At 46.4% G+C, this 288,358-nt stretch overlaps 2 protein-coding genes, 1 long non-coding RNA gene and 1 pseudogene across 5 annotated transcripts; 2 read left to right on the top strand and 2 right to left on the bottom strand.

Annotated features, from left to right (window-relative positions):
- Window positions 1-67,299: 67,299 nt before the first annotated feature.
- LOC142589030 (uncharacterized) lies at window positions 67,300-214,800 on the bottom strand. 3 transcript variants are annotated; one of them, XM_075700826.1, is made up of 6 exons: window positions 214,722-214,775; window positions 211,859-211,874; window positions 184,421-184,503; window positions 183,793-184,014; window positions 67,685-67,710; window positions 67,300-67,481 (listed from the first exon to the last, which is right to left on the bottom strand). In XM_075700826.1, the coding sequence occupies exons 3-6, from the start codon at window positions 184,473-184,475 to the stop codon at window positions 67,476-67,478; spliced, it is 309 nt and encodes a 102-aa protein (XP_075556941.1). In that variant the 5' UTR covers window positions 184,476-184,503; window positions 211,859-211,874; window positions 214,722-214,775; the 3' UTR covers window positions 67,300-67,475. The 3 variants fall into 3 exon arrangements, 2 of the variants coding, with proteins under 2 accessions (XP_075556941.1, XP_075556940.1); XM_075700825.1 differs by lacking the exon at window positions 211,859-211,874 and having other exon boundaries at window positions 214,722-214,800; XR_012829784.1 differs by lacking the exons at window positions 183,793-184,014; window positions 184,421-184,503; window positions 211,859-211,874 and adding an exon at window positions 91,260-91,455 and having other exon boundaries at window positions 214,722-214,758.
- LOC142588122 (uncharacterized) lies at window positions 126,777-129,416 on the top strand. Its single transcript, XM_075699603.1, has 3 exons — window positions 126,777-127,385; window positions 127,952-128,152; window positions 129,216-129,416. The coding sequence occupies exons 1-3, from the start codon at window positions 126,777-126,779 to the stop codon at window positions 129,414-129,416; spliced, it is 1,011 nt and encodes a 336-aa protein (XP_075555718.1).
- Window positions 152,010-153,913, top strand: LOC142587427 (uncharacterized). Its single transcript, XR_012829528.1, has 2 exons — window positions 152,010-152,931; window positions 153,673-153,913. It is a non-coding gene; the product is annotated as an uncharacterized LOC142587427 (long non-coding RNA).
- LOC142588120 (uncharacterized) lies at window positions 167,320-175,130 on the bottom strand (annotated as a pseudogene).
- Window positions 214,801-288,358: the final 73,558 nt, after the last annotated feature.

The following is a 288,358-nucleotide window of genomic DNA, read 5'->3' as shown; positions in this document are numbered from 1 at the left end:
TCCAGCAGAATGACAACTACAAATTGCTGTTTGATAAGATTAGAAAGGGCAACGGAACTTTCACAGTCGACCCTTCAAGCAATGAAGTGGTCGCCACCCCTAGACACGAGGCTCCCGCGAATGGCAATTGACGTTTCAGTGCAGATAACAAAAACTGTCCATTATTATGGCAAGTTTTAGAAGTCTTTTAAGAAAGCAGGCTCACCTTTGTGCGTTTGTCGAGTCCTGCTCAGCTGATATAATACTGGGAACAGGGACATGGCTGTCGTGCAATGTGTTCGACAATGAATTATCTCTTTCTAAAAACTTATTTTGTTTCCAAAAGACAGGGTAGAAACATGAGATGGCGGTGTTGCAGTTGCAGTAAAGAAAAAATTCCAAGCACGCCTACTTGACATGGGTTCCTATATTGAAATTTTGCGGGTCATGCTTCAGGTTTCATGTGTCCTGCAGACTCAAGACACTTTCAATAAATGCCTGAACGAATCGCTAACCTTTCTATGCAACAAGTTCCCTGCTCACCGATTATTCCTGCTCCTGACATTATTTACCCTAGAATTAACTCGTGGACGGTTACAGCTTAAGGTGGCCCAAAGAAAGCTGAATGTAAGGATTTTCTTGATGTCATTTCTTCCTGCAAATTAAGCCAAATAGTTTCCTTACCAACACAGGTGTGCTATCTTGGATCTTTTTACACTGGAAGCATAGCGCGGGAAGGACGATCGACAAAGAAGAGACAAGACAAGCGCTGACCAGTGAACCTGTCAACTTGTCTGTTCATCTGTTAGATTTCTTTAGTGACCACAACGTCCTTCATTGTGAATACGATATAACGCGCCAAACAAGTGTACAGGAAAAGAAATCAATTTATGATAATGCGCGAGCAAATGAAATGATCACCAGCGAGCTGTCGTCTTTTTGTGTAGAATTCTTGAGCGGCATGCATCATCATGACAGCAATGATAACTGGAATATTGTTTGTAAGAAGCTGACTGGAGACATAGAAAAGTACATACGAAAATACAAATAACTCTGTCTACTGGAAGTGTGTTGTTCAAGTCTCACGTAAGGCGCTGTATTATTAAAGGAAAGTGCGCGTATTCAAAAGCTAAAATTTCGATATCTGATGATGCCTAGACGTGCTGTCGGAAAAAATCCAAGTAATGCTAAACCAAAATTGAAGCAGCTAAAGAAAAATTTTTCGACCATGATATTCCCAACATGTTAGCAAACAACAAAAAATGCTGGAAAATAATAAACCCAAAACTGTCTTCATGAGGCTTCATTTTCATAAAGAAAGGCAATGAATTCCTTCCATCATCGCAGGTAGCTACTGCAATAAATTCTTTCTTCTGTTTTGTTTTTGCAAGTGAATTTCTCCTTTCCCGCTAACATTGAATTCGGTTCTGTTATCTCCATCATGAATGGCATCATAATCACCCAAATCACCCATAGTCACCGACTGCGCATTGAAGCTACTATTCATCGTCTTCCTAACAGCTCGGTTCCCGGTCCAGCCGAAATCTGTCCAAAACTATTAAAAATAACTAAACCAGTGATACCTCGCATTTTCGCCCCTCTTTTTCAACAATCTATTCATTCAGGATGCGTTCCTGGCGACTGGAAAATAGCTAATATAATTACAATTTTTAAGGCCGGTGACCCATCATTGGTCTATACAGACCAATTTCACTGACCAGTATTCCATGTAAACTATTAGAACGCATTATATTATCAGCAATTATGAAATACCTAGCCGAGCACAATCTTCTCTTCGTTAACCAACATGGGTTCCAACAGGGTCGCTCATGTGGGGCGCACTTATTCGTGCTACTCTCTGAACTGCACCAAGCTATTAACGACTAATCACAAATAGAGGCCATATTTTATGATCATCCGAAGGCTTTTGTTAAGGTAGCTCATAACCGTTTATTTTTGAAACTTCGCTATTTTAAGATCAACAGTAGAATTACGAATTGTATTAATAAATTTTTAACTAGTCGATACCAATTCGTAAATACTAATTAATTCTCTTCTCCGCGATCACTGGTAAAATGCGCAATGCTGCAGGGATCTGTATTGAGACCAATTTTATTCCTGCTATACGTCAACGACACCATCAATAATATTAAATCTCCAATAGGACTATTTGCAAATAATTCCATAATTTACAGACGAATAATTGACTCTTCCGACACTGACATATTGCAATCTGACATCGCGATAATTACCGACTGGTGTAAACAGAGGTAAATGAAAAGAAATCTTTCATAAAATAAGGCTGTAGCTTTCACTAGATCTAGTAACCCAGGGCCTACCCATTACTTGATGAGCGGCATTAGTATTCACATGCGCAAACAATGAAATACTTGGGAATTCATTTATCTTGGAACGCTTCATGGAATCATCACATCGAAGCGATTAAGAGCAGTGCGTGCAAAACTCTTGGCTACGTTAGGCGTAACCTTTACTCGGCAAACAAGTCCACTAAATTATTAGCACATACGACGCTGGTTCGTTCGAATATTGGAGTGCGCGTCTATTATTTAGAATCCGCATCATTCGTACCTCATAAACAAGCTCGAGTCAGTCCAAAACAAAGCAACCCGCTTCATCACGAAAAATTACTCACGAACGTCTAGCATCAATACCATTCAAATATTTCTAAATCTTCCCTCGCTAGAAAATCGGAGCCTGATAGGACTTTGTTCCCATTTTCACAAGCTATATCACTGCGGGTCGTGTTTCAGCGCATGCCACATCAGGCCCGCCCATCGTATGGTCCCGTGCCCTCACCATCCCTTTAAAGTGCAGTCCGTTCTGGCACGCACAAGCTGCTTCAGTAACTCGCCTCTCTTTCTCGCAATATATCACTGGTATATGTTAGCAATTGAAATCGTATCACCTCTAAGTCGTGATGATTTCCTAGCAAAACTGAAACTCTGGATTAACGTACTAACATAGTATTCTCTTTCTCATTCCTTATAGGCATCACTGTGGTATTGCGCGGTTTTTTCTTACTTCAGTTTTTTTTCACCTTATTTTGATGTTCCTTGCACAAATGGTTTTGTTCTTGTTTAGCACAGAGTTCCTTGTACTTCATAAAATTTTCTCTGGTTGTGCTTTTCATTGTTTCATACAGTATCTTCTGGTATGTTTACCATTTTAGCAAGCATTTTCCTTGCAGGACGTGACCAAGTTAAGTTCATTGTTTGTAACACCAATTTTAATTCTATAGGTATCTTCAACATTCAGGACGTGTCTTTGTATTGCTCTCACTGGTATTTTGCTCTGTTTTTGTTTTCCTGTTTTTCCGCTTGTGTTCTTTCTATCTTAGCATGCATTCTCTGTTTAAATGCGTATACTGTATCTATCACTAATATATTGTAACACCCCTACGTAATTCCCGTATGGGCCTTTAGGGTACTTGAATAAGAAAATACGGATGAGGCAGCCACCACTTCGTAGAAGCCATCAAGTGTTCTTAAAGCTGTCCTCGTATGGTCAGAGGCAGCCATGTGCACTTGCTATTATTTAGAACGTAAGTAAAATAATGAAAATAATGCAGCTTGTCAACTGTCCAGGGTACCGTTGATACATGGCAAAGCATACACGTCTTTGCGCCGAGCGTTATTGAGTCGGCCATAGGCAACGCAGTATGTCATGACGACATCTTTCCATTTCGCGAGTACGAGAGGTCCCGACCATAGATGGGAAGATGGCTGTGCAACTACGTGCTGAAGCACTTGATAAGCTTGCTTCGTGGCAACACGACATTCTGTTGGTAAAACACGATAGGGGCGTTCGGTGCGGAGGTGCTTGAAAGTCCATGCCACTATGCTAGATGAGTCTTGTTGCGCAGCTCAAAGAAGCTTGTTGCTAGTCAAAAGACGAGTGGCACTTCCCCTGAAAGGCAGGAAGTTTCTGTCCTTTGATCGGGTCAATGTCATCCATTGAATATTGGCGGAAAGCGGTAGGTTATAAGAAGTGTGCTGCCGGGGGAGTAGGGGCGACGGCTGTGAGCTGGGCATTAGGAAAGTCCTGTAGCAGTACCGATATTGTCGATACATTCCACCAGCTTCATATGACCAAAACATTCCCCACAAAGCAACAAAATGCACAAATAAAACCAGGACATCAGAATTTGTAGCACACGGAGGGGCACAATGACAGCACTCACATGTGGCATCGCTGGTGTCCTGTGGAGGGATATCAGCAGTGCCGTTATCAAGCGTTGAAAGCACCAGCTCAACACGGGAAGAGTCAATAATTGTATGGTGACGTGATAAGAAATTCCAAACAAGGATCACCTCATGGGTCCATTGCGAAAGCACGCAGAACTCAATGGCATATCGCTCACCAATAAAGGATACTAAGTGCAAACCGCTAGCAGCTGTATTGGCTGGCTACTATGACTACGCAAAGACAATCGCAAGTTTCCTAAGCAAACGACAGAGTTTGTGGTGCAAAACTGATACGTGGCTCCAATACCTACAAATACGATTGTATCGATACTTTCAAAGATGTCAGTCAGAATAATAAGGTCCGAAAGGCAGAGCGGCCGACTACATGAACAGTTAGCTTATGAGGCTGTTCCTGCTTCGAGAAATGAGACAACCAGTTTTCCGGATCTATGGGGCGCGGTCGGAGCCGCATATGTAAGTGACGTAGTGGTGTAGGTGAAAGGCGGCTGACAATGTTCGCGTTCTCATGCAAATGAGATTCCTGAGGCTGCACAAGCATGAGACGTGTCATGGGAAGGCACATGCTAAGCCAATGGGCTTACTATCCCGTGTGCGCCAAGGATTCGTGTATGGAGTTGCTGAACGCGCGTAGGAAAGGGAAAGTGCTCGCACATAGGTGATCAGTATAAGTCAAGGTCTGCGGTCGAGGTGTTCCGGCTAACACTCTTGCGTACGACAACGGCCCAGTGATATAAGGTGGTAGGGTCCCCACACTTCAAGAAATGACAAGGGCGCTGATACTGCTACTGCCGAACAGGCTGAAGGGTGGGTTCAATAGCCTGCCGCTTAATGGCGCTGCGGATAGCAGGAGCCAGATACTCTGAGTGTTGAACATGGAGGGGAGAATAGACAGCTGATGAGCCATCTTTTCACGCACAAACTCATTTATTTGACAGCTACGGTAACGTTTAGCGTAGCGCACGAACACCTCGGACGGAGTTTTACATATACGTGGGAGCAACATGGCGTGACGTAGCACGCAAAGTAACTACTCCTGGCGAGAAGGAAACAGCGCCCTAGCGTCTGCCGGCCTCTGACAATGCTAGTTTGAATATGAGTGCCACTAATAGCGGTTGAGGTGACGTGCATTGATGGTGTTGAGATGAGGCCGACGAGGAACCATCCACTTTAGTCAGCAGTCAGTTAAACATCAGATAATGTAAGCTTCACGTTTGCAGTCCGTTGGGCTCGAACCAGCTCAAATAAAACCAGCTCAGCTAGCAAGAAAGCTTTCGTGCTTATAGCATGCCATAGCCGCGCTCGAATGCAGAAGTACGCAGCTTCCCACTCGAAGGTTGGCTCTCTTTCACCGCGGTGGCCCTACCTCAGAAATGGTCGTTCGGGTCATGAGCTAATTGTCACCACGTTCTGCCTGCAAACTTGATCTCATCCGTTCACCTAAATTTCTGCCGCCCCCTGCTACCCTTCCATTCTCTTGGAATCCAGTCCGTAACCCTTAATGATTACTGGTTATCTTCCCTCCCCATTACGTGCCCTGCCCATGCCCATTTATTTTTCTTCATTTCGACTAAGGTGTAAATAACTCGCGTTTGTTCCCTTACCCCAATCTGCTCTCTTCTTACCCCTGAACGTTACACGCATCAATCTTCTTTCCAAAGCTCATTGCGCTGTCCTCAAATTAAGTAGAACCCTTTTCGTAAGCCTCCATGTTTCTGCCCCGTAGGTTAGTACTGGCAAGACACAGCTGTTATACACTTTTCTCTTGAGTGATAATGGCAACCTGCTGTTCATGATCTGGGAATGCCTGCCAAACGCACCCCAGCCCATTTTTCTTCTGATTATTTCAGCCTCATGATCGGGATCTGCGGTCACTACCTGTCCTAAGTAGATGTATTCCTTTACCACTTCCACTGCATCGTTACCTATCGTAAACTGCTGTTCTCTTCCTAGACTGTTGAACATTCCCTTAGTTTTCTGAAGATAAATTTTTCGAACCCACCATTCTGCTTTGCCTCTCCAGGTCAGTAAGCAATTCGAGAATGAGTGAGAATGAGAATGAGAGTGACTTCAAGAAGTTAACATACCATTAAGACGCGTCTTGCTCCTATCGATAGCTTTCTTACAGTTATTAGCAGGTGAAAAATCGTCACAGCAAGAAGATGCGCAAGTGCGTGTGCCCCTATCGACTTGTCCAAGAGAGAAACTACGTGTGCCGTGAATGTATGCGGAAGGTACTCACTTAGAATTCAGTTGTCGCCGGAACCCGCCGGTTACTTCTAATGGGCACGAAGGTACCACGACCTTGCGCTCAGTTGTTTTTCTTGGATATTCATCTCGAAAGTGCGCCCTATAGAGATTCGCGAGGGTCTCGGGTCGAGACCCTCGTTTAGTGGAGCATCCGCTGCTGTTGTGGGAGGTAGACGAGTGCTGCCGGCGGGTACCTACAGCTATAATAGGTACAAGCGCACTGGCGGCCTGGTTTTCGGCCACAACAGGAGTTCTAGACGCTTGGAAGGACCCCGACCTATTGGTGGATTGGCCGCATGGGGCCTCCAGAAAAGGGAGCCCTTAAAGATTGGCTATTTCAGTTAGCCAAAATTTGGGTCAAGAACGACTAAGGAGCCAACTTCAAATCTTATCAACCGAACGCTCCCGAAAAGTCGCCAGCTTTGCGGAAAGTAGCCACCAACGGGACCCAGAAGTAGCCCCAATGGCGAGTGGGCCCCAGAGCCCAGTTCTATAATAAGAGCAAAGTGTTTTAATAAGCATGTGGAACCTTACAAAGTGGCACGAGCCACTCACCTTATCTTCTCGCACTAGAAGCAGATCACATGACCTGCAACACTATAGGCACAGTGGCCGTACGTGCGGCGTCGATACTGAAAGTCCACGGTGGCGTGGCTTTGCCGCTGGCCTGAACGCAGCTCAAGTGTCTTAAACTTGGCATCAGAATAAAAAGATGTACCTCCTTTGCTGAAATGAAATTCAAAGATTTGCGATGGATGCCTCTGGAAAACTTGTGCATTATTAGTAAGTGGTAACAGCACTTGCGCTTTGTTGTTCAACTGCCCCATCGCAGATAGAATCTTTGTACCACACTCCGAAAAGTCCATCGTGAAGGAGTGCGTACGCGCGACCGAACCAGGACGCAGAAAGAAACAAATACACAGAGACAGCGCTTACAGCGATAAAGGGCTGTCTCTGTGTATCTGTTTCTTTTTACCTCGCGCGTGCAGATATCATTATCGATTGAAACCAACTAGCCCGCCAAGGTGTTTTAACCATTACGAATGTTATGTCCACCGCAGTGCATTGTTTTATTCCGCTGCTTGACGGGCAAAGCCCCAATATGTTTGAAGCCCTGGTTCAGGCTTCTGCCCAGAACTCATTTAATTACGCATGTATAATAGGCTTAGCGTGCATCTCACATCTCTTCACACATTTAGGAGCAATAAGAGCAACGCTGCAATGAAAGTATTGGGTGCACTTTACTGCGATGCACGCCGCATGTGTAGCATCGTCGCCTTTCCTTCACGCACTTCACAACAGCACCGTAAGTTGTCTGGCATGCACTTCACGAAGGTACATAAATTTAACTCAAATTCTTTTGCTGGTTTAATTTTGAAACTAATTGGACAAATTGCGTCGTAAGGTAATTTAGTTACACGTATGTCGAGTCACTTTCTGGTAGCCATAGAATTCCGCGTATGTATTGGTTAGACTGCGGAGAGCAGGTTGAGCGTGTTCAGTAACTAAGAAGAAAACTTGGCAGACTCAAATAATGCGCTAACTTGGGCCGGTTGGTACATGTCTGAAAAAAGAAACACTGAATCAGACGAAGCGCTCGTCCCATTCTTGGCGCTGTTATTCTTTTTTTGTTGTCGCTTTTGGCAGACTCAGTTATAGCTGATAGTTGCGTAATGTGAAGTAGAGGAAGCGTGTCAGCGCGGTGGCTTTCTGGTGGGAAGAATTTTAAGGAGTTCCTTTCCCTCTGTCGAGGCATGCACCTGCGGTGCACTGGCGACATTACGGAAGTGCGTATTATATTTGTAATATGTAGCATCAGATAAAACAGTAAAGTACCGGGGCGTAATGGTTAACGTATCGGGCTTCTGTGCTAGAGATGATTTGTTCAAATCAGGCGTCAGAAAGTCTTAATGTTTTATTTAAGCCGACACATTGAGAACATTACGGGGACCAGTGGCCCCTGTGACTGCACTACCTGCAAGATCGGTTCAAGAAAACGCTGTCATACATTGCGAGATGCTCCACAAAAATTGTCTTGACTCAGGCAACAATGATTCGCAATAAAAAGATTGGGTTCCAATTACGTTTACGTAGCCGCAACGCAAAGCCAGTCATCCTATCGAAGGGCCGATTCTGCTCACTCAAGTGAAGGAGGACAAGATTTGCGCGAACAGTGATCCATAAAAAATGACGGAATGAAAGCCTAAATGGCTACGAAAACGGCATTAAGATGCACAGCTGTTAAAATCATATTCCACTGAAAATGCGTACCCTAATGTGCACCTTTCTTATTTGTTATCACGGTACTGCGTGGCCATCGTTTCCGCGATAGGTATATTTATGAGACAAATTCAGAACGGAAGCCATACATAGAAAAACGAATTAGAGCAGAAATGTTACGCCAGCAGATAATTTCGCTACCGACGTTCCACGACCGGTACGCAGTGGGATGTCGCAAAGAATTACTCACATAGAATATTATGTATGATCTAGGAAATGGGTTTAGTACGGGTACTTACCTGTGCATCAAAGCTGTGGTTTCTAACGTCAATTTTTTTTCAATGTCATGGCGGATGTGTGCTGTTCAAACTGGCACTTTTGCCCGAAAGGAGAACCACACACTGCACTTGCAAAGGTGGTGCTTGAACTTCTTGGACGACGTTCTCCGGCTAACGCGGATGCGACATAGGCGGGTGCGCCAACACTTTGGGTTTGAATTGAAATAAATCTTTGAACTGAATTGAATTGAATTCTGGGGTGTTACGTACCAAACCCACGACCTCATTATTGGGCACGCCGCAGCGGGGAACTCTGAAAATTTGCACCACCACGCTTCTTTAACGACCACACAAGTGTAGGTACGCGGGTGTTTTCGTATTTCAACCCCATCGAAACGCGGCCGCCGTGACTGGGATTCGGTAATTGTTCAATAAGATCGAATAGAAATACAATAGAATATAAAGTATTTATAGAGACATCCAAACACTACGAGTTATGCGTTACAACGCTGTTATATTTTTATTCTTTCTCTTTGCCGAATCTCCACCGAATCCCATTTCCAAGGACCCTGCGCGTATACTTCAGAGCATCCCAACGTCACCCTCGTCCCATCGTTCGTCAATCACACTGCGTGTGCGCAATGTGCCCACACGGGGCTGCAGGTTGATTCCATCCGGACTTCTGACATCTTGATGCCGTTGTTCGATACCCCTTGCAGTGCAATGGGTCTCGTGTCTCACAACCTTGTAAGACACAGCGTCGCAAGGAAAAACACTTCCACGCACATTCGGGCATCTTCCCCGCTCGTGGATTGCCTTCGGACGGCTGTGGTCGAGCGGCGACGGGTTGCATTCAAAGCCATGGCACTGCTATCGCAAACTGAGCATGGGAAGACCCGACTCACAGCCAACCCACTTACGCAGTCTCCGTAAACAGCAGCTCCCCAACCCCTCGACAGCTATAACACTCCGCCGTTGTCTTGGTGTCGAACCGCGCGTCTGTTTTGACCGCACCGCATGGCCCTTACATGTCGTCGCTCGCACAAACAACGCTGAACTCTCCTAGCATTGATATAAGTACTTTTTCAAGGACCACCACGACTGGGACATTGTCCTTCCTTACGTAACATTCGTGTATTATTCTTCCCGGCAGGATACCGCCGCACTTTCTCCATTTCATCTACTGTACGGTCGCGAACCGACCTTGCCCCTTGACACGGCATTTCCTCCTGCTGCGATCTCAAAAAGCGAGCATGCGCGCGACGCCATCGCCCTCGCCGACCATGCACGCCAGCTTGCCCGTGCTCGACTGACGGCCTCGCAAGCCATTCAGCAGCGTCAGTACAATGCCCGCCACCGTGGCGCACAGTTTTCGCATGGTACGCTCGTGCTCCTGTGGTCACCCTCTCGCCACGTCGGTCTTTCACAAAACCTCCTTTCGCGATACACAGGGCCCTGCCACGTGCTGCGCCAGGTGACGCCTGTGACGTACAAAATTGCTCCTGTGTGCTCAACTTCATCCTCTACTCTGGCATCTAGTGATGTCGTGCACGGCAGTAGGCTCAAGGCCTACTACACTGCTTCCGAGTCCGGCCTTTAGTAGCTCCGGTACGGCGTTTTTGCCGCCGGGGGTAGTGCTACGGAACAGTGTTTACAATGACGAAGAGGCGAGTAGTGAGAAGACGACGACGACGACTAGAGGCTAGCGCGGGCTGTTGCCTCTTGGCCAAGTGCGGCGTATTCTCTTGTAAATATACTTCTATACAGCTTTTCGTCTGCGTCTTATTGTTATTAGGCACTTTTAATATTTGATTAGTCTGAAAAGCTATACAAAAAGCACTCACTGCGGATGTTATCTCGAAATTCTCAGCAATAATTTAGTCAAGAACTTAATACCCGGTATGACTCACATCAAAAATTAATTCATGTAGCAATATAACCTATGCACACTACATGAATAAGCATATAGCATCTACTTATGTAACGGCACAGCGTGTCCGAATTACCATGCACCAAGATCTATATATATGGAAAATACACGTAGCTAGGTCAAACCAAGGTAATTTTGTTAGCCGTCGCTTGGAGATACTCAGATTATGCTTTTAATTTTGCCGAATTACATAGTTGTTCTCAATTAGTTATTCAACTTCTCAAATGACCACATGAAAAGCTCCTGATACAGCTTTCTGTTGCTCAATACATGCTATATAAAATTGTTTTTTCCGGGCATGAAAAAAGCCCACGAATACACGCGAGATGGCCAAGCGACTGGCCACTCCACGTACTTTCCATGTATTCACGGGCTTCTTTCATGCTCGGAGAAGCACTTTCACGTAGCACATATTGAGAAATATAAAGCTTACCTTGAGCTTTTCATGTTGCTTTGCACTTTTATTACTGACACTTTTCGTGTAGTTTTAATGTTTGAAATGTTTACCTATTACTTACTAGCAATTATGTAATTAGTCGGAATGCGGAAATTATTTTGAGTATCTCCAAGCGACGGCAAACTACATTACCTCGATTCTGTCTGGCTACGTAGAACTTGCATATTTTAAAATCATTGTGCATGGTAGTCGGGACAACCGGTATTCGGAGGCCCTCGGTGACATCGACGGCGACGAAGACGACGGAAATTCGCTTGGAGTGACCACGTGATTGCTGTAGCAATAAATAATTAAAAAACAATGGCACCACAAATGAAGAACCTAGCAGAGAATCTGCATCAATGAGCTAGAACTGGCGAGAACGTTTCAGTGCGGTGAAGTTAATGATCCTTTGAGCACATAGCACACGCTTGACGTCGGCATTCCAAAAGTTTAGTTACTCTAGACACGAAAAGCCAAGATTTCCTTTTCGCATAAATGGTAATTTATACAAAACACCCTAAAAAGGGATTTTTTGGACAACTGATGATAATAGGATATGCTTAGTACTATTACACGGCACGGAAACCAGTCTTCAGTGGCAATGTGTCGTAGGTTTATGGATGCCTGCAATCAATTAAAAAGAGAGAGAGAGAGAAAATAATGCAGAGAAAGGCAGGGAGGTTAACCAGAGGTAGTTCCGGTTGGCTACCCTGCGCAGGGGGAAGGGTTAAGAGGGATAAAAAGAGAAAGAGATTGGAAGGGGGAGATAGAAAGAAAGGGAGACAAGCACGAACAAAGCGCGTACACTACAGAACGGTAGGGGGCGGCATTCTTAGAGTCTGTCGTGAAGCCCCGTAGACCGCAAGAACGTTAATAGCGCGAATAAGGCCTTCAACGCGGATGTTCTTTCGGAGCATTGGCCTAAAGCTTTTAGTTCTGAAAGTGGACGATTGTCCAGCTTGTCCAGTACCCTGCACATCACTTGTCTCTCAGCACTGTATCGCGGGCAGACACAGATAATGTGTGCGAGCGTCTCGTCGATGTTACATGTGTCGCACATGGGGCTGTCGGCCATTCCTATGAGGAAAGCATAGGCTTTTGTAAATGCAACGCCTAGCCACAGACGGTAAAGCATGGTCTGTTCACGTCGTGGTAATCCAGGCGGGAGGTGCATCCGTATGTCCGGAGACAACGAACGCAACCGACACATGGTGAAAACATTTGAGTCCCACAGGTGCAAAGTACACTCACGGGACATCAATCGCAGCCCTTTTTTTTTTTTTATCAATTAAAAAAAGGTCCAAGGTGACAATTGGCCTATACACTATGCTTAGTAATAGGGCTCTTAATCCACTCAGATACGTAATAACGCCCGTTTACATTGTCGTCCTTTCCATCGCGAATTCCTCAAAATAATGATTTAATGAGAGGAACGAATAGAATTTCACCTATTTCTGCGCGACCATCTTTTCGAACAATATTCAGTCTGCTGCACTTTGGTAAATAACGCACGACAGGCAAGGCAGCTCGTCACTTTGCTAAAGGGTCGGTTACTGTAAAAATACCATTTTCCATTTCATTAGCCACAGATATGCTCTTACGATGTACCAGGAGCAGGCGACAAAATTTTAAAGCGATTTCCTTTAGCGAACCTCGCCGTGTTTCCATGACCACGTGGCGGTTCTTTAGCCTAGTAGGCCAAACAATTGCAGCGGAGGACGCGCGCCACATTACCGCTGGGTACCTTGAAGCAACACCAGAATGCGCTCGTCCGCGTGCATTGAAAGAGATAGAAAGCATTGAACGAGGTTGATATGAGCAGACGTGTTACAGGCGTAGAGAGTGGTACAAGGTAGATAGAGAAATGTTGAGGAAGAAAAGAAAGGTTAAATTTCATAGAAAAATGCTGGAGTGAAAAGCAGGTATATCATACCTGAGTAACTCAAAAGGCTAGGTCACTATTTGTCACCCCCACATTTCGAGGGGTGTGCCAGAAATCACCACCACCACCACCACCACCACCACCACCACCACCATCATCATCATCATCATCATCATTATCATTACGGCCGCAGCGGTGGCAACCGTGTGGTGGAAAGAAAAAAGAACCGGAAAGCTCGCCTGAGCGCATGGAGAGCCGCGGCGGAGGCATTGCATTAATCTCTCTACCATGTGTGAGTAAAGGCTGCCATGTCACTGTGCGCGGATTTTCAATGAACACAAACTCGTGTTCGGACTGTTTATAGTCTAAGCTTTAAAAATGATGCGCGTATTGGCTTGTTTTCGGAAATGACATTTGTTGCAGAAATCGTCAGCTTAATTATTGTTTGTCATTGAGGATATGGAACGAGGTGAATTATGCCTGTGTGCGGAGGACAAATATTCTCCAAACTCTGAGTCAGATATACACCGCTCGGCGTGAGTACCAGTTCCGCAATGTAAGTTGTGACTTCGATTATGTCCGGAGGACCAGGCCACTAATTAAAGTTCGTTGTTTTTCTCGCAGGTACATGACGGCTTGTAAAGAACAGAAGACACCGTTCTAACGCGCCAGAAGCCCTCCAATTGGGGTGACATTCATCCCCCTTCATAAGTGCATCTGGGAAAGATTGCCTTGTATTGTACTACATATGATGTAACAAGTCTCAGTTAATGGTCTCGCATAGGTTCTTTCATATTTTTGCATTCTAGGTGTGAACAAAACCACCTTTAGCTGAAATATGTGACCACAGCTCAATGCGCATGTAAAAGGTCCGTTCGACAGCCATTTGAATCGCATGCGGTTGTGCGCAAAACAGATGCGTTGTGTTCATCAGTCAGTTGCGTCAGCGAAAGCTTGGTGAGGAATATTGCAGGCGCTGTTGTGATGAGATAACATCGGTGAATCTATCAAGCTGGTGTAATTTGTTTTGTAGTACATTACGTAGTACTCACAGCAATAATTGTAGCTCGAAATCTGTGACCCAACTTAAGGGGTACGCAGGCTTGTTGTGGGCAACAATCAGACATCATTTTCAATATCAAGCGATTCAATCACGGTCAATATCTCAGTTAAGTACCGAACTTTTCTTACGCAATATTCCAAATATCAGAAAGAAAAGTTTGTTTGTTATAAGGTAAACACATTTGTTAGGTACTGCCGTTCAAAAGTAAATTTCTTATTGAAGGAAGCTGTTCACATTTCACAAATGACTTTGAAGGCTCGCGTGTTGTTCTATTTACTGTTGAGTCTTGGCAACATTTCTTTTGCTGCACAAAATGTCTCAGCGAAAGGAAAATATGGTCAGCTCTTTGCCACTCTACAGTCGCATGTTTGGAGGAACGAAGAGATAGCGCTGGCTACGCGGCAAGGCTACTGGAATTCCCACAATCTTATATTGCTCCACGAGTTGCCCTACACCGTAACTATGTGGGCGCTTCCCACAAGAACTTATGCTGACTACATTCAAGCAAAAATTATGGCAGGTATCAAGACAAACGTGCTTGCACTATATCTTGATCTGAACACGTCGCCATATCTAAGCTTGTGTCCCATGCGCCCCGCTGATTTTTCTTTGATTGACTGCTTCCTGATTGAAGCGAATGAATCGGAACGAGCAGCATTGAGTCACGATTTTCGGGTGAAGTACACGAGAACGCTGTCTTGCGAGATCAATAGAGTCTGCAAGGAAAAAGGAAGCGGAATACCATGTGTACTTCGTTCACGGCCGAGCGATTTCTCAGCATCGATTAGAGAATGCCGCCCTTATTACGTGAAAAATAATTTCAGAGATTTCCTTCAAAGTGAACTTAGCAACCAAGTGATATATGTCGGCTGCGTTCAACAGCCAAAGGTGAACGTTGATTGCATGTCAGGGAGCACTGGATTTATCTTAAAGGCCCTTCATTTTTACAATGTTACCTTTAAATTATTCTTCACCAATGACAGCCAGACGGCTATGACAGAGGTAGCGCTGGGTAATCTTGACATCGTGGGAAACGAGCTTGCTATTAGCGATAGAATTGCTCCATTCTATGCCATCGATCAAATTACTTTTGAAGACAGTGATATGTCCTATGTCAAAAGGCCGAACTTTGTGTTGACGTCTTTCGCAAATATCCTAGTCGAGTCAAAGGTTGGTTTAGGTCTTCTTTTAGTTGGCCTATTGTGCACCTCACTTGTGTTAAGCGCTGCTGACTGTGGGGAAAGAAATCGCTTGCAGTTCGGCACCGTTATGGGCTACATTCTGTTCCTTCTGGCCTCTTTTTACGCAACTTCTTCACCGATTCCTCGTAGAAGAAATTTTCCGTTGACACGCGCCGTGGTGTACAGCGTATGGTTCGTAGCCATTCTTCCGCTTTCAAACTATTTGCGCAGCGAACTTGTTTCTCGGCTCAGTGTACGCTCTCATGGAGATGTTATGGACACACTCGAAAAAGTAGAGGAAGCGCTTAGCCGCAAGGCCATCACTCCGTGCCTTCGCATTGGCACTATGACGCATCTCACCGTTACACGGAACCTGAGCTACACGAAATTCCACACTAAGCTGGGCATAGCCTTCTATGCGGCGAAAGAGAGGGAGTCCTTGGAGACCATAGAACCCGCACAATGCCTGTCATGTGCGCAACAAAAGGACCATGTCTGTATTACAGGGGGGCTTTCAATTTGTTTACAAAAAATGACTCGTGGATTTGTTGTATCAAGAGATACGGTAAACCTGGTGCTGGGTGGAATGGTCGTTCGCAAGAATTTTGCGCTTAGGGTAGCCTTCCGTAATTTGATACGCAGAGTTCGTGAAGCAGGATTTTTCAGCCAAACTAAGTCATGTTTTGGAAAGCCTGAGATAGATAACAACCTTGATACTGAGCAGCAGTCAGAGCAGCTAACTGAGCTCAGTCAGTTCCTAGTGCTTTTTGTCCTATTACTAGCTGCGTCTAGCGCAGTTTTCATGCTTGAGCTGATAATTGGGAACTTGTAATACTCGCTCATGAAAACTATTTGCTTCATTTAAAGGTCTTCTTCAGCCACCAAGAAAGCTGTAATATTGTTTAAAGGAGTACTGAGAGTCTGGTTTTTTCTGCTTTGATAAGTAACTGATGACCCAGTAATCACGGCACGAAAGCTCATTTACTTAAGAGCATGACAGATAATTATTTAGAGAGTTGTTTTATTGACGCGTCCAAGTTTCGATATTATAGAGCAACGAGGTGGGTCAGAGAAGGAATGTAAACGCAGCAGGGCCGCTGCGTTTACAAACCGCAGCCATAGGATGCTCTGACGGGCACATCAGTGCGTACGCTGACGCGCGAGCTTCGTGTTGCTGGGTGGTCTGCTACGCCTGCAAGTGCTTTGCAATGTCCTCGCCACCATCGTCGTCCTCCAGCGGCGACGATTTCGTGCAGGCGGTAGTCACCACCGTGGCCAATCTATTTCAATTCTACCCACTAGAAAGCAGCTACTCATATATTGCGAACGGGGACAGCCAGGACGAATCTCAAGTCCTACATATCGATCACGTTCAATGGTCAGTAAGCGCGGTGAAGCTGATAGTGCGGCAAATCTGCGGACACGACAAAAACTGCCGCTTCACTCTGCAGTTGCAGCGACATGGAGAGCGTCCCACTACAAGCAACAAGCGAAAAGAAGAGCACATGCAAGCAGCATGGCAGCCAACGAAAATTTGTGGCAGCGTTAAAAGCAACAAGCGAAAAGAAGTGCACATGCAAGTGGCATGGCAGCCAACGAAAATTTGTGACGTAGCGTCTTCTCGGTTGGCAACAATCCATCCTTAATGTCGATGTCGCGAAGTGCGGCGTTTCGGTGTTGTCTGCGTGCGCGTACTTTATAGTTGATTTTAAATATGTTCTCAGCTACCTTCGCCGGTAATGTTTTGCAGACGGCGTGTGTGTGTGCACACATAAATCTATATGACGCGTTATCTCCACTTCAAAATTTTGTGCAAGTACTCCTTAAGGACCTCAATCAGCTCCTCTCTCGGTACCAGTAAACGAATTGACATCTCTATGTGTTTTCTCTTTTTTTTTCGTAGTGATTGGCGTCTACAGTTCATTCGTACGATGAAACAGCGGTAAGGACATAGTCGGCTTGAAGACGAAAAGGGTAATATTGTGGAAATAGCTGGGATAAAATTTGCACAATTCTATTGCGTAGTTGACTTGTTCTTATGCTCCATTTTTTAACCACTGCGACTGCAGTTAGAAAATCGAAATTGTGCTGGATATGTCCCATCCATCGGTTCATTTTGTTAAATTATTCTCACCCCGCAGCCATCATTATCAGACTATTGTTTAATCCTGAGCTTCACCGTTACCGTAAGACGAAATAACACCAAACTTTACCCGCCCTTCTGACTGCAGAACCAAGTCATGCCCATGCGAAAAAAAACTGTACGCTCTCAATACTCAGCTGTTACGGAACTTCCACTTTCTGGAATGTTTTACGATTCGTTGGTGCGCTTTTGAGTCGCTGAAAGTATGTTTCTCCGTGTATTAGGGTGAATGTAGCAGTCATCACTGTAATTGACTAAGACGGCATTGTGCCACTTTTGGTAAATTATGTATTCGCCACTTCTCAGATGCCACGCCGATTGCTGTATCCGACATCTTCAAAAAAGAATTATTACAGGGTCACCTAGTTACGCTGCATCTATACTTAATGAGCAGCTAATTTTCCATCTTCTCTTTCGCAGCAGCCTGTGCGGCTACGAAGACGTTATAATTCCCTTGGCCAAGCTTTGCACAGGTTGGTCACCCAACATTTTTGAGCAAGAATTCGTCCATCTGTTGTCGCCGCCACTGCTTCCATTGGCCGAGTTTTCGCTAGTTGTTTCCTGAATATTATGGCGTGTGCTACTCTGGCGAAACGGCACTGCTGGTTTTCATACTGAAATTGTTCATATGCGAGAAAACTTGAGCACATTTATCGAATTCTAGCTGTCTAAGAAACTTCAAAGGGAGCCTCTCCCAAGCAAGAACAGGTCGCTAAATGGAAATCATTGACTGTCAAAGAGCCTTCCTGCTTTTACACTACTTTCATCACAGAAGTAAGAAGCACCGCCGGCCAAGGAGCAAATTGCCTTCCTATTGTGCAGGCCCTTATTGATAAACGTGATTTTCCTATCACTGCGGCTGACACTGATATGGGCAATATTTCACTTTGGTTGAGAACGAAAGTCGCTCATTTTGCACGTAAGACAAAAAGAGCGAGGTTGCCTAAGTCAGTCATTCGTTGTTCTTGGAGCCATAACAAGCGGATCTTTAGCCGGAATCATCTGACGCCATTGAAAAAAAAATGGCTATTTTCGCAGCCTCAAGGAATACAAAACTCGAAAACCGAAAGCTCCTTTGACCAGACAACTATATAATTCTTACGGAAGATCAGATAGAAATAAAAAAATCAGACAGAGGAGGCATTTCTCGCATCTACATCGTCAAGCATCTAAGTACATTTCAGCAATAACTGAAGTTACTTTTCAATTACCGCAGCTACTGTTTCGTAGTTTTGGCAGTGCGCTTTTGTTACTGGCCTAGTAAAATTGCTATTAGCGGAGAAATCACCTGCATTTTCTCGCCGTAATTGCAACATTTGCAGTGCGCTCACGTGCCCTGACGTTAAAGAATGTTCCTTGATCAAAAGTGAAAAATTGCTGAGTGGGCTAAATGCAGAACGAGAACTGCTGTGACACAAGCTAGGGTATGGCGAATGCGTGACAATGAAAGCCTAGTGCCGCGCAAGACGGGCTTTGCGGCGACGAAGGCTACGAGATAGCACTAGAACAGCGCGTGTCGTCTGGACACCGATGACGTCACTGATAACATATATGGAAGCGAAGCGCTGCATGAGCAGAGGTCTATCTGCAGCAACTGCTGTGAACCGCACCCATGCATGACGCATGCGCTGCCTCTCACCATCTCCTGAGTAGCCAGGTAGTCGTGCCCCACTCCACGCCGTTTGCAACGTGCCGCACGCGACTGATTGTCCGCGCCAGTCAATATATCGTGAAATGAAAACACGTATGAAGCTGCACTCAACTTTTGCATTAGGTAGTATAGTAATTGTTGGTGAATTTTTTTGTCATTGTCAATAAACATTCCTGAAATATTCCTGACCCGTTCCCAAGCTATATCCAATTACAGGCACTGATTCAGGAGGATGAGCACTGCAGGGCGACACATGCTTAAATGAATTTAGGCATGCCATTACTATCTTATCACCGTGGCATGTACCCATTTTGGAGAATTGGGCACCAATGGGAACACAACAAGTGGCATGCGTTTCCGATGGCCCATGGGAAGGGCCCATATTATCGGACTGCCATACGCACAGGCACAGGCGAAATTTTCTACCACCCCTACCGCTGAATACGCCCTCATTTTCACACTGCGCATACTCACGAGAACTTCCTACGAGTTTAGACTGCAGATACTTGAAGGAACAGTTTTAGGCTGCACGAACTTCTGGAGCGGCTCTCATCTCTAACCAGCGCATTCTTCGGGATTGCCCCACAAAAGAGGCTACCTAGAAAGAGACATACCCGACACGAAAGAAGGTAGCGTCTTCATACGAACACAAAAGAGCGTGCCCAGACGGCCAAGTGACGGAAGCAATGAAAGAAGTGGTGGCGCAAGGTGGCCATGCATTAGGCACGTGACCTTTGGTTGCCGGACGTGTCTCTAACAGCGCTCTCTAGGTAGGAGTGACAGATTACAAGAGGTGGCAACAGTGCGCAGTGACCAAAAGACAGTGCATCTTCACCGCATCCTGCTGCTGTAATGTAACGGCTCATAGTCTCTGGCCTGGTTCCCGCAGCAAACTTTTGTTTCGACCTGAGCTATGGAGGCATCCCACAGTTCCGACTCCTTGGCACTCATGTGGCCCGGTCATGTGCCACGTAAGCCATTCTTCAGTTAGGCTCTGTCCAACGCTACTCCCCTCCTCCTTTCTTCTCAACAACAGCCAGCTGGCAATCGGGCTCATCCTGAGCAGAGGCAGCTCTTCTACGCTAACAGGGCAGCCCCGACATATACCAAAGGTCAGGACTAAACATAGGCACAGAACTATGTGTACTGCATGTTTAGCTTAGTATTATAACAGTGCTTCAAATGCGTGTGCCGTGTTCGGTTTTCATTGTTGTTTGGCATCACTGAGTGCTTAGTTGTTGAATTAAAATGTGTGTATCATAGACAACTGTTTCTGAATGTCTCTTGCGGGCCGGAAGGCATGGCACACATGAAATAGCGCGCAGAATACAGTGGAAGTGATCCCGTAGCATACAGTCGTTGATGTTCGCGATGCCTCTCAGCTTTGCTGAACGCACCTGAACAACTTGAATGTCGTGCAACTCCTGGCCAAAGCATAAGAAATCGCTCGTTCATTTTAATAATTTATTCGCCCTTATAGGCTTCAAGGTATCGAAGAGTCGGGTGAACAAGCCATTTTGCATTGCATAGGCTCAATAAAGAAGGTGTGGTAGTCAAACGCTGTCAGGTAATGTTGCACTTTCTCTCTGTACAAGACTCAGTGTTCTGCATTAGCGCCCGCAGTATTGCGTGCACTACGTTAGCATGAGCACAGCAAAATTAGGTGACATAGTGTGGTGCATAGAAAATATAAGCGGATAGCCACACGATCACATAGGTATCCTGTTGACCAGGAAAGCCCGCTTGACACGAATAAATGTTTTGTAAACACCGCGTAAAAGACACTTGCAATTTACCTCGTTATCCAACGTAAATTGGTAGGTCTTTTTCAATTGAATCCTTTTAAGATGTGACAAGAAGCAAGCAGGGGTGGCTATCGTGATACGGGGAATGAGTTGTCTCACTCAGGGCAAATGTATATTACGTACAGGTGTCGACCGGCGAAAATGTTGAACTTCAGTGTTAGGTTAGCTGTGGTAATGCCATGCGCTTCTTCCAAATACGTGTGCGTGTAGACAAAATAGCTTCGCATAAACGCACAGTCTTGAACAAAGTCAATACAGAAGCGATTTCAAAAGATGACGTACCCCACGGAGCAGAGTGCGAATGAGAAATGTTCATTTCAAAAGATTAGCTGAAACACATAGGAACATTTAGATGTCTATGACGATGATGATGGTTGGAGTTTATTGGAGCAAGGGCGAGAAGTGGCCAAAGAGCACGAAGGCTCTGATTGCACACTGCCATTGGTGAATGACAAATGATCATCGAGACGTGGATGAAAGAGGCCTGTATGGAGGCCCAAAAATTATCGCTGGAAAGTGCGTAAATATATTCCTAATAAAACTACATAATGATACATCATATATGCTATGGAAAAACGATGTGCTACGCAGAGGTGACGTACTAAAAAATGCCGTTACAAGTAGCACTACTGCCTCACCAAGGCCCTTATGCACAAGAGCCCGGACGCATGTGAAATACAGGTCGCAATTACAGCAGCATCAGCCTCTACTGAGAGGATGTGTTACGAATATTGTGGGCCTATAACGCGCAATAAATCGGCATCTTGTAAAAAACTTCAAACTCATTTATCATCAAAAATTGCTTCGGTCCCAAGAAACATTAGGGGATGAAGGGGAATGTGACATTGGTATGCTGGAGGAAAGTGCTTTCTTCGTTCAGCTTCTGCTTCCCAACACTCCACCAAGACGTGCACAACGGTCAGCTTTCACCACACCTACCACAGAGTGGAGGCGCATTACCAGTCAACAGGTAAGAATGAGTGCTGTATGCGTGTCCCAATCTCATTCGACAGAACACATAATCAGTTTGTCTCGTTTTTGCTACCGAAGGCCAATTTTGTACGTTCGGCCTATTAAATGAAGTTTATTAGAGCTTTCATAGTGCCACATTGATTGCCATAAGTTTCTCAGCCTTCTGCACAAGAAAGGCTTCGTCTACTGGAGGCATAAATGTGGTAGTGCTACAGGCTCTCGTTGTTACGGATACAGCAAGTTTGTCGGCAAGCACATCGCCCACTACGTCTCTGTGGCCTCGCACGGAACATACAACGACATGTTGGATATAGATGTACACATAGTGCGCAGACATGAGTAGATGTGATTGACTGCAGGATTCTTGTGATTCCGTAAATACTCTAAAGCACTTACAACGCTTAGAGAGTCTCTAAACACGACAGCTCTTTGTAGTTTTCATGCCTTTAAGGGGTTTACCGACGAGAGCAATGCGTAAACCTCTGCCATAGAGATGCCCGTTTCTGCGTGCAGAATATGGCATTCCGAGAAGGATGTAAAAAAACTTGTGGCTGAGATACTTGGTTCATGACTCAAAAACAAAGTTTATGGCCTTAAGCAGACGAGGACAAAGTGAGACACAACCTAAATTTATCCCAGTTAAGTAATTTGCACCCTTTATAGTGAGAACTGCGAATCATAACAGCCTTAAAGGGCGTTGTTATTCAAGAAACAAACCATCATCATGTCTTTTTACGAAGCATGAGGTAGTTCTCGATGTCTCAGCACCCTTACACCCACAAAAATGGGGCACTGACAAAGAAAATTGGGCGAGGGTGTAAGGGTGTTTTTCTATATTGTTGTTACATTCAGACAACATACAGTTGTACGAAAAGACAGCGTGTCTCTCCGCACTACAAACCAGTGGCGGAACCAGAAGGGGGCCCTTTCATACACCCACCCCCTTCCCCAGAGACGTGCCGGGAATTCAAAAGTGACATAACTCGTGCAGAGATGCCCCCTCTGTTTCGTTGTCTGTTTTGCTCAGCCATATTAAGTATGTTAACCTAAAAACCTGTTGCTGGAGCACTACTATCGTTATGTCCAAGGAAGCTTAGTGGTACACAGTTCTCCAATGTCGTCGCGCGCAAATTCCGCGGAATCAGTAAAGGCGCTAATACTATTCTAGTATCGAATATTTAACCGAAAGAAAAGTGTTCAAAACGTTTTCAATGAGGTACAACTTGTGGAGCTCTTGCTTTTGGGGCACCAGAGATTAAGCGGAATGAATAGGCCAAGTGACAGCATGCAGTTGGGCGCGCCGTGATTGCTCCAAGAGAGTGCGGTCGTCTAGCTTTCTTTCAAACACAACAGAACAGGTAGACAAGAGTACGACGAACACGTCGGAACGTAATCGCCAAGGCGGACAAAATATACGCCAACTCGGGAAGCCCTCACCGCACCCGCCACTCTTTCGTCAAGGTAATAGCCCAACCCTTTTTGCTTTTCTCCCATTTTCAACAAGGTAACTTCGTTGGTAAACTTGAGTCTTCTCAGCCACCACAATTCTTTGCTCAAACGGCATCTACAGAAAGAGTCCGTCTCACGAGAACTTTGTGGATGTCGCTACAATGCTCTCTGGAGCTCTTTCGTTGTTGTCACAATGGCCCTCGGAACACCGTGGCCATCGATACAATGCCTTGTGGACGACTGTAATTACACGTTAGCCACCCACAAAGGTATTGCGGAAGCTGCAGCCCTTAGTTTTGTACTCACATGCAACAGCCCTGACGGGAGATAGCATAGTAGTAAGAGAAAACAAGAGAACGCGTAAAGTCAACCCCCAGACGAAACGAATGAATAATAGCCGCTCTTCGCTAGCGTGGCAGCTTGCGTGCATAGAATGGCCGCTGGGGAAGGGAAGGGCGCTGTAAGAAAGCATTTGTATGGGGTCTCTTCAAAAAAATTACCGACGATTACGTTACTTCCTAATGCGAAATTTGAGCGCAGCAAATAAGCTGTTTCACCTTTTGGATAGATTGAGGCAAAGAAATCGAGCAACACATGTATGCGCTATCACAGAATTTTTTTTTTATTTTTCACACGTATTCCTTTAACAAAGACTCCACTAACAGTTCTTGACAGTCATGAAGGAAGCTTTGTGGTCGGAGAAATAGACTGATATATGTTCGACTTGGTACACCAATGCTTGATTCTCAAAGACGAGATCTATACAAGTGCCTCGCGAGGTTGTCACAGCCGTGGGGGAAGCAGAGGCTAAGCGCCGCCGCCGAGAAGACCCTGCCGTTCGCGCCGCCGAAGCGGAGGCTCATTGCCGCCGTCGACAGCAACCAGCAGTAAGCGAGGCTGAAGCAGAAGCTCATCGCCGCCGCCGAGAAGACCCTGCAGTTCGCGCCGCCGAAGCGGAGGCTCATCGCCGCCGTCGAGAGCAACCAGCAGTAAGCGGAAGCGGAGGGGGGCGGCGTGTACACCCAGCGGCAAACGATGGGGGCAGAAGCGAGCGCAGCAAGCGGACAACACGATAAAGGGAGGAGGGAAGAGATAGCAGCGACTGACTGATGCCTTTGACTGATACTCTTTCTGCATGGCGGCGACGGTGTTCTATGCAGTCACGTTATCTTGACTCTCTAGCGGCGTCAGCGGCATCCAGCGGTATCAGTCGGTCGCTGCTAGCGCTGGGGGGATGAAAGGGGGGCGGAGCTGGTTACGAGGCCGACGCCGACGACGACGCCGACGACGACGACGACGCGAAACCCAGGAACGGACGCCAAAGAGCTGCGCTCTAAAAATAGGCGCTGCTATGGGATGGCAACAGTTGCAGCCAAACAGTAATATTTTTAAGATGTGACAAGGCACGTTCCTGCTATTCCTCAAAAATAAAGACGGAGAAAATTTGCACATGTGGACAACTGACGCGGGGCTTGCAGACAAAAAGCCGCATTGAAGCACCGCAGTGTCAAGACGACAACGCGCAAGCAGCCGTCTAGCAAAAACACGGTTAAGCTACGATTCGATGCGCCCTTGTGAGGGAATGAGAGTGTTAACTTTCTCGCAAGCTATGAACAATGGTGCACAACAATGTCAAACATGTTTCCGCTGTGCATTAACGTTTTACATCACATTACGACTGCTGTAAACCGTGAACATCAACGCCAAATATCGTCAATGAACGCCAAGAGACAAGGAAGCTTCGCTTACTTCGATTCCCACAGTGCGTGTGATCTGCCTAAGTTTTTTTTTTGCTGGTTGGAATAGGTTTCCTGTTTCTAAGGAGGACATTTCAGAAGAAACCTACATGTGTTGGGAGGACCGAAAGTTGGAGGTACGCAGTCTGTGGACGAGAGTTCTTGTTTGGAGGTCAGAATGGTCGGCATTTTTAGAGTTGCTCATAGCCAAGCCGGAAGGGACCACAAATGCCTTTCGCGCAACTCCCTATTTCAGTCATCACAATTCCCACACTTTGCCAAGAAGGAATTATTACATTGCCATTACCACAACTGTATCCTAGCAGAGCAGAGGGGTTCGGCGACGGTATAGGCGAAGCGGCTGAAGGGGGCAATACGAAATTGCTCTGGTAACTGTAATTTTGAGTCAAGAGTAGTTTCGTTGGAACGTACTTGTCTGCCGCAGGCACAGATTATTTTGATTGTGAATATACCTTCCTCATTGCCCATCATACTGGTATTCTAGCTAACTGTAATGAAGGCCTGACATAACATTATAACAATGACAACTCGCGGTGCTCTCCACCGTGGAGGTCGTTGGTATACTTATTCTTTCGTTTTAGCGATCATCGACCCCGCTTTCTGACGCATTCGACAAAAAAAAAGAAGGAAAACGAGAACTTGATCCACTCCTGATGCACACTCATGAGAACACACAAAGAGAGAAGGAAATCCTTCTCGTACTTGGAGAATTAAAGTTGTCGTGTAATTCTGTACGTGCAAAATTTCTTGGTTTCATCTATACTTGCCTATATTTAGAAAGATAATATGTAAGTACTTCTGTATCTGTCGTTCGTCCAAGCTATTTAAAATTTGCGTAAGCAATCGAGTTTAGAAATATGCGCATGGTGAAGTTTTGGAAAATGACAATTAAAATTTTTTCTCTCTCTCTCTTGGTTGACAAACGAAAATACAGATTTACAAGCATCTCAGCAACTTATACAATCAGAAAAGCCGCTCTTTTTATACAAGTACACGTCCAAGCAAAATAAAAAAACGAAATTTCCTATGAGTTACATTTAGTTACATGCAGTTACGAGCCATTCCGTGTCATTAGATCTAATTTTTAGTTTCAGATTTCAGTTTATTTCTTTAATAAGTAGATATGCATGCTGACACAAGTATACAGAAGGAGGTCTCAGAGCACGTGGCTGAAAGGGGACCTCCTGACAGAAAATATATGTATTAGAGTAAATGCACTGCTTAAAACAGCAATACAGTAGTGACTAAGTAGAAGATTATACAACGTAAATGCAGTACAAACTTCAAAATAATATAAAGTCAATAGCTAGTCATGGATTTAAAACAGTAGGTTAAGGCATTCGCAACAGGACAAGCCAAAATTATTTATAAAGGCTACAAAGGAAAAATAAACTAAAAAAAAGGAAAAACGGGAACTTAAATGAGCCGGAGTGAAGTGATTAGCTTAGATATGTTGATTATTTTGGCTATCTAGCAGAAAAGTGAGTAATGTTTTCTTTAAGAAACCTAAAGACGAAGAGCGCTTTACATCTAGTGGGAGGCTGTTCCAAGTAGATAAGGCGCCGAAATATCCAAATTGTTTTCCATAATTAGCCTGTAGAAATTGTTAGCTGCAAATATTGTGTGGTTCAAATTAAGCAGAGTAGCTTCAGAAAATATATTTACTGGCGGAGGATTACGTGTTGCCTTAAATATCATTACTGCTAATTTATATTTAGCTAGATTTTTTACTGAAAGCATTCTTTGGTTGAGAGGCATATCAGAAGCATTGTAGTTGAATGAGCTGAACGAAAATATCCGGATGGCTTGATTCTGCAAATGCTCTAGCGGTGCTATATGAGTTGGATATGTGTTGCCCCATGCTGTAACGCAATAATTGAAATGGCTGTGAATAAAGAATAACGTAAGTTTAGCAATGTTGCTTTGATAAAATAATATCTAGATTTAAGTAAAACTCTAATACCGGGAGAAATTTTGTGCTTCAAATTCAAGTTTGAGTCAAGAATTATTCCAAGAAATGAGCATTCATTAACTGCACCGATGTGAAGAGAGTTTAGATTGACAGTGGGAATGAATTATGGTGCCTTATGTTTCGAATGAAAAAGCATAGAAGACATTTCGCTAGGATTCATTCTTAGCGAGTTAAGCTTGCACCACTTTAAATATATTTCAGGTCAGTGTTTAGCTTAGTAGTCAGAGAAGTTAGTGAACGATTGGTTGAAAGTAATGTAGTGTCGTCAGCGTAAAGGAAGGCCTCAGTTTCTGTTAAACAAACGGGTAAATCATATATATATAAAGCAGGAATAATAGTGGGCAAAGTACAGACCCCTGCGGGACTATTTATTTGTTATTCTGAAATTAGAAAGTGAGCTACAAACTAAAATACACAGCTAGTTGTCTATCTGTATAAGTGCTAATGCTGGGCCATTGACGCCTACTTCCAGTACTTTAGCAAGTACGATGACGTGGTTTATGGATTCAAATGCTTTGGATAGATCGATAAAAACGGATCCTGCGTAGAAACCGGCATCTATAGCGACTTTTATTTTATCCGTGAAAGAAAGTATAGCAGAGTTAGTCAATGATCCTACCTTCAAGCGCAAATTGATTTGGCTAAAGAATGTTAGATTTTGAGAAGTATTTGGTTCAGCGCTTTTGAATACACTTTTCAATAACCTTGCTACAGAAAGGAAGGATAGCAATAGGGCGATAATTAGAAATGTAGGAGAGGTTAGGTTTTTTTACGTAAGCTACTTAGTAGACCAGTGGTTAACCAAGGGTTCTGTAACGCTGGGACATGTCTTCTGCATTTTACAAAGCTTGTAGAATCAGCGATACATTTCTTTATGTTCTCCGAGAAGTCATTGAATGCAGATTGAGCGTTTGACTCTGAAAACACAGAACACTAATTTAGCTCACCAGCGCGAGCGATGAAGTTTTCTTTATAAATCACAGCTTTATACAATTCATGACAAGCTTTATGTACTTGATAGGGAAGTTTAAAAAAGACAGGAAAGTGGTCAGTGATGTTAATTTCCAGTACACCGTAAACTGGAGGGCACTTATGGTTGCTAAATATGTGATGTATTATGGTGGCCGAAGCCCTAAAGTACATATAGTTGGAAGAAAAACCAATGATTCCAAGCCATACACAGGAAGGCAAGTTAGGGTAGGTAGTAGTATCAGTGCTGCAGTCATCCAAAAGATTGATGTTAATGTCAACAAGAAGCACAATATTATTCGTTTCTGAATACAAGTTGCCAAATATAGTGTTCAGATCATTGCAAAAAGCAGCCATTGAAGTTGAAGGTGAACGGTGAAAGCAACCGACATTTGTCTGGCTCGAATCTTCCAGTTCAATCCACGCATCTTCACAATCTGGCACTGAAAATAACATGTCATGTCTTTGCTTGTAACGCGCAAGTGCAGATATAAAAACAGCGCCACCTCCGTAGCTGTGATGAGGGCGGTAACAATATTCCGAAGAATAAGATGGAATCCCAAATAAGATATTATCTGTACCTGAAAGCCAAGTTTCAGAAATGCAGATGAGAGAAAATGTGTGGTCTAAGGACGCTGATTCTAATGAGGTAATCATTGCGCGAACAAAGCTCCAGAGAAACTGCCCGTAAACACAGAAGATGACTTATACGTAGAGTAATATAAATACTTTTAAAAATAATATACACACGAATTTTGAAAGAATATTGGTTTATGTGCTTTGAAAGCGAAACCAAAATTGCAATAACTTTCACCGACAGATGTCGCTGCTTTCGCTGCTGCCTCTCGTGGCGGGTCATCGGGTGCCTGCGTGTGTTCTCCGCAGGGTTGCCATATTTGGCGATTTCTTGCCAAATTCGCTACTGTTAGAGACTCCTGGCGATGCAAAGCCGCGCTTCGCCACTTCGCTACTTTCTGGCTATTTTGGCATTGGTAATTGGTACAGTTACTGGCCGAATCACACTCCCCCCGACGGCCCCTCGAAGCAACAGCCCCAAACACCAGATATTCAAGGCCAGGCTTTTGTGTCTTCCAAGCTCCAGAAGCAAATGAAGGAGCTCAAAGCACATAATAGCCACCCCGTGGTGAGTGGGCGTCTTCGACTTGTCATGTCTGGCCACATAAGTCCCATAGACATATTTGACTTCGTACAAAGGAGTGAAGAACGTGTGTTACCTCAGAATTCGCATGGGAACGTTTGAACTGAAGTTATAGTGGCATAGAGTTAATACAACCATCTGTGCATGAACAGCGTGGACCGAATTTATTCTAGAGAAATTGGCCGATACCACTACGCTATTAGAAAGCAGGAAAGTGTACGGCAGAAATTATTAAAGTACATCAACTGGTCATTGTGGTAAATTATGATACAATATTAACGCGATGGCGTTAAGGGCTTCATGTCGCAGAAAAAAGAACCAACTTTAGAGGAGAGAAAGATACACAGCGTGCTCGCGCTGCTGTCTATGCGGCAGGCCTCATTGTCTTGGCTGTCGCGTAGCTGGTGCGTTCTATTTGCTAGAAAACCAAAGGACCTCTACTGACACCCATACAAACAACAAAACAACAACTGAGTGAACAGAACGTGCGACATTATTGCTAGAAGACAAGCAGTCCTCACATTCCTGAGCAAGAGCAGAAATAAAATTTGCATCTCGAGATACGCTGGAATCATCGACGCGAGCTGGTAAAAGGGCTCACCATCGTCGTCGCCCATGGTGGCATGGTAACAATGAACAACCAGCAGCACAAACAGATTGGACAGTGTGTCCCACATGCTTGCACCGATAGTCACCGTTAAAGATGGGGAACTTGCATAGCGAAGCAATCGGGTGACGCAGGTATCTGCTGCCGCAGACATCACGGCGACATGGACTACCCGGCATTTGAGCGTTAACTCCTTTCGAACCTGCGCGTTTCCTTTCTTTCGGGGGGTTACTAATGCGTGGCTGGCACTTGGGGCCCCACTTTGGCTCAATATGGTCAAATCGGTTTCGTGGGCAACACATTTAGCAGCCACTTTTGCTGGCCTTTCCACCCATCAGTCTATCAACTCCATACACGTGGGACCATGTGCGAACGTATGTATATGTCTCCGTTCATGCCCAATCGAAGCAGAGAAAGGCCACAGGAACAGTTTTCCCAAGGCTGCAGTAGGAAACGACGAATGTGGAGCAAGAATCATGGTACGTGTAAATTGGGAGTCTATGTCACTGTTCAGACTGCAGGCACAAACGATTACTTCGAGAGCCTGCTTGCCACTGCAGCTGACCAGGCTGGCACATCAGGAAAACGTATTTCGGTGACCGTAACCGAGTGAGATAGCAGTAAAATGAGACGGCAATCAATTACTGCATAAAGTTCAGACATTACATTATTGATTGGCTAATATCCGTATGGCAACAGTGAGTATTCCCGTACACGGGTCGCTTGCAGCACATTCAGCTGCCCACCTTGGGCCATAGTGCTTGCTTTCGTTGCACGTGGTGGTCTGGTAAAGCGCGACAAGCACAGCAAACAGATTGGACATAGCATCCCACCAGTTTCAACCGACAGTTGCCATTGAAGATTAGTAACTTGCATTGCGAAGCAATCGGGGGACGCAGGCATCTGCTGCCGCAGCCAACACAGCGACATGAACCACACGGCATTTTTGCATTAACTCCTTTCCAACCTGCAAGTTTCTTTTCTTTTGGGGGCAACTAATGTGTGGCTCGCACTTGGTGCCCCACATTATATAGTAACACCACCTACCGATCGTCGAGACACTTCAGTCTCCTATTCACCTCACAACATCTTTTTGTCCACAGCGGCACAAACTCGTACGTGACATTAACCCCCGGCGGCAGAAGCATCATCTCAGGGCTTCCTAGGGTGCCAAATCGGTGTGCGAGTTATAGGGTTTTAGTGGCGAAACAGGTGCACGATATCAGTTCTTGGTGGGGTAGAAGACGTTGAAGTCATAGTGATGTCTCATATGTGAGGCTGGTGACTTGGTGAAGAACTCGGTATGGCCTGACGTATTGCGGCAGCAGTTTTTCGCAAAGGCCGAGGCGACGGGAGGGCAACCGAAGCAGGAGAAGTGACCTAGGGCTTAAATCAACGTCCCGACGATGACTGTCGTAACGGTGCTATTGGCTAGTATGAGACGCCAGAAGACGGTCAAGGGCAATGCGACGTGCTGTGGCGGTGCGAACAATGGCGTGGTGAGCATTGAACGTGATAGTGGTGGCATCGGAAGGGAGCAACGAGTCAAGAGGCAGGTGTGGGTCACGGCCATATAGTAGATAGAACGGAAAATAATCAGGTTTATCGTGACGCGACGAATTGTACGCAAACGTCACGAAGGTTAAGGTGCAGTCCACATCCCGGGGATCATCGGACACGTACATGGAGAGCATGTCCGTGAGTGTACGGTTGAGACGCTCGATAAGTCCGTTTGTCTGTGGATGGTAAGCCGTCGTGAAATTGTGGGACGTGGAGCAACAGCGAAGAAAGTCGTCGACAACCTTAGAAAGAAACCAGCGGCCGCTATCAGTGAGTAGCTGATGTGGGGCACCATGATGTAGGATCACTTCATGAAGGAGAAAATCGGCCACATCAGTTGCACAACTCGCAGGGAGGGCCCGCGTTATGGCATAACGTGCGGTATAGTCCGTCCCAACGGCTTCGCACTTCTTCTCCAAGGGTGAAGTTGGAAATGGGCAGAGGAGGTCCAGGCCGACGCTGTAAAATAGCTCACTGGGGATATCTATAGGCTGAAGGCGCCTAACGGGAGACAATGGTGGCTTTTGCGGCGTTGGCAAAGTTCGCAGGCTGCGACGTAACTTCGAACGGAATGATATAGCCCAGGACAGAAAAATTGCTGGCGCACATGGTCGTGCGTGAAGGAGACACCCAAATGATCAGCGGTGTGCATATTCTGTAACTGCGAGAGAACTGTCGAGCGCAGGTGCTGGGGAACGGCGAGAGGCAGGTCAGCACCATGTGGATTCATATTGCGTTGGTATAAGGGCCCGTCATAGAGAACAAACATATGGAGGGAAACGTCCTATTGCTCCGAGGTAAGGCATTCGATGATGGACCGCGAATATGGGTCACGATGCTACTCGTCGGCGATGCGTGAGAAGTCGGAGATCTACAAAACGCAGGTATCTATATCGGTTTCAGTGCCATCGGGTGGGTTGACAGGGTAGCAAGAGAGGCAGTCGGCATCCTTATGCAGCCGCGCAGATTTGTAGGAGATGGAAAAGGTGTACTCTTGTAGGCGTAAAGCCCAGCGGACAAGACAACCGGCCGGGTCTCTGGGTGACGATAGCCAACATAAGGCATGATGATCTGTGATGACGATGAAATGCCGACTGACAAGGGCGGAACTTAACCATGGACCAAACAAGGGCCAATACACGTTCTGTTATAGAGTAGTTGCGCTCTGGTGCTGAAAGAAGAGGGATAGCATATGCGATCACGCGATTGGTGTCCCGCTGTCATTGGGACAAATTAGCTCCAATGCCATGCTCGCTGGCATCAGCGCGAACTTCTGTGTAGACATAAGATCAAAATGACCCAACACGGATGGATTGATAAGGCGACTGATAAGCGTTGAAAATGCTGCAGCCTCGTCAGGTCCCTAACAAAAAGTGGTGCCCTTTTTGAGGAGGTGTGTGAGAGGACGAGCGATTTCGGCCATGTTCTCGATAAACAGCTCACAATAGAAACACTGCCCTAGGAAACTTCGGACATCGGTAGAAGAACGCGGACGTGGAAACTCACCAACAGCACGAACTTCATCAGGATGAGGCTGGACGCTAGCTGCGTCAACCAAGTGACCAAGTGCACGTATTTGGCGGTGGCCAAAATGGCATTTTGGAGAATTTTGTTGTAGGCCAGCTTGTCGAAAAACAGCAAGCATAGCTGAGAGTCCGTGAAGGTGGCTCTCAAACGTCGGTGAAAAAACAATGACGTCATCAAGGTAGCAGAGGCATGTGGTTCATTTGAATCCGCGCAGAAGAGAGTCATTCATGCGCTCGAAGGTGTCAGGGGCATTGCGCAGTCCGAAAGGCGTCACTTTAAAGTGGTAGAGACCATCTGGGGTGACGAAGGCGGTCTCTTCGCGATCCCGTTCATCCACTGCGCTTTGCCAGTAGCCAGAGTACAAATCAGTCGACGAAATATAACTGGCACCGTGTAAGCAGTCCAGCGCGTCATCAACACGCGGAAGCGGACACACGTCCTTTTTGTTACTCTTATTGAGGGGACGGTAATCGATACAATATCTCCAAGTATTGTCCTTCTCTTTAACCACAATAACACGAGACGCCCACGGACTGCAGGAAGACTCGATAATATCTTTACAGAGCTTTTTGTCCATCTCCGTTTGGTTCACCAGGCGGTCAGCCGCCGGCATATGGTAAGGCGCCGGTGTATAGGAGGATCGTCACCAGTGGGTATTAGATGGCTGACGACATGGGTTTGACCTAGCGGGTGCTTGCCAAAATCAAAGCTGTCTTCACAGGACATGAGAATGCGGCGAAGGGCGTCGGCGTAAGCAGGTCGTAAATCAATAGCTATCATTGGTTCAAACTTGTGGTTGCGTGAAGTAGGAGGGGCAGAAGCTGCAGCAGTGTCGAATCCAGGTTCGGGCGTAAGAGCAGCTACTCCGCAGCCTACCAAAGTGGGACAGCATAGCAAGAGGTACACCCTCAGAAAGCACATGCACACACGAACCAAAGTTCAGAAGACGAGGCCACGTTCGATTGTTGGCAAGAGTTACAATTGAGCTTGCTAGTGCTATTTGACGTGCAAGGAGGACATCACCAAGTAAGGAAGCCGCGTAAGGACCATCTCCGAGTGGTGGAGAAGGCGATATGAGGACGCAAGTCACAGCATCAGGTTGTAGTGGAACCAATTCCGTAGATCGAAGCCGGAACTTGTGGTCGTGGTCCGGTCGGCAAAGTAATGGGATAGTTCAAGGCGAAGGGTGCGGCTTGCACAGTCAATAAGTGCTGAATTGGCAGTAAGAAACTCAATTCCACGAATCACATCGTGTGGACACTCGGCGAGTGCAGTGAACAGGACTAACACTGGATGACCGGCAATGGTAACACGGGCGGCGCACATTCCGATCACGGTTGTTGTACTGCCATTAGCTACTCGCATGGCATGCGACTGGGCAGGTGTCATGACTTTACGGAGACGGCTACGAAGATCTGATTGCATAACCGACACCTGAGCGTCATTATCGATGAGACCTTGAACGGGTACATCAACAAAAATTTCAACAACGTTTGGTCGAGCTGTAGGGACCAGCAGAGGTTTCGCAGTGCGAGTCGTCAATGCAGCCGCACCTCCGGAGGCTGCACTGCTTAGTTTCACGAGAAGCGGCCCGCCGGGGACGAGGAACGTCGAGGTGTAAATGAACGGGACTGACGGCGTTGCGACGAGGGCGAGCAGCTGTTGATGTGTCCCCGAGGTGGAAGGCCGGCATGATAAGGTTCAGAGAGGGGCAACGGAGGCCGAGGGTCTCGGTCGAAGCGGCGATCAGCTTATGGCCGAGGCGAGGAGTACCAGTGGCTACTACGGCAGTAGCGGGAGATTTGACTAACCCGGGAGCACGCAAAGCAAATTGGCCTGTCATCATGTGTTCGCCGCTCAGAGGGGTTCCGATATCGATTCGGGAACGACTGTCGAGGTGCAGCAGAGGCAATGACAGGAGCAGTAGCGGTGGGACGTGGGCGGACGGCAGACTGGATGGCCATGTCACCAATTGGCGGACAGCAGCTTGAATGAGCGAAATGGCCATGTTGTCATGCTTATGGGCGCAGTGAAACCTTGGAGCCATAGCCTCAAGTTGGCGACGGATGACCTGCATCAAGTTTGGCGTCGTAGGTGAATGTGACGCGGCAGGGTCGTCATGTGACGCCGGAGGGTCTTTGCAACAGGCAGTGGCAGCCGTATTCGGAAGTAGGTCGAAGCATTGTACGATGCGTTTGCTCTTCGCTTGTTCAAAATTCCGGTATTCCTTAATGATAGACTCAGCCGTTGAGCAGTTTCTGCAAAGCAGGAGGTTGGACGCATCGTCCGCGGTGCCCTTCAAGATGCGTTCAACCTTATCGCCTCCAGCATGTCTGCGTCCGCTTTACGGCAGAGAGCCAGAATGCCTTGAATATACGCAACGTACGATTCGGTCGATGTCTGGTCACGAGGCGCTAGCTCTTGCTTGGCCTCCATTTGACGTCCCACAGCTCTTCTAAAAAAGATCGCGTAGCTTTTTCTCGCAGGAGTCCCAGCTTCTAATATCGGCTTCATGCGTCTCGAACCATACCTTCGCGGTTCCTCCCAAGTAAAGAATCACGTTGGCCAGCAAAGGTGTGGCGTCCCACTGTACTTACCGACACGTTCATACGACGCGAGCCGGTCTTCGACGTCAACGTTGCCAGTGCCGATGAAGATTCCCTCGTGACGTAGCTGGGCCAACACTACTTCCGCTGGTGTCTGAGCGGTAGAAGTAGCCGCAGTAGCCATAACAGGGCTAGGGATGTGACGCCCGCTGCGAAGATCCCGCGCCCACTTGTGGCGAGAATACCCCGCACGTCCACGAAAACGCTACGGGGGAGAAAATATCATCATCATCATCATCATCATCATCATCACCATCATCATCATCAGCCTGGTTACGCCCACTGCAGGGCAAAGGCCTCTCCCATACTTCTCCAACAACCCCGGTCATGTACTAATTGTGGCCATGTCATGCCTGCAAACTTCTTAATCTCATCCGCCCACCTAACTTTCTGCCGCCCCCTGCTACGCTTCCCTTTCCTTGGGATCCAGTCCGTAACCCTTAATGACCATCGGTTATCTTCCCTCCTCATTACATGTCCTGCCCATGTTCATTTCTTTTTCTTGATTTCAACTAAGATGTCATTAACTCGCGTTTGTTCCCTCACCAAATCTGCTCTTTTCTTATCCCTTAACGATACACCTATCATTCTTCTTTCCATAGCTCGTTGCGTCGTCCTCAATTTAAGTAGAACCCTTTTCGTAAGCCTCCAGGTTTCTGCCCCGTACGTGTGTACTGGTAAGACAACGCTGTTATATACTTTTCTCTTCAGGGATAATGGCAACCTGCTGTTCATCATCTGAGAATGCCTGCCAAACACACCCCAGCCCATTCTTATTCTTCTGATTATTTCCGTCGCATGATCCGGATCCGCCGTCACTACCTGCCCTAAGTAGATGTATTCCCTTACGACTTCCAGTGCCTCGCTGCCTATTGTAAATTGCTGTTCTCTTCCGAGACTGTTAAGCATTACTTTAGTTTTCTGCAGATTAATTTTTAGACCCACTCTTCTGCTTTGCCTGTCCAGGTCAGTGAGCATGCATTGCAATTGGTCCCCTGAGTTACTAAGCAAAGCAATATCATCAGCGAATTGCAAGTTACTAAGGTATTCTCCATTAACTTTTATCCCCAATTCTTCCCAATCCAGGTCCCTGAATACCTCCTGTAAACGCGCTGTGAATAGCATTGGAGATATCGTATCTCCCTGCCTGACGCCTTTCTTTATTGGGATTTTGTTGCTTGCTTTATGGAGGACTACGGTGGCTGTGGAGCCGCTATAGATATCTTTCAGTATTTTTACATACGGCTCGTCTACACCCTGATTCCGCAATGCCTCCATGACTGCTGAGGTTTCGACAGAATCAAACGCTTTCTCGTAATCAATGATAGCTATATATAAGGGTTGGTTATATTCCGCACATTTCTCTATCACCTGATTGATAGTGTTAATATGGTCTATTGTTGCGTAGCCTTTACGGAATCCTGCCTGGTCCTTTGCTTGACAGAAGTCTAAGGTGTTCCCGATTCTATTCGCGATTACCTTAGTAAATATTTTGTAAGCAACGGACAGTAAGCTGATTGGTCTATAATTTTTCAAGTCTTTGGCGTCCCCTTTCTTATCGATTAGGATTATGTTAGAGTTCTTCCAAGATTCCGGTACGCTCGAGATCATGAGGCATTGCGTATACAGGGTGGCCAGTTTTTCTAGAACAATCTGTCCACCATTCTTCAACGAATCTGTTGTTACCTGATCCTCCCCAGCTGCCTTCCCCCTTTGCATATCTCCCAAGGCTTTCTTGACTTCTTCCAGCGTTACCTTTGGGATTTCGAATTCCTCTAGACAATTTTCTCTTTCATTATCGTCGTGGGTGCCACTGGTACTGTAGAAATCTATATAGAAATCCTCAGCCACTTGAACTATCTCATCCAATTTTCATCCATATTCCATCCATCCATTTTGTCCACTTCCAATCAGAAGTGGACAAAATGCTCCGTAAAGGCGCCATCGAACCATCAGCCAAGCCTTAGGCTTCGCCTGTCATCCTTGTGCAAAAAAAGGTGGTACTTGGCGTTTTTGCATCGATTATCGCCATTTAAAAAGGGTCATTCCAAAAGATGTCTATCCACTACCACGCGTCGATAACGCCTTGCACTGTTTGCAGGGAGCTAAACACTTCTCGTCCATTGATCTTCGAAGTGGCTACTGGCAGATTTAAGTTGATGAAGTGAGCCGCGAGCAAGCGGCCTTCATCACACCTTATGGTTATTATCAGTTCGACGTCAAGACTTTAGGCCTATGCAATGCTCCTGCGACATTTGAACGTAGGGTGGACTCTCTTCTGTGAGGCTACAAATGGCCCACCTGTCTTTGTTATCTTGACGACGTGATTGGATTTCCTCCCACGTTCGGCAGCCGCTGTACTTAACTCCCTGCAATTTATGCGCTCTTCAGAAAAGGTGGACTCCAACTGAACTCCTCAAAGTGTCAACTAGGGCACCGTCAGATTACTGTTTTGGGACACCTCACTGACGCATACGGTGCACAAACAGGTTCGGAAAAGTTCGCGCCGGTCGCATTTTGCCTGTCCCACGTTCTGCTTCTGACGTGGGCTTCTTCGTCGTCCTGTGTTCTTACTTTCGATGCTTTGTCAAAAACATCGCTGACGTTGCTCGGCCTTTACAGATCTTCTAAAGAAGAACAAGCTGTTCTCATGGGGCGCTGAGCAAGGTCCCGCGTTCACCGCTCTCACCAGGTTTCTGACCACCCCTCCCACATTTGCCCACTTTGATCTATGTGCACCGACCGAAGCCCGCGCTGACGCAAGCGGCCACGGCATTGGCGCTGTTCTCGCCCAACAGCAGAATGGTACCCAGTGCGTGCTAGCTTACGCCAGCCGCCAGCTGCCAGCTGCTGAGAGAAATTATTCCATCACCGAGCAGGAATGCTTGGCTTTAGTTGGGGTTGTCGCCAAGTTCCGGCCATATTTGTATGGCCGCACGTTTTGGGTCGTTATAGACCACCACGCTTTCTGCTGGCTGCCTTCCCTCCGAGACCCCACAGGACTGCTTGGTCGCTGGGCTTAGCAGCTCCAGGAATTTTCATTTCTTGTCAACTATAAGTCTGGACGTCTGCACAAGGAGGCTGACTGCCTCTCGTGCAACCCCGAGGATCCTCCCGATTCTGTTGCGCATGATCCGTCAACCTGCGTGCTGGCTTTGACTGACTTGACCGACATGCGCGCTGAACAACAACGCGACGCATCCTTTCATCCCATCATCGCCGGACTGCAATCTGGCAGCACCGACGGCAGGTGGTGCATGTTCATGCTGCACGACGGCATCCTCTACCACTGCAACATCAACCCTGACAGTCCTCACTTGCTCGTTGTCCTGCCTCGTTATCTGCGATCCGTCGTTGTCGAACAACTTCACCATGCACCGACGACGGGACACCTTGGAGTTTTGCGTACATACGACCGCGCACGACGCCAGTTCTTCTGGTTGGGTCTCTAGCACTCTGCGCGTTGTTTTGTCGCAACTTGCAAAGTGTGTCGTCGCCGGAAGAAACATCCCTTGCCACCTGTCGGACGACTACATCCAATTGAAGTTCCCTCTGAGCATTTCTATCGCGTAGGCCTTGACCTGCTTGGCCCTTTTCCGACGACAAAAAGAAGGAATAAGTGCGCTTTTCCAACCCAACGAGCCAAGAAAGGCAGCCCTGTCAGAATAAATTATTCTAAATTGAGAATAAATCAAAGTTATTGTCGAAATATTCTTTTCCGTACTCATTCGAAGGACCCTGAGGTGCCTGTGTACTTATGGTTTAACCGAGGATAGCTAGTTGGTCAGCGCACTTGGTCAGGCAATTGCCTGGCCAACTAAGGTATTACCACTTAGCCACAAATCAACTGTGGTTTTAAATTACACCATATTGTGCATAATTTCGTGTAGAGCAAGTTATTCGAAACATGGAAAGGCTTCTAAAGGCATCCCCTTAAAATTTTGTAAATATATTTTAAATTTGTGCAATATTGTAATGAAATACAGCACCACACAGTTAAATAAGTGGCCGACATTGGAGGAGGGGGAGCAGGAAGAGGGAAAAAACTTTATTCTGGTCCTGTACAAGGTGTTGCCACCTGCCTGGCTTGTCCCATGCTGGGACCGGGAGGTCAAGCCTCTTAGCCTAATCACGGGCGTACTGGACAGCCAGGACTTGAGGGATATGATCTGGAGATCTGATCATTCCTAAAAGCCGATTCCGAGAAATACCAGGGCCAAGCGACCCACACTCCCAGAGCAGATGTTCAAACGTGAATATGTCTTTTTGCCATGCTTTGCATATATTATTCATGTCTGGGCTGTCATACCGTTCCTTTATTTATGCAGATGACTAATAAGACTGTGTTTGTAATTGCCTAAGTGCAACTGCTTGTGCTCTGTTTAGCCTATAGTGAGGGAGTGGAAACTGACTCCTATCCCTGCAGTAATGTTTTGTAATTTCATTGTCTGTGATGAGCGTCTCTCTCTCTAGGTTCTCCAAACCAGAAGAATCAAAACCATGTGTAAAAGCGGCCCGGTCTGTAAGGTCGCAGGCGACGCTGTGGGCCGACATTGACGAAACAAGATAATCCTTTGCCTGGAGTCAATTTTTGTTCAAAGGGACTTGGCCTCATTAGGGCAGCAACTGACTGTCCACATAGCTCATCACTCCCAAAGGTCGAGGAGGATAAGCAGGAGCGTAAGAGGGAATTAGCAATATCGATAGGCGAAGCGCCAATATTTGAAGGCAAGGATTAGCTTGTGATACTAAAAGGGCTGTGTTAAGGGTTCTGCCAAGCGGGGCGACCAAAAAACCTACAAAACTGCAAATGAATCTCTATATACAACTTGGCGTCAGTCTACGGTGGCGGCACTTTAGGAAAGCGTACTAATTAGGTAAGGCTGGCCCTGTCAACTCTCATACGTATCTCATAATCATTTCACGTAATGTCGTGACAATGACCAAATATAATCTGGAGCTCCTACTGTTACACTTGCCTTTGTATTTACTATGATACAGTGCTACCTGAAAGCATATCTGTTTTGATGGACAGCGTTTAAACTTGCAAAGCCCTTGCTCACCTTCACATACTCAGGGCTTTAGGCACTACGTCATTTTTACGAGCTTTCTGTGAACAGGCAACGGTTCTAAGATCTGTGGTGTACAAAATTTACTGATGTTCTGGTGGTGTTTACTTTTGCAACATGTCCCAATATTACACAGCATTTAATATTGTCACTTAGTAGGTGAAGAAGTCAGCAAAATTGTGATTAACGATACCAGCGTATTATTGGGCGAACTTTTGATCTCAAAAGCAGGCTACACTCAAAGAACAGTGATAGCGCCGAGCACACTCGGCGATCATCGGAAATCTGACCTGCGGGTCAAGCGCGTCAGCTTTTAAACATGAGCCATCGAACATTCCAGAGTAACCGCTTATACCCGCGTGTTTTCAAGAAAGTTCTTCGCTATTCGCTTCGCGCTACATACTATCAGGTTGCACAGAGTTCTACGACAACAGAGAGCAGGTAGAACGATCAATAACGTTTCAGTAACTTCCGATACATGCAGGCGCGTCCTGCGCTAAGCGATAAGTATTGCTAAATGATGAAATGCCATCATTCGATAAACAAGTACAGTGTCAATACCTCCCTCCTAAAGAAGAGCATCGTCCCGATGCTGGAAACATAAAAGGAGAGGGAAAAGTAATAGCACACTTACTAAGACAAAGTAACAAAACAATAAAGAAACAAAGTCCAACGGAAGCAAAAAGTTCTGCTAGGCAAAGTACCAAAGTCCGTTAGCACTGATACAAGGGCTTAAGGCGCACAACATGGACTACTTCAGGTCGTCAGGGTCCCCGCTGTGATGGCCGCATACCGTCTCGCGCGACCTCATAGTCGAGCCTGCTAATGTGTGGGATATTCTTGTAGGGTATGAAATAGTGGCGTTTAAGCTTCTCGCTAAGTCCTCGTCGCCGTGTACGGGTCCAAACCGAAACACGGGTACAGGGCTGGTACTTGACGTGACGTCGTCGAAGATTGTTGTGTCGGTGGTCGGTCCTCTGCTGGTCCTTGATCCGCAGGAGCTGCCGGGCTTCCTCGGTGCGCTGGCGATAAGTGGCGACGTCAAGATTCGCTTCGTCGCCCACCTTCGGCAACATGGCGTCGTCAGTAGTCGTCCGGTTCCCGCCATAAACCAGCTTGAACAGCGTCACTTGGGTTGTTTCTTGGACCACCGAGTTATAAGCAAAGTTTACGTACGGCAGGACCGCGTCTCACGTCTTCTGCTGGACGTCGACGTACATTGCTAGCACGTCGGCGAGGGTCTTGTTGAGCCGCTCCATGAGACCATTCGTCTGCGGATGGTAGAGAATTGTCCTCCTGTGATTTGTCTGGCTATATTGCAGAATGGCTTGGGTGAGCTCTGCTGTAAAGGCCGTTTCTCTGTTGGTGATGCGGAATACTGGGGCACAATTTCACAGAATGATGTTCTCGACGAAAAATTTCACCACTTCGGCGGCGCTGACTTTCGGTTGAGCTTTAGCTTAAGCGAAGCGGATGCGATAGTCTGTCGCCACGGCGATTCACTTATCTCTGGAGGTTGACGTCTGAAACGGTGCCAACAAATCCATCCCGATATGTTGAAATGGACGGCAAGGATGTTTGACTGGCTGCAGTAATCGTGTTTGCCTTGTCGGTGGTATCTTGCGTCGGTGACAGTCTCAACATGTCTTGACGTAGAGGGCAACGTCGCCGGTCAGACGCGGTCAGTAATACGGTTCCTGCATCCCCGATAGCGTCCGGGAGAATCCGAGGTGGCGAGCGGAAGGATTTTCATGTAGTGCGTGCATTACCTCTGGGCGCAGCGCTGACGGAATAACAAGAAGGTTGCTGACTCAGACTGGTGAGAAATTCTTCTTCACGAGCAGGCTGTTTTGTAGCGTGAACGAAGACAATCCTCGCTTAAACGCCCTAGGGACAACGTCGGTGTTCCCTTTCAAATACTCGACGACGCCTTTTAGCTTCGTGGTTACTCGTTGCTATTTATTGAAGACTTCCACGCCTATTATTCCAAGGAAGGCGTCATCGTCCTCGTCGTCTTGCGGTGGGGGATCGTGATAGGCAGTCGGCGTCAGAGTGTTTTCGTCAGGATTTGTAGATTACCTTGACGTCATATTCTTGCAGCCTGAGGCTCCAACGCACCAGCCGTCCTGAAGGGTCCTTAAATTAACTAGCCAGCACAAGACGTGATGGTCGCTCGCGACATTGAGCGGCCAGCCATATAGGTAAGGGCGCAATCTTGCAGTAGCCCAAACGATGGCGAGGCATTCCTTTTCGGTTGTAGAATAATTGCCTTCCGCTTTTGACAACGACCGGCTAGCATGAGATAACACCCGTTCAATCAGTCTTTCTCCTAGAATAAGGGGGGCACCGAATTGTAGGCTACTGGCGTCAGTGTGGATTTCGGTATCGGCGTCCTCGTCGAAGTGCGCAAATACCGGCGGCGACTGCGTGCGTCGTTTGAGTTCTTGAAATGCGTCGGCATGCGGCGTTTCCCACTTGAACTCGACATCACATTTGGTCAACGCGATGCGTGAAAAGTCCTTGACAAAGCGCCTATAGTAGGCACACATGCCAAGGAATAAATACACTGCCTTCTTGTCGATGGGCTGCGGGAACTTTGCGATGGCAGCTGTCTTCTGTCGGTCACGGCGGACTCCAGATTTGTTGATAACGTGGCCTAGGAACAGAAGCTCATCGTAAGTGAAGCGGCAGTTTTCCGGCTTCAGTGTGAGCTCTGATGACTTGATGGGCTCTAATATCGTCGCAAGCCGCCTAAGGTGATCATCGAAATTTTCGGCGAAGACAACGACGTCATCCAACTAAACAAGAGACGTCTGCTACTTCAATATGGATAACACAGTGTCCATGACGCGCTGAAACGTTGCAGGCGCCCAGCACAGTCGAAATGGCATGACCTTGAACTGATAGAGGCCGTCTGACGTTATGAAGGCGGTCTTCTTGCAATCTCTCTCATCACCTTGTATATGCCAGTAGCCAGACTTTAGGTCCATCGACGAGAACTCTTTAGTGTTGCAAAGCCGATCTAATGCGTTGTCTATCCATGGAATGTGGTATACATCCTTTTTGGGGATCTTGTTCAGTAGACAACAATCGACACAGAAAAGTAGGGTTCCCTCCTTTTTCTTCAGTAAGACTACAGGAGATGGACGATGCAGGAGATGGACGACTGGGTGATGTCGCTGTGCAGCCTTTCGTCGACTTGCTGCCTGATAGCGTCCTGTTCTCGCGTCGAAACTCGGTAAGGGATCCGGAGGAGTGGTCGAGTGGACTCCTAGGTTATTGTGCGGTGCACTGCAACTGGTGTTTTTCGAAGCCTCGATGACGTCGACAAACAGTCTTTGTATCGCCGGAGAAGGCTTCTGAGCTGTGGCTGCTTACTTATGGGGAGACTTGGATTTCTCTCGAAGTCTTGTTCGCGAACTATGGTCGTCGGGGTCGGGGTCGTGGCGGAGTTGAAGAAGCCTTGTCAAGCCTCGGTATGGAAGACAACGCCGTCCCAAGGGATTTCAGGCACGCATTGTCCTCGTATTCGCTGCAAAATGACCTCCCCGTGAAAAGCACTCCTCGCCAGTCTGCGCCAGCTATCTTATGGCTGTGCCTTCAGCACAGCGGCCAGAGGCTTTACATGCCCTTCACGATGACACAATGGTAGCGCATTTGCACCTTTCCAGTAGGCTGACGAGGATTCAGAAGAAGTATTGCTGACCGCGCCTGGATGCCGACGTCACCCATTAGGTCAAGGAGTGCCGAGGCAACGGGCTACGCGCGACAGGACAAGGCGAGATTGCTATAGTCGATATAGCTTCTTTGCAGATCATTTCAGCGGATCTGGATCGATGTGTTGGGGCCATTTTCGACAACATCTTTAAACATAGCATTCTTCGTGGCCACCGAATATCTTATCTCTACATTGAAATGAGAGCCTTGCCCAAAGTTAGTGTGGCGGAAGTAGGGAAATTCTTCTTTGGGAACTTTCTGCTGCCACATCATGTTCCAGAAGACTCATACTGAGAGAAGCATAGCTGTTACAGCTGAGCTTACTTGAGCCATTCTCCAGTAAAGCCAGGCAAGTAACAAGAGGATGACAGCCTATGCCTACCATCTGCGGACAAATGGTCTTGTTTAACGAAAGGCCTGAACAAGACGCTTGCCAAACTGGTAGCGATGTATGTCGACATCGCACACAAGACGTGAGATGCCGTCCTTCCGTACGTAACTTTTGTTTACAACCTGGCAATTTAAGAAACAACACAGGTCACCACCTTTCAAGTTGGTTAACGGAAAAAACCCGACGACGACTTCCAACACCATGCTGCGGCACGCCACCGATGAAGAAAATCTCGACCTCGCCTCCTATCTACAGCGCAAATAGAAAGCCCGACAGCTCGCTTGCCTGGGGATGAAGAAGCAGCAACAGATGGACAGCTGGCACTACAATCTTCGACGGCGCTATGTAAAACGCGAACCCGGCAACCGTTTTTGGGTTTGGACCCTGATACGCCGACGAGGACATTGTGAGAAAATTTTGCGGCGCTATTTCAGACCCTACAAGATCATTCGACGTCTTGGCGAACTGCACTTTGACGTCTTGACAGACGGCATGACGCAGTCACAACGGCGCCGTTCGCCATCTAAAGTAGTCAAGGATGTGCACCTTGAGCCCTTCCACCAGTGCTAAGGAAGTCTGAATCTTTGTTTCTTTTTTGTTTGTTCTTGTTTTTGTAGAACCGGGACGATGCTTTTGGTAAGGGCGCATTGGCACCTGTACTTATTATTTTCTCCTGAACTGCGTTCGAGCAGCTCAAGGTTTAGATTTTCGCTCTGCGCAAGACGCGCCGGCAACGGCCTCAGTTCCGCAACATCATCGCATTGTTGGCATGCCAACGTCGTCATGCCGCCTTCATCGATCGATCATCATCATTCCTTCTTCGACATTCCACTGCAATAGTGCTGCCGTCATTCAATCACAATTAGGTGACCGTTGTCATGCTATTGTCGTCATTGCGCCGTCCTGAGAGAGCAGCCAATATGCAGTCATTGTCACACCATCGTAGTCGTGGAATTGTCGTCGTTCCGGCTTCGTAACTCGGTTGCCATCACAAGATTGTCGTTTTACACTAGTTATAATCGCATTGTTTTCATGTCATACTCAGGCTGTCTTGTCGTACACCATAGTTATTATTTAGGGATCATGATGTCACTGTCGCCACGCCGTCGTAGTCATACCAACTTTGTCGTTTCATTGACGTTATTCGTTCATCATTCTATCATCGTCATTGCGTCTGTGTCACACAGTCGTTGTCTTGCCGCCACGCTCATGGGCGATCATGGCAGGCGTTCTGAAGCGACTACCATAGCTAAGTATTACAGTACCGAAGTACGTCGCATATAGTCGAAGCAACAGAAGTGTCGGAATAACCACTAAAGATGCTATATAAACTTGGAAAATATCGTATGCCGCAGGTAGCTCGGATATTAATCGAATCACGTCGACAGTTATCGTGATACAATCATCATCACCATCATCATTATCATCATCATCAGCCTGGTTGCGCCCCCTGAAGGGCAAAGGCGTCTCCCATACTTCTCCAACTACCCCGGTCATGTACTAATTGTGGCCATGTCGGCCTTGCAAACTTCTTAATCTCATTCGCCCTCCTAACTTCCTGCCGCCCCCTGCTACGCTTCTTTTCCCTTGGGATCCAGCCCGTAACCCTTAATGACCATCAGTTATCTTCCCTCCTCATTACATGTCCTGTCCATGCCCATTTCTTCGCTCAAACGCTTTCAGGTCGGATACACATTACTGATGTGCACCGAATGGTTGAGCACAGCAGACAAAGACGTAACTGGTAGCGACATCTTTGTACACGTTGTAGCTTGTTTTCCTGCGCAAGGTTTCTCGCAAAGAAAAAAGAGCTTCTGAGTGTCGACAAATATTGACGCCTTCGCGGCTTAGCTACGCGGGACGTACCCCGCCATGCGAACTGGCGAAGTGGCGTTTACGCGCGCAGTAGTTGAACTAACCGTGACGAGATGGAATCACCAACGTAGCTGGTGACGCCTACGCGTCGGTAGTCTGTCAACGTTATTTTGCGCATGCACGTCGCGGAAACTTGTACGACAAATTCTCTATTATCCTACGATGCAGACGCTGTGCGACTGCTCGTACAAGTGACCCTGTTTGGCGCTGGTGTTTACCTGGCTTTAACGTTCAAGATGTCCCGTAACACCTGGCCAGTGGCACCATCGAAGTCTTCCCCAACTGCGGATTCATCAGCTCCAACAACCACACATGCGAATTCGTCGCAAGACCTGAATTGTACGTGGAAAGCTTCGAAAACGCAATCGTAATTGATATTTTGCTGAAACGCCTCAATGAGTGCAAGAAAATTAAAGGAGAACAAAAGAGGAAATGCGGACAGGGTGAAGCAATATTTGACGTTTGCACTGTTGCACAACTGAAGCGGCCCGAATATTTATTCTAGAGGACGCCACATCAGCGCTTGTAAGTAGCAAATTACATGTAATTTGTTATTTACAATCAAATAAATCTCGATAGCCTCGTTGATGGTGCCCTACTGTTTACCTTGGTAATGCTCACTGTAATTAAGTTACATTCAGTAAACCAATGGCCTATAACAAATCAGTTTAGTGCGAAAGAACATGTAACATTGGACATAGATGTCTTTTAGTATTCTAATATGGCGAGAAGTACACTAGAACGGCCGTGGTCGGACCACGCCGCAGCCTCATGGACGCGCATACCTAATCAGGCGAAATGTGGGCGCTGCTATAGCTCGACAGCGATGGCTGCAACAGATGTAGATTCCAGGAAATCACCTCTGTACCATTATTTCACCTTTTCATTAACTGTACGGAAAATGACTTCTACGAGTTCTGGCGACAATGACCCGGTATGCTTCACAGAGGTCACACCCACCGGAATCACGAGATTGAGCAAACACTGCATTGTGCGCAAGGTTTTGTTGCTTACAACACTTCCCTTCGCTCTAATGCTCATCGAGCGAGTTGGCAGGGCCGCGGCTGTTGTCTTCATAAAAAATGAGGTAAAATGTCCGATCAAAATTTTGAAAATTAATAAACAATCATTATCCACAACGTGGGAAGCACTCCGGAGGACGTACTGAGAAAGCCACGTCAGCTCCTTTTATTATTGTAGAAGTCTAATGTTAGTAAAGTTTGGAGTGTAGTAACATAAAATTTTAGGGCAATAATTGGTCATGGTAATAAAATACAACTTATTGGAATAATTGTAATTGGTTGTATTTTTGCGCGACGTGTAAAATTTTATTTCATAATGAGACCCACTGCTGCTAAACAGTACAAGAACAGTCTGTCAAGATTCGTGCCTAGTGACGAACAACTTGCAGCGCACATTAACGAAAGATTGCACCACGTTGAATCATCAACATTGAATCCAGTACTGTATGTGTGTTAAAAAATTTTCCACAAATACAGTGCTGGATTCAATGTATAAAGCCAGCGCTGTAGGTGTGTTTGTAGTTCATGCTGCAGGTTATTCAGATGACTGAAGCAGGTGTGTCCTTAGGTTCATCAATATGTCGTCGTCACTCTTACAGCGCAGCTTCAAGGTTTGTGGGTATAGTTCAGTTAGTAATAAGGGTCATTTCGTGGGTGTAGTGTCCGATTGACTTCTAGACTACATTCTCAAACTTGTTCCGCACAAGTTCCACTAAGACGATCATTTTTGCAAATACGTTCCACTCATCGAGCGCGTCCCGTCGGTTTCCCCCGCTACCCCACATATCGAGGACAGGGATCAATTATTCACTAACAACGAGCTCACTAAGCACTTTTATCTAGGCAGCCGAGACTTCGCACTCCCGGATAAGAAATTAACGCGCGGCGAGTAGGCCACGTTACGCTTGCTCTAAACGAACGAACTCATGCCCCAATCCTTGGCGCATGAAGCACATCGACCCAGACTACGACGGACAACACTTGTGTGAAAATTGCAGTGAACATGTAGACTTGAACCATATGCTGTGTGGTTGTGCATCGAGTGACGCGTACGCCAAGAACAAGGGACGTTGGGACAAAGTTCTAAAAACTACACGACCAACTTTTGGGCTGTCCAGGAGGCCCGCGCGACGGCGGAGAGCTTCGGGCTCCTTGTGCCGACGTGGCAGCCGCCCTCTACACCTGGCGCATAGCCGAGTGTCCTTCGGGACCCCTACTTTATGAAATAAAATATTACCACCATCACAAGTGGAAAGTATTTGCAAGAACGATATCATGTGCCTCTTTATTTGTAAGAGTAATCTTCAGTTATATTAGGAGTGATATAGAGTACCAGTTATAAGAAGTTCCACTGAGGAAACAGCCGATGGTCAAGACAGTCTAGCATTGATTGCGCTTAGTAAGTGTAACATTTTCGCACATATGTTGGTTATATTTATTGGAACCAATGCGCTACGAGATTTAGAGTGAAGCAGGAGCTGCAGATACTTCAGAAAAGACAGTCTGTCCACTTCGTTGATTTTCTGCTCATCCAGCATTTATTTATTTATTTATTTATTTATTTATTTATTTATTTATTTATTTATTCACAGTATCTTACAGGCTCCTTATCGGAGCATGGTGTAAGGGGGCATTAACCTGGTAATTATGACATCTGGTGACAAACAAAGAAAAAAATTATATCATGTGCATGTCGGCAAAAAGCAAAGAGAGCAAAAATACAAGGCACCATGAGACGCGAAAAATAAGTAATAATATGCGCTAAAGTGCGTACGAAATAAACGCTTATTATAATAACAATGCTAATGCTCAAGCCAGAACTCAGATAGATCAAAACAAATTATACAAGGCTTAGGATTAGGTTAAATTCCACAAAGAAAAAGAAAAAACGCGAGAACACATGAGAAACATTTGAGCATTCGACATTGATTGAATAGTTAGAACGCTATCTAGGCAGGACATGTTCATGCAGACGGTCATGGAATGCTTCGCAATCTGTGATGCAGACGATAGCGTCAGGAACATCCTTCCAAAGTGAAATGACACGCTGCAACGCTGGTGAGTAAGACGCTTTTATTTTACGGAAGATAGGGTTGATGATGACGTGATTATGGAGCCGTCAAGACATGCGCGATTTGGTTGGTTAGGGTGGGACAGGTGGCCTTGTGTGGTTATTGAATGTGTCAAGCAAACGCAAAAAAAGGAATAATGAACGGCGAACGTGAAGAAGGTGCAGTGAGTTTTCAAGTTTCATTTTCGTAACGCTAGACGTGCAGTCATAATTTCCCCGGTTTTGTAAGCGCCCTCAGGTAGTGATTAAGTTAGCGTGGTGGGGGGGGGGGGGGGGGGGGGGCGACAAGATTGATGACGCGAATTGTCAAATGAGGGTGAATTAACGTTAGGAGCGCTAACTTTTGAATATCAGATGACGGAATACGCAGATTGATACAAGTCTACCAAAGCTTTTGGGACGGTTCAGCAGAGAGAGCAGTAATGGGGGGGGAGAGGAGTTCCGGGAATCACTTTCAGTCACGTGCATTCCTAGGCACCTGTATGACTGGACACGAGATATAGGGATATATATATATATATATATATATATATATATATATATATATATATATATATATATATATATATATATATATATATATATATATATATATATATATATTACACCTGAAAGAACAAGCTGAAATGGATTGTTGGCCACTTAAAGAAATGAGTTTACTTTTGTCCGAATTTGAAACAATTTACTGTCTTCTACACCACATACATATTAGGTTAATGTCATTTTGCAGGATAACGTGATATTAGGAACAAGTCATTTTTGTGTGTGAGCAAATGTCAGTCAGCTGATCAGTAATGAAAATAAGAATAGTAAAGGGCTTAGGACGCTGCACTGGGGAACTCCAGAAGTTATGTCAGCCAGGGAGGAAGCACAGCTATCAATAAATGTAAATTGCTGAGGATTAATTAACAAAAACTTTCTAATCTAAGATGAACTGCCAGAGTCTAGTCTGAGGGAACTTAATTTTGAAAACAACCAGCGATGGGCAAACATGGGCAAAAGCTTTGGAAAAATCAAGAAAGATGCTGTCAATTAATAGGTCATTGTCTATGTCAACATGCAAGTCAATTTTAAATTTAAAGGATTCCGTGTAGCATGTTAAATTGTATTCAAAGTTATGTTGAATTATCAAACAGAAATAATTAAACTCCAGGTGGCTGCAGATGTGCGATTCAATAATACGCTTTAGCAACTTACACGATACGATTGTTAAAGAAACAATGTGTTAGTTGTATGGTACCTTTATATTCGAGTTTTTAATACTGGAATTACCTTAGCCACCTTTCGCTAGTTAGCTTATTGGCCGGTCGACAAAGATTGGCTAAATATGTAGCAAAGCTTCATTAGATAAGGGCAGGGTGTATTTTAATATTTGTACTTTGTGGTCAAATATCTTGTACCTGTATTCTGGGCTAACATAAGGACACAAACTTGGAGTTGAACAAGGAGGCATCAGAAGAATTTAATGGCCACCCAACGTGCAACGCAATGATATGTGTTGGGCGTAATGCTACGAGACAGAAAAACAAAGCTCTCGAGTCGAACAGTGCTAGCCAATTTTCTAGTTGGCGTTCAGAGGAAAAATAGAGTTAAGCAGGACGTGTAATGGGTTGGGAAGATGGCCGATTGTCGATTAGAATTACAGATTTGGTGCCAAGAAAAGTTAAGCGCTATCGAGGATGCGAAAAAATTAGTGGTTTAGAAATAAAATGAAGGCCAAACCTGTAATCAGCTAGCACAAGATAAACAGTATTTGAGATCGGTCAGGGAATCTTCCTTCCTCGCACTGGACATAAAGATAGGCGGATGGTGACAATAAATCGACGTTGATTCGAGATCCTTCCCACAGGAATACTTGGCGGAAACGGTGTTCTTTTCCGCCACTCTTTCGGTTCCAAAGAAAGTATTAGCTGTACCATCTCTTGTCGCCGCTTAGTTTAATGGTCCTCATTTTACGGACCAATGGGTGCTACACAAGCAGCCCTGCATGACAGTTGCAATAGATGCCTATCCAAGAAATCACACAGGAAATAACATGCAAATCCAACCACAGTTTGTTGACCAAGACGGGGCTCTCATTCGCTCAATCCAAGGTGCATATTTCTCGCAGGCACAACCTGTCCAACCAAGCGATATGATCCATCGGAGCTCCACTTCAAACTCTGGGACGAAAAACTCGCGCAAGTTGTTATTTTTTTATCCTGTGCTGTAGCTCAGAGGAGCATCAGATGATGCGACTGGTTGCAAACAGGTTGTGGCTTCCACAAGATTTCGAAGTTTCATTAAGATATTCGTCTAGGCATCATGCTGAGATAGCATTTAGTCAAAAAAGAATACTGAGCAGTTAATACTTGGCATTTTGCCTTGATAAATTACTTGGTTGCGAGGGCAGCAGAAAGGAAATTTGGTGCGCTCATGTTTTCATTACAAAGTCCATATTCATTTGAAATCTTAAATAAACAAAGATTAGCACTTCTTTTTTGCCTTGCATATTGCGTAGCAACTTGTCTTCTACTGAATAACCGCAAACAAACCGGTAAATATAGTAAATATGTATACAGCAGCATAAAACTGAGGTAGTGTGATTCACGAATTTTTGTTATAGAGATATTTGATGCATTGTACAATTTCGCAAACACACCTTATTGCGCCAGCGTGGCCCGTGGAGGACACCACACCGGTATAGAGTGAACACTAGGCCAGTCTACTAAACATACTACGTCCAATAAACCAATGATACCGCGGCAGGTGCACCGAATACACGAGACTGGGATCACCGTAAACACCAGGACTGTACATCAAGTTCGCCATAAGTGTGCAGGCCTTCAAGAGGGTTACTAATTGGCTGCGTTAGGATAGCAATGAACCACAGAAAATATTTATTGACCAGGGTACATCGAGCATGTCCTTGCATGACTAGGAATGAAAAAGTCTGCATTGCAGCCTTTAATGTCCACCTCATGCCAGCGTTCAATTGCATGTCAAGAAAGCTCATCAGGGACTTCAGTGTCAGCCTGATGCCAACGATGAATTGCATGTCATTAGAAAACTCATCAGAAACTGATGCTTCGCGTACTCTAAAGAAATGCGGTGGCCAATTTGAATTATCCTCACATTAGGAATACATCAGAAAGCGCATTAGACCAGCGTTAGCCACTCTGACGGCTCTGATGCATACAGCCATCAGCCTTTCTGTCGAAAAGGATTAATGTTTTTCATAAGGGTAAGCGCCCCCGGAGAGTGGATGAACTGTGTCGTGGTGCCTTTGTGCGTTTCAGAGTGATAGAACGTCATGCACTTTGCTTACCGTCGCTCGTAGTGTGAGCCTTGAGCCTACCGATCCCGAAAATATATTCATGTATGTTCAAATTTCAAAATTATGTGAGGCTGGGTTTGACACCTCAAAATTATTATCTCAGCAAAGTATATTTAACACGTGGGAGCGCAGCTTCGCTTATGGATAGGAAACCAGTTTCTAATACATAAGACTTCTGGGGTATTTTTCATTCAGAAAATGAATTCGGTAGTCCCAGCTATCTCACTAGGAAGTTTTTTTATGCTTTACTTTTATATGTTGTCAAATATCGTTGCTTTGAAGTATGTCTTGAATAAAAAGGCTTACGAGAGCCTTCATGGAAAGAGAGTGATGTCTTGAAGGACTGAATAATTTTGAATAATCCTGTACCCGGGGAGCTGCAGTTGTTACATAGGACACCCCTTTGTGAGGGAACGCACGGGCTTATAATAAAATCTACTCCATCTTGTTCCTATTCTTCAAAAAGCATGACTCAATCCCAGACATTTATGTATGTTGTTACCGTGTCCAGAGAGGGTTAAACGTCTTTTTTAATGAAGACCAAAGCACAAAGATGGTGGAAATCGTAGGAGCAAAACTGTCCTTCTATTTCTCTTCTCTCATTTCCCGCGTTTTCCATGAGCATTGACCCTTACTAAAATTCCTCCTCTCACAGACGAATTTAAAGTTAAGTATTGAAATTATGGGGTTTTACGTGCCAAAACCACGATCTGATTATGAGGCACGCAGTAGGGGGGGACTCTGAAAATTTTGACCTCCTGGGGTTCTTGAACGTGCAACTACATCTAAGTACACGGGTGTTTGCGGATTTCGCCCCCATCGAAATCCCACTGCCGTGGCCACCATTAGGTCCCGGAACGTCGTGTTGAGCAGCCCAACACCATAGCCACTAAGAAACCGTGGCGGGTCCCAGACGAAGCCACCTGGGCGAGCCCCTCCCGGTTTCTTCATGTGAGCGGTTTTAGCCGTGCAAAATGCGTCACCTTAGTCTTGCGTGACAGCGGCCATTAGGAGTGAGACGTGCAATTTTGTAGATCACCTCACCCAAACCGTCGAGGATAACGAACGGCCCGGCATAGTCGGCACGTAGCTTTTCACTGAAGCGACGTCTGTATACTGAAATTGACAGCAACACCAGGTCGCTGGGAACATAGGTAACATGCTGGTGTTACTGTCTTAGCGTGTTTTAGAGTGGCCTAGCGCGGCCAATGTACGTAAGCGAGAAAGTCGCCGACGATTTTCTGCACGACACAGTCTCCACGATAGACAAATCATCATAGATGACAAAAGCAAAGATAGTTTCCAACATATGACTAGGTGGGCGCTCGTAAAGGAGGAAAGGCTGAAACTGGTCGTTTCGTGTTTTGCAGAGTTGAAAGTGTACCTCACGAACAGTAATACTTCAACACATTTCTTGTAGTCAGAAGCGACTTACATTGAGCAAGGCTGAGCAATGTTCGGAGAGGCCATTAGTTTGTGAATCATAAGCTATTGAGCGTAGGAACTCGAAGCACACGAACGCAATATTTCTTTTAAAATATCGGCAATAAGTTGGCGACCATGGTTACTGATTATCACGCGAGACAACCCCTGCCGGAGCATGAAAGAATGTAGGAGAAAATCACAAACCTGAGCTGAGGCGGCGGAGGATATGGCTCCTGTTTCTCAATACCACGTCAGGTAGTCAGCACACAGTTAGCCAGCGGTTGTCTCCTGAATAACGCGGAATCGGTCCGATCTGGTCGATGCTGGCCATTTAAAAGGTAAAATAGGGAGTTTACTGGCGGCAGGTGAACGCCTGGAGCTGAGGTTGGTCGTTTTGGGTTCTGACACTGTGTACAACTGGCCACGTAGGTGTCAGTTGTTTTGCGCATTTGAGGACAGTAGAATCACTCTTTGGCGCTACCAAATGTTCGAGTGGTCTCTCAGTGACAAGAGATCGGGTCATCGTGCATAACTTGCAGAACAGATGGGTGAAGATACTGCGGAACCAGCCGTAGGAAGCGAGCTTCCGTGGTTGATAAGTTCCTCTTGTAAAGAAGACCCTCTCAGACGCAAGAGCGACCTGCGGTTATAGGTTCTGGTGGGGCAGAGAAAACGGCTTTTAAGCTTGGGTCCTTGCTTTTCTCTGCGGCGAATGTCAAGGTATAGAGGAGTAAGGGGACAGGGCAGCGATAATGTGGTGAAAGTTGTCGGCTTCCGAATCAGTCGTACATAGTGGCATCCTAGAAAGGCAGTGCGCGTCAGGGTCGTGATAGCCACTCTTTTACGAAATAGCGAACACATAATCCAGTAGATGAACGGACGATCGCGCGAGGCGACCAGATGGGTCCTGAAGATTGACCAGCCAGCACAGAGAATGGTGATCTGTGACGATGGTGGAAGGGCGACCGTCAACGTACGAGCAAAGCCGCAGCATGGTAAATACTACCGCCAGGATTTCTTGTTCTGTCACAGTGCAGTTCAATTTAGATTTGCATAAAGAACGGCTTGCGTACGCTACATTTTTGTTGTTGCTAGAGTGCTAAGCGAGAACGGCACCAAGGCCGAACCCAGTTGAACATGTGTGAATCTCTGTTGGAAGCGAAAGTTTAAAGGGCCCGAGGATTGGATCTGAAGTTAACAAGAATTTCGGCTGAAGAAACAACGACTTCACACTCAGACACACTCAGAGGTACGCTCAAATGGAGTGTTCTTATGCAGAATATTTGTCAGAGGGTGAGTGACATCCGTGAAATTGGGTATGAAGCGCCGGGAATAGGAGCAGAGTGCTACGGAGCTACGAAGCTGCTTGATATTTAGGTTGCTCGAACGATTCAAAGGCTGCCGTCTTCTGTGGGTCGGCCATGCCATCGTTAGCGATGAGATGTCCTAATAACACTGTTTCGCACTCGGCAAGAGCCTTTTCGATGCAGTCGAGTACAATAGCGAGACTAGTGGTGTGATCCTGAAGTGTGCGTTAAAGAATTACATCAACAAGATAGCACATACAAATCTGTCATTTCAAACCGCACAGAATAGTATCCATGAGTCTTTCAAATATCGCCGGCGCTTTTCACAATCCGAACAGCATGTCGTTGCATTCATACGATGAAGGCCGCAATATAGACTTCGGCGTTGATGGTCATGCAATGACATGTTCGCCGTACCCAGGTCAATAACTATTTTCTGTAGTTCATTGCTTTCCTAACGCAGTGCATTAGTAACCCCTTTGAAGGCCTGCACACTTATGGTGAGCTTGATGTATCGTCCTGGTGCTTACGGTGAGCCCGATCTCGGGTGTTTAGTGCACCTGCCGTGGTATCATTGGTGTGTTGGACGTAGTCTATCTTGTGAGCTCGCCTAGCGTTCGCTGTATCCCAGTGTTTTGTCATCTAAGGGCCATGCTGGTGCATTTTGGCGTGTTTTCGAAATTCTACAATGCATCAAATATCTATTTAATGAGAATGCGTGGATCACATTACCTCAATTTTATGCTGCTGTATACACATTCACTATGACAACCGGTTTCGTTGCGTTTATTCAGTATATGACAAGTTGCTATGCGATATGGACATCAAAAGAGACGTGCAAATATTTTTTATTCAAGATTTTAAATGAAAATTGAGTTTGCAACTGAAAATATGAGCATAACATAAGCGCACCAAGTTGCCTTGCACACACTCTGCTGCCCACATAGCCAAGTAATTTGTCACGGCAAAATGCTAAGTATGAACTGCTCAATATTCTATTTTTGACTAAATGCTATCTGAACTTGTTGCCTAGACGAATCTTGTAATGAAACTTGGAAATCTTGTGGAAGCCACAACCAGTTTGCAACTAGATGTATCATCTGATGCTCCCAAGAGAAACAGCCCAGCCTGAAAAAGAAAGGAGTAACTCTTGACTTCACTTGAAATTCTTTTTCTTCATCTTCCGAGCAATCACCCGTAGCCGAAGAACAGTCTGTGTCTCTAAAACACTTGTCTTGCTTAAAACATTTGTCTTGTACTATGAAGCTGTCATTACATAAACGATAACTGCAAAATCTGAAGAACATATTAGCATCTTTCATGAAAAACCAGAGGAGCAGCACTACACTGAAAGGAAGTGACAAAAACGGTAGGATTGTTCCGACTAAAAACAGCATTTCGAGTATATCACATTCACTAACAAGGAACGTTTAAAGCTGGTGCATGTTCATATTTAAGTTCTAAGTTCAAGACAAGGCAGGAGGTAGACCACACCACACAAACGCTGTCAATTCAACATTTATTTTGATGGAAGTATTATATTGATGACCTTTGTATCCCGGGTGCCACGTTTGTGGCAGCTTTGTTGAAAATTTTCTGATGTCGAAAATACAACCGCATAACTCCTATTTCCGAGCTGCCACAATGGTGGGAGCTTCCAATCACAATTTTTAGATGTCTCTATGAGTAACAAAGAAAGGCGTTTCTTAAATTACAAACATGGACCCCACATGGGACCCACTACGGCGGTGACTGTGCGGCTTTTTCATGCTTATCTGTGTTTAGTCTTTGAAATGCAGAGGTTAAAATACGGACACGATTGTCCGTATTCGCTACGATGTGTGCGGAGCACGCCTAGGTATGTTTATTATTATGCTACTTGTTGTCGCTCCTTTGCATATAGTTTCGGCTTGCATACACGTTTGTGGCACTCAAGACCATGAGCCCGGATTTTGCGGATGAACAATGATAAGTGTAACGTTGTTTCTAGTGCGCTGCAGCTATGCCTTTTCCATTCGTTTGCAGTAAAATAAATATCGCGCTTGTTGTTAGGTGTCGTTTTAGTTGATATTGACATCTGTAGTGTTTTTATTGTGCAGGCAGCGCCTTAGCGAGGAGCAAATTCAAGCAATTGTCTGTGAGTTTTAATATTCAAGTCAAAGGGACGACGAAAACTTGGGAGGATCTGGTTACTACGAAGAGTAGACTCTGTCGGAGAGATAGTCGCACAGTGACAGCGAAATCTCTAGAGCTCGTGAGCAGGAAATACAGGTCCCATTATCAACTCGGAAGAACACGTTCAAAAGAAAAGTATCGCACTCAGTAAAAAAGGACATCAAAATCAACTGCGGCGAAGAACAGAGTATTTTAATGCCAGCAGATGGGGGGGGGGGGGGGTTGGAGAAATTGATCAGCATGTTTTAAATGTTTCTCATGGTTCTTTATAATGAAATCATTGATTTTCTCACTTTTGGCACACTACACTTATAACTTTTTTTTACAAAACTGCACATGCATGTAGCACAAGGAGAAAGCAAGATATGAAAACAAATGCTTCAACACAGGAAACAGTTTAAACAAATACGACCAAAATAATAAATGAGAACTATGCTGTGTACTAAGCTAAAATAAAACTTAGCTTGCAGCTAAGCTTTAAATATGAGCAGCGCCTAACGACCCCACAACGCTGTTTGACAGATTTAGGTTCCTCGAATTGATCAAATGCTCCCGTGTTCTGTGGGACGGGTGTAATGCCATTTTATCCATGAGACGTTCTAATAACACTTTTTCGCGCTCGCCAAGACGGGTGTTTTAAAAATTTAATTCAAGGCGAGTTTTTCCGATACAGTCGAGCACAATAGTGAGACGAGTGTTGTGATCTTCGACTGCGCGTCAAAAAATTACATCAACAAGGTAGCACATATATATCTGCCATTTCAATTCGCGCACAATAGTATCCATGAATCTTTCAAATGTTCCAGCGCATTTCACAATCCGAACGTTAAATTCGGAATTCGTTGAATTCGTTGACGTTGAATTCGTATAACCGTAGAACATCCTTGTCAGCTGGTTGCATCGCAATCTTTGCCGATAACCTGCTCTCACATCCACGGAAGAAAAGCAGGAAGCAGAATGCAGACAGTCGATGGCGTCATCAATACGGGGCAGCGGATATATGTCTTTTCTAAGTAACCGAATTCAGTCGGTGGTAATCAATGCCGAATCTACACGTACAATCTTTCTTCTTCACAAGAAAGACGGGAGCGGCACAGGGACTTGCCGATTTTTGAATTACTCCACTCCCTTTCCTAGCATCTCCTACACTTGCTCGTTGATGAGGCTGCGATGTGACGGTGCCACTCTGTAAGGTTTCTGCCGTATGGGATGCGCCGAACCAGTCTTGATCCAACGACATATTCTAAGACGCTGGAATTAGAGGCATCTTGCTGCTTTTCGAAAAGTCGGACACTTTTGAGTGCTTGGAAAGAACGCCCAGGAGTGTGTGACGTTCGCTTTGACTAAGTGACCTGCGGATAATTTGAAGTTGTGAATCTTCTGAACCTTGAAAATCTAGATGTTCATTCTCGCCTGTAGCAGCAACAAGCGCGACCAGCTCCATAGAGGATTCGGATTTGAATAGAGTGAGTTTCATGCCTCGAGGCAACTCTGCAGGCTCCATTGAATTGTTAATGATTCACACACTTGCGCTTCCTTGGACTACAGACCCCGCGCAATGGGGAACTAAAATATTTTGTTCACACTAGTCAATTGAATCGGTTCCAGCATGGCATCGAGTACGGCAAGGTAGCTACTAGAAGATGTTGCTGTAACGCACACAGCAGAAAATGCTGAGAGACCGTGTCCTCGGTGATGGAAAAGATGCATTCAACACTTGATGAATTCTCCAAGAGCGCAGCTGGGAAACTTCCAAGGAGGGAAAGGTGCTCCCACTTCTACAGTCAATAGTTGCCCCACACTCCTGCAAAGGTCGATTCCCAACATAACGTCATGTGGGGATGGTGAAATAACCACCAATTCTGGGGGAAATACTTTGCTACACAAAGTCATGTCCGCCGTACATACACCAACAGGACACAAGGCATCACCGCTCACATCGTGGAACGTCGCACCACGGCTTAAAGAAAATATCACTTTCAGTCGAACAAGCCTCCGAAAATTGACACCCATCACAGATATTTCGCGCCTGCATCCACAAGTACCATCGTATGTGCGTCATGAACAAGTCCATGGACTTTGTTCCTGAGCATAAACACAGACGGGGGTATATCTGTCGATTGTGCTTGTTATCTTGCGGCCTCACCCCCATTGGCCGCACCGACTAGTTTTCCGGCTGCGCTGACTGCGTGCGTCACGGTGGCGATGGGGATCGTCGATCACGGGGAGCTCGTGGCGTCGTTAAGCTTCATTCAGAGGCTGGCGAGGGCCAGTGTAAACCGGGAGGTGTGCTTGGAGGCAATGGCGTAGAGAACGGGTGTTCGAAAGGGTGGGAAGACCTTTTCAAAGGCTCTCGCTGGTATGAAAGGTGGTAGTAGCAAAAGCGCGAGATGTGACCCGGGACGCCACAGCTTTAGCACCCTGGAATTCGAGACACCTGCGGCAGCTCGGAGAAACCAGGCCTCGCATAAGGAATTGAAAGGTAGTATGGCTCTCAATGGGGATGGTAGTCAGCCGACGCTCGTTGAGAGAAACGCGATGAGCAAAAATGGCGTTCATAATTGGAGGGTGGTCGAGGTGATTACCTAGTTCACAGTGTTCCTTGGCACTCTTCGACGACATCTGTTGCATTAACTGACGGCTGCCATGGGGCCGGAGCGCCGGGAGTTTCCGTGCGTTCTGTTTCTGTTGCATGCCCGTCCTGAAAGCCACTGGAGCAATGAGAATTTTGCAGACATCGAAAAAATTCTTCTTTTACCATCTGCCGTATTGTCGACCAGAGGTCAGTAGGCGGCATTGTATCTACACTGATCACTGTTGGTATGTTCGACAGACGGCCAAAATTCGGAGCTTTCCGCCGCATCTTCAGCGTTTCAAATGAGCGACAGCGCTGCATTACTTCGGACACGGAGTTCAGGCTCTCTTTGTCAATTCGGAAATCTTACACGTCTTCGGATATCCGCTTAAGAAGGTGCACAACCTTGTCCTCGTCAGGCATCCTCGGATTCACTGCCTTGCACAACTTCGAAATTTCTACTATATCTGTGGTACATGTCTCCCCTGGCACTGTGCGCTCTCAACCAATGTCTGCTTCGCTTGCTTTTTATACGCCTTAGAATCGCCGAAGTACTTCTGCACTTCCTCCACAAGACAATCCCAAGTTGTGAACATTTTCTCGGGGTTTTCATACCACATGACAGCGGTGTTAGCGAAAACACAATATGACTGAACTCTGCTGCGGAATCCCAGCCGTTGCTTCTGCTCACCCTTTTGTAGTCCTTGAGCCACTCATCGACGTCTTCTCCTGAGGTCCCGCCGAAGTTCGGCGGCACTCGGTAGTATGGCAAGGAACCCGCAGGAGTTGTCCCTACCACGTCGATAGTCTGGACTTGGGACATCATTTCGATCGTCAAGTGCGGACGTCCGGCAAGGTGGCGGCTGCAGCGAAGTTCAGCGAGCAGAGCTTCCGTCGTTAGGTTCGTCTTCGCCTTACCCCGCACCTCCCCGAATCTTTTACAGTATCTAGAGAGGGTTAAGCAACTGCTTTAATTGATCACCAAAGCAGAAATATTCGTCCGAATCGTAGGAGCAACGTCGTCCTCGTCTTTCTCAACTCTCGTTTCCAGCCTGTTTTATTTGCAGTGACCCTTTGTAAAAATATTGTAAGCTGTCCTCAAAACGAACTGGCGGTGTCTAAAGAGATGGTGGAAGCGCGCGAATTCATGTCCTCGCCTACCTTTTCTCCTGCAGTGTATCCTCCTACTACAGGTGGCATTTCCCCACTTAATCGAGAAGAGCATCGGCTACATGCTACCGAAGGAGTGCTAGACTAAATATATATAATGCTCAAAAGGTGTTCGTACATAAAACATAGTTTCAACGGTAGGCAAGTAAAATGGTCAGTAGACACGAAGCGTGACGTGTACCGCCTCAATAAGCAGAGATGTGACCTCTTTAGGGGACATAGCAGCATAAAATTATGATGAATCAATAAAAAGTGCCACGAACGTGAAGTATATGGTTGATGCCTACGAAGTGAACTGTAAGAGTGGGCTACTGGCGCCGGGTTTGTGCCACAGTGGATGGAATCACTTCACATTTGACTTAACTAATGCGAGGTAGCGCTCTGTGGGAACCCAAATACCGGCTTAGCAAATTTTCACGAAGGCCACGGATGTGAACTTGGGTCCACACTCCCGTTTGGTCGCAGGGATTGTGGGACAGCTGTATGGGGAGGATAATACAATGTCGTGCACCTGCGTGCTGCTGCTAACCGATGTGAAGCCTCTGCGCACTCACTAAATTCGTTGGTGTAGGCAATTAAGTAGTTGGCGTCTTGACATGGAAACATAGCGTACAGCATCATCTGCCCTTCGCAGCCATAAAGGAGGTGAAATGGTGGGAATCCTGTTGCTCTTTGTGTGGCTGTGGGATGCGCTAAGGACACGTAGAACAAGATATGATCAAATGTTTTGCGATATAGAAGTACTGACTGTTGGGCATGTTGGTAATGCATACTCAAAAAAGGACGGCAGGAACGTCCGTGTTTTCTATTTTGCTGTTGTTCGTTCGCGCCATTCTTCTTTGCAAAATGTCTTGTGCTCCAATTTTGTGTATGCAATGATTGTGCAGCGCTCTGCAACAGCGCAGACAGGCTATTGGTACCAGCAAAAACAAGGCGGCGTTACGGCTTGAGTTAACAGTTACAGAATGAGGATCTTTTATGGGAGTTGGTGTGGTGTAGGGATGGTGTTCTGCATGATCGAGAGCACGAGCTGAAGTCACCACCACGAACTGAGATGGGCATTGCGGAGAAACCACAGAAACGTCAGGAATGCACGTCGATGTCACAGGTGGCGCGGCTAGAGATTGCTCAAGAACATTCATGATTTTGTCAGCGGGAACGACCAAGACCGGCAGGCCGAGGTCTGACACCGTGGCCAGGAGCATCTGAATCGACGCTGGTAGAAGCTGGAGGAGAATCTCCCAGCGGGGCTTTTTGGTCAAAACTTGCAGCTCGATTGCTTAGCAGGGCTTGAGTGTCACAGAGAAATCTTGTAGGACGGCTGTCACCGAGTTCCTCGTTGGAAGTAAGCTGTTACGAACACACACGTTCAGACACCATAATCTGGATGGCATTTTACGCGTTTGTGGTTTGGGGAAAACATAGCACACTTCCAGCGCGGCATTGTCGAGGAGGGAGGACTAGACCTGAGCAAAATGAGCATGCGTCGAGTTGATAGGGCGTAGGAGGAACAGTACTTCAGCTTGCACAAACGAGACCTTGGGATGGTGCTCCACGAAAGCAGGAAGGTTAAATATGGTAGCTGGAATGGCCGGGGGAGTTATTGCGGTGAAGGCGGATTCTTCGTTTAAAGCGTTCTGTTCGTCCATTCTAGGTCACTACTGTAGATACGAAGCCCATACAACATGAACCCCTGTCACGGGAAAAACCAATTAGCTTTATTGTTGCTGCTGCTGCTAATGATGATGACCTCCTATTGTAGCTCATACCCGCACTGGGGGATTGACCAAGAATTGTGTGCTGAAACGCTTACTTAATCTATTGTGGTATTACATACTGGATTATAACAAGAAAAAAGTGTACAGAAACAAACAAATAACGAAAGAACATTCAAAAAGTTATTCGTTTAGTTGATTTGACGCAACCGCAAAACGGCATCAACACGTCCTTGTGGCTGAAACCTCTAACTGACGCACCAAAACATAGTATTATTTCTGATGATCAGATTAACTCCAGTTTAGCAAGCGGAATTTCTCGAAGTCTTTTTCTTAACAATTTGTGTTAGCGACATAACAAATAGTGAATAGTGGATCTCAGGTCAACTAAGGGATGCTCACGCACATGAGCCTGCAATCTAATTTAAAGGTAATACACAGTGACCTGGTACCCATAAATGTTTTAGAAAAGTCCACTGTCGACAAACTAACGGTAGAAGCGCCTTTAGACTTGGCGAACTGGACGAAGCTGTAAGCGAAGTGCAGACGGAAAAGCAATCTGTTATAATAACCGCACTTATTGCGTTCGAAAGGTGTTTCCCAAGCCCTAAAATCATTGTTCAAAGCTCAGCATCAAAAACGGGAGTATAATCTGGCAGTCTCAAAGAGAATAACTAGCCAAGCGAAAGCGGGGAAATGCCTACGTCCGCCGTTTCGTTGTTTACTGAATATTGTTGTTTCCTTAATATCATAGTGTTGTTTGCTGAATTGCTGAATAATATTGTAGACAGGACTGTTCCTTGGGGAACAGCGCGAGTCAGTCTGAATTTAGACAAGGAACAGCCGCCTTTGAAGGAATAAAATTCACTTCACCGTAAAAGTTCTGCCCACCACGCGACAATATATTTAAGAAATTATCACTCTGCAAAATATCCAGTAATATTGAATGCTGACTGCTGCCATATGTTTTAGCTATATCTAATGTTACTAAAGCAGAATATTGTCTCTCTTTCCGCACAAGTTGGATGCGGCTCTCTAAATCAGCATGGGGAAACCATATTGAGCAATCAACTCTGAAGCCTGTTTCAGTTGGACTCAATATTAAATTACCGTCATCAATATAGTAATTCTGCAATGTTCTCCAATGATACTAATTCTGATTGTTAGTAAGATAAGTAACATAGTAATTCTGCAATGTTAGTAATTCTGCATGCTGCCTGTTGGCATCGGTGGTGTGGCGTGGAATCTGTATTCCACCAAGCGCTATGCTATGCTTTCTTTGCAGATATAACACTAAATTTAGCTTTTCTTGTATGTTGTTTTGCTTACAGGACAAAGTTTCATATGTTTGGTGTCTTCACGCGCTTCAGAGAGAGAGGGCAAGGTAACTGAAGATCAGATTCAAATTTACTATGATTTACAATTACCCGCATCTGGGAGCACGCTGGCATTTACGGGCAAGCAATTTCCGACATTATTGAAAAGTGGTCACTGTTGGTGGCACAGCCCAAGGCTGTCCAGGATGAGCTAGTGAGAGATGAACTTACGAAACTTAAATCCAAGGCTAAGCGGGACTTATTACAACTAAATGTAGAAATTCTCGAGTTCAGACAAGACATATCATTGTCTATTGCCAAATTGAACAAGCGTTTCCAAGGCTAAGCGGGACTTATTACAACTAAATGTAGAAATTCACGAGTTCAGACAAGACATATCATTGTCTATCGCCAAATTGAACAAGCGTTTCTCACATTGGTCAGATTGAAAGCCCCGGCCGTTTGATTGGAGCTGATAGCTCCCACAAGAAATTTGTCCCTACACCATGAAGTCACAGCAGAATCCCAACATCGAGTGTTCTGCACACCAACAGGAAAGTATAAATTTACAAACGAGAAAGGTAAGAACTGCACACTGGTGCAGTTATATCTAAGTTATATTTTCAATTTAAGACTAATTCTATTGGCGATAAAGAACACTCAGTTTCAACCTTTTGATAGATGTACAGTTCGAAAGATCCGTAGATATGTAATTGAAAAGATTGATGTCATAAAATCCATGTTTCTTCCAAAGCAATATTATCCGGAAAAGTTTGAAGGATCAATACAGTAAATATTTTACTGAAGATTGAATTGATCGGTAATTCAATTGAAGTATTTTGTGGAATCCTACTGAGTCAAGGAATTGACTGAGTGACTGCCTAACTTAAATTGCTTTCCTTTAGGAAATCTTCCTTTGTAAGGCTGTGTTTCAGACACTTTTTGGTCTTTGAATTAGTGTTGCAGCTCTTTCTGAGAAAGGGACCTACATCGTTTTAATGATCGAGGAGCCGTGTCCATTTTATTTGGCCCCTGTGTGTTATTATTCATGCATTCACACAGACTGTTGTTGACATCGACGAATGGGCCTGTAATTTGGGCATCTTGAGACGTGAAAATGGGAGTTACTTCTTTTTTTGAAGGACGTGGACAGAGAGTTGTTTGTGCAATTATATCAATATTTTTTGTTGTACCTAATATATGTGCCATGTGGTTAGTTGGCATTTGTGTCAATGACTCGCAAAGGCTTCCAGCTAGGCAATTCATGAATGTTTCTATTGCCCTTTCGACAGCATCCGCAATAAATGAAAAGACGCGTTCGTGGCTGCCGCCTGACGGATTGTAACACCGGCGTATCCCTGTGTACAAGCCTGAATTTCGGCTGGCTTCTCTAGGGGACAACGCCTTTGCTCTACGATTTATAGGATGTCCATTTCCCGTGCATTTGCTGAGCACAGGAAATGATCAGCAGAGTGCGCGTCATTGCAGAGGCAGAACCTTCCTTTGCTGTTGCACTCGCTGGAACTGTTTCTCACCCCAAATTTGGCATCTGGGAGCAGACCTACATCCTTTCAAGGTGTATCCATAACGCGAGCACTGTACACATTGACGGGACCGAAGGTATAGAGGTTCCACTTCGTAGATTATGGGCCATGCCTTAATTTCTGATGATCGAAGTGTCGCAACAAATGGCGATATCACCGACTCAGTGATTCTGTTTTTGCCAACCACACTTCACACCGGTAAACTGAAATTGCACCTACTGGTGAAAGCGCCTTCAGCCGGCGTCATGTTCTCATCGACGGAACGGACAAGTCCTTTCACACTTTATATGTGGGGAGAATGAATGCACTCACCGGATTGGCAGCAAACAGCGAGCACTGTAGAAGGTCCTGTATTCAGGGCTGGTCTGCGGAAAAATCAGAGAATACCTCACATGCTAAACTGGCACACCTCAGGGATGTTCTGGAAGTAGGACGTCGCCGATCGCAATTCAGCCTAAATCGCTTTTGAATTCTTCATCCGTATGACGCAATCATTGGTTGGAACAAGAGCCACAGGAAATGATGTGACGCCGTTGTGTAGAAACAGATCCACAGCTAACTAGTGCGGAGGAATAGTAGCGGTCCAGAGGAAAGCCGTGGCGCTCGTGAAGGACAGGTCATCTGCTTTGTCTGTCAGCACCAGCTAAATCATAATGGTCATAGCAAAACAGTTGACAATCGATAAAGAAAACTGCTCCTCGAGAGGTTTCGTCTTCCTCTGTCAAGCGGAGCTATCACAGCCTCATGTTGAAGTAAACATTTCTTTAGCTTTGTTACCCTATCAGTAAATAGCCTGTTGGGATTACGGCATACCCCTAAAGATACAGAAATGAAGGTCTCGTTAAATCAGCAGCGAGAGAAACATAAATTCATCGTTGCCACCACATCTCCTGGTGTTGCTCCAATTACATATTACTAAGTCACATAATCGTGGTTGAAGTTGTTTCTGGTTTATGGCGATCGCAAAGGCAACAAATTGGTTTCGGTGTAGCACAACTTTATTTTCATTTAACCTATAAACAAACTACTTCTTTGTTGATGGACCAATTTTGCTACCTCCAATAGTGTAATGTTTTGTTTGTCTGTGCAATGTTCGCACCTGTGTCTCGGTTCTTCAGTTCCTTTGCTTTGAACGGAAGGCATAATTTTGCCATTGCTTATGACTTCAACCCTGCATACGACAAAAAGCAAGAAGGAAACATGAAACAATACCAAGCTGAGACCAAGGACAAGTAACATGCAAACCATCTATGAATACCGTTAGACAATATGCATCACCGTACGGAAGAGTATCTGTAAATTACTCTTCGTGGGGCTGAGAATTGACTGCACACTTTAGCCATACTTATTAAAAATTTCAGGAAAAAGCCTTACCTTGAAAGTTATCCCGAGTAAACCCCCTGAAAAATGTGAAATATATTAGTGTTATAAGAAGAAAGATTACATGTTTTTTGATGATCGCAGATTTAAAATGTCAAGTATATATTTTTCTGACTATGGCGGTCTTTTATGAGGTATGAGAACCAGCCCTTGAGGAAATGCAGGGCAAAATAAAAGTGATAAGGTAGAGACAATGTCGCAACATGCATGGACGGGGACGTCCTTTCTGATTTGGATTTTGATGTGATGAGAGGCTTGGAGACGATGAAGGGAATGAATGCTGTCGTAACAACACATCTTTATCAAACATAATATAGCGTGAAGTATAAATTCTGGCTGAATTTCTGATACACATATTAGTATTGAGAAACGAAAAAGGAACACAAAGGGAACGCCGACAGGAAGGCAAGTACTTGGCGGCAGCCGAATCCTAACACGCAATACTTTATGAAGTAGTAAATGCTATACCATACGCTTGTCAAAGTCATTGGTTCTAATCAAATTAGCATTCTTAGTCTAATTTACCCTCTTCCTGGAAGCTATATATATATATATATATATATATATATATATATATATATATATATATATATATATATATATATATATATATATATATATATATATATATATATATATATATATATATATATATATATATATGTATAGCAGAAAAAAACGTTTCTCGATCGGGGCAAACATATGTAGTGAAGTAGACGCGTGTATGAAACGATTTATTTGACGTTTCGGCCGGCTTCCGGCCTTCATCAGAATTTTTTCTGATGAAGGCCGGACGCCGGCCGAAACGTCAATGAATTGCTTCAGACGTGCGTCTACTTCACAGTATCTATCTATCTATCTATCTATCTATCTATCTATCTATCTATCTATCTATCTATCTATCTATCTATCTATCTATCTATCTATCTATCTATCTATCTATCTATCTATCTATCTATCTATCTATCTATCTATCTATCTATCCATCCATCTATCTATCTATCTATCTATCTATCTATCTATCTATCTATCTATCTATCTATCTATCTTGGTTTTAGCCACCAACTTCGGTCACTGTGTAGTCCGCGGTCAATCTGCTAGAGCATCGGTCTGCTTTCCTGAGGTAACGGGGTTTGAAACCAAGCGTCGTACCACTGCTAACTGCTCATTTCTGCAAGCGGCTGTGGGAACTTTATGAGGAAGTCTCCTTGGGCAAGCAGCATCGCCAGCTCGAATAGCCCCCGTGAATTAAGTTTGTTGACAAATCGCCAAATATCTACCTAGCCCTCATTTACTTTCTTTTCCAAGTTTTGTCGGTATCCCTTCTGTTTAACCTTTGGCATCTTCGTCATTATCCCTGCTAAGTAAGCGGCATGAAATAAAGAATAAGCAAGAAAGTAAAGCATCCCGCGATGCCACGGCAGGGTCTGTCGATGACAACAGATGAAGAAATGACTCGACTCACAAAGATCAATGAGAAAGGCCAGGAGTGTAGCCGTAGCCGCCGTCTACGTCAATCTTAGGACAACTGAGGATCTGGTTCCAGAAACAAGACATGCCACTCGCTACCTGCGGGGGTTTCAACATCGACTTCTTGAAGTCCCAAACCACGTAGTTTGGGTAGAAGATGAGGGATGCGTTTGAAACCGAGTGGACCTTCATCGACATGGCACCCACGGCAAGGACCGGCGGTGAGCTTGGCTGCCTCTTTGTCCGCAAAATTAGATACTTAGACTACACACATACACATTGTAATTTATCCATCGCACTCTGCTCGTCATCATCAGCGACGGACGAGAAGACAATACGCTGCTGTCTACTAATGCTGCCGAACCGATGAACACATTGTTCTAACGTGTGCATATAATAAATGTAGAATACTGTATTTAAATATGTACATATATAAATGATAAACCACCTAAAATGTAGCAGTTTCGCTGGAACATTGAATAATTGACAGCAGGAGGTAATTATTACAGAGGCATACGAAGTAACGATGCCAGTTCTATAGGAACTAAACACTAGTAAAGATTCGATAGTTAATTAAATTAACAAGCATGTTGTCCCACTCACAAAGGTGAACATCAACACATCCAACTCGATGACCGAACGCTCTCTGTGAATACGTTGGCGCAAGGAACAGCGGCAGCAGCAGCGAGCGAATTGACCTTTGTGCGACCTATAGCTTCAACATGAACTAAGCGATGAGAACATAGGGCACACAAAGCTATTAAGCCTCGGCGTGCCTAGACCCTGCAGCGAATAAAAAATGGCGAAGTGAGCGAATTGGTTTAACCTCACGGTAACACACGATCTCCCTCCAAGTTTGGACAGAAGGTATCCACTGCATAGAAGGGCTTGCTGAAGTTTGGTAGATCTTTCCGCACCTGGGTGATCAACACTGCCGTTTGGCACAGGCACTTCACTTGGATGGGCATTACATGATTGGTATACTTCCCGATGTGTAGCTGCAGAAAGTCAGTGAACGGGCCAAACAATAAAAGGACACAGTTCTTAACATGAACGTCCTTGTACATGACACCCTCACAGGTTGCTAGTCTTCAGATAACTTCTAAGACATAGGGATCAGCACTTGGATACAGCAACGTCATTGTCAGATGAACTCATTAGTGATGCCATAGGCTCGAACATATAAAAACAGGTATGGTCAATACCACTTATTTGGAGCGATGGGCGAATAACTTTCAAAGTGACCTCATGGAATTTGGGAATACTGTTGCCACAGAAGAAATGACAGTAGCCGTGTGGAAGACCAGCGTGCATGCGTCTATGTTGCTGCTGTGCATGAGTGCACTCAAGAGCTGTTGTATCTCTGTCCATGATCTCCTTTGGCATTCGTACTTGACTATGACTGCCACCAGCTGAAAAACTGGCAGGACAACTGGCTTTCCTCGTTCAGTAGTAATTCTTTACTAAAGGCCACTTTGCAACACATTAAGTCTCTACTAACAGTTTCTACCAACCTCTCAGGCAGTACTACTTCTGCAGAAGCGCTGTTGCGTGTTGCCGCAACCTGTTCATTCTCAAACAGCCAAAGTGCATGATAGAAATGTTGTAGCAAGCTTGAATCTCTGCAAGCGTTCTTGATAACCCCAGTTGCCTGAACGACCAAAGCCTTGCCAGGGCCAATAATAGCGACAAAATGCTTTACAGTGCGGCTGCCATGTTGAATGGCAGCTCGTTGCGCCTAAAGCGACAATTATAGAAGAATCTGGGCTCTTATCAAGGCTACGACGTTATGCTAGGCTCTAAACACCGCAGATGGCTTCAAGATAGGGCCAGCCCGCAATATACAAAGCCGCCGCCGCCGTAACAGAACGCTCCACCACCCCTCTAGTCATGTATACGATGGAAGTCGCCACGCTTCTTCCTCGCCTTCCTGCATTGGGCACGGGTGCGATCAAGCCACCATCCTCGGCTAAAACTCACGCGCTTTAACTCGCGGCGACGATGACATCGCATTTGGACTTTATATGGAACATCATGGCGACGCCGATGTCAACATTGATGATGACGACGGAAATGTGCCTGCATTGTGCAAGTAATTGCCATCGCAATAAAGACAAATAGAGTATTCATATAGCCATATCTCTGTCTTGTTATTTTCCCAATCACAACCAACCATCACGCACATCCACTAAATACAAACCCGTTGCGAGAAGGAGTGTTAATCGTATTAACTTCGCAAAGCATCTTCATAGGATGAAATGTGCCACAAATGTTATAGCGGAGCTGCGTTCCTCTAGATCCTGGCGGTTTCGGTGGGTAGGCAAGCACCCCCGAGCTAAAAACGATAAAGCATATAGCAAATGCGTATCTTCGGATATGCCCCAGAGGCGTTTAAGAGCGAGAAGTTTGAAAACGAACCACGACAGGAAAATGTCGTAATAAAAAGCGGAACAGGATCAGGCTTTGTTTAGCACAGAGTACCGTTTACATCACAGGCTCTATAGGCAAACCACGCAACCTTATCTCTGTTTCCTTCCAGCCTTGCAATGGGTAGGCTGCGTGTGGTGAGGGCTGCGGAATAACAGCGCGCCTACGAAGAACACCATCGTGAACACAAGCGGGAATGTGCTTAGCGACGGCAGGGGGCACTTAATACGGATGAAGGTCGTGCCGCAAACGCCAAGCGTATGTACCTTTGGTTAGATCACCCTTACCGACTCCACTCCCATAGTAATTGTGGGTTTCGCATAGACATCTCTCGGCCCGACGAAAAGTGATTCGTCGCATTTATCTTGGAAAGGTTCAGCATTAAATGTCACACAAACATCAATGTGCCCACGAGGCGTCATCTCTCGTGTATATACCTCACAATGGCCAATCACCTTTCCAGTTTCGCAACAGAGCAACTGGCCGTATATGATAGCGATCATAAAGCAATATTCATTTTGGTGACCAAATAATAAACAAAACAGCAAAGAAAGGAATGCTAAAAATAAAAAGCGCTTTCAGTACCCAATTAAAGAAAAGCAACGAAAAATCTTGAAAAAACAAAATTCATTCTAGTGTGCGTCTTTTATTTTCAAGTAGCACATTTATTATCAACAAATAATGACCAGAAACACAGTGCTACTCGTCATCCACCTTCGCAGAGTGCAATGGCTCTGAATTTTTTCCGGGGCTTTCGACTGGCAATGTATCCTTACTTTTTTATGCAGAATAATATACTGATTACAACTTCTGCCCTTATGCATAATTTGTTGCTAAACATGGTATAAATATAATTTACTGAATATGACCATTTTCTGTTGGCTTAAAATCGTTGGGAACGATTGTTTATCCTATTTTTGTATGTGAATATTCATCCCGATTGGCTGCTTAATCTTACTGTAATGAATGATCCTAGCAAGAAGCAGTGCTGTTGGGCTTTTCTAGCCGCCCAACATAATTGCGAATGGAGGATCACGCCACGAGTGTCTGCGATATTCGAACGCCAGGCGCGATACAAGTGGAGCGAAACTATTCTAGTGTCACTCATCTGAGATTGGGTACTCCACAATGTTGGGTACTCCGAGCACGTTACACCTCCCCCAATCACAATCAGAACCGCTTTTTATTTAGATGATTAGAAATATTACATGATGTTAATATACAGAAGGAGGTCCGGAAGTCAAAGACTACAATGGGACCTCCTTTACAAAGGAAACGAAATAAAACACAAATTACAGCCGCTTCAACAAATCTTTAACATGGTATAATTACAGGTTCTAATATGAATTGCATGACATAAGAATTACATGTGCATAAATGTCATGAAAAAAGCACTGTAGCATAATCTCGTTGCCAAGTATTCAAGTAACAGCCTAAATGACGTGACCAAAAAAAGGTATAATTTGCTAACACTACTGTATATTTAAGGTAAGGACATGAAAGAGAAGCCTAATGGTATGACAATCAAAATGAAATGAAGGCCCCCTGAAAGAATGGTTGTGAGTGTGAACTAAGCGTCAGTATTCGACCGAATGCAATTGTTAGTTGTTTCTTGAATTCATGAATTGCAAGTATTTTTATATCTAATGGTAGTGTGTGCCAGAATGCGATAGAAAAAATGGACGCTCTGCTTGGTATAATTAGTATTTGTTTTGGGGAAAGTGACGTTCCTATTTATTGCAAACCTGGTCATATTAGTATTTATTAGAGAAGGTTGTGGTATCAAGCTATCGCATCGTGTGTAATTGATTTGACGGAACAAGAAGGTACGTGGGTTGTATTTCACGAGTTGTGTGACTGACAGAATGTGATTAGTTCGTAAAAAATATGAGTCGTTGTGGTTATATCGGCTTAATGCAATTATCCTAATAGCCTGACTCGGTAGGATCTGCAGTGAGTGTAAATTGGTTCCGTGTTTCCCCAGCAAGTAACGCAGTAGTTTATGTCAGAAAGAATAAATGAAATGTTTAATGAGCGGTATGGTTAAATATGCTTTGTGCTTTTAGAAGTACCCTGATCCCTTAGGTAATCTTCTATTTTACTTTGGTTATTTGTTCAATGAATTTAAGATTTCTGTTTACTTCGATACCAGGATAATTACATGAAATCTTCCAAGGATAGGTCTGGCGCCAAGAAAAATAGGAGGAATGGAGTGAACTGTTTGATGGTGGAAAGTGAATGCAACACATTTCATTTTCTCCGGGTTTATCGGTAGCTGGCTAGTATAGTACCACTCCATCAGGCTGTGTAAATCACCCTGAAGGCTAGATACTATAGTTGTAAGACATTTATCGGAGGTATTGATAGTAGTATGTTCCGCATAAAACATAAATTTTGAAGAAGAGAGGCAGTTAGGCAGATCAGTGACTTGTAATAGAAATAAAAGCGGACCCATTATGTAACCCTGGGGCATGCGAGTATTAGTGAACATTGTTTTAGAATGAACGCCTGAAATAGTTACTGCCTGCATTCTTTCTGTTAAGTAATTCTCTAGTAGCAAAAGTACTGCGCCGGTAATTCCTAGTTAGTCAAGCTTACGAAATAAGATGTGATGATTTATTGTCTCAAAAGCTTTGCTTAAGTCTACAAATACTGAAGATGCATAACTTCCTTCATTGACAGCGAGTTTTAGTTGATCGGTTAGCACAACAAGAGCAAGTGTGGTCGAGTATGCCGAGCGGAAGCCGTATTGGAGTGGTTATAGAACAGGCACGTACCCAGACGGGGGACGTTCCGGCCCCCCCCCCCCTAAATTTAAGAGGCCTACCCCCCTTCCCACCCACACCACCAGTCCTCACACTCATTCCTAAGCGCTGACATATTAATCTATTCTGCAGTCAACATTTCAATGTATTGTACCTCTACGGGCTCGGGAACCTTCGATATCTTCGGGATCGGCCTATGTATGGGGAGTGCCTAATGCCTGCTTCACCTCCGCCGTGGGTCGGCCAGGCATTGCAGGAGGAACGCCGCCGTGGGCGTCTCGCATCGGCCGCGAGATGCACAGGCTCCGTGAACTTTTGGTAGCATCCGTGTAACTTCGGATGTGACCCTTCTGAATTGGAGACTATTGAACTGCAACATCGCGAGGAACCTGTCGGCAACCGTCTCGTACAGGCAGGCCAACATTTGGACATTCTACGACAATTTGGTACTTTCGCCACGCCGCGGATAGCTAACCCTCAAGATGGTTAGCTTTGACTCCGTCGGCGCCGCGGTTTCCCCGGGACATACCGGCCGATGGCGACCACCAAGACGGCTGGATAAGAATCCTACCACTATGGCCTAGGTAGAAATTGAGACTCATGGGCAAAACGATGACCTCCCACCCACAGTGTCTTTCCATGATAGTGAATCTCCGCGGAAGACGCCAGCAGAACAAGACGGCTACAAAGGGCAACGCCGCAGCTGCGTCGCCCACGTCAAACACGGCAGCTAGGAATCCCAGCCACACCGACAAGCCCGGCCAAAAATGAATTCGGAGGATCTCATCGTGGTATTGAAGTCTCGTGGGACCCTACAACTGAGCGCGGCCTTTCGGCATGGAGAAGTGCCAGCGCCAACGGCCCACTCTGTGGGTGGGGCGGCAGGAGCTGCTCTCAACGCCTGGCCGGTCTGGGACCAAAATCTCGTCGTCTGTGGAACACAAGTGGCGCAAGCAGCGGACAAGCTTTCAATTTCACTTGAAAGTGGGCGGACGCTCCTTCCCCTTTCGGGGCCATGTGAAACTAAATGGTGAAGTGTGCCGAGGTGTGGTCAGTGTACGGGCTGACAAAACCTCCGCATCCCTAAAGGCTAAGCTTGAATGGCGAGAGGGCGATATTGCCTTCATACGGAAACTTGGTGCATCCAATGTGGCGGTGGTGACCTTCGTGGGCCGGCGGTTACCGCGTTACATACACTACAACTGCGAGGGTACCCCGGTCAGGGACTACAATAAGACGATACCCGCCTGCTGGATATGTGGTACGATGGGGCACCGCGTGGACAATTGCCCCCACCCAGTTGTAGGACGGTGTGGATACTGAAGCGAACACGTTAGAACTTCGGACCAAGGCCTTGCAGAACACGAGTACACCCCGACATGCATGATCTGCGGAGGGACACACCTCACTGCCTCCACAGATTGCGTAGGCAAGCTGCTGAAGCTACAGCGACCAGGACAACCTACGCAGCCACAACGGGGTCAACCACTGAACATGGGCAAGAAGGGACACGTCGCCCAGCAGGACCACGTACCCCTACCAACAAGAATACGGACAAGTCCGGGCAAGCCAACCGAAAGCAGCCTTCTCACAACCATGTCCGAGCAAGCCAACCGAAAGCAGCCTTCTCACAACCATGTAAAGTCCGGGACCAGTTCGAAGCCGCCAGCTTTCAAGGCCGAGGATTTTGCACCACTTGGCAACAACCGTACTGCAATATAGGTGAGCAACTGGGCGTGGGTTGCATCTACTCCCTTTCAACCCACCCCCACCTCTTTAGTACTGGAGCTGAGAAGGGAATTAGAAATTCTCAGGAGTCAGGACGAGCAGCGGGAAACTAAACTCAATGCACGGGAAAAGGTTAGGGCAGAGCCGCCTGTTCCAGGAACAATGGATGAGGGGGACGACACGGCATCTGTGTGCTCAAGCTTTTCTCCGGTGTCATGCTCCCGTGTAATCGCTAACTTGGAAAGCCGCATAATGGCGCTTGAGCAAACCATGGCCTAACAAATGGTCCAGCTTCCCAGGCTCATTGCGGAGACCACTCAAGCTCGGTTGCAACAAATTGCAACCACTATAAGTCAACAGGTGACGGTACAAGTAACGAAAATTATCAAGGCCTGGATCCAGGCCTTGATAATTTTCGTTACTTGTACCGTCACCTGTTGACTTATAGTGGTTGCAATTTGTTGCAACCGAGGATCCAGGCCAGTCCAAAATTGTTTAGGCGCGCAGGACCTGTCAAGCAGGTGAACCGTCCATCAAAAACCTTTCGTTCTGTCGATGACGATGTAAATGATGATTCCCCCTAGCAGCTTAGCAAAGTGCCAGAGCAGGTGCGGCAGTGGGCGGATTAGAACAACTAGCCTCGAGTCAGCAACATGGCTCAGGGGACTAATCGGTCACCTCACAAACCAAAATGGCAACCTTTATCATTAATACAGTGGCATTGTAGAGGATTCCGTGATCGGCATAAAAGAGCACACTTCAACCTCTACCTCGAAACTCTTGAATTCCTAGCAGCCATTGCAGCTCTGCAAGAACCTGGTGCATCTGCCAAAATGTCGGGCTACAACACATTCCAGGCAGGCCCGTCCAACTGTATTCTTGTACACAAATCGTACACGGCACAGCAAGTGGATGTAGACATTATCTGGCCTACTCGTACACAATGGTCACTGTGCTTCCCCTGCGGCGCTCTGACTCATCAGTGCATATTCTTAATACCTATTGTCCACCCAAACTGAAACAGGTTAATTTCTCTGACATCCTTAGTCGGGCGCTGAAGATAGCGGGACGAGACTCATTGTTGATTGTGGGGGATTTCAATGCGCCCAGTAAACTATGGGGTTCCAGGAAGGAGGAAGCACGTGGGCGTAAGCTAGCGGAACTTAGCTCAACGCTAGGCATCACTCTGGAAACCGACCCGGCACACCCAACGCGTATAGGGAATTCCGTCACCAGGGACACGTGCCCTGGCCTAACGCTTTCCAAATCCGTACAAAACATCGAAAGGCATAACATGGAGGACGCTCTCGGCAGTGACAATTGTATCATTAACACATTAATACATGTACGAGCTCTAAAGCGGCCACTTACTCACGCCCGACTCCCAAACTGGCAGGCATTCCGTAAGTCCTTACCAGCCACCGATCTCTTTGAAAATGGATATGAAGCATGGGCACGAACACTCACCTCAACGCTCAAACACGAGAAGCACATCCAGACAACGGAGAATTGCCCAGCTGTGGATAACCATCTACTCCACCTCTGGGAAGCCCGCCGCAGTCTTACCAAACGTTGGCATAGACAGAAACACAACCGTGCCATCAAAAGACGAATTGTAGAGCTCACCCAAAAGGCCACGTAATATGCCTCTCACCTGGCTGGCACTAACTGGGTGGACAGGTGCGACACAGCAGCTACACAAATGTCTGGGAAGAACACATGGAGATTTTTCCGCCATCTGATTGACCCCTCATAATCAAGAGGAGAAACACAAAGACAGTTACAACGTGCACTCCACAACTTCAAAGGCACCACAACACACCTGGCCGAGAAATTGCGGGCCGAGTACTTGTGCCAGAAAAAGGACCCCAACGGCCCGGAATGTCTTTATGCAGGCAAAGATAATCCGGAGTTGGACCAACCGTTCCAACTCTACGACATCAATGCGGCTCTGGCCGAGATGCGCAGGGGCATGGCGCCATGTAGGGACAAGGTCACAGTCACACTGCTGGACAACCTCCCGGAGCAGGCATATGAAGCCCTGCTCGAATACATTAACGCAATTTGGAAAGAGGAAAAACCGGTTCCCCTAGATTCGAAGACAGCACTGCTTACATTCATATCTAAATCAGGCAAGGCAATCAAAACAGACAACTTAAGACCTATCTCGCTCACATCGTGTGTGGGCAAACTGATGGAAACGATGATGCGCGATAGACTCTCAGAATATCTGGAACACCGTAACGCTTTTTCGGAGACGATGTTCGGCTTTCGCCCACACAAGTCAGCGCAGGACATCCTGCTCCAACTTAACAGAGATGTAATAGAGCCTATCGAGCACTTTCATAATGACAAGGTTATCTTAGCCTTGGATTTGAAGGGTGGTTTCAATAACGTTAAACACAGCATCATACTCAGTCACCCCAGTGAGACTGACTCACTGACTGACTCAATGAGTCACCTCAGTGAGACACACTGCGGCCGCCACACATTCAATTACATAAAAGATTTCTTGACAGATCGGGCCGCACTGATCTGTATTTAAGACACCGAACATGCACCCTATCAAATGGGCACGCAGGGCACGCCACAAGGCGCGGTGTTGTCCTCACTCCTCTTCAATTTAGCTATGCTACACCTTCCGGCACAGTTGAATGATATTGAAGGCATACGGCATGTGTTGCATGCTGATGATATCACGACCTGGGCCACCGAAGGCAACATAGGGCACATGGAGGAGAGCCTGCAAGCAGCAGCACGGGTATTGGATCGCTACGCGGAGCACGGCGGCCTCCAATATGCACCAGCAAAGTCAGAATTTGTTCACTTTAGGGCTTCCCCTAAGGATAATACAAACATCCACTTATCCGTCGGCAGTGACCCGATGCACGAGTCTAAGGAGATAAGAATTCTGGGACTCTTCGTACACCATCAGCGAAAGGTCGACACAACAGTTAAAAAGCTCCGGAAAATGGGAGACCAGGTGGGTCGAATGCTCCGCGAGGTCTCCAATAAGAGAGGAGGGTTACGAAGCAAGGACGTGGTGCGGCTTGCTCACGCATTCGTAACTAGCTGCATCCTGTATTCGGTACCCTATCTCCTCTTGCGGAAGCACGATGAAGACAGGGTAGGGGTTATCCTCCGCAAAATGATGAAAAGGGCTCTTGATCTCCCGGTATCAACTTCCAACGGACGACTTCGCGATCTTGGAATGGTCAACACCTTCCAGGAGCTCAAAGAAGCTCATCTAAGAAATCAATACGCAAGGTTAGCCCAAACACGATCGGGCCAACTACTTCTGGCTCGACTACACATCCCACGCGATTTTCACATACAAGAAAGAGTCAGAGTGCCAGAACTCTGGAGATGCACCATCCAAGTTCGACCTCTTCCAACCAAGATGGATAGAGACGACCATATTGGATGCCGCCAAACTAGGGCGGAAGCTTTGGAGCGTAACTATGGCAAAAAACACGGAGTTTACTATGTCGATGTCGCTGGGCCAAGCCACGGGGGATGGTATACAGCAGCAGTAAGACATCAGAGAACACAGGTGGATGGGCTCACTTTTCGTGCACGAGGTACAACACAAGCAGAGTAGGTGGCGATCGCCCTAGTTGTCTCGGACTCTAATTCTAAATATATCATTACGGATTCGCATGGTGCGTGCCGTAATTACGAGGCTGGTTGGCCCACCCTATTGGCCGAGCGAATACTGAGGAACTGCAGCAAGGATGTCGATCCCACCCCCCGTTATATAGTTTGGACTCCTCGCCATTAGGGCCTTCACGGGAATGAAGCTGCTGATGCGTCAGCCAAAGCACTCACTTACCGGGCGCCTGAGGTCCTGAGGTCCTGGAACAAGGAGGAGGAATTCTCCTGACTTTCAAAGACATTTCTACCTTTTATAAGGATATCCATCCCCGGTGCCCAGCCCCAGCTAAGGGACTGGGGAAAGCGAACTAACGCGTTCTACTTCGCTTATATACCAGCACAATGCTGTGCTCGGCAGCAATGAAACATTTTTGATCCTGCGATCACTGGCAGGTGCCAACACTGTGGCGAGGTGGCTGACACATATCACATAGTGTGGGCCTGCCAGCGAAATTCGGCTCTCAACCCCCCCCTACCCTACCCGAGAGGACTGGGAGGCCGCCCTGTTTGGTTGCTCAGACCTTCAGGGCAAAAAGGCCTTGGTCAAGAAGGCCAGGCTGGCGGCTTCGGCCAATGGGGTCCCGGACTAGGGACTCCACCTAGTGTGTAGGGCTCCTGCGCGAGTCCACACCTCTCTTTCTTAATAAATGCTTTCCACGACCACCACCGGCATTGCACTACCGTCAGGCTGACCAGCAGCGGAGGTGAAGCAGGCATGCATTAGGCTCTTCCCATAGGTGGGCTGATCCCGAAGATGGCGCAATACTGGGCCCAACCACGGCAGAGGTGAAGCAGGCGTTGAGCGCTCCGCATACGTGGGTCCATCCAAAGGTAGTGAAATGCAGGGCCGACCCACGGCGGAGGTGAACCAGGCGTTAAGCACTTCCCAAACGTGGGTGAAGTACTTTGCTTTTCGTTTGAGACCTTTGACTGTCGTCAGCTCTCGCTGCCATTCCATCTTCACAGAAAGGAATGGTTGTCAGTTTTTTTTCCTCCTTTTGGTTTGCGGTAGCTATCGGCATTTCCTGGGGTGTGAAGGCCAGTTTTCTCATTGATTAGGTGCCCGCGTGATGAACTCGAGTAGAGCTCAGTTGTCACCATCTATTCAAGGATCCCGCGCATCGCTGTTGCTTTGTCACTTCAACCTTCTTTGTTTAGACTGATCCAGAGACCAGGAAAGGAATTTGGTTCGTAGTCAGCTGGCCTGTACGTTCGAGGAACGAGTTGCGGCGGAGAAAACGCCATTCTGTTGAAGTTTCCCTTTTGCTGCATTATCTCCTCGAGTGACAGCTCGCCGCGACGCTGGCAGATCCTCAGAAGCATATACCTGCGATATGGGTTAGATAAGTTGGAAAATAAAATAATGCCACACAACGTCCACCATCATACCCTGCAATAACCGGTAAAACCTGAAACGTTATTATTGTCACCCGTTACATCATCTGGCTTTTGTATAATTATAAAGCACTCTCCATGCTTCTGAAAATTGGCAATTGGAAAGAAGTGTCGCAAAGAGTTGAGAAATTAATCCATCTACTAAGGGAGAGAGCCAAGGCAACAGCCAAACAGAAAGCAAAAATGAAAATTAACAAATTTACCTGTTGTTTGTCAGAATATTTATGGATGAACATCTATATTTAAAAGCGAAATAGAGAAAAGGCCGACGGAAGTGGAGAATAAATCCGTGTGTTTTGAATCACGCTTCTACAGTTATGAGTAGAGCCAACTGACGTAGCGACTTCTCTGCTTTGCTAATGTGAGTGTTTTATTATTCTTCCGCGGCGGCGCAGTACGTCTAGAACCGCAGCGCCCTGCGCTCTACGCGGTTGTACGGGAGTGGTGACCACGCATCGTTACGCAACTTGCCAAATAGCAGCACGGGTCGGTTTTCGCACTTAAATTGCTAGAGCAGCAAATGAGGGATCTAAAAGAACTGTGATTGTTTCGCAAACACATATATTACTCAATAATTCTTCCAGGGCTAATTCAAAAAATGCTACTAGAAATCTTTATTTATTTACTTTCGCTTGTTTACTTGTTCTTGACAGCGTTCTTCCTGCGCTTCTGGCATGCGCGAGTCCATTTGATGAGCTTCCTTGTGTGATATGTAAAGGAGTGGTGTATCTCACAGGCGTACCTGTGAGGCACACCTTAAGGCGATCCTCTTTTGCGGATTTACGCGTCTTTATGGTGAATGGTGGGGATTATTCGCATTTGTGCTAGTAAAGCTATCTCACCCCTCTCCCCTTATTTCCATAGAAAGAGCTACCTTGGGTTGCCCCCCCTCCCCCGAAACGAAATCCTGGGTACGTGCCTCTGATAGACTGTTAAATTTTGTAAGGTAACTAGTTCGGCGTTTTTCTGCAAGCTTTGGAATTACCTTGTTAAAATTAAGGTAGTACACTGATGGGGCGATAACCGGAAATTAAAGAGCGGTCACCTTTCTTAAAAATTGGGGTGATCTTGGCTTGTTTAAGTTCCTGTGGAAAACTGCTTTATTTAAACATGATGATTATCTCTGCAAGGGCATCAGTAATTAAAGGTGCGTATAATTTTATACGGGAAGGGTGTAATTTATCGATGCCTGCGCCGCTTATCCTCATGTCATTTGTATTATTTAGAACTTGCTGGGATGTAGTTGGAAATGAAAAGAAAGAGTGTGGCAGGCGCTGGGCCACGGGGTTGTCATGCGCAGGTCTCAGTACCTCGCTGCTAAACAAGAAATCAGCAAACCCATCATCTATTTTTTTGGCCGTCTTGTACACCTTACCCTGTAAGCAAAGTTAGCGATTTCCTCTGACTTTGTTACGTTTTTACCACATTTTAAAATTTTTCTTTCGTACCATGTTTTTTTAGCTTTTTTCACTGTGGCAAGAAAGCTGGTTAGAAAACGTTTTTAACGAATGGCTCAATTCTTGGTAAGTGGTTGTCGCTTGGTTTTCTTGTAAAGATTATCCTTTTTGCGCAACAAAGCTAGGAGCTTATCTGTTATTCATAGATTCTGAGGCAACGCGAATTTCTTTTTGCATTTAACTTAATGGAAATGATGATCAAAAGATGATTCAAGCATAGAGAAACAGTGCGAATGCTTTTTGTGGATCGTTTGTAGAAAAGATTGCGTGCCTTTCAAGATTCGACACGGCTTCAATGACTGATTGCTTGCCTAGTACAAACTTCGTGTACGGGCTTTTTTCGGAGCCACGAATACAGTGAAAGTTCAAAAAATTAGGGTAGTGATCAGTTATGTAGGCCTTTAGAACACCTTCGTCTGGTAGATATGCCAAGCTTAATAATGCACTGTAAATTAATATCCACGGATGAAGGCTGTAATTTCCCATTAGCCTTATTTGTACATTTACTACAGCGTTAGAATTCTTAGGGTATTTTACGCACTTTACAGGGCTAACTATGTATAATTATTTTTCTCTGACCATATTCCCGCCTACGCCAGCAGTTCATGGTCAAATGGCTAACGTATCGGGCTGCTGTTATAAGCGGGCAGTTCGCAGCGAACCATCATACCAAATTGGGTCACTAAGTATGTGGCCATGTTTTGCATATTTGTCGCCCTTCAACACTCCTTTAACGCATACATAGGTCGCTGTAGATGCTGCATGCCTGTTCGAAGAAACTCTTTGAAAATGACTTGGAACACTGGGTATGCGCCACTAGGTCCGTGCTGGTCTTCACTGATCCACTCTGACACCAATTTGGGTCATCGCATATGTGCCATTAGGTCGGTTCAGCTCTTCAGTGAACGCCATTGATTTCAACTTGTAGCCAGTAATGTGCCACTGCCTTGAACCAAATTAGGTCATATAGTATGTTGCTATGTACGTGTACTTGTCGCTCTTCAACGACCCTCTTTCAACGCGGACATAGGTCGCTGTAGTTGCGGGACTGGGTATGTACTACTGTTGAAAGAAGCTCTTTGACAGCGACCTTTATAGATCCCCTTTAACTCCAACTTGGGTCATTGTAATTTTGCAATTAGGTCAGCTATGCTCTTCAATGAACGATATTGATGTCAACTTGACAAACCAGGAATGTGCCACTTGAAATATACTACTGTGAATGACGAAACTACCCTTCAAGTTTCCCTGATTCTCAGCAGAATTAAACCACGTCACAGGGATTCTTTCAAGAGAGCAACCTTACGCTTTAGCAGGCTGCGCCACTAATTCACTGTGTATGTGCCGCTTTTTAATGACAGTCTTTCACGCCAATGCTTTAGTGTACTGCGCCGTTTTCACTCTAGATATCTGCCGCTCGACATTCAACGTCTGGCCAACATCGGTCACTGAGCATGTAGGTTAGCGGCAAGCGAGGGAGCCATTCTCAGCGCTCGGAGGCAACAGCGGCTAACGGCATTTGTCTTACAGGTCACGCACATACTTATATGGAGCGCCACTAGATGGTGGAGCGTGTCCAAGAAGCGCGAGAGAAAGCCGGTAGCTTCGCTACGCATTCCTGCGCGTTCGCATGCACGGACACGACAAGCATTTGCAGGCCATGTGTAGTCTTCGTGGCGGCGTCGCTTGATGACGCCAAATACGCTTAGGGAAACGCATAAGAGCAGTCCCGCTGCTGTATACGCTTCTTACAAAACTCGTTTCATTGGGGACAATTCGTTTTTCCACTATTATAATTCAACTACAAAGCATCGCCATCGGCAGCAATATTGAAATGGCCTTTGCGGAATTATTTTCATGCTATCTCCCGACAGAAGCAATATCTATAGCAGCGCCAAAACAATGTGAAGTGTGTTCACTTCGTGCAAATAGATATTGGGGTGCATCCATTTGGAGCCTTACACCTTAAACGGATTATCTTTTATCCGATTAAATCACCTGTTCTCAACAAATTATTGAAACAGTTTTATACGTTAGTGCGAGAAAATACAGTTTTTGTTTGCTGTTTGTATAGACAGAAATATTAAGCACTCCAAGAGGAATGTATTGACAGGTGTACTTATTTATCTTACATGGGTGACCGCCTTTACACCTACTAAGAAGTGTTGCACGTTACTGCTCGGCGTAGGACGTGCCTGCATCTGTCAGAAGTTCCTCAAGTCTCACCAACTGCTGCATTCAATTCATTCAATTTCTGTGGTCAAGGAAACTTGTGCCACATAATTCTACGTGTGGCGCGAATTGTGTAGTACTTTCTAGTAGCAGCGATTACGCTGGCAGCTTCAATGAGTCATCTATAAAAGCCGACGCGCTTGAACCGCTTATAAAATTTCAGGCGAATGCCGACTATCTTGCACCTGTCGTTGTGCTTGCACCTGTCCTTGCTTTTCTGGACACAGTTCGAGCCAATAAAAAGTTAGTTCTTGATTCATAGTTTAGCTGTACTGTGGTCATTCTTCACCGTCAATACAATGTGGCATCTGGTGGAGGTGCTTCTGCGTTTATGTACTGGACGCCTCCGCGAAGACAATACCAACGTTGCAAAGGACCAGCGAGCTAGCCACAGTCTACAAGGTATGCTATAAGAGTACGGACCTCTTCCCGAGAAGACCACAGAAAGAGGTCAGGAATCGAAATGGCTCCACCAGTGTCCCCCATCCTGCTAGAACAGGCGCGGGAGCCACCGGTCTTCTGCGGATCATCCATACAAAGCCCGGAACACTGGCTGGAAATGTAGAAAAGGGTCGCTATGTACAATATTTAGAATTACAACGACAAGCTGCGCCATGTCTACCTTTCCTTGTAAGACGCTGCTCGAACGTAGTTTGAAAATCGAGAGAAAACCTCATGACATGGCACTTATTTCTCAGCATCTTGAACCCCTTCACGAGCGTCACGTGAAAAGAAAGGGGCGAAGCTCCGCTAGAAACCTAGTTTCAAGTACTCCAGGAGAACATCACGATTTTGGCCGAGATGACTCGCTTGTTCCTAGGCACCGATCCCAACATGTGAAAAGAGAAATAAGTTCGCTTCTTGAAGAGAGGTTCTAAAGCAAGAACTCTTCACCTGGTACGTAAGTTACCGAAAACCATTCTTGAATGTGTTTCCAATGCCAAAACAATTGAGAAGACTCTCGATATGCGGATCAGGCAACAGAACCACCCAACGCTTTCGCCAACCTACACGGAGGTTCAAGCCCTCGGCACCAACGACCTGTGCAAGACCATCTAAGATATCTTTCCGATTAGCTACGACATCTTCGCCTGCCACCAGGGTTTCCCTCCGCAGCCGCGCCAGGGGCTGCAATACTACAAGGCCATCGTCCACTTCCGCCGCCGCCAGCAATCCCATGTGTTACCCGCCACACTATTCCAAGGAAAACTGTTGTTTGACATGCTTGCAACCACCGCCCGCTATGATACCAATGGGAAAATGGGCCACGTATTCCGTTTGTGCCCACATTCTGAAATGGGAATTCAAGAGGTCACCATAAGCACGTTTCGTCCACAACTTACCGAGCGCCCCGGTGGGATTGCGGACTACGTTGCAGCCACATAGCGCCAACCACGATGTTCTTCCCGTTCGCATTCACCTGGACGCTAGTGGTGGTCGCAGCGCCAGTCGTACCATGTCCATGGTATACGCTCCCCACGGACCAGCCCGCGTCTTGTCCGTAATTCCGTATCGCGAAAACTAAAACATGCAACCATTTATGGCGAGGTTCCAGTTCGCCGAAATGACAAAGTTCTTCCACCGCAGATGAATACATCATTTCAGCGATGTAGTGACGAGACGATGCCACCCGAACGAAGCCTTGAAGCTAAGAAACGCCACCTAAACAAGACCTGGCGACATAACGTACCCACAGGGACAACTCGACACAGCCATTTCCCAAAGATGCGACCTAACCGTAGTGCTGGACCAAGAGCCACCAACATTAACGTGCTTCTGGAGGACCACGCAGCCACTGTGTTAATTGACACAGGAGCAGACTACTCCATCATGAATGGATTTTTCGCCGCCAAGTTGAAGAAAATTAAGACCGCATGGGAGAGCTCTCAAATCCGGACAGGTTGAAAACCTCTGATATCACCGAATGAAATCTGCGCGGCGAGAATTAGCGTTCATTAGCGGACTTCCCTGCGTCCTTCTTATCCTCTAACAGTGCTCGCGAGACATAATTCTCGACATGGATTTTCTAAGCCATCACAAGGCAGTCATCGACCTGAAGTCCAATTCGATAATGCTATCCGAAGTACAGATGATATCGCCGCAGAGTTTTCCCTGTCACCATGGCTTGATTGTACTCGATGATGAAGGCATCATTCCAGTTCGCTCCAGTGTCATCATCCCCGTCGGCGTCAAAGCAGTGGCAGACGTAGAAGGCTGCATCGAGGGCGGCCATCGTCTACAGCTGCCGCGCTAAATTTACGTCACAACAGGAATCACTCCACTGCTTGGACGAAAAGGGGAAGCAATGCTGACAGACTTCAGGCAGTTGTGCGAATGCCCCATGAAGGTCAAGATTATCACATATATTGTAGAGACCAGCGATGAGCTCATGCTCTCAACGACCATAGTTCCCAAACCGGCCTTCGACATTAAATCGGGTCTTTCCATGAGTAAGCAGCAACAGCTCAAAAGTCTTCTCCGACGATACAAAGACTGCTTTTCGATGTCATGCAGCACCAACTGCTAAGCATCGCAAATAACCGGAGAATGCGGTCAGCCCCTTCATCAGAGCCCATACCGAGATTCGTTGCGGGAACAAGAAGATACTAAGCAACAAGTCAATTAAATGACCCGCGACGATACCATCTTGCTTTCAAGGACTCCGTGGACGTTTCGTGTTGCCTTGGAGAAGAAAAAGGAAGGTAAGGACGGTAAGTCACCGCTTATAATACGTAGGGAGGAACTTACGTGTGCTTAATAAATGAAATAAGGAAACGATACATTGATGGAAAAGAAAGTGGATGAAAAAAACTTGCCGCAGGCGGGGAACGATCCCACAACCTTCGCATTTCGCGTGCGATGCTCCACTTTCTTGGCTAGTTATGTTTCCTGGTAGAGTACTAGCAGTACTAATATGCGTCACATGTCGCGACGTCAATGTCCGAAGCAAAGATTTCAACTCGAAAGCTTATGAAGAGCAGGCTGACGCGCCATCGCCGGCGCCGATGCTAAAACAATGCTCGTTCATCCAGAATTGTTCGCCGGAATGAGATTCAAAATAGACATCAATGGGAAGGGGTACACTCGCTTACGGCATCGAAAGTTGCTGAACTTGTAGCGCGAGCCAAGAGCATTCCACTGAATATTAGTAAGTGTCGTGTCACGAGCACACAAGCAATCATGAACACATTTAACTAGATCAACGCGCACTCTCGCTGTGAAAACGCAAGAGTGAGGAAGCGTGGCCGCGGCAGCGAGGGAATTGACCTTCCTGCTGCATCTCAATTCAACACGAACTAAGCGGGGAGAACAGGGCGTACACGATGTTATTAGCACTCGGTGCACCTTGGCTATGTGCTCACGCAGATCGCTTTGAAGATAGGACTCGGGCAGCTGCGCGCGGCAGCGCCATACGCAGCCACCGGCGGAATAGAACGCCTGCATCCATCCCCTCACCCCGTTGCCTTGCGTGTGACAGAAGACGGCGCGCTTCCTCCCGGTTTTGTTCCCTTGCGTGCGCGCGAGCGAGCCACCATCATCAGCTCGCCCTCGTATACTTTAACCCGCACATATATCATACGGCGCGCGACGACGATGTTATTGTCCTTGGACTTTATATGAAAACATCAGGGTCACAGCTGAAATACACCTGCAGTGTCCGTGAAATTGCTATCGCAGTACACTTGAACATCTTTGGAGGTGTTTCTTGATTCAACACTGTTGTGAGGATTGAACTGGCTAAGTAGTTATTACTGCATCTAGGAGTCGTAAGCCGTCGACACTAAGTGCTTCCACGTCAAGAGAGCTCTGACTTCTAAAAGGGTCCTGCAGCAAGTAGCAGCTCGAAGGAAGGTCTTCATCGCTGCAAACATCATAGGCATCAGTGTACTTAACACAATGCTTTTATTTGGTCGATCTGGCTGCGTTTATTCGCCAGTACTACGTTTCTGGATCATCTTCGGAATGTGTTGACGGTTTCTTTTGCTTTGGGCCCTTCTGGGCTTTGTTTGGGGCTTTGAAGTGCATTGTTCGGTATACTGGACTTTCAAGATGGAGGCATAATCCCTTCTTCGTGTCAATCCAACAAGCAGTGAAATTTCATTTGTAGCAATGTTTGTGAAGGCAACTTCCAGATTTCGTGCAGATTCGTCACATTTCGGCAAATTTTCCTGAGTGTGCTGTAAATTTGGTGGTATAGTGGCTGCTTTCTCTTATGGGCACCGTCCGTAGGGTGCAGGCTGTGTATAACCACAGTTAGCACATTTATCTGGTAAACTAAAGAAGTGTAACCTTCAATTACAGCGTAGCGCCTGACCACAAGCGACAACTCTTTAAAGCAAGTATTGCTTTACCTCTTCCCACCCTTTGAAAATGCTGATTGCTGGCTTACACACTAGCCTGGGGAAACTTTGTGTGAACTGGGCTGGAGAAAACAGGAGCATCATATACGAAGTGGAGGCGCAACACAAATATCAATTGGTCGATTCGTCGCTGGAGGATGGAGAAAGAGAGGATTGGAAAAAGCTCCAAGCGCAGCGTCTGCTCCATACACATGCGTTTTAAAGTGGAACAGTTATACGCTTGGTTTTGGCCACTTGTGTGCCTAGGCAATAAAGATGGCGGCCACCCCAGAGCTAAAAGAGCTCAAGCATAACGCAAAATCATATCGTGGGGTAGGTCCCAGCTGCGTTTATTTGCGAGAAGTGTAAAATGAATTGAGAAACAAAGATATCGTAATAAAAAAACTCGAGCCAGAACATACACAGTTTAGAATGGATTGCGGTTTGACGTCACGGGCTAAATAGGCAAACCACATAACCTTATCTCAGTTCCTTTCCTCCCTGCAATGGGCGTACCACCTGCTTCGAGGACTGTGGAACAGCGTGCCTCTAAAGAACGCCGTGATGAAGAGAAGCAGGAATGTGCCCTACGACGGCAGGCGGCACGTGATACGGATGAAGATCGTGCTGCGAACGCCAAGCGTATGCACCTTTGGTTGGATCACTCTTACCAACTCCACTGCCCTCTAATTGTGGAGGATTTCAACATAGACGTGTCTCAGCCAGAGGACAAGTGGTTCGAGGCGTTTCTTTAAGAGTGTTTGGTATTCATTGTTGCATGAACATCAGTGTGCCCACGATGCGTCATCTGTCCTATTTAGACCTCACATTGGCCAAGAACCTATCCGGTGTCACCATAGAGCAACTAGCCGCATACCACAGCAATAATAATGCCACAGTCACCTTGGCGACAAAATAATAAATGCAGAACAGGCAACAAAAGAGCGTTAAAAATGAAAAGCCTTGAATATGCAATTCAACAAAAAGCAAGAAATTCGCTAATAAATTACATTCATTCTGGTATGTGTCATTCATTTTCAACATACATATTTATCACAATATATGCAGCTTCGCTGCTCATCCACCTTCTCTGAGTGAAATGGCTCTCAATTTTTTTGCTATAATAAATCAGTGAATACAAAGGTATATTGTTGCCTGAAAATTCCTTGTGGTTTAGTATCCTCACTTGAGTGAGTAGTTGTATATGTCTTTTCCCAATCTATTACCGTCGTAAAGAGATTTCGGTATATTTCGTCACTCTGTCTAGGGTTAACTCAGTTTGCTTTCGCCTACCATATTATGGTGCAATTCATTTTTATCATATATACCTTTGCACGCATTCATCCATTAGGACAAGGCTTGGTGAAGTCTTTTTCATGCCTTAGTTTCCCGCATGCCACAAGAATTTCCAGTTTATGCAAAAGATGACAACCATGATAGTTTCAAATTCATTCAGAGTCATATGATAGCATTTGACCGAATATTTAAGCGACGCACGAAATATCTTCTTTCAAGCAAATGGTCATGATAGCAGGCTATAGAGAAGTGACTGCTATCGGAAGAAATAGTTACATACGCACTTGAACGCAACATAGCCAACGTGGTTGCTACATGCGGTTCACACATTATAACAATTCCTGGCTTCAAATATTAACCCACTAGGAGGCAGGTAATATAAACACAAGAAATTCTTCTCATCACTAGTAGGCGTATAAAAATTTCATGCGAACTAAGTTTTCAAGTTAAAGGAGCGTTCACGAGAACAAGAGATATGAACGCGTTCCCGGTGGTCGGCTAAACGTATGCGGATTCCTTAAGTTTGTGAAAGCATTTATTGTTTCAGGCACTTCTCATTAATCATATCTTGACAGTCAACCACCATTTTAATATATTCCTTATCAAATGGTAATCAGGGCATCGCCGTGACGCCCCCTGACTCTGAGCTCAAGGCACATATTCGAACCTTCCCACTGGCCGGTGAAATAAAAGCAGGTTTTCGGGTTTAACGGTAGCAACCTCTGTACCCAAATTCACACAAGCTTTGCATGTAATTTCGCAGTTCAAATGTGTGTATGCCACCACAAATGTTATTAAAACTCACCAACAGTAGCTTGTGCACGTGCGCGTAGTTAGAAAATAATTTTTCTCATTAGTATTGTCAATGAGGCCACACCCTTCCCGCATTTGGCACTCGCCTATCGTAATGTTATAAAAATACACTTTTCTCCTCCGCCGGCTAGCACGTGATCCCATACAAGTGTCTTCTGGATCTTTTCCACACAAAGGTGCTCCTTGAGCTGAATAAAAGAGTAAAAACAAAAACAAATTTTTCTTCAGCATTTCAAAGAATTAGAAAATGCATGCATTGACTTATAGCAAAGCCTGTGATGGCAACAAACAAAACATAGCGCAGATGTGTGACCTGAGATGCAAGCGAGTCATGTTAGGTAAGAGGCAGTTCTAATCTGTAAAATTCTTATAGAAAAGCCGCCATTTAAATCGCAAGGTACGCATGCTATAGAGGCTGTGCTCACGGTGAGACATGCAGATTATGATGAGCTGTACTTCTGCTTTAGTGTTGAGCCCAACAAGGCAGACCGTAGTTTGCGACCAAGTAGAGAAACGTGAACACTTTCTCACAGCTCTCAAATCTTGCCTGCAAACTAAATACTTGCCTTCCAGCGCAATATTTACATGTATCAAAAAGTACAGGTGTGCATAGTACAATATTTTCAAATAATATTGACGCTTTCTCAGAGCATTCCCTGTTTTAGGCTTATCATTTCTCTTCGTTGCTTTGGCTCTCATTGAGTCGTGCGGCACTTCGAACTGTCAGAGCAGATTGCGTGTAACACTCATTGCACTTTACGTCGATGGCTCGTTATTCTCATTCTGAAGAAACTGCGATGTAGCCGTGACGCGGTACTGGGAGCATTTAGATAGGTTAAGAGATGGGTAGTCATTTGAATCACATTAAAAAAAAACCTGTGTGTTCCTGCACTTTACGTTAATAATACCCCAATCCCGAGCCTGTCATGCTTGCCAATTTAGTCTTTACAAAATATTTTTGCATCTAGGCTGTGCCGTAGAGCAATTCACGCGATAGGCATGATATTCTGCAATACCGCAAAGTTCAGCTTTCCGGGGCATCGGTGTTTAGTTCGCGCCGGCACCACCAGGCACCGTGCAAACTTTATCTTATTGAAGCTGACGCCAGGGAAAGAAAAAGAACAAAAAAGGCTTGCTTCTCAACACAAACCTCGATGATCCAGCGGTATTCCGCGGTGTTCGTCATCATCTAGGATAACGATGAGACCGGCAAACTATCGTCTGAAAGTGACTCGTATTCCTCCATTCTTTCACAAAGATATGACTACGACACTGATGAAAGATGTTGGATTTTACACGCTGATTCCGCAATGCAGATGAACGTTCTTTTTATGTCGCAGCGAAGAAAGGCTCTCGCTTATGTTCCGCATGAATATGGTTAGAGTTCGTGGCCCGATGCGTTTGTTCGGTTAGCGGCGCGCGCGATTGACTTACTCCGCGCCGACGCCGCGAGCCGCGGGGCGCGGCCACGTTTTTGGTGAAGTCAAAATGACGACACGACCCTGTCAAGTATCTTGCCACCGAGCACGTCGTCTGCTGGGCGCCGAATGCGACGGGAGTTTGTAAGTTTGGAGCGATCATCGTTCGTTACGGGACCTGCTTCGCATGCACGTCTGGTGGATTGGATTGGATCCAACCAGAGGCTTCGGCAGCTGAATAGCACATTCGGATCCAACCCATAGTTTGATTCGAGAAAAAATGACGCTTGCGTTGGGAGGAAGGGGAGGAGGAAGGGGAGCGGGTGGCGGTGCAAAGCGCGTTTGAAGAAATGACCGAAAGCGAATTCCTGCGTCGCTTTTGTTTCTCGAAAGAAATAATGGGTAGGTTGTACTGCAAAATCGGCCACATCATCGGAGCCAGCGAGCCACTGGAATGTAGTTGCTGCCTCTTGAAAAGTGCCCCACTGTTCTCGCCGTTTCTTTTTATCTTTTTACTTCTCGCTGTGTGCGACACCACCTAGGAACGACGCAGGGAAACCAATAGTTACAAATTGCAGTAGTCGCACGTACTACTATTTGAAAACGTGTTTGAGCTTCAAAAGAAGTACATTTTTTAGATAAAGACTTCATTCGTTGGAATAGGAGAAGCATTTCGTTTTGTAGTATACTGCCTGCAAGCAGACGACAAGCGAGGGAAGTAAACTTCCGGGGACTTCACCGCTTGCCGATTGGCTCCTGTCTCCGCCCAGTTCTCAGAAATTTCGCATGCTGCCACTTTGTGACGTTGCAGCAACCGAACCGAACGCGTATCGAACAAAGGTCTCCGATCATGCCCCAGCCTTTCTAAAGCGTTTCGCAGTAGTATAAGCTTCTACGGCTGAACGGAAAGATTATTTTCAACGCGGCTGTGAAATGCGCTCTTCATTTACTGTCGCTATACCAGCTTTATCTAAGAAACTTCAAAACAGGAGCTGCTGTAGGGGACAGCATGCAATGAACCCCCAAATTAGAGATAATTATTATGTAGTGTTTGTGGACTAGGTGACGTGCCCGTCGTTGCGACTAGAAGAAGGATTTGGCGGTCTCAGGTATCGGGAACATACAATTCACAAAGTCGCCGCGCAACAGATGTTCTACAATAAAAAAAATAAAAGTCGTGTACTTGTTTAACACCGACAAGAGATTGTTCGATGTGTTCCGTTAATTACGATACAATATCTGGGAGCATGAGAGAGCAATGTAGATGATAATGATCGGTATATTTGCAAATATTCACAATTACCTGCCACATGCAGTGTGTTTCTGTCGGTCATCCGTAGTGATTGCCGGATAAGTACACTACGACAGAAATGCAGCAACGATAATAACAATGGGCGTGGGGCGATCGCCTGACCACGTTCAGAGACATCCCCCAATACTACAGACGCGAAATACGCACATTCCCGCCAACGCACGACCAGTTAAACACGAACGAGGCCGTAATTTGGTGCTTGCTCCAAACACACACCTAACTTAGCCCGACCGTCTTACATCACTGTTAGCCTGTATTATACCCAACTCATGCGTGTAAAGCGTGCGGACAAGAGCAACGCTGCACCACTTCCTCTGAGAATGTGCCGGTAACAATGGTATGGAAACCACCTCCGTTCGCGATGCATCCATAACCGCGGCTATTACACCAGTACAGGAAGCCTCGCGCTAGCTTCTTCCCATCACATCCCCAGCTGCAGGGGACTCCGGGGACTTCCATCGGCGCCGCCGCCGCTTGGAGGCGGCTCTTAAATGTTCGGAGCTGGAAGACCAGCTCTGGGCCATCTGGCAAGCCGAACATGCACAGCAGGTCCAAGGACTTCGGGCCGTCACCTGACCCACCACAACAAAAACAGCCTGACCATACTTTTTAAAAAGTTTAACGTCTTCTTTGTAAGAAAGAAGAACGAGACTAGAAAGTCATGTCGCCTTCCCGTATCGCGCAGCCAGTTCGCCGATCGATGTGAATGATCGTTGCTACCGCTTTGTTTCTGGCTGACGCTTGACGAGTCCAATAAACGTCGTCCCACTTGGTGAAGGTGTGGGGTGCGCCTTGAAATCTGGAACTTCAAAACAGGACTCTGCGATCCACTGCTGCCAAGGCGCACGACCAGTTACCACGTCCATCGGCCACGATGCCTGCCGTTGTCTGCTTTGGTGCACTGCGTCAACGGGATTCTACCATATTACGCGGGATCAGAGACTATGAAGTCTAGAACTGGCTCGCCTCTTTTAAAAGTATGAGAAACGACAAGTGAAACTGTGCAACGAAGCTGTACAAGGCCATGTTAAATCTGAGTGACATTGCACACATGTGGTGCTGCAACCAAGAATCCTACCAATTGGCTTGGGTGGAGTTCAATACTTACTTTACGGAAGGGTTCGGGCGGCCTGCAGTCCCCAAGCTTTGAACCCAGCAACGTTTGCGAGAACGAGCGCAGCAAAGCGGTGAGATATTCACTAGTTATTTCAAGGAGGTAAAGGATCTCTGCAGCATGTAGATGCCACAGTAGTGGAAAGCGACAAGATCGGGCATATATTAGAAGGCAGTTCAAAATTGAAATTATGAGTTTTACATGCCAAAGACACAATCTAGATATAAGGCACGCCGTAGAGGGGGGCTCTGGAAATTTGTACCACCTGGGGTTCTTCAATTTTTGACGACGGTGTCTTTCAGATGCTGTCGGCTAAGAAGCCCAGCACACTGTCTGAAGCGGTGGCACTCTGCCAGAGCTATGATGTGTTGCGCACGCAGCGGCTCGCCACGCGCGTTTCGGTGGTGAGCTCTCTCTCTGGGTTGACAGTTGCCGCATTGGACTGTGCAATGATAGTGAAGAACAAATAGGTTGTTCACGAAGAGGTGGCCCGACAATTTTTATTGCTGTCTGTGACACAAGAGACGCAGACGCCCTCCAGTTCGTGGACGCGCACGCTGGAGCGCGTCATCCCACATCAAGTCACTGAGTTCATTGCCCTGCCGTTGATAAGAATCATGTTGCTGCGCCACTCAGCAGCTGCAGGTCGCTACGATGCCTGGAACGCCGACCCATGCCGTATTTCATGCACCAATGCCGACATGACTCTCTCTCGCCCGCTTAGGGCAACAATACCGCCACGTGCAAAAGCCATGGCGCACACCAGATAACCTGCCGATTTCTTACATCTGCGGAATCGCTGGCCACGTGGCGCTTTTATGGGGGCGCCGGATGCCACCTACTTCTCGCGTCCGTGAACCGACTTTCAACCACCCGCCAAGAGAACTTCAACGCCATGCTTCAATGGACACGTTTTCGGTTCTGTCAGCTCATTGGATGAATCCGTTTTTGGCACTCGTCGACGGCCTTCTCTACGGCGCCGCTCCATTTTGCCCATGAGGCGTCGGCCTACCTCTCCTAGAGGAAAACAATCGTCGTAGTTCTGGAGGTGAGAACAACGTGCCATGAAAAATCTTCAAGGCCTCCGATGTCCCCTCGTCACGTTATTGACGTGATTGAGGAAGGAGTACAGACATTAGCTCTGATAGACACAGGAGCAGCCATTAAGCAATGAGCGTCCGCATTTGCCTCAGATTTTCGAAAGTGATTAAGTCGCTGTGAAGTATTTCACGATGCAAAGCTAGTATGCCACAAACTGATCTAGTAGGAGCCTGCAGAGCCCGAGTTGTTATTGAAGAGCAGCCTTGCGTTAATAATTTTTTTTGTTCCCGTCTCTTATTCTCACGACTTCATCTTATGGTCGCATTTTCTTTCTAGGTATCATGCAGTCATTGACTTTGCCCGCACTGAGGTTGCGCTCCTTGCCCTTGAGACGCCATTTGAAGAGCAGCCTTCTGCCAGATTTACCGTCAAAAAAGGCATCGACATGTGTCCGGGTGAGTCCGGGCGAGATATTTTCCTTGTCGTGCTACTCCATGTGTGACGGTAGTATTGTTTTTATGCCTCCTGAACTCTTCAACCGTCGCCGAATGATTCCTCTGCCATTTGCTGAGCTTGATTTCCGTTCTGGTGCCATATCTATGTGTAGTTATAATCCCACTTCACTTGTTATGCCGCGAATGCCTCGATCGTGGTGGGCCGGTGCGCATTTCAACACACATGGAGACACATTTGCCGCTTACATCGCCGCTGCAGGCCCTGTGGCTTCGTGTTCTTGATCGCATCCCTGTGCCGCGTCAATCGACCGTAACCTTAATCGGACGCAATGCGACGGTCTTGTGCGTCTTCTTTGTCAATTCAGCTAATCATTTGATTGCCACGCTGCTTCTTTGGGTTGAGCGACTACTGCCTGCCAAACCATCAATACTGGCTCTCATGCTCCTCAGCGGCAGCGACATCAACGGGTTTCGGCCACAGAGAGGCGGCTTATTGCTGAGCATGCTACCGGCATGCCCACTCGAAGAGCTATTCAGCCATCAAGCAGTGCATGGTAATCCCCAATAATTATAGTTAAAAAGAAAGATGACTCAATCCAATTTTGCGTCGATTATCGTTTTTCGAACACTGTCTAGCGAAAGGATGTCTATCATTTACCGCGCATAGATGATGCAATAGACTGCCTACAAGGAGGAAAATTTGTTTTCCTTGGATCTTCGCTCTGGATACCGGCACGCTCCCATGGCCAAGGCTGCTCGCTGAAAGACCTCATTTGTCATACCAGACAGCTCGAGCGAATCTAATGTCACGCCCCTCAAGCTTTGTAATACGCCGGCCACATTTGAAAGGGTGATGGACACTATTTTGCGAGCGCTTAATTGGGAAACATGCATCTTGTATTTGGACGATGTTGTGGGCATGCACCCCGTATCGAGCCTAACCTTCAGAGCTTCGAACAAGTTTTGACCTGCCTTAAGCAAGCTGGTCTGCATTAACATAACGAAGTGTTGTTTTCAGTGAAACACACTCACCTATACTATAATATGGCGTACTGCCAGATCTCACTGTTCTCAGTGCAATGGCCGAATTTCGTAAGCCAACAAAACTTAAAGCATTGCGTAGCTTCAGAGTTATGCGCTCCTATTTTCGTCGTTTTTTGCGAAATTTCAATGCCATTATGTGCCCTTGACAAAGCTGATTGCCGGCTCCAGTGACCTTTCCATGTGGTCAGAAGAGTGTGACGCCGCATTTACCATTTAACGTTGTTCACTTACCCCGCCACTCATTTTTGGTCCCAAGAATTCAGACTGGCGCCAACGACATCGCCCTAGGCGCATCGCTAGCGCAATAAAAGCCGGGCTTCGGCGAGTACGTCGTCGCCTACTCCACCCAAACTCTCGCCAAAGCTGAAGCCAACTACTGTCTGGCTGAAAAGGAATCCTTCGCCATTGTATAGGCCCTTGCTATATTTCGGCCTTACCTTCACGGTCGACCTTTCGAGGTCGTCACTGATGACCATGTGCTTTGCTTGCTGTCGTTCTTCAAAGACCCGTCTGGTAGCCTCTCGCGACGGGCCCGACGTCTACAGGAATAAGACATAAATTTTATCTATGACTGCAGGCACAAATATTCTGACGCCGACGCTTTATCAAGTTCGCCAATTCCACTCGACGTCGACAGTGTTTCGTCCCGGAATCACGCTGTTACCTTTGAATATAACCGACGTTGCTTCAAAGCAAGAAAATCATCGATAGATGGCCGCTCTTCTGCATTTTCTAGAGAATGCTCTCTGCCTACCGGTGTCTCGTGCACTCCGCCTTCAATAACCACATTTCGCAATTGGATATGGCCTTGTCTACCGCCGAAATTACCATTGTGATTGCCGCAAGAGGCTTCTACTGGTCCTCCGCCAACTCAGTAGCGATTTCTGCGCTTGATTTCACGTTGAGCTGGAGTGTGGCCGTGGCGATGTGTCCAAGACTTACACGTGATTTCAGCTTCGATTTTGCTCGCGGGGCATGTGCGATTATGTTAACAAATACGGCTGCTTGTGCCCCGATTGCCAACGTCGCAAATTGCCTCCTTGTGCAACAGCTTGGTTGAAGCCATTTACACGCCCAGTCCGCAACTTGGACCAGGTCGGACTTGATTTCTATGGTCCTCTCCCATCCACGGTAGCTGGAAAATGTGCGATTATAGCTGCGGTCGATCACTTAACTTGACAGGCAGAAACTGTTGCACTCCTAGCGCCCACAGCACACGGCGTTGCTTCCTTCATCGTCTATCGCCTCGTTTAACACCACGGCGCTCCTTCTCAATTCTTCAATGACCAAGGGCGCATCTAAAGTCTGAAATAGCGGTGTTTCTCTTTCATCATTGACGCATTCATTTTAGCGCCACCGCCTATCGTCCCCAGGCAAATGGTCTGCAGGAACGGTTCAACCGTACTCTAGGCAAAATGCTGTCCAGGTATGCCACCAAGGACCATTCAATTTGGGACCTTGATCTGCTGTTCCTAATATAAGCCTACAAGACCAACAAAAAAACACAACCGAATTATCTCCATTTTCCTGCTCTATAGCCGTGAACTACGCTTTCCGCCACCTAAGCATACCGAGGAACGTCGGCAGCTCGCCCGCTCGCTCACTACCGGAGACCAATCCCGCCAAAAGTTTTGACCTGACGAGATTGTAAGAAAGGAGAATGGCACTGGAAAGTCCCGTCGCCATCGCGTGTCTCGGAGCCTGAAGAAGATTGGCACACTAGGAAGTGCTCTCACCATCATGTGTCGCACGGCCAGTTTGCCGTTCTAGGTGAGCGATCGTTGCTGCAGTGGTGTTTCTGGCTGACGCTTGACTAGTGTTAGGAAAGGCCTGCCGAGCTACGGACCTGTAGGTTTTCTGAGCTATCTGCAGCTGCGAGCGTTGCGATCTTACCCGAAGAGAACCAGCGAGGACAGCGCTAACCGAGCATGCGCCTCGTTTGGAGGATCGGTGACGGCAGCAGGGCTGGCCACGTTTGGCGCCCCGTGCATTGTTGGTTAATTCGGCGGGTCGTCATGGTCTCTCTGCGGCAGGGGGAGCCACCTGGCAAAAGGGTGTTATGGGGTACGGGGCCTCAGGATTCGTCACAGTCTGTCGACACACGTGGCGACTACAGGAAAAAGGCAGCTCTGGAATTTACAGGCGCCGGCTGGGGTCGGGCGTGACCGCCTGACTACGGGGACGCGAAACAATGGATACCACAACGACTGCGCTGAAAAGGTCGTGGGCCCTCGGAGAGAGCACCGAAACCTATGCGGCATGTGTGTGTAAAACGCCTACCCCCTTCTCACGAAGGCGACCACGAGGACTTTCTACGAATTGACAAGTCGAATGTTTTCCTCACCTAGCGAACTCGGGACAAATAGAGTGCTTATAAGCAGCGGTTGTCGGCTGCTAGACAGTGTTCCTCGTCGTGCTCTGTGCTCGTCAATGTACTCTTGAGCTGTGTGCTCGTTTGCTGTATGCTTCGTCTTGCGGGCTCCATTTGGGAGCCACGCTGGGGTGTAAATGTATCCCATGTTCAACTGTAAATACTGTAAATAAACCCTGTTCGCCTAGTTCCTCACAAGTTTCTCTCTACGACCTTCATCCCTTACAAATGGTGGCCGCGGCGAGATCGTTCTACAACTCCTACAACTGATAACAGCGGTGGGATCGTCCGACGAATCTAATAACTGGTTGACAGCAGTGGAATCGGCTTACGGCGCCTAGATCGGCATACGGTTCGTAGATGGGCCTGCGACTCGGAGATGGCAACTTCAGCTCACCGACGTTGGCACATGGTGACCGACCGGTATCCGGATCAACTTGAAGGTGTCTTGGGATTGACCACCTCTTACAGCTGAATGAATACGATGGAGAAGGACAGGTGATATGGTGCTGCTTCAGTGGGTAAGCGTTTGGTTTTGGCTGAAAGATTTACCAGGCTTCAATTTCGGTGTGTTTGTTGATTTCATTCGGTGGTATCTTTTACTTGTATTTTGATTCGCGCGGGTATCGCAGCAAGTATTGTGTGACAGCAGAGCCAAAGCTTAATGTAGCGACCATGGTCCTAATGTGTTTGACGAGAGCTGACCTGTTGTGGTTGTGTTAGTAAATCTAGGTATACGTAGAGGAGGAGTTGACGGAATCAGAAATTCGTAACACAATTCAGGAAAGTGACAATGATTCGAAATTCATCCTAACGTATAGGTAACCGAATTCTAAGCAAGAAAACGGGAACAGGAAGCAATTAGGCAAGAGCAGGATGAATTTAAGCAAGAACAGGAAAAAGCTAGGCAGGAACTAAAAAGTATTTCGCAGAAAGAAGGCCTAACAGAAGTAACAAGGCAGTACATTGGTGCATTGAACGAAGAGATTCAAGGTTTAGAGCAGGCAATCGAACTAAGTGAACACCGGCTGGAGAAACCTGTGGGCTGGACGCAGCGAAAGTGGGACGAAGTAGACAGCAGATTTTAGTCGAAAGCCGAGGAAAGCAGTAGCCCCTGCGAGATTAGCAGCACGTTCACAAGTGAACTCGGTGCTAGCAGTTAACGATGCCTTAGTGGCAGCAGAGGCCGTTAAAGACCATAGTGAGAGCAACAAGCTGCTGTGCGAACAGAATACTGTGGAGACAGCTAGGCCAGCTGCGAACAAATGGGGACAGTTACCGCGCGTGTGCTTCACCTTGCAATGTTGATGAGGTTGTTAACAAAGTACAGAGTACAGTTGACCCGACAGACGCGAGCACCCATGTTGAGTCAGGTCTGCGTGCCGAAGTGCAGTGCGCGCTGGACGATGCAGTTGAGGGTAGTTAGTAGGATTGCGAGCTCCGTAGCTCAAAGGAAGACCACTGCATTGTTCAGGGATCGGTGCGGCTCTCCGCCCGTGTAGGTAGCCAAGAGAGGGGTGATTTAGTTAAGAATTTGTCAGACTGTGCGGGGAAGAGACCGATCCGGGCTGACGAAATGTGTACCAGCCAGCACGAAGCACGAGAAGTCGACGTGAAAACAAGTTCAAAGAGAAAGCGCCGCAGAAAGAAGCACCGTAAAGATCAGAATGCGCTGGCTAATGTAGTGCAGCCAAAGACGGCGAAAGGCGCAAAAAGCCAGGGCGCGAGGAAAAGAAAGATGCGGTTGCCGTTGACAACGTGTGCGCATCAAGCACGTTCGAGCCACCGGTCAAAAAGAGACCGAGAAGCATGTTCTGCACGGACGCGGACAAACGGCACGGAGCAGTTATGTTCCTTTTCGGTCCGTCGTTCTTTTCGAAGTTCAGCGTGTAGTACAAAGAAGCGCAAGGTGGCAGGACAAGACGACGTGATAGGGAGTCCTGAAGCGGTCAGTCGAGTTCGTGATGAAAGAGGGGCGCCAGGACGCAAATTGGCAGGAGACTGTAAGGTCTTGGAGGAGCTGATAGTGAGTCAGCCCTTTTGTTGTTGCTCGGTAGCCAGAGTAGCTTTTAAACCGCGGCCACCTCGAGTACCGCTCAAAAGTATGAGTCAGTCGTAAGCATTTGTAACGGGAGGCCAAGAGAGCTTCCGTAAGTGTGACACGTGTTCTTTTTGGCATTTTGAAAACTTTCGCGATTTGAGGCTAGTATTCCTTTCAATAAGCCAGGTATGAGCTCTCTTTGTTTTCTTTGAGAAGCTCTGAGATTAGAAAGATGGATTTTAGGTGGAACTTTAGCTTCGCGAGGTGTTAGTTAATAAGTAGATAGGCTTTCCTTTTTGTGTGAGTAACCTGAGTGTCAAGGTTATCATTGAGAGGCCTATCGTAACGCGCGTGTGCATTAGCTAACCTTCTTTGTTTATGTGTTTTTTATTTTCTAAGGTTAAGCGCGTAGGTTTTCAATAACTGCGTGCTTTGCACTGAGGGTTCGTAGTTCCATTAGCGCATGTCCTGTGTGGACGGAAGGAAGCAGGTTTATGACTAGGTTGCTCGTGTGTGTTGAGGGCAGCCGTATTCTGCCTTCTTTAGTCAGCGTGCGTAGAACTAGTTGATAGCAGACACATTGTTAAGGGTTTTGCGGTGTGCGTGAGTTACGCACGTTTAGATGCTCGGTTAAGTTACGTGTCCAGCATGGACTAGAGAAAGACACGTGAGTGAGCGTGATGAAACGGTTGCGTGCGACGCAAGCACGTGTTCGGCATAGGTACCACAAAGCTAATGCGATTGTGATTACGTACCTGTGGAGTTGGTCACACGGTTGAGTGGTAACCGCACACGAGATAAGTACGCCACTGTGATAGGGTAAAAACAGGATGTTCGTGAAGCTAGGCTGCTTAAGTTACGCTCAGGTATTGGTGGTTAAGAGCGTTCAGTTTAATTCTGCGTAAACCTTTACACTTGTGCGGCGGGACGGTCGGGTTTGGGCGAACTCAAGAGGAACGTGAACGCTCGCTTTGGCGGCACGGAATTTTGGGGCAAAAATTTGGGATTCCCAGTTGAATGGCTTGCATTGAAATTTTGATAGGAAGTCTGGTGGGTTAACAGCTAATTCCGGGCGTTAGCACACTGAGTGGTATTGTGCTGCCGGGATCGACTCTTCTGTGCCAGTGGTTGTGATATGGTTGAAGGCATTCCAAGTGCGCACGGGTTGCAGAGAACTAAGCCATCGTCTTGCTCGCCAGCCATTCTCTTCCTGCCCGGATATTGTCCGCACTGGCCAGTCGATATTTTGCGGGCCATGGAGGAGCTGTTAGGAGTGGCCTGCTGAGTTGCGGACCTGCAGGTTTTCTTAGCCAGCTGCAGCTGCGAGCGTTGCGATCTTCCCCGAAGAGAACCAGCGAGGATAGCGCTAACCAACCTGCGCCTCGTTTGGAGGATCGGTGACGACAGCAGGGCTGGCCACGTTTGGCGTCCCGTGCATTGTTGGTTAATTTGCCGGGTCGTCATGGTCTCTCTGCGGCAGGGGGAGCAGCCCCGGCAAAAGGGTGCTTTGCGTTACGGGGGCCCCGAGATTCGTCACAGTCTGCCGACACACGTGGCGACTACAGGAAAAAGGCAGCTCTGTCATTTGGAGGCGCCGGCTGAGGTCGGGCGTGACCACCTGACTACGGGGACGCAAGAAAATGGAGACCACGACGACTGCGCTGCAAAGGTCGTCGACCCTCAGAGAGCACCGACACCTGCGCTGCGTGTGTGTGTGCAAAACCTCTACCCCCTTCTCACCAAAGCGACCACGAGGACATTCTACGAATTGATTGGTCGAATGTTTTCCTCACCTAGGGAACTAGGGACAAATAGAGTGCTTGTAAGCAGCGGTTGTCGGCTGCTAGACAGTGCTCGTCGTCGTGCTCTGTGCTCGTCAATGTACCCGTGAGCTGTGTGCTCCTTTGCTGTATGCTTCGTCTTGCGGGCTCCATTTGGACGCCACGCTAGAGTGTAAATTTATCCCATGTTCAACAGTAAAAATTGTAAATAAACCCTGTTCACCTAGTTCCTCCCAAATTCCTCTCTACAACCTTCAACCCTTACAAATGGTGGCAGCGGCGAGATAGTTTGACAACTCCTACAACTGGTAACAGTGGTGGGAGCGCCCGACGAGTCTAAAACGAGTCAAATACACCCCTTGAAAAATTCACTGAAAGGCAACTACAATCGAATCACAAATTTAAAAGCCAATAATTATGTTCGCTGTTTCTGTGCTTTTCATGATATTGTCATCCGTCAGTTCAGCCTATTATCCAAAGTTTGGCCCATGGTATATGGCCGGAAAACGATTCGCCGAACGCTGCTGCTGCGGATCGAAAGACTGTACATGCGGCAAAATAGGCACCGTGCACGGTAAACACTGCGGCACATGGAACTACGGCGCTTGACAGTTTGCACCAAGGTTCTCCACATCCCGAAAATTTAAATGGAACGTGTGTTTGCGTCCGTGCATGCATTTACGATATTAAAGCAGCCAATACTGCTGCTGACGCCGGCCACGTTGTGCGCGTCACAGATATGTTCCTGAGAAGTTGGGGTATCTAGCTTTAAATCATGCTGATATCGCAGAAAATAAAGCCATCGCAGAAGGAATTGGTGCTGCTTGTTGATTGCTGATTCTTTACGTGGTGAAGGTGTTAGTGTCAATTGGAGCGCTAGAAAACAATTGTCACATATTTTCTCGATATCTTCAAAAAAGACATCATTCGTGGAATTTGTGTTTAAAGCATATAGGAGGCATGATACAGGTGATGTTGACGCGAATTTCGAAGTGTGTGAGATTTTACGTGCTATAGTTTTACGTGCGGAACCGACGATATGCTTTTGATGCACGTCGTTTGGGGGCTTTGGGAAATTTGGTAACTGGCGGACCTTTATCGTTTCCCAGTGTACGATACATGGGAGTTTGTTGCATTAGGAGAGCGTTATTTTGCATGCAACGACGAAGTTCGTAAGGCTGAAGTGTCACGCACAGGGCTAAACAGACTGCACTGTTCCGAAAAGATAGACTTGGCAGGAGAATTCAAACGAGCTTTTGCTCCCCAAGCTAGTCGTCTCGAACGAGCGTGAAATGCGAATGTTTAGTGGATGCAAATATGCCTAGGACAATTAGCGGACAATTCACTGAAACTTTGGCCCGCAAAATTATTGCGGTAATAAAGGAAATATTGGGCTTTACGTGCCAAAACGACGATCTGAATATGAGGCGCGCCTTTTCCCACGTACTATTGAACGCTGGAACCTAATTTCCGTAACAATTAGGTCACTGCCATTAAATGATTTCCTGTTAAAAGTTAACTACACCTGACTTTATATATTTTCTTGCTAGTGTATTGGCTCATTCTCGTTTTTGCACTGACTCTCAGTGTTGCTGCTATTTTGAGTTTCATTTGTGTCATCTGCTTTATTTCTTGTGAATATTTAATATATTATTGTTTACTTGCTTTCTTGTATGACTCATTTTGTCTATCCCGCTCTTGCAATAGCCTCATAAAGGGCCTGCACTATGTATAAGTAAGATAAATAAAGGGGGCCGGCGGAATAATCAGCACCACCTGGGTCTCTTTAACGTGCACTACATTTAAGTAGGCGTGTGTTTGTACATTTGACGACCATCGATATGCGGCCGCGGTGGCCTGGATTCCATCCCGTGACCTCGTGCTTAGCATCTAAATACATTTAGAGTATTACAGTACTCGCATTCTCCCTATTTTCATGCACTTTTAGGAAAAGATTAAAAACAGGAACACCGTGTGGGACTGCAGCCGCACGAGCGCCGTAACAGCCGCGTCCTGTAACGAACTTCAAATGGCCCCGAACTCCTTTCACAATGGAATCGTATTTTTCAGTATGATAAGTAGTTACGTTGTGTGTGACTGATGTTGTCAGTACCGCTATTCTCTGCGACTTCCAGGAAGCCCGTCCTATATCCGTTTTGCTATTGCAGCATTAGAACTTCGATCTAACGAACTTTTTGCTCCGATTTTGCGCGCGATGTCATCGCGCGGAAGAACACCGCTTGGCGGACGCAGGCCCGGTTTCTGTGGTGGTATTGGTTGTGTGAGCTGCGGTGGCTTCGTCCCGGGTTTAATCTGTTCCAGCATTTCTCGCCACTCGAAGGTCCAGCCGACAGGATTGTTCGAAATGCACTATCAGTTTGCGTTCACTTTCGCCTCACGCGATTGGCCTAGGTCGTGCCATACCTAAAGCCCTCCTTCATTCGGATGGCCTGGGACTGGAATGATCTCGCCGATCAAACTGAGTACCATTTCAAGGCCACTATAGAATAAAATTTTCTTTATCCACAGAAGTCCACGCCTCATCTAGTAGACTGATAGGGGCGTCTGAGCAATTAACAAATGATTTGTACAAAACAAATAGTGGGCATCCTACGGAGCTAACACAGATTGCGGCCATGTATTGCCTTAGATAAACTTACCTTATTTATTTGCCTTGTATTTTATAAGGTTTCACTGCTGCAAAATCTGTGTAACATTGGCAGTTTTCAACTATTTTGACGCAACAGTTCTTTCTAGCATAGGCTGGCCGTAGCTAACACTCCAAGTTAACACCACATAGTATGGCCTTGTATGTTATGGCCAGCCATTTTTACAGGTTAAACTAAAAAAAGGCAATCATGACTTGAAGTAAGCATGTGAGGCTAGGCAGCACATTCTTCAAGTTGTATCTGCAAGTTGCAGTCAGATGTGTCCGTGTGCTCAATCTCCCTTACCCTTACTGCAGAGATAACATTGCCTCTACACTTTATTACTCAAGAAAATGAACACAAGGCAGATTTATTGGGCTATTTTTGTTGGCTTTTTTCATTCTACCTGATTTTGACTTGTCCATCAGAAAGACAACATACCCTCTTTTATTTATGCATCCTATTAGACTGAAAGTATTACTTCTACTTTAATGAGATTTCGCAGTTTAACGCTGATAAGGTATTGTAATCACAATATTTCTTGCATGTAAAGAAGAGAGGATTCCGTTGGTCCATCGCTGATTATGCCTTTTAAGAATGCAGGTACACTTTTGTTACACAAGCTGTTCAAGCACGGATACCATTATGGCTACACCTATTTCCGTTGCAGTGTGAAAGAGCCTATCATGAGTGCTAAGATTTGGATTCATGATCATGCATGGCTGTTGAGATCTTTGTGTATCTTAACGAGTTGTAATAGTGGCAGGCGCTGAAATTACGTACCAGGTTTAGTAGGCGATGCGGAATAAAACTGGGATTATAAGTTAGTCGTCAGCAATGTTTTTGCACGGGCGTTCTTAATTCGATTAATACCCTGCCTACCTCATATTCATTCCAGATACGCCGTTGACATATGGGAAGAGGGCACACGTCAGAAAATGAATAGAAAAATTGGAGCCCGCTTAAAGTCTCTGCAGGCTTGAGCAGACATTGCGATCTTCAAGAAGAAATGGAGCTCTGCGAATCTTATTATTCTTTGGGTGGCACCAGGTACTGGAGTGCATTTCTTGCTTTTAAAGTGCAGCTCTTCTGATGGCCCGTGTTCTTCAAATGCGGTACAACTGAAAGTTGACCTTCTTGAGTTTTTTTTTTCAAGGGCTATCCTCAGTATTCGTGTAACCTTTGTGGAATATCAATTATGATTGCATGAAAAACAATTGCTGCGCTTAGACAGGAAAGGACGAAGTTCAACAAATGTTGAGCTCCTGATACCGATGCAAGAGCGAAACAAGTGGTTTTATTTATAATTCTGACTAACATATTTATTTTACTATGAACTCTTGACTGTATGAGTTCCACTTTAATTATACTACCTAAAATACAGCTACAGCAATTTGGAACGCTCCACAACAGAGAAGGAAAGTAGTTACACAAACGAACACCTGTAGTAATCACTGGAGTTGTGATTCCTTTTATTCTATGTATTTATCTTGCATTACTTGATCACTCTTTAATTTCTGATCAATGCTGCTATACGGAACAGCAACCATACAAGTTAATTACGGCGTCAGCAAAGTGAGATTTCTCACAGGTGAGATACCTCATGTACCAGTTACTTTTCTGAGCCTGTACTTGTATATTACATTTACATAACCGCTTACACATGGTACGTTATCAACATTGTTGGTAACTAGGGCTTTAATAGTTTCCATTTGTGATAAAGCACTGACGATGTTGGGACGTACAATAGCTTCAATGGTAGTTTCTGCTGGTACGGCATTTGTAATGTTTTTCGGTAACTACGGCTTCAGTAGTATCATGTATCATTATGGGAACTTCCCAGCATGAAGAGTTTGCAGTTTTTTATACCGTAATATGACGAAACCTTTTATATTGGGATACTGTCTACGAGGACAAAACTACCATTGCTCTTCTTCTAGGCGACCCGAAGAAAACACTTCGTCTATATTTCGTGATAGCATCATGATTATTATTATCATCATCATTACCAGCCTGTTTTATGTCAACTGCTGGACGAATGCCTCTCCCTGCGATATCCAATTACCCCTGTCCTGCGCCAACCGATTCCAACTAACGCCCACGAATTTCCTAATTTCGTCGCTCCACTTAGTCTTCTGCCGTCCTCGACTGCGTTTCCCTCCTCTTGGTACTTATTATTTAACCCTAATGGTCCAACGGTTATCCAAGCGGCGCATTACATGATATGCCCAGCTCCATTCCTTTCTCTTGATGGCAATTAGAATACCGTTTATACCCGTTCGCCCTCTGATCCAAACCGCTCTCTTTCTGCCTCCTAAAGGTATGCCTAGCATTCTTCGTTCCATCGCTCTTGGCGAGGTCCTTCAGTTGATTTCAAGCTTCTTTGTCAGTCTCCAAGTCTTCCGCATATGTCAGCACTGGTAAAATTCACTGATTGTACACCGTCCTTTTCAATGATAATTATAAGCTTCCAGTCAAGAGCTGACAATGTCTGCCGTATGCGATCTAATCCATTTTTATTCTAATAATGTCATGCTTATGATCAAAATCAAGAAATAGGCTGGTAGATAGAATAGCACACTTTGGTATAAAGTTTTTAAACAGGGAAAAGATGCTTGAGAAAGGCTGGCCAGCGTTTCGATGTGAGAACCCCATCTTCGTCTAAAGCATCTTCGCCATCCTCGGAATGTTACGTTTAAAGGGTTAGTGCAGTGATGTCAAGTGCGTTTGTTGTCGCTGGTGGTTGGTTATAAAGGGAGAGACTTCAGAGGAAATGAGCGGCGTCGTCTGACGTCTCTGAGCGTCGTTCCCAAGACGAGGGCACAAGAGCGGGAAAGTGGCAAGGCGATTAGAAAAGAAAAGAAAGAAAATGAGAGAAAAACGAGTGGGACACCAAGAGGAGAAAAAGGAGCAGAAGGAACAAGAAAAAGAAGAAGAGCGGCATGGGAGGGCATTGGGGAAGCGAGAGGTTAGGGAGCATTCAGGGATGTCGTTGGCGGAATGTTTTTGTGGCATTTGTGTCAGGCGGTCAGTGCGCGAGTAACACAAAACACCCCCCAAAAAGACCGTGAGTTGAAAGAGAGACTTGAGTAGCACAGGAGCAATGCCTCGAGTAATATTTAAGTAGTTAAGGTGGCGGCAAGCAGTCTGAAGTGCAATTTATGGGGTAATTGGAAGGCAGCGGCATGGTCTTTCAAGAGACGTTAGCCCGAATAGCTCAACGTAGGTGTCGTTACGGCGGTGTACAGATTTGGCGATACCCTGTGGGGCTGAGGCGCCGAAAAAGGTGTACTGACGTCTGGGACTTCGGAATGTGTTAGTGAAGGTGGTTAAAAACATTTAATTAAAACAGACAAAAAAAAAAGAAGAGAGAGGGAACCGAACCCAGAATAACAAATAGGAGGGTTACGTGCGCAGAAGCGGGCGGGGGCAGGAGTACATGGTAAAAGGGGGTCGTACAGTTTATATAAATGTAAAAACCTGAATGAGTACAATAAATTGAGCAGTAGACTGGAAAAAATTTTAGACATGGAGGAATAGGTGAGGTTAAGAATTAACGTTAGCTGGTGGCACAATGTGTTTTGTGTCTTGGTTGATGATATGAGAATTTCAGACTTAAGTTACCGCTTTTAAAGGTCTTAAGTTGCCACGTGCCAAATTAAATTCCGTCGGGTGTAGGAAATTAAACTTGTGTATTAGGTGTGATTCCATATATTTCATTTCATGAGGTGAACGGAAATTTGTTTGCAGTATATAGAGCCTTGCTTTGTCAAGTATATGACCATGTCATTAAAGTGGCTGGATACTGCGTGAGGTAAATTGCGTTTTGTGTCCGCGCGTTGACCATTGAGTCTTGTATGAATTTGTTGTCCAGCCTCACCTATGTATTGTTAGCTACAAGCGGCATATTGAAGACAGTAGACTACGTTGATATATGTGTAGGTGCATGCCGAAGTTACATTGTGTGCGTAATTCGTCGCTGTACTTTTTACTGTAGTAATAGATTGAATATGATTGCATATGGAGCACGTGGGGCGGCCACAGGGACCTGTTCCCAACTTCGTCTTTGTTCTTTGTTTGGCATGCATGAGAATGTGTTTAAAATTATTGTTGCTCGGGAGGGTCGGGAAATACCTTGTTTCTGGTCGCTGATGAGAATTGGGCAGTGTTTACTGAGGATTTTATTCATGTTTTGGAGTGCGTTTGAAAATTGAGTAGTAAGAAGAGGCGTTGTTGTCCTTGTGATCCTCGGGTGGGGCTCGAGAACATCGGCTCTATCAAGTTTGGTTGCAGAGGTGTAGGCTTTTTGAAGGTCACTGTTTGGGTGGTTCCTGTTCGATAGTGTTTCTTTACGGTGATCGAGTGTATGTATGTAGTCTTGGTTTTCAACGCAGATGCGACGTAGTCGTGTGGCTTGGCCTTTAGAGATGCCTTCTTTGCAATGTCTGGGATGGTGGCTCGTATATTCTAGGTACTGTTGTTTGCCGACAGATTTCCTATACAGCATTGTCTTTAGAGCCCCAATGTCAATGTATATTGTTGTGTCCAGGAAGTTTATGCACTCAGTTGAGGATTCTGATGTGAATTTTATTGTTGGGTGAAAAGAGATTAGAAATGCTGCATATTTATCTAGACTGTCTTGAACATGTCCCCATAATCTGAATATGTCATCTATGTATCGTAGGCATGTGTGGGGGTTGTCAGTGCAGCACGATAGGACATCTGTTTCTAGAATCCTAGTAAAATGTTCGCGTAGGTTGGTACAAGGGGCGCACCCGTGCTGGTACCATGTATATGCAGATAGTAACTCTCCTCAAATTCGAAACAGGTTTGTGTTAGAACTAATTCAAGAAGAGACAAATACACTTCTGTAGATTGTTGGGCATTGTGTTTGGACGGCGTTTGTTTTATTGCAGATAAACTATTACAGATTGTAATGTTGGTGTACAGATTAGATTATGGGGTTTTACGTGCCAAAACCACTTTCTGATTATAAGGCACGCCGTAGTGGAAGACTCCGTAAATTTCGACCACCTGGGGTTCTTTACCGTGCATCTAAGTCTAAGTACACAAGTGCTTTCGGATTTCGCCCCCGTCGAAATGCGGCTGCCATGGCCGGGATTCGATCCCGCGACCTCGTGCTCAGCAGCCTAACACCATAGCCACTGAGCAACCACGGCAGGTGATGTTGGTGTACAGTGCCGTGACGCCTAGTGTTGCGAGAATTATGTTGTTGGGTAGTGTGCCTTTAGTATTAGGTACTCTATAATAATCAGCAGGTGGGGCGTATCTTGTGCAAACAACGGAAGTGCTTTTGGCAAGTCACCAAGGAAGTAAGGCCTGGCAATTCAGCCTAGAAAACTTACCAAGAAGCATGCGAGCTACACCTCCCATGCGACAACCTAAACAATCTGCACAGAGAAAAATATATTCCCCAAAGATCTAACACTGAAGGTTGTACCAGCTCTAGGAACACTCCCACTACACCATCATGCAAACTGGCAAACAACATTGCACAATGCCTCACTTTCACTTTTGAATGTCCTAAAGAAACACTGCGAAGAACAATTCGAAAGTTTTAGCCACAGACTTCTGAACATAGCCCTGACACCAGATGAGAAGAAAAACAGTTTATAAAATGGGTTCAGAAACAAAGAAAGAAAGCAAACTTTAATCAAAAAACAACCTTCCAGGCAAACAGTCACCACACGACGACAAGAGGGACCTCGAGTTCAGAAGTACCAGACATGACCGAAACTCCCACGAAATTAGATCACTCCGATGCTGTATACATTAATAAAACATTAAGTAAAATAGAAATAGGCGTACTCAGCAAGGGCTTAAACTTTTCTCCCACGAACAACACGATAAATGAATTCGAGCAGCTTCACAAGGCCCTCTGAGAACTTTCCCGACGAATGCGTATCAGACACTTTTTCGCAGACACAGAAGTCACCTCGACAACACAACCTAGAGCCCAATTCACTTGGACTCCCGAACCAGAACAAGCCATAGAACTTGACATATACCTTAAAACTGACAGTAAAGAAATTATAAGTTAATCGAAGACATCTAAGCGACCTAAAAAATAACTGCGTCGGAGAGTCATATCATTTCAAATCTTAATTACCGGAATGAAATTGCTCCTAAGGAAGCAGATAAGAGTGGAAATATAGGTTTTTCCCCAACAGAAAAATACAAGCACGAAGCTTACAGACAACTAAAGAACCCAGAACATTACCGTAAGCTAGATAACGATCAGACATTATCCTACACAGTGACAATTACCAACAGGTTGAAAACACTTTTGGCTGGTGAATCCATAACACCATTAGAATACAAATTTCTTAAACCATGCAACAAAACTGCCGGGCGTTTCTACCTCTTTCCTAAAATTGATAGAATTGCATCCACAGAACTACACAGCGCTATAATCCCACGTTGCCAGATAGTATCAAAGAACAACATCCCGACAGAGAGTACCTCCACATTTCGTAACCACTTCCTTTGTGAATTTCGAAAAGCGCTTCCATCATTTGTACAATATACGTTCCACCTGCTGAAAATTATAGAGGACATTAATACTAAAGGCCCACTACCCCACCACATAATTCTGGCAACACTAGACGTTACGGCGGAGTACCACAGCATTCCAATCCCTGATGGTTCATTTTCGATAAAACTAATGCTCTCTAAATGCAATGCACAACAGTCCACTGAAGTCTACTTGTCTCTCCTTGAGTTAGTTCTCACACATAATTACTTCGAATTTGAGGAAGGGTACTACCTACAGATACATGGTACAAGCATTGGTACGCCTTTCGCACCAACCTATGCGCACATATTCATGGGGATTTAAGAAACCGATTTCATGTCGCGGTGGGACTGACAAGTCCCACACTTACCTACGATACATGGGCGACATATTCATAATAGGGAAACATGGTCAAGACAGTCTAGATAAATATGTAGCATCTCTGATCTCTTTTCACCCAACAATAAAATTCACATCAGAATCCTCAACTGAGTGCATAAATTTCCTGGACACCACAATATACATTGACAATGGGGTGCTAAAGACAACGCTGTATAGGAAACCTGTCGGCAGACAACAGTACCTAGAATATAAGAGCCACCATCCCCACACATTACAAAGAAGGCATCTTAAAGGCCAAGCGACACGACTCGTCGCATTTGCGTTGAAAACGAAGACTACATAGATAGACTCGATCACCTTAAAGAAACCCTATCAAACAGGAACCACCCAAACAGCGGTTTTCAAAGAGCCTGCATCGCTGCAACCAAACTTGATCGAGTCGAGGTCCTCAAGCCCCGCCCGAGGATCACAAGAACAACAACGCCTCTTCTTACTACTAAATTCTCAAACGCACTCCCATACGTGAATAACATCCTCAGTAAATACTACCCAATTCTCACTAGCAACAAGACACTTAAGATTTTTCGTGACCCTCCCGGAGTAGCCTACAGCCGCAACACTAAATTTAACGATATTCTTGCGTAAAGTAAGAACAAAGACAAAGTTGGGAACCGGTTCCTGCGGCTGCCCCAGGTGCTCTGCATGCAAACACATTCAATATACTACCACAGTAAAAAGTACAGCATCAAATTACGCACAAGGTAAGTTCAGCTTTCACCTGCACATCAAGCAAATAGTCTACTGTCCGGAATGTGCCGTTTGTAGCAAACAATACATAGGGGAGATTGGACAGCTAATTTTTACAAGACTCAATGGTCACTGCGCGGACACAAAACAAAATTTACCTAAAGCAGTAGCCAGCCACTCTTATGAACATGGTGATGTATTTGACAAAGCAAGTCTCTATATACTACAAACAAATTTCCGTTAACCTCGTGAAAGGAAATATACGGAATCATACCTCATACACATATTAAATTGCCTACAAAAAATGGGAATTATTATGGCAGTGGTAACTTAGAATCGCTAGAAGCCGTAACTTAAATCTGAAACTTTCATATCATCAACCAAGACACAAAACACGTTATGCCACCAGCTAACGTTAATTCTTAACCTCTCCTATTCCTCCATGTCAAATTTTCTTCCTGCCTACTACTCAATTTCATATACTCTTTCTCGTTTTTACGTTTATATCCCGTTTCCCATGTACACCTACCCCCGCCCGCTTCTGCACACGTCGCCCTCCTATTTGTTAGTCCAGTTTCGGTTGCCACTTTCTTTTCCTTTCTTAAATGTTTTTTAATATATTGACACAAGATGATTCCAAATCACCCGCGCCAGCCACCTCCTACGTCCGTCCAGTTGTTTACTGCTACCTGCGAAACATAGCGGTAGTGAAGCGGGTAACACGGACTCGCAAGACACGCGCATTCTGGGTAACCTGTCATCAGCGCGGGGCACGACGGAAGAAGAAGAGGTGCGGGACTCTCGCGAAAAGACTGTTGACAGTCAAGTGAGCCTCTAGCTTTGCTGTTTGTCAGGCACAAGTTCGCCCAACGTCAGGTGATTAATGTAGCGTCACTCAACTGTGTGTTGCAGTTCTAGTGGAGGTGCGGGGTATGATTTCAAGCCCTTCTCGAGTCAGAGGAAGGAGCCCGGACTCACGGCGGCTTGGACTGTTTAAATGGACTCCTGTTCGCCAACGCAGCAGTCGTCGCCTACGTGGTGAGCCACTAGAGTTTTCCTCCTTTGCCGTATTCTATCGGAGCATCAGCCACTGCTAACGGAACCGCTACCGAGATGACAACTCAAATCACACCAACTCACATCGTAGTTAACTCGCCAATCACGCCAGAGCCATTCCACGGCGACACATTTGAAGACACAGATGTGTGGCTGGAACGCTTTGGGCACGTCGCTGAGTCCAATGGATGGAACGGAGAGCGGAAGCAACAAAACGTTTACTTCGCGTTAATAGACTGCGCACGAACGTTGTTTGAAAACCACGAAGCCACAATAATGTCGTGGGATGTTTTGCGACGGGAGTTGCTTGCCACTTACCCCAGTACTGACCGCAGGTAGAGGGCTGAAGCTGCCCTGCAGGCAGGACAGCAGCGGAACAATGAAAGCGTGGCCATGTATGTACAAGACATGTCCCGCCTATTGCGCCGAGGTGATTCGAACATGAGCGAGGACAAGAAACTTCGCCATCTAATGCGGGGCGTAAAACAGGGTCGGTTTGGATCCCGCCGTGCACCGTCGCTGAGTTTCGTTCGGAGGCGACAACAATGGAAAGCACGTTGCAGCAGCGATCAAGGATGTACAACGTGGAAATGAACATCAGCTCTATAGACGCAGTTCCATCCGTCATCTGAAACAGCGTGGAGATCATACGGGAGCTTGTGCGATCTGTAGTGCGAGAATGGCTTCAGAGGCTACGGCTTGACCACAACGCTCCAACGCCCTTGCAGCTGGCAGACGTGGTTCGCGAAGAGGTCAGACAGGCGGTCCAGGTACCACAGCTCAGTGGGCAGCCCCAAGCACCACTACTGCGCCAGCCGAGCGTCTCTTATACCGATCTACTGCGGTAAACTCCCGGATGTGCAGACGTCGCGGCCACTTCCTCTATGAATAGCTCGATGCCCCGAAATACGCTGCCGCCACCAGAGAGAAGATTTAGAAAGGCTGATGTATGGCGCAGTCCAGACCGAATATCTCACTGCTACACCTGTGGTGAGGCTGCCCACCTGTACAGAATGTGCCACTATCACCAGGCAGGGCTTCGTGGTTTTCCCTTGAACGAACTTTGCCCTCGGCATGGCGAGCGTCCACTTAAAATCGAAAAGTACCTGTTCACTCGCCAAAGCTCCCCATATGCCGACCAGCAACACCAGTCTGGATCAACAGCACCTTTGAGGCATCGGTCACAGAGCCCACATCCGACATCAAACTCCCCAAGACGCCGGTCCCAGAGCCAGCGTCGGGAAGACTAGAGTCGGCGGCCTCGGGAGGTAAGGCGCTGCCGGCGCGGAAAGAGAAGAACCTCCATCGATGATTCCGAACGACAATGAGGGACTCATAAACCAGCGCCGTAAGAGCGACGTTGCTTCCGATTTACGTGTGTTTGTTGACGGTTACGAAGTGAACGCGTCAGTGGATACACGTGCAGATTACTCGGCAATAAGTAATTAGCTCGGTAGAAAACTGAAGAAAGTGCTGACTCCTTGGAAAGGGCCGCAAGTTCGCACCGCAGGAAGCAGCTGGCGTGGGTTACTTGAAACCATCATCATCATCATCAGCCTGGTTACGCCCACTGCAGAGCAAAGGCCTCTCATACTTTTCCAACTAACCCGGTCATGCAATAATTGTGGCCATGTTGTCCCTGCAAACTACTTAATCTCATCCACCCACCTAACTTTCTGACACCCCCTGCTATGCTTCCCTTCCCTTGGAATCCAGTCGGTAACCCTTAATGCCTATCGGTTCTCTTCCAACCTCATTACATGTCCTGCCTATGCCCCCCCCCCATTTCTTTTTCTTGATTTCAACTAAGATGTCATTAACTCGCGTTTTTCCGCACCCAATCTGCTCTTTTCTTATTCCTTAACGTTACACATATCATTCTTCTTTCCATAGCTCGTTGCGTCGTCCACAATTTAAGCAGAACCCTGTTCGTAAGCCTCCAGGTTTCTGCCCCGTACGTGAGTAATGCTAAGACACACCTGTTATAAACTTTTCTCTTGAGGAACAATGGCAACCTGCTGTTGATGATCTGAGAATGCCTGCCAAACGCACCCCAGCCAGCCAATTCTTATTCTTCCGATTATTTCCGTCTCATGGTCCGGACCCGCGGTGACTACCTGCCCCTAAGTAGATGTATTCCCTTACCACTTCCAGTGCCTCACTAGCTATCGTAAACTTCTGTTCTCTCCCGAGACTGTTAAGCATTACTTTAGTTTTCTGCATATTAATTTTTAGACCCACTCTTCTGCTTTGCCTCTCCAGGTCAGTGAGCATGCATTGCAATTGGTCCCCTGAGTTACTAAGCAAGGCAATATCATCAGCGAATCGCAAGTTACTAAGGTATTCTCCATTAACTTTTATCAACAATTCTTCCCAATCCAGGTCACTGAATACCTCCTGTAAACACGCTGTGAATAGCACTGGAGATATCGTATCTCCCTGCCTGACGCCTTTCTTTATTGGGAATTTGTTGCTTGCTTTATGGAGGACTACGGTGGCTGTGGAGCCGCTATAGATATCTTCCAGTATTTTTACATATGGCTCATCTACACCCTGATTCCGTACTGCCTCCATGACTGCTGAGGTTTCGACTGAATCAAACGCTTTTTCGTAATCAATGAAAGCCATATACAACGGTTGCTTATATTCTGCACATTTCTCTATCACTTGATTGATAGTGTGAATATGGTCTATTGTTGAGTAGCCTTTACGGGATCCTGCCTGGTCCTTAGGTTGACAGAAGTCTAAGGTGTTCCTGATTCTATTTGCAATTACCTTAGTAAATACTTTGTAGGCTACGCACAGTAAGCTGATCGGTCTATAATTTTTCAAGTCTTTGGCGTCCCCTTTCTTATGGATTAGGATTATGTTAGCGTTCTTCCAAGATTCCGGTACGCTCGAGGTCATGAGGCATTGCGTATAATGGGTGACCAGTTTCTCTAGAACAATCTGTCCACCATCCTTCAACAAATCTGCTGTTACCTGATCCTCCCCAGCTGCCTTCCCCCTTTGCATATCTCCTAAGGCTTTCTTTACTTCTTCTGGCGTTACCGTCGGGATTTCGAATTCCTCTAGGCTATTTTCTCTTCCATTATCGTCGTGCGTGCCACTGGTACTGTATAAATCTCTATAGAACTCCTCAGCCACTTGAACTATCTCGTTCTTTATGCGTTCTTTATGGAGGACTACGGTGGTTTTCGAGCCGCTATATATATCTTCCAGTATTTTTACATACGGCTCGCCTACACCCTGATTCCGTAATGCATCCATGACTGCTGAGGTTTCGACTGAATCAAACGCTTTCTCGTAATCAATGAAAGCTGTATATAAGGGTTGGTTATATTCCGCACATTTCTCTATCACCTGATTGATAGTCTGATTATGGTCTATTGTTGAGTAGCTTTTAAGGAATCCTGCCTGGTCCTTTGGTTGTCGGAAGTCTAAGCTGTTCCTGATTTTAAATCATCTTGGGTCACTATGTTTTTTGAAACACCCTCACCAACACATGCCGAAGTCCTAGACGTCAGTAAACATTTTTCGGCGCCTCAGCCACTCCAGGTACCGCAATTTCTGTACACCACCGCAACGACACCTACATTGAGCTACTAGGGCTAACGCCCAGTGAAACACGATGCCGCTGCTTTCCAGATACCCCATACATTGCACCCCAGACTCCTTGCAGCCATCTCAAATTTTTCAAAATTACTCGACGCATTGCTGCTATGCTACTCAAGTCAGGCTTTCAACTCATGGTTTTTTTGAGGGGCCTTCTGTGACTCGTGCACTGACCGCCTGACCGGCTCTTCTAATGCCATAAAAACATGCCGCCAACGACGCCTATGAATGCTCCCTAACCACTCGATTCCCCAAAGACATCCCATGCCCCCTTCTTTTTTTCTTGTTGTTTCTCCCCCTTTTTTCCTCTTGGTGTGCCCCCCCGTTTTTCTCTCTCCTTTTCACTCTTTTCTTTTCTCTTCGCCTTCCCCCTCTTCTGCTCTTGTCCCCTCTTCTTGGCGACGGCGCTCACAAACGTCACGCGATAGCGCTCATTACTTCTGAAGTCTCTCCCTTTATAACCAACCGCCACTGACAACAAACGCATGTGACGTCACTGCACTAACCCTTTAAAAGTAACATGCCGAGGATGGCGAGGCCGCCTTTGACGAAAATAGGTCCTCCTATCGAAGCGTTGGCAATCCTTTATAAGGCACCTTATCCCTATTTACAAACTTTACACCACATCCTTATGATCAGGGTTCCCTGTGATTAACTGACCTAGGTAAACGTACTCCTTCACAGACTGGAGAGGCTGACTGGCGATCCGGAACTATTGTTGCTTTACCTGGCTATTCTTCATTATTTTGTCTTCTGCATATTAATCTTCAACCCCACTCTTGCACTCTAACTGTTAAGGTCCTCAATCATTTGTTGTAATACGCCTGCATTGTTGCTGAATAAAACAATATCATCGGCAAACCGAAGGTTGCTGAGATATTCGCCCTCGATCCTTACTCACAAGCCTTCCAGTTTTAATAGCTGTAATACTTCTTCCAAGCTTTCGGAGAATAGCATTAGATAGATTGGTGTCTCCTTGTCTGACGGTCTGACCCCTTTCTTTGTAGGTATCTACCTGGTTTCCTTGTGTGGAAATAAGGTAGCTTTAGAACCTCTGTAGACATTTTCCAAGGCATTTACGTAAGCGTTTTGTACTCGTTGATTACGTAACGCCTCTATGACTGCTGGTATCACTACTTAATCAGATGCATTTTCGTAATCTATGAAAGACATATAGAGAGGCTTAATTTACTCTGCTGATTTCTCGATAACCTGAATGACAACATGGATGTGATCCACGGTAGAGTATCCCTACCTGAAGTTGACTAAAAAGTCCAGTGTTGCGCTTATTCTGTTAGAGAATTTTTGGTTAATATTTTATACAATACTGGGAGTAAGCTTATAGGTCTATAACTTTTCAATTCTTTCACGTCTTCCTTTTGTGGATTAGTATATTGTTTGCATTCTTCCCATTTTCTGGGACCCTTGCAGCCGATAGACACTTTGTAAAAAGAGCCGCCAGTTTTCCAAGCAGTATGTATCCCCCAACTTTGAATAAATCGACTGTCATTCCGTCTTCTCCTGCCGCTCTTCCTCATTTCACGTCTTGAAAGGCCCTTCTGAGCTCATCGCTAGTTAAAGGAGAAGTTTCTGTGTCCTGTTCATTACTGTTTCTAATGGAGATATCCTGACTCCTCTGGGTTTTCTACAGGTCAGGATAGAATTCTTCCGCATGTTTTACTATATATTCGAGATTGCTGATGATGTTACCCTGCTTATCTTTCAGTGCACACATCGTGATTTGTCCTATGCCGAGTTTCTCTCTCACTGATTTCAGGCTGCCGCCATTTTTACGGCTTCTTCCTTCTTTCTCACGTTATAGTTTCGGACATCACTTTATTTCATCTTGTTGACCAGTTTTGACAGTTCTGAGAATTCTATCGTATCTCTTGAGTTGCACACTTCCATTCTTTGTCGCTTCTTTATTAGGCCTTTGTTACTTCGGACAGCTAGCCTAGTCGTTGCCTTGGTGCCTTACCACCCACTTCACTTGCTGCCTCTGAAGCCAGCCTGGTTGCGGTTTCATTCATTAGCTCGATATCATCTCTTTGTTCTAAGGCCGCACATTTGTTTGAAAGTACCTGGCTGAATTTGTCTTTTCCCCCTTTACTGCCTCTAGGTTGACCTCTGTCTTCTTAAGCAATTTTGCTCTCTCTCTCTTGAAATTTTGATGAATCCAAGCCCTCGCTAACCTATGATTGCTGAACTTTACCCTACCTATCACTTTAACATCCTGCACTATGCTGAGATCAGCAGAATGTATGAAGTCACTTTAATTTTTCTATTACTATTAGGGCATTGCAAGGTCCACTTTCTGTTGTTACGCTTCCTAAAAAGGTGTTCATTATTTGAAGCTTAATTGTTTCTCCGAATTCTACCAGCATCTCTCCTCTAGCGTTCCTAGAATCGACGCCGTAGTTGGCAATTGCTTGTTAACTCCCTGCTGGTTCCCCACATTTGCATTGAAGTCACCCATTACTACAGTATACTGAGTTTGCACTCTAGGATAGGATAGGAATAAACTTTATTGGTCCAACGGTTATTGATGTTGGTGCTCGGGGCTAGGCTGCCCGGGGTCCATCGCCCAAGGCAAATCTTTCGAGATCCTCGGCTACGGCCCTGGCCCGCTGGACTGCCCACTCCTGGCCTTCAGGTGCCTCGCGGCGGAGGGCGGCTTGCCATCTCTCAGCGAGGCGCCCCGCTTCAGAGGGTTCTGCTGTTGCATTCCCCCTTCCTCCTTGTCCTTGTTCCACGTTGCGTTGGCATTCCCAAAGCACATGGGCCATATCGGCCTATATCGCACCACGGGCAGCCGGGCGACGGGTGAGCGCGGGCCACAGGCGGTGCAGGTGGTAGGGGTTGGTTAAAGTGCCCGTCTGCAACCGTCTCAGGTCGACCGCCTGGGACCTGCCTAGGCGCCAGTGGGGTTGTGGATATTTTCTTCGTTCTTCCCTATAGTGACCATGCACCTCTGTCTACGTTGCCGGAAACTCCTTGATATCGCAGTCGGCGTCCGCGTGATCCCCAGCTCCGTCTGCTGCAATTTGTGTGGTATTGGTAACGACAGCGGCCGCGCAAGACGGGGTGGCCGCCGCCGTCGCCGTGACTCCTCCGCTGCGGTCCTGCACAACGGCAGCGGCTGCCCTGTGGGTGACCGCGTCGCGGCGGGTAAGCTGCCTGCGACGAGGTGGGCGCGCTCGTTGTGGTTGGGTGGAGTGTCGGTGCGTCTTCGGCCGTTAGCATTGTTGGTGTCATTATTGTCGTGGCTGTTGTTGATACTGCCAAGCTCCCCGACGTGCGCGGGGAACCACTTGAGGGACTTGTTTGTAATCATGCCGGATCCGAAGTCCCCGGCCCGGGCGTTTAACATGCGCGCCAGATACGTGGACACCCAACCTTTGGTGTTGTTCGGAATCGCTGATTTCGAGTCGCTGATGATCAGGTTATCCTCCGTACCTCCGTGGAGTACCGCGAGGGCTATGGCCATCTTTTCCGCTGCTTCGGCCGACGGCAGCCTTGCTGATGCCATGACTCGGATCGCTCCCTTTGTATCTACGCCTGCCATGGAGAAGGCGGGCGCCGCCGCCGTCGGACGGCCGTGTCGATGTTGCCGTTGTTGCTGCGGCCGTTTTTGTCGTAGTAGCAGTAGTAATGGTGGTGCTGGTAACTGCGGATCGTCTCGCACATTCCCTTGTAGCGGCGGTGGCGGTCGACGTTCCTCGTCGCCATCAGAGTCACCGACTGGCCGTGGTTACCTGGCTGCATCGACGAAGAGGACGCCTTCTTGTCTTCCATGCTTCTAGAGGATTGCTGCCGCCCTGCGTATACGTCTTTGCACGTCATGCACCGGGTGCATATTCTTCGGCATGTTTTCGTCTGTATGGTGTCCCTGACTTCCGGTTGCAGTGATTCCTTCAGTCCACGTGCCTCATGATATCGAATCCCGAGCAAGTCTAGGATTCGTCTTCCTGTTACGGTGCTCGACAGCCTCTCCATCTGCGCGATTCTCTCAACCTCGGCGATCTCCTCGAGCATGTTGTGTACACCCAACTTGAGGAGCCTGTGGGTTGGCGTGTACTCGGGTACTCCCAGGGCGGTCTTGAACACCCTGCCGATCGCCACGTTCAGCTTGTCAGTTTCGCTCCTGTTCCAGTCGGCGTACGCGGCGACGTACGCTATGTGGCTCAGCGAGTACGCCTGCATCAGCCTCGTAACGTTGTGTTCCTTCATTCCTTTCCTGTTGTTCGCAACCCGCAGCACGAGGTGTGTGGCGGCGACCACTTTCTTCTGCAGTCGGGCAACCAGCTCGCGGTTGGCACCGGTCTCTTCCAGCCACATGCCGAGCATTCGCAACTTGGACGCCGTTGGTATTCGGGTCCCCTCCCTCGTCGTGACGCGGACGCGCAAACGACGGGCGTCTAGCACGGCGTGCGGAAGGGGTCCTTTCTTGCGCTGCCTGTGGAGCAGGATCTCCGACTTGTTGGGGGAGCAGACGAGTCCCGTGTCTTCGAGGTGCCGCTCCACCTCTAGGACGGCCCGCTGCAGTCGGTCTTGCATTTCGCCGACGCTCGTGTTCTCCGTGGTCCACACCGTCACGTCGTCTCTTCGTATATCGTATGATTGATGCCCTCTGCCGCGTCAACACGCTCCGGCAGGCCGATCATGGCGAGGTTGAAAAGCATGGTGGAGAGCACGGAGCGCTGCGGCGTTCCCGCACCACCCATTCGGACCATTTGTGGCGGGGCCCCGTCGATCTTGACTGTCGACCCGCGCCCATTCAAGAAGCTGCTGACATATCGGTGGAACCTCGCCCCGAGATCGAGTCGGCTAATCTTGTCCAGTATGGCCATGTGCTTCACAGTGTCGAAGGCGCTCTTGAGGTGTAGCCCGAGTAGGGCACGCACGTGCGTGCTCGGAGCGTTCACGACCTGTTCCTTGATCTGCAGCACGGCGTCCTGCGTTTAAAGTTCCTTCCGGAAACCGATGATGGGGGGGCCGAAAGCGTCCTGCTTCTCGAGCAGCGTCGTCGCCCTGTTAAGGCAGGCATGCTCCATCACCTTCCCAACGCAGGACGTGAGGGAGATCGGCCTCATGTTTCGGACCTCCAGCGCTTTGCCCGGCTTTGGTATCAGTATAACTTCCGCGGTCTTCCACTCTTGCGGAATTCGGCCCTCCTTCCAGCACACATTGATGTACTCGCAGAGCTTCTCGATGATGTCGTCGTTCAGGTTCCTCAGGATTTTGTTGGTGATCCTGTCAGGACCGGGCGCCGAGTTGGTCTTCAGTAGCTGGAGGACCGTTCTAATTTCCTGCACGGAAAAGTCCGCGTCCAGCTCCTCGATGGGAGCCCCGCGGTACTCTGGGCGACTCCGCCCTTCCGTGTGTGCGAGGTGCGTCTGAACAATCTCTTCCGCGAAGGCCTCAGGGTCGTCCTTAGACTTTTGTCGCAGCTTGGTCATCTCTTTACGGGTCGCCGTTCTGGTGCTTGCTGGGTCGAGCAGGTACCTGAGAATCTTCCAGGTGCGTCCAGCGCTCATGTTCCCGTTCACCGTGTCACACAGCTCCTGCCATTCTTGCTCGCACAGGCGGGCGCAATGCCTCTCGATCTCCCGGTTGATTTGGGCGATCTTCTTTCGTATCTTCCTGTTGAGTTTTTGCCTACTCGCTCTCCATTGCATGGATTTCTTGGCCGCAACAAGATGTGCCAGTCGGCTGTCCACTCTGGACGGTTGGAGAGCGCAGTCGTCTACGGCTCCGCGGGATCTGTCGGCCTCTTCTTTGGGTAATTCTTGGGTTTGCACTTTTCTCATCGCTAATTAAACACCTTCGCAAAACTGTTCTACTTCCTCATCATCGTGACTGGATGTTGAAGCGTAGGGCTGTACTACATTCAATCTATCCTTCTATTAAGTTTGGTTACGACTACAGCTACCCTCTCATTAATGCTGTAGAATCCGTCAATGTTGCGCGCTATGTCTTTATGGCTTAGGAATCCTGCCCCGTATTGGTTCATATCTAAGAGACCTCTATAGTAGAGGACATGTCAGTTATTCAGCAATGTATAAGTCTCACCAATCCTTCTAATCTCGCTAAGGCCGACGATATCCCAAAAATGTTTGATAGTTCCTCAAATAGTCCTGCTAAGCTAGCTTCACTCGAGATAGTTCGGGTGTTAAACATTGCAAGGGTCAGTTCCCATTGGTATCCTGTACAGACCCAGAGATTCTGAGCAACCTATGCTGCGTTACAGGTCTGACTCCGCCTTGGTCAGGTGTTCTGCAGCTTCTGGGTAATGAGGGTCATTGGGTAATTGAGTGAGTCATTTGGGAGGGAGTAGCCGAATACTGCACCTGGGGGGCCAATTCCTGCTCGGCTGCGGAAGTGTCTTGTTGAAGTTTAGAGGCCTTCCTAATGTGGTTGTACCTGGATCAATAATAGCCGCACTCGCTCTCGGCATCTTTTGCTGATGACAGGCGTCACTTCCAACCCTGCAGATGTTGTGCACTGGAGGAGAACTTCAAGCTCACCATGGTCAAAAAAATTAAGGAGGGATTCGAACTTCCGACTATGGCATCCGAGCATTCCACACTGCTCAGTCTGATAATCCCATAGGTGGCGTGGCTACCTTATTGCCGACAAGTACAGCCCAGAGGGCGCTACATACCTAAGAACTTTGATTTATTCGCAATAGAAGTGTTTTCCGCGATAAGACGAATATCCGCGATTGAAGCGTAACTCAATATAGAACGATCTGTAAATAGTTTTGGCCTCATTGCTCCGGAATCGCACGTGCGCAGATGGCCGTGAACTTGACTAGGCAAACCTTGGCTTACCGCTAGGCTTACCGATAACCATTCACAATTGCGAATAGAGGCTCATGATCTACAGGACTACAAACAGAAACCCGCGATAACAAATATAATTGCAAATGTACAAGAAATAACTGGACGCAAACTCCGTGTTTCTTTTTATTTGATGAAACCCTGTATGCGAGCTTTTGAACTGTTGACGTTACGTTATGTATTTGTTATTGTTTGCATGCTGCTACAAACATTCTCATCACTTTTTTCTTCGTTTAGTTCTGCAATAATTTTTTGGCGGGGAGGGGGGTTCTCATTAGAATGTTAGACCGAGGCATGTCGGTACAGTCACTTTACGTCCATTTAGTATATTTCAAATGCCTGAAAACTTGCTTGAATTATCCACGGTATACGGGTTATGATGATCCTGGCAGGTGGCTCGGCATAGTATTTCTCAATGATTCTAACATCATGGTTTCGGAGTCTCCAGTACGCAAGCAGCCATGAACGCGGCTATATATACAATATATTTTCAAGCGGATTGAATAGCACCCTGAAGTAGTGTGGAAAAAAAGGAAAATTAGAAAATGAAAAACGTTTCAGCGCCTACCACGAGTTCACTAGTCGCGTCTGGAGGCTGGAACACCAAACGGTTCATGGATTCGGCTGCCTGTCTCATGCATCGGACAAGTCCTTCCGAATGAGGCGGAACTGGTACTGATGCGCCGTGCAAGGCTGAGACGGTGGACGTGAGAAGGGTAAACTGAGAGAAACTGTCGCTGAAAGACAAAATATCAGTGGCGAAACGGGCCGCCAAACGATAGTTGTGAGCCGTGCGTAAGATAGGCGACCTTGGAAGCGCAAATACTCTGTGGTGGTAAATCGCTTATACGATGCCTCCTTTATGCTACAGAGTTGGTTTCTGCCTTTGTTCAGTTAGACAATGTTTGTACACTTCGCGCGGGAAACCTATTGATGTCCCGTTTGCCACCGAAATTGCAATATGTTGTATACTGATATCGCGTGTCACACTGCATTTTCATGATAATCGCTTATCAGCCACGCAAACAGCATTCGGCAGATCACATGTTCATCACCCTATAAAAAGGGCACTGCATCAATAAACGTTGTCTGTTCCACCCTGGCTTCCGGCTGATACGTCACAGTTGGCGACGAGGAAGCGGCGCCGATGGCCGTCGGCAGAATCAGCGAATATCGTCTCGGCACAAACGCGTCATGGGACGAATACGTCGAGAGGCTAGAAATGTTCTGCGAAGCTAACAAAATAGCGAAAGAACAGAAGAGCCGCCCGCTGAGTTGTTGCGGCGAAGAAGCGTACGGGCTCATCACAACTCTGGTGAAGCCGGCAAGACCAACAGCAGCCACCTACGAGGAAATTAAGACGGTGGTTCGCAAGAACCTGCATCCAAGGCTTTCAGAACTGTACGCAAGATTTTTGTTCTACAAGAGAAACCAGGCTGCCGAGGAATCGGTTACGGACTACGTCACGGCGCTTCGGAAGCTAGCCGAAGAGCAGCTCCCGTTGGGCATCATGATGCGACATCGTGTCGTATGCGGCCTCCAGAACGAAGCAGTCCAACAGCGACTTCTCGCGAAACACGACCTTACGTTCAACGTTGCGTACGACATGGCCGCGACCGCAGAAGCGACAGCCAAGCAACAGCAAGACATATGCATGCAAGGCCGAGACGAGACGAAGCACTGCCAGGACATGATACAAGCAACCTGCACGAAGCAAGACGCCATGGCAGAGGGATCCAGTTGCTACCGTCGCACGGTAAGCACGCTCCGCATTTCTGCAGTTTTTAAAAAAGCGGCATGCTTCAAATGCAAAAGGGTTGGACATATAGCGAGGGCTTGTCGTTCAAAAGACGAAAGTAGAGCGGCCCGGAAGACGCCTGAGCAAAAGAGTAAAGTTAAAAAGAGCAAGGTCGTGTAAGAAATGAGTGCATTGTTTTCACTTTGCGAAGTGAATGATCAAGAACAGAAGTTTATGATTAAATTACACACACAAGGACAAGAAGTCCCGATGGAGGTTGATTCCGGAGCCTCATGCTCAATTGTGAGTGAAGATACATTTCGAGTCATCGAGAGAAAACGGGGTGAAATACCACTCCAAGATTCTGGAACGACTCTCGCAACCTGGTCAAAGGAGGCGTTACCGCTGCTGGGTCGAGCAACCGTCTTGGTAGAATTCAAGGGCCGGAAGGCAAAGCTGCCTCTGTTGGTAGTAAAGAATCGAGGCAACAGCCTGATTGGTCGAAACTAGTTTAGGCCGCTAAGCATTTGCTTGCGGGGAATCGAGCAAGTAAACGCGGAAGACGTACCCTCACGATTTTTGAGGTGTTTCGCAGGGACCTTCCTGGCTTCAATGAACCACCAGTTTACATCGAACTGAAACACGACGCCCAACCAGTGGTTCTCAAAAGTCGACCAGTTCCACTGGCCTTCAAGGACGACGTGGGCAAGGAAGTGGATCACTTGGTGCAACAAGGGGTACGGGACGACATCGCGTACTCCAACTGGGCCACACCACTGGTAGTGGTAAGAAAAACAGACGGAACTTTACGCCTATGCGGCGACTACCGTATCACGGTAAACAAAACTATTAACGGCAGCGGGTATCCTTTGCCCACTGCCGCTGAAATGCTCGCAGCTCTGGCTTCAAGCAAATTTTTTACAAAGCTGGATCTAGCTGAAGCTTATCAACAGCTTACGCTAGACGACGAGTCGGCTGAAGTGCTTACAGTTAACACGATAAAGGGGAAACGGCTGTCGTTTGGAATTTCGGTGGCGCCGTGGGTGTTTCAAGGAGTCATTGACACGCTGTTAGCAGGCATTCCCGGTGTTAAAGCCTATCTTGATATCTTGATTTCTGGCCATAACGCGGAAGAGCACGACAAGAGATTAGAAACCGTGCTGTCGTGTCTGCAGAATGCGCAGTTAAGAGTAAATAAGGACAAGTGCGAATTCAACAAGCCGGGCATTGAAGTCTTGGGTCACAGGATTGACGCCACGAGAATACATCCGAGCCGATGCAATACGGACGCCATCCATAAAGCGCCGGCATCCACGAGCAAAAAGGAACTGCAAGCCTTCTTGGGGTTATTAAATTTTTACAGCAGTTTCCACAAGGGGAAGACTGAAGTGGCAGAACCACTCTATCGACTGCTCAACCATGACCTCGAATGGATGTGAACAGGTGAGCACCAGCGTTTGAGAGACTAAAGAAATTGCTTAGCTCCGACTCTGTACTTGTGCCCTATGACACGAAGCGTCCGTTACTTTTGTGCTGCGACGCATCTCCTGAGATGAGGGAGGGGGGCAGTGCTAGCCTATCGTACGATTCACGGGAAGGAACAGCCCATACCTTATGCTTCCCCGGACGCTTGGATTCAGTGAACGTAACTATGCTCAGATTGATAAAGAGGACTTGGCTGTCGTCTTTGGCATAAAACGCTTCCAGCAGCGCCTTGCTGGACGAGAATTTACGGACATAACAGACCACAAGCCATTACGGGGCCTGTTTAACACGGACAAGAGGGTGCCTAAGGTTTTGTCGCTCAGAATGCTCTGTAGGACTTTATGTTTGTCTGCGTATAACTAGAGCCTTCAGTACAGGGGAGGCCAAAAAAACGCCAACGCCGACGCACTCAGTCGTCTGCCAGCCCCGGGAGGCGAAGACGAGCCACAGCCACCTGAGGAGGTGCTCCTGTCGGAAGCGGTCGATTGCGCACCGCTGCAGGCGGCAGACATCGCTGCGCTGATCAAGGACTGTCTCATCCATGATAAAGGAATGAATTCTTAGTGGCTGGCCGTCAACACAACTGGACAGCAAGGTCACGCCTTACGAGGTCAGGAAATCACAGTGAGGGAATCAGGGGAATCGCATTGTAATTCCTAACGCAGCAAGACAAAGTGTTCTTCAACTCCTGAATGCAAATCACCCTGGGATGAGTGCCATGAAAGCGTCAGCTAGAGGGCTCATGTGGTGGCCGAAAATGAACCACAAAATTGAAGAGTTTGGACGCCACTGTCAGCCATATCAGAGTAACCGGCAAAGCGATCCCAAGGTTCCAGTGCATTTTTGGATCAAGCCAGATCAACTTGGAGTCGCCTACACGTTGATTCGCTGGTCCGGTTAATAGAGAAGTATTATTAATCGTTGTAGACTCCTACAGCAACTGGGCTGAGGTCGAATTCATCTCATCCATGAAAGCTACAGCTGTCGTCACCAGCTTAAGACGTTATTGGTTCGGATAACGGCACAGCATTCACTAACGCACTAACTCTGAGTTGCAAACGTTTTTAAAGCGCAATGGTGCGCGTGCTATTTTCACTGCACCTTATAATCCCGCCAGTAATGGTAGGGCGGAGAGAATGGTAAAAGAAGTTAAAGAAGCAACAAGAAGGTTCGACGCAGTGCGTTCCTGTTTAAACAGCACACGACGCCACATTCGGTCACGGGAAAATCTCCGACAGAACGAATGATCGGACGAAGGCTGAGGACAGCCTTGGATAGACTTCATCCGGACCGGCAACACGCGCCTGAACCAGAACGACCGGAGATTAAGAGGTTCCGTGTCGGTGACGCGGTCTATGCTAAAAAATTTTGTGCAAGTCCAAGGTGGAAGGCGGCCAGGGTTGTAGCAGTCCGAGGCCCGGTGCCGTACATCGTCCAGCTGGATAACGGCGAGCGCCATCACAGGCAACGGTACCAGTTAAGGAGCGCCTGGACGAGACTCGAGGCCGATCCAGTCCAAAGTGCAGACTACCACGTCACTCTGCCTCCTACAGCCAGACAACAGCGGCCGTCAGCACGGAAGCAGCCACAGGGGCAAGTCCGGGCCAAGCTACCCAAGGCCCGGTCAAGCCGCGAAGATCAACACGCATTAGATGGCCTATCGCACGTTATGTCATTGATGACTAACTGTGTAACGAATCTCAGGAGAAAGTAATGTTATATACTGATATCGCGTGTCACACTGCATTTTCATGATAATTGCTTATCAGCCACGCAAGCAGCAGTCGGCAGATCACATGTTCATCACCCTATAAAAAGGGCACTGCATCAAGAAACGCTCAGTTCCACCCTGGCGTCCCGCTGGTACGTTAGACAATACATGCAATTTAATAGTTCCAGATACATGCTCGTGATCTACAGGAGTACAAATGAAAACCCGCAAAAACACGCACATATGTATGCGGTATATGTATACGCATACATCTAAACACACTTATATGTATATATATACGCGGAAACTATCGCTCGCGAACGAATCGGAAGACTTCTCCACTGAGATTTCTGCGACATAGAGCTCATCTTAACCAGCTTTTTTAGACACGAGGGTTTAGTTCGCGTGAGTGCCACCACGGGGCGTATCGACCTTAAACGTGTCGAACTTCCCATGGTGACGCGTGCTGACCTCAACAAAAGAAAAATAAAATAATGAAACGCTATACCTGCGCATCGAAATTCGCCACAATTCTTGTTCCGCCAGCGTTATCAGAGTTCTTGATAAAGCGTGGCCACCCCTTGAAAAATGACTTATCATGCTAAGAGCATTTAGTCGCGACGAGCGATGACAGATTTCGGGCTTTTGATATGGTTGCTTTTTTTTCTTTTCGATGCTACGGAGTAAACAAGCTAGGCTAACCGTCAGAAGCACCCCCTGGCAGCCTTTCTTCAGTCGGCACACATTGTTAACGTCCGAACATCACACAGCGTCTACGAGAGACGCCGTCGTGGACGGCTTTTTATTTTTACCTATCGATTTCCTCAATGTGCCCCCAATTATTTCGTAGCGACTTTGCTATCCGCACTCACGGACTACCGCCGCAGCTGTAAATCGAGGTGTGCTTAATACTTAAGACATATACATGAATATGTTGGTTTTATACCTACGCGAAAGTCACGACACAAGACTTGAGCGAACTGTATCTGTGCCGAAGCTGCTCGCAATATTACGTCATATTTACTGGCCACCCGGCCAGGTATATCCTTGGGTATGACATATACAGTACTTCCAGTTAGATTCCAAGGTAGCCACCTATGAGGCTTATCCACATGCGTGAAGGAAGACCGCTATTTAAGATTATTGTGCAGTAATATATGCGGGATTTGTATGTTCTCCATATTATCTACCATGTTGCCGTTCCGCCTTCACAATATAGCCGCAATGTAGACTACCATTTATCGAACACCATAAAGGGTACCCACATACTCAAGGACCTCGCACACAGCTCCTGAAAATTATTTGTATTCAAGAGTTGTGCGACTGCCTAGGACATCCTTAACGAATGTTACATAACACATTATGTGATTTTACGTGCGAAAACTACGATCTCATGATGAGGCAGGCCGTAGTGGTGGATTCGGGAATAATTTAGACCACTTGGGTTGTTTAGCGTGCGCGTAACCCTAAGTAAACGGATGTTTTCGCATTACACACCCATCGAAATAAGGCCTGCCGTGGCTTGGATTCGATCCTGAGACCTCGTGATTAGCAGCCAAACCCAATAAAAACTAAGCAACTGTGGAGGGGAAGGAATGTTGGCAGTTCGAAGAAGGTGACAGTCGACACGTTGCACAATTTTTTCCCATCCTCATTGCACGAGAATCGGTACCAGCCGTCGAAGAATGACACCATAAAATGCACTGTATTTAATGCAATGGAGTCCGCGTCCAATAGTTCAGACCCGAATCACCCTGTAACAACTGACGACCAGGCATCTCGCTTATACCTGCAGTCACCTGACAGTTGTCGGGCGCTGGCGTTGGCCAGTTTTCAACAGTTGCCGCCATTCTCGCCTTATCTTGCACCATCGGGTTTCAGCTGTACTGCTTCAACAGCCAATTTGTTTTCCCATAATTTGGCCACCCTGTCAACGTTATGGTTTCTTCGTTTTAGGCCATATTGTATATTTAGGCTAATGCTGTACTGAGATTTCCAGCGATTTCACCTTTCCAAATGTGCCCGCATTCTTGTCGGCCTCTATTAATATTTTGGAGGATTTTCAAGAGACGTTGAAACCATTGCATGGCACCTTGACCACACTTCTCAAAAACTCATTTTTTCCCTTGAGGCATTGTGCAAGCTTCTGCCTTTTCGCCGGTCATCAACGTCGTGGTTACCCTGTCACTTGTATCCCATTTTGACGACTACAATCCTTCGGAAGTTGGCAACGATATAATTTCCATTGGATTAAAGCCCTTTAAATCAATTCTACCACAAGCACGACAGCCGCTTTCACTCACTGTGAATGCAAATATTGCATTAATGAGCGCCATTCTTAAGCATATAAATTGATAGCCTAAAAAATTATGCGGATCTCATGTATGTGCGAATTGATTTAAGTGAAGCTTTCTGTGTTGTTTGTTGTCATTGTCGTACGTAATCTTCACAGAGTAGTCAGAAACCCTCTAATGAAGTGCTGTCAATGTTTGCCTGATTACGCCCGCCATTGTGATGAAAATAAACGTAACTTCAACTCATTTTCTCAGAAATAAACGCTGAATGAAACGCTAACGCCATCGTGAACAAGATCACCAGGCGCCGTAGTGGTCGATCTTATGAAGCACTTATTCGGAAGCTTATTTTTGTGCTTTTCTTTTCTGCGGGGGGGGGGGGGGAGGCAGGAAATGTGCTTTTGTACCGTAGAAACGTTGCTAGGACGTCTCTAATGTGCTCGTTTTTATTCTCAACCACCCTACGAAAGCTGTCGTCGCTGCATCTTCATAATATCCTGGTGGCAGGAAACCATGGCGTGTCGCGCAAGTATGACCACGCTGATTCATTTGGGTTGGCATATACTATTTTGTGTGTCATACTTGGCCACATTCATTTTTCAAACTTTGCCATAGCTCGAAAATGCCGGCCAGCTCACTAGGTCCCTTTCCTTTGTTTACTTCCGCAAAGCGTGTGCCTATCGCTGTGGTTACCAAATATGCCCAGTGGTATGCTACCCCTCAAGCGTTTCTGGCGACCTGAGAAACTGAAGTTGCAGGCTTTTTTCAACCGGCGTTGAAGTTCAATTTGACTATCCTCAAGTACTTTTCACAGACTTCGCTCACCGCCTTCTCTCCAGTTTCATCTCTTACACTCCTCGATCCTGTTAGATACAACACAAAGACGCCAAGACGTTAATGAAGTATCAGTTACACGCTAGCTGACATGCTGTAAATGTACCTTTCCGCTGAGCACTGGGATTGGAGCTACGTATGGGGACGTTATTGGTCTACAGCCTCTCTCAACAACACCGCTCGTTACTCATCACTTCTTTTTGTCGACAGGAGCATACTGTATGTCCTCTGAATATATTTTCGGCTTTAGGTGTGACGTTACACACCCGCTTATTCTGTTATTTTGATGGCAACCATCGGCAGGCTATCACCGCATTCTGAGCTTTGCCGTCACCAGAGAGCACAGAAAGCTGTCTTCAGGAACAAGCCACCTAGATTCGAGCCCATGCATTCGCAGCATCCTCAATTTGGGAGATGGACACGCTGACCATTACGCTACCACCTCCCTCTACCAGTTTCTGTTTATCTGCCTTCCACTTCTCGTTTTCGTCGCTGACACAAGCAGAACGGACGCAGAAACGAAAAAACAAGTAAAGATTGCTTGAGCCGCCAGCTGGCACATGACCTCAACTTTGGCAGGTTACTCTCATTGGAGCACATATGCTTGCAGCTAAGGGCAGATGGTACGTCGCCTTAGATTTATCGTAAATTTGCTTTCACCGACTCTTTTCGGAATAAACTGAAACGCCGCACAAAAATGATGTACCGATGCATTTTTTATTGTTTTATAAGTTTAAACCAAAAACACTCATTCGCACAAATAGCGATTTTTTGAAGAAATGGCATAAGGATGATATATTTCGAGGCCATATCGCTGCGAATACGGGCCAGCACCACGTACCGAGGAAAAGGCATCACACTGCCGTTGCATGCGGCAGGTTACTGAATGACGAAAACAGGAAATACGACTGTTTTTCAGTTCTCGCAACTTATTGTACACAGAACACGAAGCGTCCACCACCACGACATTTTCTTGACAACAGCGATACACAACGGCGGACTGATATACTTCTTCAAGGGATTTAATTTTATTTTCCCTCGCAGAACCGCAAGCACAGGGAGCGCCGCGCCGTATACCGGGGCCACGTATTCTAGCCGCCCTCCTTTTCCTCTAGCAATAGGGCCGCCGGCGGCTTCACGCGCTCCCGTACGCGCGGATTGGACTGACACTCCACAAGTTTAAATATATAACTTCTTTGCATAAAAGCGACAGCATGATTGCTAATATATTGTTGACTTGGATATGTTTGGCACGAGGCCCAAGACGGCGCCCTGTCTTCTGACGCGTTCTTCTGTTTGCGTTCACCTCTCTGTCCTGAAGGGACGCGCACCGTAACAAGCTATAATGGTGTTTGCGTTCAGAGTATGTAAGGCGAGAAACGCTGTTCTAAAACGACTGTTCTCTAACTTGTGCAGTAAAGCCACATTTATAGTATTCCCGCAATAGTAAGAGTCAAGACTATAGCAACCGTAAGTTCAAGCGTCAAGTTATGGTCATAACTGGTCGCGACAGCGCAGTGGTAAACAACAGACCCTGCCAGTAAGGAATGCGTGGCGAGGCATGGCTGATGAATAAGTAATTGCCAAGATTGGTTTTCAGTAAACGTTTGATACCAAGTACGGCGGGTGCTTATTCTACCGCAAAGGACTGATGCATGGCGGTGACTCCAATCATTTACTCGCCACTTCACACATCTACACTGGAATTCAACTGGTTCGATCAACTCTCGCTTATATTCTCTCGACCCTAAACTGCTACTTCGCCTTCGACCCGGGCTCCAGCATTTCCTCTCTTTGTGTCCCGCTTCATTCCCAATGTGCCAAGACGTGCTTTCAATGATGCTTGCTGCTCTTCGTCTCCATGACTACCTTGTCTCTCACCTAGAATCTCCCATTGCAAAACAATGCTGCTGTTTTGCAAATGGCTGTGCGTCACATATACAATTTTCTAGGAATGGCCAGCAGCGCGGCATGCAATTTTCGGTGGGTGGCGAGACAGTATATGACGCGCCTCCTCTGCCACAGCCACACTTAGCGCTGTGCTTCGTGAGCTACTATTAGCCGCTAGCACGCAGTACGAAATGAAAGAAACCTATATGGACTGGTCGCACCAGCTCTTTTCGGATTCGTGATGCGTCCATTTAAAATATATACTTCTCATCTAAGCCTAAATGACATCGATATAGGCGATGTGGCTTACGGAAGCTCGTTGGTTTGGACTAACGACGCTCTTCATGCAGCACTTTCGTCTGATGCGTGTTTTCTCTAACGGAAATGAAAGGCAGGAGAGTAACACGCCTTCTTAAAATGAAACATGTGGATAACTCTTTGTTTGACGGTTCCACATATGCCAAGGGCCCCCGATACAAATCAGCTGCAAGTCGGTATCAGCTAGCAAAGGGGAACTCAGATGAAACGTTGTCAAGCGGATAGGCTTTTAATTATCATAAGGTTATCTGTATAGAAATTCTTTACCATGAGGTGAAAGCCGACTAATAAGCATTTAAATTTTCTGTGTTATTAAGACCTCCTGTTTACATAAAGTTGTCTTTTACAGCCTCCTAAATTGAAAAATAGGTTATGAAAAATGAATTGTTGCGGTAAATGTGTCAACGCAGGCGCAAGAAATGTCCAAGTCCGTTTCCAAGTATTGACTCAATGAAACTGGAGAATGTCTAAACTCTTAACCGTTGTAGTGATGCGAAGAACAAAACACTTCCAAAAGAGTGAGTCACGAATATAACTCATTATAAAAGGTGAGTTTGCGCACAAAAACACTCAAAGCACAACGATGGCTGCGCGCATAGTATGCTTCCTCTGGATCTGATCTACGAATCAAGGCATCAGTTCATGATTTACATTGAGTTCATGATCGTACATTGCAACGCAATCGAGGGTCCTCAAATGTGATGGACAATGTACGCCAGTATTCGCTTTAGGTGCGCAATCTGATAAGATAACGCTCTTTCGCTATTGAATCCCTGACAACATACGGGATATTAAAAACACATGCAAACGCGTCTCGAGCTAAGCTATGATTTTGGAGCAGTGAATAGACGCTAAAAAAGCTCTCCCCCGAAAAAAAAATAATACAGTTGCTTTTAATATTATATGAAACATAGTGCCCGTCGTAAAAAGGGCCCCCAAGACTGCACAGCGGCAATGACATGCAGGAAATTCAAGAGGTAAACACTTTCCAATTACTGGTATTTATCAACCAGCACTTCATGTTTCAATGTAGCCCTGTAGTCCAGGGGCCAGTTCCACCAGGGGTACTCTGTCGAAGCTCATATTTCATGTCAGCACTAATTGTCACAAAATCACACTATTGTTTTTTCATATCTTAACATTAAACAGCCAAAATACATGCTGCGAAACTGGCATCCTAATGCTTCCGTACTTTTCTTTCTGACGTACAAGTCCGCACTGATCCATATTTTACAAACTACTGACAATGTTTCCAATGCTTTCCTCCAGGCAGCTGTTTTTATTGCACACCTGCGGCAAGACCTTCCATTCCACCATAGTGTGTGCGCCGTACTCAAGTAAACCTTAAAATTCCAGGACTTTAGAAAAAGTCGGACTTGCCGTAATCAGCACACAATCAACTAACTTTACTTCTCTTGTACGAGAAACACAGCGACTGCACACACATCTAGATTGATAGATCAACTACATCAACCAGTTCTGGTGGCGCTGGAGTTATGCTAACAATGAGAATAACCAAGCGGTTCAAGACTTCTCATGTCACTACGTCTACAGCTGCAGAGCTCGCGGCTCTCAGCGACGCGCTTCATGTGATAAATGCTGAAAGTCCTCAAAAATGCGCAGCCTTCTGCAATTCAAGGCCGCCCTTGCAATATGTGCAGTCGTTTCTCCGACATAGAACTAATGATAAGCTCACGTGCGAAAACGTGGAACTTGTCCATCACTTAAGAGAAAAAAGAAAGCCATGATAGCTCTTCTCAGTGGATAAGAGGTCATTGCCGTGTCATAGGAAATCATGACGCAGATAAGGCAGCTCGGACGTCATTTGAACGAAGAAAACCGCTGCGTCCCCACTCCTCTCTCAAGGACCGACGCCGCGAGACAGCTTCTCATTCTAGCACGCTCAATTTCCTTAGCATAGTGGAATACCGGCCATACAAGGCGCACAAGACAGCACAGACTAAACCCGTCACTTCACCTCAGACCTCCAGTCGGTCTGCACCGACGTGAAGCGTCTCTTCTGTGTCGGTTGTGGCTTAAAGTTGCCTTCATGAATGCCTACTCAGCACTAATTGGAATGGCTGATAGTCCAGCATGTGAGGTTTGCGGATGCGAGAAGAACAGTGCCATTGTCCTCAATTTCAGCGCACAAAGACAATCTTTGGCCAACACATCGAGTAAATTAGAGGACTGTCCTCTGAGTGAACAGACAGTTCTAGAGCGCTGTGCCCCCCGATCATCGACTCAGAACGCAGTGAAGGCACTTTTGTGCTTTCCCAGAACGTCTCGTTTGTGCGAGTGGCTTTATATCAAGTACTGTACGTACACGTATTTTCACCTTCTCTCTCCCTTCTCTCTCTTCCCCTTACCTCTTCCCACAGCGTAGGGTAGCCAACCAGACTCTTGACTGGTTAACATCGCTGCCTTCCTATATTTATTTATTTATTGGTACCTCAAATACCCCATTTGGGGTTTTACATGAGGGGTGGGCATATTTACATAATATTTTCAATAAATGCCTTGAACGATGAATGACTGGAGTGGTGCACCGCTTCAGAAGGTAGATGATTCCAGTCTTTCGCTGTTTGAATGAAGAAAGAGTTAAGATGAGCGGAGGTGCGAGCTGGAGGGGGATAAACAGCCTTTGAATGGCCATGACGGGATGAAGTGCGATGCGCAGGCGTGATGTCGGTCTGATGAAGTAGTGAGTGATAAAATTTGTGAAAGAGGCACAGTCTTGCTGTTTTGCGGCGCTGCTCGAGGGTTGGAAGTTTCAGAGATGATTTAAGTTTAGTAACGCTAGTGTGGTAAGAGTAGTCAGAATGAATGAACCTTGCTGCACGATTCTGTATGGATTCTAGTGCTGTTGCCAGGTTAGATTGGTGTGGGTCCCATACTGAGCATGCGTATTCTAGTTTGGGTCGAACGATTGTTAAGTATGCGAGTAGTTTTACTGAGTGCGGGACAAGACGTAGATTACGGCGCAGGTAGCTTAGTACACGATTGGCATCATTGCTAATGTTGCAAATGTGTGAGGACCAACTGAGGTTATTGGACAAGTTAACGCCTAGGTATTTATATGAAGTCACAGCACATATTTCCGAACCGGCGATAGTGTAATTAGCTGACATAAATGATTGGCGACGATGGAAAGTAAGTAGTGATGTTTTTTTGACGTTGAGGGACATGAGCCAATTGTTACACCAAGTTTCAATGACGTTAAGGTCGGACTGGAGGGCGCGAGAATCAGCGTCGTTAGTAATAGGACGATAGATTACACAGTCATCGGCAAATAAACGAATTTTGGAAGAACAGCCTATAGGTAAGTCGTTAATGTATATTAAGAAGAGTAGTGGTCCCAGGACTGTGCCTTGTGGCACGCCAGAGATAACGGGTGATAAGGTAGACGAGCACTGGTTAGCGTAAACGAACTGTTGACGGTTAGTGAGAAAGTTGCGTATCCATTGGAGAACACGAGAGTTAAGATTAAGACATGATAGTTTTAGAAAGAGCCGTTCATGAGGAACCTTGTCGAAAGCTTTTTGGAAATCTAGGAAGAGGGCGTCTATGGGTATGTTTTGATCAAGATGCGAGCTGATGTCATTAACGAATAGGGCTAGTTGAGTCTCGCAGGACATGCCTTTCTGAAAACCGTGTTGATTTGGATTAAAGAAATTAGCGGATGTTAGGAAGTTTACAATATGAGAATAAATTATATGCTCCATTAGTTTAGAACAAACACTGATGAGGGAAATTGGACGGTAATTGTGGCACGATGACGATGATCCTTTTTTTGGTACTGGAATTATCTTACCTATTTTCCAGTCTTGCGGCACCACTCCAGATGATAATGATTGCTGAAAGATATGACACAAAAATACACTAGAGATGTGCGCGGTGTTCTTAAGCATTTTGGAATTGATGCCGTCGATGCCGGCTGAGGATGTTAATTTGAGGGACTCAATTAGCTTGGTGATACCATGTGCTTCGATTGTTATGTCAGGCATCGTTGGGTTGTTGAGGTAAGGACAGTCTGGGAGGTCAGTGTTAGGTTCAGAAGTGAACACGGAAGAGAAGACAGAGTTTAGTACTTCAGATACTTTATGGTCTGGAACACGGTTATTATCGTTATCATATAATAGTAATGGTTTACGGTTATTTGGGTTAATGTATTTCCAGAATTGTTTGGGATTGTTTTGCAGCATGTTAGGGAGTGTAGTTGAGTAGAAGGTTCGTTTAGCTGTTGTGGCTAAGGAATCAAACTCCTTTTCAGTGACGTAATATTTTTCCCAGGCCGGAGCGGTATTGGAACGCTTGGCTTTACGAAATAATCTTTTCTTTTTATTATTTAGTCGTTTTAATGTGTTGTTGAACCATGGGGACGAAGGTCGCTCTGTTAAAATGATGGTTGGTATGTAAGTCGTAGTGAGTTCGATCATTTTATTTTTAAAAAGCGTCCAGTTGGCGTCTACTGTGCGCTTCGGGAAATCTATAATGAACCAGTTGTAAAACTCGGTTAGTGCATTGTTGATGCTGATGTAATCACCTTTATCGTAGAGTGTTATTTTCTTTTTTGATTTTTTGCAATGAGGTAGCTGCCAGGATAATTCTGCATGTAGTACCGAGTGATCACTTAGTTCTGGTAGATGTGTTATAGAAGAAACACTGTCGGGATGAGATGTTAAGATAAGGTCGAGTATGTTAGAGCACTGTTCGTTTTTCCGCGTTGGGGTAGACACTAGCTGCGTCAAACCAAAGGTGAGGCATGTGTTAAGAAAATTACATTCAAGGTTATTTTTAGACAGTGTTATGGCTGGTTCGGACCATGTTATATCAGGAAAGTTAAAGTCACCTAAGAGGAGTAGTTGCGCATGATTAAATGACTTTGTAACAGTTTGCAGTGCCTCGTGGAAGTGAATAGTGAAGGAAGCATCTGCATCGGGGGGTCGATAGCATACACCGATAATAGTTTGTAGGTATGAAGAACTGCACAATACGAATAAGATTTCTAGAGGTGAAGTGATATTGATAATGGAGCAACAAAGGCTGCGATGGGCAGCTATCAGAACACCTCCTCCGCGTTTGCCTACACGATCCCGCCTAAATATGTCAAAATCAGGAAGGAAAGAATTAAGCTCTGTGTTATCGACGGTAGAATTCAGCCACGTTTCTGTTAGTACAAGAAGCTTACAATCAGCAGAATCGATAAGGCTACAGAGTGCTTCGCGTTTGGGCAATAAGCTTCTAATGTTAGTATAAACGAATGATACAGGGATGCTATATGGTTTTGCGATAGTGTGTGATGGTAGCTATGAAGTTGATATAACTCTGTTTGTAGTGTTATCATACTTGTAACTTCTGTTATCCACGATTAGTTTGTCGTACCGGAGTTTGAAAGGTTTCTGTTGCGACTTGCCGAATTCGATTAGTTGTTTACGTGCATGCCGAGTGTTAGCTGAGTAGTCTTCCGATATGCTGTAGCTGGACCCTCTAAGTTGTTTAGCATTTGAAAGAATGTGTTGTTTTACTTTGAAATGAGCTAATTTGATAATTATGGGTCTGGTTCTATTAGAGCTGTATCTGCCAATTCTATGAGCGCGCTCAATATCGAAGGGATCCAACTTGATATTAAGGTTAGAAGCACAAAGCTCCACAATTTTCTTCTCCGATTCTTGCCACGTTTCACGCTCAGTATCAGATACCCCAAAAAACACAAGGTTAGAACGACGAGCTCTATCTTCTGAATCGTTTAGTCTTGATGAAATGTCGGAAATGGCTTTAGTGTTTGTATCGACCACTGTCCTGATGCAATTAACTTCGGTTTTTAGTGCAGTTATGGCGGAAACATCACCTTCAATTTTTGTTAGTCGCCTTTTAATGTCGTCAAAAATTTTGTCGTTCTGAGATAGTTTATTTCGAATTGATTTCATTTCACTTAGAAGAGATGCCTGACCTGAGTTTATTTCCTCCAATGCAGCCATTATGTCACAGGATGCCTGCGTTGAAGTGGAACGGGTGTTAGGGCCGGGATTTAATTCTATGTCGCCAGAGAGAGCAAGAAGTTGTAAGATGACAGACGTGCAGTCGCGAACAATGGTAATGCAGCAGCCTGGGCTTGGCAGCACTAGCAAAGCGGCATAGCGGGAACGACGCGCATAAATAGCGTAATTGGTTGTTACCTGTAATGCGAAAAGGCGTCCGGCGTCAGTGAACCGCATTGTCGGAGTGCTGCCAAGCCCACTGATGAGAGCGAGGGGGTGACGTGTTTTATGCGTGAAGGTTGATGTCTGTTTCGATGCGTCAGCTGAGGCAAAGTTGTATGAAGACGATAGATGCGATGAATTTCCGTTCAGGGGCGGTGCGGCGCAGTAGTGAACGGCGCTTGCATCGTTTTCGGAGCACTGGAGGGTAGACGAGGTTGGCCCGTCTGTAACACCAGCGCGCTGAGGGTAGGGCGAGCCTACACCACGCACGAAGGCATACAGCTGACTGTAGACGTGAGGCGGCGCTGAGCGTCGGTCGGCATTGGCATTCCCGGGCAGACGATAGAGGATGCTCCGCCAGGCAAGTGTATCCCGCAAGCCAACACACCGTAAGCCGGGCGTGCCCGCAGGCCCCGTGGCGGCACCAGGAGAACAGCAGGTGCCAACGGTGAAGCATTCCTCTCTCTCTCTCTATCTCTCTGTGTTTTTATTTCTGATGATGGCACAAAACCGAGCCTGATGCCACCATTGCTCAGAAATCCAAATGGGAACATGGGCAACGTTTTCGTACACCCTGTGTGATGTACCATAGCGCTGAGAATAGCCCATTCTAAAGACAGAAGTGCACGGTTGGGCACATGTGCTTAAGAGGAAGCTTTAGCTCGAATGCTCTTCTCGGCAACCACTGCGCCAAATTTGACGAGATCTGTTGCATCTAAAAGAAAGACTTCATATCTAGTGACTGATAGTTTCAAATTTTTTATTGAGATCGTTAATCTTTCCTAAAAATTCCTAAGAATTTTCAGAAAACGAAGCTATCAATTTACAACTCCGTAACTCAGCAATGAAATATGATATCAGAATTATGTTAATTGCATCTAATAGCGCCTCTAAAGCGACCAAAATTGATATGTTACTCATGAATCTAAAAAAAATCAGTAATATGGAGATAAACCTTCTCCAGAAACCTTAGACACAACTTAACAAATTCACGTCAGATATTAATTGACATAGAAAATTTGTCCGCGTTGAACGATCTAATGGATGCTGTTTATAGAACCGCGATATCCCTTCTTGATGCACAGCTATTAATTTATAAATTTTGTGTGTCTATCTTCTTCGAATTGTCGATTTTTTTAAAAATTCCAACAATCGCTAGAATTTAACTTGCTCTCTCAATTATAACAAATTTCATTAAAGCTGGTCCAGAGCATATGTCAGCAAAGTGCTTTTGCGTTGTGCATGTATATGAATAGGTGGCGTCGAAGCTGGGTCCGAGCTGAAGCTTAAGCTCATAAAGTTGATTTGCGCCAAGATAACCTGCCCAGGCTTTCATCATCATCATCATCATCATCGTCGTCGTCGTCGTCATCATCATCATCAGCATCATTATCATCCTGGTTACGCCCACTGCGGGGCAATGACCTCTCCGATACTTCTCCAAATCCCCCCGTCCTGTACTAATTGTGGCCATGTTGTCCCTGCAAACTTCTTAATCTCATCCGCCCACCTAACTTTCTGCCGCCCCGTGCTACGCTTGCCTTCCCTTGGAATCCAGTCCGTAACCCTTAATGACCATCGGTTATCTTCCCTCCTCATTACGTGTCCTCCCCATGCCCCCCTTTCTTTTTCTTGATTTCAACTAAGATGTCGTTAACTCGCGTTTGTTCCCTCACCCAATCTGCTGTTTTCTTATTCCTTAATGTTACACCTATCATTCTTTTTTCCATAGCTCGTTGCGTCGTCCTCAATTTAAGTAGAATCCTTCTCGTAAGCCTCCAGGTTTCCGCCCCGTACACTCTTAAAAAAAAAGAGAGTCAAAAGAGGGTCACGACTACCTCGACTCTCTTTTTTCAGTCGCTGACTACCTTTTTTTCCAAGGGTAGTCACAAAACGAAGTCGGGAATGGCGCATGAAATGGATGACTCCCATGCTGCTTGAAGGGAGTCAGTGAAAGGCACATATGATGTTATAGGTTGCAGTGAATGTGGATTCGTTGGTTCACTCAATCAAATAACTGATTGACTATACCAAAGGAAAGAGCACGATATGTAACTACCCGAGTTCAACTCTATAGCCGCAAAAAGTAAAATGCGTTTCATGCAGTGCTGTATTACAGCATAATCAGGATAGCAAGAAAGGCAAATTGTTTTTTTAATTTTTCAGTAAGAAATAATTGAAGCAGGGTGGTACAACACCAAACTCCAAAAGTAATAACACTGGTTGGTATATTTATGCAACGCACTGTACATTAATATGTATTTTGTACATAAAGATACCTTAAGGGGGGGGGGGGGAGTGCATGAATATTGATTGCCCATGCACAGAATGGAAAAAACAAGAAGAAAATACAACACGAATATACACACAACGTCAACAGAACACAAACTGTGAAGTACACCCACTTAGAGTTCATAACATAAAGCTAAGCAAATATTACAATTTTTAATGAAACCACTAATTCACATCTGGGTACCACTTTCCCTGCCAGATAAAGATCGAGGAACTCTGGTAATACCTCAGCTTCTGGCTGCGCCGCACAGACTACATTGCGTTTAGATACCTTACGTGCTTATCGATGTCTCCTGAATTCAACAAGTCCCATCTTGTCTAACAAGAACAGAACCTCATCCTGAGCCGCAAAAATACCTGCAATCTGTCCAAATTGTGGGTCGTCTGCCTTACCCGTCGTGATTGCTCAGCGGCTATGGTATTGGGCTGCTGAGCACGAGGTCGCGGGATCGAATCCCGGCCACGGCTGCCGCATTTCGATGGCGGCGAATTGCGAAAACACCCGCCTACTTAGATTTAGGTGCACATTAAAGAACCCCAGGTGGTCGAAATTTCCAGAGTCCTCCACTACAAGTGCCTCATAATCGGAAAGTGGTTTTGGCACGTAAAACCCCATAAGTCAATTTCGTCTCCCTTGGTCATTAAAAGCACATCTCCCACATGGTATGCCATTTGCGGCATAGTGACTGACTTCGCCTGCTATACGTTACCTGCAGGCAGGCGCTCCTCAATGCACGTATGTAAAACAAATCTTCGCACAGGTTTCAGGCCTGACATGGTGTGGCGTTGGTTGAAGACAATCTCACGGAATTCATAGCTTTGAGAAAGTTGGTGAAGCTCTGCAAGTGTTTTACATATGTTTTTGAAGTTTTTCATCTTTGATGCCTTGAACCTCATACGCCAGATTTGTTTCAGTGGTCCGAAAAGAGATCATGCATGGGTAGTGCACAAGGTAATGTAATTTAGGGATTATACGGGCTTCTGGGTAACGGGTAACGAATGAACGGAGAAATTCTTGAATTTTCACCTCCATATAAACAAGAGACTCTGAGGGAAGCTCATCATACAAAAGCATGCCTACAACTTCCCTGAATAGGAGGTAAACCTCCCAGCCTTCGTTTCCCTCTATAATTTTAGAAGCGAAAATCTGAGGTAACAGTCCGAAAAGGCACCACTTCTGTGAAGCAGTATCCTTTAGAGGGGTATTGCCTCGTACGAAGGCTTCTGTGGGGCGTGGTGGTCTGTCAACGCTTTAGATTTAGAATCTAAAAACGTTGTGGTCTGTTTGTACCATCATTGCGGCCACAATGGAATGTGCAAACTTTGTGCACTGTTCTGCAAACCCCTGTGCAAAAAACGTGCAAACGGCTGCTCTGTTCTTGCTCAAATTTTGTAGAGCGATCGCATTTTGGCGTCGACTTTACACTTGGCACAGTTAAGTGCCTTGCTTGTAAGAAAAAAACGCAAATTTGCCTGTGCCCTTGAGGCTGCAAACAGCTGCCGTAACGGCGCAAGCATAAACCAGTTTCGCCGCCTGCCGTCAGCTTTAAAAAGCAGCGTCTAACGGAGGACGGTCGCCTGTTCCAGGAGCAGGCAACACGCGGCAGCGCTCCCTGATATGCTGCTTTCTACAGCTGACGACAGGCGGCGCTACAAGTTTATGCGTACACCGTCGCGGCAGCAGCTCGCATTTTCATGAGCGCCGGTAAGTTTGCATTAAAACAAAGATCAGGCAATTAACTGTGCTAAGTGTTATACTAAACGAAGTAGGCACCAAAATGTGGTCATTCTGCCAAATTTGAGCAAGGATAGTGCAGCGGTGAGTGAAAACTGTTTTGCGAACGCGCGCAGCGAAATATTCAGGATCCAGCACATGACTTACGGCTTTCGTATTTACTTCGACTTTGGATTCGCAACTATGAGAAGCACGGCTATGGCTCTGACGGCACCTTGCTATCTACGGCGGTGAACGAGTATCTAAACGCGAGTGGCATTCCTCTCTTGCTTGCGTTGTGCCTGTGAAATCTGACAGCGGTGGCAGCATGTCGTCCGATCCGCCTTCAACTGAACTCTCACCGACTGATGCGGAAGGAGCGGTTTGCCTCTTGTTTGCGTTGCGCCTGTGAAATCCGACAGCGGTGGCAGTATGGCGTCCGATCCGCCTTCAACTGAACGCTCGCCAACTGGTGCGGAAGGAGCGGTTTGCCTCTTGCTTGCGTTGCGCCTGTGAAATCTGACAACGGTGGCAGTATGTCGTCCGATCCGGCTTCAACTGAACGCTCGCCGACTGGTGCGGAAGAAGCGGCTTGCCTCGTTTCGCAGGGGCCATCAAAGAAAATCGTGAAGCTCACAGGCGCCCGGAAACTCGCCGACCTCCACGAAAGCCTGCGGACGGGAGGGTTCGTGTACCTGATGACAGGCAACGATCTAATACAGGTGAGCGTAAATGTACTGCGCGTTATGGAGCGCAAAGAGGATTTGGTCATTGTTTGGTTCATTTTATGTTATTTTGTATACAATGTATTTTGCATTGTTGTTTGCCCTCCTTCCTTATTTTGTGATTTGCCTCTGTATTTACTTTGCCCCTCCCCTCTGCAATGTACAACCGTACCTTGAGGGTATGATAAATAAATAAATAAATAAATATGGGCAAAGTAGCAACAGTATGCGTAGCGGAAATGTCGAGCACGATTAATAACTTCGGTTGCCGCGCTTTGAACTGACAGATCGAGTCTTGGGAAATTGCTCTGTGTCACTTCACTGTGCTGCCAACTACTAATATTTTTGTTTCGTCGCAGCCAATGCACTTGACCTTAAATTGAGAAGTGTATCGCATACTTGCCCGTACGAACACAACGTTGCTCAACTATAATTATTGCCGTGTCGAGAAGCCGCAAGGAAACTAGCCTTTTCAGGACTTCCATCTTCTGAAAACTTCTGCAGTTGGTTTACTACTGAAATTGGGGTAAGGTGTGCAATCGCTTCCCTACCTGGTAGGAGAGGGAGTAGTAACAGCTTCAGTCAATGTAATGGTGCTTTAGTTAGCATAACTGGTCGCAGTATGCCATATTCTGCAAATTTCTTCAGCGTTTAACTAATAGAACAGGCAAGGCGACGAAAACGGACTTGTTGTTTGCCTGTTCAATCTTTGTCGTCATTTGTGCACTGCAACATTCACACAGCAATGAAGTTAAATTGAACCAACTGAGGAAAAAAAATTGCTGGCATTTTCAGCAATAGGACTATGAAAACCTTGGGCAATCAGCAATATGGTTCTATCTTTGTGAAATCATCTGTTCTTATACACTGGTGGTTGCTGACATTGCATAAATAAGCTTAGCCTTGTTAGCTTAATGCGTCCTGTACTTAGCTCACCTATGGGCTACAGGATTAGTGCTGTGCTGTGCTGTGATGGCTCTAAATAACAAACCTGTTTGGGACAGTACAGCAACCATAAAAAAAGGCTGTTTAATTAATCAGTGCCTGTTCAGTGCCCACAGCTTCACTTCTAATGTGCAAAACTATTGATAAACCATCTGGGTGTGCTTTCAGATCTTCCAACGACCGGTTCCAGTGCTACGTCGACATGGGTGAAAGCACGACGGTGTGTGATGGAGCATTGATTAACTTGGTTGTCTGTCCAAGCCACGCCGAAGCATCATAGGCACCAAAAAAGCCGTATGCACCCGATCTTATTTAATCTGTACTCATGCATTAACTCTGTATAACATTAAAACCTGTCGTATGCTGGAAAGCTATAATATCGCTATTAGCAGTACTTTAAAGAGCCCCTCACCAGGCCACATAGCTAATTTAATTATACGCTGGAAGTTGTTAGGTGCCCTCTTGGGAGCATTCTACTGCAAAAATTTTCAAATTGGCTCATTAATAGCTGAGATAGAAATATTGCAGTTCCGCAAACCCATGATTTAAGGAGGCGAGCGTCACAGCCAAAAAACGCTTGGATGCCCCTTGCCAAGCCACTAGTGGAGAAAAGGCTGCATGTTGTTCCATACATGCATGAAGTGGCCCACGATTTAATGAAAGTGGCCAGCAGGTACAAAGTACCTATTATTTTCTTGGCTCCATGGAAGCTTACTGGCCTGTGCCCACGCATCTCAGACCCACAGAAGCTGACCCTTTGTGGTAAAAATCATACAAGGCCATATGTGACTTGCGCGGTCGGTATGGTGTACGAAATTCCACTTAATTGCGGCAAGGTGCATATCAGCCAGACAGGCTGTTGCACCAACGATTTGGCAAGGGAACATGAGCTGTCTGCCAGGAATAAGATTAATGCACATTTGCCTATGCACTGCAATTACTGCACGTGTGAGCCATATCTTTTCCACATCCGCATTCTTGGTAAACGCAAAGATTGTCTGCATGGGAATTAATGGAGGACTGTTTCATCAACATGAAATGTGACGTCTATGTCAGTGATACATCTGTGGCTTGAACTGAATTGAATGACAGTTTCTGCACTGTATGACTGAATAATAATGGGCAAGCTTGTTTGAGTATTGCGTGCAAACGTATGTGTGCACATGGCCACCTTCATCTATAAATATGAACCTGTTTGCTTTCAGTAAAGTAGTAGCAAGGGACACTCATTCCTGTCCTAAAGCTTTTTTCTGCCCCTGGTTGTACCTTAACTTTGGGGAATAAGCTCATGGGAATTTAGTAAACAAATAAATGCATGCCACAGGGGCAATTCCACTATGTAAAAATAAAACGTTTTTTTCCCCCTAATATTTTTATGTATCTATATAGTCCTAGTTCCACTTTTATAGCATACCACTGTCCTTGTTAAATATTGGAATGCTCTGCTACTAATAGATATGACAAATGAGGTGTATTTATGAAAACATAAAAACAAAAAGCTGCAAAATATTTTTTAATTTTGTGCAGTCTAGACAGCCCAAATATAACTGATGATATATGAAGAGCTTAAGAAGCACAATCATGTTTGCGACTCCTCAGTCCTTCCGTATCATCCTTCAAAGTCTTATCCGACCTTGACATTTGTATCTATCTCAGTAGCTCAGATTTATGTAATGCTGAGGGAAAATTTGACTTCCTGTTTGAAATAATAGCCATGTTTCACCAAAAAAGCTTATAAGCAAAGGCACCAAGAAGTTATCAGAAAAAATGCGTTCATTGAAATATTAATTCATTAGCCACCAGAAATGTGATAGGGAGTTAATAATGTTTGGATAAACACAAGCGGTCTAGTTTGTGTATTTGAGAACCAGAATGTTCTAGTATATTTTTGTTCTATCAAATCATCCTTGGCCTTCATATGACCTGCTTTTGTTCTCTGTTTCTGGTCCCAAGACAATGCTAGTCTGGTCTTGGCACTTTATGACCCAGTATTTGTCCTTCACAAAGCAATACCTGTGTAGACGATTTAGCTAGCAATAAGTTTTCCTCAGAAGGAATGTTTGCAGGTGCGTCACTATGGTTGCTTATTTCACCTTGGTGGGGGAGCTTCTTGCTCATGGTACCAATGTCTGTGAAGGGACCAATAATGCGCCTTCCTTGTGCATGGTACCAATGCGAAAAGGGGGAGAGGGATCATGGTGTGTTCGTAAGGAGGTATCTGTATAGGGGGTGATAAAATTCCTCTTTAAATTTCGTTTTAACAGCCCATTCATGCTGTAACGAGTCAGTTGTCTCAGTCAGTGATTTTTGCTGTTCGTACATCATTATCCTTGAAAAGCAATGGACTCCATTTGCTATGGCAAATGTGCCTATATTTATCAAGAGCCCTTCCTGTATTCTTAGCTCGTCACTAACTATATAGTAGGTAAATTTGAGCATGTGGAGTGATAGTCTGTGATACCACATCTTATGTTTTTCTAGCACTGGATTTTGTTGTTGATTTCAATGAATACTTCTCCTTTAAAGGCTGTCTGGTAGTGAAGTTCGAGATGCGGAGAATGCAGTCAAAGGAGAGTACAAGGAATGGAAAGAGTACAAAGGAGTACAAGGAAGTCAACGTAGACACTGCCTCCGATGCCCATTGACGTTGCTGCACACCTCTGAAATATTACAGCAGGAGGCATGCCTGACAATCTTCAAAAGAAAATTGAATGGATTGCCTACAATTCGTCATCCCAGACAATGTAAGTCACAACAATTACCTGGATGCATTGGTCAACAAAATAATGAGAACTCACACTCACCAAAATTCTATTCAGTCGGGTTCATTCGGCCTAAGACCTACAGAAATTCAACTCAGTCGGACTCACTGAGACTCACTTTTGAGATCAGTCTGAGTGAGTCGACTCATGCATCAGTTTGCCAACCTATGGCAGATGTAAATAAAGTTGGGATAGAATGTACTTAATGAGAATTCATTCCACAGTAATGTCTCAATTATGTTCAGTCGTGCATTTTTCCCAACCTTGTATTGCAATATGAATGGTAAGCACAATGTTAATTAGCGTATTACGCTCCATTCTCATGCGGTTATGTCACTAAGGCACGTGGAAGGTGTCTATAATCAAAACAAGTTTTTGTTGTCTAATTCATGATTATAACTTAGTTGCTGCGTAGTTCCCCTTGAAAACGCTCGATAACCGAGGGGAAAAAAATTGTTTTCCTAAAGCTTTGCATTGGGGCAGTGAACAATGTCCAAATTGTGCAGTGCCTTTTTAAGTGTTTAGCAGTGTATATGGCATTGTTGGTTCGAAATTTTTTTATCACTGATACATCGTTGACTAGTTCTGAATTACAGTTCACTCATAACCTCGAAATTTAAATATTCAATGGCAATGTCGACATTGCAGCCCTGAGCCCATTTTCTTTATTCTGGCGAACAACATGAACCCTGACACTAGCAGTGCTACATTTTATGCGGGTATACAACTACCAACTGAATTGGATGGAAAGACTGTTGTGGCTGGATGAATTCGTACAGTGCTGCATGCGTCATGTCAAATTTGCGAGTTCGGTTACCACCAGCAGCATTTCTTCTACTTCCATTCCTTTTCCTTCACAAAAAACAGTCATGAAAGCTACAGGAAGGTTAACACTCAGTCATAATTTATGTCATGCTTCAATGGAGCAATATCCTCCGTGGTTTCCTTGCCATGAGTCTTGGGTTAATGAGTGGGCGAGGGCACTAGAATGGCGCGTTGAATAAAGCTTCTTTAGCTGCTGGTTACAGTTCTTATAGGTAGTGTACACCACAAAGGTAAACGGTACATAGACAGAAGTGCCGACTGTCAACAGAGAGGTTATTATTCAATGTGCCGAATTTACACAAGCAAGTGAAAGAGCTATCTGAAAAACAACTTCTGAAGATAGAACAAGAAAAGCAGACGAGTGGCCGAAAAATGAACTATGCTGGAAATCGAGATACAAAAAAAATATGATTGCATCACAAATACAGGCCGTTCACGTGACTTCCAGAATAACTTTAGCTCTTTTTCTGATAGGGCAGTCAGAAAGGCATCTGCAAGGTCAAGCGCAAGATTTGGCATGTTGAATCCACATAAAATGTTGTGTACGAAATTTCTCTTTCATGCGGCGCTTGTCATATGGGGCAGACTGCCAGATGCCTTCATGAGAGGTTGTGCGAACATGCATGTAATTTGCGCAATGGCAGAGAAAGTTTTTTTGGCACATCATACTAGCATGCGTGGCTGCACTCCTTGGTTTGAAAGAATGTCAGTTATTCACAAGCACAGGGATGGTCTTACCCATATCATACTTGAAGTAGCACAATTGGCATGGGAGCCGAGTGCATGCATCAACAAGCCATCCATTGCCTTATCTGAAAGAGAGCTCAAGTTTCTGGGAAGTCAAACTTTCGGCCAGCATTTTTTACGCAACTCTACATTTCTTCGTGTGCCTCTTGATGGTCTGCTTTGTTCTTTTTAGTAGTTATTTTTCAGATAGCTGTATCACTATTGTGTGTATTCAGCAATAAAACCTCCATTGGTAGTCAGTGCTTGCGTCTATGTCCTCGTTTAACCTTTGCACTGTACACTCACGATAATGGATCAACAACTAGCTTAATAAGCTGCCCTTGTAAATTCTTATAGGAGATGCTCCTTCAAGTTTGTATTCATGGCTAATTTTCCCTTGTGTGCATGTTTCAGTAATAAGCTAATTTGAAATATTAATTAAAACCTTTTATAACATCTTGTTTGGTGAAAGTATTTTAAGAGTTTGTGAACTCTGGTCATGATTATCCGTTTATCTTGGCTATTGCAGGACAAAAGGATTAAATGTTACCCCTGTCCTGTGTCAAATCCATCTGATCAATTCTCTAACCTCGGTCTTGTCACGTACCTAATGCTTTCATGGTGCAGTTTACTTAAATTCTCCCATCTGATGACTCACAGTTCAACTGTTTGATATTATTTCATGGAAATGTTGCATATTGTTTTTTGTGTATTGTTTGATGTCGAAGGTTGATGCATGCTTTTTTAAACATCAGGTACCCAAATAAATTGTGCAATGTTGCTGCAAGGAGCCTCGTAAACAAGTACCCAGCTCTGAGGGACACATTGCACCTTGGCCATGTAATAGCATTTTCTTATAACTTTTTATTATTTCTTTTGCACTTTTAGATGTTAAGCGTATCCTGGCCAAGGCAGCCGCATTTCAATGGGGGCATAATGCAAAAACACCCGTGTACTTAGATTTAGGTGTACGTTAAAGAACTCCAGGTGATCCGAATTTCCGGAGTGCCCCACTACGTCATGCCCCTTAATCAGATCGTGGTTTTAGTGCATAAAACCCCATAATTTTTTTTTACATTAAGCATGCTGCCAAAGCCTTTCTTACTACTTTGTAAAGTTTATGGCCATCCTTGCTTGCAGCTGTTCAGGTCTGTGTGCTTGTGATTGAGTAGAGATGTGGTGGTTTTAAAGCTTTGCAGCTTAACTGAATATGAAGATATCAACAGCACCTCTGCATCTGGCATGCATATGGCCACCTCTTGTAAAATTAATTGCATGCTCAGCTAAATATGTATTTCGTTAAATAATACATTTTTGTACCTGTAGCCGTTTTCATGCATTAAAATTTTGACCAACACCAATACTGAAAGTAATTCTCAGATATTGTGTTTGAAGGTGTGCTAAAATAGCTCACTTGGTACATTTTGGAACATGAAGGAAACAGTGCAAAAAGCAAGCTAAGGTTAGGGCAACTCCATGTTTAACTCTGCTGTGTTTGCAGTTTCGTTAAAAACCTGAAAACTGGAAGTCATTGAACTGTTGATTAGGTATGTAAAGTCAATTTCTTTCATTTCATTCCAGTTCTCATGGTATATGTGCCCAAGAAACAAGTACAAAAACATGCGAAAGTGAATGCCACCAGGATGCCCTGAAGTCGATGCAGAAGTGAAAGCAAGAAAGGCAAGCGAAATTGTGACATGCTCAAAATCTGGATTTTGAAGACGGGTGATCAGCTGCAAGTTTGCATGCATATTTCACTAGATAAACTGACTCTCCTTCTTTGTTATGTGGCTTAGTTGAAACATTAAGTTGCTTCTCTCGATGTACTTGTTCGTTTCATTTACATTTTTTCTTTAACAAATGCAAACATGCAATCCAGCTATAGCAACTATATCTGCAATGCTGTCATAGATTTTGTAGGTGATCAAAGAAGCAAAATATCATATCGCATCGCCACCTTGAACCTAGAGTGAAACATTAGTTCAAGATGTAGTGGTAGATGCATTTATAGACTAGTAATACAGCATTCGTACTGTAATGTATATTGATATACATACTAAGATGTAGTGAAAAGTGTGTGGCTATGCTGCTCTGACACTTCAGTTGTTTTAACCCTTCATTGATGAGTTCTGCATACAGCATACCAAAAAATATAAATTTTTCTTGCTGATTTTTGGCATTGAGTAAGAAGTTTCTTGTTAAATGTATTGAGCCAACACTTAGTGGCAGCAAGTGTCATATGTCGGTTTAGAGCAGGAACACAGGATGGGAAAAAAAGGACATGGGACTCATTTTCTTTGGAAAGCACGGTCAGAGGAGACAGACCAGTGCAAGATCTGCTGTAGTGACCTCAGACACACAATGCAAAGAGCTCTCTGTACAGATTCCAAACGCAGCCATATGTCGCTTGGGGAGAAGCCCACTTCTTCCCCCATACTACTAAAGGAGTTTCTAAAAAACATCCTTTATTTTCGTTGATTATGCTTATTCTCAATGTCTTTTGCACATTTAGGTATAAAATAATTTGTTTTGTATTTATATGCGTGCTCATTAAAGGGTTAAACAAATAAAGTGGTTCCAATGAATGTGAATGTATAACTTTAGCGACTCTAGTCACAATGTGTTGATCATTCCATAATCTTTGGGAGACCACGAAACAGGAACTAGGCAGCATGAAAATCACTCAGCAGTACCAAGAAGGAAGTTTCAGCACTTATGCAGTACTGCAGAACACACTTCTATGCTGTACCTGTGGTGTACTTTTTATTATGTGGTCTTGATCCCACTATGGGGAAATAACTGCTTTGCAAGTGCATTGCAGTACTTTAATACTTTAACTGCTTGCTGCAAAAGGAAAGTGCCATTAGAGTATTACATAAGGATAATGTGTTATGAGGCAGTCGCTAGACGTGGTATGTCACAGCACTGAGTTGCCGGCGGCCATTATAATTAGCTGTTTTCTGTGGCATTTTTAACTTGACAGAACATAGTGAGCATTATTTGATCAATAAACAATACTACATAATTCTGGCCCTTATTTGGAACTTTGTCTCATCTCCGTGATGAGCGCAACCCGCTTTTGATGTTACTGAGATGGAGTGACTCCTTGCAAAGCAGCAGGGTAGTCTTGTTAATGATGCTGTCATTCACACTTACGCAGATTGTTTAGTAGGCATTAGCTCAGTGCCATTCCCCTATAGAATCACAGCTTGCGTTTCATTCATGTATAATAGAAACATTCTGTAGATTTCATGTGAAAATGTGACATTGGAGGGCATTATGCTATAAGTTCACAGCAGTGAGCCCCATTATTGGAAGACAGCTGTTGTCTCAAATTACTTACAGCAAAGTGAAGCCATGTACAATGTACATGTGCAGTTTAGTATGGGCCACAATGACCAAAACAAACAAATAATGTTCTCATATTGCAAAAGAAAATTGTTCGAATAATCGCTAATGTTGACAATACAACTACCTCCAAGTGTGCTTTTGAAGCACATCACACTGTCCGCATCAATCACTTGTATAACTTTAAGTTGTTAAAAAAAATGTATTTCTCAATGGCATCCACTGCCAATTTTCATTCTACTCTGGCATCTTTGGACATGTGTCGTGCTAACATACACATAAGACCTATTAATACATGGAATACTGTATACCATGTTTTTGCGCTAATTATAAATTTCAAATGTTGTCTTATAACCTGCCCCATGTTCTAAACACGTATAAACATACAAAATGGTATACCAAAGCTGAGCTGCGGAAATATTTTGTTGAAATGTGATTTTATGTCTTTGCTAGTAGATGCTGCATGTTTGCTTGGTTATTACTTTTATTATTTCTGAACATATGCGTGACCATTTCAGCGTTTCGATTTTACTGTTCAAGTTTTGTGCAAAGATTAATAGACTGTATGCATAAATAGTGAATGTTTCTCTTTATTGAATGTGACTATTCTATGTGTGTCTGTTGAAGATTTCCTGCACCACTCTTGTGCTACTGCTTGTAGGGGTTTTCTGGACAGTCAAGCTGTGCAGGCAGCTTTTTGCCAAAAACCTACCCTCCAGTTGAATCTGGAAAATGAACTTATACATATATTCTTATACTTATTTAAATATGTTCTGCCTATTGTGTATCCACGTGTGTGGGCTTGTGATATGCCCTGATGGCAAGGCCATTTATGGTTCGTTCAAAGAGAACATCTACGGATGCATTATAGCTATTCTCTGGCTCCTCTCTTCCTGCTGTAAACTGGATTCTCTGCTTATAAGAAATAAGTGTTCCTTGTGTTTACTATATGTGCTCTTGCTAAAGGTTACTGTAATGTGTTCATGTTCTTATTGAATAAAATGTTTACAAAGTTTTAACAGTTGTGCTGTTCTTTCAGATCTTAACCGGAGCAGGCAGCATTTGACGCAAACATGGAGGCAGTGCTAATGGAAACATTTAGGAGGTGAGACAATAGTCTTTTTTGACAAATTGGATGAAATGACGGCCAAGAAGTTGCACTTTTGAAACATTATGGGATGTACTTACTATGCCGGCACCACGAGGATATTGAACTGGCGCTATTTATAATGTCCGGTTTTGCATTTATCTGGCCTTTAGGCATATTTCTTTTCTTCCATTAGCATCAATGCTGTATGATTGCTTTGATTTGGTGAGATTGTAAATTTGTCGCTTAATATCAATATTGAAATTTAATTCCTCTGTCCATGTATGCCTCCATGGCATATTGAAATAAATGAGTCCTTTGTCATGGCAAAGGATTAAATCCTTTTTCAAATGCCTGAAATGCTAAATTACCTCATAAGTTTGGACATATTGCAGCTGTTTAGTATGCTTTGTAAACTGAAGCATAATGTTTCTCAAGGTTGGCCGTTGATTCCAATTTAGCAAAGCAGACTGTTGTCTTCTGTTTTTGCCAGGTATAGTCCATTGATGCATTTGAGGTTAATACAGTGATAGTAGCGAAATATTTGCTCTTGGTGTTTCACTCAATGTAGTGTTATGTGCTCAGTGTTTTTTTTTTAGTTGTTTATAGTATTGCAGTTTATCATAACATATAATGGTGGCTGAATAACTACGCATTTGTTGCGCATGCAAACTAAAATCTATTATGTTGTGAGCTTCCATCTTAGTGTAGAGATAGTCTATTCACTACCCAGGCAGAGGTCACAGCAGTTGCTACAAGGGGTCTGGTTAAGTACCAGGAGGTAGTTTCACCAACTCTTGCGATGGTAATCATGTACACCACCATTGTGAGTCTTCAAATGACTACCCTAGGAAGGGTCATTGTTGCCATTCCAAAGGGTACCACTGACTACCAAGGGGTACTTGCATGGACCACTGAGGTAGTCACATCAACTCCTGCTTTGGGGATAATACATACACCTCAGTAGTTCTTGCGGGAGAGTCACCGGTACTGAGGGAGTCGACCACACTGTGTCTCCAAGAGAGTACGTGTTACCACCCAAAAGGTAGTTTAACCAACTCTTGCCATGGTAGTCATGTACACCACCATTGTGAGTCTTCAGATGACTACCCTAGGAAGGGTCATTGTTGCCATTCCAAAGGGGTATCGCTGACTACCAAGGGGTACTTGCATGGACCACTGAGGTACTCGCATCAACTCCTGCTTTGGGAGTAATACATACAACTCAGTAGGTCTTGCGGGAGAGAGTCACCGGTACTGTGAGGGAGTCGCCTGCACTGTATTTTCAAGAGAGTACGGGTTACCACCCAAAAGGTCATCATATGTGCGACGAGCAGATACACCCCGAAAAGAGTCGCTTGCGACTACCTTTTTTTTAAGAGTGTACGTGACTACTGGTAAGACACAGCTGGTTATACACTTTTCTTTTGAGGGATAATGGAAACCTGCTGTTCATGATCCGAGAATGCCTGCCAAACGCGGTCCAGCCCATTCTTATTCTTCTGATTAGTTCAGTCTCATGATCCGGATCCGCGGTCACTACCTGCCCCTAAATAGATGTATTCCCTTACCACTTCCAGTGCGTCGCTAGCTATCGTAAACTTCTGTTCTCTTCCGAGACTGTTAAACATTACTTTAGTTTTCTGCAGATTAATTTTAGACCCACCCTTCTGCTGTGCTTCTCTAGGTAAGTAAGCATGCATTGCTGTTGGTCCCCTGAGTTGCTAAGGAAGACAATATCATCAGCGAATCGCAAGTTACTAAGGTATTCTCCTTTAACTCTTATCCCCAATGCTTCCCAATCCAGGTCTCTGAATACCTCCTGTAAACACGCTGGGAATAGCATTGGAGAGATCGTATCTCCCTGCCTAACCCCCTCTTTTGTTGCGATTTTTTGCTTTCATACTTACTTTCTAATTAGCCTACCAAACCAACAATATGCCTGCTGCTTCTAACTGCGCCAAACAAAACAATTAAAGAAATACAAGCATTGGTAACATTTTATCATGCGAGTGTTCAGATATGTAACCTTTGGATGTGGAGTAAGTTGAGAAACTGTGTGTGTAATTAACAAAGCTACGTTAATTACCTTTTCAGTAATTGATCTCAGATGGTGAAAGAAACTGAGCAGCTTGGCGCCCGTCCTCAAGATTATGCAGCTGAGCGAAGAAATTTCGATTAAACAAGCTTTTGTAAGAGGGATGCGAACCAAAAAATGTCTAAGTAAATGCTCTTGGAAGGCGTAACTGACGCAGGAAAAGAACATCTGTATTCACAGAACAGCACTTCAAGGCGGGAAGAAAGGAGGAACCACACACAAACTGTGCTAACAACTTGAAGCCCTGTTCTTTCTGTGATAATGAAGCAACTAGCCCGTCCTTGATTCCTTGCAAACCTGTACAGTCAACCTGACCGCACCTAGCGTTTTGTGATGCTATCATCAATAGTATAGTCCCGTGATCATGTTCTTTGTAACCGGCCAGTCCGCTTTCGATTTTTGTTCACCCCGTTTTTTTAATGAAGGCAAGCAGTTTCAATCTATTTTCAATATAGCAGCGAACGTGTGCCGCCGAAAGCTTGCTTGGTCGCAGAAGCGCTGCATGATGCAGTGACCGTGCAGATTTAGCGCGTCGCTGGCATCAAGACAATGCGCTGCCACCGAGGGTAGGAGGATAACAAAAGTGAACAGCTTGGCAGCTACTCAGGGAGCCGTACCAATGATGACGGTGCCAACGTGACGAAATCTGGGGCGGCGGTTTTATACGGCTGAGGCATTTTTCTTCACTTCTTCTTTTTTTATAGCGAAGCCGTTAAGAGGAAGATTTAGGTCGGGTCAGACTCCAGCGCGGCCTATTCAAAAAGCTGTAAAACGCCGAAACGCTTTTCTGATAACCCCTGGACCGTTTTTAGTGAAATGTGCTGAATTGGAGAGAGAAAGGTAAATTCAAGTACCTTTTGGAAGCGGAATTTTTATTTAGGGTCTGAATGTTGTTAGAAGAATTTTAAAAATTCGAAAGTGCGAAAAAGATAGAAGTGCGAAGTTTACAAATCAATACGTGAGCATCAAGAATAGATATTGCTGTTTTTTAAAGAGCATCCATTACATCGTTAAAAGCTGACAAATTCGATATGTCGATATATACCTCACGTGGATTCGTTACGTTGTGCACAAGGGCTCTGCAAAAGCTGTATTTCCATATAACAAAACTTTTTTTGAGATTCATGTGTAGTATGTCGATTTTGTGCGCGTTAGATGTGTTGTTAGATGCAATGCACAGATTTGAAATATCATTTTTCATTGGCGAAAGACAAAGTTGTATACTGGAAGGTTTTGTTTACTGAAAATTTGCGATTTTTGCCAATTTTCAATAAACAAATGATGACTTAAATAAAAAATTTGAAACAAACAGTCACTAGACCTTACAATTTTATATAAAGTGCAACAAACCTTGTTAAAATTGGTGCAGTGGTTGCCGAGAAAAACGAATACCCCTTTTACATATATTTAAATAAATCATCTCAGCTAAAACTTCGTCTCAAGGGCTACTTTCTCCCCCATCGTGTCCACGTATAGAACAAAATCCCGAAGATAGTGCACTGCCGGAGTGACCCGCAGCGGAGGTGACGCAGGCGGAAAGAACTCCTGATACGTGGATCAATCCCGAAGATAGTGCAATACCGACCCAAGCCGGGGTAGCGATGAAGCAGCCGTTAAGAGGAAGCTTTAGCTCGGGCCCAACTCCGACGCGGCCTATTCAAATACATGTAAAACGCAAAAACGTTTTTATGAGATAACTCCTGGACCGAATTTGATGAAATTTGTTGCATTTGAAAGAGAAAGTTAAATTCTAGTGGCTGTTGGAAGCGGAATTTCGATTTAGGGCTTGAATTTTCCTAAAACGATTTTCAAATATTTGACCGTTTGAAAAAAATAGAAGCACGAAGTTTATAAATTGATAGCTATGCATCAAGAACTGATATCGCGGTTCTCTAAACGGCATCCATTAGATCATTCAAAGCGGACACATTCAATATGTCATTTTACATCTTACATGAATTTGTTACGTTGGTTACAATGGTTTTACAAAAGTTGTATTTCCCTATGACTAAATTTTTTATATTCATGTGTAACATATCAATTTTGTCCGCTATGAATGTACTTTTAGATGCAATTCACAGAATTGTATTATAGTCTTTAGTGGTTGAGTTACAGAGTTGTAAACTTGATAGTTTCGTTTCTTGAAAATTTTTGATTTTCGCCAATTTTTAATAAAAGATTGACGACCTAACTCAAAAATTCGAAAGCAACAGTCACTAGATTTTAAGTTTTTCTTTTAAATGCAACAAACCTCGTCAAATTTGGTGCAGTGGTTGCCGAGAAAAACGAAATCTCCTTTTACATGTATTTAGATAGGAGCACTCGAGCTAAAGCTTGCTCTTAAGCACTCTCAATATGTGGGTCGATCCCGAAGATTGTACAGTACCGACCCGAGCCGCGGCGGCGGGGAAGCAGCCGTTAAGCACTCCCCATACGTGGGCCGATCCCGAAGATCGTGAAATACCGACCGACCCTAGATGGCGGGGAAGCAGGCGTTAAGTACTCCCCATTGTGGACCGATACCGAAGATAGTGCAATACTGAGCCGACCCGAAGCGATGGTGAAGCGGGCGTTAGGCACTCCACATAGGGGGGCCGATCGCGAAGATCCTGCATTACCGGCCCAACCTGCAGCGGTGGTGAAGCAGGCATTAAGCACTCCCCATACGTGGACCACGGTGGAGGTGCAGCGGTGGCAGCGGTGGCGTAGAGGTAGAACACGCGCCTCGCGTGCAAGAGGTCCGTGGTTTGAATCCCGGTGACGCCCAATTTTCCACCGCATTAAAGAAGAAAATGCGCGTGTTGATAAAATTGCATAAAAAGGCCTGCAGCGCGACCTGATCCCGGCGGCCGGAGCCGGTAACGCACTCCCTCACCAGAGCAGGATTGGCCACCCTCGTGCAGTACTTGGCCCTACAACCTCTCCTCAGTCTCCAGCAGCTGCGAAGCAACTGACCACGGCGGCGCTCGGACCTGCAACGCAGCCGAGGGTGTTAAGAATCCCTGGCTCCGGAAAAGCCGCCATTGAAATATCAAGCTGCCAACGTTTAATGCTAGAGGGTAATCTAGTGAGGCGACTCCAGCAGTGCTATTGGAGGAATTAGACGGCAGTAAATGGGGTATAATAGGGCTCAATGAAGTTAGGAGGCCAAAAGAAGCATATACAGTGCTAAAAAGCGGGCACCACGTGTGCTACCGGGGCTTAGCGGAGAGACAAGAACAAGGAGTCGGATTCCTGATTAATAAGAATATAGCTGGTGACATACAGGAATTCTATAGCATTAACGAGAGGGTGGCAGTTCGTGTTGTGAAACTTAATAAGACGTACAAAATGAAGTTTTTACAGGTCTACGCCCCTACGTCCAGTTATGATGACCAGGAAGTCCAAAGCTTCTATGAAGACTTGGAATCGGCGATGGGTAGAGTGAAAACAAAATACATCATACTGATCGGCGACTTCAATGCCAAGGTAGGCAAGAAGCAGGCTAGAGACAAGGCAGTGGGGGAATATGGTATGGGCACTAGGAATAGCAGAGGAGAGTTATTAATAGAGTTTGCGGAACAGAAAAATATGCGGATAATGAATACCTTCTTCCGCAAGCGGGATAGTCGAAAGTAGATGTGGAGGAGCCCGAACGGCTAGACTAGAAATGAAATAGACTTCATACTCTGCGCTAACCCTTGCACCATACAAGATGTGGACGTGCTCAGCAAGGTGCGCTGCAGTCACCATACGATGGTGAGAATCTTGGAAGAACGCTAACATAATCCTAATCGATAAGATAGCGGACGCAAAAACTTGAAAAATTATAGACCGATCAGATTACTGCCAGTTGTCTACAAACTATTTACTAAGGTAATCGCAAATAGAATCAGAAACACCTTAGACTTCTGTCAAGCAAAGGACCAGGCAGGATTCCGTAAACGCTACTCAACAATAGACCATATTCACACTGTAAATCAGGTGATAGAGAAATGTGCGGAATATAACCAACCCTCATATATAGCTTTCATTGATAACGAGAAAGGGTTCGATTCTCTCGAAGCCTCAGCAGTCATGGAGGCATTACGGAATCAGGGTGTAGACGAGGCATATGTAAAAATACTGAAAGATAGATATAGCGGCTCCACAGCTATCGTAGTCCTCCTTAAAGAAAGCAACAAAATCCCAATAAAGAAAGGCGTCAGGCAGGGAGATACGATCTCTCCAATGCTATTCACAGCGTCTTTACAGGAGGTATTCAGCGACCTGGATTGGGAAGAATTGTGGATAAGAGTTAATGGGGAATACCTTAGTAACTTGCAATTCGCTGATGATATTGCCTTGCTTAGTAACTAAGGGGACCAACTGCAATGCATGCTCACTGACCCAGAGAAGTACAGCAGAAGGGTGGGTCTAAAATTAATCTGCAGAAAATTAAAGTAATGTTTAACAGTCTCGGAAGAGAACAGTAGTTTACGATAGGTAGCGACGCACCGGAAGTGGTAAGGGAATACATCTACTTAGGACAGGTGACTGAGGATCCCAATCATGAGACTGAAATAATCAGAAGAATAAGAATGGGGTGGGGTGCGGTTGGCAGGTATTCTCAGATCATGAACAGCAGGTTGCCATTATCCTTCAAGCGAAAAGTATATAACAGCTGTGTCTTACCAGTACTCACGTACGGGGCAGCAATATGGAGGCTCATGAAAAGGGTTCTCCTTAAACTGAGGACGACGCAAGGAACTATAGGAAGAAGAATGATTGGTGTAACGTTAAGGGATAAGAAAAGAGCAGATTGGGTGAGGGAACAAACGCGAGTTAACGACATCTTAGTTGAAATCAAGAAAAAGAAATGGGGGCATGGGGAGGACACGTAATGAGGAGGGAAGATAACCGATGGTCATTAAGGGCTACGGACTGGATTCCAAGAGAAGGGAAGCGTAGCAGGGGGCGGCAGAAAGTTAGGTGGGCGGATGAGATTACGAAGTTTGCAGGGACGACATGGCCACAATTAGTACCTGACCGGGGCTGTTGGAGAAGTATGGGAGAGGCCTTTGCCCTGCAGTGGACATAACCAGGCTGATGATGACGATGATGATGATGATACGTGGGACGATACCGAAGAGCGTGCAATACCGACCTACCTGCGGCCGCGGTGAACCAGCCGTTAAGCACTCCTGAACGTGGGCCGATCTCCAAAATCGTGCAATACCAACCCGACCCTTGTCGGCGGTGAAGCAGCCGTTAAGCACTACTAATACGTGGACCAATCCCGAAGATAGTGCAATACTGACCCGATGCGACCCGCGGCGGCCGTGAAGCAGCCGTTAAAGGGACACTATAGGTTACTATGAAGTGAAGTTAAAGTGTTAAAACAATGCTCTAGAACGTCTAAGGCGTCAATATAATCCCGTACAGAGCTTTACTAGCCGAGAAATTGAGGTAAATTCATGACACGATTTTAAACCCCCCAGCGGCATTCGGGTACTACCCGGATTACGAAGGCACTCCTCGTCATAATTTATGTGACTAGTACTCAACCAGTCATATTAGAAAGTTCATTTCATTAGAATATAAGACGGAAGGAAATGCTACTTATGAACTTTTGTAGGATTCTACGAAAAAATATCATTTTGACGTTACCCTTCAGTAGTATGGGTTGTCGAATGGTTTCGTTTTCGTTCGGCACTGCGCGCTCGACTCTGGGCCGCGCGCGTTTTTGGAGTTTCAGTTGTTTCGTTATCGCGTCGTGCTGCGCTGGTTCTGCTGTTTCGCGATACTTGCATTTGGAATAGGCAGGGAGAATGCCACGTCCATGTGATGTCGTGGGATGCGCGAACGGTCCGCGGAACTTGGCCAATGGCACTTGCAGCGGCGAAGCCTACGTTACTGACCACTGTGTGCCAACGAGTGAACCTCTCTGTTAGATGTGGTGAAGTGCCGTACCTCTGCCACAACGCGTTGGCAAAGACCCGAAAATCGCGTAGTGTGCTCGGTGTACTTTCATTCAGTGGATTACGAGATCAACGCAGACTTACTGAAGTCGTGTGGAGTGCCTTTCAAAGCAATGCTTACTCGTAGCGCTGTTGGGTCGGTCATGCATTCTCCGAAGCGCAAGAACTGCAGGTCGAATACGGGGCGGTGAGTGCAGCATTTCGTTTTCACGAAGGAAAAGCTAGAAATGTGCGAATATGTACAGCCATGACATACAGTTGCCGTCGTAGTAGTACACAACGACGCCGGCAGCGCGGGCCCTCAGCAGCAGGTCACGTTCATCAGAGCTCAAATCGCTGAAGTCGAGCCCAGCATGGCGAACCAATGTCTCGTTGTCAGGGTCGCCCATTGCAACGAGCGTCAAAGTTGGCGGCATAAAATAAAGAACCAGCTTTTCGTCGCGTGGTTTGCCTTCCACTAGCCACCATGGTTCCGCTTTCGCGCTGCTGTCGGCTCTGTCTTGGCTCTGTTTCTGGCCGCGCGTTTGCGTTTTGCGCAGAAAAACCGTAGCGCCGTCTGCGGGCGCCGTTTTACTCACCGACACCGGAACGTCACTATAAGACCATGACCTCACCCTTCCTCGATCGGAGAGCGGGCGATTGTGCTACTGTGCGACAGGTACGCGGACGCTGCAAAACGCATTTTCTCTTAAAATATACATATCTCCTGCGCTTCAAACAAGCGCTTCGAGGTTTCTGAGATGGCATTTCAACAGTCCATGTTGACCTAATATTAACCTTTAGTGTCATTTTAAGCACTGCCCATACGTGGACCGATACCGAAGTTCGTGCAATAGCGACCCGACCCGCGACGGCAGTGCAGCAGCCGTTAAGCATTGCCCATACGTGAGCCGATCCCGAAGATCGTACAATACCGACCAGACCCACGGCGGCGGTGAAGCAGCCGTTAAGCACCCCCCATTGGTGGGCCAATCCCGAAGATCGTGCAATACCGACCCGACCCGCGGCGGCGGTGAAGGATGAATGGATGGATGGATAAAAAACTTTATTTGGTCATGCAAGTTGTGATAATTAACCACTAAGCGGGGCGCTCCCACGTCGGGACCGGAAGGCCAAGCCTCAGGGCCACGTCGTGAGCCTGCTGGACAGCCCAGGGTTGTTCATCCGGGTCCAGGCGGCGAAGTGCAGCCTCGCACCTGGACGCATCGTTGATGGCCGAATCTTCAATTCTTTCGCAAGACGAGAGCATGTGTTCGAGCGTGGCTAAAGCCCGACAAGCTTGGCAAGAAGGCTCTGTATACGTATCTGGATAAAACATGTTCAGTCTTCGTGGGCAAGGATAAGTATCAGTCTGCAGTAAGCGTAATGTAAGTCCCTGAGCCCTGTTTAGTTGAGGATGCGGCAAACCGTAAACCCTCCGATTAAGAAGGTAATACTTCGTGATTTCATTGTATGTGGAAGGGGAGTCTCTGTTACCGGGGAGTACTGCCACGCCGTGGAGCAGGGCAGAGTGGAGGATAAGATCTCGCGCTGACTCATGAGTGGACTCACTGAGATTCGGGGGGGGGCCTCCCTCAATCATCCCAAGGTGAGCAGGGAATCAACATAAGTAGTGTTGAGAGATCTCACATATCTGCCTAATTTTAAAAGCAACCTTAGCCAACGAGCCCTTCTCAAAGGCCCCAACGGCCGATCTTGAATCGCTATATACAAATGGCCTGCGCCTGTCAACAAGGGCGAGCGCAATAGCCGCTTGCTGCGCGACTCCTGTCCTATCAGTGCGAACGGTAGCAGCGTTAACGACACTGCCTTCATTGTGCACGACAACTATGGTAAACACCTCCCCCTCCTCGCTAAAAGAAGCATCGACGAAGCCGACCTTCTAATTCTCATTACGAATGAGTCTCAGCAGGCAAGCCCCCCCCTGGCCTTTCTTCTACCCACATTTCGCTCCGGATGCATGTTCCTGGGAACAGGCTTGACGTGGTACCGATTACGGACCTTCAAGGGAATACCGATATGAAGCTGCGAAATATTCTCCTGAGGAATACCTAACCCTCTCAAAATCTGCCGTCCTGCGCTAGTCGTAGAAAGACGCACCATCTGCGTCCTCTTCTGAGCCTCAGCTATCTCATCCAAGGTGTTATGAGTTTCCAGCTGGAGAAGTCGATCGGTGCAGGTGCACATTGGCACTCCCAACACTTTCTTCGCGATCTTCCTAATCTGTGTGTCAAGCTTCTCTTTCTCCGATGGTTTCCACTTGTACCTAGCCGACACATAAGTAAAGTGACACAATACAAATGCCTGCATAAATCTAATCATACTATCCTCCTTGAACCCCGTCTGCTTGTTGGCCACTCTCTTCACTAGGCGTACTGCATTTTCTGTCTTGCCAATTATCTTCTGGATAGTCAGCATGTTGGTGCGCTTCGACTCAATCATCATCCGCAGAACCCTGATCTCATCTACCCTAGGTATGAGATCGCCATTTCGTGTACGAAGCGGAATGCTCAGCTGGTCCACGGGGATCCATCCCCTTGGCTTGGATCGCCTTCTAGTGCGTCTGCACAGCAACAGCTCCGACTTGGAGGGGGAGCACTTTAACCCAGTCGGGTCCAGAGAGAGAGAGAACGACTTTAATGAAAATGCCTGCAGAGTCTGTTAGGCTCCCTCCACGCAGGGAGGACATGCTTTTACCGCGACGCGGCCACTACGTCAGTCTCGTGCATTGTGCTCCTCGAGGTCTTGGTTCCTCGCTACTTCCGCGGATCCGAGAGCGCCACCGCCCCCTTCCTGGGGGTTCTGCCCCCTTCTCCTCGGTTTCGCGAGGTCGCTGCCTCTCTAGAGCTGCCGAGACCTACTGGACGGCTTTGAGTTGTGTATCTTGGTCATAGCTCCTCGTTGCAGCCTCTAGCTGCGGCGGGATGGTCGTCTTCTCGCTGGCTTCTCCTGGATTTATACTACAGTCCCACAGGATGTGAGCCGCGGTGGCTCTCTCAGCCCACAGTCTAGACACGTCACTCGCGTACATGCTCGGACACACGTGCTTAGCTAGCGACGGGGTGAGCAGGGAACCCGTCTGTAATTGCCTGTATAACACTGCCTTCTTCCAGGTAAGCCCCGGGTGAGGTGGCGGCGTAGTCTGTCTGTTACGTCTGTACCACTTCACTATTTCGTTGAAGGTGGTCACCTTGTCCTTGGCACTGCACCGCGACCAACACTCCGAGTCGGCCGTGCTTGCAGCTGCGCGTTTGGTTAGTCCTCGCTCGGCTGAGTTGGCCGTCTCATTGTGGTTCACGTTTCCGCGTTCCGACACGTCACTGCCCAAGTGGGCCGGAAACGACTTGATTACCACAGCGCTTTTGCGTCCGATGTCTTCGGCCTTGCGCAGTATGCGCGCAGCCTCACTACATACCCTACCTTTGGCGTAGTTCTTCACTGCCGTTCTAGAGTCACACAACACTGTAGTGCATCCGGGGTCGGAGACGGCCAAGGCGATGGCCACCTCCTCCGCCCGGTGCGCCTCTCGACTCCGGACGCTCGCCGCGGTCTTCGTTGCACCCGTCGATGCCCCGACAGCCACCACCGCGTATGCGTCCCTGCTCCCTCGATACTCCGCCGCGTCCACGTAGACGGCGCCTTCTTCTCTGGCGTGGAGGTCCACGAGAGCCCTGGCCCTCGCCAACCTCCGCTCCTTGTTGTGCTCGAGGTTCACGTTCCTCGGGATCGGGCAGACCCTGAGCTTTCTGTTGATGCTATCCGGTATAAGTACGTCTTTCTGCTGCTCGCCTTCCCTCGGCTCGAGGCCAAGGTCCTGCAGTATCTTTCTTCCGGTTCTCGTTTCAGAGAGGCACTCGAGTGGCGCCGTTCTCTGTGCTTCGGCTATCTCGTCCAGCGTGTTGTGGACTCCCAGCGCCATGAATTTTTCGGTGCTCGTGCTCGCGAGAAGGCCGAGTGCCGCCTTATACGCCTTGCGTATGATGGCGTCTATCTTGTTACGTTCGCTCGGTCTCCAGTTGTGGAAGGCGGCCACGTACGTTATGTGGCTAACTGCGAAGGATTGAACGAGCCTAGTCAGGCTCTCCTCCTTCATTCCCGCTCTTCTGTTGGACACCCTCTTGATGAGTCTCATTGCCGCGGCCGCTTTGCCCGCGAGCTTGTTGACCATTTCACCATTGACTCTGTTTTGCTGGATGAGCAGCCCGAGCACTCGAATCTTCTCGACCTCCGGTATTACTTGTCATCCCGCTGTCTTGACCGTGATCTTGGGCCGCTCGTACTTGACTACCATATTCTTTCTTTTCCTGCCCGCTCCTGTCGGTGGAATCACCAGCAGTTCTGACTTGGCCGGAGAGCAAACGAGTCCAGACACGCCCAGTTGCTCCTCGATGGCGTTGACCGCTTCTTGCAGCGTTGCCTCGATATGCCCGTCGCTTCCTCCCGGTACACATAGCGTAACGTCGTCAGCGTAGATGGTGTGCCGGACTCCCGCTACTCTTTCTAGCCGGTTTGCCACCCCGATAATCACGAAATTGAAGGGAAGCGGGGAGATCACCCAGCCCTGCGGAGTTCCGATGCTGCCCAGCTTCTTCTCTTCGAGCTGCAGGTCTCCCGCGCAGATTTTGGTGGTCCGTTCCATCAGGAAGTCTTTGATGTACTGGTCACGTCATCTGCATACATGGTATGCTTAATCCCCTCAATCTCCAAGAGCTTCTTGGTCAATACGACCATGGGCAGATTGAACAATGTGGGCAAGATGACGGCCCCCTGAGGAGTGCCATTGTCTGCAAAATTTAACGTCTTTGACTCCAGCTCCGCAACCCTCGGCAGCTTTCCTGCCTCAGAGGAAGGACCCGACATAGTCATTAAAGCGCGTACCGAGGCCAAGATCCGAAATGGACTTAAGAATATAGGAGTGCCAAACGTTGTCAAAAGCCTTCTCCAGGTCTAGCCCTAGGATGGCCTTAACGCCCCTTCTATCTCCATCTATGACCTGATGCTTGATGAGCTTCATTGCGTCTTGAGTCGACAGCCTGGCCCGAAAAGCAAACATAGTGTGGGGGTAGACCTAGTCCTCCTCAAGGTACCTTGTCAACCGATTAAGCACCGCCTGCTCGGCTGCCTTGCCCACGAAGTGACCGAAATAGGCCTTAAGTTATCAATGCTCGGGACTTTGCCAGCCTTGGGAATCAGCACCGTGAGAGTTGTCTTCCACTCTCCCCCTCCACCCGTCTCTCTCACTTACTCTCCACCCCGTCTCTCTACGTAGCGTTAACCTCCCGGGTAAGGTAATTTATTAACTTATCATCCAGATTCTTTAAAAGCTTGTTCGAAGTCCTGTGAAGGAGGCGTTAGGCAAACACCATACCTGGGCCGACCCATAATATAGTGCAATACTGACCGGGCCCGCAGCGGCGGTGAAGCAGACGTTAAAAGCACTCCACTTAGGTGGGCCGATCCCGAAGTTCCTGCATTACCGACCCGACCCGCGGCGGCGGTGAAGCTCCCGTCAAGGACTCCCCATACGTGGGCCGATCCCGAAGATCGTGCAATACCGACCCGACCCGCGGCGGCATTGAAGCAGCGATTAAGCACTCCCCATACCTGGGCCGATCCCGAAGATCGCGCAATACGGACCCGACCCGCGGCGGAGGTGAAGCAGGCGTTAAGCACTCCCCTTACGCAGGCCGATCTCGAAGGTAGTCTAATACCGACCGAACCCGCAGTGGCGGTGAAGCAGGCGTTAAACACTCCCTATACGTGGGCCGATGCCGAAGATAGAGCAATACCGACCCGACCCGCGGCGGAGGTGCAGTTCGCCATTAATGGGCCCACATACATACAAAGCTTCGCTGTTCATCCTTTCTTCACTGAGTGGAAGCGCACTGAGCTTCTTGCATTTATTTTCTTTTCCAATGAGATAATTCTATAAATGCAATGTCATTCATTCCTCTCTGGTAGATTTAAACAACTTACCCGCCGTGGTTGCTCAGTGGCTATGGTGTTAGGCTGCTGAGCACGAGGTCGCGGGATGGAATCCCGGTTGCGGCAGCCGCATTTCGATGGGGGCGAAATGCGAAAAAACCCGTGTACTTAGATTTAGGTGCACGTTAAAGAACCCCAGGTGGTCGAAATTTCCAGAGTCCTCCACTACGGCACGCCTCATATTCAGAAAGTGGTTGTGGCACGTAAAACCCCATAACTTATTCGAAATTTAAACATGGGTTTAAATGAACACTATATCCCATTCATCCGCAAGAGTAGGTATAATCGGGGAAATGCTCGCTAGCTTGTTTACTCGCTCGCAAACACACAAACACACAGGCACACATACACACACACACACAAACACGCACTTACACGCGCGAGGGCATGCACGTTCGTGCACACTCACACAAACGCGCACACACACACAGATATACGACACAGGCTCGACCGCATTTAGATTTAGACGCACCCGCACGCGCACGCACGAAAATGTACGTAGGCACGCGTGTTCGCGCATACTTACACAAACGCACATACACACAGATATACGACAGAGGCTCGCCCGCATTCACATCTACACTCACCCACGCACGCACGCGCGTTCGCGCACACTTACACAAAACACACACACACACACACACAGATACGACACAGGCTCGCCCGCATTCACATTTACACACACCGAGCACGCAAGCACAAATATGTACGTACGCACGCGCGTTATCACACACTTACACAAACGCGCACACATACAGTGATACGACACAGGCTCGCCCGCATTCACATTTACACTCACCACGCACGCGAGCACAACAATGTGCGTACGCATACGCGTTCACACACACTAACACAAACGCACACATAGAGAGATGCGACACATGTTTGCACGCATTCAGATTTACACACGCCCACGGATGCACACACGCATACACATACACGCGTATGCTCGCACGCGCAAACACGCACTTGTGCGTACGCATATTCATACACTCAGACACAAACACGCACGCTCACACAAATACATGTACACACGCACGCACACTCAAGGTGTACACACCCACATACGCTCCCTCTCCGTCCCTGTCGCCTCACAAAAAGGCGCATGCAAACAGACTGAATGACACTCGCTCTGCAATTACCGTTCAAAACTCCAGCTGTAATAAATCGCTTTACGGTTCAAATATCGCGCTTCTTCAAGTCAATGAAGCCTCTGCAGAGAGTGTGCAAGACCATTTGCTCCTGTCGTGTGACATAACCACCCTTTCCCGACCAAAGCACTAATTTAATGCCCCAACAATGTTCCGACTAAATGCCTTAAATGCATATGTGGTTAGAAAAGACTACCATTTTGGCGCAGACAGTTGAAACTTTTTGATACTCGGATATTATATAGAAATGATATTGTTTAAAATTTTTCCCATTCAGTTACGCATGTGCACTTCCGTGATGTTACACAGTATGGGGAAGGTGCAATGTCCGGAATTGCTGAGTATGTCCATGCTACGAGGCACGATTGTATTTTTTACGCAACACAAAGATATGAGCATGTTTGTTGCTAGGTTCTCCAAGGAATAAAATTTGATAATAAAAGCGATGACTTAACAAATAAACAACCCATTCAACGTTTTAGGAAGTAAAAATTCAAGATATTGTTGCGTGTGGAAATACACAGACAGAAGAGGCTATTTACAGGCTATTTACACTGGAGCCAGGCAGCCAGGCCGACACTCGCTGGCGCCAAGCGCACCAACCAATTTCATCGTCGTTCTCGCGCCGGCTTGTTTCTTGAGCATCGCTCGATGATATCGTAATACTACCTCCTCCCCCCGCCCCCCGGCGGCAAAAGCCCTGTCACGGTGCTGTTAAATATCCAAGGCGCGTGGGGAGTTGTAGGCCTTGAGTCGGGCGACGTGGACAATTTCATTGGTTGTCACAGCGGAGGACGAAGTGGGCGTGGCTAGAACGATTTCATAGGTGTCATCGGTCACTTTGCGGAGCACGCGATATGGGCCTGTGCAAGAGGAAAGGAGTTTTTCACATAGGCCAACTTTACGCGAAGGTGACCAAAGCAACACGAGGCTGCCGGGCACAAAATGCACATCACGGTGACGGGGGTCGTAGCGTTGCTTCTGCTTGTCTTCAGATACTTGTAGACGAGCGCGCGCAAGTTGGCGAGCGTGGTCAGCATGGGCGATTGCATGACGGGCATAATCGCTAGTTGAAGCTGTGGCGGACGGAATCACAGTGTTCCGTGGAAGCGTTGGTTCGCGGCCACACAAGAGGTAAAACGAGGATAAGCCAGCAGTTTCGAGACGGGAAGAGTTGTATGCCAAGGTAATGTAGGGTAGAGTCAGGTCCCAGTCAAGGTGGTCGTCGGAAACGTATTTGGATAGCATGTCTGTAAGGGTGCGATTCAAGCACTCAGTGAGGCCGTCCGTTTGGGGATGGAAGGAGGTGATACATTTCTGCCGTATTGAGCAGGCGCGCATAATGTCGTCGTTGACATTGGCAAAAAAACGCACGGCCATGGTGTGTTAGCAATTGACGCGGAGCACCATGCATCAAAATAATATCATTAGGAGGAAGTCCGCAACGTCAGCTCCCCAACTGGTCGGAAGAGCATGGTTTACGGCGTAGCGGGTTGCGTAGTCCACCGCGACTGCAACCCACTTGTTCCCTGATGTAGATTCCGGAAATGGGCCGAGGTCTAGGCCGACGCGATGAAAGGGCACGGCAGGGATGTCGAGTGGCTGCAGGTAACCAGCAGGGAGCTGGGAAGGCTTCTTGCGTCGTTGGCAAACGTCACAAACGGCGACGTAACGTCGTACGGAAGGGGCAAGGCCCGGACAGAAAAAAAACGGCGACGTACACGGTCATAGGTTCGAGATACGCCGAGATGTCCTGCCGTTGGTGCGTCATGGAGCTCTTCTATAAAGGTGGTGCGGAGGTGTTTAGGTATTACAAGTAGGAACTCAGAGCCGTCCGGATGAAGATTACGACGGTACAGAGTACACACGCCGAGGGCGAAGAGGCGTAGAGTAGCATCGGCCGGAGAGTGCTCAAAACGGTCGATGAGTGCTCTGATGTAGGCGTCAAGGAGTTGCTCGTCGGCCAAATGAAGCAGCTGTGATACATAGAATACGCAAGAAGCAGTGACAATATTAGAGGAGTCAGAGTCGTCAACAGTGTCACGCGACAAGCTGTCAGCGTCTTGATGCAGGCGGCCAGACTTCTACACCACGGAATATGAAAATTCTTGTAGCCTCAAAGCCCATTGACCAAGCCGGCCTGTAGGATCTTTTAGTGAAGAGAGCCAGCAGAGAGCATGATGGTCAGTGACTACGGAAAAAGGGCGACCGTAATGGAAAGGACGGAACTTCGCAACCGTCCAGACAACAGCAAGGCATTCTCGTTCTGTAATGGAATAGTTGCGCTCCGACGGCGCTGGGAGGCGGCCTGCATAAGCAATATCGCGATCCTGGCCACGCTGACGCTGGGCTAAGACGGTACCTACGCCCTGACCGTTGGCATCTGTACGCAATTCTGTAGGGGCAACAGGGTCGAAGTGGGCGAGAATGGGTAGTGAGGTTAGAAGAATGACGAGGCGAGAGAAGACGCCGGCCACTCCTGTGCCCCACGAGAATTATACTCCTTTCTTCAAAAGATTAGTTAGGGGTCTAGAAATTGTCGCAAAATCTGGAACAAAGTGACGAAAGTACTAGCATAGCCCTACAAAACTTCGAACGTCTGCGGCTGTCTTCGGAACCGAAAATTCTCTGACAGCGCGAGTTTTGTCGGGATCAGGCTGTACTCCGGAAGCGTCAACGAGATGGCCCAGAGGAGTAATTTGCTGGTGGCCAAAATGACATTTGGACGAGTTAAGTTGCAGCTTTGCCTTTCGAAATACATCAAGTATAGTTGTGAGACGTTTAAGGTGAGTCTCAAACTTTGGCGAGAAGACGATGACGTCGTCGAGGTAGCAGAGGCATGTGGACCATTTGAAACCTTAGAGCAAGCAGCCCACCATACGCTCGAAGGTGGCAGGGGCGTTGCATAATCAAAACGGCATTACCTTAAATTGGTACAGGCCATCAGGTGTGATGAACGTGGCTTTTTCTCTGTCCATATTGTCAACAGCAATCTGCCAGTATCCCGAACCAAGATCAATAGACGAGAAATAGCTGGATTCGTGCAGGCAGTCAATGGCATCATCTATACGAGGGAGCGGGTAGACGTCCTTCTTAGTAATATTGTTCAGATGACGGTAGTCTACACAGAAGCGCCACGTGCCATCCTTTTTCTTAACCAACACCACAGTTGACGCCCAGGTACTCGAAGAAGGCTCAATGATGTTTTTACCGAGCATTTCGTTGACTTCCTTTTGAATTACTCGTCGTTCCGACGCAGAAACTCGATGCGGTCGTCGGTGAATAGTCGTAGCATCGCCAGCAAGAGTCCGATGCTTGACCGCGAGTGTCTGGCCTAGAGGGCGATCGTCGATGTCGAAAATATCTCGGTAGGGCTATAATACTTGGCAAAGCTCTTCATCCTGCACCGAGGACAGGTACGTCGCCACCATTTTCTTTATATTTGGATCGGCACCCAAGGCTGGCGCGAGGTGCCTGCTAAGCTCGCGAGAACCATCGGTTGATAACGCTGCCACGTATTGGTCGCCGAGACAATCAACGGTGGCAAAGCAAATACTTTGCGGCAGAATTTGCTTTGCCAATCGAAAGTTACAGACAGGCATGCGAGTGCGGTTCCTAAGTAATATAAAGTATACTGTGAGGAACTGTAACGTCATACCTTAGTGGAATATCGGGCAGAGGAGTGAAGAGGTACTCGCCATCAGGAACGGCTGGGAAAGACAACAGTTCAATGTAGGCTATTGACTATGGCTGCAGGTGAAGATAGCTTGTGGGGCCTAAGCGGCAGTGGGGCGCGTCAGAAGGTTCTGCGAGCATCGGCAACTCAAGGCGAAGGGTACTGGAAAAGCATTCAATAAAAGCAGAATGTGCGGAGAGAAAATTGAGGGCGAGAATGAGGTCGTGGCGGCCATGAGCAATTACGATGAAGAGGACAAGAGTGCGGCGGCCGGCGATGCTGACGCGTGCCCTACACATGCCGATGATAGGCACAGTACCGCCATCCGCAACTTGGACGACGCGTTGCGACGCTGGGGTGAGGAGCTTGTTCAGCCGTCGTCGGAAGGCAGCACTCATAATTGAAAGATGTGCTCCTATATCGATGAGTGCCATGACACGATAGCCGTCAACGTCCACGTGAAGAAGCTTTCGGTTGGTGGGTAACGTGAGCAGAAGATTTGGGGGCAGGGTCGACAACGCAGCTTCACCTCTAGAAATTGCAGTGCCTAGTTTTTCAGCTGGATCCGGGAGGCGATAGGCGGCGAAGAGAAGCGGTGGGTTTGGGGCGAACGAGACTGATGGCGTCCAGATGAGGGCGAGCGACTGTAGCGAAGGTTTTGAGCCGGGGCATCAGCTGCAGTGGGTTCATGGCGGGTGGCATAGGGAACAGAAGGTCCAAAGGTGCGGGAATAAGTGGCGGCGTACGTTCGAGGAGGTGGTGGCCATCGGTTGCGGCAGTGACGGGCGAAGTGGCCGATGTGACACCAGTGGAAGCAGATCGGCCTGTCATCAGGGGTACGCCATTTGGACGCGTTGCGGCGAGATGTGGCAGAAAAGGACTCCGGGGGACGAGGAGGGCCGCTGGATAACTGGGGAACGCTGGGTTGAGCCGTGGTACACATCGTGTTCAGACCCATATTTTCAAATTCCTGTCTGACGACGGCCTGAATCATCGCAATGGTGGTTGCTGGCGAATCGGGAGGCGTCGTGGAGAAAGCTGGCGAACAGGCGGCCTGGAGTTCGCGGCGAATAATAGGGGTGACGTCGTCACAGGTGGAGGTCTGACGCTGTCGACCCTCACATGTCGACGTAGCAGCAGTGTTGGGTAGCCGCGCAATGTGGTGTGAGATACGGCGGCTCTTAGCTTGTTCAAGACGGCGGCATTTTTGATGATGGCGTCGATAGTCGAGACGTCGCCGAAAGCAAGCAAATTGAAAGCGTCGTCGGCGATGCCTTTTAGCACATGTGCCACTTTATGTGCTTTGGACATATTATCGTCAGGTTTGCGGCATAGAGCCAAGACGTCGAGGATTTAGGAAACCTACGGCTCCGTAGATGACTGAACACGAGACGCAAAAGCCTTTCTCGCGGCAGCCTTGCGCCCAATGGGTTCGCCGAACTGTGCCCGTAGCTTCTCTTTGAAACTGTCCCAACTGGTTATCTCGTCGTCATGCGTTTGGTGCCACACGCGTGAGGTGCCGCAGAGGTAAAAGATGACATTGGCGAGCATAATCGTTGGGTCGCACCTGTTAATAGCACTGGCGTGTTCATAGAGTTTGATCCAGTCGTCAACATCCTACCCCTCCAAGCCAGAGAAAACACCTGGGTCGCGATGTGGGGCGACCGTGACGATTGGAGCAGTGGGACAAGCCGAAGCCGTTGCAGAGGTGGGCGGCTCACTGGGAGGCATGGTGACAAGCTCGGTGTGCCGACCACTTCTGAGTTCCGTGGTGAGGACGGGGATCGCTGACCTCCACCAGATTGTTGCGTGTGGAAATACACAGACAGAAGGGGCTATTTACAGGCTATTTACACTGGAGCCAGGCAGCAAGGCCGACACTCGCTCGCGCCAAGCGCACCGATCAACTTCGTCCTTCTCGCGCCGGCTCGTTTCTTAAGCATCGCTGGATGATATCGTAATAATATAATATTTGAAGAGTCGTCCTGAAGAAACCAAAACTGAAACTAAATCCTGAGTTTTGTGTTTCTGCCACCTGGTGTAAGGGGTCGAAATCAGGGCCGGTATTTTGTAGCGATGCCTTTTCCGATTCTATGCCTTTTCAGGCTTTTCACGCTTGGCCACTGGTCAGAGCGACGGTCTGCCCACATTATCAACGTGATCAGGCGGCCGTGTGTGGTGGATCATAAGAACAGCATAGAATAAGGCATAAGGCAACGCTACAATATAGCGGTCCAGATCTACGTGGCGATAAAAAAATTGCTGTGGCTTAGCTAAGGTTAAGCCCAGGATGCGAAGCATACTAGCCTTTATTTTAGTTGTTGAACCACTGTTTAGCCTGGTGAACTGCTGTTGCTTGGCTATATTTGGTTCGGCTAGACGAAGAAACAACTCATGCGTTACTCTGCTTCGCCTTCAAGAGTGGAACGCGACAGCGTTCCCGTCGACCCGCCAAGGGGTGTAAGACAATGGGCTACGGCGCAGCGACTACGCGCCCCGCATTGGACGCGGTGAGCGTCGAGCAACGCAGCGTTCGGCACGGCAACGAAATGTGCGCCTGAGCAAGCGACGCACGCCTGAGCCTTAGAAACAGCTCGTTTCTAAGGCAACACCGCATTCACTAGAGGCGCTTTTGTACCGCTTTGAAGCATCGTTACTCGTGGCTCAGTGGTAGCGTCTCCGTCTCACACTCCGGAGACCCTGGTTCGATTCCCACCCAGCTCATCTTGCAAGAGTTGAGCCAAAGCCACCTAGAAACAAGCGCAGCTGCTTATATACCGCCGCGACGCCGCGAGCGACGGCGCGAGTTGGAGCCCGGTTTCTCCTCTGTCGTGACGTCACGGTGTCACGTGGTATTGAAGGCGACACCGCCGCGCCTGAGGAGCTGGGTTGAGCTCCAGTAATATGCTTCGCATAAAAGGAAAGATCGCGGCATGGAGCCCGCTCCCAGGATGACTCGGAATCATAGGTGCAAGCGCTTAAACTACTCGGCCACGACTTCCAACTGCGCCGCAAGGGATACGCTTGGGTTTTTAGAGATACCACGTGAACTTTCACGACTGTGTGTCAAAATTCGCTTTTGGGAACAATGTTACGCTATGTGTAGAGTGTCGCGATAGGCATGAATCGAAAGCTGCTTCTCCGGACTACATACACTGCAGTGACGTTTATGATAGACGCCGTACTTCTATCACATCTACCATTTTTGGCTCGAAAATCCAGTACGAACTTTAGTCGTTTCCATAGGCTTCCATTGCTGAATCTTTAACCGCTCTGGGAACAGAATTGTTGCTTGTCACATCGTGATCACTGCATTTGGCTCATGTCGGCTGTCTTCCAGAGCATGTCTGTCACCTGCCTTTTTTGATAATCGACCTGCAGCTTTTGTTATTCGCGACAAACCTGCTCGTGCCATTGAAAACGCGCAAGCTTCTTGCCGCGGCCGCTTGGGGCACTAAGTGGTACATCTCCAGAAAAGCTGGATATGACCGCTACTCGCGTTTAAAATAATAATATCTTGCACGATGCGCTGACTTTGAACACAAAAAGGGGGGCGTTTCAGTAGGCAGATTTTGGCAGCGCGTTTTGGTGATTTCTGCAACTCATTTCTTAAATCTTACGCACCTAAAAGCTGGTTGATGTGTCCGCAGTAGATTTTTTTTCCTGATCGCGCAGGGTAATTCAATATACAACCATTTCTAAACGGTTCTGGCGTCGTAGTTCCGGAAAGCACTAAGAAATATGGTACTATAGTACCATATTTTTCATACATCACATATTTATATTTATATTCATATGTGATATATCTATCATATATCATAATATATTGCCCTTTTGCTCCCTCGGTCAGGTGAAAGAAATCGACTGCAGTTCCTACGCAATACAGCACCCGTTATGAAATTCCATGCGCTCTCCTAGTAGCTGTGCAGCCGACATGGCTGACTTCCTCCTCGAAGATGTAATACTTCACGGCTCTCCTCGAGAACTGCTTACCGATCGAGGACGGTACTTTCTATCCAAAGTTGTTGAGAACATCTTGCACTACTACGCTACACAGCACAAGTTCACAACGGTGTATAACCCCTGGACGAACGAGCTGACCGAGCGTCTTATGAGGTCTATCACAGACATGCCCACCACGTACGTGTCCGCTGACCACAAGGACTAGGACGCCGCCCTCCCTTTTGAAACACTTGCGTAGAGCACGTCCCGGCATAATTTCGCAGGTGTCTCTCCATTTTTCTTTTATACGGTTGTGATCGTGCGCCTCCTTTGGGCACGCTCCTTCCCATTGCTCTTCACACGACGCCAGAATACGCCCGTGATGTTATCTCTAGAGCTGCAGATGCGCGTGAAATTGCACACTGGCGGCTCAACGCTTCGCAGGAAATGTGACGACGTGTCTAGGACACCCGCTACCGCGATGCCCATTTCAACCCTGGTTATATGGTCCTCCTGTGAACACTATCACAACACGTTGATCTTTGGGTGAAGTTGATTTCGCTTTATTCTGGCCCGTATCGTATCTTGCGCAAGCTAACCAACGTGACATGTGAAATTGAGCCTCTAGATGTCACCATGACGCGGTCTGCCTCTGACATCGTCCACGTCACAAGACTAAAGTCATATCGCTTGGACCCACCAAGCACCGGGACGGCGCCTTCGCCACCAGACGTCCTGCTACAAGGCGCTGTCAGCCATGAAGACGAAGAGAAAGAAGACGACGACGCTCGGTGATCTTCGTGTGGTTCGGTAGCCACCTTGAGTGGCATTCGAAGTGTCCTTCTGTATATAACCTGAAAACATATCATACGTCTTTTCCTCCCCGTAACAATATATCTTCAAATATTTCCTATATCAAACTCCCATTCACCACCAAATTCGATTTATTAAATGCTGCCCCCCAACACTGTGCCCCTGCAAGTGCACTTTTTCTAACGAGGCTGCGATAACTTTTTGCTTCATCGGTAACACATATTCATGCTGACTAAAAGGCAAAGTTCTGATCGCGGAAGAAAAATGAGCAAGGTATGTGTTTCAAGATACGAAGGGCTCGGGCACCAAGGGTCCTATTTGTGTTCCATAATACTGGACCATCATAACCATGCGATGTGTGAAGCAGGATAATAGTGGAAAGAACTAAACGTAGTGCAATTAAGCGTAGTAGCCGTGGACGTGGGTTATCGAAATAAAAATTGCCATTCTGCTACAAGAATGCAAAAAGTCCTCCCAGGCCAATAGAATATACACGGTCTACAATAAGTTAATTGCCCGCGATGTTTTCACTTGGTTGTTCTGGACACTGGGTGGTTCTAGTTCTCGGTATATTCCCGCTTTTCACGTTCTTGGGAGACTGCCCACAAAACGTGTGGAGTTCTCAGGTAAGCTTCAAATAGGCGCTTCAATAGGCAGACTGCAGTGACTCTTTCGAGCAGAGTATTTTCTCAACGGCGTGTGAAATGCATGTGAATAATATGTGGTTCACTATGGCTTCTCTTTTGAGTGGGCAGTGCTGACTTATGAAAAGAAAAGCTGTTAGAATAATTTTATTAGGGATGGAAATATCGCCACCTGCATGCCGCGCTCCTAAATATATAGGGTGTCTCAGCTAATTTTAGCAAGAGTTTAAAAATATGCGAATGCCACGTAGCTGGACAAAATGAAGGTAGTGTTGTTTGCCGTCGCTTGGAGATATCCAAATTATTTTATTTTCATTTTGCCTAATGAGATTATTATTCTTAAATAATCAACTTCTAAGATACTATAGTTACATGAAAAGCGTCAGTCACAAAATTGTCTAGCAACATGAAAAACTCCCGATACAGCTTTCTCTTGCTCAATACGTGCTGCATAAAAGTGTTTTTCCGAGTTTGAAAGAAGCCCGCAAATGCACGCAAGAATCCCGCGTGACTGGCCTCTCGAGGTACTTTTCGTGTATTCGCGGGCCACCTTCGCGCTCGAAAAAAAAACATTTATGTAGCATGTATTGTGCAAAGGCGCAATGAAAAAGAAAATAATTTGAGTGCCTTCAAGGAGGGGAGGGGGCAATGGCAAAGAATATTGCATTGGTTCTCTTCAGCTACGTGTCATTCCCCTATATTTGAACTCTCGCTAAAGTTAGGTGGGACACCCTGTATATAAGTCATTCAGTAACCTAAATGAGACTTAGCCGGATTCACTAGAAATTGGAATCAATAGCAGTGATGCGGTGCAGCGCCTCTACTCGGACTGAAAGTAAAAAAAGGCATTCAACGATTCAGAGCTATTTTTCGTCGCTTCGATCCGTCTGCTCCTGCTGAAGGGCACAGTGATGCCAGTGGAATCGGCATCGGAGGAGTGCTTGTGCAGCGCCACAACCATAAAGAGTATGTGGTTGCCTATGCTAGCCGTTCTCTCAGCAAGGCTGAATGAAACTACACTGTGAGAGAGCAAGAATGCTTCGGTCTGTTCAGAAGTTTTGTTGCTAGCTCTACTGGCACCCGTTCACCATTGTAACCGACCATCATTCCTTATGTTGGAATTTTACCCTCCGTGACCACTCCCATCGCCTAGCAGGCTGGGCTTTACGGCTCCAAGAATTTCAATTCATTGTTTCGTACAAAAGTGGAAAACGTCATGCCTACGCTGATGGCCTTTCTCGCCTTCCTCTGTCCACAGCGCAGGTTAACGCGGACAATCTCGACACCTGCTTTGCTGCTGTTTCTCACACGTTTCCTGACGCCACCGTTCTCCAGCGGGAACAGCGCAATGACTTAAGTTTGGACCCCTTGTTCGTCGATGTCTGCAGTTCTCAGACCAGTGGTCGCTTTTGTCTTCGTGAACGGCTGTTATACAAGGCAAATTACTCAGCAAGTGGCGCTGTATTTATTGTTTGTTCCCGAAAGCCTGCGATGTGACGTTCTCCGTGTCATGCATGATGATACGACGTCAGGCCATATTGGATTCATTCGCACCTGCGATAAGTGCCAGTGTCACAAGCGACCTACAAGCGCTCCGCAAGGTCTTTTTAATACTGTAGCGCCGCCTACTACACCTTGTGAGCAAGTCGTATCGACCTCCTTGGAGCATTTCCGCGATCTTTGAACAATAATCGCATGGTCACCGTTTCGTCGATCACCCTACTAGATACACGGAAACCGCTGCGATATCTTCCTCCACATCCGCTTGCGTCTCTGCCTTTTCGTTACGCTACGCAATTCTTCACCATGATCCGCCTCGCGTAATCATCAGCGGCCATGGTCGCCAATATGTTGCTGACGCTGTTGAAAAATTGCTTAGAGTGTGCACTTTGCAGTTCCGCTACTCAGCACCATATCATCCCCAGACGAATGGCCTTGTCAAACGTACCAACCATACCCCTGACCAACGTGCTAGTTATGTATCATCCAATCACAAGGACAGGGATCACATCTTATCGTTTATCACCTATGCTTACAATATATCAAAGCACGAAACCACGCACTCACACGGTTCTATCTGCTCTACGCTCGGGCACCGCGAAGCTGTCTCGATAATATTTTTCCCTTTCGCGCTCCTTACACAGGACTCAGTTGCCGATATTTTCTGCCGTGCTGAAGAAGCCCGACAAATTGCTCGTCTGCATACATTGGCATCACAAGATCGCTCCAAAGACCGGTATGACCGCCGCGATGAGTCAGTTTCATCCCAGAAAGGTGACGGTGTGGCTTGGACCCCTCAGCGCAGACGCGGGTCATGCCAAACGTTCTTGGCTCAGTATACGGTTCCTTCACAGTCATGTACTATATCAGTCATTTAACGTATGTGGTCGCTCATGTCAGGTCACCAGGATGCCGCTCTAGCGCTACTCAACTCGTGCATGTTGCGCGCCTCAAGCGATATCACACTCTGACTCAGCCCTAACTGCCATAGTGGGCTTCGTCTGCGAAAAGGGGGATGTGACGCGTTGGTTGAGGCGAAAGGAAGAGGAAGAAAGTGACGGATGTTTTTGGTGTGGAGCGCAGAACGAAACCGTTGCTGGACTGTTTTTCCTAAACTCATCTGTCTCACATCCCGCATCTGTAAATAAACGAGCCGCGTCCGTAAAAATATATTTACAAAATATTGGCGAAGAAAGCTACGGAAAGAAAAGGTGTCCGATCCGGTCCACGTGTAGGCGTCCCCCCATCGTCGTCTTCATCACTCTGCCAAACCTCGCGTTCATCCATGTAGCGCTCGCTCCACAACAATACGAACAAATATTTTCATAATAATACGATTCGCTTAGCGAGCTTAGATCTCGCGCTTTGCTTCCTCGCGCAGAACTGTATGACGCCATTGTTATTAATTACCACTAAAATATCAGTTATATTAGTTAACGAGATTCACCGTTCTGAAAAATCTAGAAGGTAAGCATTTTGTAACAGCAATAAAAAGTTATAAACTATTCCTGCACTTACCTCGATTGCAGGTGGCCACGCATTGGTAAAGGGTTGGAAAGTAGCCTCCCCTATCTGGACAAAATATTGTAATTTGCTGGCACAGTCTTGCGTTCCTGTTGTACACGTATCCAACTTCAGTACCGCCGCAGTCTGGTCGATTGTTAAAATTTGGTGTCTTGCAGGCTTTGTTCAGGTTTGGACTTGCGCTATCGAAGTCTCTGGTATTCTCAGATGCACTTCCTTAAATGAGATATGGTTCGCCTCGTGAGTACCACTATTGATGTATATTACAAGTACTTGAAAGGCCTAAAGACACCACAGGAAGTAGCTTAGAGAAAAACAATACAGTGCAATAAATTAAAAAAAATATTCCAGCAAGCAGTCATAATAGTGTACGGAAGTCCAGAAGTATAGGTCTTGTGTAGCAATACATTTGGTACAACGTAGGGAAACGTTGCTGACTTTTCCGACGAAAGGCTATTTTTAACAATAAAACACGCTGAAACAAAATTTTGGTAGAGTGATTCATTGGTGCAAAAAAAGGAATTCTAGGTATGAAACCAATTAGAATGCAAAAGAACGAGGAGGATAATTTTGTTCAAGTGAAATAATAGGTGGCCGGTCGGAAAAACAGAATAAGTTATACCATTAATTGACACCATCACGGCAGATGTAGCAAGGAATACGTGAAGACTACGCATGTCGGTTCGTCAGCAGAAACCACTGCACCTGTTAATAAATAGAACTTGTGTAAATAAATAAAGAAATAACGAAACAGTGATAGATAGCCCTCTTTAAAAGGCACATTAGGTGCAACCCACATGACGCCAGTTACTATAAATACAATTGTGTACAAGCGAAAGGCACTGCGTTAGCGATGGTTGATGACACCTTTCTGGTAATACCATGCGAGATAAGTTCGTGCACTCATACTGCCACAGCAAAAACACAAGCGGTAGTAGCAGCGATACCATATATTCCGGTAACACTTATTACTGAACTCATCATATTTACCGACGCAATATCAGCATCTATGCCTACCCCAACTAACCCAAACCTTATCTTACCTAACACTTACCCCAACCTAAAACAAAGAAAAAAATTATAGGCCTGTCTCCATTCATAAGTAAAGGCTGTCTGGTTGGATTATGAGTGGACGTTAGGGCAATAACAAGGTAATCAGTTTACCTGTCAAGTGGGACTCCAGACTTCCAACGGAACGCGACAGAATTTACTAGCCTTAGCAACTCCTCTACCACACTCGTTCTCTTATAAGGACTAGGGCTGGGTATACGTTAAGCTTCCCAGACGCAATACAATTGCTGAAAAGCACACTCGTTGGGCAAGCTCGCCCATGCACCTCACTCACTCCAGAATACAACCACCTTATTTGAGACCAACTCACAGGAAACCCTTTCGCTGTAGCCACTATGGTGTCTATGCGATGACCCCACACAACCTATGACGCCTCCAAACACTACTTGTTTTACCCATACGGTTAGAACTCCCAGTCATCTCTTCTGCGGAGCGGCTTACCACCACAACCAAAATTGACAACCAACTCATTGCGTACTTCATCGGCAAAGCGCTGAAGACGCCGCAAGTGACACCCTATGCTATAGGCGTAAATGCGTTTCTTCAGTCTGTTGAAATTTTTTTAACGTTGTAGCATTCTTTGGGTACCTCCCGCACTATCGGAAGCTATCTATCTATGTTTGTTTGTATGTTTCTATGCTACGGTTTTCCCCCCTACATGTGTCACTGGATAGCCAGTGGTCGAGTGAGCAATGCATCGGTCTGCTGTGTTGGATGTAACACGATTCTATACTAACCGTTGGACCAATTTGGGTTCCTGAGTATGTGGCAATGTGAACATATGGGCAGCTCGTCAAAGAACCTCACTCACGCAGGCGTGGGTCACCATAGACGCGGGAACGGCTAAATACTGTTCGAAGAAATTCTTGCACGCCGACATGGACTAGCGGGTATGTGTCATTCGGTCTTTGTGGGTATGAACTTCATTTAAGCAAACTTCGGTCGTTTGGTATGTGCCGGTAGGTGTGTGCCGCAGCGGAATGAATATATTTAATGCCAACTTGGGTAAGTAGGTGTATACCACTGGGAATGTGCCACTCTACAATGGCGACAAAGGCACCGTAAATTTCTGCGATGCAGAACGGAATCAAACCCACGACACAATGGTTGCTCAAGTACATAGAGCAACCCCACGCATTAGCAGACTGCGCCACCGAGGTACTAGTAGCGGGTCTCTTCATTGCACGTGGTTAACGCCAATGCTTTAGCGAGCTGGGCCATTAATGCAATGGGTACGTGCCACACTTCAATGAGCCCCTCACCAACTTGGGTGACTGAGTACGTGCCACTGTGTGCGCGGTAAGCGAGGGAACAATTCTCACTGTTTACAGGCACCGGTGCGTCACGCTTCTTGTCTCAGAGGCCACGCGCAGACTTCTTCGCAGTGCCACTAGATGGCGCAGCGCGTCCAGAAGGAAGCGTGGGAGGAGGCTTCGGTTACTGCATGACGCTTTCTCAGCGTTCGCATGCACCGGCGTGCAATGCGATTCGGACTCCATGCGCAGGCTTTTCGGCCGCAGCTCTTGATGACACCGAGTGTTCTTAGGGAAGCACAAAACAGAAGACCCGCTGCTGTACAGGCCTCATACATAACAAATTTTGACGTTGGAAATAAGTTGTCTTGGCATAGTGATTCAATGCTAAGATATTGATGTCGAGAGTCTTCATGAAATCTATGTCGTCTATGGCGGCCTGTCTCCGACATACCAGAACATTACCCAAGAAGGTCACACAGGAAGGTTATAGAAACAACGCCATACAAGTTAGTAGCACGATAGATAGAATAAACTTTAATGTCCAACGAATAAGGTGATCTACCCACCCCCCGACACGCAGGTCAGGGAGCTAGTACCGCCGCCTCGGATGCGGGCTGGGAGGTCTTGGGTCCCAGCAGCCTCTTCAGCCAGTTGGACGAGCCGGAGCTGGAGCTCAGAGTCCGAGCTGCGCAGCAGGGTCTCCCAGGTGTCTCTACTACCTATTTTGTGCGTTCCCCCGGCAGAGTACGGACATTCCCATATTATGTGGTCGAGGATCCCTCTCGCCTCACAAAAATTACATCTATCGCTCCTGGCCTCGGGGAACATGTGGTTCGCCATAACCGGATGCGGATATGTATAAGTTTGTAGTCGTCTCCACGCGACTGCTTGTCTGTTTAATTTTGCGCCTGGCGGGGATACCAGTCTACGAGCAAATCTATAATGCTGCGTGATCTCCCCATATTTTAGCATGTGCTCTGCGCTCCCTCGGTCATCGAGGGGCCCCGTAGCGGCTCGGCGGTAGAGATATCGAGCCAGCTCGTGGGCCGCCTCGTTGCCGGGGACGGCTTCGTGCGCCGGAGTCCAAATTATTTGAATTTTTCTATCTAGCTTTCTCAGGCCTAGGATTCTGGCCGCTAAAGGCGAGATCTTTCCCTTGCTAAAATTTTGTATGGCAGTTTTGCTGTCACTGATCACAAATTTCGCGTCCGTTCCAGCGCAAGCTAATGCGATCGCAATTTTCTCGGCAACCTCTATGTTGGGTCCGCGCAGAGTGACAGCGGTCACGGGAATACTCCGGCCGCTGACGGCCGTTGCCACCGTAAAACTGCCGCTACCTCCCGCCGCGTCTACATAGGCCACCTCATGTTCCGAGATATTACCCAATCTAATTTTTAATGCTTCGGCTCCTTTATGCCTCCTGTCTTTGCTCTGTTCCGGGTGCATGTTTTTTGGCAGGGGAGGGGGGATAATCAGATTTTTTCTAACTTCCCTATCTACTTCCACCTGTTGGGTGGGGCCTCTGTCCGGATTTATTCCAACTTTGGCCAATATGGCTCTTCCTGTCCTCGTGGTGCTAAGTCTCTCAATTTAAGAGGTTCGCACCGCTTCCGCCAGTTCTACCCATGTGTTGTGCACTCCTAGAGCCATCAGTCTCTCTGTTGGTGTACACATGGGCAGTCCCAGCGCTCGTTTTACGCATTTTCTCATTAGAATAAATCTTTTCTCTTTCCACCACTTTCAAATTGAGATATGGCGTTGCATAGCTCACCCGGCTGAATATGTACGCCTGTATTAGTTTAATTAAATTTTTCTCCTTCAGCCCTCGGCATTTGCTGGCCACCCGCCTAATTAGGCTCAGGGTCCGTATTGCGTGATTCTGCAGCCTCTTGATGGTCTCGCCATTGTGGCCGTGTGACTGGAGAATCAGGCCCAAGATTCTAATTTGCTCGACTATTGGTACCTCTTTACCCGCCACCTTAATTTTGATCCCCGACGGTGCCTTGCACCTTAAGTGTGTCGGATTGTATATAAACAATTCTGATTTCTGCGGCGAGCATGCTAGGCTTCTCTCGGCCGCGTAATCGACTATGATGTCGGTGGCGGCCTGGAGCAGGCTTTCGACGGCTGAATCACCTGCCCGGTTGACACAGAGGGTGATATCATCGGCATATATCATCATCATCATCATCATCATCATCACCATCATCAGCCTGGTTACGCCCAATGCAGGGTAAAGGCCTCTCCCATACTTCTCCAACTACCCCGGTCATGTACTAATTGTGGCCATGTTGTCCCTGCAAACTTCATAATCTCATCCGCCCACCTAACTCTCTGCCGCCCCCTGCTACGCTTCCCTTCTCTTGGAATCCAGTCCGTAACCCTTAATGACCATCGCTTATCTTCCCTCCTCATTACGTGTCCTCCCCATGTCCCCATTACTTTTTCTTGATTTCAACTTAGATGTCGTTAACTCGCGTTTGTTCCCTCACCCAATCTTCTCTTTTCTTATCCCTTAACGTTACACCTATCATTCTTCTTTCTATAGCTCGTTGCGTCGTCCTCAATTTAAGTAGAACCCTTTTCGTAAGCCTCCAGGTTTCTGCCCCGTACGTGAGCACTCGTAAGACAAAGCTGTTATAAACCTTTCTCTAGAGGGATAATGACAATCTGCTGTTCATGACCTGAGAATGCCTGCTAAACGCACCCCAGCCCATTCTTATTCTTCTGATTATTTCAGTCTCGTGATCCGGATCCGCAGTCACTACCTGTCCTAAGTAGATATATTCCCTTACCACTTCCAGTGCCTCACTACCTATCGTAAACTGTTCTTCTCTTCCGAGACTGTTAAACATTACTTTAGTTTTCTGCAGATTCACTTTTAGACCCACCCTTCGGCTTTGCCTCTCCAGGTCAGTGAGCATGCGTTGCAGTAGGTCCTCTGAGTTACTAAGCAAGGCAATATCATCAGCGAATCGCAAGTTACTAAGGCATTCTCCATTAACTTTTATCCCCAATTCTTCTCAATCCAGGTCTCTGAATACCTCCTGTAAACAGGCCGTGAATAGCATTGGAGGGATCGTATCTCCCTGCCTGATGCTTTTCTTTATTGCGATTTTGTTGCTTTCTTTATGGAGGACTACGGCGGCGGTGGAGCCGCTATAGATATGTTTCAGTATCTTTACATACGGCTCGTCTACACCCTGATTCCGCAATGCCTCCATGACTGCTGAGGTTTCGACTGAATCAAACGCTTTCTCGTAATGAATGAAACCTATATATAAAGGTTGGTTATATTCCGCCCATTTTTCTATCACCTGATTGGTAGTGTGAATATGGTCTATTGTTGAGTAGCCTTTACGGAATCCTGCCTGGTCCTTTTGTTGACGGAAGTCCAAGGTATTCCTGATTCTATTTGCAATTACCATCCGCATATATACTAAATTTTAATTCCTCGAGCTTTGCCAATTGCTCGGGGAGTTCTCTCATAGCCACGTTGAAGAGTAGAGGAGGCAGCACTGATCCCTGGGGCGTACCCTTACTCCCTAGCTCAATTGTGGGAGATTCCAGCGTTTGGAACCTCATGCAAGCTGTTCTTCCCATCAGGAATTACCTGATGTATCGTTATGTCCTGGTACCTACATTAATCTTGTTCAGCCCTTCCAGGACCGCCTCATGCTTTACGTTGTAAAAAGCCTTCGTGAGGTCCAGTCCTAGAATTGCTTTTGCATCTTTAGACCTTGAGTCTATTATATCATGTTTGATTTGGAGCTTGACGTCCTGCGTACACAAGTGAGGTCGGAACCCGACCATCTCATGTGGCCACAGATCACCCTGATCCATAAAGCCCATCAGTCTGGTCTGGACGACGTGCTCCCTCAATTTTCCCACGCATGAAGTTAAGAAAATTGGCCTTAAGTTTTCCAATTGCGGAGGCTTTCCAGGTTTTGGTATTAAAATAATCCTTGCCTTCTTCCACTGTTGTGGGAGCTTGCCTTTTTCTCAACATTCCTGCATGTACTTCGTTAGATAACTAATTGAACCATCGTCTAAGTACCTGAGCATTTTGTTCGTTACCCGGTCAGGGTCCGGAGCCGAAGCAGTGTCGAGACGGGATGAATTGTCAGCGAAGTAAGCGTGAGCTAGAGTAAGGCTGCTATCATGGCCTGCAGCTACAACGTAACTTGATACTATGTCTGTGAGGGCCTTCTTCGAAAATTTAATGAGGCCATTGGCTTCTGGATAGTAGAGCCTTGTAACCTGATGCTGGATAGAGCGGAGGCCGATGACACCATCGATAACCGTTGAAAAAAAAAAGTACAGCTACGATTTATGACTTTTTGACAAGAAACCTCGTCGTTCTGTTGCAACTTGTAGAAGGAAGTCGGCCATATTAGTAGCGCCACGAATCCGAAAACCTGATCCTCGGAACTGTAAGAACAAAGTCACAAGAAGACACTTGTTTCTAGATGCATATTTCTGAAACAGGCCAAGTAAGCGCAAGCCAACGCCATGGCAACGCTCTTTCGGTACGTGGACTAGCTGCAGGCATGTAGTGGGAAGCAGGCATGGTTGCTTGCGACGGTGGCATAGTGCAGAAGCTGTAATGTATCGCTGTATGGAATAAGCAATGCCCGGCCTACAAAAGAGAAAAACGACGGCGTCCTCGATTTTAGGCCTCAGTTGGGCCATGGCGTTTGGAAGTGCATGCGCCATGATGCTCGTTTCAAACTAATTACCACAGGTGTGAAACCTTAAGCATAACAAGGAAATTGGAGCCTGCTAAGCGAACATAATGACGTTACATAATACCGTCTTAGAGGGCGTAGGATAGCATCGAGCCGCGTGTCTTAAAAGAATCGATGAATACTTTGAGCGTGCTGTCATGACATTACTCACTGGTGAGGCTGAGGAGCTGCGATACGGAGAAAAGGCAAAGAGCGCTGTCTATATCAAAATGCTCAGTGTTGTCGAATGTGTAATGCGGCGAAGTATCAGCGTCGTAGTGCAGGCGCTCAGATTTGTAAATAATGGAATGAGAAAACATTCGGAGCCTCAGAGCCTGAAGAGTAAGCTGGCCCGTAGGGTTTTTAGGTATGAAAACCAGCAGAGAGCATGATGTTCCGTCAGTGCAGAGAAAGAACGATCGCAGAGGTAGCATCAGAAGTTCACAACGACCCAGGAAAGAGCAAGGCATTCCTGTTCTCTAAAGCGCGACTGGAACAAGCAATAACGCAGTCCTAATGATGTTGACACAGAGGCAGCCGATTGTCTTGGCAATCATCGCTAAGATTTGTACACAAATATTTAACACCTTGAGCGCCCAAGTGGTCGAAGATTGTGGGAGAGGCCGAAAGGGTGAAGACACGAGAAAAAGTAGCGGCTTCTGAGAGATACCACGTAGAGGGTTTCTTCTTCCAATAAATCAGTAAGCGGTCGAGCAACTGCCGCCAAATTATCACCAAAATTTGAACTCATGTGGCTTACTTTTAAACCGCAAGTCTCTGGTTGCACAAATTTATTCAAAGACAGATTGCTCTCCAAATGTTTCCACAAGATAGCCCAGGAAAGTAGTTAGGTGGTGGCCAGAATGACATCACAATTAGTTGTGTTACAGCCTGGCATTGCGAGAAAACTTCAAATATGGCAAAGAAACACTCAAGTTGAGAGTTCAAGGATCGCTACAAGATGTTCACGCAATGAATGTAGCACAGACAAGTGAACAATTTAAAACTCTAAAACAGAGACTCAGTCAAGCGTGCCAAGGTGGCTGGAGCGTCGCATATTTACAAAGGCGCCACGGAAAATTTTCACTGGCCATAGGATTTCATAAAAGCGCTCTTTTCTCTTTCCATATCGTCGACAGCAATCTGCGTTATTCAGAGAAAAAATCGACTGAAGTAGGGGGCACCATAGATGAAGTAAAAGACGTCGTCTATACTTCATAGTGGGTAGGAGTTTCTCACAGAGATTTTTTTTTAAATGAGAGGGCTCCACACAGACGCACAATGTTCCGCTGTGGTTTTTACCCTACACCACTGGTTGCGCCGAGGCGCTGGAAAAAGACTGAATGATGCTTTTATTGAGCAGCTTGATTACTTTAGATTTATAGACATGGTGTTTCGATGAAGATACTCGATATATACTTCATCGAATAGGCGTAGCCTCCCCTGCAAAAATGCGATGCTTGACAGCGGGCATCTTGTATAAGATGTGACAATGCCAGTGATATATTTAAATTAAATTCTGCGGTATTACGAGCCAAACCAACGATCAATTTTAAGTCCCACCATAGTGGTTGACTCAGGATTTATTATGCCCACCTGTGGTTCTGTGATTTACTGTTCATGTCAACTAAGAAACTGTAGTGAGGCAAGATATCCTCACCCAAGATGGCGTGGGCAAAATCAGCAATTAGAAAAATTATTCAGAATGTCCGGCGCAGGTCGATGCTGAGGGGCAGTGCTTGTTCCCCATAGAGGGTGATGCAGTTCTTATTGGCAGCTTGTGGTATTGATTGGACTTGCCGGAACTTGTGAATTACAGCTGTGAAAGGGATGACACTGACATCCACACCAGTATCCAAGAGAACACGCATACCTGTCCTTTTGTCAATCAAGGAGAATAACAGGCTGACTTGGGCCGGGCACCAGTCGCCGCTTCTAGTGGTGCTGCGTAAAGCCCCTTAAACTTCGTAAAGTAGCAACACTCTCCTCCTCCGCCTCCGCTCCTCCTCGTTTCTCCTCTCTTTCACGCTCCCTCCTCGACCAGGCGCCGCCTACACTGCTCGAGCATAGCAATTGCGCGAACATGCGCTCCTTGCCATTCCGTAGACGTTTCTCGAGCTAAAATGGCGTTGATGCACGGCGCTAGGACCCACGTGATGCTATTAGGCCAATAGCGACACGGTGTCGGCCTTGGCCAGAGCGCGGGAGCAGGAGGAGGCATTCATCAAATCATGGCACTACCTTAGGAAGTTTAAGGGGCTTTAGTGCTACGGGGAGTTCTCCTGAAAACTGCAGGGGGCCGTGCATTTTCGTACAGCGTTACTGAAGGTAAAACGGTACCAGCATTTTCCTTGCCGTGATGAGGGCGGCGAGCGGTTGCGCGAGGAAGAGCGGCCGCGCGGTGAAGAGCGCCGGCGTTCAGTAGATCGAGCGGCGGTCTTGTTTGACAGTTTGCAGATCTCCTCGCGGAATTCACCATGCAGGCTTTGTCGGGAGGGCGAGGATGGCAGAATGGAGCCATCTGAACGTTCCACGAGTTTTATCGATGCGTACATGACGGAGTCGGCAAGTTAGGCTAGCTGGGGCATGGGCAACCTGCTAGCGGTCGCCAGAACCATGCGGATGGAGGTGGGCAAACATTGAAGCAATAATCCTCGAAGCAAATCTTGATTGAAGGTGGCCGCCTTTTCTCCGAGGAGCTGTTGAAATCGACGCAGAAGCTGGGAAGCTTTGCAGTCGCCGAGGTTTTAAATTTTGAGAAACTGCTGTTGCCATTGCTGTTCCGAAATTGTCGATCGTTTGACGAGTTCGCCCCTGAGGATGTCGAAAGGGTCTGTCACCGGGGGTTGAAGGATCAAGTTTAAAAGTGGGGTGGCAATTTCAGGCGGAAACGAGGATACGAGAAAGTTGAATTTCCTAGTTCGCAACGTGACTCGCGCGATGAGCAACTGGCTCTAAACTTCAGCGATCCTGAGTAGGGGGGTCCACCGGCCAGTACTGCGGTAACCTCAGCGAAAGAGCAGCCACGTCGCGCTGTGGGTAGGCGTTGTTCGATCTCCGTTATTCGTGATGGTGGTTCCGCGCTGATCATTAGAAGCATTGCTGCTCTCGTTAGCCATGTCCGCTGTCCATGGTCAGCAATCTTGCGGCGTGCAAAATCAGTGACGACGATGAGCCACAGTAAACAATAGTACATTTTTCCTGAGCGGAAGGCACTAGTTGACGGTAATTAAATCTTGTGACGTGCAAAATCAGTGATGAAGATGAGCTGCGATAAACAGGAGTATCTTTTTGCTGAGCAGAAGGCCCTAGCTGACAGTTATTAAATCTTGTGCTGTCGAAAATCAGTGATGACGATGAGCCACAATAAAAAGTAACATATTTTTACTGAGCAGAAGGTCCTAGCTGATGGTCATTAAATCTTGCGACGCACATATCAGTGATGACCCTGAGCCACAATAAACAGGAGTATATTTTTACTGAGCAGAAGGCCCTAGCGGACACTCATTAGATCTTCTGGCGGGCAAAATCACTAATGACGTCATTCCACAATAAAAAGGATCATGTTTTTCTGAAAAGAAGGTTCTAGCTGATGGTCTTTCCTCGGCCGATAAATCTCCCGGCCCTGTTGAACCGGCCACTCATTATCTAAGCCATGCACTCGCTTCACTTTCGAGGCAATGACCTAACCCTAGCCAGACGCCGTTCTCCTCATCCTCCTCGACGTGGATGCTACTACAAACGAGCCCCTAAATGAGAAAGTCCTGTCAACAGTACGGCCATTCGCGTCGCAGCTGACTCGTGCTGGTGTTGAGACGAGGAACATTCTAAACGGTAATTGGAAGGTAGCACTCATGATGTAATGGTGTGCACTTGTCCCGATCAGCGAAGTGAGTGTAACAACGTCGACGTCAGCGCTAATACGGTTTTCATTGGCGCATAACGTGAGCCATGCACGTGAAGTCAAGGTCAATAACACAGGTTCAACTCCGAATTCTGCAGTGCCTAGTTTCCCCGTTTGGTGTGGGAATGATTGGACGAAAAAGAAAAGTGAAGGCCCTCGACAAAATGAGACCGATGAAGTCGGGAGAAGGCGACCAACCGTAGCAAAGGCTAGAAACCGAGGCATTGGCTACACGAAGTTCATGACGACTGGCATTGCACGCAGTCACTTTAGATGAATGGCGGTAAGCTCTGGAGTATCACTGAGGTGTTGGTCGCTATCCTTTTTGGTAGTCATGAGCAATGGGGTGAGATTATCAGAAGTTAAAAAAATCACGCCACAGCTCATCTAGCGATGATTGTCCGTGGCAATGCCTACAGCAATCGAACAATTGAGCGACAGATCATATTTATAAGTAACATTTATTTAGCCTGTGTAGTTCTAATTATTATACTTCCGTTGCTTCGGCTATGTGAGACATACTCTGATATTGTCTTCTTTTGCTATTACACTGTCTTTCAGTGGTCACCCACGAACACAAAGGCACGATGAAAACTGTACGACGCCAACGCATTGGTGATGGAATGCCGAATAGGAAAATCATCATCCATCGAACGACCAAGGTGTATAACGACGAATACCTGATTACAATGACATGGTGACGGTGTTATAAGCAGGATGGAGTCACGGCAATGGTATGACGACAACCTGAGGAACGGGATTAACGGCAGTGGTACGTATGACCAAGACCGCATCACGATGACGCTATCACAACGAACGCATGATAGCATCTGTGTGACGATGACGCAATCAGGATGATGGCATGACAAGAGCGGCATAATCACGGCTGCATGACACCGAATGGCGAACAACGAATGACGTTGATGGCTCGACAAAGGAAGTAGTACGATGACGGCGTGATTGTATGGGATGATGATACTGAAGTGATTACAGTGGTGAGAGGGCAACGTGACGACGATGGAACGAAAACGATGGCATCAGGAGGGTCCGGTATCGAAGTTACAGTGGTGTTATGGTAACGACGGCGATCGAACCCTGACGACGGTGTAACAACGAATGAACATAGATGACTGTATGATGACAGTGACGACAGTGATGACAGTGACGATGATGACATGACAGTCACATAAGAACAATGAAGTGACAACGGAGTGATGATGACTGTGTGACGAAACTTGTATCACGACGATGGTGCAACGACGATGGCACGAGGAGAGTCGGACGACGCAGCTTTAGTGAAGATCATGGCACGATTACGACGACATTACGCAACAATCTGATAATAGAGACATGAGAGTGACTGTCTGGGCTACTCGGGCATGACAAGGGCGGCATAATCACGATTGAATGTCGGCAGTACGACAGCACTATAATGACGAAGATATATTGATATTTATAGAAAGAGGAAGGTGGTATGACGACGGCATTATAACAATGGGACGACGTCACTAAAGTTATTTATTTATTTATTTATTTATACATACTGCAGCCTCGGTGAGGCTATTGGAGGAGTGGGTAGTGAAAGAAAAGGAAAGCAAGGAAACGAGATACAGGCACAAAAAATATGAATATCGAGTATATGTAATTGCTTTCAAAAATTCTTGCATAGGTAAAGAGCGGATGCTTCCAGGCAGTGAATTCCATAGTTCAATGGCCAGTTGAAAGAAGCTGTGCTTGAACATCTCCGTTCGGCAAAAGAAAGGGATAAGGCTGAGATTATGAGAACTCCTAGTGACAGAAGGTGAACTAAAGTTCAAATAATTATCTAGTGTGTCAAGGCGCTCAGAATAAATCAGCGTGTGTAAATATTTCATGCATTCTAAGCGGCGGCGAGATGAAAGAACTGTAAGACCTGTAGCTGTATAATGGGAAGAAGGGGAAAAATTTCGGCTGTAGTTGCGAAAAATAAAGCGCACTGATTTCTTTTGGACTGATTCTAACTTTTTAATATCGGATTTCTTATGAGGATTCCATACGATGCAGCCATAATCAAGAATGGGGCGGATAAGTGTTTTATACGTCATCAGTTTGGTATCCTTTGGAGCCTTACGCAATGAATGATGGAGGTAACCGAGACGCCTAAAAGCTTTGTTACATATGATGTCAATGTGTTTTGACCATGACATGTCATGGGAGAAATGAAGACCAAGGTATTTAAATTCGCTTACTCTTTTTAAATCTTGACCATGGAAAGTGTACGTGAAAAGTGATAGAGATGGGCGTCTGGAGAATGACATGGAAACAGTTTTAGAGAAATTAATGTTCATTTGCCATTCCTTGCACCACCTACAAAATTTTGCAAAGTAGTCATTAAGTAAATCATGATCCATTGGTGTGTTAATACTATGATAGAGGACGCAATCATCAGCGTAAAGACGAATACTAACGGACACGCAATGCGGCAAGTCATTATTATATAATAAGAAAAGAAGCGGGCCTAAAACGGAACCTTGTGGGACGTCGGATGAAACACTGACAGGAGAGGAAATAGAGTCGTTAAATTGCACAGACTGAGAACGCTGGGTTAGGAAGCTATGTATCCAACCAACCAGGGAAGGGTTAATTAGAATGGAGTTAAGCTTGTAGAGGAGTTTTGGGTGTGGAACGGTGTCGAAAGCTTTGAATAAGTCAACAAAAATGCCGTCCGCCTGTCCGCCTAAACCTAATGACTGACAAATATCGTGCGTGAATTCGATTAGTTGGGTAGTGGTGCTATATCCGCGACGGAAACCATGTTGGTAATTGGATAGGATATTGTGGCTTTCAAGAAATTCCGTGATGTGTTTAAAAATTATATGTTCGAGTAACTTGCATGAGTGGTCAGTTAATGAGATGGGTCTGTAGTTCTGCAGAAGTTGAGCGTTACCGGATTTGTATATCGGAATGACCGTAGCAAGCTTCCAGGATTGGGGAACAGTGGAGGTGGATAATGATTTACGGAAGATAACGGAGAGGTATCTGCTTGTCCAAAGGGAGTAGCGAACGAGGAAAAAATTGGGTATGTCATCTGGGCCGCAGCTCTTTTTAGCATCTAAATGGAGGATCATGTTCAGAACACCTGAGCTAGAGAAGACGATGTCTTCAATAGGAGGGTAGGAGTGACAGCTAAAAGGTGGAAGTGAAGAGTTATCCTGTGTGAACACGGAATGAAAATAGGTGTTAAAAGCGGAAGCAATCGTGAGTGAATCTGAAACTGCCACGTCCTTAACAACTAAACTGTTCGTTGTGCTGTTACTTGGCATTATCGATTTCCAGAACATACGAGGGTTTGTGTTCATTAATTTTGGCAAAGTAACAGCATAGTAGACATCCTTGGCAGATGCTAGTTTCTGGCGCAGTTCCTTCTTGGCATCATTGAACTCTGCAATTTTGTCAGGATTATCATTTCTTTTAGATTTGCGCAATCCCGAAACACGACGCGATAAATGCCGCAGTCCTCTTGTCATCCACGTGAATTAATATTTTTCTTTTTTGTTTTCAGGGGAACAAATTGGTTAATACATGTTTCAACAATATTCTCAAAGAACCCTGCGGCAACATTGACATCGTTGTTCAAAGATAATTCATGAAAGTTCTCAAACGATTCGCTAAGTGTGTCGGTAATTGCAGCATCATCGGCGCGGCTAAAATCACGAAAAGTGCAGTACTCAATCCGCGGTTTGGGAACAATACAGCAAACCGAGAACAATACGGCTTTGTGGTCAGAAATCCCGCCAGTAACGCCGCACTGGAAGCCACCCTCGAAAAGTCTTGAGCCAAGAAAAACTAAATCTAGGACAGCCGTTTCCCTGGTGTTCTCGTGGACAATCTGTTTAAGACCGAGTGATAGGGAAAGGCGCAATAATCTTCTTGAGAGTGACACGTCGCAGCCGGTAATGGTGAGAGAGGGCCAGTGGATGCCTGGTGCATTAAAATCTCCCATAAGTATTATATTTGATGATTTCAAATCGTGCAGAATGTTGCTAAGGAAAGCGAACTGATCACCACAAGAGCCAGGAGGCCGGTAAAACACTCCAATTAGCGCGGATGACCTTTCCAAAGGAATCTTGCACAAAAGCAACTCAATTTCACATGGGGTTTCAAGGACTGAAAACTTCAGGTGGGGCTGTATATAGAGGGCGACACCGCCGCTTCTACCATTTGGTCTTTCAACTCTTACCAACGTGTATCCACTTAACGCAACTTCGGAGTCGAATATGCCGTCATGTAGCCATGTTTCAGTAATGCCTATAATATGGAGGGAATGAGCAGTTACTAGAGAGATGAAGTGGGGAAATTTATTGAGAAGGCTTCTTGCGTTAATATTTAATACACGGAGGTCATTGGTTTTGCGACGGAGTCAAGGCGGAGAGGCAGGTGCGACGCTATTTAGTACTGTATTACGATGTACTTTCTCTAATGTATTAGAAGCGCTGTTCCAGTTATAGCGAACTTTATCAATAAATATATGGTCAAACCGTATGCGGACCGTGCAACCCGTTGTTCCTAAAACTCTCAGACGCTTCCCAAAGTTTCTTGCGGATATTCCGGACACGTAGTGAAAAATCTTCCGAAATAGGGTAATCGGTTTCCTTTAGCTTGTGACCACTCTTTAATACCGAAACTTTCTCCCGATAGTCCAGAAGTTTCAAAATCACGGGTTATGACAGTGATCAAACTACAATGTTATGAAAGCATGAGCACAGTCAGAAGACAAAGCAGGTTTGACGGCGATGCAACACCATGAGAGCATCACGACCCTAAGCACCGACCTAGTGGCACAAGTTATTAGACAACTAGCACCACTGAGTCGGAGTAGGACTGACGACGGCAGCATAACGAGAGTCAGATCATGAAGCGGGATTCACGACTATTGAACGACTTTGACGGCATCACTGTGGAGGTGTGAGAACAAATCCATGACGACTGCGTGTCGATGACGGCATGACCAATACCGGATGACAAAGCTAGAATGACGGCTATGCTACGACCACAAAAACATCACGATTAGCAGCCTTGCCTGATGGTCGAAGCTATTAGAAAACTTGGACAACGGGGTTCCAGATAGAAGGAACGACGACGACGGTATGACGAGAGCATGATATCACGAAGCTGAAAAGATGGCACTGAAGCGACCAGGATGCATCAGGTCTAGGGGAGCCTACTTAGTGGCCCAAGCTGGTAGACATCTCCGGCCATTCCATCGACGTGAGATAGATAGATAGATAGATAGATAGATAGATAGATAGATAGATAGATAGATAGATAGATAGATAGATAGATAGATAGATAGATAGATAGATAGATAGATAGATAGATGGATAGATAGAAGACAAAGAAGATAGAAGATAGATAGATAGAAAGAATGCTGTTCGCATTAATAATGATAGGCTTGTTGTCGTGTGCACATCATTTATACGAGTTGCGAAAGGCGGTAGGATACTGCTGAGGACAAAAAGAGCTGCATGAAAAGCGGCAGACACTGGATTGCGTCGACTAGCAAGCAGAGTTCTGACCCACATTCTCAAATTTCCGTTGGGCAACTGGCTGTATCGTCGCAATCGGGCTAGTGATTAATCGGCAGGCGTCGCAGAAGAGGATATAGAATAGGAGGCGTCGAGCTTGTGGCCAACGATGCATGATACGCTGACACAGCTATTTCACTGAGTGGATGCATCTGCACTAGTCAACCTTACGGCCATACAGGACAAACACGCAATGCGGTGCAAGCTACGGTGACTCTTAGCTCGTCCAACCCAACGCCATTCTTTTATAATGGTGCCGATTATCGATATGTTGCGGAAAACAAAAAAAAAATGTAAACCCGTTTTCTGTGATTCGAATTACTATGCTAGCTCCTTTCTTTTTTTTTCAGACATCTGGTCGGCTTTGCGGAAAAGACCCCCGACGTCTTCTATGTATGAAGAGGAGTGCTCTGTAAATGTCTAAATATGGGCGGCAGGAGCCATTTGCTTGGAAACTTTCCACCCAAAGGAGTCTCCGAGCCGGTCGCGTAGCTTTTCTTTGATAATTACCCTGCTGGTTTAGTGGCCGTGATATGTTTGGTATAGAACGCTTTGGGGTGCCGAACAGGTAAACAGTAAGGTTAGCGAGCATACGCATTGGGTTACACGAGGTATTTGAATTGTCAAGCTCATAAAAATTTATTCTTGCATCAATTTAAACTTTGTCCAGGCCGCAGAACCCATCAGCATTGCGAGCGTAGGGAATCCTGACGAATGAAGAAGTCTCACGAGTCGTAGGTGTTGCTGGTGCGGTATTTTCTCCGGGAGGCGGGATGACAATTTCGATGTTATTACCATTGCGGATTTCCATGGCGAGAATGAGAATCGCGCACATTTCCTAAATTATTGTGTGCTGATGAAGACAGAGTGAGTGAGTGAGTAAAAACTTTATTGAATATTAATAAAATAAAGCACGATGGTTGGAGCCCCTATTCCAGGGCCCCACTGGCACGAGCGGCTCGCTGGGCTTGGTCCAGAAGAGCCAACTGACTCTCCCGACCCTCGTCCGCAAGCCCTGCCTCCCACTACCTATTCCTCATTAGCGGATGTTGGTGTAATATGGGGCTGTCTATGTGCTGAGGCCTCCTGGGAAACTCCCATGTGATGTGTTTTAGTGTGAGTGTGTCTGTGCACCACAAGCACTCGTCAGTGAACCTCGTGCGGTATATACTGTGTAGTGGGGCAGGTGGGGGTCGTCTGAATACGACGCCAGTCCTTCTCCTGTTGGCCTCTTCGGGCTTCCCAGAGATGCAAGAGGTGACGATCCCCGGCTCGAGCCCGTGTTGTCGTTTCAATTGTTTTTGGGATCCCAGAGTGAATAACTCTGAACCGCTAGGCCTATTCTCCTACGTATGTTATGCGACCGGTTGTTTTCTGTTTTTCAAGAAATTTGGTCCAGTCGGATAGCCTTGCCTTCCCAATTGCTCCTGGCTGCATTAACCAATATGCTTAAAATATAGTGATCGCTTCCTAAGTTTTCACCTAGGTTCGTCCATCGCGTCTCACTTTCGTTGTTGGTGAACGTGAGGTCAAGGGAAGTGTCCTTGGACACGCTGTTCCCGATTTGCGTTGGGATATCCGGTTGAGTTAGCAGGAAAAGTCCGTAGCGCTCTACAACGTCTGCTAACAAGATGCCTTTGCGATTGTCTCTACTGTAGCCCAAGTTTGAGCGTTGTGCGTTAATGTCGCCTAACCATATTAATTTGTCACTACTTTGAGCGAGTCGCACCGCGGTGGCCACCACGTTTTCGAAATCCAGCTGTTTTTCTCTGGGAGAACTATAAACGTTCAAAATAACTGTTTTATATTTGCCCCTTTTCTGCGGCCGAATTGTGATTATCTGGTGCTGAATAGGTTCCCCAAAAACGTAATTTAGGCTAATCGCGACATCCTTCTTGGCAAAGGTGGCTACTTGAGGGTAATATGGGTGAGCATAAAGCTCCTATCTTTTGAGTTTTTGATTTCGTTTCCCTATTTCCTGAATGCAGATAACGTCGGGAGGGATTGGCACCGATTCTATGTAGTACGTGAAATTAGCCAATTTCGTGCGCAGCGTGCAGCAATTCTATTTCCAGATTTCAATGTGTCCGGTCTTTGTGTTGTTTGCCATATTATCCATGGATATTACTGTCCCTATCAGTGTGTTCTATAACTTTCGGTGTCCTGGTAGGAGCTCCGGGACTTTGACTGACCCTCTTTCGGGGTACGCCTGCGGCTTTTGTTTGCACATCCTCTACCATTCGCTTCAGTTTGTGTAGCTCTGCGAAGATTAGTGGCATGTTTTATGCTAACTGTTCCAGCGTTACCGACTGGGCGCTGGAGGCGGTACTTTGTTGCAGTGATGTCTGCGGTGGTGATTTGGAAGCGTGGTCCGCAATTTCTATGGGTTGCTGTGATGGGCAGTTGCTTGCTATGCGCTTAAAGGCTTCAAACTCGGCTCGTAACTCGGCTAAATTGTTTCCAAGTATTTTGTTTTCTTCTACTATTTTCTTGTACTCTGGGTTTGTGTGATTGGTGTAGGTGTATTCTTAGCATTGGCCGTGGAAGATGCGACTTGCGCCCAGCTCAACTGATTATTTTGAGGGGTGCTGCATACCAGTAGGATCCCCGGTGACTTGCTTCTTGGGGCCTCCTCCTTTTTGGTCTGATGTTGCTGCTGGGGCACGTTGGGTCGGGATGCCGATCGTCTTCTCTGGCCCGGCTGCCCGGAATAAGATCGGCTCCGCGACAGAGAGCGGCTTCTGGAGCGGCTGCGATGGTCCATCGCCGGAAGGAACTCTAGCTCGGAGTCCTCGTCTTCGGTGGCAAATCACCGTAGCTGCGTCTGTGTTGGTTTCTTTGGCCGTGGTCTTTATATCTGCCTGACTGGCTTTAGTCTTCGGGGACATGTGCGGTCACCCGTTGGGTGATCACTCCCCCAAATGGCGCATTTCGGGGTGCACGTATGTCCATCGGCAGGCTCCCGCACCCCGCACGAGCGGCACATCTGTACGCCGGGCTGTGGACATAGGTCGGTGCGGTATGCCACGGTGCAACAGGTACGGCAGAATTGTACCGCATTTCGGTAGGGTGTGAACAGTTGCTCTAACCCCCCCCCCACCCGATGTATTAAACACACCTTGGCACTTGGCTGCCGTAGAAGGTGAGCAAAGCACTTTGTGAGTCGCCCATCATTCTTGCGTCGATCAACTCCAGTCCCTGCGTTTGGACACGTAGGTGCGATCGCAGCATGTCAGAAGAGATGTGTGCTTCTATCGCGTGGATTACTCCCCCTGGCGTGTCTTCTCCTGCCGTAAGGTACGCATTGACCGGGTGTTATCGTCCGTTGATGTTCAAGGATTTAATGGCTTGCATGACCTTGGCCGTATGCCGATTTGGTGGTGGATATCACTGCAATTTTGGAACCTGACTTGATTCTTAGAATAAAATTGTTGTCGGTGGTTCTCTCCAGGCACGCCTCCATGACGGCTATAGCCAGGGCCTGACTGGTAACATTCTTGAGTGGTAGCCCTTCGTGTGGTCTGATGACCACCTTCAGGTCACTCTTCGGTAGCTGCGGAAGACGCTTGAGTCGTGGGCGCCCGCGATGCGCCATGGGTTTGGATGAGTTGGTAATTGGGCCTGATGGCAGTGCGCTTTCTTGCGCAGAGCGTCGCTCCTGAGCGAGATTTTTCTTTTCCTTCAGGGAAAGAACGCGCTCCCATGCGGCTTCTGCTGTCGTTTCGTCCACCACGGTAGCGGTTTGCATGTTGTTGTTAATCGTAGCTGCCTTTTGCATTCGTCGTGCGGTGTTGCATCACCCACCTGAGATGCAGTGAAATCCATCTCTTCTTCAAGTAGCAACATTGTAATAAGTGGCGGGTTCGATGTCGCAGCCGGAAATCTTAAGGCCGCCATGCTCGAGTACGCGTTCGCCCACCGGCGCCTGCGCTGCTCAACCTAACTGAAGTTAGGGCTAGCAGCTCGCCACGTTCTGAAGGGGGAAATTGGTCGTAAAACGCCGAAATATGGTCCGACTAGCCTGCAGTTGGTCTCCACAGGCACCAGTCCACCTCTTGGAGATGGTGGTGATCGTTCGGGCTGGTCCCAGAAGGTGGTCCACCCGAAAAACCAAGCATGCGTAGCCCAATGTGGGCGCGCCGTTTCGAACGGCGTCTTCTTGTTGTCTCGGTGAATACAGCGAAAAACACTATTTGAAGTGTATGTACAAGAGCAGGCTCGCCAGATGTCGCTTACTTGGTCGGTTCCAATACCATGGCGAATGCCCACTACGGGGAAGGGGCCAAGAAGCCGGTGGTTAAACGGAAAACGGTTATAGGGAAATGGGCGTTTTTGAAAAGAGAGCAAGCTTGAAGGTAATAAATTTTAATGAAATTATCAGTAGTTTTTCTAAATGAATAAATTAAAAATTAGTAAATTACAGTAACTTAATATTCTGTCATATAATCAACAAAAACAGTAATAATGAATAATATCAGTACTGAATTAATCAGTAATAAATAAGTAAGTCGCATACGACCCTGCTAACGTTCCTGTGTGTAGTTGCTCCAAAGGAGAGAATGTTTTTAGTGTTTAAAGCAATGCATACTCTTGGGAATGGAATTCCAAAATGTTTCTTTCTCTGTATTGCGAATGAGCAGTACGTTAATAAAAGTGATCAATGTTTTCCAATTCTTTGCAGAAATTACATAGAAGGAACAATGCCAGACCAGACCTGTGAAGTTAAAAATTTAGGGGTGGCATACGGCACCGTAATCTTTTGAGGAAAATTTCCAAATTACGTGTGGGACGCCGTTGAATGTCCCAAGGGTGAAGCAAATGATTTAAGTCTGCTATTTGGAATGTCTGTTTCGCAGATCATTTTAAAAGAGATAGTTTCCAAAATCTAGCGGCGGTGGTGTAAGCAGAACGTGCCAGAACATATATAAGTGGTCCATGTAGGGTAGCGAGTGCAAGTGGGCATGGGATAGCAGCAATGGCGCAGTCTTTGCTGAGACCGTTCTTCTTTTACATCCAGATTCTTCCACTAATCGGGCTGTTTCCTGTCCATGCCTGGAACCCCTTCGATAGAGCCTGTCCTACGCCCTTCCTTATTGAAAACTCGGCCTTTGTATCATGCGGCGATTTGCTGTTCTCTTCGTCTGCGCATGCGGGAAACGTCAGCGGAATCATCGCACCGGATCTTTTCACCAAACCAACGGCATCGACGCATGCGTCACCCTGTGGTGCGCATATAAATAGGCCAACGATGACGACCCTCTTCAGTGGGCATGGGATAGCAGCAATGGCGCAGTCTTTGCTGAGAGTGTTCTTCTTTTACATCACGGTTGGTAACTCGATTCTCCTTACTGTAAGCACTCTAGCAATCGCGCTTTGCTGCTCGTCCAATGCCCGGACATATTGCGGTGTTTATTTGCCGATTGTGCACATGTTACGAAGTTGCTTGTGATGTCCGGGGACATTGAGCTGAACCCTGGGCCTAATCCCAGTTGTAGCACTAACCTGGTTTTCGAGGCCATCAACTCTCTTGCTACTAAAATGGATGCGCGTCACGCTGAGCTAATCTCAACTCTTAATGAAGTGAAAGCCAACCAAGAATGACTTGAGGAGCGTATTACAAGCATGAATGCAAGATTAGCGTACTTAGAGCAGAAAGTCGCTGCACTTGAAACTCAGCAAGAACCTGCTCATATCCGAGGCATTATTACCGAAGCCAGGAAAAGTGAGAATGCATCTGTGCAATCTCGTCTGGAAAATTTCGAGGACAGGTCAAGAAGACATAACTTGATTTTCTCTGGTATCACCGATGGTGCCTCAGAAAATTACGCGGAAACAGAAAGAAAACTTCGTGCACTCCTTGTGCAGTTTTTCGCGTTGCAATTACCCGAAGAAGGAATTGAGCATGCGCATCGCTTAGGTTCCTTTATAAATAACAAATGTCGACCAGTGGTTGGGAAATTGGCGTCATTTGAAGCAAAGGAAAACATATTGACACAAAAAAAAAGAAACTGCAAGGATCCGGGGTATCCAGTCAAGAAGACTTCTGTCGGGCAACTAGAATGACCAGGAATAAGTTAATTGCATTTGGGAAGTCTTTCGTTCACTTGTATCATCTCAGGTACAACAAATTTCTCATCAAGAAAACGTGCTACGCGTATTGCTCTCAAACCGATACCATTTATGAACTCCAGCAGAACAGTATTGCTACTGCCAGCGGTAATGTAGGCAGCAGCGGAATAAATTTCCCTGCGAATCCCCCGTCACCCGCTTCGAGTTAGCATCGCGCGGCCGTACAGAATAAGCATGACAACGATTACTCTGTGCTGTTCACTAACATCCACTCCTTTATGAATAGGCGCGATGCTCTGTCTGCGCTGATCGTCACGTGCAATTCAGATATTGTTGTTTTAGTCGAGACCTAGCTTTCAGATAAAATTGAAAATTCGGAGCTTTTCGCGTGCAGTAAGGCTTACAATATTTATAGAAATGACAGAATAGGACGATGTGGTGGTGGGACCTTGATCACTGTTTCATGTGATATCACCTCTTTTGATGTACACGTGCCTTCGCAAATTGAGTTCTTTGGCTGTTGTATTCACATAAATAACAAAAACGTGATATTTGCCGCTTGCTATCGACCACCGATAGTACATCCACATTTCGCAATGAGCTATTTGAGCTGAATGAGCTAGCAACCAAATCGTTGTTAAATATCCAGCAGCACCAATATTCTTGCTCGGTGATTTCAATTTCCCTGGCATTGACTGGGCTGTTGACTTCCCATCAGTGACTTTATCCTCATCCCAATGTTCAATATTTCTTGATATATGTTCGACATTTGGCCTCACCCAGTTGGTAAAAAGCCTACCCGTGTCACTGCAGTTTCTGCCAACATCATTGATCTCGTCTTCTCCACATCCCCTGATTTAATTTCATCACTATCAATTATACCTGGTTTAAGCGACCATTGCGTGATTGGTTTTGCGATCCCTTTACGATCGCCACAGCGTCTAAAAAACACCTTAAAAAATTCGTGACTACAGTCGAGCAGATTTTTCCTCGATCAATAACGAAAAACAAAGTTTGCCGATTTCCTTTTTCTCAGTTCTGGGAAAGAACTATTGCAGAAAACTGGCTCCTTTTCAAGAACAAGGTTCAAACGCTAACTGAAAAATATGTTCCGACTCGCTTATTATCATCATGCAATCGGGCTCCTTGGTTTAACTTGAGTTTAAAACAGCTTCTTAACAAAAAAAAAACGCATTTTTCGACGCTTCAAACTATCTGGGGAAACCACAGCAAAAGCTGCCTACGTAGCTATCGCATCTGAATATAAAATGGCCATTCGCTCAGCCAAGAATTACTTTTTTTCTGAAACACTACCTCATCTGCTCACAACTAATCCAAAGAAGTTTTGGAACATTATTAACGTACGCAAACCCACAGAAATCGTTCTGAAAACTGACGATGGATTTCCTGTCCCCCGTGAGCTTTGCTCAACGGTTTTTAACAACACATTCTCGCTATCTTTTTCTTCACCACCGTCCGCACTTCACCGTCCGCACGTGCCTTTACGTACCCTGAGATGGCGTCGATTACGATCGATTTAGATGGCATATACAATTTGATTAAGAAAGCTAAACTTTCTTCATCGGCAGGTGTTGATACCATAAATTACAAAATCCCTTAAGAGTACTGTAGCGTATTTATCTGCTTTCTTGTCATATATTTTTATGGAGTCTTTGCAGAGTTGAACACTTCCGGACGACTAGAGGACGGCGAAGGTCATTCCAGTCCACAAATCTAGTGATACACATAACCCCTTAAACTACCGGCCGATCTCCTTAACTTCTATTCCGTGCAAATTATTAGAGCCCATAATCTGCTGCAACCTGATTAGCTTTCTCGAGTCTAATAAATTTTTTGCGTTACAGCAGCATGGTTTTCGCAAAAATTATTCTTGTCAGACTCAATTATTAACCTTTACTAATGATTTGTCTTCCGCATTAGATCGAGCTTCAGTTATTGACTGCATCTTTCTTGACTTCGCGAAAGCTTTCGATACCGTCTCACATCGACTGCTATTACTGAAACTTAGCACACTCCATGTTGATTGCAACCTGCTTAAGTGGATTGAATGTTTCCTGCAGAATAGAACACAGTACGTTTCTGTTAATGATCATGGCTCTAAATCATGCAATGTAACATCCGGTGTTCCTCAGTGGTCAGACCTAGGGCGTCTTCTTTTTCTAATTTATATTAATGACCTGCCTGATTCTGTTGCTTCTAACATGAGGCTCCTTGCAGACGACTGCGTTCTGTACCGCGTAATTTCTAATGAGTCTGACTTCTCCGTTCTTCAATCTGACTTAAATAAAATTTCTTCTTGATGTGATGCATGGCTTATGAAACTAAACATTAACAAATGTAAAGCAATGAGGGTGTCTCGAAAGATTAACCAGTTCATTTCTCAGGGCTATGATCTTAACGGTTGCCCTCTTCAGTTCATCGACAGCTACAAGTATCTAGGCGTCCATATCACTAACAATCTGTCATGGCAGAAACATATCCACCATGGTTTTAACAAAGCTAACAGTTGCCTTGGTTTTCTTAGGCGGAATTTTCGCCTCGCTCCCGTTCCGCTGAAACTACTACTATATAAAACACTCGTGCGTTCTAAACTCGAGTACGCTTCATCGATATGGGACCCGTACACTAGCTCGTTAACACAGTCCATATAATCGGTTCAGAACCGCTCAGTTAGGTTTATCCTCTCTAACTACCATCGCTTATCCAGCGTTTCTCGCATGAAGCAAATGCTTGAACTACCTCTCCTTTTTACTAGACGTCGAATTTCCCGCTTATGCCCGTTTCACAAAATATACTACACTAATAATGAGCTGAAAATGACACTTTTTTCGTCACCGAGCCATTTGTCATTCCGTATTGATCATCAAATGAAGGTTGGGGTGCGTCAGTGTAAAAGCAATGTATACCTCGAAGCCTTCATCCCGAAAACAAGTCAAGACTGGAATCGCCTTCCCGCATCCATCCTCACTATCAAAGACCATGATGTGTTCAAGTCGGCTATCTGTGACCATGTGCTGCCTCATTAGCTATTTTTTTTCTTTTTCTAGTGCCACTCCTCTCTGTAATGCCTGCACGGCCTTGACAGTAAATAAATGAAAAATGAGAAAGTGAGTCGGCCACTTCATTTAAAAAAAAATCACAGTGACCCGGTCGGAAGGTTACAAGGCGTAAGGTGGAAATTATTAGTGCTTCTAGTTCATTCAAAACAGTACTGTCTGAGGATGAGATGAGTGCTGTGCACACGGATAACGAATCGGTCACTATTACGGCGGTCGAAGATTTTATGTAAAATTTTCGCAAACCTAAAATTATGGCTAATACTTTTGCTAGAAATATAGGTGTAAAGTCAGGAAGTCGCATTGAAAACGAGCAGAATATCACCTCATAAATAAGCCTACACCTGATTTCTCTACATATCTTGATGCATCTATCGCTGTTACATTTTTTATTTTCATTTGCGCTAATTAATCTTGTTATAATTCGCCTAAGTATCTAGTTGAAAGGAGTTTCGCACCGAAAGAAAACATGTCAGATTTTATTCTAATGGTAATAATGGTGTTTGTTTTTAGGGGAATGAACTCGCGTATCTGAGCTTTTATTGGTTCTAGTTCTGCTTGCACAAAAAGGACCTGTGGATTGTATAGACGGGACCATGTATCTTCAAAGAACGCAGATCTTTCGTTAAATACATACTGCGATCGTCTGAATGGGGATGCGTAAACGTTTAACTAGGCTTTTACAGTAAGAATGCGGAATCTGCAAATAGTTGTGGGTGATCAGGCTTCTCGATATAATACACTATTAGCAATCAATTACGGCAAACGAAGACAAATCCGGACGGTCTCTCGCTATAGAAGAACGAGGCGGTTAATCTTGTCTGCTGGCCCACCAAAGAATGCAAGGTACCCAAATTCCAGTATGAGTTCAATATACGAACGATAAATCATAATGAGAGTGTCCGTGCGTAGCCCACACGGCCAGTGACCGAGTTTGCGAATCATACTAAAATCGTGTGCGGCCTTAGAAGTTACATGTTCGGTGTGGTTGCACCAGCTAAAATTTGGATCGCATTTGTTACCTAGGCACTAAATGAAGCCAAGCTGAGGGATTACTTCTTTATGGTATTGGAGGCAGAGATTAAGAGATATATTTAAGGGAAATACAAGAAAGACACCTTTGCTAGCAGTTAATGACATACGAAGATCCTCAAACCAATGTTCAAGTATATTGATAAATGTGGTCGTTATATTATCTGCAGGGAGTGAGTATCACTTTCTGCCGCGAAGAATTAAACGTCGTCTACGTAAACACACACTTGCACATCATCACAGTGGAATTGAGCTCACTAGACCATTAAACAAAATAGGAGAACGAACGGAACCCTACGGAACTCCTCAAGAGCGATTATATTTGGACGTTGAAACGCCGCCTTGGGAGCAATTTTAATTCAATTCACTTCAATACCTTATCTGTCTGTGAACGAAAGGAGCATTCCGAAAAAGCTATTGTAGCGAGTACTCTGATGAGGTGGTTGCCATCTCTAGATGACAGCAACGGGAAATTCGCAGAATAAAACAGAGTGCACAGGAAACACATTGCAAGGATAGTTGAACAATTTATTATATATTTAAAAATATATTTATAAAGATATGTATATTTGGAACATAATAATTTGAAGAAACTTCAGCTATGTTAGGCAAATAAGGCGTTTCGCAAACTAATCAAATATTCCGCTTTTCCAATAATAATAGTTTATATAACTTAGGAATTCATAAATCGAATTTGGAGTATATAGAGGAAACTTCATGCTCTTTAGAATATTCAGGACAATGACAAGCTCTACACTGTCGCATGCCTTAGCTATATCAAGTGCCACAAACGTTGCATGCTGCCGCCTGTGTCAAGGAAGCTTAATGCGTCCCTCCAAATCAAGCTGTACACACCACATCGAGCATCCTGGTCTAAATATGGTCTGGCATGATCTCATTAATATGTTGTTAGTTGTAAACCTTAATATAAGCATTTTAATTAATCTTTTTATTAGTTTCATACTATTAGATGTTAAAGCAATGGGCCTTCTGTTGTCCATAAGCAATCCCGCTCCTCGTTTCCTACGCAGGGAGAGAACGTTAGCAGCCTTTAAATATGGAGGAATCCATTTGTTCTCAAAGGAGTCGTCGACAATATGAAGTAGGCCCATGCAGACATGTTAAAAATATTTTTAGGATGTTCGTTGTTATACCATCTGGACATGGAGCTGAGGCAAATAGGAGTCTCACAACGTGCACACGCTCTTCAATTGTTACGTGCATAAAATTATCCCCGGATGTAAGCCTGGCAAATTTAAATTGTAACGGAGCTGTAAAACGCTTTTTCTAATTCTAGGGTAAATTTTTCGAATAATTTAGATAATTATTTTGGCGATAGGATTACGGAAGCAATACTTACGTGCCTTGGTATAGGCCTGCAAAAGCGAAGAAGCCGCAGAACCGCTTTTTTTGCAACCCTTCGAAATAATATTGTTTTTCATCGTAATTATTCTTTGCTAATTAAATTATTTGTTTAAACATAGCTGCAGCATATGTATAATTACTCCAATTTGAAGGGTATTGGTTAAGAAGTGTCTTCAACGCAGGCTTTCGGCGTCTATAATATCACGCACTTTCTGAGTCCAACCAGGGACAGCTAGAATTACCTTTAGCTATCGAATACTTCAAACTCAGATTTGTTTATGGGACCCTTCAAAACAGAGCAAAGGCTCACAGCTTCAGTGTCTCTCTCCATACCCATCAAAGAAGACAACGTGGACTGAAATGTTTTCTTGAATTTTGAATAGTGCACGTAAATGTCTACTTCATTATCCAAAGAAATTTAGGGGTACACAGTATCCATCAATATGGAACCGTGATCACTACTTGTGACGTCATCAATGACAGCCCAAGATGAGACTAACGAACCTGAGCTAGCAAATGATAGGTCTAAGAAAGCGCGACGGACATTGAACAAAAGTTGCAACTTTAGAATTTAAACAAATAAATATGTTCGAAGAAGCCAAATACCATAAACGTTTCTCAGATGCATCAGTGCGAAAAACCTAGTCCTCAGATGTAGATTTATATCACCCGCGAACAACGTGTTCTTTTTGCAGTAGTCTATGGTGACGTGAAGGGTAAGGACGTCTTATATCGCAGCAGGCAAGTAGGAATTAACCATATGAAGTGCTGCGCAGCCTGGAAGCGTTATTTCTGTAGCTAAAATTTCACATGTACAAGATTTATTCTGATACAAAATTTTTGCTCTGTTTCGAATTTTAGGTAAAATGAACCAAACCAATCCTCCACCTCGGGAAGACATGTCAAATAGAAAACAAAGGCACTTTTTTAATGAAAATCTTGACAAGATGTCAACCAAGTTTCTTGTAGCAGTATAATATCAGGAGTTTGTTGGCATGTGAGATATATTAAATACGTAGTATCAGAAAGCATTCACGGGCAATTCCACTGGAGTACTCTAAGGTTGACGAAAGCCAGCTCCAACTGCTTGCTACAAAATACTTCCTTTCAGAAAGTCTGTCCTATTAGGAAATATTTCGCAGTTTTTAGTTTTGTCATTAGTACTACTAGGCAATGTTTTATCGGGAGATCTAGTGCGCTTGTTAGTCCGAGTCTAGGTCCTGCTTGCCTAGTGACTAGATTTCGAGTGAACTTCTTGATCAAAATGTTTAAAGTTCAAGCTTGCGCTGAATCTGTACTCGCAGAGGGGAACGATTTCGACAGTTTTTATTTAGGAGAGAGGACTTCTTCTTTTAGACACTACATTTTCGTATAACCTGAAATTGTTCACAGAATCGCGTAGAAAGTACTTGAGCAAAATAATCTCCGAGTTTTGCCACAGGCTTTTCGATCACATTTGCAAGAGCTTTCTGTATCGTATTTGTGATCGCCTGGGAAAAAGACGAGTCCATGCTGGCGACTGGCGCGGTAGCTCCAGCATATCCTTTGCTCTGCTCTGAATTTCTGCAAACGCTACACAACGAGAGCAACCCCTCCTCTCTATTATTTCTACCACTTGAAGCACATTTGGTCTTGCAGGGCAGGTATAGTCATCAGCGGGATGATTTCCATTACATAAACAGCATGAATCATGTTGAAATGAGCAATTATTATGGCTATGTTCATCCCTGCATTTACGGCATCGAGTGGTTGACCGGCAACCGTCAGTGATGTGAGTGAAATGCCAACACTTGAGACACTGTAGTACTCTTGGGGCTAGGGGTTGAACTCTGAAACTCCATGGCCACGCCTTAATTTCTGATGAGCAAGCCGTTCCTGCAAACATTGCGATACAGCTTTCAGTAGAGAGCTTGTTATCGACTACCCTTGTGCAGGGGTAAACAGATACTACACCTGCCGGAGAAACAAATGTTTCCTATGGGCTCAAGCTTACATCTATACCGTGGACTACGCCTTTGCAGAAAGCTCAGTGGGGTTGGAAGAAACGGCTCACTGGGTGCGTGGCAAAGTCTAGTCAGAGGAAGAGCAAGGCATCCCCCCTCGTCCAAACTACCGAACCTCGCTTATTTCATGGAAGTGACTAGAGACTGCCCGCAGTTACTTTGAATTGCTTTCGACTTCTTCATGCGGATCATCCACCCGTTTGGGGGTACCAAAGCCACAGGAACGCTGCTAGTAGCGCTTTGAAGAAACAGCTCCACTGGAATATACTGAGGAGGCATGGAAGCAGACAAGAGGGGGGCGCACAGGTCTGGAGATGAGACAGATATTACTTTAAAAATAACCATGGCTTTCAATCAATGAAGTTCTGAAATAAAGCTATGAATGTAGAAGAATAACCGCCGGCTACTTGACAACAAACCAGAAGTAGTATAGATAAGTGCTAGGCGATCTCCGGCAAGCATAATTTCTGGGAACGGTAGGAGCGTCGAACGCACTTCAGGCCACCGCGAAATGTGACGGTGCAAACTCGGTCGGCACCAGCAGCTCAGGGCCCCTTGTCGTCGTCTAGGTATTTTCGGGCATCTTTAATATCCCTGGTATTGTAATAGTATTCACCGCATCCTATTCCTCATTTTCCAAGACTCAACTGCAAAATGAGGTATATTGTTGACAAATTTCACCAAAACATTATGTCCACATCATCATTTTCAATTTCTTGTTTTGCTAAAGCAATTTCTATAGCTGTCCCGTTTAGTCGCTTCACATATGCTGAAATGACAATTTCTCATTCCCGTGATGTTTACCAAATGCGGGAATGAGAAAGTCCTAAAAGAGTGAATGAAATAAGACGTTACCGATGTCACCTTTCGCCGTAAGGTCTGCTTCCACGGCCTTTTTCGAGTAAGAATAAATTCGGTCTCAAGCAAACCTGAAGCTACAGCAAAAGCTCGGTTCAGTTAGATATATATTTTATTGATTAGGCTCCAAAATCTGAAATAATACCTAACCCTGCTCTAATCCATATTAAATGTCGCTATTCTATTCCTAAATGTGGCATAACATTGTACTGTATAGGCAAGCACAAGCGTTCAGAAATTTTGCCATATAGACGTCCGTTTTGCTATATCTCTGTAGATGTAAAATTTCTCTTTCAATAAATGCACACAGTGGAAGTTGTACACCTGGAAACTTTCCATTGTTCAAGAACATTTGCATGTGTGCTTCAGAAACCTTTCTTCATTTTTCTTGCCGTTGTGCTTTTCCATGCCGTATGAAAAACACAAATCAATGCATTCTTATAAGTGATCATCGTTCTACGCAGCGTATATTTTTAACGTGTCCGTAAAACGTAAACAAAGAATTTGGAGCTAGTGAAAAATAGGAGTCGGAAAACTGACATGGGCCAAGAAATGTGTCCAAATTTTCAATCTCAATTCTTTTGTATGTTCCATGAAATTTAGGTGGCGATTGCGCTGGTATAGTGAGCACGAGTTTGCGGGATCAAATCCCGGCCATGGCGGCCGACCTTCAGTGGCGGCTAAATGCGAAAAAACCCATGGGCTTAGATTTAGGTGCACGTCAAAGAACCTCAGATGGACGAAATTATTCCGGAATTCACACTACGGCGTGCCTCATAATCAGGGCGTGGTTATGGCACGTAAAACTCCATAATTTTCATGAAACTTAGGAAGGGGCCAATGAACACTTTGAGTAACCTAAGTTCAAATTTAAAGGAAAATTGCAGTCCTTTTTTTCAGCAATTAGATGCGTTATTTTCAGATATATTTTATCCCTAAAAACATGACTCGAAACGATATGTCACAGTTTATGGATACCGATGCAAAATCAGCTGATGTGCTCAAGTTATAGGTTCATCGGATGGAGGTCTTAAAGCGTTCCAGTACTACGCTGGTAAGAAAAACATCATATCGTCTGCATGATATCGAAATCGCATGCGCACTAGTGCCTTCGTGTACAATGATATAGTGAGTACCACATCCCTAAGAGGAGGGTGGCTCTGAGGTCTCCACTTGGCTGAGTGCGCTCAGTTGTCACCAGGGCCTCAAGGAAATACGACTTTACCGCTCTAGAGAAATAGCTTTAGAAGATATGTCAAGTTGAACAAGAAGCGACGTGTTTGTTAGTAATACATGGTCAAATGGTGGCACAAGTGGTTGCAAGTTGGTTCGAAATAATCAGAGGGCAAAAAGGGCCTGACTGCCGTTTATGCGCAATTTATGGAGTGACTGTCTGAAAATTTGCAGTGCTACGACGGAGCTTCTGCAGACCGTCAAGCCAAGTAAGGATGGATGAAGTGAAGTTCCTGAAAGTAAATAACCTTACCTTGAAGTATAATACCACTCAGACAGAATTGTGAAATATTCCATTATCAGAAATTTCTAAGTTTTTTCGGCTGCTATTTTTCCTTCTTCCAGCATGAAAACTCTAGTGTGTCTCGTACAATGTAGAGTTATCTTAATGTTGTGGGGGAGATAAAAATATGCGGAGTACGCGCAATGTGGGAATTGATGTAAGCGTATATATGTCGGCCCTTTGATTTGGAGGCCCTTTGGAGGCCCATTGATTTGATTTGTCGGCCTTTTGATGTTGGAGGCGAATGTGTAGTTTCTTGAGCGTTTAGTCCAATGCGAGGATGGGGACTTGATGTTTAACGTTGCCTTGCTCGCAGTGTTGCTGTTTGTCTGTGGAGTCCATAGAACACAAGTAGAGCCGAGTTTTCTTGATGCATTGTTATGCGTGGCGGTGAATTATCTCTTATAGGATTGACTATTATCATTGCCTCACATGACACATCGCATTGTGGCAGAAATCTTAAGCTTTGATTGACTTATTGGGCTGTGCATGATTCACTTTAACAACACAATGCTATACATGCATTGTTACGTACATTCGCGCTGTGCACCACGTTTCGCTGCGCAGCGAAGGTGATCCTGTTCCGAGCGACGCTTGCTTAATATTTATTTCTTTATATTACCCTCAAGGCCAGGGGGCATCAAAGAGGGGAGTGGTTTGAACAGTTTCGAAAGGTTACAAGAATGTAGTATGTTACAATAAAAAGAACAAATAATCATGGCTGATATTATACAATGTCCGCTAAGGTACAAGTGAAATGAGCGTAAAATAAGGTTAGGAAAACTAGACAGTAATAGTGTTTGATGAGGACAAAATAGCTGCTACTTATATAATATTGGCTAGTGCTAGTTTAAAGGAATTGTTATCATTAATCTTTCGGGCCTGGGTGTAGTCAGGGCTGATTCCAGGCTTTAAAGCCATTTTGCGGGCGCGTGTTTGCCTGCCCCTTTTGTATAGGCAGCCAGCATGCTGTTGAGACGCCAGCTCCAAGCACTCTTTTCAGGCTATCGACAATTTTAATGTTTACACTATCACAGGCCAACACGCGACCTCCATGTACCAGCACGTGCACTTGTGTCGCATAGGAAAACAACCAGAGCACGTGTCATACGCACAAACTGTGGAACGACGCCACGGTGGAACCGGCTGGCATGCTCGGAGGTTAGTGCCATTTGGTGGTGTTACAAGAAACCCAGCGAAGTGCGCCAGCAGGGCACCAGCTTCAGTGCCCGGAAAGTTGGCAGAAGAGGCAAAGAATGTTTCGATTGAAATAAACAAAAACAAGGAATATTCATGTCATCGTGCACATAGGTGGTCGCTAGCCCTGTCCTGACATGAGGCTGCGCAGAAGCCGGGGTGCGCTGAAATTACCCGAATATCAAAGCAGAGTGCTCTCGAACATTGCCGTAACTGCTTTGATCTATAGCATGCCGACGGCTGGCGGGAATCGGAGAGTGGCTCTGTAGATTTTATGGTTGTCATAGGAATGCTACAGAGTCTCTGACGGCCTGCGTTCCTTCCCTTAACATCGTGAAAAGGAGATAACAAAATTTGTGTACGTGCCTAACCGCGCTAAAAATGCTTTTCTGAAGCATGCATACTAATAATCCTATTCCAAATTGGAGAGCCTTGAACACGGCTTGGTGCTCATCTAACCGTGTCACATATAAGTACCGCCACAGTGTTTAGTTTTAAATGGCGTAGACAAGCGAAATCGTCTTTGTATATTACAGTTATACAGCTTTAACATTATTACAATTTTTATACGTGTCCACGAAGTATTGCTTTCGTCGCTTTATATTATCATCATCAGCTTGTTAATTGCTATAGCTTGGAATTGTCTAGAATAAACTGTGTTTCCGTTTACGTGGCGGAGATTGTTCTCAAGCCTCACCCCATCTCAACGTTCAAGCTGTTACTTCGACGACTCTGACGGATAATTCATGTAAAATGACAGCCACCGCGGTATAACCTAAGCCATCGTCTTTGCGCGGCCTTTGTCTTGACCATCAGCACCCGTCAGGCTTACGCCTAAATGTGTATGCCAGTTTAATTTTTGCGTTGGTGGAGATGACAGGAAGGCAGTGCCTCCATTGCATAAAAATCTTGTCAGAACATCCTCAGAGCTATTTATCAAATCTCTGATGTCAAAACAATGTTCCGTTTGAACCGTGAGAGTGATGTTGCTAACTGGTCCTGAGGCACAGAAATGCGTCTTCATATTTTCAATGTCCCTTATAATAACGGAACGGGCTCAAAAAGAAAGCGAACACCATTGAGTGAATTGAATTTCACAGAAAATGCTATGCTTAAACATCGGGTCGACTTTGCACTGTGCACGTGTAAAGAACTACGTACACAATCTGCTGTTGCATCTGGGTCGCAAGCCCCAAGGATAGCGTTGGCCTGGCGGCCTGGGGCACAGCAGGAAGCATCCGAAGGTCCTGGCAAAGGATGAGTCGATTGCTAACAGAACAACTTGTTTATTATAGCATCGCAAAAGAACGGCCGGTGAGGTCGACCGAAGTGGAGAGACGGGAGAGCACGTTACTCGACGGAAGAATTCGAAGCCTCTCTCTTGGCGTCCGGGGGCAGCTGCTTTTATACTCTCGGAGTCGAGGGCAAGAAGGAACGGCTCGGGAGAGACGCCCATAACGGCGGCGCACGGACACGTTGAGACAGGAAGTGACGCATCCGCCGGGCCGGCGCCGTTCAGCCCTCCTCGTTTCACATTTGGGGGAGCTCCTCTCCCCGGCTGCCGCGCTTTGACAAGCGTGGGCACCAACATGCACACACACTCACACACACACACGAAGACACGTGGCATTGAAACATGCCTGGACGCGCTTGGCGGGAGGCGTTGGGGCAGCGCTGAACTGGCCAAAATGTCCGCCGCTTTGAACGAAGCCCCGGCGTCCGTTGCATCCGCGCCGGCTATACCGCACGTCGGAGGCGAAACGTAACAGACCGCCCCCCCGGGAGAAGGAGATCCCGATGGTCAGGGGACTGCATCCGCTGTCCGGAGGGATGTCACTCGATGATGCTCATAACCGAAGTCGGTCGTCCCTCGGCGTTTCTTGAGCGCAGCGCACCGAGAAGGCCTCGTTCTCACGTTCAGGTTCACACAGGACACTGCAAAGTGACTTCGGGAGAGTTGCCATTTTTGTTCTCGTTCCCAGCAAGCGTTAGAACTACGCCGAAACTCAACCGCTCAGTCAGCAAGCACGTACCAACCCTCACTAAGCCATGCCAGGCTCTTTCCCCTTTTATACTACTGCCTAGTTCCTTACAGTAGTCTAGCAGCACTCAGAACGCGTCCACAAATTGGAAAATTGCACTAGAAAGCACGGCATGACTTTGAAACACTAAACAAAAGCAATATGTTAAAAATCCTGCCTCAGGAAGAAAAACATCAGTAACAAATAACTTTGAGGCTGATTCCTACGTTAGGGGCCTCCACTTAAGTCATCGGCGTTACCGTTGAGACTCCCCTTTTTGTAACGCACCTCAAAGGAATATTGTTGCAAAGCGAGGCTTCAGCGCAGGAGGCGGTCATTTTTGGAAGAGATGGTCTGCAGCCATTGGAGAGGGCAGTGATCCGTCTCAATGATAAACCTCGAGCCGGCTAGGTAGCATGACAATTTCTGAACGGCCCACACGAAACACACACACTCTTTCTCGGTGGCGCAGTATGCCTGCTCACGACTGGTCAGCTTACGACTAGCATATAGGACGGGGTGTTCCACTTCTCCATTTTCCCGTTGGCACAGTGCAACGCCCATGCCTCGCTCACTAGCATCGCATTGAACAAAGAACCCTTTTGTGTAGTCTGGTGATCGTAGCACAGGCTGGCTTGTTAGGGCGCTCTTTAGGGCGCTAAAAGCTCTTTCCCTCGTCTCGTCCCAGACGACTGTTTGGGGCTCTGTTTTTCTTAGAGCATCCGTGAGGGGAGCCGCGATATCAGAGTACCTAGGGATGTACCTCTGATAGTAGCCGGCGACACCTAAGAACGACCGAATATCAGTATTCGTGCGCGGTTGCGGGAAGTCTCGTACAGCGGCCACCTTTATTTCAGAGGGGCGGCAGCGAGCCTGTCCAATCACGTGACCGAGGTAGACAACCTCGGCCTGTGCTAACTGGCACTTGGGAGCCTTGACTGTCAAGCCCGCTTCGCGCAGCCGGGTTAGCACTGCCCGCAAGTGTGCCATATGCTCAGACCAGCATGCGAAGAATATCGCTACGTCGTCTAAATACGGTAAAGCGAATTCTTCCTGTCCCCGCAACACTTTGTCCATGAGGCTTGAAAAGCAGTATGGCGCGTTCTTCAAACCAAAAGTCAAAACATTAGGACGGAGTGTTCCCATTGGTGAAATGAACGCCGCATACCTACTAGCCTCTTATGTAAGTGGAACCTGCCAATAACCCCTGACAAGATCTACGGTGGAAATAAACTGAGCGCTACTAACTTTCTCAAGGCGCTCCTCGATGTTAGGGATCGGATAAATTTGATCCTTAGTGATGGAATTAAGCCTGCGGTAGTCGACGCAAGGACGAGGTTTCTTGCGCGGTACCTTAACTAAAATCAAAGGGGAGGTATAATCACTCTCACCCGCCTGAATAACACCGACCTGTAGCATTTTCTTTACCTCAGCCTGCATAATATCGCGCTGGCGGGGTGACACCCGGTACACCTTGGATCGTACTGGCTCTGGGTAGGTAAGTTCTATTTCATGAGTAAGGACAGAAGTCCTACCAGGCCTCTCAGAGAACTGACCTTGAAACTCTTGTAAGAGCTGGTGTAGTTCGGTTTTCTGCTCAGGCGACAGCGGTGCTTTACTGATTAAGTAACTAATGACTTGATCGGTGTCTTCCCTGTTCGTCACTGCACCTAGTCCCGGAAACTCGACCGGAAGCTCTTCGGGAACGTTTACCATCATACACACCACTGCTTCCCGTTGTCTATAGGGTTTGAGCAGATTACAGTGGTAAACTTGCTGTGCTTTCCGCTTTCCTGGCAGACTCACCACGTAGTTAACGTCCGACAGTTTCTGAACAATTCGTGCTGGGCCCTCCCACTGCACGTCTAGTTTGTTGTTTAGCGATGTGCGCAATATCATGACCTCATCGCCCACCTCAAAACGACGGGCCCTGGGGGTCCGATCATAATAAACCTTGGCCCTCTGCTGGGCCTTTGCCATTGCTTCACCTGACAACTCCTGTGCCCTTCTTAAGCGTTCGAGGAGCTTAAGCACGTACTCCACCACGACTGGGTCGTCGCCCCTGCCTTCCCACGATTCTCGAAGCATGCGAAGCGGAGATCGCAGCGAGCGACCGTACACCAGCTCAGCTGGCGAAAACCCCGTAGCCGCATGCGGCGCGGTCCGTAATGCAAACATCACCCCAGGCAGACACAGCTCCCAGTCAGTTTGATGTTCAAAACACAATGCTCTCAACACGCGCTTCATGACGGAGTGGAGCTTCTCAACGGAATTCGACTGTGGGTGGAACACTGAGCTGTGTAACAGCTTTACCCCGCACCTTTCGAGAAAGGCTGTCGTCAAAGCGCTAGTAAACACTGTGCCCTGATCTGACTGGATTTCCGCAGGAAAACCAACTCGCGCAAATATTGACAGTAGTGCATTGACTATCTCAACTGAGCTGAGTTCTTTAAGCGGCACTGCTTCAGGGAACATTGTCGCTGGGCAGATCACAGTCAAAATGTGTCTGTACCCCGTGGCTGTTACCGGCAAAAGTCCCACTGTATCAATAACGAGCCGTCTAAAAGGCTCCGTAATGATAGGTACCAACTTCAACGGCGCCGTCAATTTGTACCCTGGTTTGCCCACCCGCTAACAGGTGTCACATGTCCTCACAAAGTGTTCTGTGTCACGAAAACACCCTGGCCAATAGTAGTCTTGCAAGAGACGGTCCTTAGTCTTCTTAACTCCTAGGTGTGCGGACCACGAACCCCCATTCGGCAAGCGCAACAGATCCTGACTGTAGCACTGAGGCACGATCAGCTGATCGAACTCCACTCCCCTGCGGTCTAGATACTTCCGGTACAGGACCCCACTTCTTTCCAGAAAACGAGCATTTTTCTTGGCGATACCTTCCTTGACATTGCAGCGCATGTTTTGTAGGCGGCCATCTTTTTTTTTGCTCGGCTATCAAAGCCGACCGGCTGACTTTTAGCAACCTATTAAGTCCATGTGACGAAGGCGCGATGAGCAAATCTGCAGATAGCTCTTCTAACTTTGCTGTGTCAGGCATTTCCTCTCTAGTATCTGGTGCCTTCAAAGCTACAGGCTCAATTTTCAGTTCGGACGTGCTCTGAATATCAGCTTGCTGCGCCTCCGACCCTTTTTTATTGTTCGACAACGTCGGCCCCGCAAGTACCGCCTTTGCAGAGAGCTCCCGAACTCTCGATCTGGTTAAGGCCTGAGCGCTAGCCTCACCAAACAAAAGCCCCTTTTCGTGCAGGAGGTGATCGGACCTGTTCGAAAATAGGTATGGGTACTGGGGGGGGGGGGCAGCATAGATGACACTGCGGCCTCCGTCTCAAGTGCTCCGAAAGGTCCTTCAATAAGCACTTTTGCTACGGGCAGACACACGCAGTGAGCTTCCACGGCTTGCTTGATCCATGCGCACTCGCCCGTGAACATATCGGTTTCACGGGCGAGTGCTCGTGAACCCGTGCTCGTGAAGAGGGGTGAACTACATCCATTGTAGCTGCGGAATCACGAAGCACTCAGCACTCTTTCCCGTTCACGAGGAGGTCTCGCATGTAAGGCTTGAGAAGCTTCATGTTCTCGTCAGTGCTGCATAATGACAAAAACATGACTTTTGTTTTTGTTTCTGGACACTGCGCCGAAAAGTGACCCGGCTTCTGGCACGTATAACACACGCGCGCTTGCCTCGTCTCTAACCGCTTTCTGCGCTCGGCTTCGGCTGCCGCCGTCTCCTTACGTTCGGTCGGACTGCTTTCACTCGCATCCGCACTACGTGTGTCCCCCCTTGCTCTAATGGGTGTCAACTTCGGCCTCTCAAACTTGGAGCCAGATTCACCCTTTTGACCGTCCTTAGCTCCGCGAGCCCGACGCGTCACAAACTCCTCGGCTAGCTCGGCGGCTTTAACCACCGTACTAACGTCTGGCCTATCGAAGACCCAGTTCCGCACGTTCTCAGGTAACCGACTATAAAACTGCTCCAGCCCGAAACACTGCAGAACTTTCTCGTGGTCACCAAACGCTTTCTCGTCTTTGAGCCACTCCTGCATGTTTGACATAAGCCTGTAGGCAAACTCTGTATATGACTCACTTCTGCCTTTCTCATGTTCCCGAAACTTCCGACGGAACGCCTCCGCTGACAGCCTGTACTTCTTTAGCAGACTCGATTTCACGTGGTCAGAATCCTCTGCCTCCTCTCTCTTCAAGCAAGCGACTACGTCGGCCGCCTCGCCGGGTAACAAAGTGAGCAAGCGCTGCGGCCACGTTTCCCGAGAGAACCCCTGCTTCTCGCACGTTCGCTCAAAGTTAACCAGGAACAAACCAATGTCCTCTCCAAGCTTAAACGGCCGCATCAGGTCAGTTATCTTGAACGACACTCGTTCTCCTGCACCGTGTGCCTTACTTCCATTACGAGCGCGTTCCATCTCTACCTCAAGACGCTTCATTTCCAAAGCGTGTTGACGGTCGCGCTCCTCTTTCTCTTTTTGCTCTTTACGTTCGCGCTCCCTCTCCTCAATGGTCTCAAGGCATTCCGACAGCTCGTCATCTTCAGTTTCTAACTCAAGAATAGCCTTTAGCAGTTCTGGTTTTCTGAGTTTGTCTGAGACATCCAGACGCAATTCTCTTGCAAGATCCAGCAATTTCGGTTTTCGCAACGACTTCCAATCCATGGCTGCTCTGAATGCTGCTTTCTCTACTGCCACAAACTAACCCGGAAGCAACGACAACCACAATTACCTGCTCTGTTTCTGACACTAACAAAAGCCTGGCAAAACTCAGAAGAAGAAAGTCTCGCACTCACCAAACCTCAGAGCCAAGAATTCAGCGCAGTCGTTCCGCTGCAGGCAACCAGTCATCACACAGGGCACGTTGAACTGGTCCCGGATGGTCGTTGTGCTGCCCAGCATACAGTCGACCGCATATCTTCGCTGCTGGCCTCCGTGGTCGCGATCCCACCGCTGCCACCAGTTCTTGCATCTGGGTCGCAAGCCCCAAGGGTAGCGTTGGCCTAGCGGCCTGGGGCACAGCTGGAAGCATCCGAAGGTCCTGGCAAAGGGTGAATCGATTGCTAACAGAACAACTTGTTTATTATAGCATCGCAAAAGAGCGGCCGGTCAGGTAGACCGAAGTGGAGAGACGGGAGAGTACGTTACTCGACGGAAGAATTCGAAGCCTCTCTCTTGGCGTCCGGAGGCAGCTGCTTTTATACTCCCGGAGTCGAGGGCAAGAAGGACCGGCTCGGGAGAGACGCCCGTGACGGCGGCGCACGGATACATTGAGACAAGAAGTGACGCATTCGCCGGGCCGGCGCCGGTCAGACCTCCTCACTTCACAGTTGGGGGAGCTCCTCTCCCCGGCTGCCGCGCTTTGACAAGCGTGGGCACCAACATGCACACACACTCACACACACACACGAAGACACGTGGCATTGAAACATGCCTGGACGCGCTTCGCGGGAGGCGTTGCGGCAGCGCTGAACTGGCCAAAATGTCCACCGCTTTGAACGAAGCGCCGGCGTCCGTTGCATCCGCGCCGGCTATACCGCACGTCGCAGGCGAAACGTAACAGTACCAAAGCGGCCGGGAAAGCCACATCTTCACAGACAGAATGCTGTCACATTTGTCAGCCTTATTCGCTGGAGTGCTTCTGCCGTCTATTATGTGAGGAATATTTGCTAAGACGCTGAGGAATTGCAGCTTTTGACATTGTACTGTAATGCTGATGAATACACGCACCCTAAAGTTAAACAGGCGCACCGATAATAGCGGCTACTTTAGGCATGTCATCTATTGCGGAGTCCTAAAATATATATGAGTTGTACTCCAATGTGTCATCAATGATTAGCGCAGAGACAAAAAATATGGTTGCATGTTGCGCATGCAAGCCCAAAAAATTGGTTCTGTCAGATACAAAGAACGGATACTTTACATCTGTGTTCAACCCGAGACCTCTTCTTGTCCTGGACGCTACGAAATTTTGAAACTTCATGTGTGCAATTATTCATATTGCTCTTCAGGAATGTACTTGCTGTGTTCCAGACCCTGCAGTCCCTCCTGCTCGCTCGGCTTGCTTCTGCAATATTACTTAAAGGGTGCTCGCGTTTGCCTCCTGTGCTGCGTGCTTCGATGCATCTGGCGTTCATCTTGTCTTTTTTTTAGTATTTCATCAATCCGTGTGTTTTCACAGTTTGCTGAAGCTTTGAGGCAGTTCGATGCTGCAGCCTGCGTCGGTGAATTTTGGCCGAGAAGGTTTGCATAGCTCCCTACGGCCTCGTAGAAAAGGCACTTCGACATAACCTAAGTACCTTTAAATACATGGGTAAAAATAGAGTAGAGAGAACAACAAGCAGGGGTAACTCAAAAGGACGGTACGTTGGGCAAGTCGTATTCCATACTGAAACTATTGACAGCGAGAGACGGTACGAAGTTCACCAGATACACGGACAAGCGCTACCAACAAACAACTTTATTGAAAGCACACCTATAAATAAGTGATGATGCACGCGACAACAGCCGAAAATGACACAAAAGATGTTACCATTTCATGCCAAGTGCGCATTTACTGCGTAACCCGCATGAAACACCCGTATAAAACACAGCTTTCTCAATTTTTATTTACATCATCCATGTCATCAGTTTGTCTTCTTATGCTCTTTTAGAATTTAATAAGGCGCTTGATAATTCCTCATTCTCGACTTCGTAAACCTTTGTTTCAGTATTCACATCCATCTGGTCTACGCATAGCCAAAGAAAGTCTTGACAGGTCGCCCACAATTTCTTTAAACTAATAACTTTTCTTAACCCCAAAACCGTGTAATTTTTGGTGCAACTGAAGCACCATGCTCCATCTGTCGCTGTTTCTAAATCACATCTCTACCTTACGCTTCGCGTTTCATGCAACATCCGCCTACTCCAGCAGCACGGCGATCATTGTAGCCTGAACATGTACCTTCGTATGACGATATCACATATTATCCGTTGGTTAGGACACAATACTCATTGACCTAACGTGAAAGTTCTTTTTTCATTTTCTCTTTTTTCCACACTACTTTTAAGTTCTGTTCAAGTTCACCGAGAATGTATCGTCTATCTAGTCGCGTTCATGGCCACTTGCGTACTTGAGACTCCATAACCACCATGTTAGAACCATTGAGAAATACTATGCCATGCCACCTGCCGCAATCAGCGAAACTCGTGTACCGCGGATAATTTAAGCATGTTTTCACGCATTTGAGAAACTAAATTGACCTAAACTGACTCTACCGACATGCCTCGTGCTGACTATCTAGTGAAAGCCCCCCCTCTCCCCCCCCAAAAAAAAATGATATTGTAGCGCTAAAAGACGTGACAAAAGTTGTGAGAAAGTTTGCAGTATTATGCAAAAAAAAAGAAAAAATAACGTAATGACAACAGTTGCAAAGTTCAAATACAGATTTTCATTAGGTAAAAAAAATAAAAAAGGCCGTAGTTTTCATGCATATATTTCTTCTACATCTGCACTTGTAATTGTTTTCGTGGGTTTCCGTTTGTATTCCTGTAGATCACGAGCATGCATTCGCAATGATGAAAGGTCGTCGGTACGCCTGTATGGTTTGCCTAGCCGAGTTCACGGCCGCCTGCACACGTGAGATTACGGAACTACAAGGCCAGAACCGTTTACAAATCGTTGTCTATTGAGTTACCCCCCCCCCATCTATCACTGATAAATCAAAAAAGCTTTTCGGTACGTAGGGCCCTCTGGGCTGTACTTGTCGGCTATATGGTAGCCTCGACGCCTACGGAATTATCAGACTGAGCTATGTTGAATTCTCGATTGCCGTAGTCGCAAGTTCGAATCCTTCTATAACTTTTTTTCGACGATGGTGAGCTTGAAATTCACCTCCTCCAGTGCACATCTGCAGGCTCGAACTGACGCCTGACAAAGGCAAACGATGCCGAGAGCGAGTGCGGCTATACTAATCCAGGTACAGCCAAATTAGAAAAGCCCACTAAGCTTCAACCAATAAACTCCCTCACCAGAATAGAAATTGGTCCTTCAGGTGCAGTATTCTGCCACTGCGCCTCGAATAATTCGTACAAATAACCCATGGCCCTCAGTCCCCAGCAGCTGCGGAGCACCTGTTCAAGGAGGCGGTCAGACCTCTAGCACTGGAGAGGGTGCTGAGACTCTCTGGATCCGGACAGCAAGCCAATCGAAGCTTACCCTTGTCAACCATTAATTGCCGACCTCTGTCGAGGGAGGCTAGCTTCTCAGGACTCTTTGAGGAACTTGTTTGGGACACTGTAAGACATTGTTAGGGATATCATCGGCCTTAGTGAGATTAGAAGTAGTGGTGCGGCTTCTACATTGCTGAATAGCGGACATGTCCTCTGCTATAGAGATCGCCCAGATAAGAAGCAACACGGGGTGGGATGCCTAATCCATAAAGACAGAGCGGGTAATATTGATGAATTCTACACCATTATTCAGAGGGCAGCTGTGGTCGTAATAAAACTTAAGAAGAGGTATATATTAAAAGTAATACAAGCTTACGCTCCAAAATCCCGTCACGATGACGACGAAGTAGATCAGTTGTACGAAGATGTTGAATTAGCGATGAAAATAGTGCAAACTCAGTATACTGTAGTAATGGGTGACTACAATGCAAAAGTGCTGAAAAAGCAGGCTGGTGAACAAGCAATTGGCAAATACGGCGTTGATGCGAGGAATGCTAGAGGAGTGATGCCAGTAGAATTCGTAGAAAGGAATAAGCTTCCAGTATTGAACACCTTTTTCAGGAAGCTTAGCAACAGAAAGTGGACCAGGAAAAGCCCTAATGTTGAAACAAGAAATGAAATTGATTTCATACTTTCTGCGGATCCCACCATAGTGCTGGATGTACAAGTGCTAGGTAGGGCAAAGTGCAGTGATCATAGGTTACTGAGGGCTAGGATTCACCTCAATTTGAAGGGAGCAAGAGTAAAATTGGTCAAGAATAAACAGGTTAACCTAGCGGTAGTAAGAGTAAAAGCAGGTAAATTCAGGCAGGTACTTGCAAACAAATGTGCAGCCTTAGATCAGAGAGGTGAAGATGACATAGAGGTTATAAAGAAAGCCGCCGCTAGGCAGGGGTCAGAGGCACCACTTGAAGTGGGAGGCAAGGCACCAAGGCAACCAGTAGGTAAGCTCTCAACAGTAACAAATGACTTAATAAAGAAGCAACAAAAAATGAAAGTGCCCAACCGAAGAGACTAGATAGAATTCGCGGAACTGTCAAAACTGACAGCAGCAGCAGCAGCCGCCTGGTTACGCCCACTGCAGGGCAAAGGCCTCTCCCATACTTCTCCAACAACCCTGGTCATGTACTAATTGTGGCCATGTCGTGCCTGCAAACTTCTTAATCTTATCCGCACACCGAACTTTCTGCCGCCCTCGCTGCGCTTCCCTTCCCTTGGAATCCAGTCCGTAAACCTTAATGACCATTGGATATCTTCCCTCCTCATTACATGTCCTGCCCACGCCCATTTCTTTTCCTTGATTTCAACTACGATGTCGTAAACTCGCGTTTGTTCCTTCACCAAATCTGCTCTTATTCCTTAACGTTACACCCATCATTCTTCTTTCCATAGCTCGTTGCGTCGTCCTCAATTTAAGTGGAACCCTTTTCGTAAGCCTCCAGGTTTCTGCCCCGTAGGTGAGTACTGGTAAGACAGAGATATTATACACTTTTCTCTTGAGGGATAATGGCAACCTGCTGTTCATGATCTGAGAATGTCTGCCAAACGCACCCCAGCCCATTCTTATTCTTCTGATTATTTCCGTCTGATGATCCGGATCCGCCGTGAGACGGAAATAATCGGAAGAATAAACTTTCTATCTAAACCAACTCAAAAAACAATCATAGGGGCGAAAAGAAATCGCATCCACAAAGCCATCAATATTCACCGCCGCACATATTAGAGGCAGAAAATCACGCCTTCCACTCAATTACTTTACATCGTCGTGTATTCCAAGCGGACTGCTTGGAGTACAAGAAATTTGATAACTTTCGTTTCCACAGCTAACGTTACTCTGACGTTCGGAATGCAGTGCTATTGCCAAAGCCATAAGCTCGCTTAGCAATGCAAAGGGTACTAGTCCAGAAGTTGTGGTGCAATTTTGCTGTGGCGTTGTTATCCTTCCTCCAAGAGAAAGTTGGATTCAACGGACGCGAATTCACACCTGATTGCGGTATGTCTGTCTTCACTCTTTTTTCTGATAAACTTCCTGAAGGCAATTAGTCTAATAAACCTACGCAATTTGAAACACAGTTAAAGGCAGTTGGTGCTACTTGGAATATCGTACTTAGGTTTACAAAGCAGCGCCTCAAAGTTGAGCACAGAGACGAAAACAGCACGTACGAAGCGCTCTGTACGTGTTGTTCTCCGTCTCTGTGTTCAATTTTGCAGCGCTGCATTTCACGCGACAGCATTAAGGAGCCCGTGTCACGAGAAATTCGGCGTCCCATGTCGGCGTTCGGCAGTGGACGTCGTTTCGACAAGAACGTTTTAGAACCACCTATACCCAGGCCCTCCATGTGAGGCAAGAAATTTACTTAATTAACTGAATTTCTCAAACTAAAATACGTGAAAAAATCGTAAGCTACGACTTAACAAAACGTACAGACATGATAGCTCTCGTATTGTAATTTCACTATACGATAAAACGTAATTCTGTTACGCGAAAACACAAAGAAACCCCTTCATACACACAAACCGGCAGCGGCGTTCACACACCAGCCGTGGCGTCCGCCATTTTGAGCACGCCGGCGCGATAGCTGTCTTGGGGTTCACGGAGTGGTGCGCCCGGATCCTTGCAATACCTCATGCTGGCACTCGCCTCCGCCGCATCGCGGCCCACGCCAGATGCTGTGTTTCTACCGCAGAAGAACGCGTCGTACGGCGCCTCCAACCTATTACGTTGCTCTACCCAGCTATAGTTAAACGCTTCGATCCAAATATCACTGGGAAATGCCAGCACTGTGGTGATTTTGCAGATGTATATCACATAGTTTGGGCCTGCCAACAGAATCCCAAGCTCTCCCACCCTACTCGAGAGAACTGGGAGGTAACCCTGCTCAATAGCTCCGCACTACAGGAAAAACGAGCTCCGGTCCAACGGGATAGAGCGACGGCTTCGACCAATGACGTCCCGGACTAAGGACGACACCTAGTTTAGAGGAGGCCATGCGCTTCACCCTCTCTGTTTAATAAAAGTTTTCACCGCTACCACTTACCGCAAAGCTCGCGTTCGTGCATACCGTTCGTGGCCAGCGTTTCCCGGTAAACACTATAGTTACCTACGCTCTAGTTGCCGGGAAGCGTGAGAAGCAGTCGGGGATCTTTGAATGCTCTCGCGTTCCACTCTTAGAGGCGCAGCTTAAGCGTCCTTCATTTCTTTAAAACACCGAAGTCGCATCGTGAGGGTTTCCTCCTGAGATATTTTCACTAACATTTCAAGCAATAAAATTTATTGTAGGTGCCTCTAAATAACAAATTACTAATGCAGTACCAGGGAAGCATATCTCTTGGCGCGAGTTTTGAGGTTCTATTTAACCATAAGGAATATACAGCACTGCAAAGGAATTGAGGGTTGGTTTCAAAATTTGCTTTCTAGGTGCTGACATCTCAGCGCATAGTTACTTTGAACAATACAAAGAGAAATCAAGCTGTCACAACAGAATGCGAAAATGATGCTAGTTTAGCTCTAGTGTTCAAGTTACAGATTTAGATGCAGACCCTCCCTTCAGTTCTTAAACAATACCGCGCCAGGATCGACCGCACGGCATATCAGCGCCTTTTAACGACGAAAGGCCGCGATGGCGGCTGTAATATTCGCACCTGTCCAAACAAGTACAGGATCGTTTGTTCTGCTGTTCATGCAGGAGGACAGATGCCTTGTGAGGGTCAGCTGCGCAGTCAAGTTTGCAAAAACAACCAAGGCGAGAACAGGTGTGAACTAGGATGTGGAATCTGGGAAGCGTTTTTCAGTTTTCTTTCGTAATAGTGAAATCGGCGTCAAAGAAGAAGAAATGAAATGCTTACGCAGGTGTGAGATATCGGTCCTCAAAAAGAAAGCAGTAAGCATTGTGAGCATTGCAGCTGCTGGTAACAAAGGCAGGTCATGTGCACTCCCGAAGCGAGCAGCGTAACACGTGGCTCTTGCATGGGACATTACTTCGCGCTCTCGTTTACAAAATTAAATTAAATTACGGGTTTTACTTGCGAAAACCACTTACTGATTATGAGGAACGCCGTAGTGGGGGACTCCGGAAATTTCGACCACCTGGGGTTCTTTAACGTGCACCTAAATCTAAATAAACGGGTGTTTTCGCATTTCACCCCCATCGAATGCCGCCGCCGCGCGGCATTTCGATGGGGTCAGCCCTCCGCGATTGTTCAAAAACTTTTTTGAACCACCCCCAATTCGCCTGTCTATCACGCGACCTCACGAAAACCGCGATAGCTACCCATATTATATAACACATACGCACTGATTAAGCATCCTTGGACCAAACAAAAGAAAATAAGTTATTTCTGATTCGACGCCTCTTAGCCATTAATCCTCGGTTGTTGGTCAAAAGTTTTCCGGCTGCACCCACTTCGACTGCATGTCCGGCGACGTCGAAACGGCGAAAAGTCGATTTGTCGACTTTTCGCCGTTATAAGGCGCTGAAACTCTATTCAATCGATGCTCACGCGTTCTTATTGGGAGCCCGTTCATCTCTTTGGTCCTTAAACTGAGAAGCTTCAAATATTTAACTCTCTGTAATAATCTTGAGCGCATCTCGGTGAATTACGTTCATGTACACACGGGTATCTAAGGCAATTACACACAGAGAATACATATCACGAGAAAAAATGTACTGAAAAAGAAGGAATTGGTTGGAGACCATTCAGCAGGCATTGTCAAGTTTAAAAGGCTGCTCACCGCGAACCTTGCGAGCAAAAGTGCGCAGTCATGCTATAATAAGTGTAACAGCATACTAGTCAGTAATTTGGAGGTTGACAAAGGATTGTGAGACTTAAGACTTCCGCAACAAAGAATGCGTCATATTATGAAGACAGATTAGAGGATAAACGTGAGCATCTTATAGTTTATGTGATAATAGGAGGAAGAAATGAAGTTGTTCTGGAGATGTGGCGTGTAGGACAGATGACCAGTAATATATTAGAGTTGCAGTCATAAAGTTTGCGCCAAGTGACGTCAAGCGCACAGGAAGGCACGAGTGTACTATAGTTGGTGTGTAAGAATTCCAAAATTTACAGGCATAAGACAGCGCCCGCTGGCGAAAGCCGGTGTTACTGATAATTTCGAGAGGATTTTGCGCTGGAGTGGACTTAAATAGGCTGAAGATAAATATTTTCAGCATACTCTCGGGGAACAATTCTTTCTCTGAGCAAGTTTGTGGCGTGATAATGAATAAAGCTGTTGCCCATTGCGGTGACAAAAGTTACGCTTTCCCCCGAAAGGTGAATCATTGATAGTGGTGATGACATTTATATGGAGGCGAGATGCATATGTACACAATATGTATAAGGAAAGATAGAGCAAGAGAAACTGTCTGATCAGGCCACGTGGAAGCGTCTTCATCGTCATCTTAATCACTCTGCCAAGCATCGCACTTACCAGTGTACGATCTGTACACTGATGATGGTAGCAGGATATGATGTCTATAGGCACGAGGGCCAGGCATGGCCAAAGAGCGCCGTCACTGATATTCATAGCACAGCATAAGAGAACTATATGATACATGATTCTTAGATTTATAACCCATATAAATTCAGCAATATTTAATTAGTACTTAAATTAACAAGCATGCTGTAACGCACCCACAGGGAAATATGTACACATCTCACTCGATGCCTGTAAACTCTCGGTGGCCCAAAGCTAGTGTGATGAAGATTGCCGGCTGCATCTGTATAGCGAACGGTTTGTGCTGCCTCACACTTCAACGCGTCTCTTAAGTTAACACTACGCACGGGAGAAGATACTGTACGGGAAACCATCAGTCATCTTGGTTCGTCGAGCCTGTGCTACCACCGTAGATTGCCTGCAATATGGTGCGCACAAGCCGCGTAAAGGCGCATACACACCAGCGTTTCCGCTGGTGTGCATACGCCAGCGTTTGTGTATACGCCAGCGAAACACTCGCGCGGCGCGCCGCCGCCGGCGAAACGGGGGCCGCGGAAGCTGCCTTGCGGCAGCTTTCTTTTGCCCTGCGATGGATCGGTCCTGCACCAACTTTTCGCTGCTTTCTGTGGCGGCAAGCGAGCTGAGAACGCAAGAGACCGATGAGAGAAACCCTTCATTGACGTGTGCGGGGGAAACTGGTTGCATTCGGTCTCATCCAACTAATCGATTCGTGCTCATATGCGTTATCAGCTGGCGCGCTCGTTTCGTACTATCGTTTGCTCCCGTGCGCTGTCGCTCGCCCTCGTGTTGGTCTCGTTCGCACTCGTTTTCACATGGTTTCGGATTGCTTTTTTTTTTAGAATGACGAGTCTATACCGAGACGTCTCGATGGGAAGGATTTAGGAGACAGTGCATTATATCCGATTCTATACCAGAAGACGGACCCTAAATACAAGGACGCGATGGCTACACCCAATACCTCTTCCTCCTCGTTCTTTGAACACGGCGATGCCGCAACAGAAGGGAGCACACCAACATGATTATGATTAGTGGCAACGACGTCGTCATCTTCATATGACATAACAGCGTTAAGAACGAAGAAAGTGAACACAGGCGGACCTACGAGCACACTAAGGAAAAAGCACGTGACAGCTCGCACCTCCAAGTAGAGTGAAAGAGAGGAGACGAGATTTTCATGCTTTCACGGGACGGCCACAGCAGCTCGCCCCCATTTGGTGTGGCTTCTCTGCGGCAGCTGCGTTTTGCCGCTGGCGGCGCGCAGCATGCGTTCTTCCGCTAGTGTGTATGAGCTTTAAGCGCTGCAGCCGCACTAAGTGCCGCACAACAGACGGGATAGAAGTCGGAACGAGAGCTCTCCGGTGCCCGCTTCTTGCTCATCTAGCGCGCACTGGAGCACATTACTGCGAGCTTACCGCACCGTCCAGCGCACACTTTAGCACGTGACCTCTAACACTGGGCACAGGGGCAAGGGGCCGCGGTAGGAGTCACGGTATTTTTCCGCTAAACGTGTCATCGGCTTTCCCTAATGCTAGCACGGAAAACTGCTGGCCCTGGGAATCCACAATACTATTGATGAGAATGTTGAAGCACATTACATAGCCGAAATTACACGGCTCTTTACCCCTAAACCTGGCCTTAAAATCCTGTATGAGGCCCGCATTTAACCCCAGTATTGCGCCGACCCCACTGTATGCCTCAGATAGGATACCAAGTCTCACTTCGTAGCAGAACCTGTGCGCCATAACATTCATTCTGTGTATAATGGGCGCCGGAGGGATGCATCAGCAAGGGCACTCCTATGCAATTGACAACAAAATCTAGATCCGCTTTTTGTCGACGATGCACAGTATTCCACAGGGGAAATATTCTCCGTAACGCTGGTGGACGTAAAGGGAAAAATTATCAAAGCAGCTTTTGTAAGGGTCAAGACGTCCCATGTGGCGGAGGAGGCTGCTATCGCTTTAGTTATTAATAATTGCAAGAAGCCAGTGTTTATATACTCCGACTCACGCACCGCCATCCGCTCCTTCTCGTCCGGTAGCGGAAGCAACAGGTAAGATCCTTCGGCATCAGGGGCGCTATAACGTGACGCTATTTCAAACTTTTCTATTCCAATTCTGCAATCAGCCCTCCGCGATTGTTCAAAAACTTTTTTGAACCACCCCCAATTCGCCTGTCTATCACGCGACCTCACGAAAACCGCGATAGCTACCCATATTATATAACACATACGCACTGATTAAGCATCCTTGGACCAAACAAAAGAAAATAAGTTATTTCTGATTCGACGCCTCTTAGCCATTAACCCTCGGTTGTTGGTCAAAAGTTTTCCGGCGGCACCCACTTCAACTGCATGTCCGGCGACGTCACAAAACAGCGAAAACCCACTACGTCAAAGTGACATGTACGGGTTAAAGATGCAATAATATGCGGAACAAAACAGTTTTTTTCTGAATAGCTGCAGGGTGCTCCGTTCCGAAAGGAATAAAAGATGGCTGCCGCCGATCGCTCAGACACTGGCTACTCGCACCTGCCGGAGTGGGTTCATTTGCGTACAATAAATTTTTTCGCGTGGTCGTGTAACGTTTTCAAACACCTTCGGCACGTTTACGACGTCGCTCAGCCAACTTTTGTTTGCTGAGGATCCTTTTTAGCGGCATTCTTAACCTTCAGTTGCATGCCGCCGCAATTTTCGTCCAGCCACCTCAAGCCAAGTAAGGGAAAGCGGACCAATCGCAATGCCGGCTCCACCTCTTTCATCCAGTTATCGATATTCAGTGCGCTGGCTCGGCCACATCGAATCTCTCTCCCCTTGAGCGTGCTCCTCGCCTCTTTCCAGCCAATTAAATAAGACAAGCTGCTCACAGTAGGCAATGTTATTAGTTTTTAAAGGAAACAAAAGTGACCTCCAATGAGCGAGGAAAGCGTTCGATTGGTCTGTTAAGACAACCCTGCTGGTCACCGCCTGATCCTTGCGTCAGCAGTTATGCAAATTTGACGTTAGGATATTGGAATAAAAACACATTGGAATAGCTTTACGTTATAGGGCCCCAGGGTGCACTATAACGTAAAACTATTCCAATATGTTTTTATTGCAATATCATGACGTCAAAATCAGGTAACCGCCGACGCAAGCATCGGGCGGTGACCTGCAGGGTTTTCTGACCAGACCAATCAAAGGCTTTCCTGGTTATAAGAGCTATATTGTTTGCTTTAAAAACGAATACCATTACCTGCAGTGAGCGGCTTGTCTTATCTAATTGGCTGATAAGAGGCGAGAATCACGCGGAAGTGGAGAGGAATTCGATGGTGCCGAGTCAGTACACTGAAAATTGATCACCGAATGAAGAGGGTGGTGCCGGCGTCAGCGATTTTTCCGCTTTGCCTCACTTGGCTTGAGGCGGATGGTCGAAAAATCGTGGCGGCATGCAACAGAAGGTTAAGAATGCCGCTAAAACGAATCCTCAGCGAAGAAGAGTTGGCAGAGCGAGGTCGTAAACGTGCCGGTAGTGCTTGAAAACGTCACAAGGCCATGCAGGAGGTTTATTGTATGCAAATAAATCCACGCTCTCCGACAGGTGCAAGTAGCCAGTGCCTTAGTGATCGGCTCCAGTTGTCTTTTGTTTCTTTCGAAATGGGGCAGCCTGCAGCTATTTAAAAAAATCAGCTTTGTTCGGCTATCACTGCATCTTTAACGCGTACACGTCTCTTTGGCGCGGTGAGTTTTCGCAGTTCTGTGACGTCGCTTGACAGGCAGGCGAAGTGGATTGAACCCGAAAACTTTTGGCCAATAACCGAGGTTTAATGGCTATCAGGAAAAACTATTTTTTTTGTTGGTCCAATGATGCATAATAAGTATGTACACGTCATGTCAGATGGCAAGATATCGTGATTTTCGTGACGTCACGTGACAGACAGGCGAAGTGCGGGTGGTTCAAAAAAGTTGTTGACCAATCGTGGACGATTGCAGAATTGGAATCAGAAGTGAAGTGCAGAGATATCACCGCATTTCGTGGCTCCCTGCCCGCTTAAAGGGAAGCTGAAAGCTTTTCCAGAAAAAATGAGTGAAGAGCAGTACGCCGTGGTTTTGAACCCTCAGAATTCGAATATCGCATCGAAATTCAACGAAAGAAAGCGCAAACATATTTTATTTCTATGAAAAGTGCAGCAGCAGACACGGCCAGCTCGAGCGCCTCGTTTCCGCCTGTGATTGGTGGGGCACCTCGTGACGTCAACAATGGTGTTCGTCCGGACCGACTGCTGCCGATACACACGAAGCACGGTGCAAAGTAGTTTGGTGGTGTTTTGCTGAGACTGTCGTGGAAATTTTCGAGAGCTTGCGTTTCTCTGAGAAGTTCGGCGTTAAGTCCAAACTCAACGAGAGCGATGTTGCGCGCGACAGTGACGGGCGACGGCTTCGAGCGCTAAAACTGCCCGTCGCTTGAACAAATCACTCGGTGTTGTGCCTCGATCGCTCGTTTCTAGAAATCTAGAACTCGTCGCTCGCCACCCGGAAACATATGAGCGACTAGCCAATTGTGCGAAGCCGAAACTGGATGCACATAGCTCAAATACTACTGCTTGTCGCTCGGAACGAGCAAACTATTGAATTTTACACGTCCAAGAATAAGAACCTAGTGCAAGACCTTCAGAAATATTTTATGCTCCTTCTTCAGTAAAATACATCAACTTAAAATGATAAAGCATGCGTCACGCTAGTTTCGGCACGTATATTGCTGCCCTCATACCGGGAAGTCGTCGCTCAAAGCCGTCGCTCGCGTGGAGTTCAGCTTGCAGACGACGAGTGAACACGACAGCCATCGCCTCGATTGTAGCGCTGTCGCTGTCGCGTGCAAGATAACTTTTGAGGGGTTTATTCTTGTACATACTACACGTACGTACATACTTTTACATACTACATATACGAGCCGATTGCGAAGAGCCGGCCTCTCCAAGAAGCGAAAAAATGCTGGTGCAAGCACTACTTTCCACGCGAACGAAGGCGAAGTGTTAGCGTCTCCTTGTGTTGGAAATGTTCTTTGGCGAGTGTGTTTTTTGCTAAGCTGCATTCAGCGTTCCAGTGAGTACGTTTCCGGGCAAACAACTGTAGCGTTATGTTTCTGCATGCCTCCTTGTAGAACGTAAGCGGTGATGTGATCTTCAGCATTTGTGCGCTGCCCCAAAACTGTCGGCAATCTACACAGACGGTGTAAACGCGGGAAAAGTTTACCGGCTGTTGTAGCACGTGTAGTATAGAACCTTCATCTGCGCGCCATCCGCACGCTACTCGTAACCGGCGAATTCCGTCGCCTACGTGAGATGGTCGGTATCTTATGTGTGCGAGAGAAGGGGGAGCGCAGCGTCTTGCCGTGTGCAGGCTTTCCAACACATGCAAACTTTACGCTTGCACTGCGTTATGGCAGCTGCATGTAGGCTGTTTCACAACACACGTGCGAATAGAAAATTCGCAGCGCTTGGCGATGAAACCTGCGTCAAGGGTGGGAGATAAACATGCACCTTCCGTTAAGCGTGCTAACTATTCTTTAGGCGAACCAAAAGCACGCATTATTGATAAACTCCGGTAGTAATCGTCACGGAAGTGGTAAGAGCACAACACTGTTGTTCTTGAGCTCTTGAAGTTGTTTCGCTTCACAGCAGTCTCCCACTTAGCTGAAAGCTTGTTGTGTTGCAGGAACTAATGGAACATCGGAACATCGTCGCGGCCGCTGGTGTTTGCGCAAGCGTAGGCTGCACAGAACGCGGGCATGATCAGCCTACAAGTTCAATTGATGCTGCGCACGTCAACTACCACTCCTATATACACATAAATAAAGGAATGTAGGGTCGAGCGAAGCAGATTAGGACGGCATGCATACAGAAATAAGCCCGTTCACGCACGGTCGCGGAGACTGCGAAGGTGCGGAACACCAGTGTTGACGTCACCAAGCCGCGGTTTCCGGTCTCCGCTCGCATCGTCAGCGTCAGCAGCAGCGCCGCGGCACTTGACGGGGGGCGGAGCTACCGCGCAATTTTAACCGACGATTTCGTCGCTCCTAAGTGAAAAATTCCCTCCAAAATTTTACCTTTATGGTTTATAAGGTTCCCCCATCCCTATATGAGCGTCTTATTGAATTCAACAGACTCTTCTGCTTTCCTTTAAGGGACATCACTGAACCGAATTGGATTAACCCGAACGAGGCTATCCATAGGTCTCCGCGTGACGTCAGGAACCTCACAGCTGAACCTGGGGCCTCAGAAGTTCCTATAGGTCTAGAAAAAGACCCGCTCCATAAATATCATGAGATTACCACTCATTATAAGCTTAACCACAGAACCTTCCCCCTGCCACACTCCAAGCCTGACAGGGCCCAGCTCTATGCGTTTCGAATGCTACAGACTAGATGTTACCCTATTCCTTGCTTAATGCACCTAATTGATCAGGAAAACCCACAAGAATGCCACAAATGCGCATACGAATGTTGTAATGTTGAACAATTGATCTCGCTGTGTCTAGCCTTAAAGGCCTTTTCACTTCAAACCAAGGACCCCAGGGAATCTATCCTCAAGTGTCCAGAACATCTACAACAGCTCCAGGCCATCCAGAAGTCCCATAATGTTGCGGTGGGTCTCGGCCTGCTAATCCCATCATGGGTGAAGCCATCGGCTCATCGCGGGTCCCACCGGGCGTGACCTCTTCGAGACCTCCGTAAAGTTCTTTTCATTCCATGCCATGTCACGTCCCTGATGCGCGCTCAGCATGCGGCGCGTGGTTCGCCACCTCATTGTACTTGGATTTTGTACATAAAGCCACGGCTCCTAAATGCGCGATAACTGCCCATGTAATTCTACCCGTAATGATGTTGAAGCATCTGGGGCGTAAAATACCTTGCATATTAACTACACGAATTTCATTCATGATATCACCGCTTTTATAATGAATACATTATGTAGCAGATTTGCAAAACACGTTGGGAACTGTAAGTTAACGCCAATATTTGAGACCATTGCCCCCTATGCTCAGATGTATAGAAATAAAGCAACTGTTTCAGGACGCATCGCCTTTTGTGTAAAGTTGCGAAATAAACTGATAAAACGGGTGCAGCAGTTTCCAAAAGCATGCTTCATGCGTGGTTGCTTCTGGACAGCTTTGACTCTTTTTATGCGCGTTTTTTAAATTAGGTAGTAAAATTTATTTCCGAATTGACAGTGTATAAAGGGTGCTAATATGTGCGAGATTACAAAAACAGCCCACCACCTAAACACTACGAGATACGAGAATAAAACCTGCAGTGTTGTTTCAGTCGTTGCCTTCATTCAATCGGCCCAATATTTTTTGTCTTTTATTAACCACCGAAACCAAAGAGTAACCAAATTTGTAATTACTAGACTAGCAGCGTAAGTGTGAACGCGAAATTGTGGTTGGAGCGTCTGGTGCGAAACGCGAAACAGAAATGGGCGTAGAGTGATTGTGGGCGAACTTGCCTTGCCTGCCGAACAGAAGCTCCCTTAAAAAGTAAAAAAAAAAACCCACCTTGGGCCCTGTAATATAGACCTATTCCGATAAGTTCTTATGCCAGTCTCCTGACGTCAAACTTATGTAACAGCCAATGTAAGCATCGGGAGGTTAGTTGCAGCGTTGTTTGAACAGGGCAATGAAACGCTCTCTTCGTTTATAGGAGGTCACTATAGTTTCTCCGTGTCCGTCTCCGTGTCCGTGTCGACACACGGATACGATTCTGGGGGAAATAGCCCTAACAGCTTTGCTGTCAAAGTGCAACTAGAACGAATCTCCAGTGAAGAAAATTTGTTAGACCGATTCCATACATGATGAAAGGGCTAGACGACGTTATATAGCACGTAAATTGTTTATTGCCCGCAAATAATCCATTCTCCGTGACAGCTCCGAGCATCCAATGCCAGAGCGATCGGCGGGCAGGCATTTTCTGTTCATTTCTAGACAGGGTAGTCGCCCGGGTATTCCAAAAAAAAAAAAAAGCTCAGTGCTCTTCCTCTCTGTGAGGAAAGATGATCAGCGAAGCTATGCATGTGGGCCCTTTACTGCTGAACTGCAGGTCGGCCTCGGGCCTGCCCGGCATTAGACTACCTTCGGGATCGGCCCATTTATTGTCTCTACATACGGACACGGTTCTGGGGGAACTAGCCTTTATTATGTTTGCTGTAAAGAAATCAGTCTGGTTCTGCGTACTAATACATCATTAATGCTTACACGCCACTTTGACATGGTGAGATTTTGCGGTTTGTGACGTGTGTGACAGACATGCGAAGTGGGCGTAGCCCGAGAACTCTCCATTTGCATTTCACAAAATTCATACCTCACTGTGAGACCCGACATAGCACGAATTATGAGGTACGCGAATTTGACCGTTTTATCTATGCGAGGTTTTGTAACTTGCAAATAAATTTAAGTGAACGTGTACTTTTGCATTTCGACCCCATACCCCTTAAGATCAAGGTATCACTGTCGCCATCTTGCGTGTAGTTCAGGTTCTCCTATCAGGCGATGCCACTCCGTCATCGTTTGAAAAAGGGAAAAAAATTATCTTGCCGTCGCAGCAAACTCCGGTCTGACCATGTTGCGACTCAACGGCAGGTTATCTGCGGCAGTTGAGAAAAATGCCCCCCACGACTTCCCTTCTTTTCAGAATGATTTGTGCCAGGCACCATTGTTGTTTTGTTGCTGCGCGTGGTGGCCTTCTGACCGCTTATGCTTGCATCAATGGCTCGATTGAACCTTTCTATATGTAACATGACCGGTGCCACTGATCGATGGTGGCTATAGGCGTGGTAAGTGGTTTGTCGCTGTTGCTTTTTGACGTGGCTGTCATAAGAGTGTGGGCCACTGCTCTGTAAAGCCTCTCTGTAGACGGCATTCTGACAGCAGTACTCAGTGCCCCGGCGGAACACAACATTAGCTCTAATAATACAGACAGATTTAAGCGTAAAATGTACGGAATCTTGAGTGACATTGATCGTTAGCTATCTTAGTTTTTTTCTTCTTCCTAGCGTGTACTTTTTTTAGCAGTCTTCAAAGTACTGGCCCGGTAAACGAAAGTTTTAGGCTTTTAATGATAGTTGTAGCTTTGTGCCTCTGTGCAGATAGATAAATAAGAGAAAAAAAAATAGTGCGCTTCCACTCTCTGAAGAAGGATGACCAGCGAAGCTAGGTATGTAGGACACTTAATGGCGAACCGCACTTCCACTGCGGGTCAGCGCGGTACTGCACGACCTTCGCGATAGGCCCACGTATTTTTGGGTTACCACAACGACAAGCAAATCTCCTTGGACGGTAGTGGTATACAGCTTCGCTGTAAAAGAAGGGAAAGAAATTGCTACTGACCGCAGTAGCTTAATAGCTCAGTCTGCTGACGCCTACACTTTAAAAACTAGGAAGGGTATTGCAGGAGTGAAGCGGCCGATTTACTCTTCAAAGCGTTGTTTTACTCTCGCAAAATGTCGAGAAGAGTGAAATGCATTGTTCACTCTGTCACCAACGAGAGAGTGAAATGTGCATTTCACTCTCCCCTTCAGAGAGAGAGTAGAATGCCCGTTCTACTCTTGCGGCAATAGAGAACAAAACGTAGCGTAATCTTCTGCTTCAACTGTAGGTGGCTGGCCCCGAACATGGCAATGTATCACTCATGCACGCTGAGCAAAGAACACATCGTTTTGCTTCTGAGAGAACAGGCCGCCGCAGTTCAAAGGAACGCGTAGCTAGCACTCTACTTTTTCACTCGCAGTTGCTCCACCGCGCGCGCGCGCTCAAGATCGCGGAACAACACAGCACCGGAGAAAGGTGATCCGCCCAGCGAGCAGCAACGAAGGTCATCCAAGGGAGATCGTGTGTCAGCCATCTCGCGTTGCCGCGAAAACACGACAGTCGTTCGTCATGCCTTGGATATAACAACAAATCCTCCACGGTAAGTGAATGCTAACTTAAGTGCACATTCTCCGTATATGACATGCTATCACCAGGAAGTCGTCGCTGCGCCTAGCCGACGTGACTGACAAGGAACTAGGCATACGCGCTGTGTCTCTCGATGTCAAACGAAAAAGCCAGTCGTCGCGATAACTGCAAATGGTTTTATCACTTTGCCGTTATTCGTAAGAGCTTTGAAAATCGCAAACGCTGCCAGAACTATGGTATGTTCAATAAGTGGCCAGGCGAGAGGACGCTTAAGATGATTTGTTCACCAGCCCGTGATACCGAGCCTATGCGGAGCGTGATTAGTGTGCGTTTTGTGTGTTTGAATTTATTCAATTTGGCAGCCTACTGTGTACGGAACGCTGTTGAAATAAGGAATCACATAACAGAAGGCGTCATTTTGCTGACAGCATGTTTTGTTGTAAAGAAGCCGCGCGCTTGACGGTTTCTCGCCCAGGGGAAATCTGTGACCACTGAAGTTACGTGCAGCACCAGTGCTAGTTAGAAACATTGCCTCAGGCATTCAGCTGCATGCTGCAAGAGGACCATTGGGCGCGTTATCTTGAACTTACTGAAAACGCATGAGGAATCCATGTTTTATGCTGACAAAAGTATAAACCGAATATAAGCGATCTAGCGCGCGGCAGCTACAAGCGACGCGATGGAGATGGCTGTCGCGTTCGCTCGTCGCCTACAAGTCGTATTCCGCGCGAGCGACGATATTGAGCGACGCCTCCCCGGTGTTGCCGGTATGAGGGCTGCAATCATGCGTGACGCTTGCTTTAGTAATTAACGTTGATGTATTTTACTATAAGAAGTAGCATAAAATATTTTCGGAGGTGTTGCAGTAGGTTCTTATCCTTGCACGTATAAAAATTGAATCATTTGCTCGTTCCGCGCGACAATCGGTAGTTTTTGAGCGATGTACATCCAGTTCCGGCTTCGCGCTATTGGCAAGTCGCTCATAGCACTTCCGGGCAACGAGCGACGATTTCTAGATTTCCAGAGCCGAGCCATCTGTTCAAGCGAAGGCCCGTTTGTTCGCTCGAAGCCGTCGTTCACTAAATCGCCCTCACAGTGTTTATCCCTAAGACTGAACTATTTTTGCTCATATATTGAAATGGTGCGATTATAGATCTGGTTTTGTCTCCTGTTGCTGTTTTCGAGCACGGTGCGAAACTGAAAGGATGCTTATGTCTACGAACTCGGTGAATTGTCGAGCAGCTAGTTATGCATCGGCATCGAATATAACGGCTGCTGTGTGGAATTACAATTGCAGGGGCGCTTTGCATACGCTTATTCTTTTGAACATGCCTGTGCATTTGCTAATATGAGTTGGCGGGTCCCAGTTATGTCATATGAACAGCGAAATCATTTGTCCTCTGGGGGTTACAAGCGTAATGTGTGGATTTGTCTACTGCATGGCAGATCAAAATGTGTTTATCGCTTGAATACTTAGTAGAGAAATAAAATATAAAAATAAAATGTTGCTTAATTCCGTGTTACCAGTCATCTGTAGTACACAACACAATAAGTTGGTCTAATAAACTAATAACTGCGGTTTAACTGCAACTTTTACATGCCTTCAAGGATCTAAAATGGTAGATTTCAAACTGCAGCAGTAGTCAAGTCTGTCAAAAATCAACTCCGTTGCGCACCTCATAAATGAAAATAAGTTCATGCCTTTCAATAAGCTTAGATGCAGGCCGCAGTGAACTTTCTTGTTAGTATTGAAATGTGGGTAAGCTTGCCATAACAAGCCTTGTTGCCCTTCTGTATAGGCACATCCATATATCCGTTGAACTGAAGGACAATATTTTCGTCCTTACTGAGCACCATGTTTACAGCTATCATCCTCAAATTATGGCTTCAGCAGTGGCACAACCAGGGATGGTGCGGGAGGCACACTGGGCACGTTCTTAGGATGTGTCACAAGTGGTGTTTGCGATACACCAGACGCATACATTTAAACTAAAGGCAGGGACGTTCCATCTTTCATCTTGAATTGACTTGTACAGCGCAAAAATACAACACAGACCACAGAGAAGCACACATGTTAACAGGTTTGATACACACATTAATTCAACATATTTGATACATCAGGTGTGCGATTTTACACGAGGGGAAGCAAACGGGGAGAAAACCAGAAAGAAGAGTGGAGTGGAAAAGAAAGGAATTGTGCCAAAAAGCGTGAGAAGCATCATGCAGCCAGGATCGCCAGCAGGACATCTAAAAAGCACCCTGATAAAATTACATACAGGACAACATTACAGTATTGTTTGTTTCAATCAATTCAGATCACATGCAGCCATTACTGCAATCAAGTTGTCTCCTTATGTCATATGAGGGAATGATGTGCGCCGAAAAAGTGTTTAGAGCTGAATAATTATGTTTCATGCTAGCCTCATTGCCTGCTTTTTTATCATATTGTTATCCGCTGCTTATGTTAGGGACAAAAAGTAAGTACGAGCTGTTTCCTGATTCGACATTCCACACAACATCTCTTTGTGACTATATGTACATGCAGATGATCCACAGATGAAAAATATTCAGTACAGTAGAATCTCATTACAAGATACACTTGGTTGTAAGAGACATCTGAAAATGGTTTGGTTGGTTTTCCGATGTTGCCACGTTAACAACACTGTACACAAGAGACACCTTTGTTACTAACGACTTTTTAAGTATTCACTACTTCGAAGGGACACAACCCAGACACATTGACTTCATGCACCTTGTGTGCTCCGAAGGGCGTAAAGATCACGCGACCCTCAGACAAGTCAATTGCGCATGTCTCTTTAAGCATGAACTAGAAAAAGAGGGCAGCGAGGACAGTTCAGGACAGAAAGTGTCGGTAGTTGAAGCTGACGAGCGTCTAAGAGCACCTCGAAGGTACTGCGAGCAACAAGGCTTGCAAAGTGAAGTGTTTAACTTCCAGAAGTTAGGAAGGAAGCTAACACAATCTACAGTCACTAAAAAGCTGTGAATGTCTTCTTTAAAGGGCCCCTAAACCACCGAGGTTGAAAGTTAGTTGCGGTGTTGCAGTTGTACATGTTAAGGCAACGAACACGTAGCCACGAGAATTTTTCGAAACGGTGCAGTAATCGTGGAGCTACGTGTGTTTTCTTATCGAAGGGTAGTCGCCGCTCATTTTACTCTTTCATCTGGTACACGCCATCTGGACAGTATTGCCTTTTCCTCGCCTAGTACACCTCCATCACCAACGGCCATCACCAACGAACTCTGTTGCCGCCGCGCAGGCACGTCGTCCAGCGAGAGGTGGCGCTAATGATCTCGCCAATACAATGGAACTTTATGATGACTCTAGTTGAAGAGCCTCAACCCTTCTGTTGGCGTTTCTGTTCTTTGCCCCCATTGGCTGCCCACAATGGCATCGCGAGCAACGCGATGAGGAAGAAGGAGTGTGTGTATTTGCTTGCAGGCCTTGCCGGCAGTCGTACACTTTCGTTCGACCAATCGACAGCACCGGAAACTGGTGACATCATCAGAGACGGCCTGGTGACGTCAGGACAAACTGGGGGGTGCAGCAGAGGTCCAGAGAGGCGCACGGGGTCGTTTTCTTCGTATTGTGGTGCTCCCGCAGTGCTACGCACTGTGGCGTTTGGCATCGTTGATTGTGACGGCATTCTGATTTCGATACGCGTGTTTACTTGAAATGTTCAAAAAATGTCGAGAAGAGGTTTAGGGGCCCTTTAAGCCACCCTGAGCAATTATTCCTTCAGATATATGTAAATATACTATAGTGATGATGCAGAATAATGTGATCTAGTCTGGCTCCTCAGTGTTTTAAAATTTTAGTTTCGAGAGACATATTTCTCGTGCCTCTTGAGTATCTATTCTTATGAGGCTTTAGTGTAATGTACACACACAATTGTGTAACTCCTCCTGCAAGTATTATTCATTTAGCCTCGTCACTGATGTGCAAAGCTTGTGGTTAAGTCTTGATGTCCGTACTTTTAAGAGCTATGTTTATTAATTCAGGCTGTTCTTACTGGTTCTTCCATGCAGGAGACAAATCCTACGAAATTATTGGCCCTGATGACGAGATCCCTCCAGGGGCAAAGGAAATCTCTGTTGCAGAAGTGAGCCCAATACCACCTGAAGTTACCATGACAGATGGCACGGCAGCAATAGATACAGAGACTGCCATGTCTACTGCAGCTGCAACAGTGTACAAAGCAAGCAGCAGCGCGTCAGCATCAGCAGCAGTCTCACAAGGAACCGCAGCAGGCCTGGTAGAGAAACATGTGTGCTATCACTGTGACTTTTTTTGTAGGGCATACAACTCATTTGCTCAACGTACAAGAGCTTTTCACCACGACTGTGAGCCAGTGTTCTTGTGCAGCGAGTGCAAGACAAGGTTAGGTGTTATACCACAGTACAAGCATCACTTTAAAATATGAAAACATATTACAGTTGTTGCCTCCCCAGCCAGCCCACATAGCGGCAACAATGTGGAACACATGGTGGGACACACCTCTTCTCCATTAGAAGACAGTAAAGACTGTCAGTGTTGTTGTTAGAATAATTGCTCTTTGTAGGCAACTAGAAGGACAACACAGGTGTCATAAGATTGTTGTTTATATTGTTGTTGGAGAGGTAAAAAAGATGTTTGATGCAGCTGAACTGCCAACTGATATTGAGCAAATCGAAAACAACCACCTGAGAAAGCAACACTATCGAAATTTGGGTATCTATGTGCCGCCAACTCTGGTAAGAATGACATAGGACAGAAGTGTGATGAAAATCACACAGACACTGCTGTTCCATTACTGGTCGTAGTGAGCAGTGACTTGTAGGGTGAGAGAGTCAACCGCAACGGAACGTTATTACATAGTGTCATGCTCCCATGTGACCACTTTCCATGTTATTTTGCATGATACAGCTCAACCTCCAGAAACGAGACTGCAACTTGTCGGTAAAGAGCTTTTACAAAAAATTATTCATAACACTATTAACATAGCTGTGTCTTTCTTTTGTGTGGGTTTGAGGTTCCCGAGTGTCCATAAAGGCAAAAATTGAGGAAAAGAAGAACATCTGTCGTACTTACCCTTTTTAACAAGTATGAGGGGGACAACTTTTCTAGTCATGCATCTTCATCATACTCTAAAGTGTTTAAATGCCTTTTATAATTATTATTACCAGTTATATTTGAGTGCATTGTAGGCATGTAGCAGGTGTAAAATTAAGTCAGTTGGATCAGATGCCTTATCTGCAAGGGAGCCCTATATTCAAGAAATTTGAATTAAAAAAGGTACGTTAGAGACGCAGTCTTTCAGCACTTGATTGCCTGTGGTTTAAGCATTGCTCAATAGTTATGTGGTTGCCAGTTTCAACCGCCACAGCACTGTGCTTTGCCACAGCCACATGTGCCTTCAAAGCGGTGTTTACCATTTGTGTTGATCTGTTTGTGTATGCATAGAGCAAGTTTTTAATTTATTTTTTCCACATTCTTGTGCTTGCACTAAGCTTGTATAAGGCAGTTACAAAATGTGCGTCACTATAACGAACTGTTCTGTTGAGCTTACACTTACAAATAATAATATTGAGATGACCGCACTTCAATGTAGGTGCACCGCTAGCTTTGTATATGCTCTCATGTTTGTATAAAGCTTATATAAGCTAGTTACAAAATGTATGTCACTAAGCGTTGTGATATTCTTTAAAGAACTGCTTGGTTCGTTTTGCACTTGTGAATTAGTATTGAGCCGGTGGTATTCCCATGTAGGCCCACTGCTAGCTTCCTGTGTCCTCACGGGTTTGTGTTAAGCTTTTACAAGGGAGTTACAGCATGTACGTCACTAAGCACTGTGATATCTTTTAAAGAACTGCTTTGTTGGTTTTACACCTGTGAGTAATAGCACTCGGGTGGCACTAGTCATGTGTGGGTACACAGGGACCATTTGTATACATCAAGCTCATGTAAAGCAGTTACAAAGCGTATGTCACTAATCACTGTGATATTTGTTGAAGTGCGGTGATGGTTTTAAACATGTGAATAATAGTGGTCAGGGCACAGTACTTGCGATGTATAGCTGAATTTATACAGTGCCAAGACATGGGCTGTATACGTACCAAAAGAAATGTGTCATTATATTGTTGTGATTGTTACTGTTTGAATTTCGTTAAACTGTAATAAAATTGTTTCTTGTATCTATCGATGTATGGCGATTTGTCATGCAACCAAACTGAGCACCTGTACTTGTGCATAAAAAGAAACAGCTAATTTAAGAGTGTACTGCTCATATTCTGCTAAACCAGTTTAACACATCTTGTAGTCCAATGCTGTAAAAATGACAGAGCTGACTAGGATGTACAGAATGAGTTCTGCACTGGCTGAGGGACTGCCCCACACTGGAGTTGGTAATATTGCGTTTATTGGAGTAGAACAGAAAGTGCACTTCTATTAAAAATGCGACAGTCGGTGCGCAAACATAAGGCAGTCGAGCAGATGTGGCACATTTTTTTCAGGGCCATCCATGCCTACTACTGCATTTCTAGTCTTCCTGTGCTCTGCGTATAAGCCCCTGTTCAGCCAAGGTTTTTACTTCATGACAGTTGTTTTACTGGGTTCGTAGCAATATTGAAAAAAATTCAGTGGTTTTCAAAGACTTTCGAGGACCCGACACAGTAACTTCAAGGACCTCGTGCGATGTGTTTAGTAGCTTGCACAGTCATTAACTTATTCAACAACATTGTTAACTTTAATTCAAACAAAAGAAAACAAAACAAATCGCATTTCACTGATTTCAAACATTCGAAAGACTGCTAATTTGCCTTTCACCGCCCATACTAAACGCACACAAGGAAGCATTTCAAGAAAGCGCTCAAAGTTTTTCTGCAATAGCACAATTAACTACTTGGACCTGCAACATCTGCAGTTTTTGAATACTGTTTGGTTTGACAGTGTATGTGACGTCATCTGTTGCCTTAGCTTTTCACCATCAAATAAGCAATAGTCATTTCTAATTTCTTTTTATTGTGTATGTAGCTCTCGATTTACTCTCCACGGTTTCTCTTCGAATGCCTCAACTGTTGAGCATCCTGCTTCTGCTCCTCCAAGTACATTTGTCGCCGGTTCCATGTGCATAAAACTGGTATCTGCAGCTCCTTTGTAATGTCAACTTTAAGGATGTCGCTTTCCTGTTATTAGTTCGACAGGCAATTCTTCATGACTTGCAAGAGAGTGTCACAGAAGGAAAAAAAACGCGTGGCAATGTCTGCAAAGTAAAGCCAAGTGTACAAGTTTAAGGACTTTCCAGTAGTTCTAAAAATTCAAGGGTTTTCAATGCCTTGAAAATGGCATTTTAGAAATAAGGGATTTTTAAGGATGACTGCAAACCCTGGATTCTAGCACCTAAATAATTTTACAAGCTTATTTTGGCATGGAGTTCGGAAATTCACGCTTTTTAGCTAACGCTACACTTTCTCTGTACATTGAAGCCACGAGAGCGCAATCATCTTGGAGTAAAGAAAAATACGGAAAGCTTTTAATACCACTCTTTTTTTTCTATGGAGCTTCGTATTGCCTAGTTAAGTTTACGAATGTGCCTGGTTTTGGTGGGCGTTTCTTCGATATTTTCTGTGAGAAGCAGATGACTAACCCCCGTATTCAGAAATGTATCTTAATACAAAGCTCATGCTTCACTTTATATAAACGACGCCTGGTGCGAACGTCCCCCAAGACGCTAGCTGCCTTTCGTTTGGTGCGTTCACGACTTGCGTCATTTAGATCAAGTCAAGCATGGGCTTCAAGTTATGATGCATTTCTGCATATGGGGGTAAGCGTGCACGATTACGGGCAACGCACTGTGCCATTGACACTGAGAGGAAACGGGGAAAGCAAACTTAACCCCTATGCTCCTGAACTTTTGCGTACCTGTGGTGTGCGTGTATCGTTGATGAACAAACAGCGCAAACACAAGGACCAAAAAAAGCATCAACCCCACCAGCGCTTCGTGGTGTGGTCCATGTTTTTGCGTAGTCCTTGTGTTGCGCTGTTTCTTCTAAAATGCTCCACCAACTAGCCGGCAAGTCCATCCTTTGCATATATATTGAACACACGTATGAGTGTAGATGGTCTTCGGAGTTTTTAGAACGAGCATTGCCACAGGATGCGAGCAGTGCACGCGTAACAAGTGGACACACTAGTCATATAAACATGCGTGCCAATGCATGTGACGCGGCTATCGGCATAAGCAGTCTCCAAATGCTGGAATGCATGCTCTTCAAAACGCTAACGATCCGCTGCTAATGCAGGACAACAGCTCACAGCGGACTGAACCAAACTCTAAACTGATGCACTTGAAAAGAACGCCTACACGGCAGCGTGAGGAAAGTCGAAATGCCTGGTACTGGCGTCGCAGTTGACCACATACGAATGGAACTGGCGGAAAAAATAAACAGAAATGCTCACCAGTATACGCGCGAATTAAATTCACATACGTGGATGGTTGGCATGATACTTTGTATCCGCGTATTTTCGGAGAACATATAATGCATGGACTGGAAAAGCACTCGATCGTGAGCTGAACGGCACATTTGTTATTTTCCTGGGGTGACGACAAGCCGTGAATAGTTCTCACGTTGTCGTCTACGTTGTATTCCTTCGTTAGTCGTAGCAAGGAATGGAAATGATGCAAACGCAAACGTATTCCAGTACACAACAGCACAGCACACTGCAGAGAAACTCCACCCACCGCAGCCGATTCCTCAAATACATTTGTTATATACATAACCTCTAAAAGAAGGCGGCTGTGCGTGGTGGCTCTGTGGTGTAACGGTTAGGATGTGTGCTTTTAATTGTATAGATGCGAGTGTACGCGGGTTCGAATCCACGTGATGTATAGAGCAATGTGGTTCTTCAGAAGTATGTGATTCCCTTGACTATTGTGTTCTAATTAGATCGTGTGACTCCTGATTGTGAAATTTGCGAAAATAATTGAGGATTAAATGTTATATACCTTCTTTTTCTCCGCAGTGGCGTTCGGTACGCATACGCATAGGCCGCTTCAGAGCAGTCACGCCTCATGGTAGGCAGCAAATAGCCATGAAAAATGACTTTAAAATCCTGCGTAACTTTGCTCACGCCTATTCTGAAGGCCGCTTGGAATTGGGACACTGTCTCTGAGGAGCCGCCTAGGGAACAGCATATCAGCGGCCCTAATTTGATCTGATTTCCTGCCTGCATGCGTGGCCAGGACTTGGCTAAGAGGGTATTGGGAAGAGTACTAGCGCTCTGTTCTGAAGGAGTACAAGCACTCTGTTTGGGGGAGTGGAAGTACTCGGTCTGGCGGAGTACTATCACCCCTGCAGGGAGTGTATTAGCACTCTGCGGAAAAGTGCTAGCACTCCCTGTGGGAAGAGTATTATCGCTCTGCGGAAGAGTACTAGCAATCCCTTGCGGTGGAGTAACAAAACTCTGTCAGGAGGAGTTGACCTACTCTCTCTCAAAGCGGGTCGATCTACTCTCGAAAAGAGAGTGAAATATGGGACAAGCAGCTACTCTCTCAACGAGAGTGCCCGGAACTCTTTGTTTTTAGAGTGTAACAGCGCCCCGCAGCGGGGGAGGGTTGGGAGTAAAAGGGTAGTGGGAGAGGTTAGTATAGAGAAAAAAAGATCTTTTTGCAACAAAGTCACTAAGCAAAGAACAAGACAGGTAATTTGTGCAGTGACTTCCTAGAGAAATTTTGTCACCGGCACTGTGAGGTCCCATGAAACAGCGGGTTGGCGAGGCCTCACTGCTAGAGGAAGCCGCGGTGTGTTTGCAAGTTACCCCGGAACAAGTTTACGTGCGTAGAAATTGGTGTTGTTTGCACCGCTGAGACCAGTTTTGTTTCGACTGTAATATGGTATTGGTTTCGCGCATATGGCGCGTCACCTGATGCCTATTTTCCTGCGTTCAGAAGCCCCCAGCCAGCTCCCTTCCATTAACTCAAGAAAGACAAGCAGACGCTATCCACACAAATGTCGCGGTAAGCGGATGACTCCGCCGGGAAGCGCCCCTACTCTTTGTCGTTGGTCTGCTTCCCTTCTCGCGTGCGCGAGACGTTGCCTTCTCCCCTTTCGAAGGGCATCAGTTTTCTATGGTCTCACGAGCCGGCCGTATGGTTTTGGGCATTCGTCGGCGTGTCGAAGAATACAGACAAAGCAGGTGGAACATTTGTCATCAATATGTGTAGTTCTCGGGCACCAAAACACAGATGTGATAAATAGCCGAGATTTTCTTTCTCTACGATCCATTAAAGAAGCGCAGGCGGTCGCACTCCAGGACATGAATAGCGTGATGAAATGATGATATGAAATATTTATTAACCGAAATACAAGCTGGTTGTAACAATTCATGATGGTACTGACATCCATATTGTTCTTTTATTCTGTCCGTGTCTGCGGTGGCGCTACCCTCATGTATTAAACTGCCTGTCACTTCGTGGCCCATGCAAGTGGGAAGAAGTGTTTCCAACCACAGGCTCTTGTTTTAAAATTTGAGGTTCCAGTTACGTTGAATAATTTTTATTGTCTTTCAACGAGGTGCACATTTATTGTTCTTTCCCATTTCAATCGAAACATTTCAGAGAACCTTGTTTTACAGGCGTTCGCTTTGCCACGCGCATGAAACCCTTGGTACGTGCACCATTTCTTGTCAGTAATTCGCGGAAAACATAAGGCCGCACCTTGTTCGAAGAGAAGAATGAAATCAGAACGGACACATTTAAAATTTTCACACCCTTAAGGGTGTAAGTGGATTTATGTATGTTTTCGCCCTTGTAAACACCCTTGAAACACCCTTTTTTAACGGAAAAGAGTGTTCAATAAGAAAATACCCTTGTAACACCCCAGTCTTGCCAATTTACATCCTAATTTTACGGGAGTAAGTGCACAAGCTTACAGTATACGATAAATGAACATTGACAGTGTTCGCTTTGATATTGGCTATACTCGAAACGCGCTATACGTACCTCCGCTTGAATAAGATAGCTAGAATGATTAGATCGGGCCATCTAAGCAGCAGCACACTGACTCTGAACAGGGGTCAAAAATGAAGTTTCCCACGAATATTGATTTAAAACGGATGACACTAACGCACCGACTTTAAATAGCCAGATATCTGCCAAAGCCTTCGCATGATCAATTTCAAAATATTTACAAGGATATCACTGAATACTTAAAGGTGCGCGTGCAGTCAGGCTGTGAATGGTTAGGTGTCAGGGCTAATGGTAAATAGCTCACCCACTTATGGTTTCTAGAGGACATTGGCATACTCAGCAACGCTGCAGGATATTGGCATCAAACGTTTGAGGACCTTAGCGATGAAAATGTAAGAGTCGGATTGAACGTTAGTTAGAAGAGAAAAGTAATGTTCCACAGCCTGGCGAGAGAACGAAATGTCATGATCGGCAGTCATGCGCTCTAGAACATGCGCAGAAAGACGCATATTCACATGAATTACACGCAGGGTCCTCTGATTAAGGAAATTAACAAAAATAAAAGATTAGTTGGTAAGCTTACGACAGGCATTACTAAATCATGACCATGGAGCTTACTGCTAATCGTTGCTTTCTACCGTTACTAACATATGGGGTCGAAACCTGGAAGTTAGAAAAGAAGCTTGGCAAGACGTTGAGGACCACTAAATAACCCATGCAATGAAAAATGTTAGGCGTGACGATAACAAAAGGGAAGGCAGCGATGTGGATTAGAGAGCGAACGGGTATAGCTGATATTCTGGTTGACACTAACAGGGAGAAGTCACGCTGGGCAAATCATGCAATGCGTAATGCAGAGAACCGCTGATCTAATGGAGTTGCAGAATAGGCGCTAAGGGAAGGGAAGCCCAGTTGAGGACGGCAGATATAAGGTGGGCGTGATGGAATTAGAAAAATTTCAAGACACGTGGAACAAGTTAGCACAGTGCAGGGGTAATGGAGATCACTGGAAAAGCTTTCGTCCTGCGATGGACATCAAAATAGGCTGATGATGACCCCGACATCCATGCCAGCTTCGGGGCATGACATTCATGTTATGTCATGCATGCGTGTCCTGCACGTTCTGATAGCTGATAGAAGAGGGGGTAGCGGAGTAGCCAAGGGGGCACGCGGGAACTTGTAATGCTTAACAGTAAAATGGTTGTTACTATGGCACTGGATCCGCTCCTTCCCCCTCCATGGTCAATTGGGAGCCCCCCTCACAAGAAAAATTTTCTGGCTACGCCACTGTGGGGAGGGCGGCGTAAGGTTGATCTAGACTCCTCCCAATAACTTGTCAACGGAAGCGGGGGTGGGGAGCTGACGCCAGGCCGCAAACCTTAGGCAGCCAATTAGCGGCTGCATATCCTTTTCGACGTGAATACTGCTATAATGTCATTACACAGTAGGATTCATGGCAGTTCGAGCGCATGCGACAATAATAATAAAAAAACTACATACAGCCATCAGCAAGTCTTAGCATGAGCAGGTCTTTGGGAGCTGGGCAAGAATCTCATAAAAAGAAAAGCTTCGCACCCCTCTTACAAGCATTGTCAGCTAGGGATCGCTACCGACTGCACCTTTCCGATCAAAAAATATCACACAGAAATAAGCATGCGTAAGCATTGTGACACTTGCTCATCTACACACAGTCCTATGTCATTATCAATGTTATGAGACTTGATCCGACGGACATAAGCGACGGCGCTGCGGCGACACGAGCTGCTGTGGTAGGCAGCGCAAAGTGAATGAAGCAAGCTAAGTACTACAGGCGGCGGTGCCAGGCGCGCTGATGACGTTCCGTTCATTTTAAACCGTTATCGCTCTTTAGCGTTTCACTCATCGGCGTCGAACCATTATTAACTGTTCTCTGGCGGCGGATGCTTGTGGCACAGCAGCGCGAACCGTATCTTGAAAGCGAACTGCAATGCGGACAGGGTGTGCCCACTGCTGAAAACTTCACGCGCTGTGTTCTCACCGTTTACTTCGCTTTGAAAACAGACGCGCGTACACCTATCTTGAAAGTGACCTGCGAAAAGTGCATAGTGCGGCATGTGCTGAGGGCTTCGTGAGCGCTGTGTTCTCGCCGCTTCGGTCTCGTTGAAGCGAGAGCTAGCACGAAGGTGAGTTCACTCGCTGCTGCGGGTTCCATTTTGAAACATATCGTGCGGTACGGACTGACGGACGGATTGATCGCAGGGCCCGCGAATTTCGCGATAACAACCAGCAACAACCTACTCCCACGCCCCACGCTGAGCGATGTCGTCGAGGTCACCCCCTCCCAATCCCTGGGAAAAGGGACACTGCACCTCTACCTCAGTTGAAGAAACGATGATGAAATGCTAACAATGACAAGAACGGTGTTTTCCAACGCGTTGTCCAATGCCCTCCGAGATTCGCATGCGAAGCTGGTGCGTTCGAATCTGCGAGGCCGTAATTTACAGCTTATCGCACAAAAAGAAAAAAATAATGCCAAGCGACAGAGTAAAAATGTAAACAAAGAACTCATCTTCACCATACCGTTTGGGGAAAAGAAATAAAAAATTGGACAGCCGCAAAACACGCCACTAAAGCCACCACCGCCGGCATAACGTCGCAACCAACAGTTGGCAACATTCATTTGTACATTTCCGCTACGCCGGCTACGCGGCTGCTTCGTCTCCGCAACGAGAGCCGCTATTTTATCGCCCCTATCGTTTTGTTTTTCTGCAAGTCCGCGCACGCAGCTGATCGGTGGATGCACGGCTGCCCGGCGTCGCAATGGAGCCTGCGTCATTTTCTCGTGTTTGCACAATCGGTGTGAGACATTTCGCATGTGAAATGTTTCATAGAAGTGCCTCGCGTCCAAGTGAAGCGGCCGTACGGGTGTTATGGCGGTATGTCCCGTTCTCGGCAGCGTCGTCGGGTTTTCGGCATGTAGATTTCCGGTACGTGCAAATGCGTTTCGCCCTCTTATTGAGCTCCGGAGCAAAGCGTGCAATATTTCACGTGAAAGATGCAGTGCCCGTCATCATGGTGGAAATTTCGAATCATCATCATCATCAGCCTGTGTACGCCCACTGCTGGGCAAAGGCCTCTCCCATATTTCTACAACTACCGCGATCATGTACTAATTAACCGAGGCATAGGAAAAAAGAAAACAATTGCGACTTCGACGCAAATACAGCAAGGCTCTACGTATTCTTCGAGGAATGAATATACAAACACACTCAATATCGACGCTTTTAGATATGTGCCCATTTTTTTCTTTATATGTGTGCTGAAGCGCAGAAGACTTGCAAAACGCTTTGTATTTCTCTCACTTTCAACACCTCTGTATTCGGCCCTCTCAGATCTTATTATGCACGAGCCAGTATTTCAGTCAGCTTAGCACAGCAGGATGTGGTGAGAGAGCTTCATATAATTCTGGTTTCACTTTCCACGCCACATGCACCGCGGCCGCCAACGAAAAATAGCCGTGCGCCGCCGCCAATGAATACCTGGCGCCGCGCCGGCTAGAAAGGACCACCACGTCGCCCCCGGTCGAAACCGACACGGCGCGCACCTCTACTGCCAACGGGGATACGCGATTTCCGTGGGCGTGTTCGTACAAACGACGCCCGCGTTCCTCCACCGCGCGTAAATCGCGCCAAACTCGCGCGATACGAATGCAGCTTGAGAGCACGATAGTGGGAACGCACATTTGGCGGTATTTCTGCGTTGCACAATCTATGAAATCTCTTCTGGGCAGCTAATTTGACGGCATTTCTACCTAATTTCCATCCTGGCAATGCTACTAACTAGGTTCCACGCTTTTACGTGGCAAAACAAAGGAAGTATTATGAGGCACACGCTGGTTTCTCCAGTGTGCAGCTGCAGTGATGGCCATACATTAGAGCTTTGGATTACCGGTACAAATTCTAACTTGGCAAACCGGCAAGACAAGGACATGAGTGCGCCAAAGAGACTTTATGCAGATGGATTAGAGTGGTTTCGTTTAATCTTAATATTACTCTGCGTTCCACTCAAACCAGTGAAGGTCTTTCGCCTTCGAGGTGTGCAACATCGACCGCGCTTCATTTACGGACCATTCGCCACTTTATTCTGCTATAAATTTCCTTCTGTAAATACTTATTGGGCATAAAAGTCTATTTGTGAAACGCAAGCCAGCCACCCTCCACCGTAGCGGGTCAGGGACTAAAGAGCTGAGCGCTCCGTACAAAAAGGTGCAGATGAGCGGGAGGACCTCGTGTCGTTGAAAAAATCAAGTCAAGTAATGTAATCCGGGGCACAAGCTTAAGACTTGAAGCAGCGTCGCGTATTGCCCTGACTTCTCTGTTAACAACTGATTCGCGCCACGACAGTGTCTGCCACCCCGCAGGCTAAAACAGCCTACTGCAAGCGGCGGTAGCTCAAAAAACATGGCGTGATACTTTTTTGGCACTTCATCTCTAAAGTGACCTAAAAACGTAAGCCGATTTCGAAGGCTGTTCAGACTAAAAAATCGCGGCCGATCCCGAAGGCACTGAGTTAAACACACCGTCCGCACGCGCTAGGTGTCATGAGGAAGCAATGCGAGAAACTGACACGTGACACGCGTGCCAGATGTTTGACAGAGTGACTTTCGGATCGAGAGAAGCCTGAGTGCGATTTTTACCTAATGATTAGGCAAAGTGTGGCTGCGCTGAAAGACATTGCTTTCCTAAGATGAAATATTATTATTGTCAAAGCAGCCATCGATCTGCGACAAGAAGCAACCGGAGAAATCTTCATTGGTATTGCGTTGCTTCCCGCCCACTTCTTGTTGGTATATCAAAGAGCACTGACTATACAAGAAAACATCATTATAGTGAAACAGGTTTATTAACTATCTGTGCGCGAAGAGGAGAAGTGGATGACTAAACTTTACGGTAAATTGAAGGGTACCTAGACATGTTCATGAGATATACGCGTACATATAATAGAAAGTTTGTCAGATACACTAATCAGAAAAGTGAAAACTCTCGAACGGAATAGGCATGCTTAGAATAACAAACATGGCACCACCATATCATTCTGCACGGTGGCGCCGGGAAATATGCCGCATCTACTGGAAGGCGTAGAGGTTCTTCCACCATTGCAGCTATTTATTCATCGATCGCTTATTCGGAGCAATTTGTTAGCCGGAAACACGGTGTATGGATTCGATCTTAGACATAATTAGGCTTCCCGACGCAAACGTGCCTCAAAGCAGGCGATGCACAAAAGCGACAGTGAGAACGTAGGAGTGGGCGAACATTGGGCATTTCGAATGAAATGACGCGAAGCTCACCGCTTTTCAACAACGAGCCCGTAGGACGGACGTGCGGTCATTTGTCCGGGCTGGCGGCAGCAATCACCAGGCCGCAGTAGTATTCATGGGGGTTTTCTAGCTGTCCTGGGGATCCATTGCTGGTGGCACGAGATGGTTACATTCCCAGTGCCAGCTCAAAGGTTTTGCCGCAGAGCACCGGCGGAGTCCCGTGCAAGGACTCGAACAAAGACTATCAACGTGGAAGTATACACCGGGTCTTTCAGCCGACTCTTGCAAATTTTTTTTCAATTGCCTCTGGAAGGTAGGAAAATTGTAGCCAATGAGCTGGGGTGCTACGCAGGATGCGCCTAGTTTGGCGAAACTCGGGATCTTCACGAGCTCTGGCGACACCCCAAGATGAAAGCACGAATGGTACCGAGACACAGTTTATCTTTCGACAAGCCTCCAGTTTCATTGGTTTATCTAGATTCACTCTGGCTGGCTATCATTCCTTGGGCGTTGCCTTCTGGGCGGTCGACAAACTGGGGCTCACGTGATCATACCGTCGGTGCATGGTCGTGCCTTCTTTCACTTGTTTGTCGTTCCACTGAGTGCATTACATGCAGAAGCAAGTTGTAAAACAAATGCATTTAGTACAATATTATTAGTTACTTTAACGTGGTTTAGAAGCAAAGCTTACAACATGTACGCTGAATATGCATTAGACTAATTTGTAATTTAGTACGCTTCGCATTATACCACGAGGGAACGCTGTGGTGGCGTCATCACATCCATTCACCGGGTAAGCATGGCGGCTAAGCATCAGAGATGCCCAGTGTAAACAAACCCGTACAACGAGCTTGCAGTGCGCGACGTAGTGATCAGGCTCGACGATGGCCACTATTTCTTGGATAGTTCTGTTCCTCCGTGGGCAATCTTCCCGTGCTCCTGGTAAGACTGCCAATAGCTTCGGCGATTTTACAGATCGCAACGCGCACCTACTGTTCACGGCGAAGTGCTGAAGAAACAACTTGTCCCGTGCTGCTTCTGAGAGTGCGCCGAGTTCCTCCACTCTGCGTGACTGCGAGCGTCACGAACATTACATAGTGTGGGCAAAAGGCGGACATCCTATATAGCTACGATGCGACAAGGAGGTGGTACCGACGATGGATCTCGCTACCAACACAGTGAAGGAGACATCGACAAACTGCAGATAAGTATATTTCTACTGTTTCATATTTAACATAATAAGAGTGCACGGATTAAGTCACTTTCGTAGTAACGAACTGAATGCCCAGCGGTTTAAAGAAGGCAGTGAGAACCAATGAGTGTTTGTGCTTTTACATGCAAGTGGGCCCGCGAAAATATGGAAAAAGATGAAGGTAACCTTCACTAACTTGGTGAGATAACAGAAATTCATGAGCGACATTAACCCAGCAACATTTATGGAAGAGTACCTTTATCCAAGTGAAATATCAATAGCAAGTACTGATATAAAGCAGGAAACTTATACAAAAATTTCATGGGTTGAACAGCACATGGAAGGCATTACCTAATCGTGATCGCCACGTTACCGATATCCTTGAAAAAAAGTCTAGAATCATTGCATTCCACCGGTTATGCAATATGGGACATAAACCTGGAGGTGAACAAAGAAATTTGAGATATCAAGGACTGTGCAGAAAGCGAAGTAACAAAAATTGTTGGAGATAGCATTAAGGCAAGAAGACAGTGGCGTAGTAAACCGTGGCAATTGATATGCTAGTTGAGATTAAGAAAAAAGAAAGGAATCGGCAGGCAGGTCATGCACGTATTCGATCACTTGTTGCTAATTCATATCAGGTGATTACATAAGCATGACAGAATGGATGTCAACGAGAGAGAACTACAGCCGAGGATGGTAGAAAATTGCGTAATGGGACAAAATATGATGTTTGTAGGCATAGGATGCAATCAGCTCGTATAAGACGGGATTGTAGGGTGAGGAATTTGTTTTGCAGCGAACAAAAATGGGTTTGTGGTGCTGACAGTAGAGACTCGTGAAGGTGCAGGGCCACCTCAGCTGCTGGCACACTAATTAACATGACAATTGGCTCTGAAAAAGAAAACCCCAGTTGTGAAAAATAAAGCAACGCTGTCCCAACGCATTCTTTTATTATGCATACTACACTAGAGGCTTCCATAGTTAAGGGCACTTAGTACTAATAGTGCAACGAGCATTTTGCTTTGTAAATAATGGTTTGTATGCGGCTGATTCATTCCAATACTTTTTTGCAGCAAAACATTCTGCTGCTGGAGGCACTCAACCGCCTGGTGGCAGTAGGTGAGCGCCAGGCACGTGCTCTTGAGAGTGTGGCAGAGGTCCAGAGGGCTGCTCTGCAACAGTAGTATCAGTGTCCTCACTGCTCTCCTGTCAAGCCCACAGAAGGCACCTTATAAAGGAGCTTTCAGTTTATTATTTTGTTTATTATTCAAGAACATGAATAAAATTATTGCAGTAAACATTGTGCTGTGCATATTAGGAGACTTGTAACATACAGTTGGTGTCCCTTCAAAATAGGCAAAAACGTAAGACAACCTGTGCCACTCTTGGGCCATGTAAATAAAAACTACAGTAATGCAGCATACACGTCATCGTGCTGTTTGTTTTTTCTATGTGCGAGAATACAGTGCGTGCTGATTAGCCACAAGATGAACGGTGTGTGTAATTCACAATGAAGACAGGAAACAGCAGGAGCTTAATAATGCTATCACCTATAGACTGTGCATATGACTGCAACACTCCCCGATTCAAATGTGCCATTATATGCATGTTCGAAACCACATATTCTTTAACATTGTCTTATAATTGCATGTACCATATTTCACACATCTTAAGCCCTTGCATAGCACACTTCTGATGTATCCATTTCATAGGCCAAATAATTGTACACTTTGTCCTTTTGTGTTGTATGAAAAGCAGCATCCTTTACAGTCGGATAAACCTTCAGAAGACAGGAGAGGCCCCACCCAGATGACCAAAGTGCAGCAGCCGATTGCCTACACGTCTAAAGAAATAGTCCCTCTCCAATGAGCAGGTATTAGTCTGTCCGGCGGCACGATGTCAGTCTAGAGTGCGTGCCCATTGGTGCAGGCTTGTGTTCACCTGCCTTAAAGTGCAGATTCCGCAGCCTCCTAAAGTTGTATCCGACTATAGAAACACGTAATACCTTGCACCAGTTGCATAGACTTCTGCAACTTGATAGCACACAATGATCAGGAGCAGAAATCTATAAAGGCATCCAAGCAAAGCTGGCTGGCCACACTTCCATTATGAGGGGCAGAAAAAGGTCTCGCCAAATACAGTAGAACCCCGCTGTTACGTTCCTCACTGCTGCGTTTTCCCGGCTGCTACGTCGTTTTCATCCGGTCCCGGCATAGCTTCCATAGGATCCAATGTATAAGGAACCCCGCTGTTACGTCGTAGCTGTGAAAACGTTCCTGCATGATACGTCGCAACTTAGCCCCCCGAACCCGCCTGGGCTAAAGTAGGCAACGCGCTCCAACCGCCATTTTGGCTTTTGACGAGTTTTGGCCGGGCTTGGCTATGGAACTGGCTGCAAGAAGCCGCACGCCAGTTCGAGAGGCCGCCATCGAATTGGCGTGCGGCTTCTTGCAGCCAGCTCCATAGCCAAGCCCGGCCAAAACTCGCCAAAAGCCAAAATGGCGGTCACATACGACGACTACGTCGCCGTGGATGTTGTTGTCGGGACGTCAGAGTGTCAGAGCATCGCCGAGATCGTTGGGATCTCGGTCGCGAGCGAAGTCGTAGACTGCGATGCACGAGCCGCCTGATGCCGGGGAGTTGCCAAATCGTAGCTTTCGAAAAGCCGTTGCGGCTCTGGACCTCCTCCGCAGGTACGTCGCACCTCACAGCGACGCTGACAGCAATGCGGCCTTCCAGGCTATTGAGAAACGTGTGGTGATTTCTAGCGAGCGAAGGAAACGGCAAGCCACAATTCTGGACTTTTTTTTAGGTCCTAAGCGCACTCTGTGGAAATAAATTGTCTATAGTTGAAGCTGCACTTTTTTTCATTCATTTTCGGAGCTTTCCTCACTGTTGCGTTTTCCCGGCTGTTACGTTTTTTTTCCCCGGTCCGGTGAAAAACGTATGAACGGGGTTCCACTGTATTCCCATGACGTCCTTGAAAAAGAGGTGGTGTTTGGCACTTCTTTAGAATCAAAAACAGATTACACTGAATGCTGTGTAGCACGTCAAAACAAACTGAGCTTGGTTATTTGCACAGCATGTAATGGGAGGTTGTGCTTCACATAGGAAACAAACTGCTCTGTCCAGTACAATTTTGAGGCCGTTATGGTATGTCAACAGTGTCTATATACAAATTACACTTTTCACAGGCCATTGATTTCACCATTATTTTTGTGTGATGGTTCTTTCAATCAGCGCTTGTATTACATGAGCAGGTCGATTTGAAAGGAAAGCTTTGTTTGCAAACCTTCCGACTTCCATAATTGTGTGGCAAGGCACTGGCATGTTGTCAAATAGCTCACACTTCCTCGATCCTGCACCAAAGAAGCCCAATGCTCTATTTGAAGTTGGATCGCGCAACAATTCAACGGCACACAAAGAAGTGTAACACAGACAGCAAAGCATTCTGCTGTGTGTATTTCTCTTTGTGTCCCGTCGAATTGTTGAGCAATTAAACTTCAAGCTTCTATACCAATACACCGTCTTCAACCTCACCAATGCTCTAGTTACTAGGCCACAATGGTGCACATCTTTGAAATTTCCCAACACAAATTAGCTCTCCAAAAAATCACAAATGTTAAATTTTGCAACACAGCTGTATGTATGCACGTGCCATATTCTTTACCACTAAACTCACAGGAATCAAAGAGGCAAGCATTAACCAGCCTTGCTGCTGCCGTTACCATCATCATCATGACACCAATGGAAAGACAGTGCCACGTTTCAGTAAAGGGAGTGCTGGAGGGAAAGGTGCGACAGCGAGGGCTTACAATAAAAATAACGGTTACGAGACATGTTCAATGCCAATATATGCTGCATGTCGCTCAGCCTACTTTGGCATTGCGGCAAGCGTTTACTCGTTTGGGCATATCACATTTTGTGTAATCATTGCTCTAAAGCTGTACAAATGGTCTATTTGCTCTGCAATTTTTATTTTTATCATGGTGGGTTAAAGACCCACTTTTCATTGGCATCTGCACCACATTTCTCCCGATATGTAATTTTGCCTTGGTGGTTCATGACATCTTCATGTACAGAGAGTTCTGCAGAGTATCGGATGTGCATTGTTCTACTGCTTAAGAATTAGAGTCCCATTATGAGATGAAAATATACAATTCATCCATCCAGAATAACGCCACCCTCCCAAAAAAAGAAGATGCACTGAACCTCTGGCACATGCATCGACAGTGAACAGAGCAAACAATCTCAAGTATTTTCTTCATGTAAGCCAACACACTAAGATTCTCAATGCATTTTCATTTCGCCACAAATGCATAGGCACAACCGGCTTGGCGCAACATCCACATCTCGCGCTGCAACAAATTGTGCAATGCCTCGCTGTTTCATAGTGCGGCCGATAGATTACGCATGACCAAAATTCAGCATTGTGCATACTTAGTAACTTCACCAATGAAGAACCCCAAGTTCTTTATGAGATTAGGATTCATAGGTTACTTCACACAATTTGTGATATCCATTTATCTATTTATACTTAATTAACCTCTTTCCCAAGAAAGTGAGCCATTTGGAAGGCACCCTGACAGACAAGTAGAACAATCGGCAAAAAGTGATCAACCAGCGAAAAAGTCTGTTCATCACAGTAACGCTGACATTGAAGGCGCCTTAATTCCTACGTACGTTCCGTCGACACACCCGACTACGTTCGTAATGTTCCCACGAAGTAGGAAGCATTCGTTTATAAATGCCTGCTCCGCCGCAGTATTCTGGAAAGCTAGCCACCGCTTACGCACTGCCGCATCGATAAGCGCGTCAGACACATCTCTGACACAGGTGCTAACAGTAGTTTGATGGCGTCCAATGTAACGCTCGGCGCCGACGCTTCCCTGAAAACTCCCAGTCCCGTAGAAACGGAGGGCACAGATGACTTGCTCTACGACGGTGAGCGAATGAAGCCCGCCAAGCTGTCTCCGCGGACGAGAGTCTTCGCCTAGCTCGTCACAGCCAGCACACTGATGTCTTCGACAGGCGAAAATGACGCTGAAACTCCCCGTCGGTCATGCAGGTGAACGGGGCCGGACGGTCATACTGACGCTTGCTGCCGCTGGATGCATTGACACAGGCTGCTGCTGCCGCTGCCATGTTCCCGAGTTGAACTCGGAGGGGGTTTCGCGATGTGCGAGTTTAGCACGAGTTCGCCTGTCAATCAAAACCAGAGGTCACGCCCCGCGCGAGGCATGTAACTATTGCGCGCGCACCCACTACAGTTGGGCCACGCCCAACTTATCTTCCGGCAACAGCGACGCGGTGTCGAGCTGAGAGGCATCAACAATCTTGACCGCCGACATAAAACACGCACAACGCACTGTCATCAGTGATGTACTGAGCACTACTATCAAAAACAAAGCGTTGACTGTCGCTGGCTTATGCATACATCTTCTCGGGCTGAGATGGCCGCACAACACGGTTGCATTGCCTGCATTGTGACGGCGCGTAGCGCACAGTAAATAATTACCGGCACGTCACTGTAGCTGCTCACAAGGCGTCGATGCGGCGAGGGGGACGACGATGCTGAGGAGTGCGTATTGCAGCAGTCGTTTGAGATGGCTGCTCTGTCATCGGTGATGAAACGGAGCCACAGCGTCGTAAACACGATCAGCGTCCGAGAATCGCTCGCTCTTCTAGACCCAGTGCAATGGCATTTCTTCATCATAAGCACTGCGCACTCAACAGTTCCAACACCTCTCTCCGTTCGAAATCTGATTTCATAACTGCACACAAGAGCCCTCACCTGCCAAAATGCGAGTGCTGCGGTGTCGTTACGATATCCATCTGCGATCGCTGCTGGCTGCAGCAGAGGTAATCCGCAAGCACCTTCGACTGCACAACACACTCATATACTGCGTACATGCGCTCAGAGGCGCCTTCACTGGGCAAGCGATGACAAGCGATGAATTGTGTCGCTGGAGAAGCACGTACTTTTCGCAATGTATCGCAGAGGCTTCGCGCACAAAGATAAACTGGTACATTTTCACTGAACTGCGTCACTACGCACTCTAAAATAACATACCGCCATTTTGCGACAGCTGTTGTGTCGTTTTTAGTTGGTAATGCGGGGGCCTTAATAGCCTAGTGAAGCGCCTGCGATGAACAGCCGTACCGCGGCGCTGCGTTTCTATTCCCCTAATAGAGAAAGAGTGGCCATGACCCTCTATGGATCATGGCCGACTTTATTGAGAATAGCAGTGAAGCGCCCCTAGGCGACTTATCACCGTATGAACGCCCTCGTGCGTGCGACACGCTTCAATGTACCGCGTCTAAGCTTTCGCCTCCCTGTCGCCACTCGCGGCAAGAAGTGCAAAATTTAATAATTTGCTCGATCTCCGTTTGTCATCACAAATTTCTAGCGTTCAAAACGAAAAACAGATACCTAAAGAGATAAAAATGTTCGTTATTTTATTTGCTGTATTTCAACGTATTCGTTTGAGTGAAAGTGTAGGTGCAAGAATGCGCCGCATGTACCCTGTTCGCATTCGATGGAGGATAGAAAGACAGTGCCGAAAGATGAGGCACGCCCTTGACGCGCCCGGGAGAGGCGTGGCAAGCGGCTCACGGCAAGTGTGCAGACAGACAGCGGGGCAGTCACGGTATCGCTAAGTTGCGATAATCCGTTGATAACAATACGCGGCGCTGTCGCGTTTCGTTGTGCAGCCTTCTGCGCTTGAAACGTGGAAGCAGCGTGCCGCGCAGGGTGCGCTCATGTTGTCATACGCTGCTTTCTGTCTACATATTTTTTTGCCTGCACCTTCGGCGCGTTCCGCGCTATCTCGGTTGACTGACTGCCGTCGAGCAAACTCGGGTAAAACTCGGGTGAACGAGAAACTCGGCGCATCCTGCATAGCACCCCTGGTCTATTTGATGAGGTGGACATTACTCGCACAAAAAATGAACTGCATAACCAAGTAATTAACAACAATCTACTAACTAACATTTTAACTAATTACCTTATTGAGCATGTTATAATTTACAATTTCTAGCTGGGGAGCTTGCAAGGTGGTTCAACATAAAACGAGTTCTCAGTATGACACCAGTTTCTAAATATTAGTTCCCGAGATTTGGGGGAAGATGCATCGGCATCGTACTTACTTTTATGCTTCAATGCATCAAACGACGTTTCGTTAAGAAAGTAAGTGGAACGACCGTGTATTTTTACCACAACTTTGACGGCGCATATCTCGTAAATAGTGTGGTGCTCACAATTATTTTCCAGTGCATATGTGTTGTAGTCTCACCGCTAGAATGTGTATATTCCAATTGTAATTGTAATAATATGTAATGTTCCCCTCTTCGACTACAAGCGAACTCACGAACTAAAATTCTGCTTTCTGCGGCAGACAATTTTTCAATATTTTCCAAAACACTTACAAAATTCCAAAACTTCCAAAAACACTTCTCCTGAGAAGTCCATGTCTGGGAGCACGGATGTCAGCTTCGACCAATGGTTTGTGGCTGGAAGCCTTGTCCACAAATGGAACTACAGTTTACTACAATTATAGTACACTCTAGATGGAACTAGCCGAAGGTACACCAGTGGGCTTTCCGAGCCAAGAAATCACGACAATAATTGCGCGCTAATATGAACAACAGAGCTAGAGAAATGATATGGCCTATGCACACATACTGAATTGTAGAGACTGGGGAGCAAAGACTAATGCAATCTTCGTAACTGGTGTGGCGGTCTCATTCAACATGCCTTCATTTGAAATGAAGTAGCAACACAGGATACTAAATAAAGCGTATTTGCTGTTCAGATGGTAATCGATTCCAGAATTCGCTAATCACTATTATCGAATAGTATTTTCTGTTCGAATATAACGCATACCAGCAAGTCACGAGGGTGAGTGACCGATGAAAGTGGGCACTGTTACGAATGTTTCTGCTGCTGAAGAGTCGCGGCTCTTGCGCAAACGCGCACCTGTGACCGAATGAATTAACGCATGGGTGTTGTTAACTTCTGCCGGAGAAGTTTCTTGATGTCATTCAAGATAAACTCCGCATTTTGGGGCAGCCTATATATCTTCTAACTCGATTCAGGGAATGAAATTTATGTTTTATGACGCTCTCCCCATGTTTGCACTCCACTAAAACTGAGTGCTGCATGTCGTATCACGCTTAGCTTATTCAATGAACACATCAGGTCTACATGCAGGCTATTTCGCCTAACTTGACCCAAACTTTAAAAATATACAAATGCCATTAAATGGACAGAAGCAAGGTGAAGGTGTTCACCGTCGCATGGAGATACTTATATTATATTAAACGTGTCAATGAGAAAGTTGCAAGGAAACATGAAAAAGTCCCGATACAGTTTTCTTTTCTGATTACTTGCTACATAAAAATGTTTTTCCGAGCGTGAAAGCAGCCTACGAATACATACAAAGCACTTGCAGACGCTAGTCGAACGGCAATTTTGCATGATTTCGCGGGCTTCTAAAGCAACATAAAGTTGTGTAGGGAGTTTTTCATGTTACTCTACACTCTTAAAGAAGTTTGCATCCTTTGGGTCGTAGCTTGTCCCACAACAATAGACAGTTTTAGTACTGCGTACGTAGCGTACACAACGGCGCTGCGCACGTAAGGTCACTACGTTGCGCAAAGTGTGCATGTGCAGAACGCAACAAGAAGGGTACGTGATGCTTAAGCGTCCGCTACGTAGGCACGCATCCGGTTCGTGCGTGCGTACGTAGGCAGCCTCGCATGTTGCTCTCATGGTTCTTGTTTGTTGGGGAGAAAGAGTTTCCCAGAATGGCAGCATCAAAGACGACCAGTGGAAGGCTGTACTTTTCAATGGCTTATCATTTGGCTTTGCTGCGCGAACTGAGCGCGCAGAAGCCGTTCCCGGATCCTGCACGGTGGGAATGCATAGCAAAAATAGGAAATTGGCTTTTGAGAAAGTGTTCAGTGTGGGTTCTTTGCGCGAAAGGATCGACCTGCTTTTCACGCCGTTCGTCGCAAATGACCGTGCCAACCTCAGAAAACAAGCACTCGGTTTATATTTTTCTCGATCTGATTCGTGTATTTCATCCGTTTTGAAAGTAGAGACTCTTAAAGCCGTAAATATAGTTCTACGAAGCGGGGAACGCGCCCTCACGTTACGTCACGTTAGCGAGATCAACAGCGTCTGGTTCGACCGACGCTTCGACGTGTTGGCCGACGCGGCCAATGCGTTCCGGCGCGTCCGGCGTCTAACGCTAGTCCGCTTACGTACGTATGCATTTAGCAGTACTCCGAACGCGACACGCGCTGCTACGTTCCGCAAAGCACTTGCGTGCCGCGTACGTATTGTCATGGTGCAGAACTAAAACTGTCTAATAATCATATGCCTTGCTTGCGTTTCCATTATATAACGCTGCGAGCCCGATACTTCTAAGTCACGAAAGACTTGAGCTTTATCAGCGGAACACAGCATTCTCGACAGGAAAGTAGCGAGCGCTGAGTTTTCAAGAAAGGAAACGCAAACAAGGCAGATGACGATTATCGTTGTTTGACAAGCCCCGAAGGGATTTAGGCTTCTTTAAGAGTACACGATTTTGTCATTGCCACTTTTCATTTACCTATAATATTTAGCAGCTCACTAATTATTAAGGCTAATTATCTAATTAAGCGTAATGCAGAAACAGTTCTGAGTATCTCCACACGACGGCAAGTAACATTTCCTTGATTCGGTCGAGTTATGGGGCAGTTACATGTTTTTTTATGATTGACTCCACCTTAAACACCATGTATATCACTACGCGTACATGAGGTATACGCCGTTCCTTTATTTGCTTCATTAGTGTTGGTATGATAGTGCACCAGATAACTAAAAGCGGCTTTTTGTAATTTACTGGTAAGTCAGCGAAGCGGGCGTACAGTTAGGAATGGGCATTATGTGCAGGCATGAAATATGAGATAAGCATAACGTTGTCTTTCTCAGAAATCAGACATGATAATAATCTTATATTGCTTACGCCACTACAGAAAGACGAATGACACAGCTACCTTCTCTATTTTTAACATTAAACTAAATCAAGGCTATTACGTTGGAAGACAACGATATGACTAAGAACCACCCGCGGTATAGTTGTCACCACCTGGGTTTCTTTTCCGTGGACTGGGCGATCATTTCTAAGTTTTCCGGTATTTTTACTATCCCCCGTTGCTGATATCATAAGTCTAGCCCTTGAGCTGGATTATTCAGAGAGGCGGACATTACTTGCACGATAACTTGAAATAAATATTGAAATTATTACAAAATTTACTAATTAACCTAATTAGGTAACGTTACTACCAGAACGTCATGCAACTTAGGAATTGTAGCCGGAATTGCAAGGTGCATCCATTAAATATGAATTTCCAGAATGTCACCAGTTTAGAGATATTCGCCATCAATGTCGCTTAAAAATACACTGTTGCTCCACTTGTTTAGCAAAATGCTCTGGTATGCATTGATCCGCCAAAGTAACTCGAATCCCCATGTTTTTCTTGTTGCGGTTTGGAGAATATCTTGAAACTGGTGTGATCGTGGAAATTTATTTCAAGTGAATGCGTCTTGCAAACTCACCGGCCACAATATATAATTCGCAATATTTGCGGCAATGTCCTAGTTTAAGAAGATACCTAATTAGTGTTATTATTGGATTATTAGTTTCAAATTATTGTGCTAGTAATGTCGTCCAGTATGTTTGACTAATCCAACTCAAGGACCATAGTTATGCTGTCTGCCACAGGCTATTTATAAAACTTCCTGAAAACATAAAAATAAAATTATGGCATCGCATAATAACACAAGTGTTTCGTCCCTCATCGAATTCCACGGCCCGAACTGAACCCGTGAATTTGTGTTTAGCACCGCAACGCCATAGCCACTATTAACACTAATTAAGCTGGCGCACCGTATTGTATATATACTTTTTATTTTTTTTACCATGCACTGGAAAAAATTGAACATGGCTAACGGTCCAAGGATTAGTACATATAGTGATTCCCCAGCTAACATTAAACAAGCCGTTTTAAAAGAAAGATATCATAAAAGAACGCGATGCAAGATACAATTGCGAGACCTGCAGTATTCGGTTGTCCAAAACCAGACAACTGAGCACCGCAGGTCTTATTATTCTATATTGCCCCATGATATATATATATATATATATATATATATATATATATATATATATATATATATATATATATATATATATATATATATATATATATATATATATTGACTTGTGGAACAGTTTGGGTAACGTCAGCTGGAGCGCACGGTATAATGGGTAAATAAAATTGTATTTGGAGCTGAGATGGATGGCTGGAAGGAAACAACTTTATTTTGAATCCGGCAAATTTCACGACCCGGGCTCAGGTCTCCCATGAGGGGACCTCGAGGCCTTGCCTCGTCGCCGCCTCTAAGGCTTGCCGGACAGCCCATCCTTGTGTCTTGAGGTTGGAGCTGCGCAGAGCGGCGGCCCACTTCGACGCAAGAGCCTCCGGAGCTACTGCCATTGTAGCTGATGTAACCCGACACTCCCACAACATGTGTGACAGCGTCGCTCTAGTTTCCTGACATAATTTGCAAAGAGCAGTCGGGTATTGCACGGGCAAAATGTGCTACATTCGCACCGGACTGGGGAATGTTTGTGTTTGCAATTGTCGCCAGATGACTGCCTGGCGACGTTTCAGCATGGGGTGAGGTGGGGGCAGCAACCGACTGCCTAGCTGGTTGTGCTTGGTGATGTCATCGTACCTGACCAGGCGTTCTCGCGTGTTTTGAGCCAGGAGTTCCGAACTCGAAGAGGCAGTCTCCGATTCTGCACGGCGGGTCAGTTCTCGCGCAGAGCGGTTTGCTACCTCGTTCAAGTTAATGAGGCCCTCATCGGTGGGGGTTGGAGCTGAGATCCGAGTGAAATAAATGATCCTCAATTAATTACTCCGCATTGTGTTATGGAAGGAAGATGGAAACATTACCGAAATGTCTTGCATTTTTTTTATACGTGAACCTGAAAACAGGGCATTGGGTTGGGTAGATATGTTGTACTTTTTTTAAAACGGCAATCAGCAAGGATACATTTATCTTTGAGATTGTGCTTCGCAAGACCTAGTGATGGTCAACTATATGCGAAGGAACACACACGAAAGACACAAATGCTGCTTTAAGAACAACCAAAATATATTGTTTCTTCAATGGAACTACAATTACCTTGTAGAATGAAAACCGATTCAGCTGCCACGATGCATGCGCAATCACCGCGCGGCGTTAAAAGAAATAAAGGAAAGGAAGGCATTCATTTTTAAGACGTAAGTACACGTCATATGCAATGAGAAACGCTATTCGAGCTGTCCAATAGCAAATACTACTGTGTCAAGTACGGAAAACCCTGCGGAGTAGTCTCACTAGCAGTGTCCAACTGCTCGACCTTGATGTATGCTAAACCGTTTCGATTTCAGCGCCGCCGTAGTTTTTGTTGTTGTTGTTGTTGTTGTTGTTGTCGTCGGGCGCCTCACAGGAAAGTATGCGCCGCCCCTGCGGCTCTTTCCCCATTACCTTGTTCTAGTACACGAAACGATTCCTTCTTTCCACATAGGGTGGCAGCACTCGCTCGGCAACGAACAGCTGAAGCACTGGCGCGTTTTTCAAACGTACACACGGCGCTATAAATGCAGAGCATCGACAAATTGGGACATGTTTGCCTTGGCGTATGTTTATTTACGCATTTGACCCTCAAATGTTAATTGATGCATGTGCGTCGTATGCAGTAGAGGTGCTCGCAGCCGCTGGCTTTACAGCTTCACGTCCGCTAACTTCTTAGCGCATGTTTTGCCGCAAGGTGTCCGTAAGGGCGCACGATACTAGGTTTAGCTTGGCGCTGGCGACAGCCCTGACATTGGCCAAACGGCGCAACGTCGAAATTATTTGAAGAACTTTAGTATTCTCTAAAGTCCGTTAGTGCTCGATTAAGATTGTCGTGGTGTCGGAACTTTTTTTTGTCTTTGATTAAATTATAGACATCCTCACCAATCCTCTTGAATAGCGATCCGACTTGGTTTTCCTAGGTCGTATGGCAATCTACAGCTTTTCGCAACTTCAGTATTACTAGTATGTATTTTTTGTATATATGCATTACTGTGGACAATGCACAGACACAAACACGGGAAATATCAAGGCGTTGGAATAAAGACATCAATGAAGTAGCGCATGGTAATCAGTGGTAAATTAAATTGCGTACTGCATCGACTTCCAGTCGTTAATAGTTCGTAAAAAAATATTTTAACACTTCGGTTACGGGCAGAATATGTGGTCAAGAGTGCCCAGAACCAGCTCTTATCGAAGTGCGAAATGCGTATGAAGGCAAAATAGGGTATTCCAGAAGTACTTTGCCACAAAATGTACTTCAGTGTGTATAGGGGAAGCGGAATTATTGGCAATCAAAGACGCCTTTCACGGTGCTTTCGCTCCTTCTTCATTGCCTTGCACTGCGAATGCTACTGAGGAGCAGACCGTCCCGCCAACGCTCCACCTACTGAACGTCCCCATGGCACGCAGCTCAAATTTGAATCGAGATATTAACGTATATGTCACAACTTCCAATTTAAGCGCCTACAACGCGCAAAGCGTAAGCCAAACGCGGTTGTCCTCAACGAGCCGCGGTGTGCTCAGCCAGTGGACTTGGCGCGGCACTCCGCGGTGGCCGCTGTTATCCACGCCACGTAACAGACCGGAAGCTACATGCAACACCAGCGTTTGCTTTGAGCACGACAGGGATACAATGCGCCCTCGCGCTCATATGCTACGGTCTGGCTGTGCTACGTGGTGCATACCGACTTCTCCTGCACCAATTTGACCGACGTTAGTAGCCGAATCCGACGTGCGCGTTTTCAAGCGCTATCAATAGCTCAATCATTACGAAGCGATGTGTGCCAAGGCATCTAACCAGGTGCCAGGCGGAGTGCATGTGGTCTGACCTTAACTTCTGCGCCTATCGATGCTAGTTGAGCGTTCAAAGATAGTCGAATATAGCAGGACACGAGGGCCGCAACACCTATAAGCAGGGCGGCCAAAGTCTAAGCTCTACGCGTGCGGCCGCGGTCAAGCGTGAGCAGACTGCAGCCGGCTTCTTGCGGAATATCGTAATTGTTATCAGAATTCGTAAGCAGATTTTCGCGTACTTAAGCCTGTTTCGACTTATTGACGAAAGACTAAATTTCGTCAATAAATATACACAGTAACAGTAGGAGGAATAGCAGTGGTCCAAGCACTCTTCTTCATTAGCGTCGGGTGTCGGTCATTGGCAGTCATGTATGAGAATTTGCTATATTACAAATTAAAGCGTTCAGAAAAGAGCGAGGAGCAGGCTTCTGTTCAAAAGGGAGCATTTCAAAGAAAGGTGACCGTGCTCCGCTTTTGAGCTTCATGCGGCGCGCACAACTGCAAAACTTTGCAGAAATGTTCACAGCGGCGTGTACTATCCGCCGGCTATTTCTTTGCGCGAAGTCCAAAGATTGGTCCAAGACCCATAAATATGTGGGGTTGGTGGTGCCGGGCGTGTCTCGCTAATGGTCTGATACATACTGGTGGCTCAATTATAAATTTATTACTAACAAGTGCGAAAATAAAGTTGAGGTGCAGTTGTTTTCTTCATAAAGCTAACAACTGTATACCGTTCGTTACCATGAGTTCTGAGGGAGAATCCACCATGTGGAAACTTACAAAATAAATATCCGACTGCTTTTCTCTGTATTCGTTGAATCTCAGTATCTGGACCCCTGACTAAACACACACACACACACACACACACACACACACACACACACACACGCACATATATATATATATATATATATATATATATATGCGTGTGTGTGTCTGTGTGTGTGTGTGTGCTGTAGTACAGACCGAATACAGGATGTGTAGCAGCGAAGATTTAAATCTGGGGCGTTTCTTAATTTTTCTCTCAGTAGAGAGCGTTTGAGAAAGGCTGATGCACATATAAGTTATCAGAATGAATGTTCAATCATAGATTGTTACTAATGGTTATTCCCAATTATTTGCAGTCACTAACCTCTTCTAAGTTTAACGAACCTAGTTTATTATTGTGCATGAGGGCGTTTTTTCTGCGTGTAATTTGTAAAATAACACTTTTGTTCAGTATTCAGACACCAGTGTAAAATGTTGTTCAAGTTGTTAAGTTTTTGTTGTCCGTTATGCGAAGTTATGCCTCTTTACATAATCATCAGCATATTGTCTAAGGGTAATGTTCGTGTAAAAAACAGTATTACGGCATGAAATGAAAAGTGACTGTCCGAGTACGATACCTTGCTGGGACTCCCGATGTCACTGGCAGACAGTCCGACTGATGCGCGTCGATCACTACATACTGTCGGGATTACTCAAGTAATCAGCTATCCAATGTATGGAAATAGGTGGAAGCATTGCATTATTTTTTAAAATTTTCTTATGAAGGAACCAATATGGTCGACTGCTATATATTCTAATCTCTAAAAAACTTGTCTCCTTGTCCGTTAGTGTCAATAGAATAGGCTACTGATTGAATCAACGTAATGACCGGGCTTACCGTTGGGGATATATATATATAATCTTACATTGTGATAATGTATCTTGAGGCAGAGAAGGCCCCCGTTCATAGAAAAGAAGGAACGGTTACTAGCCGGGAGTGTGCTGACTAGACAGCTGTATACGCGAATGTAACATAAACCACCGTAGAGTCCAAATTGTCGTGGGCAACTGAAGCGTGTATCGGCCATATTTGCTGTAAGTTCTGTGTTTTGTTTGAAACAATGAGTGCTTACTGCTATTAGTGGGTGTGCGGCCGGTTATAATACGTACATTTGCTTGTCATTGTATCAGAGGCGCGTTTGCGGAAGGGGACGGTATCGCTCTTCGAATAATTTTGGCCAAGCCGTAATTGACGAACATCGGCTTGTATCACGAGGAGAGAGTTTGGACATGTTTTCTATCCTGAAAATTTTACGGCCAGTCCAAGGTACAGGTGAAAGGTGGAGTGCTTTCCGTGAACCACTGCTAGCTTTACGACAGAAATATGAAATGAAACAAATATTACTTTCACCTTCAGTTTATCAAGCAGAAATATCGAATTCCGCTTCAATACTTGCGCAATAATTGCAATATACGCTTCGTCTGCGGCATATGATGACGTTTGAGAGAACACATCGGCACATGCTATGGTGCTCAGCTGTAAAGAACTAACTGCCTTCTGTTATAAATGACGTAGTCCAAAATAACGTAGAGGTTACTTCGTGTAGCAGGTGAGAACTTCATGCATGTTATGTATTGCTCTTCTGTATCCGAAAATGTTTGTTTTTCTTTGTTCTATTCAGGCAGTATGTATATAAAATATTTCGCTTGCGTTACTCTGTGTCAACTGAAATGCTGTGTAATAATGTTTGACGGACACGTGGTGTTGCTTCTCTTTTTTAAAATGTTTTGTACGCAGGACATATGCGTGGTGCTATTGACAGTGTACTTAGCTGGGGGCTGAACGTATCAGCAACACGTAAAAAGAAGAACGCAGACGACACACGCGGTTGGCGCTAACTTTCAACACCGAGCATTTATTCCACGACCACAGCATACATATATATCGTTCACGAATTTGGAAGGACCACGTGCTCGGAGTGACTGAGTGAGCGAGTGAATAAACTTTATTGTAGGTCCGGCGAGGAGGCGAACTCGTCACGCACCCGGCTAGTCCCACGTCGGGACCGGCAGGTCTAGCCCACCGTCCCGGTCGCGGGCACGCCGGACGGCCAGGATTTGCTTTTCTAGAGCGGGGCTACGCAAACGCGAGTCCCACTCCTCCTTGATGAACTTGGGGTATGTCGACCCGCACTCCAAGAGCATGTGAGGTAGAGTGGAGGTCTGGCCACAGGACGGGCAGGCGTCGTCGCGATACACGTCGGGGTAAGCCTCGTGGAGAGCGGACAGACACGGATATGTGCTGGTCTGTAGGAGCCGAAGCGAAACGGCTTGCGCCCTATTCAACTTGGGGTGAGGGGGCGGAAACACCCTTCTTGACATGTAGAAATATTTAATAATCTCGTTGTGAGTAGTGGGAGCGTCCCTGTGACCGTAGAGAGGAGGGGACTCAGTGCTCCTTATAGAGGAAGCGCGGTCGGTGAGGTCACGCGCAGCCTCGTGGGCAGACTCATTGAGGTTCGGGGGAGCATCTCGACCGATCCTACGTGAGCGGGAAACCAGTGAATTGAATGGTTTGTGAGAGCATGTGGACTCGAGCCACTAAGAAGACGAAGAGCTTCCTTGGAGATACAAACCTTTTGAAAAGCCCTAAATGCTGTTTTGGAATCGCTATAGATTTCGGACCCACGACTGTCTAGCAGGGCGAGGGCGATGGCGACTTGCTCGGCGACTCCGGGGTCTGAAGTGCGAATCGAGGCGCTATTGGAAATGTTTCCGCTCGAGTCGACCACAACGACGGCATAGGACTTCCCATCACTGTACTCCGCAGCGTCGACGAAGCTTGCACTAATGTCGTGTCGCTTGATCTGTTTGAGGATGGCTGCTGCTCTGGCCTTACGTCTGCCCTCGTTGTGGACGGGATGGACGTTTCGGGGCACAGGGGCCACTACGAACTTGTCTCGAATGCACCTAGGGATCGGGGTACTGACCATCGAGAATTCCGCAGGGTGGTAACCCACCTCTTCGAGGATGCGTTTACCTGCCGCTGTGGTGGCCAGGCGACTGAGTTGCGTGCGTTCTTGGGCTTCGGCAATCTCTTCGGCGGTGTTATGTACCCCCAGCTTCAAGAGATCCTCGGTATGGGTCCGGATGGGTAGCCCGAGAGCCCTCTTGACTATTTTGCGGATAAGAACGTTGAGCTTGTCTCGCTCCGCTCTGAGCCAGTTGTGCATAGAAATCGTGTACGTGAGGTGGCAGAGTACAAAGGCATTGATCAGCCTGAGAAGATTGCTTTCCTTCATGCCTCGATGCCGGTTTGCGATTCTGCGAACTAGGCGGAAAGCGTTGTCCGTCTTTGCGATAATCTTTCGGAGAGCAGTTCCGTTGCCGCCGTTGAATTCGACAAACATGCCCAGGACCCGAATAACGTCGACCCTGGGTATCACCCCCCCGTCACAAGTGCGAAGTCTGATGCTGCTTTCAGAGACTGGTTTCCAATCTTTGGGCCTGCCTCCCTTCTCTTTTCTGTAAAGTAGCAGCTCCGACTTGGCGGGGGAGCATCGAAGTCCGGTGGGGCGGAGACACTCCTCGATCACGTCAATCGCCTCCTGCATGGTTTCTTCGACTCTGCCCTCGCAGCCGAGGGAGCACCATATGGTGATGTCATCTGCGTAAATGGTGTGCTTGACGTCCTCGACGCGCGCCAACCTCTCGGAAAGACCAATCATACAGATGTTAAACAATGTTGGGGAGATGACGGCGCCCTGAGGAGTGCCCCGCCCTCCGAGGGGCACATCTTCGGAGCGGAAGTCTCCAATGCGAAGCTTGGCCTTCCTGTCAGTTAGAAAAGAGCTAACGTAGTTGTGGAATCTGGAACCGAGAGCCAGGTCTGAAATGGTCTTGACGATGAAGGTGTGGAGCACGTTGTCGAAAGCCTTCTCGAGATCCAGACCGAGTAGAGCCTTGACGTCTCCGGAACGGCCATCCACAATCTGATGCTTGATTAGTTTCATGGCATCCTGCGTTGAGAGTCCGGCGCGGAAGCCGATCATGTTGGAAGTGTAAACCTCGTTGTCTTCGAGATACCCGTAAAGCCTGTTGAGGACGACGCGCTCCATGACCTTGCCGACGCAGGAGGTCACAGAAATCGGCCTCGAGTTTTCGATTTTCGGGGCCTTGCCGGGCTTGGGAATGAGCACCGCGCAGGCCGTCTTCCATTCTGCAGGTACAATGCCGCTCTTCTAGGACTCGTTTATCTTGTCGGTCAGAAAGATAATCGACGTGTCGTCGAGGTTTCTGAACATTCTGTTGGTGACTCCGTCCGGACGCGGCGCAGACTTGCGGTTGAGCGCGAAGATGGCCTGTCTGACCTCGGCAATGGAGAAGTCTTCATCAAGCTCGGGTCGTGGAGGGCCTCGGTAGTCCGGGAGTTGGGTCGACGGATCTCCGTCGCGACGGACAGGCAGGTACTTCTGTATGAGGTTTGCGACGAGTTCATCGACCTTGTTAGACCTGGTGGCTTCGTGAAGGGCCCGGGCCAACGTATGCTTTTGATATGATTTCGAGCCGCTTTCATCGAGAAGGTGTTTTAGCATACCCCAGGATTTGCCGTTGCTCATCTGTCCATCGATGGATTCGCAGAGCTCGTCCCACTGCTGCTGGCATAGCGCCTTGCAGTGGTCTTCGATGACCTTGTTGAGCTCCGAAATCTTCTTTCGGAGTCTGCGATTGAGCCTTTGACCCTTCCATCGGCGGAGCATGGCGGTTTGGAGCAACCTGATATCACCTCTCGCGTCAGTATGGGAAGTTTGTGCTGAAAAAGCATGCCATGCGCATAAATTCCACCTCTTTTCCTGATAATGAAATGGATGTTTTACTGATACAAGATTTGCTGATAGAAGTTGGTGGCTATGTCTTATGCTTCAATTATGTGTCTGCTCACTTCGTTAAGGCGTTTTTCCTGTAATCACTGTATATGTAAAGAAGCGTCGGCATGGGCATCTCTTGCAGTGCTGTGCAAGAAGACCAACGGCCTGATCTTTATTCAGATCACTATTATGCTCTCTTAGCCTATCATTATGGCATCATCCAGTGTGGCCAATATAGCAAACTGCGCAGGTTGTCGCTTTGTGATAGACGAAGTTATAGATTTCCCGAGACAGCTTTCTGTTTCTCAGTACGTGTTACCCAAGCGGTTTTTCCAGGCGTCAAAAGAGCCCGCGAATATACGCATACTGCCTCAAGCGGCCAGTCGCATGGCATTTATGCGCGCATTCGCGGCCTTCTTTCACGCTCGGAAAAAGATTTCTATGTAGCACGTATTGAGCAACAGAAAGCTGTATCGGGAGTTTTTCATGTTGCCGAACAATTTTCTCATTGACACTTTTAATATCATCATAATATCTGAGAACGTTAATTAAAACATTATGTAATTACGCAGAATAGAAAAAATAATCTTAGTATCTGCAAACGATGGCAGACAACATTACCTTGGTTCTGTCCAGCTAAATCGCTTTTGGATAATGTAAGTCTTGGTGCATGGTAGTAGGGAGACCGTGTATGTACAAATAAAACCGCGCTACTATGCTACCCTGAGGAACGCCACACATTATATAATGAAATGAAGAGTTGAAAGCTCCCGAGTTTACTAATTTCTGCCTTCCTTCAAGATAACACATTGTTAGTTGAAATTCCTCTCCCCTAACTCCATAGTCACGCAGTCAAATGCCTTGCAAATTTGCAAGAAAGAGCTTCGTTTGTTGCAATAAAGTTCATTCAACTGGCAGACGTGGGCAAGAAGCATGCTGTGATGGAGTTAACGGTGAATGTTGAGTAAAAAGATTTACTCACCATCACTACAAAGCACCACTACTGCTGCTGAGGGGGTATGCAGTGCTTTACTGCTTTAGAGTAATGGTAGTAGTACGCCGGCGCTGATCGTACTGCCATTTCTTTTGCTCGTTGCAGATCCTCATGTTCACGATGCTCCTCGAGAGTCCTAAATAGGCGTTGTCTTCCTATAGCGGTGCTGCAAGAAAAATACAATCAGTTGCTTGGCTGGTTCTTTTATGCGCGAATGACCAGTGACGTCACTGCCCATGTTGCAAGCTGCCGTTGCCGGTGCCGCTTGCGCAACATTATTCTTATAATATTATTATTACGGGGAACGTATACGGGGAGCCCTACATGCTTTTCGTTGTTTATTAGGAGCAGCTTAATACCAAATATGTGTTTTGTGCTTACTCTTTATTGAAACTGTTACGTCTCTACAGCCGTGGTTGGCTGCCGACGATTTATTAAGTCAAGAAAACAGGTACACAGTAGCAGACATTAGTTCAGCATAGGAGTCAGCACTGAAGAGAGGTTGGTTCCGTCGGGTGCGCTCGTGCCTCAACCGCCAGCTCCTTCACACGTGCACTCATCCTTGCCGTCTTCTGGCGACATATCATTTCTTCGGTTCTTAGACGAAGTCTCCATAGCCGTTTGGAGGTCGCCTAAGCTCTGGTGGCCGCAGTTGCCTCGGCGTTCCTGCTCGTGACGTCGAGGTCGATGGTTGAGAGGAAGCGTTGTCTTTCGTATAGAGTCAGCCCAGTACCAGAGGAACAGCAGAACTTCTTTCTTTTGGCATTGCCTCCAATAATTCGCCTGCTATGTTGCAATCCGTCGACACTCGGGTTGGTTGCCTAGACTGACTTGTTTTTTATGTGTTTAAGGTGACGCCGAGCCGTTCCGAGGACGCTTTCTATACACAAGGATCGTAATCCAAAGCGGCGCAGTATTCCAGCTTCAATGCAGTCTGATTTCTTTAAAAACTGACGGATAAGCACTCTTTGCCTCACTTGGAAGCGATGCGATTGCTTCAGTGTCTCCTGGCGCTCATGGATATGTGTTCCAATCTCCAACTTGAGTAGGTCGAGGGGACACAAAAGTTCTCGTGGGGACACAAAAGTTCTCGTCGAAACATTTCTCTTGCAGGTGTCATTCCTGTAGCTATATGAACTGTCCCGCAAGGCGACACTGTATGGACCACTTTGTATCCATCCGGAGGGCTCTTTTCTGTTCTGCCACATAGCGTTGTGCCTGGCCGCTTGTTGCAGGTTGATACGCTGATGATGTGCTGACTTGTATGCCATTTTACGCATATCTCATTAGAAATAAAGTCTCTTCGATTGTCGGCGTGAACTTTTCGGGGAAAGCCAAAAGACGCAACAAGACTTTGGAGTATATCGATGACTGCTTCGTATTTCGGTTGTGTCCCGTGAGGGATTTCCACCCACCTTGTGTACGCGTCCACTACTAAATAGGTGTACCCGTGTAGTGGCCACGCGACATCAACGTGCACTGTGTTCCACGGTAGCCAGCGATGGTCCCAGATGGGAATAGGAATTTTGCGTGGCCTCTTCTGCGTTGACTGGCATTCACGGCACTGTCGCACCGTTTCTTATATAACCTTGTCGATTCCAAGCCGCCATACGTAGCTTGTTGCGCACTTCTTCATGGCTACCATTCCTCGGTGACTAGCATGTAGAAGTTCCAGAACGTGAGACCGCGCTGAGCTCGGTATAATCAGCCGTGACTCAATCGTGCGGCTGTCACGATGAACTGCCAGTGCAGTGGATCTTTGTCGGTAAGCAGGGAAGTCATCTTCAGAGAGTTTCTCCACTGCACCATATATGAAGAAAAGAGCGCTACGAAGATACGGACTAAAAGAGGAACAGACCCGCCGTGGTTGCTCAGTGGCTTTGGTGTTGGGCTGCTGAGCACGAGGTCGCGGGATCGAATCCCGGCCACGGCGGCCGCATTTCGATGGAGGCGAAATGCAAAAACACCCGTGTGCTTAGATTTAGGTGCACGTTAAAGAACCCCAGGTGGTCAAAATTTCCGGAGTCCTCCACTACGGCGTGCCTCATAATCAGAAAGTGGTTTTGGCACGTAAAACCCCAAATATTATTATATTAAAAGAGGAACATGTACGATGGACAAGGCTTCTTGGTGGCGCTCTTTTCTTCAAGTATGCAAAACCAACTCGTCCACATCAAGCTTGTGCCACTGTATCATCCTGCACTGACTCGTATAGCCTTCGCAGGATATTGTGTTATCTCAGATGTGCTATCTCTGCGGCTGTAAACGGTGGTCTAGACAACGCTTCAAACAATAGCACGTTGCCTGGTGGCCATGGCTCGTCAGTGTATTCTGGTAATGGCAATCAGCTCAAGGCGACTGCGATTTGATGGCTCTTGACCTGCCTGTAAACAATTTTGTAGTCATACACCAATTACTTGATGCACCATGGGGTCATTCGTGGTGAAAGGACGAGCTGTTCGTTTCTCCTGGCTCCTTATACCCAGCAGTGGCTGATGGTCAGTGACGAACGTTACGTTTCTTCCCGCAATATATTTTGGAACTTATGAGCTACAAACAGTAGAGCAAGGCCTTCTTTGTCCAACTGTGCATAGTTTCGCTCCTCCGGCCCTAGAGTCCTAGATGCAAATGCGGTCGGTGCTTCTCTATTCTAGTCATCACGTTGAGACATAACAGCTCCTATGCCGTATGGTATAGATAAGAAGCTCCTTCCGTTCGTTTTAGTGTGCCAGTACAGTCTGAGTGAGAAGCAATCTCTTATGTTCGTCAAACGTTTCTTGATGCTGAGTTTCCCATCTCCACGTGGCGTGCTGCTGAAGAAGCTGGTAGAGAATGCTCGCAATTGTTGCCGTGTTCTTCAAGAATTTGTGGTAGAACGCCAGCGTTCTCAGAAATTGCTCCAAGGCATGCTTGCAGTCTGGTGCCGAAGCCTCAGTGATAGTTCGAACGTTCTCGTCGCTGGTGGGAACTCCTGTTTAGTCAATTTGGTGTCCTAGAAAACGAACTTGTCTCACTTCAAAACGGCACTTGTCTTTTCCGTCGTGCAGATTGTACTTGTGCAGCCTCTTGAGGCTTCTTCCAATCTGACGGCGTGTTCTACGGCGTCCTTTCTCCTGATGATCATGTCATCTAAGTATGCACAAACGCCTGTGATGCCAGACAACATAGTCTCCATGAAACGTTGAAAAAGGGCGGGTGATGCAGACGTTCTAATAGGCAAGCGTTTGACCTTGTAGAGCCCTTTCAGAGTGTTGAAGGTCAATATCTCTGTTGTCTGTGGTGTCACGAGAAATTGCTAGTAAGCTTGTGCTAAATCCAGGGTACTGAAGACTTTCACAACCCAGAAGTTGAAAGTTGTGGGTAGTGGGTAACCTGCCTTCTTCGATACCTGATTCACTGTACAATGATAGTGACCGCATATTTATAACGAACCGTTCTTCTTTCGAAAGAGTACGAGAGTCGTCGCCCAATCTGAATCCTGCGCAGGCTCGATGATGCCTTGATCTTGCACTTAACCATTTTAGCCTCTACTACCGACCACCCAGCGACGGGAACCGGGCGTGCTTTTAGAAACTTTGGCGTTGCTTCCTCAACAAGTTTGTTGTGTGCGGAGATATAAGCGTCGAACAGACACTGGAACTTGTACAGGAGATTGTAAACAAGTCCGTCGGCTGATACGTCATTGATGGCTGGTATCTGCTCAGATAAGGAAACCGGTTTCATCCGAGCAGGTTAGACCCTGCTTCCTTGACAGCTACAAGTGGTAGTGTGAATAACTTTTCCCTGTACGTTACTTCCACCATTGCACAACCGCGGACTCGAAGGGGCTGACCTGACCATGTGCGTAGGAGAAGGTTGTTCGTCTGAAGCTATGGTGGGTCATGTGTTCTAGTGGCTTTGAACGCGGCCTTATCTATGAGAGAGCAGGCTGCACCTGAGTTGACCTCAAAAGTCAAGGACTTACTCTGTATGCGTAGCTGAATCATGACTTTCTGTGTGCTGGTCGCATCCCCTAAGGAGTTGAGTTCGTGAAGCCCCACGACTGGTGCTGACGCTGTTGTCGAAATTCCTTGTGGGGTGGATTTTGGATATGGTTATTCCTCTCAGTTCTTGCCTCTTTCCGTTTCTTTATGCACGCTTTTTCAACGTGACCACGTTTCTTGCAATGGTTGCACGAAGTTGTCTGAAACTTGCTAGTGTCCGCACAATGTTGTGCGTCACAACGCCAACAGCGTTCATTCTTCTTTTGGTGTCCTTGAATATGAACTTGTCCCACTTCAAAACGGCACTTGTCTTTTCCGACGTGCAGATTGTACTTGTGCAGCATCTTGAGGATTTCTTCCAATCTGACGGCGGGTATATGTACTCGAGCTACCTTGCTCTTCTACCTTGCAGATGCTTGTGCTGGCTTCGTGAACGTGTTTAACTTCCACCTTCGAATTTTTTTGATGTTCAACGGCGTTTCAAAATCTTGTCACGCATTAACTCCGACCACTACTAGCGCATACAACAAAAGTTGTTTTCATTCTTGGGCAGCGCACACACAAAAGAAACACGAGAAGAGGACAGGACAAGCGCTGGTCAACCAAGTGAAAGTTTAGTGGAAGAAAAAGATGATTGACCCAGTATTCATGACATTCATGTGGATTGCATGTAAAAGTCATCATATATTCCCGAGCGGCCAGTGAAGGAGAGCTCTTCGTTAGCCAGCTGTTCACTTTGTTCGGTGCACCGTGGTAATCCTTGTCTGTCGTCTGCCTTTCTCGTACGATTTTTTTTTTTTGCAAATCGCTAGAATTTGACTGGTGGCATAAACCCTTTCGTGTTAACATTGCTGTTGTGGGAGTTAACAACAAAATAGCAATTTTCAGCCTTCCGAAGATGCGCCATCGCAAACCAGAGAAATTTCCCGCGGAGCGCGAGCTTTGCCCAAGCGCAACCATGAAGGGGAGCCGCAGAAACGTACACCGGTGGGTGGTGAACTTTTTTCGCCAAGGGACAAACGAACGCTGACGTCTAGGATGAAATAAAATTCCTTGATAATTTCTAAGTACCGCCATACTTTGAACTCTGCCGCCCACGCGCAACCTCCTCCCTGACTCTCACCCTTTGCCATCCCGTCAGCGAAAACTAGTTTTCCTCCCGTTTTTCTGGACGACGATTGGTCTCCTTGTCGTTACCGCTGGAAACGCGCGGATCTTGCGTTTTGCTTGTGTTTTTATTTTTTCGTGGGGGCCATTTTTCTACTTTCTCTCACTGGCTTGGCATAAATGCGTTTAGCTTGCTGCAGCGAAGGTAGCACGCTGTGTTTTCTGCGGTGTTGTGCTAGCGCTATGCCGCGCTGTAGCGCGTGTGATTGCAGCAAGCAGCCTGAAGATGATTACGTAGCATTCGAGATGCCACAAGGAAAGCATGAAGGTTCGAGCAAGAAGCAGTGGCTGCACAACACTCGCCAAAAGAACTTTGTTTCGACATAAAACAGTTGTTGTTGGTGAGGTAAGGCGTCTTTCTAATAGCTTGTATTAAAGTATCCCCTATTGCTTCATTTTTCTATTCTTCCGGCCTGTTCATCTGCGCTTATGCTGCGACAATTTGTACGTTGGAAAAAATGGGGGCTCCCTCAGTGCGCTAAGTATTCTCCTGTGCTTATCCCCTCACACGTCGTCAACTGTTATTCAGCCGGAAATGCGGCACTGAAGGTTCATCTTTCCGCTGTGAACAATTAGGTGCGAAGATGCAGCCTCTCGATCGCACTTTTCGTAATTGTTAGGATCCATTGCTTGTTTTACTGAAAATAGAAGTAGCGGTATAGAGAGGTGCTTTCTTTCCAGCTTTTTTCCAGTCACTTAGTTGCAATGAATGCAGGCCCTGAAAAAAATAATGGCAAGTACACCTGTGGCATGGCAGGAGATGAGCGCTAGGTAGTCTATATTAGCGCTTTTTATGCGAAAGCATTCTTTGGCGTGTACCCAAGTCCCATCACGCGAAAAGTGTAATGCCGTGTATCTGCACAAAAATGAGTAATTTGCAAACTTACGATATGTGATCGTTATGATCGTTATAACAGAGTAATGGCAGGTGATTGGTAGCTTTATAAGCGATCAGAAATAATTTAATGCCCTCCCCTCCGCGCCAGAAAGAAAATATTGAGAGAATACCCATGAAGATACGTGGAGCCCCTTAGAGAATGCATGAGAAAGCTTATAGTAGGGGTGCGCCGACTGAAATTTGGGGATGAGCTAACTCGAAATTTAGAGATTGACCAACTGAAATGGGGGGTGGGCCAACTTGAAGTTTGGAAGTGCGCTATTCTAAATGTGGGATCAGCCAACTTAAACTTGGGGATAAGGCAAGTTGAAATCTGGGGGTCGGCTAAATGAAATTTAGGGTTGGACGAGATTAAATTTGGGGGTGGACGCAGTTCAATTTTCGTCCGCCAAACTAAATTTAAAGGTTGACGTACATAAACTTGGAAAGAAGACAAGTTGTAATCTGGGGGTGGTCGAACTTCAAATTTCGACGGGATCTAAATTAGGCGTTGGCCAACTTAAAGTTCGGCGGTGGCCTAACCGAACTTTGTAAGTGGGCCACCTGAAATTTGCGGCTATACATACGCGTACTAAGACAACCCCAGTGCTTTTCTGCATTATGTTTCGGTTCTTGAATTTGCTTTGAATGTGGCTTCCACACAAGCATGAGTAGGCAATGAATAATATTTTGTTTCTCACAGAATGTGAACGGGGTGTGCACATGATCGCGCACGCTTGCTCGCATTGAAATTGTGCGACCGTCCTATTCTGCTTAGAGACCACAGCGCTAAAGCTATTTTCACATTGAGAAGGCAAAAGCATGGATGGACGATGCACTCGTAACTAATTAATTATAAGAAGGCACGCTGAATATAATAACTGCGGCGCACATACGCGCACAGGCGAGGAAAAAAATGACAAACACAGAGGGATGTGCTACAAGCGATACCAGATCAGATGCACAAAGTAAAGCATCTTATCATGTGTTGGAAAAATATCTGGTGCATAGAACTCGCCTAAAGGCTCATTTTACATCAGTATGCCCTATTCATACGGCTTTAAGAAGAAACTAGCCTCCTCATAAACGCTGCCTTCAGCATTATCGATGCTGTTATCACCATTTTTCAAAACTTTCTACACCCCTGAGGAGCACAACTGGCCCAGAATCATAAGGTTCATCGAATGCTGCATCCCGTCCGTGGGAGCCAAGGAAAATGAGCGTGCCCT

The sequence above is a fragment of the Dermacentor variabilis genome, chromosome 7 (assembly GCF_050947875.1).
Source record: "Dermacentor variabilis isolate Ectoservices chromosome 7, ASM5094787v1, whole genome shotgun sequence".
Lineage (NCBI taxonomy): Eukaryota > Metazoa > Arthropoda > Arachnida > Ixodida > Ixodidae > Dermacentor > Dermacentor variabilis.
This window is presented reverse-complemented; position numbering and strand designations above follow the sequence as displayed.

Coding starts and splice junctions, on each gene's coding strand:
- LOC142589030 (XM_075700825.1), bottom strand. CDS start 184,475: ATGCGTAGTCTTCACGTATTCCTTGCTACATCTGCCGTGATGGTGTCA. Junction 184,015..184,420: donor CGTGATGGTGTCAATTAATG/GTATAACTTATT, acceptor ATCTCATTTAAG/GAAGTGCATCTGAGAATACC. Junction 67,711..183,792: donor CGTGGCCACCTGCAATCGAG/GTAAGTGCAGGA, acceptor CACATTTTTCAG/GGGGTTTACTCGGGATAACT.
- LOC142588122 (XM_075699603.1), top strand. CDS start 126,777: ATGGCCGTCGGCAGAATCAGCGAATATCGTCTCGGCACAAACGCGTCA. Junction 127,386..127,951: donor CCAGTTGCTACCGTCGCACG/GTAAGCACGCTC, acceptor ACGATTTTTGAG/GTGTTTCGCAGGGACCTTCC. Junction 128,153..129,215: donor GGGCCACACCACTGGTAGTG/GTAAGAAAAACA, acceptor GCGTATAACTAG/AGCCTTCAGTACAGGGGAGG.